At 40.6% G+C, this 252,823-nt stretch overlaps 2 protein-coding genes across 6 annotated transcripts in view; one reads left to right on the forward strand and one right to left on the reverse strand.

Annotated features, from left to right (window-relative positions):
• Positions 1 to 8,154, reverse strand: part of LOC131201173 (pituitary homeobox 3-like) — a 19,549-nt gene extending 11,395 nt beyond the window's left edge. Inside the window, exon 1 of the mRNA XM_058188857.1 lies at positions 8,049 to 8,154. Within this exon, the coding sequence (XP_058044840.1) occupies positions 8,049 to 8,154 (106 nt within the window). The remainder of the gene's footprint in view (positions 1 to 8,048) is intronic.
• A 26,916-nt stretch (positions 8,155 to 35,070) lies between these two features.
• Positions 35,071 to 214,762, forward strand: GBF1 (golgi brefeldin A resistant guanine nucleotide exchange factor 1). Of its 5 annotated transcripts, none has more exons than XM_058188843.1 (40): positions 35,071 to 35,249; positions 48,947 to 49,052; positions 58,938 to 59,004; positions 104,504 to 104,635; positions 107,148 to 107,266; positions 109,203 to 109,311; positions 109,712 to 109,772; positions 118,043 to 118,097; positions 119,907 to 120,033; positions 124,859 to 125,076; positions 126,210 to 126,378; positions 126,557 to 126,768; positions 126,921 to 127,019; positions 127,422 to 127,616; positions 131,164 to 131,344; positions 131,966 to 132,103; positions 132,743 to 132,828; positions 139,507 to 139,709; positions 157,926 to 158,049; positions 164,116 to 164,241; positions 165,518 to 165,600; positions 168,167 to 168,403; positions 170,314 to 170,407; positions 172,536 to 172,712; positions 174,952 to 175,016; positions 176,729 to 176,852; positions 178,090 to 178,161; positions 183,940 to 184,034; positions 184,861 to 185,014; positions 189,351 to 189,570; positions 189,656 to 189,813; positions 190,676 to 190,919; positions 199,063 to 199,265; positions 203,481 to 203,631; positions 204,582 to 204,712; positions 207,039 to 207,140; positions 207,870 to 207,983; positions 209,419 to 209,596; positions 212,979 to 213,116; positions 214,050 to 214,762. In XM_058188843.1, the coding sequence occupies exons 1-40, from the start codon at positions 35,182 to 35,184 to the stop codon at positions 214,319 to 214,321; spliced, it is 5,607 nt and encodes a 1,868-aa protein (XP_058044826.1). In that variant the 5' UTR covers positions 35,071 to 35,181; the 3' UTR covers positions 214,322 to 214,762. The 5 variants fall into 5 exon arrangements, with proteins under 5 accessions (XP_058044826.1, XP_058044827.1, XP_058044828.1 ...); XM_058188844.1 differs by having other exon boundaries at positions 199,063 to 199,253; XM_058188845.1 differs by having other exon boundaries at positions 132,008 to 132,103.
• Positions 214,763 to 252,823: the final 38,061 nt, after the last annotated feature.

Here is a 252,823-nt window from a genome sequence, read left to right on the forward strand (position 1 = left end):
AATGGTTAAAAGGGGAAGAATAATGGATAGAAGGAAGGGAATTAAAGCGTTTATTAGTTTGTTTAAGGAAATGGTGTTAGGGTTAGGGTGGTGCAACAGGCTAATGATGGCGCAACAGGCTAATGCAGCCTATTATTAACAGCAACTGCTTGCAATATTGCAGGTTCAAGCCCCACCAGGCCCAAGGTTGACTCAGCCTTCCATCCTTTATAAGGTAGGTAAAATGAGGATCCAGATTGTTGGGGGGCAATAAGTTGACTTTGTATATAGTATACAAATGGATGAAGACTATTGCTAACATAGTGTAAGCTGCCCTGAGTCTTCGGAGAAGGGCGGGATATAAATGCAAAAAAAAAAAAAAGTAGTAGTAATTGTATGTAAGAAGCAAATTAGAAGAAGTATATCGCTTATAGTAAAATGGATCAGCAGATGTAATATGAAATGTAGATTGGTTTAACTATGAAAATAACTAAAATTAAGATACAAAATTGAAATGCTAGTAAATGAGGAAAATAATTAATGGATGTTGGAATAAGAAATTAGGAATTAAAGAAAATAAGAGGTGAAAGGTCAATTTATTTAAAAGGTTTCAAGATAAAAATGGAATAAGTTGAAATACATAGTTAATAATCAAAAAATGTGATGGGGCTTTTGAGAAATATATTTAATAAATGGAGAAAAAATCAGGGTTGCTCAGATACCATTGTGGAAAATATTGAATTGAAAATGAATACAACAATGGAGAGAGAATGGAAAGAGGAGTAGAGGGATAGAAGGCAAGGAGAAGAGAGGAAAGAGAGAGAGGAATAGAAGAAAAGGAAAAGGAGAGGAAGAAAGGGAGGGGAAATAAGAGTATGGGAGAAGGTTGGAAGGGAGGAAGAAAGGAAGAGGGGGAGAAAGGAAGGGGAAGTAGAGTAGGAGTAGGAGAGGAGGAAAGAAGAAAGTAGAAAAGGATAGAAGAAGGGAGGGAAGGGAAAGAGAGGAGGGAGAAGAAAGATTGTTGTAAAATAAGAGAGATGAAATGGTAGAAAGGCAACCCCAAACATGTTCAGATTTATTAGGATGAAGAACGAATTAATAGGAAAGTTAAAAGAGAATATATATGATTAATAATGGATAAGACAAGATATCTAATTGAAATAATGTTAAGAAATTAGGATTTGAGGGTGGATGGTGATATTGTTTATATAATAAGTGTATATTATATAAAGTGTATATTATATATAATAGTGTATTAAGATAAAAAAAGCAAGAAAAAAGAATATTTTGGCAGAAATTGTAACTATGTAAAATGTACTTGGATATAACAAGTTGTGTAAGACATGATCTGGTCAATACTTCGTTCATAAAATACGTGGGGGTGTGTGAAAGAAAAAAACAACTTGATTTTTAAAAACAACAACAATTGAATTTGAATTTATTAGACCTGAATATCCTGATTTTGCAAAAAACCACCCTACTTGGAACTGCCTATATATTCAGACACTACCTTAACATCTCTCAGGTCCTTGGTTAGGATTTGAACTATTACATTTTTACCAGTCCCAGACTGGTAAATCTCTGAATCAAATTGAAGATTAACAACAACAACGATGTATTTGGAACAGCTTACTTGTTGCGGCCATACCTTGAATATAATTAAATAAGAACATCCAAACCACCCCAGGTGGTTAGGAAGGACTTAATATGTGGACAAAAATACCAATCCAATCTAAACATCTAGCTGGTTATATAAACCAACCATAAAACAAAACTGACATTCTGGACAGGTTCGAGCCCGGCCCAAGGTTGACTCAGCCTTCCATCCTTTATAAGGTAGGTAAAATGAGGACCCAGATTGTTGGGGGGGCAATAAATTGACTTTGTAAATATATACAAATAGAATGAGACTATTGCCCTATACATTGTAAGCCGCCCTGAGTCTTCGGAGAAGGGCGGGGTATAAATGTAAACAAACAAAAAAAAAAAAATACCAATCCAATCTAAACATCTAGCTGGTTATATAAACCAACCATAAAACAAAACTGACATTCTGGACAGAGGTAAAACTGGTAAGGGAAAATCCAGTATGTTTTAGGCTGGAGAGAGGATAATCATGTAAACCTATTCCAGCCTCCTAAAGCATCAAACACAACCTCAAGTATTTTTTAATTTAGAATGATAGCAAGAAAAAACTAAATATTGAGTTATAGATATATAAAGGTTCTGCATTATTTTATTACCAGTGACATCGACAGGTCAGAAATGACTGGAGCACACACCACACTTCATTTTGGACATTAATACAATTGAGCGTGTCCAGAAATATTTTACAAGAAGAGTTCTCCACTCCTCTGATTACAACAAAATACCTTATGCCACCAGATTTGAAATCCTGGCTTTAGAAAATTTAGAACTCCGCCACCTTCGACATGACCTGAGTTTAACTCATAGAATCATCTGTTACAACGTCCTTCCTGTTGAAGACTACTTCAGCTTCAATCGCAACAATACACGAGCACACAATAGATTTAAGCTTAATATGAACCGCTCCAATCTTGACTGCAGAAAATATGACTTCAGTAACAGAGTTGTTAATGCATGGAATGCACTACCTGACTCTGTGGTCTCTTCCCAAAATCCCCAAAGCTTTAACCAAAGACTATCTACTATTGATCTCACGCCATTCCTAAGAGGACTATAAGGGGCGTGCATAAGAGCACCAGCATGCCTACCATTCCTGTCCTAATGTTCCCGTTGATTATATCCAATTCATATGGTTATTTCATGCTCATGCTTATATATATGCTTATATATTGTATATGTTCTGTCCTCCTCCGCCTCCATCCGAATGATGGCTTAATTAGCCAGCACTATCAGCTCTGGCGACAAAAGAGCCAGCGTCTGCCAAGAGCCCTCGTTATCTTCCACGACACTGGTGAGTCACAAACTTCAGCTCTAGTCAATCAGTGGATTTGCCTGTTACAAAGAGACACAGCAGCTCTGGCTGCCTTTTATATCCTGTGGGGTGTGGCTCCATGACTCAGCACTTCCTGGGCCTGTCCCACCCCTGCTTCTGTTGTTCCGTCCTCTCCTGCCTACGAAACCTAGGATTCAACCATGCCTGATTGCTGTCAGCTGGGTCTGCAGGCGTGGCCTGGGGGCGGAAAAGAGTCAGGAGAAGGAGGCCTCATTATCTCCTCCACCTGGCCTGCCTTTGGCTCCTGGAGCTGAGCCAGGGAAGCTGGTGCTCCTGAGGTAAGTACTGACGGCCCTTCCCCCTCACTGTCCAAGTCACTTTCTGGCAGGGGGCCTGGCTCCGAGTCACTTTCTGGCAGCAGAGCCGGCTCGGGGGGCGCAGACACAACAATATAGTTATTTCTTGCTTATGCTTATATATACTGTTGTGACAAATAAATAAAATAAAATAAAATAAATAAATATCGCCTCTTTAAATGAGCACATGATGTATGTCATGCACATTAAAAATGGACAGGATTTCAATCACCCAGTCACACCCATCATTCTGATGCTCTTGACAAACACACTTGCACACTCTTACCCTGCAGACATTTCTGAGTGGGTTAAGATTTCATTCTGTTGCAATAAAGATGATAAATTAGCTGAGTTCTGTTGGGAGTCCTCTGCCAAGTCTCTCTGACACTTAAAGGCAGTGGTGGGATGCAGCCAGTTCGCACCACTTCAGGAGAACCGGTTGTTAACTCTCTGAGCAGTTTGATGAACTGGTTGTTGGAAGAAATCATTAAGGCAGAGAACCGGTTGTTAAATTACTTGAATCCCACCACTGCTTAAAGGTTAAATGTGATTCATTTCTAAGCCCAAGTGTGAAGCCCGATAACAGATCACACGTGTCCTATGAAAATATTTCTTATTTGATTGAAAATGTTGCAAGAAAACAACAACAACAGGGGCCTTGGGTACTGGGAGCTTTACTACCAGGCTTCTGAACTTCTTTGGGTGAAAGAGTGGATAAATTTGAGACACAGAAGATTACTATTGTTGGAGGGACGTGATCTTCAATTGAGGTGGTGGCATGTTTTTTTGTGGTACGGGAAAAATACCTTACACCGATACTTTCAAAGACACTATGTGAGAAACGTTCTACTTTTAATATGGGAAAAAGTTAGAGCAAAAAATTATATGAAAACACCAGTCCGGCTTTCTAAGATGGAAGCATTGATACATCCAAACGTTGTTAATCTGGGAAAAATCGTAACATATAAAGACATTTTAAATGAAGAAGGGGAACTTAAAACTAGGCAGGAATATAGCAAAACCAAAGGATTTAACATGGTGGCCACACCTGCAAATACAATCTAGATATGAGAAAGATGCAAAGATAGACGGTTCTTATAAAGAGCCAACAACACTTGATCAGATACTTTTAGGGACAGATGAAAAACTAATAAAGAAATTATACAGTTACTTATTAACATCAAAATGGAAGATGAACAAGTGAAAGAAACAATGATAGTATGGGTGAAAAACTTTGAATATATTATATAACTAGATAAATGGCGAAAACCTTGGGACAGAAATTACAATCGACAGTGGCAACTTCTTATAAGGAAAACCTGTACAAAATGTTTTAGAGGTGGCACTTACCACTGGCAAGGCTAGCAAAAATATTTAAAAACATGTCTGCTACATATTGGAAATGTAACCAGACACTGGGCTCTTATCATATGTGGTGGACATACCCAAAGGCAAAACTTTTTGGGACAAAATACACATAGGGCTAGAAAAAATGATAAAGCTACATACAGACATAGCCAGAAATGTTCTTGTTAGGCATAATACCAGAAAGTTATAATAAAGGGAATATATATATATTTAATGCTTCACGTGTTGAGAGCAGCGAGAATTGTATTTGCACAATATTGGAAAAATGAGGATACCCCAAAGTTGAAAACATAATTAAAAAAATATTAGACTGTGCAGAAAAGGATAGATTGACATTAAAAATAAAAGGAAGAAACAGAATATTTTTCAACACGGGATATGTTTTATCAGTGGTTAGATAAAAGAGGTAGAAATTAGAAGATGAAAAATCATCATTATGTATAAGTAAAGGATGAAAAATTATTATAAATAAGTGAACATTATTACTATTATTTTTACTATTATCACTATTATCAGAATTATTGTAAACCTAAAATGACTCAGACAATACACTGTTCATTAAGCACCTATATATATTTAAGGAAAAAATGTATAAATAAAATTCAAAACGAAAAGAAAAAGAAAATATTTGTTATTTGTTTATTGGATTGGATTGGGATGTCACTTAACTCCAGAATGACTCTGCATGATTTACAATTTAAAAACAGAAAAACAATAAAGGAAATTTCTGAAGCCTTCACACCATATTGCATATATGGGGACGGGGAGACAAACTTTGGTGGGGCTTCATAGCCATCCCACTCCACAACTTGGGCGAATAGCCACATTTTTAAAAGTTTTCCAGAACTTCATTTGGGTGGGAGCTTCCTAGATCTCCAGGGAATATAATTTGGTTTGAATGAGTAATTTTTTTTTTTATTTGCATTTATATCCCGCCCTTCTCTGAAGACTCAGGGCGGCTTACACTATGTCAAGCAATAGTCTTCATCCATTTGTATATTATATACAAAGTCAACTTTTATTGCCCCCAACAATCTGGGTCCTCATTTTACCTACCTTATAAAGGATGGAAGGCTGAGTCAACCTTGGGCCTGGTGGGACTTGAACCTGCAGTAACTGCAAGCAGCTGTGTTAATAACAGACTGTCTTAGCAGTCTGAGCCAACAGAGGCCCTGAAAATAAACTTCCTGGAATAGATAGCATTGTTTAAAGGTCCTGAAGTGCATCGACTCTATCTGAACTTTCCATATGGGCAGAAACTATTGGAAATAGGCAGCCCCTCAAATAATCAGGCCCCATTCCATGAAGGGCTTTGCAAGTGGTAACCAGAATTTTGGACCAGTTCTGTGGTCTTTATTTTTGGGTAGGGCTTATATTAGACACACACAGAAAAATCAATCTAGGTCATATTTTTGGATAGGTCTTATTTTTGGGGAAACATGGTAGTGGGAGTCACTATATCGTATCTGCCATGTTTGAAGCAGAGATAAAATAGGCTGCCTGGAACAGAGATGCCTGTTGACCAGCTATACCCTGAATTACTGTAGACAATTACAATTGCACGATGGAAAAAAGATTATGTGAATCCTGGAAACATTTCAAAGTAGGCTAGACACTAGAGGAAAAAATGCAGAGGGAAAACAAACAACAGAGGTTTATCATTCAATATGTTGGAGGAAAAAGTTGCTTTTTCTTCCATTGGGGAGGTAAACCTTTTACAGCGACAATGTTTTCTGGAGAAAAGGTCAGGGATAATAGTTGAATAGTTGATCAATATCTGGTGGCTCAGATGGAAAGAATATTGAGAAAAAAGAACAGTTGGCGTCCAAGAAGCTGGCAGATTATTTAAACCAGGGGTCTCCAACCTTGGCAACTTTAAGCCTGGCGGACTTCAATTCCCAGAAATCCCCGGCCAGCTTTGCTGGCCGGGGGAATCTGGGAGTTGAAGTCCGCCAGGCTTAAAGTTGCCAAGGTTGGAGACCCCTGGTTTAAACTTTTGTATACATTTATGGAGGGGGGAACGCGGTGGCTCAGTGGCTAAGATGCTGAGCTTGTCAATCAGAAAGGTCGGTAGTTCAGCAGTTCGAATCCCTAGCGCTGCATAATGGAGTGAGCTCCCTATACTTGTCCCAGCTTCTGCCAACCTAGCAGTTCGAAAGCATGTAAAAATGCAAGTAGAAAAATAGAGACCAACTTGGTGGGAAGGTAACAGAGCCATTAATGGGTTCAATTGCATCAACAAGACTCTTTACTGTATTAGTTTTGCCCTAGTTTTCCTCCAAAGTGATGCATATAAGATTCTCTTATCTAATTTTCCCAACAGCAACCCTGTTAGGTAGGCCGAGGTGAGAGTGACTATCCTAAACTCACCAGTAAGCTTCCATGGCTGAAAATAAGCTTGAACCTGGGACTCCTGAGCCCCAGTTCAAGACCTTAACCACTGCAACATCTCCTTGAAAAGAAGGCTGGTGTTGTGCCTCGTCCTCCCTCCTCTCCTCAGCCGGGCCCCTCCCATCTCCTGCCGGGCCTGCTATCAGATTCAGAGTCTGATAATGAAGAGGAACAGCCTGGCATGCCTCCAGCCCCCAGCCCTGGCCCCATGCCTGGAGGGGATGTCAGGAATGAACAAACAAACCTCACTCACACGCAGCCATCAGAGGAAGTCAGCCATGGATTGGAATTGCCCGGGCCTGCTCCTTCCAACCCCTCCCTTTCTCAAACAGCAGAAGACAATCTAAAATGGGAGGATCCTCGCTTCCGGAGAATGGAGAGGCGATGTCAGCAAAAGGAAAGGTGGGGCAGGCCTGGATAAGTGCTGAGTCATGGAGCCACACCCCATGGCCTATATAAAGGATCTGCTTTTTGGCATTCCTTGAGTCAGGCAAAGTCTCATCTGGTTTGCTGAAGTCACACCTTGGATTCCTGCCTGCCCTGAGAAATCTGAAAGGAATTTGGCAAAGCTGCAGAGGCTTCGTGGCCACGCTTGATACAGACTTCCCAGACCCGGCCCTCAGAGGAGGAGTGGGACACAACAGCTGGTATACCACAAGTTTGTGTCTTCTATAGAAACAACAAAATAATGTATGCATTTAATTTCATTTTGACTAGTCTCACATAGAGCAAAACAGTGGACCTTTAGGGCAGGGGTCTCCAACCTTGGCAACTTTTAGACTCGTGGACTTCAACTCCCAGAGTCCCTCAGCCAGCAAAGCTCAGCTTGGTCCCATTTCCAGCTCCAAGTACATAAAGAAATAATTGAGGTTTCAATTATTTTCGAGAGATGAATTTATATAGTCTATTAAAGGTTCATTTTTAGAATTTTTCCAATACCGAATACAGATGAAAAAAAACACAAATGCACAGTTTCTCTTATTTAAGGAAAACCCCTTTAAAATAAGGAAGAAGATCTCTGTTCTCCTACTTACCATTTGCTTGCCCCTTGTGCCTGTGGGCATGCTGAGGTGTCCCGGATTCGGAGAGGGAAAGAGGGGGGCTCTGAGCTTCTGGATCAGTGAGCAAGTTGAACTCCATCTGCCTGGCACGGGTGCAGGAGAGGAACTGAAGAGATATATAGGGAAGTGTGAGGAGAGAGATATGCTTACCTGGAGGTAAATTAGTTTCATTGAGACTTACGTCCAAATGTTTACAAATTAGACCAGGGGTCTCCAACCTTGGTCCCTTTAAGACTTGTGGACTTCAACTCCCAGAGTCCCTCAGCCAGCAAAGCTGGCAAAGGGACTCTGGGAGTTGAAGTCCACAAGTCTTAAAGGGACCAAGGTTGGAGACCCCTGGCTTAGACCAACAGCATGAGCAAATTAACCAAATTTCAATTGACTCCAAAAAGGGTTTTCACAGTGAGGCTCAATCCTGGAAAAAATATATTGCATATAGATTGGCAGGCTAACATTTCATGTAAAGTTTTAAGCCATTTTTAAAATAGGGGGCAGTGCAGATGTAGCCTCCACTTTTAGAGTAATTTATTTCTGTATTCTCGAAAGATTAGAGCAATCGTATCATTCAATTAATACATGAAGTGTATTCAAATTATTTCTGTACACAGAAATATACACATTTTTAAAAACAATAAAACAATAAAAATGGGATTAAAAGTAATTCAATAAATAAATTGTGGAAGGCACTTGTTATATATGAATCTGCTCCAATTAAATATGAGGCTAGTTCTTTATATTCAATGCACTTAGTACAGATGATAAACGTTCTACAAAAATAACGTACCCCCTTCCCCAAGAAATCATACAGATAGTCCTTGACAGACAACCACAACTGAGTCCAAAATTTCTGTTGCTAAGTGAGACATTGGTTAAGTGACTTTTACCCCATTTTACGACCGTTCTTGCCACAGGTGTTGAGTTAATCACTGCAGTTGTTTAAGTTAATAACACAATTAATTGTAAAGTCAGTATGGTTACCCCATTGTCTTTGCTTATCAAAAGGTTGCAAAACCTGATCAGATGACCCTGGGACACTGCAACTGTTATGTCAGTTGTCAAGTGTCACATGACCATGGCGACGCTGCAATGGTTCCAAGTGTGAAAAAACGGTCGTAAGTTAATTTTTTCAGCGCAATTGAAACTTTAAATGGTAACTAAGTGAACTGCCTGTATTTCTATATTTAGTGCACCACTCCTTCAACTTTAAGAAGCAATCTTGGAAAACTTGGCAAACAAGTATTTTTTTTCCCCTGTTTTCCTTACATTTATAACATCAATCAGAATCATACAGTACCTCATTGTTCCTTAATTCCTGACTTGAAACATCGGAAGGCATTTCATCATTATGGATTACTATCCTAATTTTAAAATTTTATCTTAATTACAAAATATTTTGTACTGTTACCATACGAATTAAGCCATGTGATGATTTATATTTATTCTTGGGAACCAAACCATTGATTTGCTTTTCCTTCCACATTGCAGACCAGAGGAATGTGGGGGAGAAAAGAGATAATTCAGAATATTATGTTGTATTCTTTGTGATTCTGGATATGATATTTTAGTTTTGTTTTGACCCAGTAACAGTTTAACATGGATATTTGCTAGAGATTGTTCACAGTTGTAGGAAAACCTACATGAACTTGTTTATTCATAACATGGTTACTGAACATAACAGAGATCAAGAGCAAATTGAAATGAGTTTTGATTGAAAACATACCAAAACTGGAAAACTGGTGCAAGTTTAAACAAAGTCCATTCATTTTTTTACATAGAACTGGAGCAGTATAAAATATCAGAACAGTTTTTCTACACTTCTGATCATAATATATGATGATATATGACTTATATATGACTTCTGTAACATATAGAATAGAATAGAATTTTTATTGGTCAAGTGTGATTGGACACACAAGGAATTTGTCTTGGTGCATATGCTCTCAGTGTACATAAAAGAAAAGATACGTTCATCAAGGTACAATCAGATGACATTGATTGATCTGAACTGACTTCCAATTCGAGTTGCCAATATCTGGGCCAAATGTGCTCTTAAACAAGATATTCCCCAGTTTTTTTCTTCCTATCCTCTGAAATGAACAGATGTGGTTTGCAGTGAAGGAAAAAGGACATTTATTATAAGAAAGGGATAATTCACAATTATTCACAATAATTGCTCCTCTGTTCACATGGAGTTTAAACTTACTTGCCAAGTACATTGATGTCTAATATATCCTCCAATTCATAACTTTTTTGATTTCCTGATTCACAAGCAAGAAACAATATTTCCATGTTTAGTGCAAAATTAAAATACGTCAACAGAAATCCAAGATTTTAATATACACCCACATGTCTGTCTCCAAATGCCATTTCTAGATCAGATTTATTTTCTATTAAATAGTTATAAATATTTTGGTTTTTTTCAGCGTTTGAAAGTCATGCCAGTTCAAGTTTATTCTATTCATTTCCATTTTGTAAACTGTGCAAAGTTTATCATAAATACAAGCCCTTTTCAAAACATGAAGTGCTGTGCTTAATTTAATACAAATCAAATAATACCCATCCGTCCCTACATATTCAGGCCAACTCAATGCACCACACTATAAAAATCCCTCCTTTGAACATTGTGGACTATCATCTACCACATTTGTCCAACTTACTCTGGGTTGGTAAGGAGATTTTTTTCAATTTCCTAAGCTAGGACGGAGAGAGTGTGACTGACCCAAGCTGACCCAGTTAGCTTCTATACCCTATGGCAGTGATAGCTAACTTTTCCAGACCGAGTGCCCAAACCATGTGTGGCCAAACCCCCAAAATGCAAAGCGTGTATGGCCCCCGCGCATGTGCCCTGCCCCCCACTCAGGTGCATGCAGGCCCCCCACATGTACCCTGAGACATGACCTCAGTTTAATTCATAGAATCATCTATTGCAATGCCCTTCCTGTTGAAGACTACTTCAGTTTCAATTGCAACAATACACGAGCACACAATAGATTTAAGCTTAATGTGAACCGCTCCAATCTTGATTGCAGAAAATATGACTTCAATAACAGAGTTGTTAATGCATGGAATGCACTACCTGACTCTGTGGTCTCTTCCCAAAATCCCCAAAGCGTCAACCAAAAACTGTCTACTATTGACCTCACCCCATTCCTAAGAGGTCCGTAAGGGGCGTGCATAAGAGCACAAGCGTCCCTACCGTTCCTGTCCTATTGTTCCCTTTCATTATATCCAATTCATATAGTTATTACATACTCATGCTTATATATATGCTTATATATTGTATAGTTATTTCATGCTTATGCTTATATATACTGTGTGACTAAATAAATAAATAAATAAATAAAGACACACACGCATGCATGGCAGAGCTGAGCTAGGGCAACGGCTCGTGTGCCCACAGAGAGGGTGCTATGCGCTACCTCTGGCACGCATGCTATAGGTTTGCCATCACTGCCCTACGGGGAGGGAAAAGGAAGAACTAATTCAGTACTTTAACCACCTCATTCATATAGACATATGGGCACGTGCAGGCATTCCTGCTCTCACATACACTATGGGAATGAAGTCTTTTAGTTTGGCATTTTTTCTGAGAATTCGACAAGACCTCTTTTCTTCAACAAGACCTAAGTTTAACTCATAGAATCATCTATTGTAATGTCCTTCCTGTCAAAGACTACTTCAGCTTTAATTGCAATAATACAAGAGCAACCAATAGATTTAAACTTAATGTCAACCGCTTTAATCTAGATTGCAGAAAATATGACTTCTGTAACAGAATCATCAGTGCTTGGAATACTTTACCTGACTCTGTGGTCTCTTCCCATAATCCCAAAAGCTTTAACCAAAAACTTTCTACTATTGACCTCACCCCATTCCTAAGAGGACCATAAGGGGCGTGCATAAGCACACAAACGTGCCTACCGTTCCTGTCCTATTGTTTTTCTTTTCTTCTTCCTATATATATATATGCTTATACCTCCTAATATTTACTCGTATATATGTTTATATACTATATAATTTTTTTGTATGACACATATATATTGTTGTGACAAAATAAATAAATAAAATAAATTTTAAAAAACTTGGACAAAATATAGGGAGGTGAAAAAATATGAATAAAGATTACTAAAACAAACAAGCAAACAAACAAAATAATAAAGAATATATTCAAAGGAATTACTTCCAGCTTTATTTAAACTTTTAAAAGCTGGTACACTTAATCAAATTCCAGGCTCTTTACACAGAGGGCTTTTTTTCCTTGACACTTTCTGAAATAAGTCAGTGTATCAATAAAATTTTGGGGGGCGCGAATGGATAAATATTATTCAAATTTTGGTTATTTATTTATTTATTTATTTATTTATTATTCATATTTATATACCGCCCTATCTCCCGAAGGACTCAGGGCGGTTCACAGGCATATAAAACACTTATATACAATTTAAAATAAACATTAAAAAACTTATTCTAATGCCCAATTATTAAAACTAGAAATATAAATATTAAGACCAATTTAAAACCCCTATAAAATTTAAAATCTACGCCAGTCCTGCACAGATGAATAAATGTGTCTTGAGCTCGCGACGGAAGGTCCGGAGGTCCGGAAGTTGACGGAGTCCTGGGGGGAGTTCGTTCCAGAGGGTGGGAGCCCCCACAGAGAAGGCCCTTCCCCTGGGCGTCGCCAGACGACACTGTCTAGCTGACGGCACCCTGAGGAGTCCCTCTCTGTGAGAGCGCACGGGTCGGTGAGAGGTATCCGGTAGCAGTAGGCGGTCCCGTAAATAACCCGGCCCTATGCCATGGAGCGCTTTGAAGGTGGTTACCAAAACCTTGAAGCGCACCCGGAAGGCCACAGGTAGCCAGTGCAGCCTGCGCAGGATTGGTGTCATACGGGAGCCACGAGGGGCTCCCTCTATAACCCGCGCAGCCGCATTCTGAACTAACTGCAGCCTCCGGATGCCCTTCAAGGGGAGCCCCATGTAGAGAGCGTTGCAGTAATCCAGGCGAGACGTCACGAGGGCGTGAGTGACCGTGCATAGGGCATCCCGGTCTAGAAAGGGGTCTGTTTCATGTAGATTTCTCTGAAATTCCCCAGTCCACCCAGAATTCTTTTAAACCATTATTACAGATAAAGTTTCACATAGGATTCTACTTCAATTCCTAGAGATGCATTTCACTTTACCTCAGGAATAATAATAATGATGACTCAGTGTGATCCTTATCATTTATCATCGCCATGATCCACTTTTAAAACATTTGAAGAAAACAAATCTTGGCTATCAAACAGCAAAAAAAAAATGCTAATAAATCTCATACTTGTTTTACTTCAGGGGTCTCCAACCTTGGTCCCTTTAAAGAGATTGTATAATGTGTTGCTTGAAATAGATTCGGAAAAGGATTTGGTAAAGGATTGTATGATAAAATGGGCACAGAATATTCAGGAACCAATAATGTTGGAAACATGGGAGAAAATCTGGGTTAGAAATGTTAAGTTTACACAAGCACAGAATTTAAGGGAAAATTTTTATAAGATGTTTTATAGATGGCACTTAGATCCCAAAAAATTATCATGTATGTATCCTAATATCCAAGCGAAATGTTGGAGGTGTGATTGTGATGATGCTACATATTTTCATAATTGGTGGACTTGCAAGAAAATTAAGGTCTTTTGGATAAGAATTTGGTGGATTATTCAAAATGTACTGAAGAAGAAGATAAAGTTCCTGCCACAATTTTTCCTTTTGGGAATTATAACGGATTGTACAGGGATTGAGACTAAATTGATTCTGAATTTAATAACAGCAGCAAGACTGTTGATTGGACAATACTGGAAGAAAGAATACTGGAAGAAAGAAGAGGTACCTACAATAGAAGAATGGATATTGAAAGTTATTAATTTGGCTGAGATGGCTAAAATCTCAGCGTTTTTAAAAGACAATACGCAGGAAAGATATTTAATTGAATGGAAAAAATGGATTGATTATCTACAAAACAGATATCAGATTAAGAAATATCAGATTGCCTTTGAATAATTAGAAAGTTATTTTATGTAATGGGGAGGGGGTTGGGAGACGAAAAGCTTTGGATGTGGTTATTTGGATTGGAAGTGAAAATTTTATTCTATGTTTGGTTTATGTATAACTATACCTTGTGATTGACCGGGAAGCCGGGGTGGGGAGGAGGGGGTGTTTTGTTTTGTTTTTTGGGAGGGAGGGGGAAAAAAGGGGGGAAAATGTTTTTGTTTTTTTAAAACTCTTTCAATAAAAAAAAAAAAAAAGACTTGTGGACTTCAACTCCCAGAGTTCCTCAGCCAACTTTGCTGGCTGAGGGACTCTGGAAGTTGAAGTCCACAAGTCTTAAAGGGACCAAGGTTGGAGACCCTTGCTTTTACATGTATGATCTGAAGCTTTATGGAAAATCAGAAATCGAAATCCAATCATTGACAAGCACTGTCAGAATTTCTAGCATAGATACAGCAATGGAATTCGGCTTAAGAAAATGTACTTCAGTAGCAATAAATTGGGGTAAAATCAAATAAAATTGAAATTTCAAATAGCCAAACCATCAGGTGCCATCAGGAAAAAGCCTACATGTGTCTGAGCATTTTATAATTGGATAATATCAAATACAGGCAAGTTAAAAATATGATGAATAAAGAATATCTCAAAGAGGTGAGAAAATTGCTACAGACGAAATTAAACGGTGAAAACAGCATCAAATCTATTAATACTCGGCCCATACCTATGATATATTATTCCATTAGAATTAGAACACATGGTGAACTGGACAGTTTGGACTGAAAATACAAGAAAGCAGATGACATAACGTAATAACAGAGTTGGAAGGGACCTTGGAGGTCTTCTAGCCCAACCCCTTGCCCAGACAGGAAACTCTACACCATTTCAGACAAATGGCTATCCAACATTTTCTTAAAAATTTTCAGTGTTGGAAATGACTATTCACTATGCAGTACAACTCCAGAATGATATGATCTATTGGTCCCATAAAAATGGAGGCTGAGGTTTACTTCAGATCAAACAAACTGTCAAAGAAGAAAAGCATGGATTGGCTAATTATGTAAAAGACAGCCAAGAACAAATACTGATGCACACTAAACGCTGGAGCTTACTAAATATACAGGAAACAAAAAGTGAATATTGAAATAATATAATAAAAATATAAACAGGATGCTGGCAAGGAAAAACATTAATTAAGGAGCTGCGGTGGCACAGTGGTTAGAAAGCAGTTGTCAGGGTTCCAAGTAACACCCCCAACGAAAGAAGACTCCGAGGCTAGAAGTTCCTCAAAGTCCCATTCTATTAGGGATGTCATCTTGGCACATCTGGGAAAACCCAAATCTGAAAGCTTCCAGGTTTTCCCCACCCAAAAGAAAGTCCAAGCCCCTTCCCCAGCACCCATATGTCCATCACGTGGTCCAATCAATGTACCATCCCAACTGGAGATGCCTCCCAGTCATGCCACTCCAGGTGCAGGGCAGAGTGGCCTTGACTCTCAGAGAAAGGAATGTTATTTTGGCTACATATCTCCACCACTCTATCCTATCCCTCCTCCCAGTTTCCCACAGCACTAAGTGTGGCAGCCCTGAAGATCCAAAGAAAAAGATGGTCTCCAGGGCTGACAGCAATATTGTAGGCTAATTCAGCTCACTGCCAGGAGTTCAGTCCTTAGCAGCTCATGCTTGACTCAGACTTCCATCTTCCAAGGTCGGTAAAATGAGGAGTCAGTTTATTGAAGGCAATATGCTAATTCTGTAAATCACTTAGAGAGGGCTGTAAAGCACTATGAAGAGGTATATAAGTCTAAGTGCTAAGTTTTTATTGCTAAGTCAATTTCTACAAAATTGGTTTGATATATCTATAGAATTCTACAAAACTGGTTAGAACAATTAACCAGTAGAACCACTTGCCTGCAGAAGTTGTGGGTGCTCCAACGCTGGAAGTTTTTAAGAAGAGTTTGGAAACTATTTGTCTGAAATGGTATAGGGTTAGGGTTAGCCTGAGCAGGAAGTTAGACTAGAAGACTAAAAGATTGAAGGGAAAGTGAATAAAGATAAAATCTGACAATAGCTTACAACTGGAACATTAAAAAAGAAACTGAAGGATTCTTGATTTTTGGCTGCACAGGAGCCAGTTATTTGAACTAATGCAATGAAGGCTGAAACTGAAAAACCATCAAATGATTCAAAATGCACATTGTGCAAAGAAGCAGAAGTAGACAATATACTCAGCTTGTGCATGAAGATCATAAAGCTGATTATAAACAACAGCATAACACAGTCACCAAAATGATCCACTGGACCATTATTGGTACATTAGGATGTATCAATAGTGAAAAATTAGTGGGCCTATATAGTTGAAAAACTAATTGAAAATGAGCAGGTTAAAATATTGTGGGATTTCCAAATACAGACGGATAAAATCTAGAATCATAACACACAAGATATAACTGGCTGGAAAAATGAAAGTGTGGATAACTGATGTGACAATAGCAGGGGATAGTAGAATAGAAGGCAAAGAAGATCCCAAAGCATCAAGATTTGAAAATTGAAATTGAAAAATTATAGTATAAACCTGCCATAGTGGTTCCAGTGGTTATTGGCACAATGGATGTCATATCAAAAAAATCTTGGACAACGCTCAGACTAAAACAGAAAAATGTGTTCAGATATATTTTTATAAGCAGTCTTCACTGTGTAGGAATTAAGTGGTAGTTAACCAGGATGTACAAAATGTACTAAACTCTATCTTCAGGCACCTAAAAGGTTTTACAGAAAAGAAGTAAAATCTCCTCAAAGTTTGATAAAACAATTATTATATCACCTGACAATAATGGCAAAACTTAAATTTTCCATATAGTACCAGAAAAAACGTAGATTAAACAATAATGTAAAATCTGCCTGGAAAACTGAAGCTACCAATAGTTCCTGCCATACAGACAGAATTTAAAATTCCAATTTACAGCATGGAGTACCACTGCAAATTCAATATTCTTCGAGAACTCTTAAGAGAAAATTAACCAGTTTAAAGAATATAAGAAAGAATATTTCAGGGGAGCGTACAGTTGAAATGATACTTTAAATACAAAATGAGAACCAGTTTGGTGTGGTGATTCAGGTGATGGTGTAGCTCAGGGGTCTGCAAACTTGGCTCTTTTAAGACTTGTGGACATCAACTCCCAGAGAGTTGATGTCCACAAGTCTTAAAAGAGCCAAGTTTGCAGACCCCTGGTCTAGCTAGCCCAATGTAGAGCCCAATGCACTCACAGGCTTCGTGTTAGCCTGAGCAGGAAGTTAGACTAGAAGACTAAAAGATTGAAGGGAAAGTGAATAAAGATAAAATCTGACAATAGCTTACAACTGGAACATTAAAAAAGAAACTGAAGGATTCTTGATTTTTGGCTGCACAGGAGCCAGTTATTTGAACTAATGCAATGAAGGCTGAAACTGAAAAACCATCAAATGATTCAAAATGCACATTGTGCAAAGAAGCAGAAGTAGACAATATACTCAGCTTGTGCATGAAGATCATAAAGCTGATTATAAACAACAGCATAACACAGTCACCAAAATGATCCACTGGACCATTATTGGTACATTAGGATGTATCAATAGTGAAAAATTAGTGGGCCTATATAGTTGAAAAACTAATTGAAAATGAGCAGGTTAAAATATTGTGGGATTTCCAAATACAGACGGATAAAATCTAGAATCATAACACACAAGATATAACTGGCTGGAAAAATGAAAGTGTGGATAACTGATGTGACAATAGCAGGGGATAGTAGAATAGAAGGCAAAGAAGATCCCAAAGCATCAAGATTTGAAAATTGAAATTGAAAAATTATAGTATAAACCTGCCATAGTGGTTCCAGTGGTTATTGGCACAATGGATGTCATATCAAAAAAATCTTGGACAACGCTCAGACTAAAACAGAAAAATGTGTTCAGATATATTTTTATAAGCAGTCTTCACTGTGTAGGAATTAAGTGGTAGTTAACCAGGATGTACAAAATGTACTAAACTCTATCTTCAGGCGCCTAAAAGGTTTTACAGAAAAGAAGTAAAATCTCCTCAAAGTTTGATAAAACAATTATTATATCACCTGACAATAACGGCAAAACTTAAATTTTCCATATAGTACCAGAAAAAACGTAGATTAAACAATAATGTAAAATCTGCCTGGAAAACTGAAGCTACCAATAGTTCCTGCCATACAGACAGAATTTAAAATTCCAATTTACAGCATGGAGTACCACTGCAAATTCAATATTCTTCGAGAACTCTTAAGAGAAAATTAACCAGTTTAAAGAATATAAGAAAGAATATTTCAGGGGAGCGTACAGTTGAAATGATACTTTAAATACAAAATGAGAACCAGTTTGGTGTGGTGATTCAGGTGATGGTGTAGCTCAGGGGTCTGCAAACTTGGCTCTTTTAAGACTTGTGGACATCAACTCCCAGAGAGTTGATGTCCACAAGTCTTAAAAGAGCCAAGTTTGCAGACCCCTGGTCTAGCTAGCCCAATGTAGAGCCCAATGCACTCACAGGCTTCGTGTTGTGGGAAAAGTAGGAGGTGGAAGAACTATTAGATATGTTCACCACTTTGACTTATAAATAAAAAAGATAATAATTTTATTATAAAACTGACTTTCAGCATAAAAACATTAGAGCACAGTATTTTAAATTAATCTATGCTTCATTAAATAATGGGAGTGGCAAGTGAAATAATAGAACTTGACCGCAGGGAGGAGAGCAAGACTAAAACTCTGTTTAAACACACATATGGTCTGCATTTGAAAGCCAGAAAAAAAAAACACAGCAATTTAACTTTTGAACTATCTGGATTTTGCTAAAATTCACAACATGATTGGATCTCTAGCTAGTAAAGCTGCTTCAAGGAAGACAAAATATGCACTGTCAATTGTTTATTAGTTTTATTTTCCTCTTTACAAGAATAATCTGTTAAACTAGAATTGAATTGAATTGAATTGAATTGAATTGAATTGAATAGAATAGAATAGAATAGAATAGAATAGAATAGAATAGAATAGAATTTTTTATTGGCCAAGTGTGATTGGACACACAAGGAATTTGTCTTGGTGCATATGCTCTCAGTGTACATAAAAGAAAAGATACGTTCATCAAGGTACAACATTTACAACACAATTGATGGTCAGTATATCAATATAAATCATAAGGATTGCCAGCAACAAGTTATAGTCATAAAGTCATAAGTGGAAAGAGATTGGTGATGGGAACTATGAGAAGATTAATAGTAGTGCAGATTCAGTAAATAGTTTGACAGTATTGTGGGAATTATTTGTTTAGCAAAGTGATGGCGTACCGATAGAACAGACACACAAATATTCAAAAAGTGCTATACTCCCAAAGAACTGAGTCTGGGTGATTTTAACTTCTACAAAAAACATTTTCTGGAAAAGTGTAATACTTCGCCACTTTGTTTCCCAAGTTCCTTTCATTTCTACTATCCCCCACTTGTTTTTTGACACTAGCTTTTCTACAAGCTTCCTAAAAGGTAGAAGATAATAGACCTGTTTCATTTGCAATAGATGGACTGTTTCTGTACTTCTGTGGCTTTGACAATATTATGAAATGTGAATATGAATATGAATGTGAAACCTTCAGAAGAAGAAGACCTTCCTCATAGCCGTGTCCAGAGGACCTGAAGTTTTGTTGCTTATTCACATTTCCTAATTTGTCCATTCAGTAATGTTCCACACTTTTCATGTGAAGTAAGAGGTGAGTGTCTACTAGTTAGTCAATCTCACCTTCCTAATCTAAAAGGCACAGGTAGTTGAATAATCCTAGTAGGACCTAACTCCCTCCTCTTGAGTGATTTCTGCTCTACTGTCTTCCTATATGTTTATTTCAGGGGTCTCCAACCTCGGTCCCTTTAAGACTTGTGGACTTCAACTCCCAGAGTTCCTCAGCCAGCTCGGCTTTGCTGGCTGAGGAACTCTGGGAGTTGAAGTCCACAAGTCTTAAAGGGACCAAGGTTGGAGACCCCTGGTTTATTTTATTTCATTTTAACCTAGAAATACTCAAAACAATGGATGGGGAAAAAGGCAGACAAACTAGCCAAACTGTGGCTTCTCCCTAAGGATTAATTAAAATACTATCCAATAGTACTTGAGTCAGCAGAAATCTATATTAGCATAAAATGTTTTGCCCCTGCTGGGATTCATCCTGCTATGGACAAAATGCAGGCAAATATTGCTCTTCTTAGTTATTTTATACAGGGCATATTAAGGATAAGGATCCGTGAACTGTCCCAGTTAGTTTGCCTCTCTAGCCATCAAATATCACAAGCTGGTGGAAGAACACTCACAAATCAATCTCTTTAATGTAGGCTGATGGAAGAATAAATTTTAACAGCCCAACAATTTTAGCAACCTGTTCAAAGTCACCCTGCTCTTCTGCAAATGTTTTGCATTAATGCATTCAAAAAAGTTCTAATTTTCAGCTGCTCCATCCGTCCATCCATCCATCCATCCATCCATCCATCCATCCATCCATCGTTTATAGACACCAAAATCAAAATATGTAATTCTGACTAATATTGTATTGAAACAAATAACAAAAAAAGTCAACAAAAATAAAAAAATAACCATGAGAACAGAGATAAATCCAAGGCCAACGACAATCATTTCACTTAATGTGAAAAATCTGGATCATCGACCCCTCTGACACAATACCTAGGGGAAGAGACAGCCATTCCAGGCCTTATGAAAGTCCTTGGGGGTCATCTGAGTTTCAAAGAGTCTGTTGTAATATCGAGCAATTACTGTGACAAGTTAAATTTCCTAAGTTCCAGCAATGACACTATTTCATAGACAAGACCTGGAATATTCCCACCCTGCTGAATTTTGTATAACGGGCAGAAATAATCAAAGATAAGTGGTCCACACTTACCACCTTCATGGCCTTTTGCCATGAAGGTGGTAACCAGATGTTGAATTATATTTGGAAGCCTACTAGGAGTCATACCATGTGTATCATGCTATGCCAGTAAATACTTTTAGGTCTTCAAGGATAGCCCCAGTGTGCCATGCAACAATCCAAATGAGAGGTGGTCAAACTTTGAAAGACTATAAAACAGGATCCCCTGATCCAGAAATGGGTGCGATTTGTGTACAAGATGGATTTGTAGCTACCATCTGCTCTTTGAACAGGAGATGACAATCCAAACTGCACATCTGATCTGTCTGTTAGTCCTACCTCATTCAGAACTAAAAGAGAAGATTTAAAAATATTTGGTTTAGCTAGGGTGAAGGCAAAGCTTTTTTTTCCCATTAAGAGCACCAACGTGCCTACCGTTCCTGTCCTAATGTTCCCTTTGATTGTATCCAATTTCTTATAGTTATTACATACACATGCTTACATATATGCTTATATATCGTATAGTTATTTCATGCTTATGCTTATATATACTGTTGTGACAAATAAATAAAAATAAAATAAATATCCTCAGATTCCAGACATTGGGAAAGAATTCTGATGGCATCATTTAACCAACTAGGCTAGAGATATGTGGCGGATACTATCACTTTATCAACGGGTCTTAACCCCATGACTTCATTCAGTGGCCTCATGTAGATGTTAAAAATTAATGGGAGAACAGAATCCCGAGGAACCCTGTAAAGCAGGAGATTAGAAATGAAACTCTCCCCCTCTGCCAATCCTGGAAAAACGAGAACCATTGCAACCCAAAGTCAATCTATGAAAAAAATCAATGGCATCAAAGGTCATTGAGAAATCAAGGAGGTATCAAATATCTTCTCAAAATCTCTTCTCAAAATCCCCAAAGCTTCAACCAAAAACTGTCTACTATTGACCTCACCCCATTCCTAAAAGGACTATAAGGGGCGTGCATAAGAGCACAAAAGTGCCTACCGTTCCTGTCCTATTGTTCCCTTTCATTATATCAAATTAATATAGTTGTTGCATACTTTTGCTCATATATATGCTTATATGATATGTAGTTATTTTATGTTGTTGCTTGTGTATATTGTTGTGACAAAATAAAATAATAAAAAAAAATAGTCTCCCAGTGGCCCTTCATGTCTTCCTCTTTGCCCAAGTGGACCCAAGTCATTTTGAAAAGGGCTACTGGTTGCCAAACTATGATTAGGGCAGAAAATCATCTTGCCATCTTTATTACCACAAGGTTATTTCAAAAGGTTTTTTTGCCAGTGCCTGGTTGTGCTTTCTTAGGTATCTTGTCTGTTACTATACCTGTGGGAATCAGGCATTAACTCAAAGACTCAGTAAATATAGGGAGCCCAAGAGAACCCTGCTCCAGAGGTAGAATCACCATGGAAGCCAAGGACTAGTGATTGTAAAATAGATGTTTGACTATAAAATGGCCAGTAGGCTCAGCTGTCTGATTCTACCATCTAGAACAGGGGTCTCCAACCTTGGTCCCTTTAAGACTTGTGGACTTCAACTCCCAGAGTCCCTCAGCCAGCAAAGCTATGCTGGCTGAGGGACTCTGGGAGTTGAAGTCCACAAGTCTTAAAGGGACCAAAGTTGAAGACCCCTGCTTTGCTGGCTGAGGGACTCTGGGAGTTGAAGTCCACAAGTCTTAAAGGGACCAAGGTTGGAGACCCCTGCTTTGCTGGCTGAGGGACTCTGGGAGTTGAAGTCCACAAGTCTTAAAGGGACCAAGGTTGGAGACCCCTGCTTTGCTGGCTGAGGGACTCTGGGAGTTGAAGTCCACAAGTCTTAAAGGGACCAAGGTTGGAGGCCCCTGCTTTGCTGGCTGAGGGACTCTGGGAGTTGAAGTCCACAAGTCTTAAAGGGACCAAGGTTGGAGGCCCCTGCTTTGCTGGCTGAGGGACTCTGGGAGTTGAAGTCCACAAGTCTTAAAGGGACCAAGGTTGGAGACCCCTGATCTAGAAGTCACTTAATTATGTCACCTATCATAGAGTAGTAAATGAAACATGTCAGATTATATTTGTGATAAAATCTTAATTAGAATAAGGGGCAAATCTGTACTTCAAGAAGGTATGGCTAAGCCTAGCTTGGAGGTTGGGGAACATATGAAAGCAATATCATGAATACATAGCAGGAAAAAAGATGCTGCTGGGGTATATTTGTGTCTAAAATACAAAGGAGGAAAGACTCAACAGTCCTAAAATTGATTTTCAATTTCATTTTTTGCATTTTCAATTTCACTGATTGCAGAAAATATGACTTTTGTAACAGAGTTGTTAATGCTTGGAACAGACTACCTGACTCTGTGGTCTCTTCTCAAACTCCCAAAAGCTTTACCCAAAAACTCTCTACTATTGACCTCACCCCATTCCTAAGAGGACTATAAGGGGCGTGCATAAGTGCACAACAATGCCTACCGTTCCTTTCCTATTGTTTCCTTTCACTGTATGTGCTTGTATATAATGTTGTGACAAAATAAAATAAATAATAATAATAATAATAAAAAAAGAAATGAAACCCCTCCCACTCCGACTGCAGTGACTGGTGGATAGTTTCTCTGTGGGTGATGCTATGCTGAAAGAGGTGACTTCAAAGCCAGGAAAAAAACTCTTTTGCCTACAAAAATGCTACACTCACAAATCAAAACATCACCATTCAGTGATGACTTGAACCTTGCCCCAAGCAGAGGTAGGATAGAGAATGGCAACAGGTCAGCAGGTTTTATGGCAACATCATTTGTGCGCATGCTAGTACAGGGGTCTCCAACCTTGGTCCCTTTAAGACTTGTGGACGACAACTCCCAGAGTCCCTCAGCCAGCAAAGCTGGCTGAGGAACTCTGGGAGTTGACGTCCACAAGTCTTAAAGGAGCCAAGGTTGGAGACCCCTGACCTAGAAGTCACTTAATTATGTCACCTATCATAGAGTAGTAAATGAAACATGTCAGATTATAATTGTGATAAAATCTTAATTAGAATAAGGGGCAAATCTGTACTTCAAGAAGGTATGGCTAAGCCTAGCTTGGAGGTTGGGGAACATATGAAAGCAATATCATGAATACATAGCAGGAAAAAAGATGCTGCTGGGGTATATTTGTGTCTAAAATACAAAGGAGGAAAGACTCAACAGTCCTAAAATTGATTTTCAATTTCATTTTTGCATTTTCAATTTCATTTTTGCATTTTCAATTTCATTTTTGCATTTTCAATTTCATTTTTGCATTTTCAATTTCATTTTTGCATTTTCAATTTCACTGATTGCAGAAAATATGACTTTTGTAACAGAGTTGTTAATGCTTGGAACAGACTACCTGACTCTGTGGTCTCTTCTCAAACTCCCAAAAGCTTTACCCAAAAACTCTCTACTATTGACCTCACCCCATTCCCAAGAGGACTATAAGGCGTGCATAAGTGCACAACAATGCCTACGTTCCTTTCCTATTGTTTCCTTTCACTGTATGTGCTTGTATATAATGTTGTGACAAAATAAAATAAATAATAAAAAAAGAAATGAAACCCCTCCCACTCCGACTGCAGTGACTGGTGGATAGTTTCTCTGTGGGTGATGCTATGCTGAAAGAGGTGACTTCAAAGCCAGGAAAAAAACTCTTTTGCCTACAAAAATGCTACACTCACAAATCAAAACATCACCATTCAGTGATGACTTGAACCTTGCCCCAAGCAGAGGTAGGATAGAGAATGGCAACAGGTCAGCAGGTTTTATGGCAACATCATTTGTGCGCATGCTAGTACAGGGGTCTCCAACCTTGGTCCCTTTAAGACTTGTGGACTTCAACTCCCAGAGTCCCTCAGCCAGCAAAGCTATGCTGGCTGAGGACTCTGGGAGTTGACGTCCACAAGTCTTAAAGGACCAAGGTTGGAGACCCCTGCTTTGCTGGCTGAGGAACTCTGGGAGTTGACGTCCACAAGTCTTAAAGGACCAAGGTTGGAGACCCCTGATCTAGAAGTCACTTAATTATGTCACCTATCATAGAGTAGTAAATGAAACATGTCAGATTATATTTGTGATAAAATCTTAATTAGAATAAGGGGCAAATCTGTACTTCAAGAAGGTATGGCTAAGCCTAGCTTGGAGGTTGGGGAACATATGAAAGCAATATCATGAATACATACCAGGAAAAAAGATGCTGCTGGGGTATATTTGTGTCTAAAATACAAAGGAGGAAAGACTCAACAGTCCTAAAATTGATTTTCAATTTCATTTTTGCATTTTCAATTTCATTTTTGCATTTTCAATTTCATTTTTGCATTTTCAATTTCATTTTTGCATTTTCAATTTCACTGATTGCAGAAAATATGACTTTTGTAACAGAGTTGTTAATGCTTGGAACAGACTACCTGACTCTGTGGTCTCTTCTCAAACTCCCAAAAGCTTTACCCAAAAACTCTCTACTATTGACCTCACCCCATTCCTAAGAGGACTATAAGGGGCGTGCATAAGTGCACAACAATGCCTACGTTCCTTTCCTATTGTTTCCTTTCACTGTATGTGCTTGTATATAATGTTGTGACAAAATAAAATAAATAATAATAAAAAGAAATGAAACCCCTCCCACTCCGACTGCAGTGACTGGTGGATAGTTTCTCTGTGGGTGATGCTATGCTGAAAGAGGTGACTTCAAAGCCAGGAAAAAAACTCTTTTGCCTACAAAAATGCTACACTCACAAATCAAAACATCACCATTCAGTGATGACTTGAACCTTGCCCCAAGCAGAGGTAGGATAGAGAATGGCAACAGGTCAGCAGGTTTTATGGCAACATCATTTGTCGCATGCTAGTACAGGGTCTCAACCTTGGTCCCTTTAAGACTTGTGGGCGTCAACTCCCAGAGTCCTCAGCCAGCAAAGCTGGCTGAGGACTCTGGGAGTTGAAGTCCACAAGTCTTAAAGGGACCAAGGTTGGAGGCCCCTGCTTTGCTGGCTGAGGAACTCTGGGAGTTGACGTCCACAAGTCTTAAAGGGACCAAGGTTGGAGGCCCCTGCTTTGCTGGCTGAGGACTCTGGGAGTTGAAGTCCACAAGTCTTAAAGGACCAAGGTTGGAGACCCCTGCTTTGCTGGCTGAGGACTCTGGGAGTTGACGTCCTAAGTCTTAAAGGACCAAGGTTGGAGACCCCTGCTTTGCTGGCTGAGGAACTCTGGGAGTTGAAGTCCACAAGTCTTAAAGGGACCAAGGTTGGAGACCCCTGCTTTGCTGGCTGAGGACTCTGGGAGTTGACGTCCTAAGTCTTAAAGGGACCAAGGTTGGAGGCCCCTGCTTTGCTGGCTGAGGACTCTGGGAGTTGACGTCCACAAGTCTTAAAGGGACCAAGGTTGGAGACCCCTGCTTTGCTGGCTGAGGACTCTGGGAGTTGACGTCCTAAGTCTTAAAGGACCAAGGTTGGAGACCCCTGCCTAAGGCCTCACTTCCAGGACATAAACTGTTTCAACTCCTACCCTCAAAACGACGCTATAGAGCACTGCACACCAGAACAACTAGACACAAGAACAGTTTCCCCCACCCCCCAAGGCCATCACTCTGCTAAACAAATAATTCCCTCAACACTGTCAAACTATTTACTAAATCTGCACTACTATTAATCTTCTCATCGTTCCCATCACCCATCTCCTCCCACTTATGATTGTATGACTATAACTTGTTGCTGGCAATCCTTATGATTTATATTGATACATTGTCCATCATTTGTGTTGTAAATGTTGTACCTTGATGAAGGTATCTTATCTTTTATGTACACTGAGAGCATATGCACCAAGACAAATTCCTTGTGTGTCCAATCACACTTGGCCAATAAAAAATTCTATTCTATTCTATTCTATTCTATTCTATTCTATTCTATTCTATTCTATTCTTCTCCATTTCAGAATAACTCCTTCCGATCACTGGTGCCGGCTGTGAATTCCCCTACGTCGTCCATTCCTCTGGCGAGGCAGAAGGACTCGGCGGAAGCTCCAGGGAGCGGTGCCCTTCCAGCGCGAGGACCTGCCCTGCTTCCTTCGTCCGACTCAGTCTTTTCTAGATGGCCCCCTGGGCTCCCCAGCACCTTGCCAAGCGCCCACCCGTGGGCTGCACGCCCTGCCTTATGCGGCCGCCGGAAAGTGTACACAGACACACGGCCTCAAATGAAAGCAGCCGCGCTTCCTTCCCGTGTGGAAGAGGCGACCCCTGGCCCTCTTGGGCCGCGCTGCGGGGATGGTCTCCAAGCAACTTTCTGGTAGAAGCAGAAGCAGAAGGCAGAGCAGTCCTTGCCGACCCACTTACAGTGTGTCTTCCTGGGAAAGTCTCCGCTTTTTCTTCACCAGCAGCCACACGCGTGGACTCTCCAAAGAGAGGCCGGAGGAAAGGCAGGTCGTCCCCCCTCTTTTCTCTCTTCGGGGCGCCAGCTTGCAAAAGCCGCTCCTCTTCTGGTCCTGCTCTTTCCCCGCTGAAGTTCAGCAGGTGGGCAGAGCCAGTCCTACGCCGGCCGGCGCTCTTCCCTGCCTTCTGCGGCGCGGCCGCTCTTGCAGGGGCCACCACTAGAAAAGCTCCTTCGGGCTCCTGGATCGCACCGAACACGGGCGAGCAAGCATCTAAGATTCGGTGAAGTATATTTGATCGTTACAAGAAAAAAACAAGTTCGGGACCCCAAGAAATCCTTCCCGAATCCAGACCCCTTCATTTCCACCGCCGCCGCCTCAGGGAAGGGCGCCAACCGGATTCCTTTCCCAGCCGAGGGAATTAAACGCTTCGCCCAGCTTTGCTTCTGGTCCGAATTCCGCAGCGTCCGCAGATTTCAGCTGCTGCCCTGCGCCCACCCAGCCATCGGTTAAAGAGGGGAAAAAACAGCGAATCCCATAGAACGGAGAGCCGATTTCAATACAATGAAGTTCTTTGAAAGTTCTCCTAATTCTCCTAATTACATTTCTTGTAGGCTAACTTTGTATTCCAATTATTTTAAAAACTGCAATATTTCGTTATAATTATTTTAAATAACGAACAGGCGAAGGGGATGCGATACGTGATGCAATATTGATACAACAAAACGTTGACTAGCCGACTCAGTTTCATTTGACGGGCAGGATCCTCGTCTATCGGATTAAGCACATTAGAAATGGATTCCGATAGGATAGTTACAAAACGTTAATAAAACAACTGCGTGAAAATTAAACGCTGTATGTTCGGCGGGACCTTGTTTTGTTCACTAATTTTATAATAATGAAAGACTTATTTTAAAGTCGCCTCAATTTGGTCTCATAATTTATGGTTCTTTTGTTATATTAAAGATCAGGATGGAGTCCGCCTTTCCTACCTGAGCGCCTTTAGTCCCCTTCTCCGAAACGCGGTCCGATTCGGTTTCGTCCACGAGCTCGCGCGCTCCCCTTTCCCACCAGCCGTCGTCCGCCTCCCACCCCTTTGGCCAAAGCGAAGGCTGCCCTTTTGACAAGGAGAGCCCAGCCGCTTCGGAAGAGCCGCAGAAGCGCTCGGGGGGAAAGCGAAAACGGGACCCGGCGCGCCGCCCGAAATCAATCCGGCCACCGGAGCCTCGGACCGTCCCGCGCACCGCTTCCAGCGCTTTTGCTCTGGCCTGGCCAACCAAACCCCCCGCGAGGAACGGGAGCAGCAGAGACGCCCGCCCGCCCGCCCGCCCTGGACGGCTCAAGCAGAATCCGACCGTGGCCCCCCGTCCTTGGCCGCCCAGCCGGAGGTGATCCCGGGCAAATGGCCGGGAGCTCGGGGGGAAAAGGACGCTCCGAAGCCCGGCCCGCTTGGAGAGGGAGCGGCACTTACAGCTCTGGAGCTCCCGCCGCGCGGAAGCGCCGTCCGCCCAGCCTCGCAGAGCCGCCGGACTTGGACTGGACCCCTCCGGCGCCAGGTCTGCTCCGCCGCAGGACGCAGAAGGAGCCGCAGGCCGAGTGAGTCCCTTGCGCGGGGAAAATGGGCTTTATGGCTGGGGCCATCGTCGCCCCCAGCCAGCCGCCCTCGGGCTAAGGCTCGCCTACCCCGCCCCGTCGCTCGCTGCGTGCCGGCCGCCGAGCCCCCCCGCCTCTTTCCGAGGGGTGGCTCCCGACCCCGCCTTTGCCCGACAGCTCTTTCCCCGGGCGCTGCCCCGCGGAGAGGAGGGAAAGCCTCCAGGGAAGGAGGATGGCGGAGGGCGGCCCAGGCGGGGGAAACGCTGTCAAGGGAAGGAGGATCGGGCCCTTTCTCCCACGGAGACGAGCTTTCGCGGTTCAGAACGAGAGAGCGGCTCGGAGGAAGATGCGCCCGCGGCCGCAAGAAGAACAAGTGGCGCAACAAGGCGACGTCCTTTCCTCGCTCCTCCATCGATAGGGTAGTTTCCGCAGCTCGTTGTAGCCATCCCAGCTCTGACTTTCTTTTCGAGGAAAAAAGAGGAAAAATAGGAGATGGTCTAATGCCTTTTCTAATAATGCTTCCCTGCCACTGGAAAGCTATTTCCCAGACAGCGATGGCCACCTCGAAGATTTAAGCATTCTCCAAGTCCCTTTAACCATAGCTTATATAGTAAAAGTTTGGAATAGCTTTTACTTACCTTAGCCATCATTCTATATATTGTTAGACCGTGGACTAAGGTCAACTCCTCTTTTTTGAGCTCCAAAACTAATTTTAACCCTCCTCAAATATAGAATTCTTTTAATCTTTCCTCAACTTGATACGAAACTTTTCTAGTTCCGTTTTTGCCTTTATATTGTATAAAAGTTGAAAATTCAGCATTCACTAAATAATTTATCTGTATTTCAAGGATATACACAGACAGAGAGAGAGAGAGAGTGAAATATTTTGTATATCACAAATGGTGGTCTCTAGTCAACAAATGATACAAAAGAACATAGGAAAATGTGATTTGTGACCCTTTGTGAATAACAATTTGCACTCTGCCATACACTGCAGAAGTGTAGGGTTGGTCCATTGGGTTGGTCCATTTTCAAAACCAATGCATCTGATTAGATACCAGTCAATTTTGGGGCAACATTTCTTTGAATAGGATATTGATATAGATGTTGCTGATAATCTATTTGAGATATCCAATGGATGTACTTGCCTTTTATGCAGGAAATGAAGGCTCATCCCAGTTAATTTGAACAGCTGTGGTACAAGGTCTGGTGAATTATATTGTTTACCAATTTTTATACATATATACTTCTAAGTTGTCCAGAATTAGTGGAATAATGGCTTGTAAGTGTACAAACTCTTATTAATCAATAAGGAAGACTTGAATGCTGGAGTAAGGAAAGTCATTACAGAATAAGGTGGACTTCTTAATATAAATTAAAGTTGAGTATAACACGCAAACCTTGGTTGTTTACAAATCAGATTTTAATAAAATAAAGTTTGTCTCAAACTCCCTTGCAGTTTCCTTCAGAAACCATGGCATATTTATAATTTATTTATTTATTTATTTATAATTTAATTTCTATACCGCCCTTCTCCCGAAGGACTCAGGGCGGTTTACAGCCATATTTAAAACACAAAATACAAATAGCAAGTTTAAAACAGAATTAAAAACAAATATTTAATAGGCCGAATCAACTAAAACGGTCATAGACCGACATAAAACCCATTTAAAATTGCAATTAAAATTACACTTAGGCCAGTCCCACACGATGAAATAATAAAGTCTTAAGTTTACGTCTGAAGGTCTGGAGGTCGGGGAGTTGGCGTAACCCTGGAGGCAGCTCATTCCAAAGGGCCGGTGCTGCCACAGAGAAGGCTCTCCCCCTGGGGGCCGCCAACCGACATTGTTTGGTCGACGGCACCCTGAGCAGGCCCACCCTGTGGGAGCACACAGGTCGTTGGGAGGCTATCGGTGGCAGAAGGCGGTCTCGTAAATAGCCGGGTCCTAAGCCAATGTTTTCTATCTCAGAGTTCCGCAACCTTTTTGGCTTTGGGGACCAGTGGCGGGGGTGGGGGCAGGGGATGGTTCCACATGTGCAATGGGCATGTGCGTGTTCATGCACAGCACCATTGCCATGAACACACACATGCACTTGCCTGCTGCTATACTAACTCCAAGGAAGCAACCACTATGTTGTTTAAATTCGATGCAGCACTGGTTATATGAGAAAGATAAGCAGAACGTGCTGCTGATCTAAAATAAATTAGACTCATGGACTAAGATTTACCTTGTCATGACTGACGTTCTCTCCCTGATCAGGCTGTTCTGGGATTGGAACATTGATTCTCAGTTGTTACTGGAATCGCAGATGACAACTGTGGGAAAGAGAACTTTTGTATGTTAGTGACTTTGAGCCAGCTGGATTTGGTAGCAGTTGTTAATGCCTTGACTGCATCCCATTTCGATTATTGTAACAAATCCCAAATGTGAGTACTATTAAAAACATCCCAAGTTGCAATTGATGCGAAATATAGCTGGTAAGACTGATAACTGATACAATGTCCAGGATCCTGCGAAACCTCTGCACTGGTTGTGTACTGCTTACTACACATGATTTAAGCCAGGAGTCTCCAACCTTGGTCCCTTTAAGACTTGTGGATTTCAACTCCCAGAGTCCCTCAGCCAGCAAAGCTGGCTGAGGAACTCTGGGAGTTGAAGTCCACAAGTCTCAAAGGGACCAAGGTTGGAGACCTCTGCAATACAAGGTGCTGGTGATTATCTATAAAGCCCTATACCTGAGGATATCTGAGGGATCGCCTTTTCTCCACTGTTTCTGCCTGTCCAATTAAATCACATAGGATGGGCGTGCTGCAGATCCCCCAGCCGATGGGGAGTAGAAGAGGAGCTTTTTCTGCAGCAGTCCCTGCTCTGTGGAACATCCTCCCTTCGGAGATTAGAATGGCCCCAAACTCTGTTAGGCTTCCGTAAAGCTTTAAAAACTATCTATGCTGCTCTGTGCCCTGCCTCTTGGCCAGATGCCTTGCTTTGTATGTACTCAAATTAAACTTTTTGGTGTTTTTTTGTTTCAGTGGTTTTACTTGTTTTCTTTTTAAAATGTTTTTAGGATTTTAATTGTAATATATATATATTTTAATTGTTAGCCACCCAGAGTTGTTTGCTGAGTTTGGCACCTATAGAAATCAATCAAACAAACAAACTGATGCAATATAAAAACAATGATTCTGAATTTTCTGTGTGTATGTTTATGTTTCTTCATCTTCAGAGAGGAAGATGATCACTAATCCTGTTAGAATCAGATTTAGCAGAAGTTGATCATCGTTCAGGTATTGTTGGAAATATATTTTGGTAAAATATCACAAACAAATGAAGTGATGGTCCTCAAAATGTCAAGGCACACGGGGCAGTAGATCTTTGGTCAAAAATTCTAATAACTTTCTGATTCTATCATTTTAATGAACTTGACCAAGAACTTGCTATCTAAAACACATAAGATACCTAATAAAGGCTACTTTGGCACTGAGAGACATCTGTCAGTCTGTTCCCGACTATTGATGCCTACCTCTTGCACTTGGCTTTGACAACATAAGTGGACTAGGTGAAGGTAAATAGATCCATATTCCGAAGAACTATCATAGCATTGTCTGCAGTGAAAAGGGTGCAAGGAGTTTTCCAGCTGAGGATACTAAAGTAATACTCACTTCTATTGTGTAAAACCCCTTAAGCCTCCATCTCACAGGGATGCAGGTGGACCCAGATGAAGTACATCCAATGCTCTAGGCCAGTGATGTCTAACCTTCTGCTGACCTGCGTGCCGAAAATGGCACCCAAAACCATCCCGCTTATGGCCTTGCTGGCCTTTGCACGCACGGGAGCACTGAAACCTGGAAGAGCAGCGTTCCGTTGTGCATGCACAAGCCGGCACCCAAACTTATGGTTTCCAGCATGGATGTATGCCTGACAAACAGCTGGCTGTCACGCATGTGCTCGATGTAAAATGGAAGTTTGGATACCGGCTCAGAACTTCTGAGTTTTGGCAATCCCGCGCATGTGAAGACCAGCTAACTGGCGCATGTGTGTGCACGGAAGACACACATGCGGGATGGTTCTGCATGCTGCTTCTGGCACGCGCTCCATAGGTTTGCCAACACTGTTCTAGGCCTTGTTCTTCATTGTGTTCTTCATAATATTGCCTCCATCTTGTTATCAGCCTATGAATGAGATAGAATTAAGTTTCCCTTAGGCTTAAGGTGGTATCTTCCAACCGAATGCTGTCCATGGCTGTACTGAAACGAGTACCTCTACCTTCCTTAGGTTTATCATCTTTACCCTCAAAAGTCAGGGATTGCAGCGACTGAGAACAGAAAGCGGATTGTAATGTAGTTGTTAAGGTATTGAATTGCAACCAGGAAAACATTTCTCTAAGGCTAAGCTGTGGAGGAGGATCAGACTGGGTAAGGTTGCTCTCTCCACGAATCAGTGCTTCCACGACTGGCCAGCAAGGAATCAATAACTGTTTATTATTTTTACAAATAACTGAAGGCAATGGACCTACCCAACTCATCTTCCTCCTTCTCCTATTTTCCCCACAGCAACAAACTTGCGAGGTGGATTGAGCTGAGACTGGGCCAAGGCCAACCAATTGGCTTAACCACTAGACCAAATTCCAACCATTGATCAAACCTCTCTCTGCCCTAACTTTTCAAACTATTTGCCCTTTATATATACACGTCTGTTGTTATAGAATAGAATAGAATAGAATAGAAGAGAATAGAATAGAATTCAATTCTTTATTGGCCAAGTGTGATTGGACAAACAAGGAATTTGTCTTTGGTGCATAGGCTCTCAGTGTACATAAATGAAAAGATACGTTTGTCAAGAATCATGAGGTAAAACACTTAACGATAGTCATAGGGTAAAAATAAGCAATCAGGGATAAGATAGGATAGGATAAAATACAATAGAATTCTTTATTGGCCAAGTGTGATTGGACAAACAAGGAATTTGTCTCCGGTGAATAAGCTCTCAGTGTACATAAAAGAAAAAATATGTTCCTCAAGAATCATAAAGTACAACACCTAATGATAGTCATAGGGAACGAATAAGCAATCAGGACTAGGCTAGGCTAGGCTAGGCTAGGCTAGGCTAGGCTAGGCTAGAGTAGAGTAGAGTAGAGTAGAGTAGAGTAGAATAGAATAGAATAGAATAAAAAAATTTATTGGCCAAGTGTGATTGGTCACACAAGGAATTTGTGTCCGGTGCATAGGCTCTCAGTGTACACAAACGATAAGATACGTTCGTCAAGAATGATGAGGTAAAACACTTACCGATAGTCATAGGGTAAAAATAAGCAATCAGGAATAGAAATAGAAATAGAAATAGAAATAGAATAGAATAGAATATTGGCCAAGTGTGATTGGACACACAAGGAATTTGTCTTGGTGCATATGCTCTCACTGTACATAAAAGAAATAGAATAGAATAGAAATAAAATAGAATAGAGAATATATTAATAGAATAAAATAGAATAGAATAGAATTCTTTATTGGCCAAGTGTGATTGGACACACAAGGAATTTGTCTTGGTGCATATGCTCTCACTGTACATAAAAGAAATAGAATAGAATAGAATAGAAATAAAATAGAATAGAGAATATATTAATAGAATAGAATAGAATAGAATAGAATAGAATTCTTTATTGGCCAAGTGTGATTGGACACACAAGGAATTTGTCTCCGGTGCATAGGCTCTCAGTGTACATAAACGAAAAGATACGTTCGTCAAGATTCATGAGGTAAAACACTTCATGACTGTTTACAGTGGAGGCTGAAAATTAAGCACTGAGGAGCTTTTGAATCAGGCACACAGTTGAGAACTGTCGGCACAGCCGCGCACCTAAGCTGTCATATTTTCCTCAGCAAGGATTTGGGATCAGATATGGGTAAATGACGTGTCAATTAACTTGTCTCGTATCTGATTGGCTGTTCTACCAAGTCCCCCTCAGAATCGCCGACACTTCAGCCCGTCCCACAGTGTAAACCCGTCGATTCGATTGGAGAACAGCTCTATCTGTCATCTCAGGGTGATTCCCGATTGGCTAACCTGGATTGCTCCTCCCCTCCGCCCTTCCTCGTAGCCTCACGCAGCATGTTCGGTTGCGGTCGGTTTCCACGTCAGAGAAAAAAAGAGCGGAGCCGGTGTTGGTCGCTCCGAGGCCGCTTTTCTTCGGCTACGCGGGGCCTGTGGGGGCCGCTCCGGCTCCCGAAATGCCAAGGCGCCTCTCGACGCCCGCCAAAGCCGGCCCCGTTTTGAACGACGCCGCGTGGATGGAAGGGTGAGCGAGCGAGCGAGGGAAGGAAGGAAGGAAGGGAGGCGGGAGGGATCGAGAGGCTTAGGCCTCTTTTACCGGCGGCCGCGAGTCCAGAAGCCGAGCAACCCGGTTTTCCTCACCTTGGCCGCTTTAAGCCTGGCTGGACTTCAACTCCCAGAATTCCTCAGGCCAGGAGCCTCCAACCTTGGCCGCTTTAAGCCTGGCTGGACTTCAACTCCCAGAATTCCTCAGGCCAGAGGTCTCCAACCTGGGCCGCTTTAAGCCTGGCTGGACTTCAACTCCCAGAATTCCTCAGGCCAGAGGTCTGCAACCTGGGCCGCTTTAAGCCTGGCTGGACTTCAACTCCCAGAATTCCTCAGGCCAGAGGTCTCCAACTTGGGCCGCTTTAAGCCTGGCTGGACTTCAACTCCCAGAATTCCTCAGGCCAGGGGTCTCCAATTTTTCATTTTGGCTAAGAACTGCTGAAAGTGTCATTCAGCAATATCTTGAATTTTTTAAAGTTTTTTTTTTGTAGATATAAAAACCTATTAACTGTGTTCTGCCAATAGAACTGGGATACATGGTGATGTATACAATTTGCTTTTTAGGAATGTGTTTAATAAAACTAATTAACTTAGTTAACATTTATATTTTGGGAGCCGCAACTAAGTGATCTGATAAACTTTTCTCTTGAATATACTACAAATTTTTAACATGGAATATAAATGGAGTAAATGCTCTTCAAAAAAGAAAAAAGACTTCACTATGTGAAACAAGATGTAATTTGTTTCCAAGAAATATAAAAAAAGATGTGAAGTGTTTGATCTATAAAACTATGAGCAAAGAATTTATATCAGTGGGCTTAAAAGAGTAATAGAGTAATTTTGTACATCAATCCACAATTAAAATTGAAATTATTATTTACTGATGAACTCAGTAAATAAAATGTTGCAATTGAGGTTGAAATGCAATATTAAATCTTTAATTATTAAATAATTGTTGCTGTTTATGTTTCAAATGAGCATAAAATGAAGTTCTTTAATCATTTTATGAACCAGTTGACTATTTTTTATATGAGAACTGGTGCATGATGGGGTATTGGAATAGAGTAATTTCATAATTTAAATTTAATCAAGACAAATTATCAAAGTCTTTTTAATATGTTGGACAATCTGGCTTGTGGATTTTGGAGACAGAGGTATGGTACTCCAGAGAATACACTTATTTTTCAGAATGCCTTGTATCTTTTTCAAGAATTGATATAATATGAATTTCTAAGAATCTTTCAAATAAGATCTCTAGGATGGGAATTTTATCTAGAACTTTTTCTCACTACAATCCTTTCAGTTTGATACTTAAGCAAAAATCTTAAGCATCATGTTAAAAATTTAAGGTCCCCACAGGCCTTGGGCTTTCTTCCTACCTAGCCACTCACCCATCCTGAATGAGGCTGGATGCAGCGCACATGGGGAAGGGAGTTGTAGCACTCCTGCAGTTGTAAGCACCAACTGCTGCAACAATGAGATATTCTGTCATCTCTTGCCCGTTACTATTTAAGCATAGATAGATAGATAGACAGATAGATAAATAGATAAAAAGAATTCTTTATTGGTCAAGTGTGATTGGACACACAAAAAATTTGTCTTGCAAATGCTCTCAGTGTACAAAAAAAGAAAAGATACATTTATCAGGAATCATAAGGTACAATACTTAATGATAGTTATAGGGTACAAATAAAGCAATTGAATCATACTAGAAAACAATATAATTTGTAAGGATACAGCAACAAGTTACAGTCATATAGTCATAAGTGGGAAGAGATGAGTGGTAGGAACGATGAGAAGATTAATAGTAATGCAGATTTAGTAACTTGTTTGACAGTGTTGAGGGAATTATTTGTTTAGCAGAGTGATGGCGTTTGGGGAAAAACTGTTCTTGTGTCTAGTTGTTCTGGTGTTCAGTGCTCTATAGCTGGGGTCTCCAACCTTTTGGACCTCAGGGATCACCAAATTCATAATTTTAAATCCCACGACCACTGGGGGGGGGGAGGCTCAGCTGCCTTTCGGGCCTACCTGTCTGCTTCTGTGAGGCAGGAGGTGGGAGGTCTGAGAGAAAGTGCCTGATCCAGACACAGCCTGGAAACCTCTTTTGTATTCCTTCTCTCAAGAAGCTTGGTCAATCTGAGTGAAGGAAAATGAAGACAGGCAGACTGATGGTGGCTTGCTGATGTTGATGGGAAAGTCAGTCCCATATTCCAGAGCTGTAGTAGTCACAAGACTGGCCCTTTGGTCATTCCAGAGCAGCTCCTCCACCCGGGTGTACCGGCCTGCCAGGGAGCTGCACCCGATGGAGGGGCTGTTGCTGGATGACCAAAGGGCCAGTCCTGTGACTACTACAGCTCTGGAATATGGATATTGTGACTCCAGGCCCCGAACCTGGCCCCATGCCTGAAAGTGACTCAAAGAGTGAGGGGGAAGGTCCGGTAAGGCTTACCTCGGGAGCACCGATTCCTTTGGCTCGGCTCCAGGAGCCAAAGCCCCACCCCACAGGATATATAAGGAGCTTTGGGACTGTCACTCCACGGGAAGCAAAGTTTAGCTGGTCCGTTTCAAAAAGAGCTGAAAGTCTTGCTACGTGAGTCATTTGTTTGAACTTTGGCAGGCAGCTGCGATTTCTCTGCCAGGACTGATAAGAGCCATGAATCCCCTGGCTGAAGGCCAGCTTGTGGGTCTGAAGTGGGGAAGGAGACAGAATAATGGAACTGGCCTGTGGTGGGGCTGGAGATCTCCACCATAGGGGGTAGCAAGTGCAATGTGCAACTTTGCAGATGGTGCAACGTGCAAAAAGTACAGCCCTCACTGGCCGGAACGAGGTAATGGTGCTGTTGCAGTGGGAGGAGAGGACGGCCGAATGCAATGGCTGGAAGTTGCGGGAGTGAAGCGATACTTATATTTGCGCGGCATCAGCATTCTACCTTTGCCATGGTATATTTGCGCCAGCTGATGGCGCCAAGGCAGCCCTTGTCTCCTGCTGCTTTGGGCTGGGGGTGGTAAACCGTGTCTGGGAAGCACTACAGCAGAGAGAAGCAGCTGGAGTCAACTTTGCTGTCCATTGTGGATGCTAGATCGGCCCCCTGTAAACTCTCATCTCTCGAGGAACCCAGCCAAAGTTTCCCACCTACCGCTTTGGCAAGTGCTCCTCGAGAGACAGGAACTTCGGCTGGGCTCCTCAAGAGAAATGCAAATATTTCTCTGTGGACCACCAACATTTACTCAAGGACCACCAGTGTCCACTGCTCTACAGCGTCATTTTGAGAGTAGGAGTTGAAACAATTTATGTCCAGGATGTGAGAGGTCTGTAAATATTTTCACAGCCCTCTTTTTGACTTGTGCAGTATACAGGTCCTCAATGGAAGGCAGGTTGGTAGCAATTCTTTTTTCTGCAGTTCTAATTATCCTCTGAAGTCTGTGTCTGCCTTGTTGGGTTGCAGAACCGAACCAGACAGTTATAGAGGTGCAAATGACAGACTCAATAATTCCTCTGTAGAACTGGATCAGCAGCTCCTTGGACAGTTTGAGCTTCCTGAGTTGGCACAGAAAGTAGTAGTGTATTCAGATATACAGGAGGCATGCTAGGCAATTGAACCACTTCCACACGACTCGCCTCCGTAGAATTCTGGGGATCCGGTGGCAGGACAAGGTGCTAGACACAGAAATCCTCTCCAGAGCAGGCCTACTATCAGTTCATACCCTGATGAAAGGCCAGACACGCTGGGCAGGCCATGTTGCAAGGATGCCAGGCCACCGTATCCCTAAACAGCTCCTCTATGGTGAGCTGTCTCAAGGAAAGCGATCGCACAGGGGGACAAAGGAAGCGATACAAAGACACGTTGAAAGCCTCTTTCAAGTCCCCGGATATTGACATCACCTTCTGGGAAACCCTGGCACAGGATCGATCGACATGGCGCACGCTGATCCACCAAGGCTGCCAGACATCTGAGGACAGCAGAACAACTATAGCTCAAGAGAAGTGAGCACTCCACAAAGCCAGAGCTGCAAATGCTGCAACAATGGTACCCACACGGAATGTGTGTGTCTGTGTGTGTACATGCACACATGCACACACATGCGCGCGCGCGCACACACACACACGGAATGTGTTAGTAGCTTTTCAATGATGATCTAAATCTAATAAATAGATGAAGAATCTCACAGCCAGAAAGACCCTGTCTATTTCCTTAGATGTCACAGACTCAAACTCATCTGAAATTAAACCCACTTGATCAAATCCTAGGTACTTCAAGTGGATTAACCCAATAGGAGCCCAGTTCTTTTTTTTAATTTAATTTTTTAATTTTCTTTTAATACAAACATTCCATCTTTCATTAAACAGTGTGTCATCTGGGTATATAATTCTTTGTTTCTTAGCAATTAAACTTACCACCATATTCATTTCTTACATTCATTCTTATATTAATACTAAATAATAATAATACTGATAAAGTAACATAAACCTAACATTTCTCTTCTTTACTTACCTATTTTTACAATACATTGCTTTCATATTTATTCTCTAACCATTGGTAAAATGATTGCCATCTATTATAATTATCTGATTCTTCCTTTTCTTGAATTGCAAGTGTTAATCTGTTCATTTCTGCACATTCTAATATTTTCTTAATTACTTTTTCATCTATAAGGATCTCTTCACTTTTCCAGTTTTGTGCATATACAATTCTAGCTGTGGTTATTACATGAATAATCAAATATACAGCTTCTTTACTATAAATTCCTGGTAAAATTCCCATCAGGAATAATTCTGGTTTTAAATCAATATGTTGCATCATCTTCTCCAGTCACATATGAATTTTTGCCCAATATCTTTTTGCTTTCACACATGTCCACCACATATGATAATACGACCCGGGTGTCTCTTGACATTTCCAACATTTAGTTGATTTATCTTTAAACATTTTTGCCAGTCTTTCGGATGATAAGTGCCATCTGTAAAACATCTTATATAAGTTTTCCTAGTATGCAGTTGACAAGGTTAATTTGTAATTCCTATGCCATAGTTGCTTCCATTTATCTAGCTCTTATCGTGTGACCAGAGTTTTTCGTCCATGCTGTCATTGTTTCTTTGACTTGTTTTTCTTCTAATTTAACACTCAATAAGTAACTGTACAATTTTTTAATCATTGTCTCTTCTATTCCTGTCAATATCTTATCCAATTCTATCAGTTCTATTTAAAAACCATAAAGTTTAGCGTCCTTTTCATATCTAGATTGTATTGGCAACTGTGTATACCAATCCATACCAATCCCCTGCTTTTCCAGTTCACATTTCATTTTAAGTTCCCCCTTTTCTGACAAAATATCTTTATATCTAACAATATTTCCCATATTAATAATATTTGGATGGAAGGGAGGGAGAAGAAAGGATAGGAGGAGAAGAAGGAGGAGAAGATAGAGGGTTAGAAAGGATGGTAGTGAGAAGTGGGAAAGAGGAGGGGAAGTAGGAAAGCGAGGAGAAGGATGGTGGGGAAAGTCGAAGAAGGATGAGAAGGGTAGAAAGGATTAAGGGAGGGAGTGGCGGTCGAGCAGCCTTGATTGAGCATAATTTGAGTATAGGATCGATTGTTGGATAAGTGATTGTATTGTACACTGGTCAAATTGTGGGAATTATTATGGAAAATTAAAAAAAAATTGCCTTGAAAAAAAAAATTGGATGTATAAGTCTTCCATTGTCGAAAGCCAGACTGGTATATTCAAGTAGAGTTGATCTCTAATTTTTTCCCATACTAATAACAAAGCATTTCTTATATAGTGTCTTTGGAAGTAACCATGTATCTTATTTTTCCCATACCATAAAAAAGCATGTCAACCTAATTGCAGGTCATGTCCCTCCAATGTCAATAACCTTGTATTTCTCAATACAATCCATTCCTTCATCCAAGTTAGCGCTGCTCCCTGGTAATATAATTCCCAGTTTGGTAGTCCAAACCCTCCCCTAGCTCTTACATCTTGTAACATTTTTAGATTGATTCTTGCTTTTTTCCCCTGCCATATTATCTTATTGAGCTCTTCAAAATATTTTTTCTCCAATTTTATCGGGATTGTTTGGAATAAGAACAATACCCTAGGTAATATGTTCATTTTAATTGTAGCTATTCTTCCTATTAACGATAATTGCAGGTATCCAAATCTACCTCAATTTGCTTTTTTAGCTTATAATAGTTGTCTTCCTTAATTGTTACACATCTTGCTGTTAATTGTATCCCTAAGTATTTTACTTTTTTTGTAATCTGGATATCTAATCTCTTCGTCAAGTCCCTTTTCTGTTTTTCTGTGATATTTTTTGCTAAGATTTTCATTTTGTCATTAATTTTCAGTCCTGCCACCTCACCATATTCTTCTATTCTTTTAATAGCTTTGGTCCTGTTTCTTGGATCTTCTAAGATAAATACCAAATCATCTGTGAATGCCTGCAACTTATATGCCTCCTTTTTTATTTCCATACCCTTTATCTCCTTATCCTGTCTTATATTTCTGTTTAATACCTCCAGCGTCAATACAAATAGCAATGCAAATAAAGGACATTCCTGTCTTGTACCCTTTATAATATTAAGCTTTTCAGTCATATCTCCATTTTCTATCACCCTTGCTGATTGCTTATGATATATTGTCTTAATCATATTAATATATTTTTCTCAAAAATCCATAACTTTTAGTTGTATCAGCATAAATTGCCAGTTCACGTTTGTCAACGGCCTTCTGAGCTTCAAGGAAAATCAAGGCCATTTGTTTCCATGGATGTGCTTCTTAATATTCCAGTGTGTTCAAGATTATTCTCATATTGTCTTTAATTTGTCTCTTAGGTAAAGAATCCATTTTTATCTGTATGTATAAACTCATTTAAGAATCTCTTTAGTCTTTCTGCTATAATTGAAGCAAATATCTTATAATCCCATATCATAAAAAAGCATGCCAACCTAATAGCAGATCATGTCCCTTCAATGTCAATATCCTTGTATTTCTCAATACAGTCCATTCCTTCATCCACGTTAGCGCTGCTGCCTGGTAATATAATTCCCAATTTGGTAGTCCAAACCCTCCCCTAGCTCTTACATCTTGTAACATTTTTAGATTGACTCTCACTTTTTCCCCTGCCATATATATTTCACTATTATCTTATTGAGCTCTTCAAAATATTTTTTCTCCAATTTTATCAGGATTGTTTGGAATAAAGACAATACTCTTGGTAATATGTTCATTTTAATTGTAGCTATTCTTCCTATTAATGATAATTGCAGGTTTTTCCATCTATCCAAATCTACCTCAATTTGCTTTTTTAGCTTATAGTAGTTGTCTTCCTTAATCGTCATACATCTTGCTATTAATTGTATCCCTAAATGTTTTACTTTCTTTGTAATCTGGATATCTAATCTTTTCATCGTCCCTTTTCTGTTTTTCTGTGATACTTTTCACTAAGATTTTCGTTTTGTCCTTATTAATTTTCTGTCCCGCCACCTCACCGTATTCTTCTATTCTTTTTAATAGCTTTGGTCCTGTTTCTTCCGGATCTTCTAAGATAAATACCAAATCATCTGTGAATGCCTGCAACTTATATGCCTCCTTTTTTATTTCCATACCCTTTATCTCCTTATCCTGTCTTATATTTCTGTTTAATACCTCCAGCGTCAATACAAATAGCAATGCAAATAAAGGACATTCCTGTCTTGTACCCTTTATAATATTAAGCTTTTCAGTCATATCTCCATTTTCTATCACCCTTGCTGATTGCTTATGATATATTGTCTTAATCATATTAATATATTTTTCTCAAAAATCCATAACTTTTAGTTGTATCAGCATAAATTGCCAGTTCACGTTTGTCAACGGCCTTCTGAGCTTCAAGGAAAATCAAGGCCATTTGTTTCCATGGATGTGCTTCTTAATATTCCAGTGTGTTCAAGATTATTCTCATATTGTCTTTAATTTGTCTCTTAGGTAAAGAATCCATTTTTATCTGTATGTATAAACTCATTTAAGAATCTCTTTAGTCTTTCTGCTATAATTGAAGCAAATATCTTATAATCCGCATTCATCAGAGAGATCGGTCTGTAATTTTTTATCTGTTGCAAGTCTGCATCTTCTTTCAGTATAAGAGTAATACATGCCTCCATCCACAATGTTGGTATTTTCACCTCTATCAGCTGGTCATTGAATACTTCCAACATCATATTACTTATAACATTTTCTAGTGTTTTATAGAGTTCTGCTGGTAATCCATCTGGACCCGGTGTTTTGCCGTTCTTTTGCTTTTTGATAGCTTCTGTGAGTTTCATCATTGTTATTCTTTCCTCTAGTGCCGTTTTAAATGCCTCGGGTATTGTAGGTAATTCACCTTTTTCCAAATATTATTTTTTCTTCTGAGATTGCCTCTTGCTTATATAATTTTTCAGAGTAGTCATGGATCATTCCCTTTTTTTCTTCATTTCTATAATGTAAAGTCCCTTTCTCATCCATTAATTGATAAATTAGCTTTTTCTCCTGCTCTTTTTACAGTCTATATGCCAACCATCTTCCCGATTTATTTGCATTTGCAGAAAAGTTTTGTTTAGTTGTCTTAATCTTTTGTGCTGAGTCTTCTTTTTCTATTAAGACTAGTTTATTTTTTTCAAGTCATTTGATTTTTGATGTTCTTTTTTCGTGGGTCTTTTTGTAGTTCCATCTCTAGCTTCTTATATTCCTCTTCTAATTGTTTTGGAGTTAGTCTTTTCTTTTTATTCCTCTTTCCCACATATAGAATAGAATAGAATAGAATAGAATTTTTATTGGCCAAGTGTGATTGGACACACAAGGAATTTGTCTTGGTGCATATGCTCTCAGTGTACATAAAAGAAAAGATACCTTCATCGAGGTACAACATTTACAACACAATTGATGATCAATATATCAATGTAAATCATAAGGATTGCCAGCAACAAGTTATAGTCATACAGTCATAAGTGGAAAGAGATTGGTGATGGGAATGAATGAAATGATTAATAGTAGTGCAGATTCAGTAAATAGTCTGACAGTGTTGAGGGAATTATTTGTTTAGCAGAGTGATGGCCTTCGGGAAAAAACTGTTCTTGTGTCTAGTTGTTCTGGTGTGCAGTGCTCTATAGCGTCGTTTTGAGGGTAGGAGTTGAAACAGTTTATGTCCAGGATGCGAGGGATCTGCAAATATTTTCACGGCCCTCTTCTTGATTCGTGCAGTATACAGGTCCTCAATGGAAGGCAAGTTGGTAGCAATTATTTTTTCTGCAGTTCTAATTATCCTCTGAAGTCTGTGTTTTTCTTGTTGGGTTGCAGAACCGAACCAGACAGTTATAGAGGTGCAAATGACAGACTCAATAATTCCTCTGTAGAATTGGATCAGCAGCTCCTTGGGCAGTTTGAGCTTACTGAGTTGGCGCAGAAAGAACATTCTTTGTTGTCCTTTTTTAATGATGTTTTGATGTTAGCTGTCCATTTGAGATCTTGCGATATGATAGAACCCAGAAATTTGAAGGTTTCTACTGTTGATACTGTGGTGTCAAGTATTGTGAGAGGTGGAAGTATGGAAGGGTTTTCCTAAAGTCTACCACCATTTCTACGGTTTTGAGTGTGTTCAGTTCCAGATTGTTTTGGTTGCACCACAAGGCTAGTCGTTCGACCTCTCGTCTATATGCGGATTCGTCATTGTCTCGAATGAGACCAATCACTGTTGTGTCATCTGCGAACTTCAGTAGCTTAACAGATGGATCATTGGAGATGCAGTCATTGGTATACAGAGAGAAGAGAAGTGGGGAGAGCACACAGCCTTGGGGGGCCCCTGTGCTAATTGTACAGGTATTTGATGTGATCTTGCTTAGCTTCACCTGCTGCTTCCTGTTTGTTAGGAAGCTTGTGATCCACTTACAAGTCTGTTCCGGTACCTGTAGCTGGTTTAGCTTAGTTAGAAGAATGTCTGGAATGATGGTATTGAATGCTGAACTAAAGTCTACAAAATGACCCTTGCATAGGTCTTTGGAGACTCAAGATGTTGTAGGATGTAGTGCAGAGCCATATTAACAGCATCATCTGTTGATCTATTTGCTCGGTATGCAAATTGCAAGGGGTCTAACAGCGGATCCGTGATGGTTTTCAGGTAGGAAAGCACTAGCCTTTCAAAGGTTTTCATGACTACAGATGTTAAAGCAACTGGTCTGTAGTCATTCAGTTCCTTGATGGTGGGCTTCTTGGCACTGGGATGATGGTAGGCGTTTGAAGCAGAAGGAACATAACACATCTCTAGTGATTTATTGAAAATATGGGTGAAGATGGGGGCCAATTGGTCAGCACAGACTTTTAAGCAAGAAGGAGTTATCTTGTCTGGGCCTGGAGCTTTTCCTGGCTTTTGTCTGTGAAATAGGTCCTGCACTTCCTTTTCTGTGATCACTAGGGGTTGTGAACCCAATGAAATGGAGTCAGTTGTAGGAGGCTTGGCTGTTGTTGGTGTGTCTGAGATGGGGGTTGTGGAGATAGGTGGCTGTAGTTTCCTTTCAAACCTGCAGTAAAACTCATTCAGGTCATCTGCCAGTTGTTGATTACCTTCAGCCTGGGAAGGAGGTTTGCCATAGCCGGTGATATTTTTAAGAGTTTTCCACATTTGCTGGTTCATTTGCTGAAAACTGATTCTTTAGCTTTTCAGAGTAGCTTCTTTTTGCTGCTCTGATCTCCCTTTATGTTATTGCCAGTCCTCTAATGTATGCTTTTGCTGTATCCCATACGGTTTTTAATGATGTTTCTTCTTTTCTATTCTCTTTGAAGAAGAAGGCCAGCTCGCTTTCCAAAAATTGTATAAATTCTTTTTCTTTTAAAATTGTTTGGTTCATTGTCTATCTTAGCTTCTTTTTTTGTCCTCTGCATATAATTTTCATTGGATTATGATCCGCCCATGTATCCCTCGTCAAGCATCTAATTCTTCCATACCTAATTGCATACCTAATTCTTCCACCACTTTAAAAAATATTTTTGGAAGTGTCTTCCTAGCTCTTTTTTCTTTTAAAATTGTTTGGTTCATTGTCTATCTTAGCTTCTTTTTTTGTCCTCTGCATATAATTTTCATTGGATTATGATCCGCCCATGTATCCCTCGTCAAGCATCTAATTCTTCCATACCTAATTGCATACCTAATTCTTCCACCACTTTAAAAAATATTTTTGGAAGTGTCTTCCTAGCTCTTTTTTTTCTTTTTTAGTTTTATAGTCCAATTCTGCATCCACAGTTGCATCGAAGTCACCTACAATACATGTATTCTCATATTCCAGTTCTTAAAAAAAAGGAGTCCAGTTCTGAATGTATCTAAGCAACTTCTTCTACCAGATAGCTTATGTTCTTAATGTATATTCAGAGTCACTCTTTGGTTTATGGTCTCATTTATTTATTTATTTATTTTATTTATAATTACATTTTTATACCGCACCATCTCCCGAAGGACTCAGGGCGGTGTACAGCCAATACACATAACACTATGATATAAATATAATAAATATAATAAATAAACAGTATTTAAAACAATTTAAAAACAAATATTTAGTGGCTGAATCACTAAAACGGTCGAAGACCAATTAAAACCCATTAAAATTTCACTAAAATACATTCTTAGGCTAGTCCCGCTCGGTGAAATAATAAAGTCTTTAGTTCACGTTTGAAGGCCCGGAGGTCGGGGAGTTGGCGTAACCCCGGAGGAAACTCGTTCCATAGGGCTGGTGCCGCCACAGAGAAAGCCCTACCCTTGGGGGCCGCCAACCTACATTGTTTGGTCGATGGCACCCTGAGGAGGCCCGCTCTGTGGGAGCGCACAGGTCGTTGGGAGGCAATCGGTGGCAGAAGGCGGTCTCGCAAATACCCCGGTCCTAAGCCATGGAGCGCTTTAAAGGTGGTAACCAGCACCTTGAATTGCACCCGGAAAGCTACCGGCAGCCAGTGCAGGCCGTGCAGGATGGGTGTTATATGGGAGCAACGTGGTGCCCCCTCATGAAAGAGTGTGTCTACAGTTTCAGAGTAATTCTTGATACTTGGATGATGCTAGTTTTCAAGAGATAATACTAGCAAATGAAATATTTGCAGATGCATCTAAAGCATTATTTGTGACATATCTACTGGCCATGTATTTTTAATTGGTTTCTAGTTCTATATAGCATATATTTATTTAGTGTGATAGCAGTCTTGAGTGTTCTAGGGAAAGATGATGATGATTCTGAGTGGTTTATAATGTAATAAAACAGCCCCTCTGCACTTGTGCTGGCCACCCACGCAGTCCTATGCACCTGGCCTGCATGGTGCTCCCGGAGATCCTCCCTGACCTGCATAGCATCTCTTGTGCACTGTTGTGCATCCTTTCAAATTTGTCTGGCGCCTCTTGCTCACTCCTTCAACCCTCTGTGACCCATGCTGACTCCTGTGTACCTCTCCTGCCCTGCCCTCCAGACTATCTGTGCCCTGCATGGCGCCTCTCACATACCCCCTGCACAGTGCCTTCCAACCCTCCTCCCTACGTCACAGCAGCCACTTTCCTGCTTGTAAGCCTGGGACTTGCAACTTCTGGTGGCTTCCCCATTGACTTTTGTTGTGAGAAGCTGGCAAAAAGTTGCCTTCCTAATGACTATGGGATTCAGTTAACATTGTTTACCAGGACTACAGGGATTGCCTTCACTAAGTGATGTTGTCATGCTTTATGACTATTCGTTAGCAATGAAATTTCTGGTCCTAGTTGCCATTATAAGTTGAGGACTACCTTTAACACCAAGAAAAGCTCTGCAGTATTTTTTAAAGATCTAGAATAAAGAGATGTTTGATTGTATTTTAAGAGATAATGATAAGTTTTTAATGTTGATTATACTTGCTCGGGATGAAGGGGGAAGTTTCTTTTATTTTTATTTTTTAATCTTTTTCTTTTTTCCATTTTCTGATTTTTATCTATTTTGTACTATAGATGTATATGTTTTACTTGTATAATATAATCCTTAATAAAATTAAGGGAAAAAAGCATTGATTTGGAAAAAAGTTAAAATACATAAATAGTAGTCAGAACAGTGCTTGGCAAAATGTACTAAGAAGGATACAGCGATGTTTGTGAAAAGTGGGATTGGAGGAGAAAGAGAAGCAGCAGGATAACAAAAGGCAGGCTAAAAAATTAATTGGGGCATGAATGAAAAATAAAGGCAAGAAGTAGCATGAAATGCATTAGGGAAAGCAGGGTGATATATCTTATTTGAGATCAGATAGGAAAAAAAACAGTATAGCAGTATTTCGGAACTGACTATTTAGTGAGAAATCTAGCAGTGCATTGAAGGGGAGATACAGCTGAGAAGGTGAAGAAATGTAATGGGGCATAAGTAACCTTCTTTGGACTTCATGCAGCCCAGAACCCTCACTTTTTGTACCCCTATACGCCAGTGTTGTGGTATGAAAGGAACTCTTTTTATTATAGTTTTTGTGAGTTTGTAAATTCAGTGTTCAGTAACAAATAACTATCAATTAGGGTATATAAAATAGACTGCTCTGGTCAATTCAGATCATTGCTACTTTCCCTAAAAATGTCTTCTGTCTCTTTTCAACATTTTTATTTTGGGGCATTTCTAATTATTTGATCAGATGTGGGGAAAATGGCTCTTTTGGTGAAATAGTAACTTGATGTCTCTGTTTTAGGACTACCAGGATTGTAGATAAGAATATTTACACTGTACAAGGTGAAATCAATACAGTAATAGGAGCCATAAAACGGAGTGCAAGATGGAGTACTCATGTACGTTTGGTAAGTTACTAAAAATGGATGAATTGTATTAATTAAAACCAAATTTGTCTAATAGAATTTATCTTTCAATGTTAAGTATTTAAGAGAAATAATAATTAATGATCCTATGTTAATATTTGCAATTTTAATCTTTTACTATGTCGGACCCAGTAACTTGAAATGATTTTAGAGGAATCACAAATTGATTCTCTAAACAAGCCCAAAGGGAATGATAATATATATTTTTTAATTCTACATAAGAGATTAGAATAAAATTCCAGTGATGAATTTGAGAATCTGGTAAATTAAACTCACCATTATTATAAAGCAATCTCATTACTTATGGAAATCAGTGGGTCTTTTCTTTGATTTTATCAATCTGTGCAACATACCTAATAGGAATTAGCACTGGAATTCCTCTTGAAATGCATCAGTCTACAAGTTAATTTGACTACATTAATCTTGAGACTCAAAGGCAATTTTAATCAACAATTTATACCCAGTGCAGTTTAATCTATGCATTCAGACATATTTCATTCAGTGTATTTTAGGTAAAATAGCGTCCCAACTATTTGTTACAATCCAAGCTAATTGTAAATCCTAATTTTTGATAGCAATCTGTAGCTATTTTAGCTATTTTTCCCCCAGTATATCCTAAATATAAGATTCATTTATTTATATAGTGCATTCAGAAAGTATTCAGACCCTTTCACTTTAGTCAATTTTATTATGCTGCAGACTGATTCTACAGTTGTTGAAATTCATTTTTTCCTCATTAATCTTTATTCAGTACACCATAATGACAGTTAAAATAGAATTATAGAAATGTCTGTAAATTTATTAAAAATAAAAAACTGAAATACCACATTGGCGTAAGTATACAGACCCTTTACAACAACACATGACATTTAGTTCTGGTGCTTTCCATTTCTCTTGATCATTGCTGGCATGTTTCTACACCTTGATGGAGTTGACCTATGGTAAATTAAATTGATTGGACGTGATTTTGAAAGGTATGCACACCTCTCTATAGAAGTCCACACAGCTGACAATGCATACTGTAGCAGAGCCAAAGCCATGAGGTTAAAGAAACTGCCTGCAGAACTCACAGGATTATTTCAAGGCACAGTTCTGGGAAAGCGACAGTAAAATTTCTGCTGCACTGAAAGTTCCTAAGAGCACAGTGGCCTCTGTAATTCTCAAATGGAAGAAATTTGGCGCAGCCAGGACTCTTCCAAGAGCTGATGGCTCCATCAAACCTAGCAATCGGAGGAAGAAGGGCCACAGTAAGAGAGGTAACAAAGACCCCAGTGGTCTTGAAAGCCTACTTCGAATTCGTAAAAAAGTACCTAAAGGACTCTCCGACTTTGAGGAACAAATTCTAAGCTGGCTTTCATGTTTTTTGTACTGAGGAGAGGCTTCCATCTAGCCACTGTGCCATAAAGCCCAGATTGGTGGAGGGCTACTGTGATGGTTGTTCTTCTGAAACTCTCTTCCATCTCCGCACAGGATCACTGGAGCTCAGTCAGAGTGATCATTGGGGTCTTGGTGATCTCTCTTACTAAGGCCCTTCTCCCCTGATTGCTCAGTTTGGCAGGGCGACCAGCTCTTGGAAGAGTCCTGGGTACGCCAAACTTTTTCCGTTTGAGAATTATAGAGGCCACTGTGCTTTTTTTAGGAACTTTCAGTGCAGCAGAATTTTTATTGCAGCCTTTCCCAGATCTGTGCCTTGCAATAATCCTGTCTCTGAGCTCTGCAGGCAGTGTCAGGTCTCTGCTGGAATGCTGCCATTCTGAAGGGGGAGAAGGAGGTTTGGTGGGGGAATGTTTTGCATGCTTTTGCGTTTGCTGTAACAGCTTGGGAGCTTAAGGAGGAAAATCCCAGTAAATACATGCTGGTTGCCAAAAGCTTGACTTTTGATGTAACTGGGGATGCTGCGAAGGTCATAAATGCAAAGACTGGTGGTAAGTCACTTTTTTCAGTGCTGTTGTATTGGTCGCTAAATGAGTGGTTGCAAGCCGAGGATTACTGGTAGCCGCTGTCAGTATTTAGGTCTCTATGTATTTAGGTTTCTATGCCCATAGCCACATCCAGTCAGTCACATGAGGAGTTAGCCACGCCCACCAGTCACATGACCACCAAGCCACACCCCAAAATAAGCCACGCCCACAGAACTGGTACAAAAATTTTTACCCCCCCCCCCTGTGGCCCGGGCCTTTGCTTATTTTTCTGTATTTGGCCCTCACTCAAAAAACTTTGGACACCCCTGCTTTACAACAACACATGACATTTAGTTCTGGTGCTTTCCATTTCTCTTGATCATTGCTGGCATGTTTCTACACCTTGATGGAGTTGACCTATGGTAAATTAAACTCACCATTATTATAAAGCAATCTCATTACTTATGGAAATCAGTGGGTCTTTTCTTTGATTTTATCAATCTGTGCAACATACCTAATAGGAATTAGCACTGGAATTCCTCTTGAAATGCATCAGTCTACAAGTTAATTTGACTACATTAATCTTGAGACTCAAAGGCAATTTTAATCAACAATTTATACCCAGTGCAGTTTAATCTATGCATTCAGACATATTTCATTCAGTGTATTTTAGGTAAAATAGCGTCCCAACTATTTGTTACAATCCAAGCTAATTGTAAATCCTAATTTTTGATAGCAATCTGTAGCTATTTTAGCTATTTTTCCCCCAGTATATCCTAAATATAAGATTCATTTATTTATATAGTGCATTCAGAAAGTATTCAGACCCCTTCACTTTTGTAAATTTCGTTATGCTGCAGTCTGATTCTACAGTTGTTGAAATTCATTTTTTTCTCATTAATCTACATTCAGTACCCCATAATGACAAAGTGAAAACAGAATTTTAGAAATGTCTATAAATTTATTGAAAAGAAAAAACTGAAATATCACATTGGCATAAGTATTCAGACCCTTTACAACAACACATGACATTTAGTTCTGGTGCTTTCCATTTCTCTTGATCATTGCTGGCATGTTTCTACACCTTGATGGAGTTGACCTATGGTAAATTAAATTGATTGGACGTGATTTTGAAAGGTATGCACACCTCTCTATAGAAGTCCACACAGCTGACAATGCATACTGTAGCAGAGCCAAAGCCATGAGGTTAAAGAAACTGCCTGCAGAACTCACAGGATTATTTCAAGGCACAGTTCTGGGAAAGCGACAGTAAAATTTCTGCTGCACTGAAAGTTCCTAAGAGCACAGTGGCCTCTGTAATTCTCAAATGGAAGAAATTTGGCGCAGCCAGGACTCTTCCAAGAGCTGATGGCTCCATCAAACCTAGCAATCGGAGGAAGAAGGGCCACAGTAAGAGAGGTAACAAAGACCCCAGTGGTCTTGAAAGCCTACTTCGAATTCGTAAAAAAGTACCTAAAGGACTCTCCGACTTTGAGGAACAAATTCTAAGCTGGCTTTCATGTTTTTTGTACTGAGGAGAGGCTTCCATCTAGCCACTGTGCCATAAAGCCCAGATTGGTGGAGGGCTACTGTGATGGTTGTTCTTCTGAAACTCTCTTCCATCTCCGCACAGGATCACTGGAGCTCAGTCAGAGTGATCATTGGGGTCTTGGTGATCTCTCTTACTAAGGCCCTTCTCCCCTGATTGCTCAGTTTGGCAGGGCGACCAGCTCTTGGAAGAGTCCTGGGTACGCCAAACTTTTTCCGTTTGAGAATTATAGAGGCCACTGTGCTTTTTTTAGGAACTTTCAGTGCAGCAGAATTTTTATTGCAGCCTTTCCCAGATCTGTGCCTTGCAATAATCCTGTCTCTGAGCTCTGCAGGCAGTGTCAGGTCTCTGCTGGAATGCTGCCATTCTGAAGGGGGAGAAGGAGGTTTGGTGGGGGAATGTTTTGCATGCTTTTGCGTTTGCTGTAACAGCTTGGGAGCTTAAGGAGGAAAATCAGCCCATCTGCACCGGCTCTTTCTCAGCCAATTCCAGCCTGATATTCAAGGTTGCAGTACCCCGAAGACAACCTCTTCTCACCATCATGTCTTGGAGTTTTTCAGAACACCTTTGTGGCATTTCATTGGCTTTGGATGGACTCAGGACATTGGGGTGGGGTGAAGGTTGAAGGGGATAGTTAGCCTAATGCTTCGTGTGCAAATTCAGACTCCGCCTGACTTCTCTGCAGTCACTCTCTCTCAGTAAAAGTTTCTTTTGAAATGCAAACTGCTTCAAGGGTTTTACTTCCTTGAGAAAGTAGCTGAGGCAGGTCCTTACATCAGGTGGAGTCTTCAAACAGGTCAGGGTGCCTGCTCTACCATGGGGACCATGCAGACAATGTCGGCACAAGGTAGTGATCAAGAAGAAACTGAATGCTGGGGCGAAGCTTCAGACAAAGTTCAGCTGGGCATGAACTCCGCTGGTGTTGTGCCTCGTCCGCTTTCCCCGCAGCTGGGGCCTTCTTATCTGCTTCCGAACGCTGAGGAATGTCCTAGCATGCCTCCCGGCCCCAGCCCTGGCTCCATGCCCAGACAGGCTGAGGAAGAAGAAGTGCCTCCAGCCCCCAGCCCTGGCTCCATGCCCAGGCAAACGGAGCAACTAGACCCCTCCCCCTCCCCCACAGCATGTGAGCTTGAGGAAGGTCAATTACCAAGAGCTGCAGACTGGAGTGACCCTCGCTTCAGGAGAATTGATAAGCGGCGTCAACAGAAGGAAGGGAGGGGCAGGCCGGGATAAGTGCTGAGTCATGGAGCCACACCCCATGGCCTATATAAAGGATCTGCTTTCTGGCATTCTCTGAGTCAGGCAAAGTCTACCTTATCTTGCTGAAGTCACTTTCTGGTCGTCTGCCTGTCTTGAGAACTTTGCTAGGACTTTGGCAGAGCTGCACACCTGATTCGGATTTCCCTGATTTCCCTGACCCGGCCGTCAGTGGAGGAGTGGGACACGACAGCTGGATGGGTGGAGGAAGCCGCCAGCCTAGGAGACTCAGCAAAGCCTAGATGGTCCATAGGTGTTGGAAAGAAGAATAAAAAGAATCACCCTCACCCGAGGCAGTTGTTGGAAAGGATGGAAAGAGGAGCTGGGAATGCTGGGGGACAAGGAGAAGGAAGGGGATGATCCCGACCATGCCAGCCATGCAATTCAGGATGGATGCATTTCAAAGCTTGAAAGCACAAGAGGCCCTGGCTCACATATCAGGGGGGACGGATAGACCCAGCTGGAGGAGGGAGATGGAAAGGCCTCATCCCCGGACACCATGGAAACAGTGATGGCCATCCCGGCAGGGACCCCACAGAGGCGCAGGGGCAGGAAATGATCCAAGGCTGGGAGATGGCGTGGCTCCTTGCAGACGGAAGCCCCCTACCGGGCATGAAATTCAATGGAGATCCTCAGCAGCTGGCATGTTTCCTGACCCAGGTCCTCACCTGTATGCAGGAATATGAGAATGAAATCCCCACTGAGGGGGCTAAGGTCAGAGTCATTACTCTGGTATTAGAGGGAGCTGCAGTCAGGTGGATGGTAACCCTCCACAATGCCAATGCCTCTGAGCTGAGGAATTCCAACTGATTCATGACTGCCCTGAGACAGTAATTTGAAGACCTCCTAGCTGACCGGAAGCCAGAGATTGCATCAGAACTGTGAGGCAGGGGCACAGACCAGCATCCGAGAACACGGAGGAATTTTGAGACCTGGCCTACCACCTCGATTGGCCAGAGGACATCCTCATGAGTTCAGATGGCCTGAACAACGACCTGTACAATTCATGCATTGGGGGGGGGGCTCCTGTTCGTCTCCATGGCTGCTGTGTGCTGACTGAAGAGGTAGAGATCAAACAAAACCGAAACAAGTATTGTAGTGGCAAAGTGTGGAAGAAGTCACACACACACCCCAAGAGAAAGAAGGAAATTGCTAAAGCCAAGCCCAGCCACCATGCTCTTCTGCCTGCTTCAAGTGTGGAAAAGAAGGCCATAGGGCAGCAGAGTGCTGAGCAAAGCGCCCCATCAAAAAAGAAGCAGCAGCGACAAGACCACAATGCCGGGCAAAGGAGACGGTCCTAAAAGGCTTGGAGATCATGGAGTTCACTCCCTCCCCCAAATGAGAGGAGAGAACTCTGACCCCACCGGAGGAAGACCCGGGGCTAACGGACAGCGAGTTGGATGACGGCCCCTTGGTAAGTGGCCCTATTGCACCCGTAACTGTGCCCATAGAATTACAGCTCCCAGGAACAGGACGGAAAGCCTCCTTAAGAGCCCTTCTAGACTCAGGGTGCACCAGGTGCCCTGTGAGTCCAGCTCTGGTGGAGAAACTGAAGATTCGCCCAAGGAGACTCAAAACCCCAACTGCATTTTGCTAGCTGAATGGCTCAGTTGTGGGAGGCATCCCTGCCATGTTTGTCACTGAATCCCTGGGAATGCAAATGGGTGCCCACTCAGAGACGTTAAACTTTATAGTGACCCCAGAAATGGAGAGGCCTCTTGTCCTAGGATTAGCCTGATGGAAACGGTGGAACCCACAGGTGGATTGGAGAAAGGGACTAGAAAAATTCCCACCAAATGGCAAACCCCAACGTAGCCGAGAATGCTTAAATAAGGGAGTTTTATGCCAGAAAACGGGAGCTGCAATGCAAGAGAGACTCCTACTGGCCATCCCGAAGGAATAATGGGACTTGAGGGAAGTTTTCAGTGAAAAGTCAGATGAGCTTTCCCCCCCATCTGCCAATGGACTGTGCCATTGAAATTGTTCTGGGAGCCAAGCTACCGAAACCGAAGCTCTATTCGATGACTCCCAGAGAATTAGACGAGCTCTGCACATTCATTGACAAAAACTTAGCTATGGGTTTTATCCAACTAGTCAGACCCCAGGTGGCCGCCCCAGTTCTGTTTAGAGAAAAAAAAAGATGGGTCTCTGTGTGGATTATAGATCTCTGAACACCATTTTTTTTTTTTCATTTTGTCATTATGGGGGTACTGCATGTAGATTAATGAGAAAAAAATGAATTTCAACAACTAGAATCAGATTGCTGTATAACAAAATAGACAAAAGTGAAGGGGGTCTGGGTGTTATATAGCTTGAAACAGTATGACTTTACACAACCTCAGTAACCTGAAGTAATGCTGTTAAAGTTATTGTCCAAAATACACTAAGTATGTCAGAATATAGCATATTATAACTTTCTTCTATATTATAACTTCCTACTTAGTAATAAAATTAAGACAATATTTTGTTGTGTAAAATAATGGCAGTGTAAAAAATGCAATTCTTCTAAGAGTTATTAATGTTCTAGGCTGAAATACAATTTATTTATTTATTTATTTATTAATTAGATTTTTATACCGCCCTTCTCCCGAAGGACTCAGGGCGGTGTATAGCCAAAAAGATAAAAACTCAGAATATATACAATTAAAACAAATTTTTTTAAAACAGAGCATATTAGAAAAGGCCGACATTAAAAATTTAAAAAATTAAAAAATTAAAACCCTAACACAATAAAACCCCAATTAAAATTAATAAAACTATAAAGCCAGTCCCGCTTGAATAAATAAGTATGTTTTTAGCTCACAGCGAAAGGTCCGAAGATCAGGCACTTGGCGTAGGCCAGGGGGAAGTTCGTTCCACAGCGTAGGAGCTCCAACAGAGAAGGCCCTGCCCCTGGGGGCCGCCAGCCGACATTGTTTGGCGGACGGCACCCTGAGAAGACCCTCTCTGTGTGAGCGTACGGGTCGGTGGGAGGCAAAAGGTAACAGCAGGCGGTCCCGTAAGTACCCGGGTCCTAAGCCATGGAGCGCTTTAAAGGTGGTAACCAAAATCTTGAAGCACACCCGAAAGACTACAGGAAGCCAGTGCAGACTGCATAGCAGTGGTGTTACGTGGGAGCAACGAGTGGCTCCCGTTACTACTCGCGCAGCCGCATTCTGGACTAACTGCAGCCTCCGGGTGCACCTCAAGGGCAGCCCCATGTAGAGAGCATTGCAATAATCCAAACGAGAAGTGACCAGAGCGTGAGTGACCGTGCATAAGGTCAGATTATTATTATAATTATCCTCAGACTAATAGCAAGCACTAACTACAACTACGTAGTGGTATGAGCGTATGAGGTTAGCTATTGCAGAAAGTACATGTGGACTGGAATCATAGACTTTCCCGTATAGTAAAGGCAAGTTTGCTCTGCAAAAGGAGCATTGTTATACCTTCCCTTCTGTACTGTAAAGGGCAAGAAGTTAATATAGCCATATCATAGACATGAATATAATGGACATGAATATTGAATGTTATCTTTGATTTTGTATAAGGATAGTGGTTGGGCCAGATGACATATGTATATACTTGAGAAATTTATTCCATTTCTATAGCTCCTCAAAATTTTACAATTCGTTTAAAGATTGCAAAGGAATCATATGTATATAATTAGACGTTATCTATATCAGGAGTTCCTAACCCCCGGACCACAGCTCTCTACTGGGCCTGGCTTATTTGTAACTGGACTGCATGAGCGGCTGGCTGGCGCACATGGGCGTGCGCAGCTCAACTTGCATGAGTGGTAGGCTGGAGCATGCACATGCAGCTCAGCTTGCCCAAGTGGTGGGCTGGCGCGCACACAAAAGTTGAGTTGTGTGTGTATCAGCCTGCCACTCGTGCAAGTCGAGCTGCGTGTACGCATGCACCAGCCTGCCGCTTGCATGGCCCAGTTCTCCCTCCCTCCCTCCCTCCTGAGCCTCCAAGCCGTGAAGGTTGGGGACTGCTGATCTATATGTTTAATAGTACTGTTTATAACTGACAGATGTTAACTGGATTTTTGAAATAGTGTTTTAGATGTTACTTCAGCTGGTAGCATAGTAAGTTTCCAGCTTTATCACTAGATTCTATTTTTTCTTAGTTCATTTTAAGAACTATTCCATTTATTTATTTATTTATTTTATTTGTCACACAGTATATATAAACATAAGCATGAAATAATTATACAATATATAAGCATATATATTTGTGTAGTTGCCTTAGTTTATTCTTATTCTTATTTATTTCTTATTTATGTACTAACCTTATGTGCTGCTCATCTCACCCAGAGGGACTCTAGGTGGCTTACAATTGTAAAAACCTGCAAGATAAAACATTAAAGCATTAAAACAAGAAATATTAACAATAAAATTGAGTTAAAATTGACAAGATGGGAAGAAGGGAGCAACTTAGCAGTCACTGGAGCATGATCTGATATTCCATTTGGACCAGTAGAAAACTCTTATCACTTGCTCCATCAGATTTTGTTGGATCTTAGATTCTTGACCAAATTAAGTGCTCAGCAGCTATCAGGATAATTGACACCTCTCATTATCCCAGTTATATACCTCCGAAGGACTAATGTGATGCTGGAAGATGTCATTTATAATTTTGCTTGCTCATATAGTCTGTGAAAAAGAAACCCTCACCTGAATGTATTATTTTTGTTTCTCTTTTTATTCTTAGCTAAACGCTTTTGACAAGATTTTCATGCTCCAATGCCTAAATTTCTGTGCACATGCGTGTTTTCTTTAGGAATGGTGTAATATCCTTTCTTTTGGATGTGTTTGTTTTGAATACATTGTTGTCGTCCATGTTTTCATCCCAATAAGTCTAGCGATGGCTAATACATCACTTTGTTTCCCTGGATTAGGATCTCTAGGTGACCTGTCTATTTCCCATGCTCTATTCTAGTGTATTGTGCTGTGGTGTAGAAACATCTGAAGTTTTAAGTTGCATCATATACTGTCCTCTCCTACAAAATAACCTTTTCTTCAAAAAGAAGAACAGTAAATTGCTAATATTCAGAAAAAAATGGTTTCATAGTCCTATCTTTGTATAGTGTGCCATTGAAGAGATTAAAATCTTAATTGTCTCTTCTGAGAATCCAGCTTTAAATATATAACAATATATTCATATGTTTAGGATGAAGAACGTGATCCCTTATTGCACAGCTTCAGTGTTTTGAAAGAAGTTTTGAACAATGTAACTGGTAAGTCTTAAAATTAAAAGTAATACTGTGAAGTATAATGTATGTGCAGTGGAGATACTCAGGGAAAATGACCCTAATATAAGAATATCTCCTCATTTGGTGAAAAAGCAGATTTTGAGAGAAAAAAAGGTTATTCACAATTGTTTTATTGGATTTTTATAAGTTTTATGTAAGATGATTATCTTTCATTTACAATTAGTTAGAAAAAATCTGCTCTTCCAACTTTCTAGTTTTACAGTTTTTGATTATTTGTTTTTTTTTCTCCCAACAAGAAAGGTATGTTAATTTTTTACACAAATTTCCTCATTTTGAGTATCTTTACTGTTTTCAGCTTCTTTGAATTTTAAATAATAATGTTTAAGCCTGTCATTTTTAACATATTTTGGCTACAACTTCTGAATTTATTTTGTCTTGTAATAATATTTGCATGCAATAATATTGCAGGCTTATTTATTTTTCTATAGCATTTACAACATTATTCCCTTCCAAGAGGTATTCTAAGTATTGAGATTTCAAGTGGTCTTGTTCGCTACTACCTCTGTTTCTTACTTTTGTAATGTCTTCCTCTGATTTATTATCGTAATCATTATTCGTGTTTCTGATAATATTCAGTTCTATTTTAGATACCCTTTGATGTATTTTTTTTCTTAGCAGCATATCATATTCCAAACAACTTTAGCCAGTTGTACATTAGACAGCAATTTTTTAAACAGCTGAAAATTATTTCACAAAACACTTTTTCTTCGGCATTATTTACACTTAAAATTGATTGTGGTGACAACTTTTTATAATTTCCAACATTTCTAACTGCTCATTTTTAAATTTCCTATATTTATTTGTATTTTTTCAGCATCTTGATTCATTTCTATATTATATTAGCACTAAAAGCCTTTGTTCCTCATTATGGTCCTTATTGGAGGCATCACAATGTTGTGTAGGTGGGTGCTCTTTGTTGTTTCATTTTTGATTTCTATTGGGCCAGATAAAATTTTATGCTAAATGCAGGAAGATCTGAAGAATTGTGATACTTAGGTTTTCACGCACTTACTTTTAGTATTTGCATATTTAAGAAAACTCAGTACAATTTCCTTCTTTACATTTGTTTGTTCAGTACCGGTTCTACCTGATCTAATTATCAGTTATGTATTAGGCTTGAATTTGCTAATATACATTCTTTTTCTCTGTTCCCATATGTGGCACTCAGAGTTCCATCAGAAATCTGTCCACATATGCAAGTGCCTGATTTGTTTTCTACTTTATATGCTATTTTCTGTGAGTAGACCAGAGTGTATGAGAACCGTCTCCATGTGGCTGGAAAAAAGTCATAGAATAGATGGATTATAGAGCAAATCTTTATTAATTTTAAAACCTAAAATGCATGGAATAGTTATAGCTGAGGTATGTTAGCAGTAAAAAAATATTTACCATATCAGCTTATTTGCAGTAGTGGATTTGGCTATATCTGTGTAGTAAGAATTGTCAAATGCAGAGGTGCTCCCTTAAAATGTGTTCTCCACTGAATCATATAGATTAATATTTTTGTTTTAACTCTGTTTTCCTATTGTAGTCCTCCATCTCTGAAGAAGTAAAGAGAGATGAAACTATATTTTATTATCATTAAAAGCTCCTTGCCCAGTCTTGATTTAGAGAGCTGAAGTCACAGATATCCACTAAGTTGGAATCTCCTCCTCTGGAACATAAATTGCTCCTGTCCTGTGAAAAGCATTAATTCCAACTATCCAAAAGTGAACTATATCAGTCTCTGTTGATTTTTCTAAGGAAATACGTGTGATAAAAATAGAGCTAATCCAAATATTACATGAAGTGAACAAGGCTTTAGTTCCTACTTTCTCTCACCAGAAACAACAGAAATAATGAAAGCTTCATTTTGAGTTTGAAATTCATTCCATATTCTACTTGGTACTTTATTGCAATGCAGCTTAATCTGAAATTTTTTAAAGTTAAGTGTTGTAAGTGTAAAAGTATTTTACTATTTTACACTAATAGTATTTATTCTTATTATTTAAGTGTAAATAAGAATCCTATTTGTGCTTGCTGTTTACATACAAATACCGGTAGCCCTTGAGTTAGGAATGTAATGGAGCCTGCCAATTGCATTCATAACCTGAGGATTCGTTGGAGTGAATCATGTAAAATGAACATGAAAACTCCCTGCTTTCGCCCGTGGATTCGCTGATCGAATGCACGGGTTGTTAAGTGCACATGAGGTATCTGAGGGTAGGGAAGGCCATGGGAGGGGCCCTACTGCGGGGACAAGACCAGTGCGTCCAGCCACCAAAGGCCTCCCCCTCCTCATTGAGAGACCCCATGTGCCTCTTTCCATCACTTGGGGCCCCAAGCTGCTTGGGCTTTTCCTCCCCACTCTGTCACAGACTGCTAATTTACCTTTGGCACCATGTTTGAGAGCCCTATGCTTCCCATGCTCTCTTGCATGGCCTTGGGTGCTGGAGCCCTTGTCCAGCCAGCCGGAGAAGTGCTGGACTGGTCTCTCCCCTTCCCTGCCGAGCCCCAGCCTCTCTCACAAGCGGCCATGGCCCTGCCCTGCCACTTACTGGAGTGCCGAACCTACCTGGGTTTCACAAATTGCATCACCACCCTGCTCCCGTGAGTTCCCCAAAACATTCCTTTGCTGTTGCAAGAGGAGCTCCTAAACAAACCTGCTTTCCAGCTCTGTTGTATTTCTCTGCCACCACTGAGTTAGAAAGCTTGGCGCGCCACCACCCAGCTCTTCTTACTTCGTAGCACTTACTGTTTGGACGCTAGAGGGAAGAAACCACCAAGAGGAAGCTGGCTGTCCCCTCTAGCTTCTAGATCAGAAGGAATGAGGCTTGGCCAGCCTGGTTCTGCCTCCCTTTCCTGTGGCTTTGCTGCAAGATCTCCTAATGTCTGGGTGAAGCTGCTTTGTTGCCTTGTGACTGTTAGGCAGTGGTGGGATTCAAATAATTTAACAACCGGATCTCTGCCCTAATGACTGGCTGGGTGGGCATGGCTGGGTGGGCATGTGACTGGGTGGGCGTGGCCAACTCGACGTCACTCGTTTCAAGGGGCGCCTCGCTCCGCTTGCCTGGCCTCCTGAACTCTTCTGGTCTTTGTCCATTAGTTTGTCTACTACTACAGTGTCTGGTTGATTCTTAGCTCTATTATTCTCTACAACCTTCTGTGGAAACTCTTTGATGGCTGGCTGGGGAATTCTGGGAATTAAAGTCCATACGTCTTTCAGATGAGAGACACTGATCTACCCCTTGGGTTCTGTCTAGTGTGGTAAATCCCTGCTTCTATGGATCTGGTGCTTAGTGCCTCTTCTTGTGCTGTTATGATCAGTGATCAGTGTTGCCTTTTACACACACACACAAACACCAGAGCAGGGGTCTGCAAACTTAAACACTCAAAGAGCCATTTGGACCAGTTTCCCACAGAAAAGAAAACACCGGGAGCCACAAAACCCTTGAGACATCTAAAATGAAGATAACACGGCATACATCATTTTTTACCTTTATGCTTATAGTCTATTTAACTGGGTACTATTTCTCCTGGGCCTGAGGTAGAAAAGGAGCTTTCCTATCACTTGCTGGAGAGGTCATGGGTTAATCTGGGAATTTCTGTGAGCAAATTCTAATTTACTGGAATTGCGTCTTTGGTTTAATTGTAGTTATATATTCAATTAAATTTGAAGCCGTTTATATTATTGTTTCTTACACTTCAGGAATAATTATAAAAATGATGATTTCTCACTCATTTCTTTACTAGAGTAGAAACAAAATAAGGAACCATAAATGTCACCTGAAGTTGGAACCCTATATTTGCATTCTGATGGATATTTATTGTTGCGAATGCTTTTGCAAAACAGTGGCTGGGAAGACTTGCCACAGATAAGTTTACAAAGCACCTATTTCAAATAACATTCCATGATTGTGTATTCTTACTTGCCCTCTTGTATTGTACCACTGCATTTTGGATTCAAATGAAAAAAAAAATATTTTGGAGAGCACAGAGAATGGAATGCTGCACCTGTTTGCAATTCTTTAAGACAGCTGCATTTTTTGCCCTGGGATTATGCAGCTGCCTTTCTTCTACAGAAAAGGCCATATTTTGTTTAAAGAATTACAGACAAATGCATCTCTGTCCACCATAGCAATGCACAGTCCTACGCTTAGAATTTTTCTGCATTTTGAAGACAGGTGGACGCACTTCTTAACAGATAGCTCTCTTTTTTACACTGCAGGAAAGAAATGGCTCAGTGAATTAACAACTGACTGGCTGATTTTGAACCAGTCATTCCCTCTCTCAGCCCAGCCTACCTCACAGGACTGTGGTGGGGAAAATAGGAGGAGGAGGAGGGATATTTGGAATGTTTGCTGCTTTGAATTACTTACAAAAAAAGTTGATGGAATATAAAGAAAGAAAGAAATGATTTTTCAAAGAGGATGCTGTTTTGCTTTGTGGCAAGTCAGCTTCCCATTTTTATAAAAAAGTTTAAACATATTTTGAAGAATATATAAATACAGGTGGAGTAGATAAATTGCCAAGCAACTAGTGAGGTAAGTACAGGCATACATTGGCCCTCTAGGGTGGTGCAAAGGAGGACCCCAGGCCTCAGATAATTAGTAGAACATATAGATCAGTCATTAACTCACCATTCCCTGTCTTCTTTTTTAATACTGCAAATCCACCCTTCTGAGAGGACCCTTTCTGCAAATTCAAAGAGCTATCAAAATAGTCAACATGAACAGTTTGTAGGAAAAGTTATCACATGAGCTTATTTAAATAATTGGAAAATACATTACAAAATAACTGTGTGGAAACAGGGTCCAATATTTTTATTTTTATAAAGCATTGTCACCAAAAATAGTTGTTTTCAATTCTAAGGTACTTCTAACGTACTGCCATTAAATATGTTTTGCTCTCAGTCACTACAAGTGGATCCTTCCAAAAGTTGCCAAGAGCTTAATTCCAACACTTAAAATCTGTAGGGTCACTAAGAGTTGATATATAATCCATTCCAACACCACAAATGTGCAGGGCTTTCTCCTCAAAAGTCCCTCATATTATTTTCTAATCTATTAAAAAAAAAAAATCTTCCCTTGCAGCAGACAAAAGGCAGAGAGAAGTGTCAACTCGGGCACCCGTTTTCCAAGGCTGTGGCAGGACCAAAAACAGCACGATGGAGACTGCAGTGCCTCTGAGCATATCTAAAATGTCATGCACTTTGGTGCTTTTCTCCCACCCTGAATGAAGGAAGAGGGGCTCGGTTACAAGGGAAAAGACACAACCTGTTTTGAGACGAGCTGAAAAAATAATAATATGAATGTTCCTTCTTATTGGAGGAGCCTGCAGGGAACCAGGAGGTGGGGGAACCCCCTGACACCTCAAAGCAATGACACCCCGTTTCCTTGGACTCACCCACTCTCCGCAAGAGCTTCACTTCCCGATTCAGCCATTTGCACTGCATGCCAGTCATGGGGGCGAGTGCCCGCAGTTCCACGCCTTTTCCCCGCATCCTGTCACCACAGCAACCAGCCCTTTTGCGTCAGGATAGCTAAAACGACATGGCGGAGCATGGCCTGCTGAGCCCGGAGAGGTCGTGTCGAGAAGCCGGGGAATGTGGTTTGTGGGTGAGAGCATGTGCACTTTTAAAACTTCATTGTAGCACTCCATCCCACCCTTGGAGTTGTTTCAAATCACTTTAGTAAAGTTGGTGGCAATTTTAATCACAAGACACCTTTTAACTTTTGATTAATCCTGCAGTTCCCTCCCTTACCTCCTGTGCTTAAAAAAGTTGCTTTCCATCTCCTTGGCTTTTGAAATCCAGCAGCCATCAGCTGCTCGGGCTTGGCAGCCGGAGAAGCAGCACTGGATTTCAAAAGCCAAGGAGCTCGGTGCTACAAGGAGAAGTGCTGGGAAGTCAGGGGGGTGAGGCATATTCAGCCATCATTCAGAGGCAAGTGGGAAACGGCAGGAAACGGCATGGGTGAAGGAAAGGCCACGCAAGGCTGGGCGCGCTTGGTGGCAGGAGGAGGCAGGGCTGTTGGGGCTGTTTTGTTCACCGCCAACAGAGCGACCTGATCGAAGCTGCTGCTGAGCCCATTGTAGGGAAAACTGCGGGGTTAGTTTGGCCAGGGAAATTATCCCCCCCGCCCGCTATCAAAGTGGATCCTGGGCGCTGCGCTGCAATGTAGAAATGGGAAATGGAGCAGCCAGCACGAGGGGAGGAGGAGGAGCAGGGAGCAGAGAGGGAAAGCAGCCCTCTTACCTCGTACTGGCCACTCGGTTGCTCGAACGCAGCTCCACACCACGGAGTTTTCCCCACCCACTGCTGCCCAGATGCCCTTGCTTCTCCCAAGCATTTCTTTGCCTGCCTGATTTCCAGCTCCATCGTGTTTCTCGCCATCGTGTGCAGGGAAAGGAAAGTTTGTGTTTATGTAAAAAAAAATTCCCTCAATTCCAACTTTGCAGGATCTTTTTTTTATGCGAGAAGTTGGAATTGATTCATTGACCTTTTTTTTTAGCCCCACACAAACTTTTGTTTCCCTGCACACGACAGCGAGAAACACGATGGAGCTGGAAATCAGGTAGGCAAAGAAATGCTTGGGGAATTTGTGGAAAGTGAGGGCATCTGGGTGGTGGTGGGTGGGTAAAACTCTTCTGCCCACAAAAACCTTGTCTTTGACAGGCATGAAAGGCAGAGCAAGAGCTGCCTGGAAGAAGCCAATTGGCCCGGGAGTCAGGAATACCCTTTCTCCCCCGCCCTACCCCTCCCCACCTGCCAAACTCTCAAATTGCATTAAAAAGGGTGGCGGGTGGCTAAGTGTGAGGTAGGCTCTGTCTCGTTCCGCGCGCTCCAATGAAAGGCAGCGGCAACCCCGCTGTTTCCCTTTCCCGCAGGCTGGGCTGCTGGGACTGCATGGGAGGCCACAGGGAAGGCAGGCTGGGCCGCTGGACCGTGTGGGAAGGTAGGCAAGCAGCCTGGACTACTGAGACCACGTGAGAGGCCGCAGGGAAGGCAGGCAAGGCCACGGGGACCATGTGGGAGGCAGCTGGGTGAGAAGCAAAGGAAGACTCAACAGGCAGATCAGCTGGGCTGCATGGTCAAGGCAAGCGAGGGAACCAGAGAGCAGCAGCAACAGCTATACCTCTGGTGTGACTAGGCATCCGCCAAGGCAGGCGAGGCAAGATAAGGAGTGACTGGGAGGGTCGGGGTGGACAGGGAAGGCGAGGTGGGTGGGGTCAGCCAGTGGTGCGATTTCCCAGTTCTCCGAACTGCGCAAAATCTTAACCGGTTCTCCTGAACAGGTGTGAACAGGCTGAAGCCCACCTCTGCTGTTAGTTAACCAACTGCCAGGTAATCCTGGTTCTCCTCCAAGCAAGATTGGAACGGGGAATACCTTCCATTGCCTGACTGCTGCTCTTGGCTGTGCTGCTTAAAAAACAGAGCCATCGCTCTGGAGAACAAAGGGAAGGGTCCAGCTCTTGAAAAGACCATTGTTATGCCCAAAAGCCTTGCTGGCTCAAAGGAACAATTAATCGATTAATCCCATGGCATTGAATCAAAATGCTCACAGCAGGCATTTAATCAGAGTCCGGAGCTTTTCTCTGGGAAACAGTGTTAGAGCCCATGACAAATTATATTAGCCCGAGCAGCTTTGTCCCCACTTTAGGACAGATTAACCAGCTTTCCCACAAGATAAACCTTGGCTTTCTGAAAGTCTGCAGAAGCTAGCCCCTAAACAAACTGGCTTTCCAGCTCTGTTGCATTTCTCCCAGCAGCTCAAGTTTCTCTTCTTTTGCTGGAGAAATGAAAAAACTGCAAATGGAAGAAATGTGAAGGGAAACCAAAATGTTTGTGGTACTAAAAAAAAAAAAAAGTTCAATCAGATCTTCCGATGTAAAATCTCTCTCTCTCTTGTGAATTGGAAAATCTGACTGAATTTTTTTTTTTTAGTCCTACGAACTTCTTTGGTTTCCCTGCCCACTTCTTCCATTTGCAATGCAGCTTTTCCATTCTCCATCAAAAGAAGAGCGTCTTGAGCGGCTCCATTTTTTAAGCAGCAAGAGGTCACGCAATGGAAGATATTCTTGCGCCATGGCAGCCTGGCAGGCCTCTGTGTGGCTCTCAGCTCATCTCTCCCAGCACACTTCTTCCTTTTACATCCGTTCATGGCAGTCTGACTTCGGTCCCTCTTCCTGATCCTGCCTTCCTGACCCAAAGTAGATTGTGGTCTACTTTGTCAAATGCCTTATTGAAATCTAAGTATACTAGGTCCACAACATTTCACTGGTCTACTAATTTAGTGACTTTATCAAAGAATGTATTTGTCCTTTTTGTCTTTCAGTTTGTTGGCGAAATCTTTGTGCAGCCATGCTGGTTTCTTCTTGAATTTCTTGGTTTTCTTTTTCAGTGGTGAACTATGTGCACAATTATTAGGCAACTGAGTATTTTGACCATATCATCCTTTGTATGCATATTTTCCACCTCCAAGCTGTATAAACTTAAATGCCTAGTGTATATAAGCAGATCAGGTGATGTGTATTTGTGTAATGAGGGAGGTGTGGCCTAAGGAGATCAACACCCTGTATCAAGGTGTGCATAATTATTAGGCAGCTTCTTTTCCTCAGGCAAAATGGGCCAAAAAAGAGATTTAACTGAAAAGTCAAAAATTGTAAAAAGTCTTTCAAAGGGATGCAGCACTCTTGAAATTGCTAAAATATTGGGGCACGATCACAGAACCATCAAACATTTTGTTGCAAATAGTCAACAGGGTCGCAAGAAACGTGTTGAGAGAAAAAGATGCACATTGACTGCCAAAGATTTGAGAAGAATCAAACGTGAAGCTACCAGGAATCCATTATTCTCCAGTGCTGTCATATTCCAGAACTGCAACCTATCTGGAATGCCCAGGGGTACAAAGTGTTCAGCGCTCAGAGACATGGCCAAAGTAAGGAAGGCTGAAACCCGACCATCACTGAGCAGGACACATGTTGAAACAGCAAGTCTGGGCCAAGAAATATCTGAAGACAGATTTTTTTAAAGGTTTTATGGACTGATGAGATGAGAGTGACTCTTGACGGACCAGATGGATGGGCCTGTGGCTGCATCAGCAATGGACACAGAGCTCCACTTTGACTCAGACGCCAGCAAGGTGGAGGTGGGGTCCTGCTATGGGCTGGTATTATTAAAGATTATTATTGGACCTCTTTGGGTTGAAGATGGACTCAAAATCAACTCCCAAACCTACTGCCAGTTTTTAGAAGACACTTTCTTCAAGCAGTGGTACAGGAAAAGGTCTGGATCTTTCAAGAAGACCATAATTTTTATGCAGGAATGCATCAAAGTACTCCACTGTGTGGCTAGCCAGTAAAGGCCTTAAAGATGAAAAAATCATGACATGGCCTCAGTGGTGGGATTCAGCCAGTTCTGTCCGGTTCAGGAGAACCGGTAGCGACTGTGGTAGGCCCCACCCACAACCCCGGATGTTATGCTGTCCTATTTTGCCACATTTTGGATGCCGTGTGCATGCGCGGAAGGCACGTGCGTGAGCAAAGAGCATGCATGGAAGGCGGAGCATGTATGGAAGGTGGGCGCGTGCACTCACTTTTGCGAACAGGTAGGGAAGATAAGTGAATCCCACCTCTGCATGGCTCCCTTCCTCATCTGACCTAAACCGTATTGGGAACTTGTGGGCCCCGCCTTAAACAGATTTATGGTGAAGGAAAACAGTTCACCTCCCTGAACAGCGTCTGGGATGCTGCAGTTGCTGCACAAAAAGTTGATTGTCAACAGATCAAGAAACTGACCGACTCCATGAATGGAAATCTTATGACTGTTGCTGAAAAGAAAGATGGCTACATTGGTTACTGACTTCTTTTTTGAACTGTCAGAAATGTTTATTTGTAAATTTTGAGTTGTTTGTTTATTATTCTCACTAACAGATAAAAATAAATGAGTGAGATGGGAAAATTTTCATTTTTCATTTAGTTGCATAAGAATTCTGTACACTAATAGTTGCCCAATAATTGTGCACACATAAATATTCTCCTAAGAAAGCCAAAACCTCATTTTTACTTTCTTAAATATTCAGGTTTGAGGTTTATTACCATTTTGGATTGACCGACAGCATTGTAGTTGTTCAATAATAACATTAATCCTCCAAAATACAGGCTGACAAATAATTGTGCACATGGTGTATTATGCTGGACTGGACTATTATGATCACATTTTTCAGAGTTTCCCATGCTTCTTGAGTTGTTTTTTCCCTTTAGGATTTTCATTCATGAAATCTTTCCTAGGCTGTCTCTGAGCTTGTCTTTTAAAGTGTGCTATGCAAAGCTGCAAAGGCATTGCTCTCCACACCTCTGCAAAATCTCCTCTCCAAGTGAGGGGAGCTGGGCAGTGGCATGCTAAGCTCTCCAGCTCCACGGCAGCAGAGAAATGAGATGGAGCTAGAAAGCAGGTTTGTTTAGGAGCCCCTCTTGCAATTTGGAAAAAGAGTACTTTTGCCAAGTGAGGGGAGCAGGGTGGTTGTCGTGTCCCTCTCCTCCGCTGACGGCCGGGTCGGGGAAGTCCGTATCAGGCGTGCCTCTGGAGCTCTGCCAAAGTCCTAGCAAAGTTCTCAAGGCAGGCAGGAGACCAGGAAGTGACTTCAGCAATCCAAGGTAGACTTTGCCTGACTCAGAGAATGCCAGAAAGCAGATCCTTTATATAGGCCATGGGGTGTGGCTCCATGACTCAGCACTTATCCAGGCCTGCCCCTCCCTTCCTTTTGCTGACGTCGCCTATCAATTCTCCTGAAGCGAGAGTCGCTCCAGCCTTCAGCTGTTGGCAATCCTAGCTCATGACTGGCCTCACATTCTTCAGGCTCACATGCTGTGGGGGAGGGGGAGGGGTCTAGTTGCTCCGTTTGCCTGGGCATGGAGCCAGGGCTGGGGGCTGGAGGCACGTCAGGCCCTTCTTCTTGCTTGGCCTGTCAGGGCATGGTGCCAGGGCTGGGGCCTGGAGGCATGCCAGGACATTCCTCAGCGTTCGGCAGGAGATAAGAGGGACACAAGCGAGCGAGACACAACAATGGTGGTGCGCCAAGCTCTGCAGCTCCAGGTGGGTTTGGCATTCCAGCAAGTGGCGGTCCAGGGCCGTGCCTATTTGTGAGAGAGGCTAGGTCTTGTTGTGAGAGAGACCAGCCCGGTGCTTTTCCGCCAGGCTGGACGAGGGGTCCAGCGCTCAAGTCACTCAAGGCTGTGCAAGAGGTGAGTGTGGGCAGTTCGGGACTCTCAGGCGTGGCACCAAAGTAGCATCATGCAGTGTCTCTGCAGACGTTCGTAAGTGCGAGTGACTGCTGTGATGCTGCAACATATATAAGTTTGGAACCTGGTCATAAGTACTTTTGGCGGGGATGTCATAACTTTGAACATTCGCTAAGTGAATGTTCGTAACGTGAGGACTCTCTGTAATAATTTCATCCAACACTGGAGGCTTTTAAGAAGAGATTGGACAACCATTTGTCTGGAATGGTATAGGGTCTCCTGCTTGGGCAGGGGGTTGGATTAGAAGACTTCCAAGGTCTCTTCCAACTTCCAACAATTCTATATTCTGATACAAAAAGAAAAAAATAATTTCAAGATTTTCTAGGATAAAGTTGGCTTGATGCTCTTCTAATCACCTGAACCATCATTTTAATGACCCTTCAAAATATTTTAGATGTATGCATAGATTAGATCACAAAATAAAGAGTGAATGTCCTGATTTTGTGTGCACATAAGCTACCAATTAACTGAAAGATGAAAAAACTGTTTAGATCTTTCATATAAGTTTTAAGTGTTAAGATCTTTCATATAAATTTTGCTTTATGCAAAGATAACACAGGAAACTTTCATGTTTTTATGTACAGAACAGTATAATAGTTAGTTGAACATTTCACTAGGATAATAGGAGAGGTAGTGCAACATCAGCATGCTTAAAGGAACAGATTCCAAATTCCTGTTTAACTGTGGAATCAATAATTACATTTTTGTACCTCATTATTGATCAGCCTCACTGATTCTTCTGTGACCTTTAATATTATCAATTAATTGTGATTGAACATCCCTTTAAAATTGTACAACATTAATTTTGTTTTGCTGAGTTGTATGGAAGAGTTTCACTAGTATTCTTGAACACCTCTACTTCATCATCTTTTAGGGCATTTTTCAGCTCTTGCCTAGATTCTTCTTGAACATTTCTTCATTAAGTTATGGAACCAATGACTTTCATATTCAGATTTATTCAAGCAGTAATCTTGACATTTGAGTCAGCTTTTGCATTTATAGTAATATATATTCTGTATTTCCCCAGTCCCTACTGAATTTGTTTTAATCTGTTCTGGATGCAAATTTCCAACAGCCTTGTCTCGCTTCTCTAATTCTTTTTTTCACTCTCCCCTTTGTGGATTATGTTTGATCAGGTGTGGCAGGAATATCCTTTCTCAAGCTGCGCCCTTTATGTTAGTCAATATACTCTCTTCTCCCTCCCATTTCTTCCATCTCCTCTGAGCTTTATTAGTTTACTTATAATTCTACAATTCTCATTGGAAGCTAATGCAGTTTGTTCATTATTTAAACAAAATCTGTTTAATGAGCAATGTAAATGTTAGATATGTTGCAGAAGAATACCTTTTTCTCCTTAGTGACATTGCTTATTTAACTGTTTAGGAATTAGGCATGGGATGCCCCAGTTGAGACAGAAAGGTGTTTACCTTTAGCACTAGGGCCTGTAGTAAGTTTTTCAGTTAACCCATTGATTTATTACTTGACTTTTGGAAGTTTCCATCGTGACTTTAGTTTCCTTATATGGATAAGTAGATTTTTTTTTAAAAAAATGGTATTGGTATACATTTTGTTTCTTGCATCTGCCTCTTCTTCTTCTTCTTTTTTTAAAAAAATATTTTAAAATTGGTTTATATAATTATATATATAAAAATTATATATATAATTCACAGTGCCTTTTTATATTATTTTTGTCCCAAGATTTTACTTTCAAAAGTTTTGAATATCTCTCAAGAGCTACTTACCTAATACTTGCGAATAAGTTCACAAATGTTCTCCTTGTTGCCGATACATATAAATAAAAGCATGTTTGCAACAAAAGTACTTAAAATATATATGAAAAAAATAAGATTTTAAAAAACTTTTTAAATGCAATATCAAAGGAATGGATTAAAAATTATTTTACAATGCTTTTTTAAAAAAGCTTTTCAACAGCTAGTTTCCTTTCATAAGATTTTAATTGCAAAAAGACAGGACGGTAAAAGAATCTTACTGCTGAAAATTACACTTACTTAAAACAAACCACTTTAACTATCAATGGAACGACTTGCCTCCAGAAATTGTGGGCGCTCCAAGATTGGAGGTTTTTTAAAAAAGATTGGACAACCATTTGACTGAAATGGTATAGATTTCCTGCTTGAGCCGGAAGCTGGTCTAGACAGGGTCCCGGACCACGGCCAAAACAGGACCGCCTGAAGCAGCAGGGGAGCACGTACGAATACACGCATCCCCCTTTGCATGAGCTGCAGGTGAACATGTGCGCCTGCATTCCATTTGGGTGAGTGGTGGATGCATGTGTTGCCACTCACAGAAATGGAGCTATGTGTATTTATTTATTTATTTTGTCACAACAATATATGTAGGTATCATACAAAATGATTATATAGTATATAAACATATATATGAGGAAATATAAGAAAGTATAAGCATATATATATAAGAAAAAAACAATAGGACAGGAACGGTAGGCACGTTTGTGCGCTTATGCACGTTTGTGTGCTTATGGTCCTCTTAGGAATGGGGTGAGGTCAATAGTAGAAAGTTTTTGGTTAAAGCTTTTAGGATTATGAGAAGAGACCACAGAGTCAGGTAAAGTATTCCAAGCACTGATGATTCTGTTACAGAAGTCATATTTTCTGCAATCTAGATTAAAGCGGTTGACATTAAGTTTAAGTGTATGTGTGCATTTACCCACTGCTCGCACAGAACCATCCCATCTTTCCTCTCATGCTTGTCCGTAAAGCTGGAAAGATTGGGGAGCTCTGGACTAGAAGACGATCTAGGTCTGTTCCAATTCTGTTATTTTGTTATTCAGGTGGCTGCAAACTGCAGCTAGGGTAATTCCTATTCCATTCAGGAGCAATTTCTAGGTTGTTGTCTCACGTGGCAACTATAGTCTTTGCAAAAATGTCAGACAGCTAAATAGATATTGTATCAGATATTTTCCTATTACTTGGTCCCAGGGGAAAAAAAGGTAGATGGAAGGGGAGAAGAACTATTTGCAAGGTCAGACCATACTCGGAGTATAGACAACCCGACAACTTTTTAAATCGGAGCTATGTATCATGTGCACGTGTTGTGTTCTTTTACAAGATTGTAGGAGATTCTAATTAAAGGAGAAAACAGCATTTCAAAACCTTTTTCTTTCCAGCTAATACTTCTATAACTTTAATATTTAACGAAAGAAGCAATTTAATGCATATTTTTTCATAGTGTTATAGTCTATTATTGGCTGTTAAAAATTGATTTTTTTAAAAAATGGCTACTCCCTTAGGGAATAGGAAGGGATGTTAGGTAAGTTTGGCTGTATGTTTGTAGGATGTATTTTTTTTAAATGAAGATCTTAGCTGTATTAATAATAATGCTGGTGTTGCATTTTGGGGATTCATTGTTGTAATTTTAATTATTGTTAGTTGTCCAGAGTTGTGGACCAAGGTCTGTATACATTATTTAGATAACTAAACTATCTAAAATTATTTCTTTAGAATTATTTCTACATTGTATAGATAATATTTAATTGATAGTGCAAATGTTTTGAAAACTACTTCAAAAGGCAACTGGACTATTTTACCAGGAGGAGGAAGAAAATGTTTCAGTCTATAAAGATGGTGTAAAAAAGGTCAAGACAATACTGAAAGAAAAAAATACTAGTTTCCCCCCCACCATAAGAAGATATTAAATTGCAAAGAATTTTGTAAGTATGGAGAAGAGGTATAATTTTTATAGGTAGTGATTTGAAGTCATGATAATGAAGGAAGAGATCAGAGAATAACAGCTATGTTTATTGAGTTTGGTATCTCCAGAATCAGAGAACTATATTCCAGAATGCTGAAATAGCTGTGTATTCAAATATAAATTTTCCAGATGTTAAATATAATCTTCAAGTAAGAAGACATTAAATAGGGTATGTGTATTTAATTCTGACAACTCATTCATCAGCAAAAAACATTCTATAAAGAGTGAATATCAATTAAGACAGAGCATGTTTCAGTTCTTAAATTTTTCTCTTGTTTTCTTAATGATCAGACCACTGGCATCATCCAGGGATTTTTTTTCAGTTTTATATTATAGAGAGGCAAGTTGTAACTTTTCAGATCCTTACAGCAAGAGTTCTCAAATAATAGGTTAAAAATATTTGATTTACTTGGTACACAAACTTTATTTGTATATTTATTATTTTTTTTTATTTTTTTTGTAGAATGCATTTGTCTGTTTACATTCATACTTGCAATACAGTGATTGTAGAATACGTTCACGTTTATCCATTCAAGTCCATAAACATAAGGAAAATGTTGATACGGTTTTATAATTTGCTTTGCTTAAATTGCATTTTGTGAATCAGGTTTTTAATGCAGTCAAAATCTCTTGTGACACCTATTAAATATTTAATTAAATTAAATTATTAAATACAGCAATCTGTTGACCCTACCCATCAATAGGATTTAGCTTATTTCATGATTGTTTGGTTTATTTCAGGATTTGGCTTATTTCATGATATGAAATATTGATAGTTTGTTAGTATCAGTAGAATTAGTGAAATTCAGTATTTTATCTGTTATTTTGAGGAATATGCAAAATTTGCCAAACCGCTTCAGATAAATTCAGAACATTCCATTTCCCTCCAGATCATGCCAGACCTGTTGTCAGGCGTGCCTCCGTTCAAAACTCAAGAAAGAAAAAACCCCAACCCCATGTTTGTGGAGAAAAGTACTTTTAACGAGTATGAACTGATAGCAATGAAAGAAAACCAAGATCTGAAGCAAAAGGCACGAAAGTTACATATTGAAAGTATCCCCAAATCCCTCCCTCCCAAGACCCAGGGTAAATGTCCAATCCCCATTCAAATTGGTGTCACGTGGGCAGCATCTTCAGGTGTTTTCGTCCATCTGGTATTCTCGGGCGGTTGACCTTGACTGGGCATAAACAAGTCCATACAGCTGCGCAGTAGAACATAGGAGCAATCCTCCCTACTTATTTATTTATTTATTTATTTATTTATTTATTTATTTATTTATTTTTTTATTTTTTTATTTTTTTATTATTTGTATTTTTATATCGCCGTTCTCCGAAGACTCAGGGCTTGTTCACACAGGGCAATCCAGCTCACATCCTCCTACCCAAACGCCAACCTTCCCCTCCCCATTACTATGGCAGCCAATAGCAAGCAAGCATCATAGAGGCTGACACTTGTTCTTCTACAGCAGGGGTGTCAAACTCAAGGCCAGCAGGCTGGATCCAGCACATGGTGTGTTTAGATCTGGCCTGTGGGGCTGGCCTGGAAATAGCAAAGGAGTGGCCCGCAGTGCTTCTGCTAGCGAAAATGGGGCATGGGGGGAAGCCGCACCCCCCCCGCACCCAATTTCCAGCCTGGACAGCCTCCTGCAAAATCCTGCAGCACCCACAGTTTCCCTCCCTAACCTGCTTTCCAGCTCCGTTCTCCTGTGTGCAGGGCAACAAAAGAAGTCCATGTGACTACCAGTTAAAACAAAAAAAGAGTTCAATCAGACCTTCTAACTTTGTGAGATCATTTTTTCCCTGAGAAGTTGGAAGGTCTGATTGCAGTTTTTTTAAAACTAGTAGTCACTAGTTCTTTTGTTGGTCTTCTTTTGTTGCCCTGCACACTGGAGAACGGAGCTGGAAAGCAGGTTAGTCGGGGAATTGTGGTTGTTCTGGGATGGGGTGAAAGTGAGGATGTTGCATTATGGTTGCTCATAAGTAAGTAGGAACCAGTAAAAGAAGAATCGAAAAATCTCTATTTGTAGATCAGCGTTTCTCAGTTTTGGCAAATTTAAGATGGGCAAACTTCATGCTGCCTGGGGAATTCTGGGAATTGAAGTCCATGCACCCTAAAATTGTCAAAGTTGAGAAGCATGGGTCTAGGCTAGAGTTTAGGATTTTCCATTCCTATTTTATTTAGAGTTTGGTGCAATTAGATAAATCAGTTGTGGTTTCGTTAACAAATAGTGACTAAAGCGATATGAACCATTACTGGACTTTTTCTGAGAAACTGAAATTAAATTTGATCGGGGGCTTTGATGATTAGATATTGGATTATGGAAATAATGTAAAAAGTTAATCTTAAGAGTTTGATACATTTTTTTAACTTATATTTTTACCAAAGATAGTTGGAAGTCATTCTTTTTCGGTTTTCCTTCTTTTCCTCTTTCTTTCTTACACTTTCACTCTTTTTCTTTCCTGAGCCATTTCTTTTTTCAAATCTGGTTTTTATTTTTTTATCATTTAGCTTTGTATTTTTTGAAGTATGAAGGATCAAAGACTCAGCTATTATAATTCTACATTTCTTATTTAAAGAAATCATACCAAAATTTAGAATGAATTCCACTGGGAGTCATCTCATGTAAGGCAGGCTCTGAGTCCCCCTAGTCAAAAAGTGTTTATTGATAGAAGAGAATATTTATAACTCAGGGTTGAACTGTGGGGCCTTGGTGCTCTCTGAGCTTGATGGTTTTCTTGTAGATGTTTCATTACCAAACTAGGGAACATCATCAGTACTAGAAGGGAGTGGAGTTTGCTCTTATTTCCATATACTAGTGGCTTACCCTGTCAGTGTTGATCAGTTGCTTCACAAAAAGTGCTTTGATTGGTGCCGGGTCTTTACAGCCTCAAGCAGAGAAGGGCTATTCTACACCCCTCCCTCAAATGTTCTTTAAAGTACAGAGTTTCCCAGCATTCCTTTAGGAACCTCCAGCATGCAAACTGTGGTTATTCATCCTAACATGAATCCTCTTTACCTGGAGCTACAAAATTTGCTATTTGCTGGGAAGGTGTGTAGCTAAAACATCAGTCTACATCTGACTTTGGGGATGTTTCTTCATACAAAACATATACAAAACTGCACATTCAAACAAAAGTGTATTTTCTTTGCAGTTCACACCCCTTGCTCGCTGGATCTGGATGTCACAAAGCAAAGCCTACAGTTTGTAATTAACCCCTGCACCCAGTTTTGGCTGGAAGAGTGCTGCAGGAGGCTGAGTGCTGTCACGCTTCCGGCCACGCCCACCCCAGCCACACACCCCAGCCCTCCGAGGTCAGACACAACCCTCAATGAAATTGAGTTTGACACCCCTATTCTACCAGTTCATTCTGAGAGAAAAGGGCAGTTTGCTAGTTTCCGGAAGTACGTTGTTTGGACTATAGTGTTTGGGAGAAAAAAGGACTGATTTGAGTCCAAATTACTCCGGAATATCTAAGCTGATTTGGATGGCTTACTACTGGAAACTGTTGAAAACGATATGGTTCAGCCTTTCAGAATGGCATGGCCTAGAAGTAAAGAGAATGTTTTGGAAGTCTTCAGACTAATCCCTGCATTGCATTTACAAATTCTGCATAACCCTAAAAATAATGGATAAGAATACTGAACTTCATTAACCTGTTCCAAATGGTTTGTTCCCAGAATTATGGATTTTTGCATTAATGTTTTCATGCAGTTTTAAATTTCTAATCTTTCAAATGCAAAAAATGTTGGTTGGTAAGACAAAAGTATGCTTACATCGAAAGAGTAAAAATTATTTTTGCATTCATTAATGTTATTGTCATTGAAAAAAATGACCTCCTTTGAAACAGTTGATTGGATAAAGAATTTATTTGAAAGGGTTTTTTGTTTTCACTAATGTTATTTTCACTGAAAAAGAATGACCTCAATTTGTCAATTCGGAGAAGGGCGGGATATAAATGTAAATAAATAAATAAATAATAAAATAAATAAATAATTCAATTCAAAACTTTTGACTGGATAAGGAATTTATAAACTGATAGCTAAAAAATCCAAAGCTATTGAAGAGAAATAGATAGGTAGTCCTTGATTACAATTGTTTAACAATAGTTTAAAATTACAGTCTCCTTGGAAAAAAAGTGACATGACTCGGTCCTCAAAGTTATGACTGTCACATGATAGCCATTTGAACACTTGGCAAGTAGCTTGCATTTACAATTTGTGAACTTCCTAGCCAGCTTCTAACAAGCAAAGACAATTTAGGATGATGGATTTCTTAATAACTGTATGATTTGCTTAAAAATCATTGATTTGCTTAATGACTACATAATTTGCTTAACAACCATGGTAAAAATTGTTGTAAAATTGGGTCTGGTCATGTGATGACTTGCTTTATGACCACAACATGACTTGATTAATTCAAGACCACCTGATGTGATATAAAGGTAAAGGTTCCCCTCGCACATACGTGCTAGTCGTTGCCGACTCTAGGGAGCGGTGCTCATCTCCGTTTCAAAGCCGAAGAGCCAGTGCTGTCCGGAGACATCTCCATGGTTATGTGGCTGGCATGACTCAACGCCAAAGGCGCACGAAGCCCTGTTCCCTTCCCACAAAAGGTGGTCCCTATTTTTCTACTTGCATTTTTTACATACTTTCGAAACTGCTAGGTTACCAGAAGCTGGGACAAGTCAGGGGAGCTCACCCCGTTACACGGCAGCACTAGGGATTTGAACCGCCGACCTGCCGACCTTTCGATCGACAAGCTCAACGTCCTAACCCCTGAGCCACTGCGTCCCCTTTGATGTGATATAAGGGGCAGCCTAATAAAGCATGTGCCATTAATTCATCTTCAGTATTTGAACATGTGTAGAAACAATCCTGACAGAACAACATTCATTCTCAGGATTTCTCATTCTCTGTCTACCTGTTGCCACCACTAAGGGCAAAGCATCAATTTACCTCAGGGTAAATGCCTTTGTGATATATGAAGGATATAGGTGATGCTTCATAGCTGATCAGGAAGTATGTCAGTTCCAGTGGTTTTAAATCCTTAAAAAAAGAGTATTCAAGAAGTATTCAGTACTGATATAAAGTATTGAAGAATTGCAATTGCAACCGTCCATTGTGGACTATTCACTGGTCCGTTGAAAAGACAAAAGTTAACTCCTATTTTGCCTCTTCCTCTTTTCAGAAAGGAAATTGAGTTGTGACTAGTTATCATTATGTTATTACGGTAGGGGAAATGAGAGAACTACAGCTTGGAATAAGCTGTCCTAGCCCTGTGCTAGTCAAAAGTCTTGAGATACTTTACTAGTGTAGTCCAGGGATCTTGAGAAGTAATTTTTCCACTCAGTTAACTCATGGTCAGATCTCATTTAGAAACTGGGTCTAGTTCTGGGCATCACAGTTTATGAAGTGTAGTGACAAATTGGAATGGATGATGAGGGATTGGCACAAAGCCTATGGGCATATTCCTACAGAAAAGATACTTGAAGTGAAACAAAATAGCTGTTTTCAGGTAATTGAAGATTTGTCATGCAGAAAAGAGTAAACCTATTTTCTGTTGTCCTAGAAGACAGGAGCAGAAACAGTGGGTTAAAATTGCAGGGAAGCAAGTTTAGACTAGATATCAAGAAAACACCTGACTATACATTGTTAGCCACTTGAATGCAACTTTATTAAAAGTCTTGAAAGACAGCTATATGGTTGTCTGTCAAAGATTCTTTAGTTAGGGTAGATCCTGCATTGAGAAAGAGGATAAACTAGAAGTAGATGATGATTAAATCCCTCCCACTTGTTTGATTGTGAAACTGAATCCAATTATTATAACTTAAAAACCAAGACAAAGAAAACTTAGAACAATGGCTTAAATCAAGTTACAAAAATTATAAATCTTAAAGTGCAACTACTGCTGTAACCCAAGTATGTAGAAAAATTTGTTTTTGCTTAAATTACATTAAACATGCACAATAACAATGATAATTAAAATAACACTTAAGTGTCACTTATAAGTGTATGTCAGTAAAACCAGTTTTCCAAAAGGCTTCAGAAATAATTATGATACATAAGCATCACTATTAATGTTTTTATGCATTTTTAAAAAGATCAAATTGACTGGTGCTCCTGGTTGCATATATACATAATTTTACTATTAGTATTCCTTGACTTACAACCACAATTGAGCTCAAAATCTGTGTTGGTAAACAAGACAGTTAAATCATCACAGTTGTTAAGTGAACCGCTGTGGTTGTCAAGTGACTCAGGCTTTCCTCATTTTCTTTGCTTGTCAGAAGGTCGCAAAATGTGAACCCCTGACCCTGGGACATTGCAGCCATTAGAAATACATGCCAGTTGCCAAGTTGTCTGTATTTTGATCACGTGATCACAGGGATGCTGCAATGATAGTAAGTGTGAACTAAACACTTGTAAATCGAGGACTACCTGTATTAACACTGTGGATGCTTCTTTAGATTTCCCTCTTCCTACTCTCTTTCCTAAAGTTGGCCAGTATTAGTAAGGGCAGAAGTTGTATGACTTTGAGCTTCTTAAAATAGAACGACTTAGAAAAAGCAATTGATGTTCTGGTAGTGTGTTTTTGCATTCTACTCCTAAAATCTGTTTTGGCCACCAAAAGAGAAACAGGTGTATCAGATGAAATGTTCCTTTTTTCTGGGTAGTAGAGAGAGCTTGCTTGAAAAGTGTTTATGCCATTTTTGGTGGCGAGCCTTGTCTAGGCTGTTAGTGATTTCTGGGTCTCCATTCCATTGGAATTATTGAAATAATTGTTTGGTATTGTCACTCCATCCAGGGATATAATCTTTCTAATACCCTCTAGGGATGTGTCTGTAGCGATGATTGCCTTCATGAACCTGTGATAGTTCTGACTTTTTGGTGGTATCCAGTGTATGATTTTGTCAAAGATCTTCAGCATATTTGGGCCAGTTGGCTTTCTGAAAGTTCCATCTAGGCCTTGGGGTGGAGTTGGGAATCTGTATTCCACTTTCCACCAGGGTAGGGTGGTGTTGACTGTGTGGGAATTCAATGTCCAGCACATGGTGTGGCCATGATATCACGGGTGACTTACATGCTTGTTTATTTTGGAAACTACTCTATAGATATCATTAGTCGTGGATGTCACTGTCAGTGAGGCATTCCCAATGTTATTCCTGATGTATTTACCATGCCATTGCTGTGGTGGTAGGCAACATCCATGAGTTGTATCCTTGGATTTCATCTCTACCTTGTTGCTGCTTTTCATTTTCAATATCTATTTTTCGGAAAATGGCCATGTCAGTGTGATTTTCTAAAAGAAATTTGGAAGTATATTTACTCTGATCTACTTTGACGTTAAGTTGGCATATACAAATTGTTTCCAAGCTTCCTTATCATTTGGACCTGAGAAGGGCAATAGAATAGAATAGAATAGAATAGAATAGAATAGAATAGAATAGAATAGAATAGAATAGAATAGAATAGAATTTTTTATTGGCCAAGTGTGATTGGACACACAAGGAATTTGTCTTGGTGCATATGCTCTCAGTGTACATAAAAGAAAAGATACGTTCATCAAGGTACAACATTTACAACACAATTGATGGTCAATATATCAATATAAATCATAAGGATTGCCAGCAACAAGTTACAGTCATACAGTCATAAGTGGAAAGAGATTGGTGATGGGAATTATGAGACGATTAATAGTAGTGCAGATTCAGTAAATAGTCTGACAGTGTTGATGGAATTATTTGTTTAGCAGAGTGATGGCCTCCGGGAAAAAACTGTTCTTGTGTCTAGTTGTTCTGGTGTGCAGTGCTCTATAGCGTCGTTTTGAGGGTAGGAGTTGAAACAGTTTATGTCCAGGATGCGAGGGATCTGCAAATATTTTCACGGCCCTCTTCTTGATTCGTGCAGTATACAGGTCCTCAATGGAAGGCAGGTTGGTAGCAATTATTTTTTCTGCAGTTCTAATTATCCTCTGAAGTCTGTGTTTTTCTTGTTGGGTTGCAGAACCGAACCAGACAGTTATAGAGGTGCAAATGACAGACTCAGTAATTCCTCTGTAGAACTGAATCAGCAGCTCCTTGGGCAGTTTGAGCTTATATTATTATTATTATTATTATTATTATTATTATTATTATTATTATTATTATTATTATTATTATTATTATTAATTATTATTATGCCATTGAAGTTCATATCCATGTATTTGGGAGCCAGGAAGTCTAAAGTGAAATCAGAGAAGTTTGGCTGTTTGAAATTGCTAGTTCATTTAGTTCAGGTTTTTGTTCTATCCATGTTGCACTACAAGGGGTGAACTAGCTCCTCACAAGCTGGTTGAGGGCATTCTGCAGGGGTCGTAGCCACAGCCCAGTCACCTAATATCTCTGGGGCTATTTGCTACCCCAAGTTTGGTCACATCTCTAGTATTGGGTCAGTTGCAGTTTGTGCAGCCCGGGTCTCACTGCCACCATTGCTGCTGTCAGTGCTGCCTTCTTGAAGGGGCCCACAACCCCTCTGCACTATTCATTAAAAAACCCCATCAACATTTCATATAAGTAAAAAAAAAAGGTAATGCAGCTTTTAACATAGAAGTCAAACAAATGGCTTGCTACACTAATGAATAACAGAGAGGTTGCACTTGTATGAGAACTAAGCAACTTCAGAATCATTTTTGGAACATACACAATTCTACACATGTACAAAGCTACTTCACTTTTAGAAGGGATCACTTATCTGTGTTGATTGGTATTTTCTCCATCTAGGTGGAGAAAGCATCCAAGAATGGGTTGACCTCGTCTGTTCAGTTAAAGGACTGAGTCTGTCAAAGCTGTTAAGCTCCGCCCTTGTTGCTAGGGCTTCCCCACTTTTGACTCAGTCCTTCAGTCTGGACAGACGTGTCAAAAGTTGGTCTTCCTAGTGATAGTTTCTTGGATGCTGTTATCTTGCAAGAAAGACTGTTTGTGGATTCATAGTATGGATTGTGAGTTTGACAGCTCTCTCTGCGCGTGGAGAGAATGTTTCTTTCCCAGCGGCTAGGGCTTCAGCTCCAGCCTTTGGGAGGACCCCTGCCTTGGTATTTGACAGCTAGCTGTCAGCTGCAAATGTGTGCCTTCCGTTGAACTGCAGGCGCTCTGGACAGGCTTGTGGTGGAGTCTAGCGCTCCCAATTGGAGCAGGGGGTCAGATTGTGGAACTCTGCACTCCCGAATATCAGCGGGGGAAGCCGAGTCTCAGAATTTTGGCGCTTTCTGCCTGGGCGAATCGGGTGGCCATTTTGACAGCTAATGAGCCGCCCAACAATTTAAAATTGCAATTGGTGAAGCTTTCGCGCTCCTGAACAGCCGGATTGCCTTGAGGCTTCGCCCTGCGTGTCAGGTTGCCTCTGATTATATCTAGGAAAGAATATACCTTGACTTCATTTGCAAATAAAGAAAAGTACTTTTATTAGATACATCTTGACTGCAGCAGTATAAAGTTGGATCTGAGACAAAATATGGCTAACAATCTATATCCCCCCTGTTACTCCCTCCTCTTCCCCAAGAGGTCATCAGGTCTGGTCCAATGCCAGCTCCTTCTCGGGGCCCTGTGGTAATCTTCTTCCGCAGGTCTCTTGCTGTCAATCATATCAGAAATGCAATGTCCGTTGCAAGTTCGCGCTTTAGCATTCCTGTTGAATTCAAAGCATCAATCTCCCCTCCCCCCTTAATTATGTCAGATCGACACTCTTAAAGGGCCCTCTCTACTTAACCTGAATCCAAGAGCTATTTACATTACAAATAAAACCCCATGCTATCTAACAACTGAATATAAAGAGTACAAAAAGATGTGAGGATTGGAGTGGAGGCTGACACTGCGCTTCCCCTGTCCATAACAAGGTAAGTTATAGGCTTCCAAGCCTCTGGATCACAGTTGGACATCGCTGAAAGGCTCAAGCTGCTAACAGGAGCTTCACGCTTCTGGCAGCTGTTCTGCATGTTGACAACTGCGCCACAGCTCTATCAAGAGAAGAGCTGCTTTCAGGGTTTCGAACCCACTCTTGCCTGACAATTACTATTTTGGCGCTTTGTGCATCTCCTTTAAAAGTTAGCTGCCAGCCTTGACTGAACTGAGTGAGCTCGAGAGCCAGCAGCATGCCTAAGGCTCTCTGCAAGTCCAAAAATGGTGGGAAAGCTATGGCAGCTAAGATGGCTGAGGCTGGAGCTGCTGGCAACAGTGATTAGCCTGTTCTTCCAGCCCCTTCAACTGACAGACCCAGGGCACCTTCTACTAAAGATCACAGTAGACCTGCCAAACATAGTAAGCCCTCTGTTGCATCCCAAAGGGATGAGAGGTGGAGAGACCAAGCTCTTCAGAAGCTTTGCAATAGAGCTAGTAAGCACAGTGCCTCTGCCTCAGATAAGGTCTCTAGAACCACTGCTACTGACAGGCTGCAATGCAGAGATTTGGCACCAGAGGGTGCTCCAGATCAGCTTTCTCTGCAGAGTTTCCCTCTGACTATTTCTAATGCTGAGCTGTGCGGTTCTTCAACCATGGAATTGGAAAAGGTCATCCAAGCTCCCATGGCATCCACTTCTGCCGACATAATTTCACTTAATGCAGAGGTGGCCCAGTTGTTGGCAAGGACTTTCCTTTGACAGAGAACATAAAGGAATTTATTATGGAGGCTGTTAGAAGCAGTATTACCGAGATCTTCCAACAGCCCAGAAGGGCATATTTTGAGCTCTCTGGATACCCGAACAGCTGCACCGACTTTGACCAGGAGAATTTTCCTCCCTGTCGGAGCCCTAGGTCTTCTTGTGAGAGTTTGCCATCACTTTCGGGAGAAGCAGAACAGCGGGAGTTGGACTTATCGGATGACGAGGATCTCACACCTGAGCAACCTGTGTTCACAGGGTTGTTCCCACCTAGTGTTTTTAAGTCCCTGTTCTTCAAGGTGACCAACTTGGCCCACCTGGGATCATGATCGAAGGGACCTGGAGTAGCCAAGACCCAGGATTCAGCTGACTCACTTTTCCCGGAACCGGGTAGGTCGGTGGACACTGTTCTGGCCCCATGTCACTTTGTCAACGTAGTTAAGAAACAGCGGACAGCTCCTGGGTCAGCCCTGATTCCCTCTGCCTCCCACAAGAGATATTTTAATGTTGCACCAGACATGGCTAAGGTGCTTCAGACAACTTCAGTGGATGCACCAGTGGCGGCTTTATTATCATCCTCTAGTATTCCTGGGTAGCCGGAGGATGGTCTGCGTCCGGAGGATAAGTGTTCAGAGCAGTCCCTGCAGCGGGCCCACCAAGGGAATGCCTGGGCGATCCGCTCGGCTACCACTGCATCGTCTTTAATAGAGCCACACTCATTTGGCTTCTCCAACTACAGGAGAAGGTCCTGGTATCAGATATCTGGATGCAGCAGGACATCAGTAAGATGCTTTTCCTCCTCTTCTGCTTCTTCCAAGAGTCATTCAGAAGGTAGCTGGTGTGGCAAGTCAGGGGTATCACCACTTACTGTATTGATAGCCCAGATCCTGGATTTTCTGCAGGATGGACTAGATCCTGAGCTATCGCCCAGCACCATACGGAGACAAGTGGTGACCCTATCCTCTGTCCTGGCTTGTGGGTCTCTGGACTCGCTTTCTCAACATCCCACTATTCGGCATTTTATTAAGGGAGCAGCTAATCTATGCCCCCCAGTAATACACAGGTACCCTACTTGGAACCTGCATAAGGTGTTGAACTCCCTCACTGGGGCCCCATATGAGCCATTATGGTCCGCCAGCCTCCGCCTCTTATCCTGTAAGGTGGCTTTCTTGATGGCGATTACGTCAGCCAGGTGGATTTCTGAGCTAGCTGCGCTATCAGTGAGGACTGATCTGTGTGTTTTCCCCACAGATTGTGTTGTTCTGAGACTGGACCCTTCATTCTTACCCAAGGTCAACACTGCGTTCCACAGGGCGCAGGAGTTGATCTTACCCAGCTTCTGTCCTAACCCTGTCCACCCCTTAGATAAACGCTGGTACACCCTGAATGTAAGATGGGCCCTCCGTATCTACCTTAAGCATACTGCGGACTTGAGAAGGACAGAATCTTTGTTTATTTCTTTTTGGCCAGCTTCTTTAGATTCCAGGGTCATATCTTCTACCATTGGACGGTGGCTCTGTATGACCATTGCCAAGGCGTACGAGCTGCAGTTCTTGCCGAGACCTCCGTGAGTGACGACACATTCGACTCGAAGTGCGGCTACGACAACAGCATGGGCCACACAGGCCTCTTTGACAGAGATCTGCAGGGAGTAACCTGGATGTCACCCTCTCCATTTATCAAACATTATAAGTTAGACATGTATGCCTTGCCGAAGGTGGCTTTCGACCATCTGGTCCTTCAACAGTTCCACACGGATGGAGGGGTTCCTGACCATACTGGGACCCGCCTGTAATCCAAGGGACAATTAGCTTTGGTATGTCCTATTCCTGGATGCTGTCTCCACCTAGATCTGTGCTGGCAAACCTATGGCATGTGTGCCGGAAGTGGCATGCAGAGACATCTCTCCGGGACGCGGAGCCATCGCCCATTGCTCTTCCTGGTTTCGGTGTGCCAGCCAGCTGGTCTTCATGCACACGGGAGCGCCAGAAACCAAAAGAGCAGTTGTCCAGTGCGCATCCGTGTGCCGGGAAGATGATCTTCTGGTTTCTGGAGTCGCATGCATGCTGGCCACTTGGTCTCCTGGTTTTTGGCATACATGTACACTCGAAGAACAGCTCGCATGTCCAAAGATGTGGAGATGGGATCCCAGCAGTCGCTTCCTGGGGGAGAGAGCTGTCAGCCATGACGGGCAGGCCAGGGCTTCCCTTCCTTCCTGCCTGAGTGGGCTTCTTGTGTGGCTCCAGCCCATGGCGATGTGTGTCTGTGGTCCAGAGTGCCTGGACAGCTTGGGTGCCCCAGAAGAGCAGCAGCAGCAGTGCTGCTTGTTCTCAGTGGCAGGCGAGGTGGGGCGGCCGTCCTTCTCCAGAATCCCAGCCACAAGTGGCAAGGTGAGAACCGTTGCGGAGCCCCAGGAAAGTAGCAGGAGCAATACTGCTTGTTTTTGGTGGTGGGCGAGGGGGTGGCAGCGATTCTCCTCCAGAATCCCAGCTATAAGTGCAGGGTGAGAACAGCTGCACAGCTCCAGGAAAGTAGCGGGGGCATCGCTGCTTCTTCTCGGCTGCTGGCGAGGGGGTGGCAGCAGTTCTTACCCTGCCGCTTGTGGCTGGGATTCTGGAGGAGAAGCACTGCCACCCCTCATCAGCCACCAGTAAAAAAGCAGTGCTGTCAAAGGAATGTCTGTCTGGTGCCAGGGTAAGAGGCAGAAGTGGTGGGGGTGGGGGTGGGGGGTTGCGCTGGCATGTTCTTGGTGGCGAGCTGGGGGAGGCACTTCATTGACACTCTTCCAGGTTCTGGCAGCACCCGCCATAGCCCATTTTGTTCCCAGAAGGGCCAAAATGGGCAGAGTGGGGTGCAGCACGCATGCGCGGGGGGATTGCACACACATGCATGGTGGAGCAGGGGTCACACGCACATGCGTGGGGGAGTGGGGGGGGTCACATGCACATGTGCGGGAGGTGGGCCCGTGTGGGGGCATTGCATTTTGGTTGTGGTCACATGCATGCACGACCCCCCCGCTCCCCCCTGCTTCTGGCACGCGACGGGAGAAAGGTTAAATTACGACTATTACAATACCGACATATCGAGTCTGTCACTTTGTACTCGTCAAAAGCAGGGAAGCCCTAGCAACAAGGGTGGAGCTTAACAGCTTTGACGGACTCAGTCCTTCAACTGAACAGACGAGGTGAACCCATTCCTGGATGCTGTCTCCACCCAACGAGAAGGTGCGTATCCGGTAGGACCAACGCCCCTTCTCTTCTTATAGGTGATAGCTCTCTGGGTATCTGGCAAAGAAAAATCTTACTCACTGTGTTCTTGTCTTTAACAAAAAAGTCTAGTGATTATTAAAAAAGCAGTGTAACAATAAAATATAGTGTCACTGTGACAAAAATCATGCCATGTATAACAAATAAACACACGTATTTCTAGGTAATTGCATTACTAAAAAGAAGAAGCTATCCATAAAAAGAATATTACAGTTTAATCCATTAGTGATGTGCAATATGTGAAATATTTAATTTCTCCCTAATAGAAGAACAAAGAAATGGAACTGTTGTTAACTAACATTCTTCTATGGATTTTATGCTAAGATCTGTTGGGAAGGTTCCTCATGTTATATCTTAAATAATTCTACTCATAATGATGCAAGCATTCATGATCCTTATTCAACTAAACAAAATATTTTTTCTGGGACCAGCATTATTATTACTAATAAAGTTCCATGATATTGTGTATACTAACAGACTTCTAGTTTAAATCTTGAAGTGAATGTCTGCAGTGTCTTTGTTAGGACTTTAAGTCTTTAGGATTCTTTATCATGCAGGTTTGTGACTTTAATATCATGAAACATCTCCTCTCCTTTTCCAGTCATCTATTCATAACCTGGTGCATGGTGAAGAGATTGCAAATAATGGAAGTTTGATGTTTTAAATATTTGAATTGATTTAATAGAAGTCTTTGTCCAATATAAATTTTGGAATTACAAGCAGTGAACTGTATGCCAGTTTTCTAAATGCAAATAAAAAAATAAGGCAAATATTTTAAGGCAAGTTTATTATTTATTTATTAGATTTTTAGGCTGTCCATCTTCCCTTAAGGTGACTCTGGGCAGCTATATGTAGGTGACATAATTTTAAGTATAATATTTACATATGAAGAGGAGTTTCCATGAATCATAAAATCAAGTATTTTTTTCTCAGTATTTCATAGCTACTTTTTCATTCATTCTTTTCATCAAAGGTGGTCTCTAACAGTATCGTATAGAAACATGGCTTTCCAAACTTCTAGAGCTTTATAGAAAGTTCACTAGAACTTTCCTTGCTAAGATATGCAAAACAGAAAAGAAAATAATTGTGATTTTAATAATTGTGATTTTAATTATTCTGTTTTAATAACTGCAATTCCTGGATTCTTTAAGGTAAATCTGTTTTCTGAGTTGTGATAGAATACATATGCAGTTAGGTTGGTATTCTGTGGAAGATCTATTCTGAATGTTTTTTTAAAGGAAAACTTTATAAGCAATGTGGGAGCTATTAGTAGAAATTTTGAAATGTAAATAACTTTATAAATAAAAAGGAATATTTTTAGATATATGAATAAGAAAAAAATCTGAGTCCTGAAAGTATTTCTTCTTAAAGAGTTAAAAAAACAGTATGATCCAGTAGATTCAACTTTCAAGTGTCTTTTGCTGGTTGGGTTATATGTGTCTCTTCATTGGAGGTGACATTGGAGCAATGGAGAAAAGGACATGTTGCCATTGCTAAATACACATATCTGGCAGTCTGATAATAGGTTCCAGGAAGTTCAGTGGAAAATTAAAACAAAGCAACATTTATAGCTGATTGAACTTGAATAGCAGTTTGCATGCTGACTAGCAAATATGTGGACTTCAGCATTCCAGGAGTCTGTTGCAATCCTTTTGAATGTGATTGATATTATGAGTACAGAATGGACTGTGGTCTCAGTAGTGTTCAAACGATTTCATCTCTGAAGTGTTTTACATGAAGGTAGTTTTTGATTTGTTGGAAGAAACGGTTATTTATTACCTGTCCTATTTTTATACAGTATCCAAAACTCTAAATTTTTTACTACTTTCAGAGATATTTCCATGACCTTCTGGTTTTCTCCTAACATACACTATACCATTTCTTTTTTAAATAAAGTAATAATGATTCTCAACTGTGCACTGAAGACTACTGGTTACCTATGAGTTACTGCCCTCTGGTCAGGTGGAAGATCAGAATTTTGGGATATTCAGTGTTCTCTCTATTTTTTTTTTACCATTTCATAATAAATTAATCTTTATTTAATTTGGAATACTTTCAGAGAAATTATATGTGCCATTGTGCCCACAGATCAGGATTGTCAAACTCTGATTTAAGATGTAGTCTAAAAACATTTGGTGACAAAAGGACAGGAACGACTGTTCCCTAATATTTATATTACAGTGTTTGTATTGGGATACCAAAATGGAACGGTCTAAATATTTCTACTTACGGCAGTAAAGTAGCTTTCTGAGGAATGCTATGTCTTTCATATAAATATATATGCAGGAGCAATTATAAAAATACAGTGCATGTGCTCATTATTAAAATGCATTATTCAGATTCTGTGTTACAATTGTAAACTGCCTAACTCTTATTCTTACTATTCTGTGAATTACACGTTATATGTCTTTTCCTGTGGTAGTGCCATGCATTGATTTCATATCCAAAAGTTCCTCTGTAACGCATAAACTTGAGTCCATTCCACGGATGAAGATTGCCAGCTGTGGCCATGCCATCCACAGCAAAGGAATATATAATGAAATCTTTTCCCTTTTCAGTCAACTGTCCTTGTAAATCAGTGGCAAGTTCACATATACGATCAGCAACAATATTTCTGCTTAGGCTTACATTAAAAAATGCTTGCTTTTGGTCTGGAATGCGAGTTCGTGTGCTAGTTCGCACATTTTAATCATACAGCGCTTCAAAAACTGCCTGTCTGTAAATGGCTGGACTGATTTAGCCATCTCTTCTGCTACTATAAAACTAGCTTTCACAGCAGCTTCACTTTATGAATTTGCTTTTCTGAACATATGCTTCGTGACATCAGAGTCTTTTTAAACTCTTCCACCTTCTAAAGCTTCTGCTGTATGTCCAAGTTTTAGTACTTGTCCTGATGCTTTGTCTCATAGTGCCATCTCATGTTATATTCTTTTAAGTACAGCCACATTAGCTCCGCAGACAAGGCACTTGGCCTTATCTTCAATGTCAATTCCGTCTCCCACCTCTTGAAAGCACCTGTTTTCAAAGTCCGTTTTCTGTTTGGCCACTGAAAGATACCCAAAGAAACAAGGAAGTAAATACTCAATCACCTCCTCTCACTAGTCTGCTTGCGGGCCAGATCTAAACACATCACAGGCCGGATCTGGCCCATGGGCCTTGAGTTTGACATGTCTCTGTGTGTCTTTTTTTACATGTTTTATTTGTTTTATTTATATAACATTCAATTTTCATCAAACAGTGTGTTTTCCGCATATAGTTATGTTTAGATAGTCATATTACACATCTTTGTTTCGATATTTATTACCATCGTATTGATATTACAATAATGCAATAATATAATACCATTAATACTTAACTTAACATCATCATCTTTAACAACTCTCCACTTTACCATTTTCTTTTTTTATATCTCCTCCTTTCTAACTTCTGTTTCTGTTATCTAGCCATTGATAAAATATATCCCATATCAGAAAATATTCAGTTTCTTCTTTATCCTTAATGGTAAGTGTTAGTCTGTCCATTTCTGCACATTCCAATATTTTCTTAATTACATTCCCCTCAGATGGGATCTCATCATTTTTCCACTGTTGCACAAATACAATTCTAGTTGCAGTTAGTATATGCAGGATCAAATATGTACTCCTTTTATCATAATTTTCTGGTAGAATGCCCAACGAAAATATATCTGGTTTCAGATCTATATGTTGTTTTATCATTTTTTTCCAGCCACGTGTGTATTTTCGTCCACTATTTTCTTGCTTTTGGGCTTGTCTACCACATATCGTAATATGAATCAAATGATTGATTACACTTCCAACGTTTAGCAGATCTTTCTTTATACATTTTTGCTAATGTTGCCTGTGCAAAATGCCATCTATAAAACATGTTATACAAATTTTCTTTATATGCAGTCGACATCGTCAATTTAATATTTCTATACCACAGTTTTTGCCATTTGTCTAATTCTATTGTATATCCAACATTTTTAGCCCAGACAATCATTGTCCTCTTTACCTGCTCACTCTCAATTTTAATACTTCATAGGTAACAATATAGTTTCTTTATCGGCTTATCATCTGTTCCAATTAATATTTGATCTAGTTCTGTTAGCTCTTTGTTAAAACCATACGTTTTAGCATCTTTCTCATAACAAGATTGTATCTGCATGTGGGGCCACCATGCAATATCTATCCCATGGCTACTGAGTTCCTATTTTGCTTTTAATTCCCCTTTGTCGTTCAAGATATCCTTGTATCTTACAATTTTTTCCATGTTAATAACGTTAGGATGTACCAGTGCCTCCATAGTAGAAAGCCAGATTGGTATCTTCAAATACTGTTGTTCTTTTATCTTAGTCCAGAATAATAACAATGCATTCCTTACATAATGTCTCCGAAAGTATCTTATTCTTCCCATACCATAAGAAAGTGTGCCAGCCTAGTTGGAGGTCATGCCCTTCTAACGTCAATAGTCTTGCATGTCTCAAACTAATCCATTCTTTCACCCATGTGAGTACTGAGGCCTGGTAGTACCATTCCCAATCTGGTACCCTGTTTTCCCCAAAATAAGACATCCCTTGATAATAAGCCCAATTGGGCTTTGAGCGCATGGCATTAAGGCCAACCTTATTTTCAGGGTTCAAAAAAATATAAGAAAAACATATCTTATTTTTGGGGAAACACGGTAATCCAAAAACCCCTCTTTTCTTTGATTCATGCAACATTTTCAGACCTATTCTTGCTTTCTTTCCTAACCATATATATCTTAATATTATTTTATTGAATTCTTCAAAATATTTTTTCTCGAGTTTTATTGATATTGTTTGAAATAAGTATAGTAATCTTGGCAAAATGTTCATTTTTATAGTAGCGATTATTCCTGATAGTGACAGTTGTAAATCTTTCCATTTCTCCAAGTCTAGCTTAATTTGCCTCATCAATTTCATATAGTTATTCTCTTTAATTGTTGCACATTTTGCTGTTAATTGTATTCCTAAGTGTTTCACTTTTTTTAACTATCCGTATGTTGATTCTTTCCATTAACACTCTTTTTTTGTGTATCTGTGAGGTTCTTGACTAAAATCTTTGTTTTATCCCTATTATTTTCAATCCTGCTACTTCCCCATATTCTTCTATTTTTTTAATTATTTTCAGTCCAGTTTCTATGGGGCCTTCTAGTATGAAGACCAAGTCATCTGCCAATGCCTGTAGTTTATATTTCTCTTTTTTTATTTCTATTCCTTTTATTTTTTCATCTTGTCGAATTTCACTGGTTAACACTTCCAAAGTCTATATGAATAGCAATGGAGACAATGGAATCCCTGTCTGGTGTCTTTTTGGATATCAAAATTCTCTGTCATGTCTCCATTTACTATCACCTTAGCTACTTGTTTACAATATATTGCTTTGATCATGTTAATAAATCTCTCCCCCCCAAAGTCCATATATTTTAATTGTGCTATCATGAATTGCCAATTAATGTTGTCAAATGCTTTCTGCACATCTAGGAACATCAGCACCATTTGTTTTCCAGGGTGCATCTCATAATATTCCAATGTATTTAAAATCATTCTCGTGTTGTTTTTAATCTGTCTTTTTGGTAGAAATCCATTCTGGTCTGAGTGTACAAATTCATTCAAATACCTTTTTAATCTATTATTAAGGCATATATTTTATAGTCAGCATTCAATAGAGATATTGGCCTGTAGTTTTTTTAATATGTGTTAAATCAGTATCGTCTTTTGATTTAAGGGTAATATTTGTTTCCTTCCATGAATTTGGTATTTTTCCTTCTGATAATACTTCATTACTTCCACCATCAGTGGACTTAGTACCCCTTCTAGTTGTTTATAGAATTCTGCAGGTAGCCCATCAGGCCCTGATGTTTTATTTATTTTTTTGTCTCTTAATTGCGTCTATCAATTCCATCATAATTATCCATTCATTCAACATACCTTTAACTGTATCTGGTACCTTGGGAAGATCAAATTGTTCCAAGTATTCCAAAACTTCCTCTTTATCATACAGTTTCTTATAATACTCTTTTATAATGACTTTTTTCTCCTCATTCTGATAATGAAGAGTCCCTTTCTCATCAATTGATCTATCAACTTTTTTTCCCTCTCTTTTTTCAATTTGTATGCCAACCATCTTCCAGGTTTATTTGCATTTTCAAAAAAGTTTTGTTTTACACTTTTAATCATATATGCCAGTTCTTCTTATTCCAATAAGTTCATTTTGTGTTTTATTATATCTATTTGGTTTTTCAATGCCTTTTTTTGTGGTTCTCTCTGTAATTTCTAAGGGACGCGATGGCTCAGTGGCTAAGATGCTGAGCTTGTCAGTCAAAAGTCGGCAGTTCAATGGTTTGAATCCCTAGTGCCATGTAACAGGGTGCGTTCCCATTATTTGTCCCAGCTTCTGCCAACCTAGCAGTTCAAAAGCACATAAAAATGCAAGTAGAAAAATAGGGACCACCTTTGGTGGGAAGGTAACAGCGTTCCATGCGTCTTTGGTGTTTAGTCATGCTGGCCACATGACCATGGACGTCTTTGGACAGCTCCAGCTCTTCAGCTTTGAAATGGAGATGCAATGGTGCATCTCTTGCTCTTTAGAGTATTCCTGCTCTCATTGCCTTCTTTGAAAATCCCACATGTACCTCTCTAGGAAGCTTATTTCTTCTCGCATAGCTTGTATATACTCTGAATATTTCTTCCATCCCATAGCGAGCTTCCTGTTTGTCTAGCTCCATCACCTCTGCCAGTAGTTCTGCCATTTTCTCCAGAAGGTCTTCCCCCTTTTCCTCTTATCCAATACTATGGAATCTTAGAAAATATTCTGCCTTATCCATTCCCAGCATAATTATGGATTTTCGTTCCAGGTCATTATCTATTTTTGATAATTTGTTCTTTATCTCTTCTTCCTTCTTACCTGTTTGCTCTGCCTTTTCTTCCACTTTCTGGATCCGTTGTTCATTTTTAGTAATTAATTGCTGAATATTGTCTATTTTATCTTCCATTTTTTGTTCCATCTTTTGCATCCTATCTGCCATGTCCTCATGGTTCTTCGCCATGGCTCCTTGTAATGATTCCTGTAATGATTGAATCATTTTTTTCATCTCTGACTGGAAGGCATTAAATCTTTCATTCTGCAGCATGGAGTCTATGGAGCGCTGACTTGCCAGGCTTGATGCCGTGGATGATGCCACTGATGATGGCGTGGATGATGGGGTTTTCCTCCTTGTTTTATATTACTTGTCATTTTGATAGTATAAGGTTGAGGTTGTCACAGTTCCAGTTCCACAATTACTAAAATCTGTTGTACTGTTCAGAAATTTCTGATAATGCACCCACACATCAGGTTTTTATTATCTTCACCGGCACTCAGTCCTCATCTTATTATCATTTATTTAAAGACAGTCTGGAATTGTGACCACCTCAGAAAGAGTGGTTTACCGGCCTCTAAAGCACTTCTAGTAGTCACGAAATGTTGCACCACTGGTACATATTCATTTGATCTTGATCTGTGTGCTTTGCAACCTGTTTGCACTTAAAATTGCCAAGTGCCCTACAATCATATGTTCATCATTTGCAGTCTCTGCCAACTTCCCAGGAAAGTCAGTGGCCAAGCTGGCAAGGAAGTTTGAAAACTGCTGCCACCTACCAAGAGAACTCTTTCTCATCTCTGGGAGCTGAATGAAATTGCTGCTTGCCAACAGGAACAGAATTCCTTTGGCAAGGTGCAGAAATGAGCTCTGTTCTTGCATCCCACCAAAAACATTTCCTTCTGTGCATGGAGGGGAGCTGAACTTTTTTGATGGGATTCAGCAGTGGAGTTCAAATTCTGAAGGAGTTTTCTTCCATGGGAGCACAGATGGGAGCTGTCTTTTGGCAGGCAGCTTTTTCAGCCTCAGAGACCAGAGGAAGCTGAAATCCAAGCGGAGAGTAGAAAGGCAGTACAATAAGGTAAGGAATGCAGAGTACCTTAAATGGGTGGGGGAGGCCCGATGCAGGCTGCACGTGAGCGTCTGTCTCTTTGCTCAGAGTCTAAAAATCCTGCTTGCATTTCAGCAGGGAGGATTCTCAGCTGCTGAGCAGAGAGGCAATAAAGGTAAAGGTAAAGGTTCCCCTTGCACATATGTGCTAGTCGTTCCCGACTTTAGGGGGTGGTGCTCAGCCAAAGAGCCAGCACTGTCCAAAGACATCTCCATGGTCATGTGGCCGCATGACTAAACACCAAAGGCACACAGAACGCTGTTACCTTCCCATCAAAGGTAACGTGGACAGGTTGTTGGGGAGACTTCACGCCACTACATGTTTACTGGACCCGTGTCCTTCCTGGTTGGTACTGGCCACTCAGGAGGTGACACGAGGCTGGCTCCAGGAGATTATCAACGCTTCTTTGTTGGAAGGGTTTTCCTGCCGCCTTGAAAGAGGCGGTGGTGAGACCCTCCTCAAGAAGCCTCCTGACCCAGCTATTTTGGGTAATTATCGTCCAGTCTCCAACCTTCGCTTTGTTGCGAAGGTTGTAGAGAGTGCTGTGGCGCGACAGCTACCCCAATACCTGGATGAAGCCGTCTATCTAGACCCGTTCCAGTCCGGCTTCCGACCCGGGTACAGCACGGAGACAGCTTTGGTCGCATTGGTGGATGATCTCTGGAGGGCCAGGGACAGGGGTTATTCCTCTGCCCTGGTCCTATTAGATCTCTCAGCGGCTTTTGATACCATCGACCATGGTATCCTGCTGCGCCGGTTGGGGGGATTGGGAGTGGGAGGCACCATGTATCGGTGGTTCTCCTCCTATCTCTCTGACCGGTCGCAGACGGTGTTGACAGGGGGGCAGAGGTCGACCGCGAGGGACCTCACTTGTGGGGTGCCGCAGGGGTCGATTCTCTCGCCCCTTCTGTTCAACATCTATATGAAGCCGTTGGGGGAGATCATCAGTGGCTTTGGGGTGAGATACCAGCTGTACGCTGACGACACCCAGCTGTACTTCTCCACCCCAGGCCACCCCAATGAAGCTGTTGAAGTGCTGTCCCGGTGTGTGGAAGCCGTACGGGTCTGGATGGGGAGAAACAGGCTCAAGCTTAATCCCTCCAAGACGGAGTGGCTGTGGGTGCCGGCACCCCGATTCAGTCAGCTGCAGCCGCGGCTGACTGTTGGAGGCGAGTTATTGGCCCCAGAGGATAGGGTGTGCAATTTAGGTGTCCTCCTGGATGAACGGCTGTTGTTTGAAGATCATTTGACGGCCGTCTCCAGGGGGGCCTTCCACCAGGTTCGCCTGGTTCGGCAGTTGCGCCCCTTCCTTGATCGGGATGCCTTGTGCACGGTCACTCATGTGCTCGTTACCTCTCACTTGGATTATTGTAATGCTCTCTACATGGGGCTCCCCTTGAAGTGCACTCGGAGGCTTCAGTTAGTCCAGAATGCAGCTGCGCGGGTGATAGAAGGAGCTCCGCGTAGCTCCCATATAACACCGCTCCTGCGCAGACTGCACTGGTACCTGTGGCCTTTCGAGTGCACTTTAAGGTGTTGGTTACTACCTTTAAAGCGCTCCATGGCTTAGGGCCTGGGTACTTACGGGACCGCCTGCTGTTACCACATGCCTCCCACCGACCGCACGCTCTCACAGAGGGACTTCTCAGGGTGCCGTCCGCCAAGCAATGTCGGCTGGCGGCCCCAGGAAGGTCCTTCTCTGTGTGGGCTCCATACTCTGGAACGAACTTCCCGGGTTTCGCCAAATACCTGACCTTGGACATTCCGTCGCGAACTGAAGACACATCTTTTATTCGCGGGGCTGGCTTAAATTGATTTTAACAAATTTTTAAATTCTTAGTAATTAATTTTAAATGGGGTTTTTTAGCTTATTATATATTTTACTTCTCAGGCCAATTTTAAAATAAGTTTTTTAACTGCATTTTAAATTTGTATATTGTACCGTCTGTTTTATTCTTGCCTGTACACCGCCCTGAGTCCTTCGGGAGAAGGGCGGTATAGAAATCAAATAAATAAATAAATAAATAAAAGGTGGTCCCTAATTTTCTACTTGCATTTTTTACGTGCTTTCAAACTGTTAGGTTGGCAGAAGCTGGGACAAATAATGGGAGCTCACCCCATTATGCAGCACTAGGGATTCAAACCGCTGAACTTCTGACCTTTCAATTGACAAGCTCATTGTCTTAGGCACTAAGCCACCGCATCCCCTAGAGAGGCAATACAATTAGGAAAATAGTGTCTTGTAAAGGCCATTTTCTTATTGGTCTAACTTTATGTTTTAACAATTTTACTATTCAATTTTTAACATATTCATTTTTGAGATTCATCTTCACGTTAGACCAATGGAAGAATGCATGGACCAATGATTTAAAATTTAGTTTGAATTCTAGTTTAAAAGAATTTTTAATAAAATGATGTATTGTTGGTATTTGGCTTGGATAGATTGGTGAAAGGGAGGGACTGCCAACAAGCGGTGGAAATGCAATCATGTTTCAGGTACATTTTACCATATATGGTGGTCTTGTAAGTATGCTAAATCATATTGTCAAGATTAAACCTCTTTGTTTCTTTCAAACCTGAATGTTTTTCAACTTGCCAATAAGCTGGGGAGAGGGAAAGGGAAAATGGAATGTGGAGAATGTATGCAGAGATTTTGACAGCATGGAAGCCATCAAGGTCACTGCTCCAGGTGCTTAAGAAGGAGATGGTTGTTCCCATAACAAAAGAATGTCTCATAATTAGACAGTGTGATCACCCGGGGTGGGAAGAAAGGAAAGATATTGTTTAACTGGGCAAGCATTTGTGCAGGAAAACAAGAACTGATTTTGTTTCTTCAGTACCAACATGGTGTAGCCAATAAAGTTTTACTTTTGGGAATTCAAATCTCCTGAGAGTGTTTCCTTGTTTTGTGTTCGCTAGTTGGACAGTTGGCATGTATTGGATAAATATAATAATGACAATGCAGAAAATATGTAAAATACAAATCCTAACGACACCTGAAGCCTTTCTTCTAGATATTATGGACAAATTGGATAGAAAAACAGTTTGGAACATTACTTCTCTATGTGTTGACTGCCACAAGAATTATTTATACTAAGCATTGGAAGGAAAAGATGATGCCAACTGTTGAAGAGAGGACTTTAAAATTGACCAAACTGGCAGAGATGGTGAAATTAATTCCATTGATTAGAGACAATGGATTAGATAGGTCTTGAAGCCATTTATGAACTTTCTGCTTGTTAAATACAATAACAGATGGGCTTTGAAGATTAATTTTACTTTTGGGGTTATTTGTTGACTGCTTTTTTATATAGCGAACGGATGCTGGATCAATTGGATTGGTAGATAAATAGGTTTCTATATCAGTGACATCTTTTTATATAACATAGTACTTTCATTAAATATAGATAGCAAAGATTGAATTTGGCTCGGTCACAGGGACCAGAAATGGCCGTGGTGGCTCAGGCTGTAAGATAGCCTGTTATTAAAACACAGCTGCCTGCAATTACTGCAGGTTCTAGTCCCACCAGGCCCAAGGTTGACTCAGCCTTCCATCCTTTATAAGGTAGGTAAAATGAGGACCCAGATTATTGGGGGGGGCAATAAGTTGACTTTGTAAATATACAAATAGAATGAGACTATTGCCTTACACACTGTAAGCCGCCCTGAGTCTTCGGAGAAGGGCAGGATATAAATGTAAATTAAAAAAAAATGTACTCTTCCGAGTTTTTGGATCGTGCTGGAGCCCATCCTCAGGGACCTTCTCTCTACTCTGCTCCAGCATCAGTTTGAAAGCTCGGAAAAATAAATCTCTGGTCCTGGTAACTGATTCAGATTTGATCTTGCATCATTGTTCTGGGACATGTATATTTGCCTTCAGTTGTGGTATATGGGAACGTTTAAAATTACTTCTAGATCTGTTATGTAAGAGGACGAGAATGTATCAGATATTTTAAATATATTTTTCAGCATTCATTCAATCAGGTGGATTTTCTATGTTCAATGTCAAGGAAATAATGTATTTACTATCATTGTACCTCACGATTTCCTTCAAAATATTGCTCAAGACATTCTTTGGCTTGTACGTTAATTGAAAAAGAGCGTCTCTGTCAGATGTGTATTAAGCAATAGCAATAGCAACAGCTTTACAACGTTCTCTAAGGAGTTTACAGAGTCAGCATATTGTCCCCAACAATCTGGGTCCCCATTTTATCCACCTCAGAAGGATGGAAGGATGGGTCAACTTTGAGCCAGTGAGAATCGAGCTGCCAAACTACTGGCAGCTGGCAGTAAGTAGAAGTAGCCTGCAATACTGCATTCTAACCACTGCGTCACCATGACTTTTTTTCCTATTCAGTTCATGCTTTAGGATTGTTCTAGGATTTGTACAGGGCCCTTAGATTTTGGTTTCAAGGGATTTGCACTACAGAAAGAAAAATATTTCCTGAATATAGTTTTATCTGTAAAGATGAATCTGTTTATTCATTCATTCTGTGTTTACCCCGCCATAGGGTCAATTATTGGCAATGACAATTAACAATGTAACAATAAAACAGAATCCATTAGATATCTCAGGTGGACTATTCAGATTGGTCCAAATTGATCACATCATTGCAATTGGATTGGAGCATGATCTGATCATAATATTGGCATAATAGAAATTTCCTGTTTCCAGATTATATAATGTCTGTTATATTACAAGCTCTAATCTTTAGTTGCCACATCAGTTGGGGCAGAGATGACTTGGGACAAGCCCTTGGAGATCATGAACCCTTAAACCTTGCCAGAATCTACCTTCAGTGCTGGTAATTTTCACACTAAAATTTGAGGGTTCTCCACGACGTGTCTGCAGCAGTGGTGAAATCTGAACCAGTTTACTACTGGTTCGATGGCTGCGCGCGCGCACAGTGCACGCCAAAAGGAGGCATGGGGTAAGTAGAACAGTGTGCCGGGGTGGGGGAGTGATCAGCTGTGGCGCACGATCTTTTTTTTTTTTACTTTTAAAAGCAAAAGTAAAAAAATAGGTTGTAAAATGCTTTTAAAAGGTAAAAAAAGGCTCTGATGATCGCGCAGCTCAGCTGTGATCGTCAGAGCCTTTTTTTTTACTGTTTAAAAGCATTTTATAAAAGAAGCGTCAAGTGGGGAAGCGGGGAAATGGGCAACTGGCCATTGGGTGGGCATTGGCGGGTGGGGGGGAGGGATTTTTGTTACCAGTTCTCCGAACCACCTGTCATCATCGCTACTGGATCGGCCGATCCGGTCTGAATCGGGAGCATTTTACCCCTGGTCTGGAGACCAACTCCAGCAGTCCAAAAAGGGGATATGTCAGAGAATAGGGCAGAGAGATTTATTTATGCGAAGGTCTGGCATCTTTGCAACATGAAACATGGCCTGCCAAGCCTGTCTGGGCTTTAATCATGGAGAGGACTTCTGTGTCCGACACCTTGTCCTGCCACCGGATCCTCAGAAGTCTCCAGAGGCAGGACGTGTGGAAGTGGTTCAATTGCCTAGTGTGCCTCCTGTATACAAGTTTCACTGGCATACATCAGGGTAGTTAGCACTACTGCTCAGTAGACTTTGAGCTTTGCAGCAAGACTTATTCAACGGCGGTCCCAGGGGTGAAATGCTTCCAGTTCGGACTGGATCGGCCGATCGGGTAGCGATGGTGACAGGTGGTTCGGAGAACCGGTAGCAAAAATCCCTCCCCCCCGCCCATGCCCACCCAATGCCCAGTTGCCCACTTCCCTGCCTGCCGCTTCTTTTAAAAAAATGCTTTTAAAAGGTAAAAAAAAGGCTATGACAATCACAGCTGAGCCGCGCAATCGTCAGGTTCTTTTTTTTTTACTTTTAAAAGCATTTTTTTACAACCTTTTTGGCCAAACAGGTTGTAAAAATACTTTTAAAAGGTAAAAAAAAGGCTCTGACGATCCCAGCTGAGCTGGCCTGATCGTCAGAGCCTTTTTTTTACCTTTTAAAAGCATTTTTTAAAACAACCTATTTGTAATAATGCTTTTAAAAGTAAAAAAAAAATCATGCGCCACAGCTGATCACCCCTTGCGCGCTATTCTACTTACCCCTTGCCTCCTTTTGGCATGCACTGTGTGCGAGCACTTTGCATTTGATGCATGGTGCATATTGTGTATGCGCGCGTGCAGCGAGCAAACCAGTAGTAAACCGTTTCAGATTTCACCACTGGGCAGTCCCATACATTGGTCAGTAATCTCCTAAACGCAGAGCTTGCCTTGGCACAGCATATGCCAGGCTCAGAAGGATGGCTTCCAGGGAATCCCAAAAAGGCATTGTGTTCCTTTTACAGTGGAGGGAGGGCAGGAGGCACAACTGTGCCACTACCACACCACAGCAGGATACAGATCTAAAGAAATACCTGGTAAATTGACTGGATTATTGCAAGTGATAGAGATGCCATCACAGCCCTAGAAGGCTGTTTCTCTAGATTTTATCACTGATCTCCCCTTAATGCAGGGATATACTAGCATACTAATAAGAATAGAATAGAATAGAATAGAATAGAATTTTATTGGCCTCGTGTGATTGGACACACAAGGAATTTGTCTTGGTGCAGATGCTCTCAGTGTACATAAAAGAAAGATACGTTCATCAAGATACAACATTTACAACACAATTGATGGTCAATATATCAATATAAATCATAAGGATTGCCAGCAACAAGTTACAGTCATACAGTCATAAGTGGAAAGAGATTGGTGATGGGAACTATGAAACGATTAATAGTAGTGCAGATTCAGTAAATAGTCTGACAGTGTTGAGGGAATTATTTGTTTAGCAGAGTGATGGCCTTCGGGGAAAAACTGTTCTTGTGTCTAGTTGTTCTGGTGTGCAGTGCTCTATAGCGTCGTTTTGAGGGTAGGAGTTGAAACAGTTTATGTCCAGGATGCGAGGGATCTGCAAATATTTTCACGGCCCTCTTCTTGATTCGTATGGTGCGTATGGATTCGTATGGATAATAAAGGAGCATATTTGTAGCATAGGGTTGAAATGAGAGATCCTTGATGCTGTCTGAGCTTGTTTGGTTTGTTTTGCAGATGTTTCATTACCCAGACTGGAGTAGCACTGATGATGTTACCTGATTTGGGTAATGAAAAGTCTGTAAGAAAACAAGCAAGGTCAGAGAGTACCAAGGACCCCTCATACTAGCATACTGGTAGTAGTGGATTCATTTATTAAATTCCTTATGGAATATTCTTCCCCCTGAAATTAGATTAGCTCCATCCCCTGTGACAGGCTGGAAGGCCCTCAAGACCTGGTTATGTTACTAGGCCAGGGGCTTCCAGGGAACTGGACAATCGCTTAGATGACATCTTTGCTGAACTGATTATTTTATCCTCTTTTCACCGAGGGTTTGTACCTCTCCTTTTTGATAATATTTACCCTTTAAAGTGATTTTTATATTCTTTATATTATTGTTTTTATATGTGATTTTATACGTTTGTTATGTGCTGTCCATTGTTGCTTTTAGTGAGATGGGCAACTATATAAATTTGATTGATTGATTGATAAATAAGCAAACAAACTCACAACCATTTCTGATGACACTGAGTTGTTGTTCTTATTAATTATGCAACCACACAGAAAACCTTAACATTCCAGGAACAAACAGGTAGTTCTAATAGCATTTGTGTTGAATAAAGTTCAGAAGTTCTATTATGTGAGCAAATGAACGAAGTGGCTGATCAACAAAATGGAAATAAAGTGACCTCAAGTCTCTGACCAAATATATCTGTTTGTCTCCATCTGGAAGGTAATAGAACTCCCCATAAACTCATTGACACTCTCTGCTCTGCTCACCAGTTTTTCCAAGAGAAAGGAACATGGTAGAACTCAGGGGTAGAATCTCTGAATTCTCTTTCTCCATGGATGGAGAAGTTTATTCTAAACTTCATTACTAGGGTCTCCTGCAATTCAAGGCAGTTCCATACACTCGGATCTTTCCTTAGCAAATTGTGTAATTGTAGTATTACCCCAAACAATCCAGTAATGCAAGAAAACTGGATGAGTATATTATAACAATATACATTCTGCAGTTAACTACAATCATCTCATATCCAGTCCCTCTCTCCCCCAAATATTCCTGCTGGTAATCATAATAGTTATAAAAGCAATTTACGTACATTTTAGTAAAATAATATATTATCAAACTGAGTAATATTTAAACGGGGATGAGGTGGGAAGGGAGAAGGGAAGGAAGACTGAATTATTATGCATTTTCAGGTTATACAAGAGAAATTACAGGTACCTTAGCAATTAAAAATTGTAATAAAAATAATGACTATCTTTAGTGAATACGTTTCATAGATTCTTTTTTTTACTCTGTACCTTTTTTCTACTATTGTATTGATATATAAGACAAAGAACTTTTTAGATTTCTTTGTGTAATTTATTTGAATATAAGCGTGAATAAATAAACCAATGAACTCATCTTGGGGTTGCCCTTATTTGAATCTCATCTTCCTTCACTGGAGGAATATTTTCCCTGCTCTACAAGTAACTTTTATGATATTTCATTTTGTCTTCTGATTTAGAACTTTCAGCCATTGAACCTATTGTTTTTCTTCGACCTTTTCTGGAAGTTATTCGATCAGAAGATACTACAGGTCCGATTACTGGACTGGCTCTGACCTCAGTAAACAAATTCATTTCATATGGACTCATAGGTATGGATTGAGTCTGTTTTCTTTTTTATTATAAACTAAAACTGATGACTTAGAGAACCATTACTTGCCCGAGAATTATATATTAATGATCCCAGGAGAACTGAAATTTGGATTGGTTTTTATAATGAATAAACAGGATTATGTTTTGTATTTTATATGGTTGAAAATAAAAAAAAATGAAGGTAGTCCTCACTTAATTTATTATTATATTATATTCTATTATTATTATTATTATTATATTCTATTATTATAGAATATGTTATTTTAATTTGTTGTTTTAAAATTGTATATTGTATTGTTTTAATTTGGCTGTATACCGCCCTGAGTCCTTCGGGAGAAGGGCGGTATAAAAATCTAAATAATAAATAAATAATAAAAAATTTTTTTTAGCAACTGTGCTGAAGTTACAACAGTGCTAAATGAGAGGGACTTATCCTAGTAGTTGCAGCCATCTCAGAATCCCCACGGTCATATAATCGTATTATAAGTGCTTGACAACCAGCTTTCAATTATAAAGTTGCATTGTTCGAGGGTCATGTGATCACTAGTTGCACACTTTACAGCCAGCTCCCAACAAGTAGAATCAGTGGAGAAGCTGCCAGTAAAACCAGAAAATTGGAGCCACGGGAGGTCTTTCTTAACAACCGCATTGCTTAACCACTGAGTTGCTGGTCCCAATTGTGGAAGCTAAGTGCAGACTACCTGTACAATAAAATCAATCAAATATAACAAAAAAAAGATAAAATATGGTAAACGTAAGGAAGCAATGGGTCACGTAACAGACCCTCTCCAGCTGACATTCCCTGAGCCTGATAAGGCTCCATGCTCCACTTGCTGCCCCACTGGGTCCCCGCAGGCCTTGGCCTTGTTTTCTCACCCCACCAGGTTCTCCCAGGCCTTGGGCCTGCTTTCCATTCTGCTGGGTCCCACACTCTCCTTCCGTCCCAGACGTGGTTGCCCGCTCTTCTTTTCCGGTGCAGTCTCCCAATTCTCTAGGGGTCTGGAGTTTGTGTTGGGAAAGGAGAACGGGTTGCTCTGCCTATCGGCTTCCCTGCAGGCTACATGATTCTGTCCTGGAAGTGGGCACCATTTTGAGGAGACTTCAATTCATTGCAGCTGTTCTCAAGTTGGCACCCATTTTTAGGACAGAGCCATGCAGTCTCCACTATGCTGCTGCTTCCAGAAGGAGATCTACCGTTAAAGGTAAGTGGCTGATCAACTATGGAGGGTGGAAAGGAGGAAATGGGGTGGGAAGCAGGTCTATGGGGAACATGAGGGGCAGGAAAGCAGGCCCCAGGCTTGCAGGGTTGTGGCAAGGTGGGATGGAGGAGCCTCTACACTTCAGTGTTCATGCTGTCAATCACAAGGCGGGCAGATTCCCAGGCATCCGAATTTTACTCACGTGAACGTGGGGGGTGCTGCAATGGCCATAACTTTGAAACTGGATTATATATCGATTTCAATGGTCCGTCATAACTTGAATGGTCGCTAAGGGACCACTTATAAGTTCAGGATTATCTATATTGTTTGTTCCACCACAGTTTAGATCAGTTGACGTTTCTGAGTGGTCTTCAAGGGCAGCTCCATATAAAGTATGTTGCAGTAGTCAACAGTGAGGTGACCGGGCTGTCTGAAAACTTCCTAATTCAGACCTAGGCATTTTAAGGCCTTTGATCCAGCCCTTTGGCTTTCCCTATCCAGCCCGTGGCATTGCTGGGAGGTAGGGTAGGGCAGCAGTGGGCAGGAGGATGGGGGCAATGGCGGTGGCCCTCCACAACATTCTCAGTTTCTCATGTGCCCCCCTTGGAAAAATTAATTGCCCACCCCTATCCTAACCTAAGAAAAGTTACAATTGGTATACCAGGTGTGGCTATGCAAAGGCCTTCTTGGCCACAGACCACGCTTGCTCTTCGGGAAAGAGATGTGAGTCCAGAAAGACCCCCAGATTGTGTACCAACTCTGAAGGGGGAAGTGCTGTCCCATCCAATATTAAACTTGGAATATTCCCAGGCTTGGGCAGCCCAAACAACCACAGCCATTTAATTGGATTGAGAACAAGAAGCAATGGGTGGAAACTAATCAAGGAGAGAAGCAACTTAGAACTAAGGAGAAATTTCCTGACAGTTAGAACAATTAATAAGTGGAACGACTTGCCTGCAGAAGTTGTGAATGCTCCAACACTGGAAATTTTTAAGAAAATGTTGGATAACCATCTGTCTGAGATGATGTAGAGTTTCCTGCCTGGGCAAGGGGGTTGGACTAGAAGACCTCCAAGGTCCCTTCCAACTCTGTTGTTGTTGTTGTTATTATTATTATTATTATTAAAATGATTGTTACAATGTTTATTAGTCTTTTTATTGAAGGTTCAGGATGTAAAGTTCTAATTATTAAATTATGGTTCTAGTACTACAACAAATTTTATGGATGGGAAGAAGGAAAATATAAAGGTGTTTTACTAGGAAGTCTGTTTATACTGCCCTTGGTTTATTAAAACATTATTTTGTGTTCTTAGATTCAAATCATGAGGGCACAGCTGAGGGGATGGAAAACTTGGCAGATGCTGTAACACATGCCCGATTTGTGGGCACAGATCCTGCAAGTGATGAAGTTGTCTTGATGAAGATCTTGCAGGTATGTTGGACATGGTGGAAATTTTTTTGGATTATCTGTATCCTGTAAAACTGATGTACATTGTGATCAGAGCTTCCTCTGAATTCATGAGGATCCTGATTAAACATATGATACACAAAAATAGAACATGTTTAATAAACATGTTCTAATTTTGTTGGAAATAAATGGGAAAGCGTAGAATGGTTTGTTTTTAAGGGAGTAACTTGATGCAGATGTTCTAGACCAGAAGTGTCAAAGTCAAGGTCCGGGGGCCAGATCTGGCCCGTGGGATGCTTAGATCTGGCCCGTGGGGCTGTCCTGGAAACAGTGAAGGACTGGCCTGTGGTGCCTCTACCACCAAAAATGGAGCTCTCAAGGGCCGCAGGCAGCCCCCCTGAGCTCTGTTTTCGCTGGCTGAGGGTCGCAGGAGGCCGTCACATGTGAAAACGGAGCTCGGGAGCCCGTTTTCTCAGGCAGAGTGCTCAGGTCACCACGGGCCCCCCTGACATGAATGACGTTGAGCTGGCCATGCCCACCCTGGCCACGCCCACGCCCACCCCCTGAAGTCAAACACAACCCTGATGTGGCCCTCAATGAAATCGAGTTTGACTCCCCTGTTCTAAACAATAAGATACAAATTTAATGTGGGATTCTCTATAAAAACTGAACATTGGGAGTCTTTTCTTCACAATACAGCTTATGGAAATGAATCATGCCCTGATCAAGAGATCCCTGCAGACCATAGAAAAATGCTCTTTGATACTTTGAGGTGGAAAATGGCTACAAAATCATTACCAAAGAACATGATTCATTGCCAATCCACTGTCAAATAGATAATATACAGATTGAAAATAAAATGCAGTACCGTAGTTACTCATCCATCCAGAAATACCCCCGGAGCAATGTATGCTTTACTCTGGGAGGCTGCAAAGAATTCCAGAATAATGACAAAGGAACTGCAGGTATTTGCATTGTCATTCATGTATGTATGTATGTATGTATGTATGTATGTATGTATGTATATATAAAGAGTAGTTTGCATGGAAATATATAATGAGGAATCTACTGGTCTCCAGAAAATCCATTGCTGCCTATCTCATCCTGCCTGAAAGATTCCACAGACTTTTGGAACAACTATGAAGCATGATAATGGGAATATCATAGTTGGGGTTAACTTGCAATCACTGAAGGAAACATGGATTCTGGATTATACCAGCAAATGTACAGGAAAGTTATAGAATATATGTCCATGAGCTGAAACTTAAATGAAAGTCATGGAGCATAACAACGGTCCCAAACTCATAAATAAATCTATAACAGAATGACCAAAACAGAAAAAAATATATATCATATTTTGAAATTTTGGAACATGAACATATAATGCCTTGACTTTAATACAAGTAAAATACTGTGTATTTTACACCAGACAGCCTGAAATTATCAATAAGTTGAAACTGTTACAAAAGAGGTATCCGCTGTGTTGAAAGAGGTGTTATTACATGCTACTTCTGTAGTAACATTTCATATACTTTTTCCAACAAAGGCTTCTTTGACTCACTTTCAATAAGACAATAACATATGTTACTTTGTAAATTATTTACCAGACTTTATTCATCGACCTACCCAAAACTCGGACTTTAGTGTTAGTCAGAGTTCTTAAAAATTATGAGTAATTTTAAGTATTCACAAACTGTGTCTGAATCTCTGTTCATAGAGCCTGATTTGGGGAAATGTTTTGTTCAGACTTCATGCTGTATCCAAACAATCTGTGGCAGGGAAAGAATTCGCTCTCATTCATTTATATGGGACTAGTTGTCTACATGATAATACTAAAAAGAAGTATTCTTCCACTGTTTAATTGATATTTAAAATGTTTCTTTGTTATTTCATATGAATGTTTTTGATATTAAAATGTGATTAGAATATAACATGTCATATTGGTTTGTTCTTCTTTCAGGTCTTGAGGACTCTCCTCCTCGCTCCAGTTGGAGCTCATCTCACAAATGAATCCGTGTGTGAAATCATGCAGTCTTGCTTCCGTATATGCTTTGAGATGAGGCTCAGTGGTAGGTCTGCAATGTAAACAAGCAAATCATAAACATATTATTTTGGCATATATTATTTCTGTATTTCATAAGTCTGAATGCTGAAAAGTAAATAAACATAAAAATTGCTAAATGTGTAAAATTGAGTTTACATTCCTTAATTTTTCTTCGAAAAATAGTTGACTTTGCTAATCAATTCTTACTCCTCTGTCTTTTCCTTTCTCATCTCTACATTCCTCTATCTCTGTAGTGCGGCTTGGTGTATCTTTCCTTTTCTTTCTGCACAGCTGAGCCTGGATTGGTTTTAATAAATTTCTAGTAATCCTTTGTAAGCAACATTTGGAGGGAAGTCTACACGAAGAAGCCTCTAGATAATATCACATGGCATAATGACACCTGTGTTATTTGTTTTTGTCTTCAGAGTTATTGAGAAAATCTGCAGAGCACACTCTGGTCGACATGGTACAGCTGCTCTTCACAAGGTAAACGTTCTTGTATTTGTCTCAGCACTGCTCAAATGGCCCTTCAAGGGTGGGAAGATTGCACATTTCCTAATATGTTAGTGTTTATGTATATGCATACTGTACTCCAAGTATTACCAGGTCCTTCCAAAGCTTGTCCTTTCATCAAAATGAGTCTTCTTCACTGACAACAAGCAAGGATAAAATAATATATGAAACTGAGGAATATGTTATCACATAATAGGAATAACATAAACTAATGAAAAGTAAAGCTTCAGTAACTAAAGACTGTCCTAAATTTTCAGTCTTACTATCTCCAGGAAAACAAGAAACTCATCAAAGAGCAGGCAAGAGACACGTGTTCTTATTGTGCAAGCCTCCTAGTGAACTCTATGTTTCATCTGACTGAGATTCAACAGCCTTTGGCCTGACTAAATCTCAATAAATGTATTTTAGAGGCACATAGAAAGCAAATTCTGTCATTATTTTCCATGACTGTTCATAACTTGTGACAAATTTTACTCTTATACATGTTTTATAAAATAAATTATTGTGATGTTAGAATGCAGCAGTGATCTAAAAACTGAAAAACTGATATCTGTGGAGATTTTCAGTTATCCAGGCCATAGTTGTCCCAAAGGTGCAGTAAAGCAAAAGTATCAATGTTTTTGCTGTCCTTGAAATCAAATGATCAAAAATAATTTGATATTTTGTTGGTGAATTCTCAGGAGCAGGGGTCTCTAACCTTGGCAACTTTAAGAGTTGTGGACTTCAACTCCCAGAGTTCCTCAGCCAGCTTTGCTACTTCACTTCAGCACCAGTCTTAGTTGTTCTTCGGTTGTTCCAGCTTTGTGTCAGGGTTGTTTCAGCTCTTCTTGCTGTGGCTGAGAGGGAAAAAACAAACAAACCCCGGATCATACAGGAGAGGTGCAACTCCCCTCGACCTCATAGGGCGCCCCTCTTTGCTTCACCGTCCCTACAGGGCGGCTTTGGCTCCTCTCAGAGCCCACAAACAGGGAGAAATCAGCACAGGTAACACGGAGGCCTGTTCTCTGTATCTGATATTGCTGCAATGTCAACCAGAAGCTTGTCAGCTCCGTTTTTTGTGGAGTTGTCTTCAATTTAACATTTTTTTCCTCCGGAAGTCGAAGAAAGTACTCCTCTTAACATGTGAAGTAGGTGAACACTGCTGGAACTGGGGGAGAGAATTTCTTTTGCCTTAAATTTAACCGTACTGGGATGTACTGGGAAGGCATTTTAAAATGCTGGAATCATTTACTTTCAAAACATATTCTGCTTTTATAATTGATTTACAACTAAAATGATGATTGACTAATGGCAATACTGAAACTTAAGTTGAGAGTGCCACTTGCTGACGAAAGGAAAAATTACAAGTCTGGGAATACCTTTATGAAGGACTATGAAAATATTTATTGGATTATTCTTAACTACCCCATGACTACTGGAGACCTAAATATGAAAATAAGGAAGCTATTTAATTAAAGGGGCCCCTGAATGTTATGCTAGAAGATTGAACCTGTAAGCTCAAACTGCCCAAGGAGCTGCTGATTCAGTTCTACAGAGGAATGATTGAGTCTGTCATTTGCACCTCTATAACTCTCTGGTTCGGTTCTGCAACCCAACAAGAAAAACACAGACTTCAGAGGATAATTAGAACTGCAGAAAAAATAATTGCTACCAACCTGCCTTCCATTGAAGACCTGTATACTGCACGAATCAAGAAGAGGGCCGTGAAAATATTTACAGATCCCTCACATCCAGGATATAAACTGTTTCAACTCCTACCCTCAAAACGACGCTATAGAGCACTGCACACCAGAACAATTAGACACAAGAACAGTTTTTTCCCAAAGGCCATCACTCTGCTAAATAAATAATTCCATCAACAATGTCAAACTATTTACTGAATCTGCACTACTATTAATCTTCTCATAGTTCCCATCACCAATCTCTTTCCACTTATGACTGTATGACTGTAACTTGTTGCTGGCAGTCCTTATGATTTATATTGATATACTGACCATCAATTGTGTTGTAAATGTTGTACCTTGATGAACGTATCTTTTCTTTTATGTACACTGAGAGCATATGCACCAAGACAAATTCCTTGTGTGTCCTATCACACTTGGCCAATAAAATTCAATTCTATTCTATTCTATTCTATTCTATTCTATTCTATTCTATTCTATTCTATTCTATTCTATTCTATTCTATTCTATAGGAGACGTAAAGAGACTTTTGATAATCTCTGGGACTATTTAACTGGAACTGATTGTTTACCTATGGGATATAAAAAATTGGGATTAGTGCACTCCTTGAAGAGCAACTTAAGGACTGAATATATAGCTCTTGGACTGCTGGACAAAAGTTGAATTTTTGAAAACAAAATAAGATGCTTTATAATGAAGAAATGAGTGGAACTTCAAAGGAGATGGTGTTCCTTTTTCAAAACAGGAAAGACATCATGGAGAAAGAATTTAAGGAGATTATGGAAAAAATGGAAAATACCATACAAGGAATGATGGGTAAAGACCAAGACGCCCAGGAAAAAGAGGAGTCAACAGAAGAAATAGAGGAAGAAGAAGACAAAAAGGAGACAACAATCCAAGATGGCGCTTGGATTACCATCCAAGATGGCGCCGACGAAGGCTGCCTTGGTGAAATGCTCTCTTTATTTCTAATTGTTCTCTGCGACTCAATACGGATTTCCTACTCACGAGACCATCTGCTAAAAATTAAGCAACATTTCTTTAAGGAGGTGCTTTCTGTGATTTCAACCCCTCCCCCCCGTCTTTACAAACACGGAGGAGATTCTAACACAGGAAGAGGCAATTCCCCCGGAGCCATGGATTATCAAAAAAACCAAACGACGGAAGCGGCGGAGAGGTAAACGGGCTGGGATCTTAAACAGATTAAGGAATAGAAGCAATAAAACTCCTCTGCCTTCAATTTTCCTAACAAATGTACGTTCACTTGCAAATAATATGGATGAAATACTCCTCTTAAACAAATACTATTCTGATTTTCGCAATTCAGCAGTCCTATGCTTCTCTGAAACCTGGTTAAATGAATCAATTGAAGATAGCAGCCTGCTATCATTTCAGCTTGAACGATCAGAGAGAATTACAGAAACATCTGGTAAAAAGAAGGGAGGAGGCTTATGCCTATATATTAACAGCAGCTGGTGTCAAGATTTAAAAGTAATTTACAAATTCTGTGACAACAATTTAGAGACTTTAATTATCAACTGCAAACCATACTATTCGCCTCGTGAATTTTCCTCATTTCTTCTAATTGCTGTTTATGTCCCACCACAAGCCTGTGTAAACAAGGCATTACGAATGCTAGCTGACCAAATCATGGAGGCTGAAGCCAAATACCGTGATTCACTGGCCATTATTTTGGGAGATCTAAACAAGGCAAACTTACGGAAAGAGCTAACAAAATACTTTCAGCATGTCAATTGTCCCACTAGAGACAAGAATACTTTAGACCATTGCTACACAACACTAAAAGATGCTTATCGGTCTTTACCACGAGCAGCTGTGGGACACTCTGATCATTGCATCATTGCTTGTACCTGCTTACAGGCAAAGACTTAAAACCACAAAACCAACAATTAAATCAGTGAAGACCTGGACGGAGGAGACAGAATTAAAGCTACAGGCCTGCTTTGCCTGCACTGATTGGAATATTTTTGAAGATACCTCTGCAGACCTGGATGAACTCACAGATACGGTAACATCATATATCAGCTTCTGTGAAGACCTATGTGTACCGACAAGGAACTTGCGAATATACAGTAACAACAAACTTTGGTTCACACCTACATCATTCCAAAGAGGAAGCCTACAGAAAAGGTGATAAAATGCTGTACAATCAGCCAGAAATGTATTAACAAGGGAGATAAGAGCAGCAAAAAGAAGCTACTCTGAAAAGCTAAAGAATCAGTTTTCAGCAAATGAACCAGCAAACATGTGGAAAACTCTCAAAAATATCACCGGCTATGGCAAACCTCCTTCCCAGGCTGAAGGTAATCAACAACTGGCAGATGACCTGAATGAGTTTTACTGCAGGTTTGAAAGGAAACTACAGCCACCTATCTCCACAACCCCCATCTCAGACACACCAACAACAGCCAAGCCTCCTACAACTGACCCCATCCCATTGGGTTCACAACCTCTAGTGATCACAGAAAAGGAAGTGCAGGATCTATTTCACAGACAAAAGCCAGGAAAAGCTCCAGGCCCAGACAGGATAACTCCTTCTTGCTTAAAAGTCTGTGCTGATCAGTTGGCCCCCATCTTCACCCATATTTTCAATAAATCACTAGAGATGTGCTATGTTCCTTCTTGCTTCAAACGCTCTACCATCATCCCAGTGATGGGATGTCAAGGAACTGAATGACTACAGACCAGTTGCTTTAACATCTGTAGTCATGAAAGCTTTTGCAAGGCTAGTGCTTTCCTACTTGAAAACCATCACGGACCCGCTGTTAGACCCTTGCAATTTGCATACCGAGAAAATAGATCAACAGATGATGCTGTTAATATGGCTCTACACTACATCCTACAACATCTTGAGTCTCCAAAGACCTATGCAAGGGTCCTCTTTGTAGACTTGAGTTCAGCATTCAATACCATCATCCCAGATACTCTTCTAACTAAGCTAAACCAGCTACAGGTACCGGAACAGACTTGTAAGTGGATCACAAGCTTCCTAACAAACAGGAAGCAGCAGGTGAAGCTAAATAGGATCACATCAGATACCTGTACAGTTAGCACAGGGCCCCCCAAGGCTGTGTGCTCTCCCCACTTCTCTTCTCTGTATACCAATGACTGCATCTCCAACGATACATCTGTTAAGCTACTGAAGTTCGCAGATGACACAACAGTGATTGGTCTCATTCGAGACAATGACGAATCCGCATATAGACGAGAGGTCGAACGACTAGCCTCGTGGTGCAACCAAAACAATCTGGACCTGAACACACTCAAAACCGTAGAAATGATGGTAGACTTTAGGAGAAACCCTTCCATACTTCCACCTCTCACAATACTAGATAACACAGTATCAACAGTAGAAACCTTTAAATTTCTAGGTTCTATCATATCGCAAGATCTAAAATGGACAGCTAACATAAAAAACATCATCAAAAAAGGACAATAAAGAATGTTCTTTTTGCGCCAACTCAGAAAGCTCAAACTGCCCAAGGAGCTGCTGATTCAGTTCTACAGAGGAATTATTGAGTCTGTCATTTGCACCTCTATAACTGTCTGGTTTGGTTCTGCAACCCAACAAGAAAGACACAGACTTCAGAGGATAATTAGAACTGCAGAAAAAACAACTGCTACTAACCTGCCTTCCATTGAGGACCTGTATACTGCACGAATCAAGAAGAGGGCCGTGAAAATATTTACAGATCCCTCACATCCTGGACATAAACTGTTTCAACTCCTACCCTCAAAACGATGCTATAGAGCCCTGCACACCAAAACAACTAGACACAAGAACAGTTTTTTCCCAAAGGCCATCACTCTGCTAAACAGATAATTCCCTCAACACTGTCAAACTATTTACTAAATCTGTACTACTATTAATCTTCTCATCGTTCCCATCACCAATCTCTTTCCACTTGTGACTGTATGACTATAACTTTGTTGCTGGTAATCCTTATGTCATATTGATATTGATTGTTCCTGATTGCTTATTTGTACACTATGATTATCATTAAGTGTTGTATCATTGTTAAATTGTATCCTATGACCATCATTTGTGTTGTAAATGTTGTACCTTGATGAAGGTATCTTTTCTTTTATGTACACTGAGAGCATATGCACCAAGACAAATTCCTTGTGTGTCCAATCACACTTGGCCAATAAAAATTCTATTCTATTCTATTCTATTCTATTCTATTCTATTCTATTCTATTCTACTCTACTCTACTCTACTCTACTCTACTCTACTCTACTCTACTCTACTTCTATTCTATTCTATTCTATTCTATTCTATTCTATTCTATTCTATTCTATTCTATTCTATTCTATTCTATGAAAATAACAGTGACTGATGAATTAAACCAGAGTAAAATATATTAAGAGAGTTGGAAGATACTTTTGAAAGGAGATAGGGGGCTGGGCAGAAATTTTGGACACTAGGCAGTGAAAGCGGCCGTGGTGGCTCAAGGCTGTAAGAAGCCTGTTATTAAAACCAGCTGCCTGCAATTACTGCAGGTTCTAGTCCCACCAGGCCCAAGGTTGACTCAGCCTTCCATCCTTTATAAGGTAGGTAAAATGAGGACCCAGATTGTTGGGGGGGCAATAAGTTGACTTTGTAAATATACAAATAGAATGAGACTATTGCCTTACACACTGTAAGCCGCCCTGAGTCTTCGGAGAAGGGCGGGATATAAATGTAAACAAAAACAAAAAAAAAGAGGATAGAGGTGGGAGAAATACCTAGATGGAACAGCCAAGAAGCAAATGCAGACAGAGATAAAGATTCAAGAGAGGAACATGGAAGGCAAGCCCAAAAAAGCAAAGCAGTTAAAGTATTGAAGCAGGCAAGAGACAATGGGTAGATGATTTCTCATTTTTTTGTTGTTCTGCTTTGCTTCTCCTTTCCTCTCTCTTTTCTTTTTTTAGGTAGGTGGCATGACTAGATCTTAGGTAGGATAGAAGAAAAAGTCTTTTAATAAAGGGTGACATGATTAAAAGTTAGAATAAGAGATAGAAATAAGAGAAGGGAGAATATTAGTGTATATACTTTTATATAAATAAAATAAAAGCAATAATGAGAAAACATGGAATAATTGAACAATGACAGACTGCAACTTAATATAAATGTGTATCATTATTAAAAATATATAAGTTGATTGAATGTAATAACTATGATATAAGAGCTCTGGGGGACCAAGGAACGGAAACTAAAAAGACACTGGTTTCACATACTTGGTTTTCTAATCACTTTTTGGAAATTGCTTGTTAACTGCTTATTAGGCACCTTTGGATCAACAAGTTTTATAGCACTGGGTGAGTTTCCTTCAATCCTTAGTAAAAGAAATTGGAATTCAAGTTTAAGGGTTTTAAAAAAAGTTTCCTGAACAAACAGCAAAGGGGCAATTAGAACTAAAATTTTAGAAAGTTACAAAAGGATTGAGGATCCAGATAAATTTGAAATAAGATTTTGGAATTAATTATAAAAAATCATGGGAAAAAGCTTTTGTTTTGAATTCTTTTTTTTTTTAAAAAAAACTAAGAGTTTAAAAATTGGACACCAGAGGAATAGAAGGATCAAAAGATTACAATTAAAGGAGAAGAACATTTCAACTTGACTTACTAATACAGAATATTTTAACATTGAACATTGTCAAACCTGGATAAACAAGACAGGAAATGCTACTAGATGAACTAGATCTACTTTATTGTAAGACTACATTAACAGAGCATTAGAGATCTGAACGTACAAACTTCTTGCTGCCACTATTAACAATCTGATCAATTGGGGGGGGGGTCTTTCTTAAGTTTCTTTCTCTGAATGTTAAGCAGCTGAGGACTCCCCCTTCTTTTGTTCTGATTGTTCCCTAGGAAGCTTCACTTTCCCGTGTCCCCCAAGGTCATCCACATATGCCATTTCAGATATATTGAAGAATATTTTTAAACAATAGAATAAAAGTAAATTTTAAGAGTCTCTGCCTCTATAGATAGGTTCTGTTTAAAAGATGCTGTCAAAGAGGAACAAAGGTTACCTGACACAATTGATCCTAATTTAAAAGTGGATTTAAAAATGTTGGGCTACAAGAATGACTTATTACACTGGACAAACAAACCAAGAGAGTAGCCTGAATAATTTTCCTATATTGGATTTATAAAAGAGGCTTGTTGAGGTTTTGAAGAATTTTGTGAGAAAGGACAAAAATAAAAAAAATAAAAACAAGTTCCATGACATTATTTGAAGGGACTAAAGATCAAGATTGTTAGAAATAAATGATCAAGATTAAAATAGATTTGTTGTTGTCTTTGGTAATGACCTTAATGTACTGCTTAACATCAAGAGTGAAATAATGACGTTTTATGGATTTGTTTATTGAGAAAGAGATGGATATGAGAAGAAGAGGTCATTTGTTGTATTTTAAGCGAAAGTGATGTTACTAAAATTGTTTTATTAGTATTTATTGTATATTGTAAACTTTAATAAAATTAGCATTAAAAAACAGAGAACTTTCTTGTATTCCCTGTGTTTAATACCTTTGTCTGTTTATATTATTCCAGATCATCTCAGTTTAAAGAGGAGCCTAAGAGCTATGTAGGGACCAACATAAGAAAGGTAAGATCCAAAACAGTGAATATTGCTTTACTTTTAAATGCACTTACTCCTCCTTGTCATATTTGTTGCAGGAGCTATTTATTTAGCTGTATGTGCCATTTGACATCGGTAGTTCAATTTCTGATGGATGGATGGATTGATTGATTGGGTGCCTTGGTATTGATTCTTAGCAGATACATAAATTTTCTCCATGATGATCTGTCCCTAACTTGAGTTTTCAGGTGCCCCTTGCTTAGCCACCCTCCCCCCTTTAGGGATGCAATTTGGGGATGGCAAGTGGGGCGGGCAAGAAGTGGGACGTGCTTCTTACCTTTCCAGCTCCATCACGCTCCTCGCCGTTTTGTCCAGGGAAACGTAAAAAAAAACTTTATTGAACTCACGAGGCAGCTGATCACACATCCTCGCACGCAGTTCTCCTTACCCCTTCTTTTGGCATGCACTGCGCGTGCGCACCTTGCATTTGGTGCACGGTGCGCACTGCATATGTGTGCGCACAGCGCATGTTTGCTGTGCAGCACACATATGCAGCCAGTATACTGATTCAGATTTCACCACTGCAGAGTTCATCTGAAGTTTGTTGTTTGCCACCGCCTCTAGGCACTGCGTAACAATGTTCACTCACTTCACCGGTGGCAGGTGATAATTAAAATCTTCTCCTTCTAAAGTTGCTGCTTGGAGTTGGACTACCTCTCAGTTTGAGTTAGTTTGTTTTTCAGAAGACTTGTTCATTTCCTGCACACTCCAGCTAATGAAATAGGACAAGAAGGATAAGACACCACAAGAAGTAGAAATAACAAACAAGCAAGAAACAGTCCCAGAGCCGTGGAGCTCTAGAAAGCTAGCCCAGCAGTGCAGCACAAAGAGGCATTTTGGAGTGAAGGGCCAGGCCTCATCTGCAGTAGGAGCAAGAACACAGAGAAGGTCATCTGGAGCAGTGGAGCATAGGGCAGCAGGAGTCCCAAAGTGCATAGATGGGGAGAGAAAGGCAGGTGGAGGGAGTTGAAGTGCCCTTATGATTGTAAGTACAGGCAGGTTGCCAAGCACCTGAATTTTGATTGTTGGGTGCTACAGTGGCTATAACTTCCAGGTACCGGTTGTAAGTCCCTTCTTTCGGCACCATCGTTAATTTCAAACAGTCACTTGACAAATGATGGTAAGTTGCAGAATACTTAGCTTGCAAAGTTTTTTTTAAATAATGGTTTTGTTTTGTTTGGTGCCTTTGAATCATCATAAAGATGATGCTAGACTTTTATCATCATAAAAGTCTAGCAAGTTCATGCTGTTTTCTTGGCAAGATGTTCAAAAATAGTTGCCCATTGCCTTCTTCCTAAGGTTAAGACAGATTAACTGGCCCCAGGTTGCTTTGTGCTCTACAGTAAATGGAAGTAGAACCGTTTTCTAGCCTGTTGTCTTAACCACTACATCAAATTGGATCTCTAGCTTGTAAGTTAAGGCTTTAGAATACAGTTTCAGAATAAACTAAAATAAAAAAAGAATATAACCTTTTAACTGAAAAAGGGGATTGTGGAAATCAAAATGTTCAACAATATTTCCTTTTGTATATTTGGGAACTGATTTGTATATATCAATGTACATAAAATATCTGAAAGCTGGGTGAACTCCAAAACCCATCAATTCAATTATTCAATTTGGAACTATATTCTCTCTGTCTCTGTCTCTGTCTTTCCCTCCCTCCCTCCCTCTCCCTCTTCTTCTCCCTCTCCACCCTTACCAGGAATATTGTTTTGAACTAATAGAATACGGTTACCATTCTTCTGGCTATAGGAGACTTTTGTTTATTATTCACAGTTGAAAATGAGAGCAGGAGGGATGACTGATTCATCAAAATGGAAGAAGCAGAAACGATCACTAAGAAACTCTTGCCATGTAGCCAAGGTATCTCAAGGAATAGAACAGTCAGCTGCCAATGGCACAGGTAGGATAAATAATTGTTTATGTACTAAAATGTATGTAATCTAAATATCTAAATCTAAATCACTGAGAAAGCACTCCCACTTTCTTGTTTCCAGTTGCCATGTTAGTTACATTTTTTTATGTAAATTGGTGTTAAATTGTGGGGATTTAAAAATATAATAGATAAGGGGAAATTTGGCTCAAGTTTGCCCTGCACTAAAAAAATTGTTTACTTTTTTTCTGTGAACACTTTGGAACACATTAAAAAAATGAAATTCTGATACCCGGTCTGAAAAGTGTGTTTGTGTATATGTGTGTATGTATGTATGTATATATACACATACAACCTTAACATACATACATACATACATACATACATACATACATACATACATACATACATATATATATATATATATATATATATATATATATATTTGTTTTCTGAGGTTTTCATGGTGTTTGTATGTAGGTCTTTGGTTATTCGGTTTTCTCCGCGTAAAATTGGAAGTGTCTTGGCGACGTTTGAAGTCTCATTCGTCATCTTCAGGCTTCAGCCGTGCTTCTGGGAGCAGTGTGCGATCGCAGCTGTTTCTTCCTTTTAACTGCTAGTGGGGTTTGAACTGATTGGGTGGGAGTTTGGCTGTGCTCTGATTGGCTGGGGTGTGTCCTGTTTGGGTGGGGCTTGGTTGTGCTCAGTTTAGTCTGTGTTGCAGAGGATTTGAGCTGGTGAGCTGCATAGCTGTTGTTTGGCTTTTGGTCGTATACATCTTCATAGTGGGTGTCAGTCTGCTGCATGTATGGATTGGAGGGGTTTGAAATGGCTAATGTTGCAGCTGCGGTCTGGCTTCTGGTCCTTGGTCGTGCTTCATGATCAGTGTGGGTTTGGGTCTGCTTTCTGGGTGGATGTGCGGTGGTGACATCCTGTGTGGACCTCGTGAGTGTGGGTCTGGTGTCATTCCTCGTGTTAGGGACTCGTTTGTCAATAAGGGCAGGTTTCCAAATGGCTGGTAGGCGGGAGGTATCATCTTGTTTGTTCATGTTGTGTGGGCGTTTTTCTATCTCAGTGGCTTCTCTGATTATTCTGTTGTTAAAGTGTTCAGTTTTGGCGATAGTTCTGGTCTTTTTAAAGTCAATATCATGTCCTGTGATATCTATGATATCTATCTACCTATAAATATCTATATTTATGATATCTATGAACTGGAATGAGTTTTGGACGTGTGAGGCGATGGATTCTGTATAGGGCTGTAGTTGTTTGGCGAGAAATTTGGCTAGGTTTTGTAGAGGTGAGCCTATGGAGCTGACTATGGGTCTGAGTGGGGTTCCTTCTTTCAACCAAGCCCCCACCCAAAGAGTACACACCCCCATCCAATCAGAGCACCAAAAAACCCCCATCCAATCAGAGCACAGCCAAGCTCCCACCCAATCAGTTCAAACCCCCACTAGCAGTTAAAAAGGAAGAAACAGCTGCAGTCACACATTGCTCCCAGAAGCACGAAGCTGAAGCCTGAAGATGACGAATGAGACTTCGTCGAAACGTCGCCAAGACACTTCCAATTTTACGCGGGAGAAAACCCGAATAACCAAAGATCTACATACAAGCACCCGCGAAAACCTCAGAAAACACACACACACACACACACACACACACACACACACACACACACACACATATTTTCAGAGGTTTTCGCGGGTATAGGTATGTAGGTCTTGGCGTATTCGGTAAGATTGTGTAAGATTGAAAGTATCTAGGCGACGTTTCAACGAGATCTCACTCGTCATCTTCAGGCTGGTGCTTTTGGCTTCGTACTTTGCTCGCACAAGCACGAAGCCAAAAGCACCAGCCTGAAGATGACAAGTAGGACCTCGTTGGAACATCACCAAGATACTTTCAACCTTACATGGGAAAAGACCCGGGTACGCCAAGACCTACACACACACACACACACACACACACCATATACATACACACAGATTAATCACAGACCATTTAGAATACATAGCGGAAAAAAGAGTCTTGAGAGTTAACAAGGTGATATATATGGTATGACGCTATTACAAAATTTAGTTGTTCTGCTTTCTCCTTTTTGACAGCGACAATGTTTGGCAATAGTGGATTTATTGAATTTTCAAACAAACACTAGTGGGTTGCACAATGTTACTTAGTGGGCAAGATCCAGACATTAGTTCTTAGAATATGAACAAAAGCAGGGCAACATTAATATTTAGTGTAAGAAAACAACTATGATTTAATAATCATAGTTTACAATAGGTTTCATGTGTGAACTGTTTTACTTCATAAATTGGATGATATTATTTTAAAGTGTTTTGTCTTCCCCAAGCTCAGTTTCTCATTGATGCCACTAAATTTCACTTCTATCTCATTTGTTCACAATAATGTTGTTTGCCTCCCTTCCCTCATCTCACACTAGTTTAAATACTGTATTAATTTAGTCATAATGAAGTGAGCAGTAGCCCAGGAAAGAATATGTATTTTAACAAAATTCATTAGTTTGAAAAAGTACTAGTCTCCTCCTGGTTTTAGTAAACCAAAGAACTTCCATGGATAGGCAGTTAGCCATTCAGGAGCAATTCATCAAGTTCCAACATCAATCTCTTATTCCAGGTAACTTTTTAAAATAGTTCATGGAAAAGCTGTAGATGTTATGCCTTGATCTTAGCAGAGGATATTGACAAATTGCTCTTACTGTTAGGAAAGGATTTTTTCTCCTTAACATCCAGAATATGCATTTTGTCAGGATTCCAAGTAATACATCCATTGCAAGCAGAACTCCCAAGGCAAGTTGGTTCCTCAAAGAACAGCTTTATTTGGAGACATCATCTTGGCACACGCTGGTGGAAAGCCAGCTCTGAAGGTTCCCGTGCTTTCCACCACATTAAAAGTAAAAGTTTCCTGTTTTCTCAAAACAATAAATCACATTGTCCAATCTGGATATTTGCCGGTTGCCTGGTTACATCTCTCCTCCTCCTCTGGCCAGCCAGCCGTTGGAATGTCTCTGACTCATCAGAGAGCTCTTCTGTTTTGGCTACAAGCCCCATCTATTGCTACCCCCCTTCAGCTCCAAGCTGTGTCAACCTGAAGGCCTGTGAAAAGAAACCCTGATAGACAAAACCCCACCGCCAGGTCAGCTTCAGGCTTGAAACATTTTTTTTCTGAAATGAATGAATGAATGAATGAATTATTAATCAAATTTATATAGATGCCTACCTCACAAAATGTGGCTCTGGTTAGTGTACAGCAATTGAGTAAGAACAAATAACAGACAATATAAAATTCAGGTTAAAGTAAAAATTATGAAAACATTACAGACCCGGAAGCAAACTGGTAATATAGCTTGCCTAAGAGAGGTGTAAGATGGGCTGCTTGCGTCACTACATTTTGTAATGGCTGAAGCTTCTGGGTTCTCTGTAGGGGCAGCCCTGTGTAGATTGCATTGCAGTGATCAAATCTGGAGGCGACAAAGACATGAGTGACTAAGCAGGTCCTGCCAATCCAGGAATGATCACAACTGGAGCACAAGATAAAGGTGTGCAAAGGTGTTCTAGCCTTGACTGCCACCTGCTCCTTGAGCAGGAGTCGTGAGTATAGGGTGCACACATGACCTGTCTGGACAGGACAAACCCGTCCAGCACCAAAGATGGCTTAATCCTGGAACCAGTGGACTTCAAGTCAAAAGCCACTCACCAGGATTCAGTGAAGCCTGTTGTTCCCCATCCAGGATCCTCATAGCCTCCAGCACAAGGATAAGATGTTCACAGCATCACTTAATCTGTCAGGGACAGAGGTGCATAATTGGATATCATCAATATAGGGGTGAATTAGGGGGTGAGTGGAAAAAATATTAAGATATGGCACTGGTTTTTACGGTACTCTTAACATCATTTGCCTGAGGATAGTTTTAGTTGTAAAAATCAAAGAGAGTAACTGTCATCAAAGTGAAACATTATAAAGCTACTTAAGGACAGATACATCTCATGTACATTAAATGTATATGAATCACTTTTGCTTCTAGTCTAGTTTCGCCTAGACTAAACTATTTCTCTCATCAGATCAGAACTGAGCAATTATGATTGTGATAATTTCAATGTTTTTTGCCTTTATAATGTTGTCTTTAGAAGATGTATGACCTAACACAATAAGTTGGCATAATAGTTCGGAATATAGAATAGAATGCTAGTCCTTGAACAATCACATTTGTTTCCAGAATTGTACAGCAGTTTCAGGGATGCGGGAAAAAGGTCTTACCTACTTTTTGAGGCATCTTTTTGGCTTGCAGGATTACCTCCTAAGATGCTTCATATCTGATTTACTACACGAGTTGTGAGATTCAATATAAATGCTTTTAAAAGAATATGCATGTAAATCAATATTTATGCAAGAACTTACACAAACTTGGATAGGAACTCTGTAAATAGTCTAATCTAGAATTGACAAGAAATATTCTGTTTTCAATTTTTCAGACAGTTGGAACTTTGTTCATGCAATATTTCTGGGGTCCAAATTTTCTATTTCACATAAATTTGTAAGTTTCAAAGTTATGTGTTTGGAATTGGGAAACAGGGATTTCATGGCTTGTTCTGTGAAGACTCTGGCTGTTGATACGTAAAGTCATTAACCTTGAGGTACGAATAAGAGCCGGTGAGGTCTTTTGTGAAGTGAATACAGTGTGTTCCATTTAATTCCAGTGAGGTAGGCCACTGTTTGTTATATTATCTGAAATAATGGATAACAGTTCACATATACTAGATGCAAAAATAGAAAGAGGACACCATGTACTATAAATAAATATATGACTAATATTGCCGCTACTTATTGTTCACAGGTGAGGTCGGTGTCACTGATGTACCTTCTCCAATTTCATCTGGAAATTCAGAAAATGTATCTTCTATAATTAGTCCTGTCACTGACAGTGGTTTAGAGTTATCTTCCCAAATTCGCTCAAAGGATGATCTTACAGATTTACAACTTGTCAAATCTTTGGGAATCAGTACAACAATGCCTTTGAATGATTTTAGAGCCAGAGAGCAGGTAGAACTACAGGTATGAATTTCCTTTACAGCACTGTTCAGCAGACCAATGTACCAGTGACAGTTATAAAAGTGCTTTTATTTTATTCAGTTAGCCAGTAATGTAATTTTAAATGGCTTGATTTTAATTTTCCCTCCAAACCAAAAGGAAAAGTCCATTAAGAAATTAGCATGTAAAACGTATGATTAAAATGAGCCGTGGTGGTGCAGTGGTTAGAATGCAGTACTGCAGGCTACTTTTACTGACAGCCAGCTTCCTGCAGTTCGGCAGTTCGATTCTCACCGGCTCATGGTTGACTCAGTCTTCCATCCTTCCGAGGTCAGTAAAATGAGGACCAGATTGTTGGGAGCAATATGCTGACTCTGTAAACTGCTTAGAGAGGGCTGTAAAGTATAGAAGTCTAAATTCTGTTGCTATTGTTATTGCTTAATACACATCTGACATAGATGCTATTGCTAAAAGAGGCTGAAACAAAAAAAATCGGGTGAAAATACATCACTGTATTTTCTGAGTAGCTCTGTAAATAGGTGTAAAGGTAATAGGATGAAGAATATTTTTCTGTGTGTATGAATTTGATTTCCAATCTACTTTTTATGAAAACAGTTATTACAATTAAAAATAGTAAAGTGCTCCATTTCAAACATTAATATCTGCTATCCGTATAGGTCTTCTCAAGCATAGGTTGCATTACCGAAATTACTTTTTTTGAAGTTAGATAGCACTGACCTTACATTATTTGGATTATGAATATCACAAATCTTTTAAGGTGAAGAACAATTTTAAAGTCTGACAAATTGCCTCCGTAAATTTTTGAATAAAGTAGGCAAACTGGATGAGTATGAAATATTTAAGAAAACAATTTCCAGTTTTTCTCCTCTTTGGCAAAATTGATGGAAATTGAAATTTAAACTTTGAAAATGCTTTTACTGTTGAATATATATTGCTATTCTTGAAGCTTTAGAAATAGAAAATCATTTGCTGCTGTTGTAGTCACAGAGTTAAGTCCTTTTAATTAAGAAGGCTGATTTTTTTTTCTTTTAGTGTATGGGTTTATTTATGTCAGTGAAATAGTATATGGGATTACTTTGTCACGTAGCAATATTAGCCTGTGCTAATTTTCTGCCTTATTATCCTTGTGATTAAAGAATGACTGTCCTCAGAGGGAAAAGACTCCATCTGCCTCAGTGGAATCCATCCCGGAGGTTCTTGAAGAGTGCACTGCGGTAACTGAACACTCGGATTCTGTTTCAATTCATGACATGGACTATGTTAACCCTCGAGGGGTTCGGTTTACTCAATGCTCTCAAAAAGAGGGTGAGTGCATTGGAAAAACTGTAATAGTCATGTCTGTTTCCTTTTCATTCGATGTCTTTAAAAATATCCAAATATCATTAATTTGCCACTATCAAGAATAAGTGCCTCTGACCTAATTGAAAGGATGCTGAGCAGGAGAGCTCTAGCTGCAATGTTATTGTGTGCTCTCTCTTTCAAGGAACCACATTAGTCCCTTATGGGTTGCCCTGTATTCGTGAACTCCTGCGTTTCCTCATCTCCCTCACTAACCCACACGACCGACACAATTCTGAGGTGATGATCCACATGGGACTACAGCTACTCACGGTTGCCCTTGAATTGACTTGTATGGCAAACTGCCCGTCTCTCTTAGGACTTATCAAAGAAGAATTATGTCGTTATCTCTTTCAAGTAAGCATGAACATAATACTTTTCTCATCTTTAAAAATACGGCATGTATGTTGAAGTCTTTTGGAATAATTATTTTCTATATGATTTTAGGTTGGGATGGGGGAAAGATTAGATTTATATTCATTATCTTTGAACTTTTCATTCATTCCCAGTTACTGAACATGGAGCGGCTCAATTTGTATTCAGCTTCCCTTAGGGTTTGCTTCCTTTTATTTGAGAAAATGAGAGAGCACCTGAAATTCCAACTGGAGGTGAGCCTCTTGAAGTATGTTACCTAATCTTTGGAAGAAATTATTCCCATTTGGGGGAAGGTCTGGGGACATTTTGAAAAAAATATTCTATTTCATTAAAATGCTCACTAGAGATGTTCATATGCTTGCATTTGTTTATTGATTTTCTATTAAAAACATTTCTTAGTGCTTAATAAACATTGTGTTGTCTTGCAGTTTTGTGCTCTTATATTTTAAAGTATTCATTTATAATGATACATTTTATAATCAAATTGTTCTGAAACTCCATTTGCAAAGTCTGGAATAGAAAAGTTAAGAGTGGAGACCAGGAAAAGAAACAATCACTTATAATATTCAGCCGTGTTATAGATGAATCACATATATATCCTACGTAAACTGAACTATCCTATATCTTTCTGCCAGATGTATATCAAGAAACTGATGGAGATTATCACAATGGAAAGCCCCAAGATGATTTATGAAATGAAGGAGATGGCCCTGGAGGCTATAGTTCAGCTATGGAGGATTCCTAGTTTTGTAACTGAACTCTACATTAACTATGACTGTGACTACTACTGTGCTAATCTTTTTGAAGACCTCAGCAAACTGCTATCCAAGGTCCTGAAGAAGAATTTCTTTGGTGTTTTCTTTTCAGTACAATTACAAGCACAAAATAATATACGTTTATTTTGTAAGGAAAACCTAGGAAACTTCTCCAAAGACTGCAGAAGTTTTGACTCCCAAGTCTCTCAAAGTTGTACCCTCCTTTCTCATGCCTCATTAAATTGCTATAAAGGGGAAAATTCACCATCTAACCACATCAGAGCTTTTAAGTACCCTAGAAGTGCTTCAGAATATCACCTAAAGTTACCAGTAGAGGCTTTTTAAAATCTTTACTATAGGTAGGGATATTTTCTGAAGAGAAATTCAGTTGGAAGGGCTATTTTTAGTCCTGTATCTTTTCCACAAAAAAATGCCTCACGCTGTAATCAGGCTTTAAAACTTAACCATGATTGTTGGTGGAAATACTTTGAAATCTAATTGCAGAAATATGCGCTTGAGTTAAGCCTGTTTACGAGGGAGAAAAAATAAATGTTAGGTCTATGTATACAAAAAATCATTTGGGACTGTGATTCGGTGGACTGTCATGCTGTTTCCAGAATGCTTTCTTTAAATTCAGTTTGACACTCAGGACAAAATGTCCCTGTTTTATTCTTGATTAGGTCTATACTATTTAGTAAATTATCCTTATTGTTTTCTTCTACAAAATGTGAAAATTTGGAATTGAGAATATATAAGGAATTCCTAACCACTGTGATTTCGTATACCATCAAGGATGGCATAAAGTCTAATAGAACTGAAAATAATGGAAGTTCAGATTCTTTCACAGTATCACTGTGGATGGGAATACCTAGTTACAAATGTAAATTAAATTTGTGGTGAATTTCTAGACCTGGGGACCCCATAGACAGATTTTAGGGCATCCATGAATTTAGTTTCATTGTTTTACTTCATGTATTTAAATACATGTTTCTAAGAAGTAATCTTGGGTTTCACCAGACCTGCAAAGGAATTCATAACAAAAAATTGTTAAAAACTCCTGATTTAATGACCAACTACTGCCTATCTGATCATAATGCTGAAGATAATGTGAAAAAAACAGGGAGACAATCTAGAGATTTGGTTGACCCCAATCTAAGCATAGTTATAAAATAGGGATTCCAGTTACTCTCAGATATACTTTGAGATATGACTGCTTAGATTGTGGTCAACCAAATCTCCAGATATCCTATGTTATTGGGGTTTTTAAAATATAGAACAGACTAGACCAATGTGACACAATCCTAGATTTAATGTGAAATGAGGACTATGATCAAGATATGAAATGAGTTTGAATACAGATGGGAAATGATGATTACTGTACTGGTATATTTAGCATACAAGCCAATGAAAATTGCTAGCAGGATGTAACATAGTCGCAAAACATCTACAAAAAAAGGAAACTTAAAAAATGAGGGGGCTGACAAACAGAGACTGAAAGAAGAGTCAAGAGGGAGAAATAAGCCTAGAGCTTTTTTTAAAACCACAGTCATTAAAACTTTATTGTCTTTATTTTATTTAATGTAAGAAAGGATCAGCCAAGTTTAAAGAGAAGCCAGCATGGCTTTCAAGTGACATCCAGAAAGCTGTAAAAATTAAGAAGGCTTTTTCCCCAGCATATTTCCAACAAAGAGAACAGAAAGAAGCAAAAACTCTGGTAGATAAAGTGTAAGGTAATAACAAAGAATCTCATGAGAGACTAACGGGAAATTCAATCAGGCTATAAGTTGATTAAATAAGAGGGATTGTCAAGTATGATGGGGAGTTTATGTTGAAAAGGTACCTGAGCCATTATGATTTTCTTAGGGAGGAAATCGGACCCAAGAAAAATTGAGGAATAAGAGAAGAATCATCAAAATTTGATGCTATCTCCATAAGAGTTCTTAAAGAATTGAAATGTGAAAATGTTTTAACTCTCTAGCAAAAATGTGTAACTTGTCATTCAAATCATACCCAGTGTCAGGAGTTTGGAAAATAGTGTTATACCAGTTTTTAAAAATGAACTGGGGAGAGCCAGGAAATGTCCAAATTACGCAACTAATGCATGGATACCCAGTGAATGGGGCTTTCAATCACATTTCTACTCTGGGTTCGGGATGGGCATCTTATAATTACTCTAATTGCAATCGATCGATTAACAGCCATTCAAAGTTAGGTGGATTCCCCCCCGAAAGCTATTTATGACCTGGTCCTGAAGTAATGGGTACTGCAGCTCCCCCATGTTCATTTGCTCTTATGACCGGCCACAGGGACACTGCAGTAACCCCTCTAACCTTCCCCTCCACCCTGGCCTACAAGCATTTCCGTCTCCCCAATGACTCCCCACTAGATTCCCACTCCGCCAGGCTCCCCCGTTCTTTTGAAGAGCTCCGAAGCCTTCCATAGTGCTGGAATGCTCGGCCGCATAGTATGATTCTGGAATTGTACCATGGATGAGGAACATACGACTCCATTTGCTGCCTTTTAGAATCTTTCTGTAGCAATGTGCAAGTTCATTAAGACAGAAAAATGAAATGGTTTGTTACTGGGCCTCATGACAGCAATCCAGAAATGGCTGTCATGTTGACCTTGTGGACAGCTATAAGATAAACCGCTCTATATTTTGCTGCCTTAACGAGCTTGCACATGCAGTGCAGTCATTCATTCCAACACTTGGAAAGCCTCTTTGTTGTTGTTAGTTGCGAAGTCGTGTCCGACCCATCGCGACCCCATGGACAACATTCCTCCAGGCCTTCCTGTCCTCTACCATCCTCTGGAGTTCATTTAAACTCATGCCTACTGCTTCAGTGACTCCATCCAGCCATCTCGTTCTCTGTCATCCCCCTTTTCTTTCGCCCTCAATCTTTCCCAGCCTTAGGCTCTTCTCCAGTGAGTCCTTCTTTCTCATTAGGTGGCCAAAGTATTTCAGTTTCATCTTCAGGATCTGACCTTCTAAAGAGCAGTCAGAGCTCTTCAAAAGGTAAGGGAGGAGGAGAGTATTTGGCCTGGAGAGGTGGGAATCAGGCCTAAGGCTTGGGGTGGACCATTGGGAGTGGGCAAAGGCCTGTGGGGATCCAAGAGGCAGGAAGTGAAGGGAGGTGGGGGAGGCTTTTGGAGGACTGGGACAGGCCCACCCCTGAGGCACCCCAGGCATCACTTAACAACCTGCAAATTAGTTTAACGATTGCTTTGGTACGAACAGGGATTGTTGATTGTTAAGTGAGATACTTCACTTAGCAATCATCATGACATGCAACCATAATAGGCAGCTCTATTGTGATTGTATCTTGAGGACCACCTGTATTTCAAATGTTTTCTACTAGGAATATTAATGTAAATAGTTTGGAAAGCATATATTCCCCCATGAAATATGTAAAATTTTCTGAGTAGAAGTGTAGCTTTATATACTGAGTCAACAATGATTAACATAAAAGAAAACTAATCTTTTGTGGGGACTTAGGTTTAAAGATTTCAATAAGTTATGAAGGCTTGCATAGCCCTGTAGAACTACGGTAAGTTAAATAGAAGTTATATTTAAGTTTCCTTAAGCAGTTAGATATAGCTTTAATTATGCTTGATTTTTCAGAATGCTTTTCCTGTCTCTGGACAACTGTACACTACTCATTTGCTGTCGCTTGAAGCATTGTTGACAGTGACTGATCAAATTGAAGCACGGTGCCAAGCCAAAGTACTCAGAGACGTATATCAGCAAGAGAAAGAAATACTAAAACCAAATACAGAAATTGGCAGTATCATAAGAGAAGCAAGTGAGAATCATTTTATTTATTTATTTATTTATTTATTTATTTATTAAATTTATATACCGCCCTTCGCCCGAAGGACTGATATTTCTTCTTAAGTAGATGGTAACATTTGCAATTCTTTACCCTATTGCAGACAACAATGTTCTGTTCCATGTTTTATTTTAACAAACTATTATGTCTATGACATCTTAAACCTGCTTATGTCTATTGTGGATTTTTTTCTGTTCAAGATTTCCTTTCATTTTTAATTTTGCAGACAAATTTGGCAAGGGACATACTCATTTGGGACCCCAATATTAGAGGGAGTGCCTTTTGTTATTTGTACATACTTGAACATGAATAACCTCATTACTCATTTGTAAAATAATGAAGATAATCCTCTTTAGGATGGCATTTATGTAGCAATGATTGCTAATAATAGCAATAATTGTTATAAGGATTATTTAATGCTTTGAATGGCTTTTTGTTTTTATCAGTATTTTTATGGATGGTTTTAGTTTTAGTTTAGTTTTTATGCATTGCAAGCCACTGAGAATCATAAAAATATGTGGCCTACAAAAACAAATGATAGACAGACAGACAGATAGACAGACAGACAGACCAGATACTCTTCTTACCCTATAGTTACTGAAGAACTACAAACAAAATTTAAATTATCCACTACAGAATTACCGGAGACAAATTCATCGAGTAATGACTGCTTGGTGAACTCCCACTTGAAACAGCAAGACTGTCTGAATTCAGATATGGAAAATGATACAGGTAAATTTGATATTTAGTTTAGTAGTGGAACAGTGACGTATAAATAATATGGACTTGGTTTTGTGGTAAATCATTCTAGTTGGTTGTGAATAAGACTGGTGAATGATTGGGGGTCTTTTCATATATTAATATGGTATATAAGTGTGTATTATTTGGTAAATTATCCAAATTTTTTTACTACCAGTTCTGTGGGCATGATTTGGGCGTGGCAGGGGAAGGATCCTGCAAAATCTCCAATCCCATCCCACTCTGGGGCCAGCCAGAGGTGGTATTTGGTGGTTCTCCAAACTAAAAATTTCCGCTACCGGTTCTCCAGAACCTGTCAGAACCTGCTGGATTTCACCCCTGGTTTTATATATTCCTTTCCTCCTTTTTTCAGTGGTTGGGACTTCATTGTGTTTCTACTGCAAAATTCTAGCAAGTTTTTTTTTGTACTGTCCCTCCTCTATTTTAATATATACAGCTGAATCCGAAGATCCTGGTTTTCTGTTAACTAATAATCCTTGTCAGAATTGTGGCTGATAAAGAAGAGCAGTACTGCTGGCTTCTGAAGTTGAAAGTTGTTTTAATTGATTATAATCAGCAATCCTAGCTGTTTGAAAGGCTCTACTGTAAAAGCAGCCAATTGATTTTTTGCAGAAAAGATCATCCCAAGAAAGCCTACTCGATTTTCCTGCTTCCTACCCAGAACACAAGAACTGATAATGATTAAGAATAAAAAAAAGGTATGACATGTTGTTTTTGTGGCCATTTTGCATACAGTAAAGATGTGGGTTCATTCTTAAGTACAGTAGTAAATATAGGCATAAAAGAAGAATGTGGGGGGGGGAATCAGATTTGAATATGCTATTCTAAAGTGAACTTTAAATACCTCTATTAGCATTTGAAAATATAGAAATAGAAGGACCCCAATTAAATGCCAGAATCCCTTATAGGTGGAAAGCATCAGGAACGAACCCAGTTGGGGATTTACAAAGGCAATGGAAATGTTGTAAAAACATATAAAACCAATTCTCTTCAGTGCTGAAAACAACTTACAAAAATGTTAGAAAGTACAAGTATCAAATAAGAAAATAAAATTGCATAACAATGACTAAAACATTTTATTGTTTTAGTCAACAATTATTAATTCAAAACCCACAAGATCACAAACTTAAAGAGGCTATAAGAATATTACAGAGTCAATTTAATATGTTAATGGCAGACCAGGTGGCAACGAATATACAATATGCTAAACATAATACCTTCTGTAATGCAAATAAACCTGGGAGATGGCTGACATATAACTTAAGGAAAAAACAGAAAGCACGTGTCATACAAAAAATAGAATATAAAGGTAAAGAGATATATCAACAGGATAAAATTAAAAAGGCCTTCTCAGAATTTTACACTACTCTATATGCAAAAGATAAAATATCAAATAGGGACATTTATGATTATTTGGAAGATTATAAGGTTAATACTCTAACATTAGAACAAAGGGAGGAGTTGAATCGGCCGATAGCTACTGGAGAAATAGTGGAGGCAATTAAACAATTAAAAAATGGGAAAAACCCCGGTACAGATGGTCTTACAGCAAGTTATTATAAAAAACTACAGGATGAAATACTAGGCCCACTTAAAGAATTATTTAATCAGATACAACTAGGAGGGGGAATACCCCCGTCATGGAAAACATCTTTTATTTCACTGATACCAAAAGAGGAGCAAGATTGCTCTAAACCCGGGAATTACAGGCCGATCTCACTTTTAAATAATGATTATAAGATTTTTGTTAAAATAATAGCAAATAGATTAATGTTAGTTTTACAACAAAGAATTCATACTGATCAATCTGGTTTTATAAAAGGGAGGCAGATGAGGAATAATGTTAGACAGATTATTAATATATTGGAATATTTGGAAAAGAAGAATACTTCAGCAGCACTTATTTTTTTGGATGCGGAGAAGGCCTTTGATCGATTGCATTGGGATTTTTTATTTAAATTAATAGAGAAAATGCAATTTGGAGATTGTTTTGTTAGAATAATTAAAGCGATTTATGGAGAGCAAACAGCACAGATTATAATAAATGGTAGTTTGACAGAAGTTATTAAGATTGCGAAAGGAACGAGACAGGGATGTCCTTTATCACCACTATTGTTTGTTTTGACTCTGGAACCATTATTGGATAAAATACGAGAGTTAACGAAAATACAGGGAATTAAAATTAGACAATATGAATACAAAGTTAGAGCTTTTGCAGACAACGTAGTGGTTACTTTAACAAATCCTATAAATTCAAGTAGATTTTTGTTGGAAGTAATTGATAAATATGGAAAGGTATCAGGATTTAAAATAAATCAGAATAAAACAAAGGTGATAATCAAAAATATGTCTATACAACAGAAACAAAAACTAGAGAAAATAACGAGATTTGAGGTGGTAAAAAAAGTTAAATACTTAGGGGTTTATATTAGTTCATCGAATAAGAAACTTTATAAGAATAATTATGACTTGCTATGGCAAAAAGTTCAGAATGATATGAGTGTCTGGAAAAAATTGCAGTTATCGCTATTGGGGAGGATTGCGGCTATCAAAATGAATGTGTTACCTAGATTTTTGTTTCTGTTCCAGATGATACCAATAATTAAGAAAGATAAACATTTGGACGATTGGCAGAATGGGATTAATAAATTTATATGGCAGGGTAAAAAGGCGAGGGTTAAAATGAAAATAATACAGGACTCACGGGAAAGAGGTGGCCTTAAAATGCCTAATTTTAAACTATATTATGAAGCAGTAGCCCTTTCAGTAATAAGTGACTGGTTTAATTTAACGGAGGAAAGAATTTTGAATATAGAAGGTTATGACTTGTTATATGGATGACATGCGTATTTATTTTATGAAAAAAAAAATGGATAGGGCTTTTAAGAATCATGTGTTGAGAAGTGCTCTTTTGCGGGTCTGGAAAAAATATTCTTATAAACTAGACTATAAGATTCCTATATGGGCGAGCCCCAGACATGCAATAGAGAATATAAATATAGAACAGAAACAGGAAATGATTACTTATAAAGAACTTTTGTATGCTGAAGGAGGTAGATTGCAATTAAAATCATTACAGGTATTAAATGAAGAAGGGAGGAATTATACTTGGTTTCAATATGGGCAAATAAGTGCTAGATGGAAAGAAGATCAAAAAATTGGTATAATGCAAAGGAGGAAAATTTAATAAAGCAAATTAGAAATCAGACCCAGGAGCATATAAAGAGATTGTATAATGTGTTGCTTGAAATAGATTCGAAAAGGATTAGGTAGAGGACTGTATGATAAAATGGGCACAGAATATTCAGGAACCAATAATGTTGGAAACATGGGAGAAAATCTGGGTTAGAAATGTTAAGTTTACACAAGCACAGAATTTAAGGGAAAATTTTTATAAGATGTTTTATAGATGGCACTTAGATCCCAAAAAATTATCATGTATGTATCCTGATATCCAAGCGAAATGTTGGAGGTGTGACTGTGATGACGCTACATATTTTCATATTTGGTGGACTTGCAAGAAAATTAAGGCCTTTTGGATAAGAATTTGGTGGATTATTCAAAATGTACTGAAGAAGAAGATAAAGTTCCTGCCACAATTTTTCCTTTTGGGAATTATAACGGATTGTACAGGGATTGAGACTAAATTGATTCTGAATTTAATAACAGCAGCAAGACTGTTGATTGGACAATACTGGAAGAAAAAGAGTTACCTACAATAGAAGAATGGATATTGAAAGTTGCTAATTTGGCTGAGATGGCTAAAATCTCAGCTTTTGAAAGACAATATGCAGGAAAGATATTTAATTGAATGAAAAAAGGAATGATTATTTACAAAACAGATATCAGATTAAGAAATATCAGATTGCCTTTGAATAATTAGGAAGTATTATTTTATGTAATGGGGGGGTTGGGAAATGAAAAGATTTGGATGAGGTTAATTGGATTGGAAGGGAAAATTTTACTCTATGTTTGGTTTATGTATAACAATACCTTGTGATTGACCCGGGAAGCCGGGGGAGGAGGGGGAAAGGAAGGGGAAGGGGTTTTGTGGGGGAGGGGGAAAAGGGGAAAAATGTTTTTGTTTGTTAAAACTTTTTCAATAAAAAAAACAATGACTAAAACATTTTATTTAGTAATTTGTTTGATTTGTATCTCACAATCTATACAGGAGCTCAGAGTGTTGCTTTTTTGAAATGGAACATGGGAAAAACCTTGGGAGACAGTATGAACAGGTGCTGCTTAGAGAACAATCCCTAAGATAAGAGAGGACATAGCCCACACCTGGAAACAGGGCAGAGCAATGGGCTCAAATGGGAGCGTCCTTAGTTTTTTGGGCTGTAAATAAGATAATTATTTATACTTTCAGACTTATAAGAGTCTGTTAATGTAGCTCTACACTAAAGTAGCAATAAAGGAGAATATTTGTAGCTCAGGGTTGAAATGAAACTTTGGTGCTCTCTGAATTTGGTTGTTTTCTTGCAGATGTTCATTACCCAAACTAGGTAACATGATCACTTATGTTTGGGTAATGTTACCTAGTTAGGAAAACGAAACCTCTGCAAGAAAACAACCAAGCTCAGAAACCACCAATGACCCCTGACACTAAAGCAGAATTAGCATATTTATTAATTTATTTAATTTACTGACTGTGTTTCCTGTCTAACCCATCTGGTAAGGCTGATATTCCTCCATTTTTCCTGACAATAACCCTTGAGTCAGAAAAGTCATGCTTTTAACTTCCATGCTTAAGAGTGGACATTAACCTGGTTTTGTGCAGACCCCAGTGTCCATATGTATCACCTCTCCTGTGTGAGCTGCATTGGCTGCCGATTTGCTTCCAGGTGCAATTCAAGGTGATGGTTGTCACCTTTAAAGCCCTTCATGGCTTGGGACCAGGTGATCTGAGGGACCGTCTCTTGCGAGTCACATCTACCCAACCCATCAGAGCTGGGAGGCAGGGAATGCTGCGGGTCCCATCCCCTAAGGAGATACACCTGGTGGGACCCAGAAGAAGGGCCTTCTCCATGGTGGCTCCCTCTCTCTGGAACATCATCCCCCCCAGAGCTTAGAATGGCCCCCCACTCTAACACTCTTCCAGAAGGCGCTGAAGACCTGCTTCTGCCAGCAGGCCTGGGGAACCCAGAGCGAGATAGAGCCCATTAGATGGCTCGTGTGATCTGCTGTCGCCGGGGTGTGGGGTGATTTTATTATCAATTTATTTGATTCTTTATTATTAGTTTTATTGTTTTAAATGAGGTTTTATATTTTGTAAGCCGCCTTGAGTCACCATGTGCGAATAGGCAGCAATGTAAATTCTATAAATAAATAAAAATAAATAAACCTGAGTCTATGCAATTCTCCTGTAGTATCTTAATTATACACTGCACTGATTCTAGGTACCCATCTAGGTACAGGTAATTTTAGATTTACAACTACAATAGGGGCCAGAAAATTTGTTGTTAAGTAGTGCAGTCATTAAGTGAGGCATTACATGACCACCAAATTTTACCACCATTTTTGCCATGGTCATCAAATCAACATGGTCACTGAGCAAGACATCAGGTGACTGTGACTTGACACCTCCTCTGCTCCTCCTCTCCATTGACTTTGCTTGTAAGAGGACAGTTGGGAAGGTTGTAAATTTATTATTTATTTTTTGGGTATTTTTTAAGCTCCCATCTTCCTCAGAGATCACATGACCGCAGGATGCTGTAACTGTCATAAATATGCGACACCCTATATCAAGGAGATCAACACCCTATATCAAGGTGTGCATAATTATTAGGCAGCTTCTTTTCCTCAGGCAAAATGGGCCAAAAAAGAGATTTAACTGAAAAGTCAAAAATTGTAAAAAGTCTTTCAAAGGGATGCAGCCCTCTTGAAATTGCTAAAATATTGGGGCACGATCACAGAACCATCAAACGTTTTGTTGCAAATAGTCAACAGGGTCGCAAGAAACATGTTGAGAGAAAAAGATGCACATTAACTGCCAAAGATTTGAGAAGAATCAAACGTGAAGTTAGCAGGAACCCATTATTCTCCAGTGTTGTCATATTCCAGAACTGCAACCTGCCTGGAATGCCCAGAAGTACAAGGTGTTCAGTGCTCAGAGACATGGCCAAAGTAAGGAAGGCTGAAACCCGACCATCACTGAGCTGGACACATGTTGAAACAGCAAGTCTGGGCCAAGAAATACCTGAAGACAGATTTGTCAAAGGTTTTATGGACTGATGAGATGAGAGTGAATCTTGACGGACCAGATGGATGGGCCTGTGGCTGCATCAGCAATGGACACAGAGCTCCACTTTGACTCAGACGCCAGCAAGGTGGAGGTGGGGTCCTGCTATGGGCTGATATTATGAAATATGAGCTAGTTGGACCTCTTTGGGTTGAAGATGGACTCAAAATCAACTCCCAAACCTACTGCCAGTTTTTAGAAGACACTTTCTTCAAGCAGTGGTACAGGAAAAGGTCTGGATCTTTCAAGAAGACCATGATTTTTATGCAGGACAATGTTCCATCGCAGGCGTAGAAGTATCCACTGTGTGGCTAGCCAGTAAAGGCCGTAAAGATGAAAGAATAATGACATGCCCCCCTTCCTCACCTGACCTACACCCTCTTGAGAACTTGTGGGCCCTTCTTGAAGGGGAGAATTATGGTGAAGGAAAACAGCGTCTGGGATGCTGCAATTGCTGCACAAAAAGTTGATCGTCAACAGATCAAGAACCTCACAGACTCCATGAATGGAATCTTATGACTTACTGAAAAGAGGGATGGCTATATTTGTGAACTGTCAGAAATGTTTATTTGTTCATTATGAGTTGTTTGTTTATTATACTCACTTTAACAGATGCAAATAAACGAGTGAGATGGGAAAATTTTTGTTTTCCATTTAGTTGCATAATAATTCTGCACACTAATAGTTGTCCAATAATTGTGCACACATAGATATTCTCCTAAGAAAGCTAAAACCTCACTTTTACTTTCCTAAATATTCAAGTTTGAGGTTTATTAATATTTTGGATTGACTGAGAGCACTGTAATTGTTCAATAATAACATTAATCCTCCAAAATACAACTTGCCTAATAATTGTGCACACAGTGTAGAAATTTGGTGTAAGTGTGGGCATTGGTCAAATTTTTTTATTACCATTGTATTTTAAATTGTTGCTAAACAAGGTACCTGCTAAGCAAAACATGACTATTGAATTTTACTAATATAAAATTTAATTTTGTGGAATAAGGTCTAAAAATGGTCTCCAAACCTAAAGATTAAAAGAGAACATATTGAATTATGAGAGAGAGTATATGATTTGATAAAAGTAATCTCACTATAAAGTATAACTTAAGTTATTCATTTTGACTTTTTAAAGCTCTTAATAAGTGGTTCAGAGCACTTCAATCAAAAACCAAAAAAAGGAATACAGCTTCTTCAGGAGAAAAATCTCTTGTCTACCCCAATGGATAATGATCAAGTAGCCAAGTGGCTGAGAGAAAATCCTAAACTGGACAAGAAAATGATTGGGGAATTTGTGAGTGATCGAAAAAATGTTGATTTGCTGGATAGTTTTGTTAGGTGAGTAGAAATGTTTCTTAAACATACCAGAATCAAGCTAAGAAAACTCTAGAATAGAGAATAATGGTTGGTTGATTTTCATACAATTATAAAATTGCAAAGGATTTAGGAAATAATTAGAAATTATGGTTGCTGTACTATTTGATAGATATGTATGTTTGTATGTACTATATGTATGTATGTGTTTTGGAACTTACCACTTGTTCTGACCTAGGCTTCCTGATACAGTAAAACCACACAAAAACCCTCTTTTTATTTCAGCGGCTATGAATTCTGCTCATTCAGAGCCTATTCATTCTCAATCTGTTCATTCACACATGAGTCCCAAATAGTTGTAAAGAGCCCAACAGAAGTCAGCCATGGTTCTTCGGGATAAGGCTGGTAAACACCCACCTTTATCTCCCTTGACATGCTCCCAAGACCTAATTGGCAATTAACTTTGCAAGGCCACACGGAACACAGAGTCAACATGGAGCTGCAGTATTGAAACCGTCCGGCACGAACAACAGTTGCTTCCTGCAAAGGCCCATGCGCCTTTGCTCCTATTTTATATCTTATGGGAGGGGCCAATTATCTCCAAGCCCTACTCCTGAGTTTTCCCTTTTGTTTTAACTGTTCTTACCTTCTGGGAGTTTTGCGCACTGGGAACAGGCTCCCCCTGTTCCTCTGCCTCGCTGATGTCCAACTCTGAAGGCTCCGGAGTCCGCACATAACTTCCAGATGGCCCTGGCCCCATCTCTGCCTCTGATGCAGAGCTCTCGTCTGAGTCTTCCCCAGACTCCAGGATTGGCCCATCTTCCTCCCCAGCCTCCTCACTGTCCAATACTGCTGCTAGCTCCGCAGGCTGCCGGCAGACCACAACACCAATTTACCTTCTGTGAAATAGAGCAGCTGTTCATTCTAAAATAGTATACTTTGTTTATTGCTAGATTATTTATCATGTTTATATTTTACTTTACTCTTGAGATCTCAAGATAGCGTACGTGGGAGTCTCTTGTTTTAATCCCACAATAATCTTTTGAGTTAACATTGAGCTTAGAATTTAGAACTTAGTATAAGAGAGTTGGAATGGACCTTGGATGTCTTGTAGTCCAACCTCTTCCTTGAGCAGGCTAGAGCATAGACCATTCTGGAACAATGGCTGTCCAATTTCTTCTTGAAAATCTCCAGCAGTGGAACACCCACAATTTCTGGAGGCAAGCCACTCCCACTGATTAATTATTCTCACTATCAAGAAAGTTCTCCTTAATTCTTAATTTGTTAAGCTTCCATCTATTATTTCTTGTCTTACCCTTAGGTACTTTGGAAAATACCCCCTCTTCTCTGTGACTCCCCTTCAGATATTTGAAGACTGCTATCATGTCACCTTCTTCTTTCACCCTTCTCTTTGTTAGACTAGCCATAGCTAGTTCTCGCAAATCTTCTTTGTCAGAGTGTTTACAGCGTGGCTACTATTTTGAGACAACCCAGGTGCAAAATACAGGACACAGAGGTTTGTCTTACAAACAGTGGTGATGGATGGATGTGTACACACACACACACACACACACACACTTATGCAAAGCTAGGCAATCAATCATCTTCAACTCTACCCGGCAATGCAGATACAATATGGCAAGGAGAGTGATACACGAGGAGAGAGATACGCCGTCTCATGGCCTCCTTTATATAGACAGCTTCTTAAAGGGCAATAACCCTGCTGACTCATCCTCAGTCTTAAAGGGCTGGTCAGCTTTAAATCATCATTACTCTGACACTCCTCCCATTTAAAGTTGAACAGTTGAAAGCTTTAACATATTCATGATGCTTTTCTTGCCTCCTGCTTCAGTTCCTACGCTCATTGCTACAAACGCTACTAGTACCGTTACTATTCTTTCTGCTGGAACTACTCCAAATTCCATTATCTACTGACTCTGTACACTCTGTCTCATTAATCTCCATTACATCCTATTTACCATCTCTTGGCTGGATACCTTTACTTTCTCTTTTCCCTAGCTCAGTTTCCTCAGTTTGGTTTATCTGCTTGCCTGTCATTCTCTTTAACTTCGGCTTCCTCCATTTATCTCGTTATTCTTTAGGCACTGACCATGACCATATCGCTTGGTAATTATGGGGTTCATTATGAATACAACCTACTGTAACCTCACTTGCAGTGAACTGCTCAGGAGTTAACTCTTTTATTTTAAAAATTCTTATTATTTTTTAAAGAACAAAACATGACAAACATAAAACATATTTCCTTTTTCCAACAGTTTCATAATGGTATTCTTCTATTATTTACATTTTCCCCCTACTCTTCTTTAACTATACTTGTCTTTATAGTCCCTTTATTCCTTATTTCTGTATATAACCTTTCACACATAATATTATATCTATATATTATTTTACAAACATTTTCTGTTTTGTGACATTCTTCCATTCTTTTCTTATTTACTATTTCTAATCTCCAGCCAGTTATACCATTTGTTCCATACTGCATAGTATTCTGTAGCCTCCTTTTCTTTTATCTCCTTGGTTAGTTTGTCCATCTCAGCACAGTCCAGAATTTTTCTTATCAGTTCTTCCTCAGTTGGTAAATTATTCTTTTTCCAGTTCTGTGCATATGCTAGCCTTGCTGCTGTAATTATATGTAAAATTAGGTATTGTATTTCTTTGATATATTTCCTGGTGGATATTTCCAATAAGAATAACTCCGGTTTCCAATCTATGGGTTGCTCAATTATCTGTTCCAACCATTTCCTAATTTTGGTCCAATACCTTTTTGCGGATGGGCATGTCCACCATAAATGATAATACGTTCCATACGCCTTTTTATTTATTTATTTATTTATTTATTTATTTATTTATTTATTTATTTATTTATTTGTCACAACAATATATGTAGGTATCATACAAAAAGATTATATAGCATATAAATACATATATGAGTAAATATTAGGAGGTATAAGCATATATATATGTTTGTGCGCTTATGCACGCCCCTTATGGTCCTCTTAGGAATGGGGTGAGGTCAATAGTAGAAAGTTTTTGGTTGAAGCTTTTAGGATTATGAGAAGAGACCACAGAGTCAGGTAAAGTATTCCAAGCACTGATGATTCTGTTACAGACGTCATATTTTCTGCAATCTAGATTAAAACGGTTGACATTTAGTTTGAATCTATTGGTTGCTCTAGTGTTATTGCAATTAAAGTTGAAGTAGTCTTTAACAGGAAGGACATTACAATAGATGATTCTGTGAGTTAAACTCAGGTCATGTCGAAGGCAACGGATTTCTAAGTTTTCTAAACCTAGGATTTCAAGTCTGGTGGCATAAGGTATTTTGTTGTTTTCAGAGGAATGGAGAACTCTTCTTGTAAAATATTTTATTTTACTTTTTACATTTCCAGCGTGTTGGTGAAATGTTGGGAAACATCTTGGCAAGTCTTGCTGTAGGGAGATGCCATTTATAGAACATCTTGATCTGGTTTTCCTTGAATGCCGCAGACATAGTCAATTTTATATTCATTTCCCAAATTTTCCCCATTTCTCCAATTGTATATTATATCTAAAATTTTTCCCCATTTTATCATTGTCTCCTTGATGACCTCATCTTCCATCTTGTATCGCAATAAATATTTATATATTTTACTAATTAATTTTTCCTCCGTTCCTTGTATAATTTTATCCAATTCTTGTAGACCATTTTGAATTTCATGTAATTTTATATCCTCTTTATATTTAATTTGTGTATATATCCACCAGTCTATCTCCCTACCTAGATCTTGTTCTAGTTCTTGTTTTGTTTTCAAATTTCCCTGTTCATTTAACAAATCCTTATATCTAATTACCTTATCAATCTCAATTAAATTTGGATGTTTCAATGCTTCCATTGTGGATAACCACGTTGGAATTTTTATGTAGTGCTTTTTTTAAAAAAAAAATTCTGCCAAGTCTGTAAGAGAGCATTCCTTAATATATGCCTTTGAAAGTAATTATGTGTTTTAAACTTTTCATCCCAAAGGAATGTGTGCCATCCCGCTTGCAGGTTGTGTCCTTCTGTAGCTAAGAGCCTTTTATCTCTTAACTCCATCCAGTCTTTTAACCAAGTTAAAATAGATGCTTGATAGTATATTTCCCACTCTGGTAATGCCATGCCCCTTTTATCTTTAGTATTCTGTAAAAGTTTTAATTTAATTCTCATTTTCCCCCCTGCCATATAAATTTAGTAATTAATTTATTTAGGTCTTCAAAAAATGTTTTCCCTAGTTTTATTGGAATAACTTGAAACGAAAATAATATTTTCGGTAGTATATTCATTTTGTCAGTTGCGATCCTCCCAAGAAATGAAATCTGTAAATTTCTTCATTTTTCCAAATCTTTTTTTATTTGCTGTAATATTTTATCATAGTTATCTTCCTTAATTGAAGAGCACTTTTTATATTCTTCTTTTTTAACTTTTAAACCCTTTATTTCTTGATCTTCTCTAATTTTTATTAAAAGGGATATTCAAAAAAATTACTTTTATCATCATTTGGCACATAGAATCCAACTACTATTGATTTTATTCAGTTAAGTTCAATTTTCACTACTACAAATCTATCATGTTCATCTAATAGAAATAACAGGTTTAAATTGGGTTTTATATATAATATGACTCTATTGATCTTTTTTAAAATCAGCAAATATAAATTCCTCCCCATATCATTTATTTATTACTGTATTTTTTGGAGTATAAGACACACCAGAGTATAAGACACACCTTAGTTTTTGGGGAGGAAAATAGTGGTGATGATGGGGAATTCTGCCTACCAGGTATTCATCTGGCTAGTCCCAGCACATTAGTTTGCTCGCTGGTTTGAGGTTGGGGCTGGTTGGGGCATCAGTTTCAGCACATTAGTTTGCTCGCTGGTTTTGAGGTTGGAGCTGTGCTTCTAAAGCACAGCTGATTGTTGGAGGGAGCAGCAATTAGAAAAGCAGGCAAAACACGGAAGATCGCTTCGCTTGCGTTGGAGCTGAAAAACAGCTTCAAAAGCACAGCTGATCCTCGGAGAGAGCTCCAGTGACTAAAGCAGGTAAAACGTGGAAGGGGTAAGAGAAGGCAGCAGCTGTTCCGGGTAGCAATTTTGGGCACCGGGCGGGGTTACAGTCGGAGCATAAGATGCACCCAAATTTTCAGCTTCTTTTAGGAGGGAAAAAAGTGTGTCTTATACTTTGAAAAATATGGTAAGTATTTCTTATCTTGTTTCTTGATATGTGTTTCTTGAAGATAAGTTATATCAACATTGATTTTCTTCAGGTAATGAAATAGATTTTTATGCTTAGATGGGGCATTTGCCCCAATAATATTCCATGTAATAGACTTAATCTCCATCTTTAGATAAAATAGCCAGTTCCTGTACGAACATTTCAGCTGCATCTTCTTCTTTGATGTCAACCTTTGATGGCATGCTAAAAATAGGAGGCTTAGGGGCTTTTTAATTAGTTGTTTTAAGAGATTTTTTAAGGGGAGTTTTAATGGGGATTTTAAGGGTTTGGAAGGGGAGGGATTCGTGGTGGGGAGAGAACCCGTCGGGAGGGTGGGAGGTTAGGGCGGGTATTGGGAGTAGCCCGCGGGTGGGGGCCAGTCCTTGCGCATGCTCGTGGCTCAGTAATGGGTTCGGAGGTTATAGGGGGTTGCGTTCCTTTTGGTGAGGTGGTTCCATTTGCACGGTAAGTGGGAGGGGCAGATATGGCGGAAGGGGGACGTATGTCTGGGGGCGCTCGATGTCTGCAGGCGATCGCGCCCGATCCCCTCCTTCTCCCGTTCCCGGATGGTCAAGACCCTCAGAGCCTGGGCCTTCGTCTGATGTTATACGCACGGTCCGTGGCCAATAAGGCCCCCTAATACATGATCTGATTCAGGGGTGCAGCGGATATTATAGGTTACGGAGACCTGGTTGGGCACTGAAGGGGCGTGCCCTGGTCGAGATGTGCCCACGGGTTTCCGTGCATTCCATCAGCCGAGGCCCAGGGTAGGGGTGGGGGTGGCGGTTGTTATTAAAGAGAGTCTAGAGCCGAGGAGACCACTGTACCTCAGATTGCGGTGTGAATCCCTCTTTGTGAGGTGGGGTCATAGGTGTCAGATGGGCTTGCTGGTCACGTACCTGGCTCCTTGCTGCGTGACAGCCGCCCTGCCCGAGCTCCAGGAGGTGCTGGCTGGGGTGGCAGTTGAGACCCCCAGACTTTTAGTCATGGGGGACTTTAACTTGCCATCTTCCGGCTCGTCATCGACGGCAGCTCGGGAGTTCTTGGCCTCCATGACGGCCTTGGACCTGACCCAAGTAGTTGATGGCCCTACTCACATTGGGGGTGGCACTCTGGACCTGATTTTCCTCTCTGGTCAGTGGTTGAGAGATCTGGACTTAAAGGAAATAGTCACTGAACCTTTGTCATGGTCAGATCACTCTCTTCTTCGCCTGGACTTTCTGACCGCCATTCACCACTGCAGGGAGACGGAGCCGATACGTTGGTTCCGTCCCAGGCGCCTGATGGACCCGGATGGGTTCCGGACGGAGCTTGGGCCATTTCCTGAGGGTCTGGCTCACGGCTCGGCTGAGGAACTTGTTGCGGCCTGGGAGCGGGCAGCGGCGGGGCCTTAGACCGTGTCGTGCCTTTGCGGCCTCTGACCCGGCGCAGGTCCCAACCGGCTCCTTGGTTCTCCGAGGAGCTGAGAGGATGAAGCGCGGAGAAGACGCCTAGAGAGTTCCTGGAGGTCTAGCCGTTCGAAGCTGATCGGACACTAGTGAAGTCCTATACTAGGACTTACCTAGTGGCATTGAGAAGCGGCGTAGCTCGCCTCCTCCTCATTGCATCGGCAGATAACCGCCCAGCCGCCCTGTTCCGGGTGACTCGCTCCCTCCTACACCAGGGGAGCGGGATGACCCGTGCAGGACGTGCTGAGAGTTTAACGGTTATCTATACGATAAAATCGTTCAGCTTCGGGATGGTCTGGACCAAGATTGCGGTGACACGGGTGAGATGCTCGAGGTGGTCTTGGCGATATTGTTTGGGATGAGTTTGACCCTGTGGCTCCGAGGACATGGACAGGTTGTTGGGTAGGCTGAATGCCACCACGTGTTTACTGGACCCGTGCCCTCCTGGCTGGTGCTGGCCACTCGGGAGGTGACACGAGGCTGGCTCCAGGCGATTACGATTGCTTCTTTGGTGGGCGTCTTCCGGCCGCCTTGAAAGAGGCGGTGGTGAGGCCCCTCCTTAAGAAGCCTTCCTGGACCCGGCTGTTTTAGGTAATTATCGTCGGTCTCCAACCCGCTCAGCGGCGAAGGTTGTAGAGAGTATGGTGGCATATCAGTTTCCTTACACCTGGATGAAACTGTCTATCTAGACCCGTTCCAGTCCGGTTTCCGGCCCGGTTACATACGGAGATGGCTTTGGTCGCGTTGGTGGATGATCTCTGGAGGGCCAGGGATAGGGTTGTTCCTCTGCCCTGGTCCTATTAGACCTCTCAGCGGCTTTCGATACCATCGACCATGGTATCCTGCTGCGCGGTTGGAGGGATTGGGAGTGGGAGGCACCGTTTATCGGTGGTTCTCCTCCTATCTCTCCGACTGGTCGCAGTCGGTGTTGACAGGGGCAGAGGTCGGCCCGGGCGCCTCACTTGTGGGGTGCCGCGGGGTCGATCCTCTCGCCTACTGTTTCTTTATCTACATGAAGCCGCTGGGTGAGATCATCAGTGGTTTCGGTGTGAAGTACCAGCTGTATGCGGATGACACCCAGCTGTACTTTTCTACACGGACCACCCCAACGAAGCTATCAGTGCTGTCCCGGTGTCTGGAGGCCGTGCGGGTCTGGATGGGGAGAAACAGGCTCAAGCTCAATCCCGCCAAGACAGAGTGGCTGTGGATGCGGCATCCCGGTACAGTCAGCTAAATCCGCGGCTGACCATCGGTGGCGAGTCAGTGGCCCCGATGGAGAGGGTTCGCAACTTAGGCGTCCTCCTGGATGAGCGGCTGTCTTTAGAAGATCATTTGGCCGTCTCCAGGAGAGCGTTCTACCAGGTTCGCCTGGTACGCCAGTTGCGCCTTTCTGGACCGGGATGCCTATGCACGGTCACCCACGCACTCGTGACGTCTCGCCTGGATTACTGCAATGCTCTCTACATGGGGCTCCCTTGAAGGGCATCCGGAGGCTGCAGTTAGTCCAGAATGCGGCTGCGGGTGATAGATGGAGCCCTCGTGGCTCCCGTGATGACACCCATCCTGCGCAGACTGCACTGGCTACCTGTGGCCTTCGGGTGCGCTTCAAGGTTTTGGTGACCACCTTTAAAGCGCTCCATGGCATTGGGCTGGGTTATTTACGGGACCGCCTACTGCTACGCATGCCTCTCACCGACCCGTGCGCTCTCATAGAGAGGGTCTCCTCAGGGTGCCGTCAGCGAGGCAATGTCGCCTGGCGACGCCCAGGAAGGGCCTTCTCTGTGGGGCTCCCACCCTCTGGAGCGATCTACCCCGGCCTTCGTCAGCTTTGGACCTTGGACCTTCCGCGGGCTCAAAACATACCTATTTAATTGTGCAGGACTGAGCTAGATTTTAAATTTATGGGTTTTAACTGGGTTTTATTTTTTATATTTTAAAATACGGGCTTATAGAATAAGTTTTTTAATTGTTTTTATAGTTTATTTATGTGTCTATGTGTTTTTAAGTGCCTGTAAACCGCCCTGAGTCCTTGGAGATAGGGCGGTATATAAATAGGATTAATAAATAAATAAATAAATAAATAAAACCTGTTGAGGTTGATCTACCTCTAATTTCTTGTCTGTATCCATTTCTTCAGCTGGATCCGAAATTACCGTAGTTTATGTCTGATCAAGAAATCCTTGGCTTTTTCTATAGAATTCAGTCTGAATCTTTGCTCTTGATAAGTGAGTATCATTCCTTCAAGTTTATCCAGTGGAAGGGAATTTTCTTCTTCTTCAGAATATCAGTAAGAACAGGCTTTCCTTCATCTCAAAATTCTGACAGAAATTTCCTTCAAAACAATTATATGCATGTTTTCCATTCTTAGTTTGGATTTGAATTGGCAATCCAGAATATGGTCTCCTGTTGTTCTTACAAAATGAACTAAGACATCCATTGGTAGTTTTCTTTTAGTAGCAAATCTGGAGTTTACTCTATATACTTTGTCTATTTCAAGGTCAAGGATCTTTTCCCCTCCAGTTAATTAACTGAGTCAAGGCTTTAATCATACTTAATCTAATATCCTCTCCAGACCATTCAGGAATCTTAATTGGAATTGTTGCTTCTAAAAGTGCATCTTTCTTCTCCAGTTTATGCTCCATAAGATCCACTCCATCCTTCACCTGTTTAACATCTCCAGTCAAATGTTTTATCTCCTCACGAAGTTCCTTTGAAAGCATATCAAGCTTTGATTTCATTGCCTGTTCGTATGTTTTAGCTGTATATTCATCCAAAAAAGGTCTTAAAAGATTCTGCATCTCCTAATATTCTTTCCAATTTCTCCATTCTCTTGCGCGTATCCAAAATTGTAAAGTTTTGATTCCACAATTTTGAAAATTTTAGACTTGTAAGTTTATAATGTTAAATCCAATGGGTTGAAGAATACTGCTGGACAGTTAAAAAGAATTAGCAATACTACAGTCTTTTGGCTCCCTCGTGTGGTCAAACATTACCACTGTCATATGAGCTACAGAAAAGAACATAGTCTTTGCCTCTTTGTTTAAAAGCTCACACAACTGGTCCAATCAGAAGCAAGTAAAATCGGAACTAATCCTCCCCCTCCTCACAGCAAGTTCAAAATACCATTTAGGCCAGTGGTTCTCAACCTGTGGGTCAGGACCCCGTTGGGGGTCGAATGACGATTTGCCAGGGGTCGCCTAAGACCATCGGAAATATGGGAAGTATACTTGCGAGTCGAAGAATCACGCTCCAATGGTTGACTCCACAAGCCAGCTGCAGGCTCTTCAAATCGCTAGCCAAATTCGGCTTCAGGTGCGATGAATTAAAAAAGAGAGAAATCTTTGCTCTGATGTCTCCCTCTCAAGCCAGCTGCAATCACTCCCAATCGCTAGCCTAATCTGGCTTCAGGCGCCATAAACTTAATAGGGGAGGAGTCTCCGCTTTAATGCCTCCGTCCTCAAGGCAATCGCAAGCAGTTCAGCTCGCTAGCCAATACGGCTTCAGGGCGCGATAAATTCAAAATGAAAATAATTTTACGGTTGGGGTCGCCACATTTTGGGGAATTGTATTAAAGGGGTCACAGCACTATAAAGGTTGAGAACCACTGATTTAGGCAGTCTTTAATTTTGGAAGCAAAAAGTATCTCCTTGGTATTATCTGTTCTGACTGAAGTAGAGGGCTGAGCCTGGGCTTTTTTACTGCAGCTGAAAGAGATTTTATTTATAAATTTATTTATTTATTTATTTATTTATGTATTTATTTATTTATATTGCTGCCTATTTGCCCAGGGCGACTCAAGGTGGCTTACAGAATATAAAAACCACATTTAAAAACAATAAAACTAATTAAAAATCAAATGAATTAATATTGTAATAAAATCATAATAAAATGACTCCCCGTCCTGGCAACATGAGCCATCTAATGGGCTCCATCCTGCTCTGGGTTCCCCAAGCCCGCTGGCAGAACCAGGTCTTCAGTGCCTTCCGGAAGAGCATTAGAGTGGTGGCCGTTTTAATCTCTGGGGAGATGATGTTCCAGAGACAGGGGGCTACCGTGGAGAAGGCTGTTTTTCTGGGTGATGGATGTCATTCAGGGGTGCTATTCAGCAAGTTCTGACAGGTTCTTGAGAACTGGTAGCGGAAATTTTGAGTAGTTCGGAGAACCAGCAAATACCACCTCTGGCTGGCTCCAGAGTGGGGTGGGAATGGAGATTTTGCAGTATCTTTCCCCTGCCATGCCCACCAAGCCCACAGAACCGGTCGTAAAAAAAAATTGAATTCCACCACTGATGTCATTGCTCATTATCAGGCAGAGCCTGAGAGGACCACAGACAGGTGTCCTTTCATGTGCCAGCTCTGCCTAGCGACTCCTGTACTGCGGAAAAGAGACCTAAGAGGCAGGCAATGACAAAGACATAAGAGGTGAGGTTCAACATTATAAAAGGACCCTGCCGCTGTGGCCCGGCTGCTATTCACCAAAGGACTGGCACCATTTCTACCCACTTTTTTTGGGGGGGGGAGTGCATCTTATGGAGCGAAAAATATGCTCTATTGAAAGGTAGAACTTGCTTCCATTGCCCTATACCTTTGGAGGATAGTGGTACCCAGGAACCGGTCCCTCAGACCAAATTCAGTTCATTGTCTCATTATAATTAATACGTTTGTAAGGTAAATTTTTTAATTGATATAAGGTGAGTGCTGTTTCAGCCTTATTTGTTGCAGGTTTCAGGCTAAAATTCATAACTTGATTTTAAAAACCGGTTTAAGAGGCTGCCAAAGTTGCTTTCCTGTGTTTTTGGAGTTCTTTGAACCACGGCCTAAAAGTTAGTAGATTTGCGATTTCCATTGTGTGGAGATCTGTATTTCCTAATCATCTTTGACAGAATTGGTGTGTGAGAGAGCATTTTATAAACTGGCTACGTGTTAACATGAATAAAGACTCTGGAGCAATTTAATGGTATTATCTTCTCAATAGAATTTCTGTTGTCATGTTATGAAAGTAAGCCATAGTTCTCCAAATAATTGAAAATAAAACATATTCTTAGCATTACAGGTTCAGCAATCCACTTATAACCACAATTGGGCCCAGATTCTTGATCGTTGAGCAAAGCGAGATGCCATGTGGCTGCTTTGCTCAATGATTGCAATTCTGGCTCTCCCAGTTGTGATTGTTAAGCAGACATGTGGATTGTTAAAGGTAGTGTTGGAGAGTCAGCCCAGGCCTCCCAGGCATGGGGGTGGGGAAGAGGACAAGTGCCTCCCCCCCATACCCAGGAGGCCTGGGTTCTCTCCCTGCCCCACTGGGGCGAATGATCATGAGAACAGTGAAGGTCTGAGCGCTGTTCCTTCAGTGCTGATGAGGACTTTTCCCATCCCTGCACAGAGGGGAGGGAAAATCCTTTGACCCAGTGGGGGAACAGACCTGAAATCCAACATCTCCTTCACTTGCAATCTTCCCTGCCAGCTTTCCTATTGACTTTCTGGGGAAGCCAGTAGAAAATATTTCAAATAGTGATCACATGATTGTAGGCCCTTGGCAACCAGTGGTAAATGTGAACAGGCTGTCCACATATGATGTGTCAGTTGCGTACTCACATTGGGGTGGCACTCTGGACCTGATTTTTCTCTGGTCAGTGGTTGAGAGATCTGGACTTAAAGGAAATAGTCACTGAACCTTTGTCATGGTCAGATCACTCTCTTCTTAGCCTGGACTTTCTGACCGCCATTCACCACCGCAGGGAGGAGACCCGTCGTTGGTTCCGTCCCAGGCGCCTGATGGACCTGGATGGGTTCGGACGGAGCTTGGGCCATTTCCTGAGGGTCTGGCTCACGGCTCGGCTGAGGAACTTGTTGCGGCCTGGGAGCCGCGGGGCTTAGACCGTGTCGTGCCTTTGCGGCCTCTGACCCGGCGCAGGTCCCAACCGGCTCCTTGGTTCTCCGAGGAGCTGAGAGGATGAAGCGCCGGAGAAGACGCCTAGAGAGTTCCTGGAGGTCTGGCCGTTGAAGCTGATCGGACACTAGTGAAGTCCTATACTAGGACTTACCTAGTGGCATTGAGAAGCGAGCCACGCCTCCTCCCTCATTGCATCGGCAGATAACCGCCCAGCCGCCCTGTTCGGGTGACTCGCTCCCTCCTACACCAGGGGAGCGGATGACCTGCAGGGACGTGCTGAGGAGTTTAACGGTTATCTATACGATAAAATCGTTCAGCGATGGTCTGGACCAAGATTGCGGTGACACGGGTGAGATGCTCGAGGTGGTCTTGGCGATATTGTTTGGGATGAGTTTGACCCTGTGGCTCCGAGGACATGGACAGGTTGTTGGGTAGGCTGAATGCCACCACGTGTTTACTGGACCCGTGCCCTCCTGGCTGGTGCTGGCCACTCGGGAGGTGACACGAGGCTGGCTCCAGGCGATTACGATTGCTTCTTTGGTGGGCGTCTTCCGGCCGCCTTGAAAGAGGCGGTGGTGAGGCCCTCCTTAAGAAGCCTTCCTGGACCCGGCTGTTTTAGGTAATTATCGTCGGTCTCCAACCCGCTCATGCTAAGGTTGTAGAGAGTATGGTGGCATATCAGTTTCCCTTACACCTGGATGAAACTGTCTATCTAGACCCGTTCCAGTCCGGTTTCCGGCCCGGTTACAGCACGGAGATGGCTTTGGTCGCGTTGGTGGATGATCTCTGGAGGGCCAGGGATAGGGGTTGTTCCTCTGCCCTGGTCCTATTAGACCTCTCAGCGGCTTTCGATACCATCGACCATGGTATCCTGCTGCGCGGGTTGGAGGGATTGGGAGTGGGAGGCACCGTTTATCGGTGGTTCTCCTCCTATCTCTCCGACCGGCCGCAGTCGGTGTTGACAGGGGGGCAGAGGTCGGCCCCGAGGCGCCTCACTTGTGGGTGCCGCGGGGTCGATCCTCTCGCCTACTGTTTAACATCTACATGAAGCCGCTGGGTGAGATCATCAGTGGTTTCGTGTGAAGTACCAGCTGTATGCGGATGACACCCAGCTGTACTTTTCTACACCGACCACCCCAACGGTTATCAAGTGCTGTCCCGGTGTCTGGAGGCCGACGGGTCTGGATGGGGAGAAACAGGCTCAAGCTCAATCCCGCCAAGACAGAGTGGCTGTGGATGCCGGCATCCCGGTACAGTCAGCTAAATCATGCTGACCATCGGTGGCGAGTCAGTGGCCCCGATGGAGAGGGTTCGCAACTTAGGCGCCCTCCTGGATGAACGGCTGTCTTTAGAAGATCATTTGACGGCCGCCTCCAGGAGAGCGTTCTACCAGGTTCGCCTGGTACGCCAGTTGCGCCTTTCTGGACCGGGATGCCCTATGCACGGTCACCACGCACTCGTGACGCCTCGCCTGGATTACTGCAATGCTCTCTACATGGGGCTCCCTTGAAGGGCATCCGGAGGCTGCAGTTAGTCCAGAATGCGGCTGCGGGTGATAGATGGAGCCCTCGTGGCTCCCGTGATGACACCCATCCTGCGCAGACTGCACTGGCTACCTGTGGCCTTCCGGTGCGCTTCAAGGTTTTGGTGACCACCTTTAAAGCGCTCCATGGCATTGGGCTGGGTTATTTACGGACCGCCTACTGCTACCGCATGCCTCTCACCGACCCGTGCGCTCTCATAGAGAGGGTCTCCTCAGGGTGCCGTCAGCGAGGCAATGTCGCCTGGCGACGCCCAGGGGAAGGGCCTTCTCTGTGGGGGCTCCCACCCTCTGGAACGATCTACCCCCCGGCCTTCGTCAGCTTTCGGACCTTCGGACCTTCCGCCGCGGGCTCAAAACATACCTATTTAATTGTGCAGGACTGAGCTAGATTTTAAATTTATGGGTTTTAACTGGGTTTTATTTTTTATATTTTAAAATACGGGCTTATAGAATAAGTTTTTTAATTGTTTTTATAGTGTATTTATGTGTCTATGTGTTTTTTAAGTGCCTGTAAACCGCCCTGAGTCCTTCGGGAGATAGGGCGGTATATAAATAGGATTAATAAATAAATAAATAAATAAATAAAACCTGTTGAGGTTGATCTACCTCTAATTTCTTGTCTGTATCCATTTCTTCAGCTGGATCCGAAATTACCGTAGTTTATGTCTGATCAAGAAATCCTTGGCTTTTTCTATAGAATTCAGTCTGAATCTTTGCTCTTGATAAGTGAGTATCATTCCTTCAAGTTTATCCAGTGGAAGGGAATTTTCTTCTTCTTCAGAATATCAGTAAGAACAGGCTTTCCTTCATCTCAAAATTCTGACAGAAATTTCCTTCAAAACAATTATATGCATGTTTTCCATTCTTAGTTTGGATTTGAATTGGCAATCCAGAATATGGTCTCCTGTTGTTCTTACAAAATGAACTAAGACATCCATTGGTAGTTTTCTTTTAGTAGCAAATCTGGAGTTTACTCTATATACTTTGTCTATTTCAAGGTCAAGGATCTTTTCCCCTCCAGTTAATTAACTGAGTCAAGGCTTTAATCATACTTAATCTAATATCCTCTCCAGACCATTCAGGAATCTTAATTGGAATTGTTGCTTCTAAAAGTGCATCTTTCTTCTCCAGTTTATGCTCCATAAGATCCACTCCATCCTTCACCTGTTTAACATCTCCAGTCAAATGTTTTATCTCCTCACGAAGTTCCTTTGAAAGCATATCAAGCTTTGATTTCATTGCCTGTTCGTATGTTTTAGCTGTATATTCATCCATAAAGGTCTTAAAAGATTCTGCATCTCCTAATATTCTTTCCAATTTCTCCATTCTCTTCTTGTATCCAAAATTGTAAAGTTTTGATTCCACAATTTTGAAAATTTTAGACTTGTAAGTTTATAATGTTAAATCCAATGGGTTGAAGAATACTGCTGGACATTAAAAAGAATTAGCAATACTATAGTCTTTTGGTTCCCTCTTGTGGTGAAACATTACCACTGTCATATGAGCTACAGAAAAGAACATAGTCTTTGCCTCTTTGTTTAAAAGCTCACACAACTGGTCCAATCAGAAGCAAGTAAAATCGGAACTAATCCTCCCCCTCCTCACAGCAAGTTCAAAATACCATTTAGGCCAGTGGTTCTCAACCTGTGGGTCAGGACCCCGTTGGGGGTCGAATGACGATTTGCCAGGGGTCGCCTAAGACCATCGGAAATATGGGAAGTATACTTGCGAGTCGAAGAATCACGCTCCAATGGTTGACTCCACAAGCCAGCTGCAGGCTCTTCAAATCGCTAGCCAAATTCGGCTTCAGGTGCGATGAATTAAAAAAGAGAGAAATCTTTGCTCTGATGTCTCCCTCTCAAGCCAGCTGCAATCACTCCCAATCGCTAGCCTAATCTGGCTTCAGGCGCCATAAACTTAATAGGGGAGGAGTCTCCGCTTTAATGCCTCCGTCCTCAAGGCAATCGCAAGCAGTTCAGCTCGCTAGCCAATACGGCTTCAGGGCGCGATAAATTCAAAATGAAAATAATTTTACGTTAGTGCCACATTTTGGGGAATTGTATTAAAGGGTCACAGCACTATAAAGGTTGAGAACCACTGATTTAGGCAGTCTTTAATTTTGGAAGCAAAAAGTATCTCCTTGGTATTATCTGTTCTGACTGAAGTAGAGGGCTGAGCCTGGGCTTTTTTACTGCAGCTGAAAGAGATTTTATTTATAAATTTATTTATTTATTTATTTATTTATGTATTTATTTATTTATATTGCTGCCTATTTGCCCAGGGCGACTCAAGGTGGCTTACAGAATATAAAAACCACATTTAAAAACAATAAAACTAATTAAAAATCAAATGAATTAATATTGTAATAAAATCATAATAAAATGACTCCCCGTCCTGGCAACATGAGCCATCTAATGGGCTCCATCCTGCTCTGGGTTCCCCAAGCCCGCTGGCAGAACCAGGTCTTCAGTGCCTTCCGGAAGAGCATTAGAGTGGTGGCCGTTTTAATCTCTGGGGAGATGATGTTCCAGAGACAGGGGGCTACCGTGGAGAAGGCTGTTTTTCTGGGTGATGGATGTCATTCAGGGGTGCTATTCAGCAAGTTCTGACAGGTTCTTGAGAACTGGTAGCGGAAATTTTGAGTAGTTCGGAGAACCAGCAAATACCACCTCTGGCTGGCTCCAGAGTGGGGTGGGAATGGAGATTTTGCAGTATCTTTCCCCTGCCATGCCCACCAAGCCCACAGAACCGGTCGTAAAAAAAAATTGAATTCCACCACTGATGTCATTGCTCATTATCAGGCAGAGCCTGAGAGGACCACAGACAGGTGTCCTTTCATGTGCCAGCTCTGCCTAGCGACTCCTGTACTGCGGAAAAGAGACCTAAGAGGCAGGCAATGACAAAGACATAAGAGGTGAGGTTCAACATTATAAAAGGACCCTGCCGCTGTGGCCCGGCTGCTATTCACCAAAGGACTGGCACCATTTCTACCCACTTTTTTTGGGGGGGGGAGTGCATCTTATGGAGCGAAAAATATGCTCTATTGAAAGGTAGAACTTGCTTCCATTGCCCTATACCTTTGGAGGATAGTGGTACCCAGGAACCGGTCCCTCAGACCAAATTCAGTTCATTGTCTCATTATAATTAATACGTTGTAAGGTAAATTTTTTAATTGATATAAGGTGAGTGCTGTTTCAGCCTTATTTGTTGCAGGTTTCAGGCTAAAATTCATAACTTGATTTTAAAAACCGGTTTAAGAGGCTGCCAAAGTTGCTTTCCTGTGTTTTTGGAGTTCTTTGAACCACGGCCTAAAAGTTAGTAGATTTGCGATTTCCATTGTGTGGAGATCTGTATTTCCTAATCATCTTTGACAGAATTGGTGTGTGAGAGAGCATTTTATAAACTGGCTACGTGTTAACATGAATAAAGACTCTGGAGCAATTTAATGGTATTATCTTCTCAATAGAATTTCTGTTGTCATGTTATGAAAGTAAGCCATAGTTCTCCAAATAATTGAAAATAAAACATATTCTTAGCATTACAGGTTCAGCAATCCACTTATAACCACAATTGGGCCCAGATTCTTGATCGTTGAGCAAAGCGAGATGCCATGTGGCTGCTTTGCTCAATGATTGCAATTCTGGCTCTCCCAGTTGTGATTGTTAAGCAGACATGTGGATTGTTAAAGGTAGTGTTGGAGAGTCAGCCCAGGCCTCCCAGGCATGGGGGTGGGGAAGAGGACAAGTGCCTCCCCCCCATACCCAGGAGGCCTGGGTTCTCTCCCTGCCCCACTGGGGCGAATGATCATGAGAACAGTGAAGGTCTGAGCGCTGTTCCTTCAGTGCTGATGAGGACTTTTCCCATCCCTGCACAGAGGGGAGGGAAAATCCTTTGACCCAGTGGGGGAACAGACCTGAAATCCAACATCTCCTTCACTTGCAATCTTCCCTGCCAGCTTTCCTATTGACTTTCTGGGGAAGCCAGTAGAAAATATTTCAAATAGTGATCACATGATTGTAGGCCCTTGGCAACCAGTGGTAAATGTGAACAGGCTGTCCACATATGATGTGTCAGTTGCGTACTTCTCGTAATTTGGTGTTTTCTTTTCAGGACTTTCCATTTCCAAGGTTTACGACTAGATGAGGCTTTAAGACTCTACCTAGAAGCCTTTCGTTTGCCAGGAGAAGCTCCTGTGATTCACAGGCTATTGGAAACTTTTACAGAACATTGGCATGTATGTTTTGAATTGTCCTATAACTTTGTCTTAAATAATATATTAAGTAGTGGAATTGGAATTAAGAATATTTTTCTCTGTGCTTACTTTCATCATTGTGGAAAAAAATAACTGATTTTGGCTAGGTTATATTTATTTTTTTTGTGTGGGTGGCAGTGGCTGAATTCACATATCAATTATGATTAATACCCAAACACAGCAAAATCAAACAAATCAGACTATAACTTACAATTCTGTGTTAATTTTTGATTTGAAAAATATCCCAGACTGACAGCAAAATAGTAAATGATAAAATGAAGTACAAATAATATAACTGTAGAAACTAGGACAACACTCACATGATAAAAATGGTCTGAATTGGGATTGGGTATGATATTTACCGTATATACTCGAGTATAAGCCGATCCGAATATAAGCCGAGGTACCTAATTTTACCACAAAAACTGGGAAAAACTATTGACTCGAGTATAAGCCGAGGGTGGGAAATGAGGCAGCTACTGGTCAATGTAAAAAATAAAGATAGAGCCAAGTAAAATAACATGAATATTTATTTGAACGAAAAACAATAAAAGTGCAAAAGGGGGTCCCCAAAAAGAATATGGTATCAAAAATACAGTATCTTTAAAAGTAACAGCAACCAAGCTAACGAGAGCTAAAATCCCTCAAAACTGGAGTTCTCCTCCTCATCATCTGTTTGTCCAAACAGAGCTTCAGCTACTTCAGCTTCTGTGATGTTATCCGCATATACGTTGTCGTCATCACTGAGTTCACAGTCGTCATCATCACTGCTGTCACTCTCATACAATGCGCTGTCTTCACTGCCATCCATAGCATTACTAATGCCACATTTCTTGAAGGCACGTTGCACCATGTCCTCTGGAATATCTTCCCATGCATCACGAACCCACTGTGCTATTAGTTCTATGTCTGGCTTTCTCAGATTTCCAACTTTTGTCAGACGAGCTTGACCAGATGTCATCCATTCATGCCACAGCCTTCGCACACGGTCCTTGAAAGGTTTATTTAAACTGACATCTAGGGGCTGCAATACAGATGTAAGCCCACCTGGAATAACGGCCAAAGTGACTTGAGATGACTTTGCCAATTTTTTTATGTCATCAGATGTGTGGGCTCTGAACATATCCCAAACTAACAGTGATCTTCTAGTCCAGTCCCCACTCCTCAAGCAAGAGATCCTATACTGGATTGTCCAGTCTGTTCTTTAAAAACCCTCCAGGAAGTGTCCAATAAGGTTCAAATTGCAAGTACCGGTAGTCCTCAATTTAAGACTGCAATTGAGCCCAAAACGTTGTTTTGTTATTTTTCCCTAACCGTGTATGTATCCCCCTGCCCCCCATTTTACGTCAGGCTGCCATCAAAGCGAAGCACGGCTGAATATTATTATTATTATTATTATCATTATCATTATCATCATCATCATCATCATCATCATCATTATTATTATTATTATTATTATCATTATCATTATTATCATTATCATCATCATTATTATTATCATCATTATTATTATTATTATTATTATTATTATCATTATCATTATTATCATTATCATCATCATCATCATTATTATTATTATTATTATTATTATCATTATCATCATCATCATTATCATCATCATCATCATTATTATTATTATTATTATCATTATCATTATTATCATCATCATCATCATCATTATTATTATTATTATTATCATTATCATTATTATCATTATCATCATCATCATTATTATTATTATTATTATCATTATCATTATCATCATCATCATTATTATTATTATTATTATTATTATTATTATTATCATTATCATTATCATTATTATTATTATATGATGATGATGATTTTTTTGCATTGGACAGAGCGAGCTTCAGTTTACCAAACTTTGTTAGTCTGGAAACGTGTTAGTCTGGAAGGGACTGTTTGAACTCACAAAACACTTGCAACTTTTAGTTCCGTGCTGAGGATTTTTGGAAAGCAGCCCAGCAATATTTATTTATTGCTCGGACTGCTCTTATTTTCACTCCCCCTTTTCTTTTCTTTTCCTTCCTCCTCCTCCTTCTCTGCCTCTCTTTCGTCCCCCACCTCCCGGGATCCTTGCGGGTCGAAGGTTCTGCCCTGCCTTACACCAGCCGCCCACCTATGCCAAGGTCTCCCTGGCTCTTTCGCTCTCTGTAAGCAGCGGCTTCTCGGCAGCGTCGCCCCCCTCCCCTCCATGGATCGGCTCCTTCCCCAGCACTGAAGGCATCCTTAGGAATACACCTCCACCTCCAGGAAAATAAAAAGAGGCAGAGAAGGTAAATCGCCCGCCCCGTTCGGAAAGGAAGGGAGAGGACTCAATGGAAGAAGGGAGAGGAGAATTACCAATAACAAACACAAAGCGCTGGGTTAGAGGTGCCTTGTCATGTACAAGGAGATCAGAGAGGGCAACCACCGCGAAACAATAATCAGACTCAAAACGGGCTGCTTATTTGCCATTTGCTCTGGGTAGAACGGGTTTTTTTTTTTTTAAAAAAATTGGTTTGGAGAAGGAAAGCTAATTTGCTGATCTGCGCGAGGGTCGGTTTCTTTTGCCTCCTTCTTCTTCCTCCTCCTTCTTCCCACCCTAGCTTGCAATGCCCCATCTCTCCTCCTCCTCCTCCTCCTGCCCCTCTCGGATTCGCGCTCATTTCTTGCCTTTGGGGAGCGGAGGTGTTGGGGGGGGGGTTTGGGAATAGACTTGGCAGAGGAGATTACCGTAATTTTGCTCACTGTTTACGAGCAAGTCTCGGGTTACAATGTTCACTCGGGGGAGTGAAACGCAAAGTATAGTTAGCCTGAAAAAACTGAACCGTGTGACTGGCGGAGAGAAGGACGGCGCCGGGAGGGGCGGGGAGAAATCGTTTGTTCTTGCCGTATTTCTCCGCTTTCCAAGAGGCTTTTCTTTTCACCTCTTTCTCCCACCTCCCCAATTTTCATAGGGGAAAAACCTGGGGAAAACTTGGCAAAAATAAAATAAAATAAAAAGTACTGAGTGCAAATGTTTTTTTTATACTGTAGTTGGAGTTTTCCACGTTTCTTTTCACATTCAAGGCAGCATTCTCCCCATCCTCGCTGCTTTTCCAAAACATGCTTTGAAACCTTTGCATTTTATTGGGATGTATTCGTGACAACGCCTCCGCCCCCACCGCGGGCAAGAGGAGGACGAGTGAGAGGGGCGAAAATGTCGAACGCCCCTCCGCCCGCCCCTCCGCCGACCACCGCCGCCATCAAAAAGCGGCGGAAGAAAACGCCGGAGGCCAGCCGCCGCCCCAAAACGAGCCGGCCGAGCTGGCAAAGCATGCCGGCAGCATTTGGGCTCGTCCTGCCGGCCCAGCTGTTCCCGAGGGCAAAAAACCCTCTCCCTGGGTCGGCTCTGCAAGGGTAGACTCGAGTATAAGCCGAGGGGGCGTTTTTCAGCACAAAAAACGTGCTGAAAAACTCGGCTTATACTCGAGTATATACGGTACTCAAAAATAACACTAAATTTTTCTTCCCTAAAATTAAGTGTGTATGTAATCAGAGGGGGTGGGTCAAAATGTTATATTCTCTGAAATAATACAAAGTATTATTGAAAGTAAACAAACGTACAAGAGACATAAATATGAGGATGTCTGCTGCAAACATTGAAAGCAATAAAAAGAGTTGGATGAGACTGGAAGTTTTCTCTATATTTACCTGGAAGTAAAAACATAGAGCTCAACTGAATAAAATTGTTGCAAATCTAAATATATTCCTTTATCCTTGCACCTAAGTACACATGTGTATCATCCAGTTTCTTGGTTACAAATAGAAAGAACAGATTTTTTCCCCAGTTTCTATTCCAATTTGTAACTTTGGCTAAATGTATCTATCCTCAATATAATAGCAATGTAGGGACTGAACGAAATTTTAAATAAGTCTTAAATTTGCTGCACTTGAACTTCTGCATTCTCTTGAGCTGTACTCGTATAGTATAGCCTTTATTGTCATTGTACATCATGTATACAACGAAATTAATTGGTTATACTCCAGAATGGTTTTTGTGAGAATGTGTACATATGGATGGGGAACTATTAACTTTACAAAAAGTTACATTATTTTACAGATAAGTATTAATTTATAATCAATAAATGTTAATTGAATGTTTGTCTTTGCCCTGTTCTTTTTTTGGAGCATGGCCTATTAAAGTCCACGTGTACTTACAGAGAATATAAAAAAATCTATATACTGCTGTTAAAATGCCAGGTTATATATATAAAAAATCAGACCAAGATAAATCACCTCAGAATTCTTTCCATCCTTAATATAACATAGCTGTACAATTAAGTTGAAAAACAAACAGAAATCTTTTAAGGAGAAAAATAACAACAATAAAAAAATTAGAATAACATGGTTGCATAAAGATGCACACCCTTAAACTAATACTTGTTGAAGCACCTTTTTATTTTTTATGGTGTCATCTAGTATTTTGGCATAGGAGCCTATCAGCATGGCATATTTTGCCTTGAGATTCTTTGCAAAAATATCCCAAATCTGTCAGATTTCAGGGGCATCTCCTGTACGCAGCCCACCGCACAGATTTTCAATTGGACTCAGGACGAGACTCTGGCTAGGCCAGTGTTGGCGAGTACCAAAACGGGAGCGCATGTGCGCGCATGCACACCGGCCAGCTGATCTTTGCATGTGCATTCATGCCAGAAACTGGAAGACCAGGTGGCCAGTGCGCATGCATGCCCCAGAAACTGGAAGAGCAGCTGCCTGGCACACACACACGCACTGGGCGGCTGCTCTTCCAGTTTCCGGCACTTCAGCGTGCGTGATGACCAGCTGGCTGGCGTGCCGGAACCCAGAAGAGTAACAGATGATCTCTTGTATACCCGGAGAATTTCTGGCACGTGTGCCATAGGTTCGCCATCACAGGACTAGGACAGAGTTGTTCCAAATTGGATGCCAGCCTTGTTGCAGATCCAGAATGGATGCCTGGGGAGGAGTTTTGTTCCACATCAGTTGCCAGGATGCTTCTGGTTCCAATTCAAGGCACTGGCTTGACCATGAAATCCCTTTATGGCACTGAGTTATTTGAGGGATTGCCTCTCCCCAATTGCATGTACCTCTCCCGTTAAATCTTGCAGACAAGGCATGCATGCTATGTCCCTTATGTCATCTGGCTTGGGGGTCCCAGGGAACTGGTGACCATCTAAGATTACTCCATCATAATTAATATTCACCTCCTGTGCCTTGGTTTTTATATTTTGATACTGTTTGTTTTATATTTTTAATAACTTTTTATTAAATATTTATTGTTTTAGATATTGTTGCATGTTGTCCAGAGTCACTATTTGTGAGATGGGCAGCCTTATAAATTTGATTAAATAAATACATGCATAAACATAATTTCAGGATCGAAGCATGCTTTTGCTGTTGCAACCATTATCGCTTCTCAGCTTGCCAACGAACTAGGAGGGAGAGAAGGGGGAGATGGAATATAGGCTCCAGACATCAAGAAGCCAAGGACACTCCAGCCATGTTTGCAAATGGCAAAGACTTTTTCTCACAATATTGTGAGGCTCAATTGGACAACGTGATCTGCACTAACAGGGGGACGGAGACTCCTATACTTTAATTATGTGAATTTGCGCGGGAATTAGTTCCGGTTTGACCTAATCAGTGCTGAAAGGAGATTGGATCGTCTTGCTCATGCTTTCTTGGTTGAGTTCATCAGTCAGAACATTGACACATAGTTTGATAAATAAATAAATACATATATGCATACACATTTGCAGTTGAGTCATATATACAAATTTGGTAGGAGGAAATACTTTCCAAATTGATTTTATTGGGAATTGCCAATCCTAGATGGGCAAACCTGGGCAGGAACTCTGGGCAATTCATAGGTGTGGATTTGGGGTGGATTTATAAACAATTTTCTATTTACTCTTTATTTTTAGAGGGAGGTGGCTTAAATTCATGGCATTTTCCTTTCAGTTATATACAATACTATAGTTAACAATATTTTGGATCTACTTTCCGTTCTCATTCTCTTTTCAGAAATCGAATGGGACTCCATTTGCTAATAGCGATGCCTGTTTTGCTCTAGCCTATGCAGTTATCATGCTGAACACTGATCAGCACAATCATAATGTTCGCAAGCAGAATGTACCTATGACGTTAGAGGTGAGATATTTCTTCTTCGTGGGATTTGCTAAGCTGAATATTCTGATTTTTTTTCTGGTGTTTTGGGCTTTATTAAGATTATGTTTTCAGCCTCAACTTTCTTGTTCCCATTTCTTTTCTTTTCAATAAAAGGACCAGGAAAATATTTAAAAATAGAAAATAAAGTTCTTATAAAAAGCGCTAAAACAATTTCCTTACTGTGTTGTGTCTGCGCCCCCCGAGCCGGGCCCCCTGCCAGAAAGTGACTTGGACAGTGAGGGGGAAGGGCCGTCAGGATTTACCTCGGGAGCACCGGCTTCCCTGGCTCAGTTCCAGGAGCCAGAGGCAGGCCAGGTGGAGGAGATAACGAGGCCTCCGTCCCCTGACTCTTTCCCGCCCCAGGTCATGCCTTCAGACCCAGCTGACGGCAATCAGGCTTGGTTGAACCCTAGGTTTGATAGGCAGGAGAGGAGGAAACAACAGAAGCAAGGGTGGGGCAGGCCTAGGAAGTGCTGAGTCATGGAGCTACACCCCACAGGATATAAAAGGCAGCCAGAGCTGCTGTGTCTCTTTGTAATAGGCAAATCCACTGATTGAGCTGAAGTTTGTTCCTGGGTGACTCCCCAGTGTTGTGGAAGATAACGGAGGCTCTTGGCAGACGCTGGCTATTCTGCTGTCAGAGCTGATAGTGCTGGCTAATTAAGCCATCACTCGGATGGAGGCGAGGGAGGACAGAACATACTGTAAGAGTCCAGGGTAAATCAGATCACTTTCACTAATGTAGGAAAAAATCTTCATGCCATTGACTTCCTTGTGATAACAACAAAAGTGTTTTGTTGTTCCAGAAAAAAAAGCAGTAATAAAGAATAAAAACTTCATGTTTATAATCCACCAAAGGAGCGGGGGAAGGATAGTTCAGCATTCCACCAGATGTTTAACATTTAAAATGTAAAGCAAAAAGAACAGAATTTCAAATTCGGAGGCACACTTAAAAATCTGAACAACTAAAAGGAAAAGGTGGAGGCTTCACCTTCCGGCCATAGTTGGTGGCAAAATCTGCTGTCAGTATGGAAAAGAAAACTACCAGAGCGCCATTTTCAGAGGATCCCCTGCTTCTATTTTTATGCCTTATTCTTTGAATTCTGGTAGTTTAGAAACTAATCCCAAAATCTTCCAAAGATACAGTATGTGTTGCCTCTGAATTTCATAATAAAATATTCAAAATATATCACAATAAAGGTTATTTGCAGAATTCAGGATTGATCAGAAAGTAATGTACTTTCATTGCTAATTACAGGAATTCCGAAAAAATCTGAAAGGAGTAAATGGTGGCAAAGATTTTGACCAGGACATGTTAGAAGATATATATTATGCTATCAAGTAAGTATACATTAATCCTTGGATGGAGAAAGTTATCAGAGCAATCTGATTTTTAAAAAAAAGCTAATTTGATGTAGTGGTTAAAGGGCTAGCCTAGCAGCCAGTAGACAGTGAGTTCTAGTCCTACCTTAAGCATGAAAAACTATCTTGGTGTCTTTGGGCTATTCACAGTCTCTCAACCCAACTCACCTCACAGAATTGTTGTTGTGGGGAAAATAGGAAGAAAGAAACATATTGGACTTCTGGGGTGATGGCACGCTGGTGCGGCACGGAGGAAGGGCGCTCGTTCTTCTTGGCTAGATTTTTCACATCTGGAAGCCTGAAAAAGGCAAAGCTGGAACCTGGAGGGTTCTGCTTGAGACAGGGGACACTCTGGAGGTGATGGGGAGAGGAGATAACCCTTAAAAACTGGTGTGAAAGAGACCGACCGTCATGGTTGGGTCCGGAGGCGTGACAGCCTGATTGAGTTAAAGTGGAAGCGAAGATTCCTGCAGGTTCAAGTCCCACCAGGCCCAAGGTTGACTCAGCCTTCCATCCTTTATAAGGTAGGTAAAAGGAGGACCCAGATTGTTGGGGGCAATAAGTTGACTTTGTATATAAATATACAAATAGGATGAAGACTATTGCTTAACACATTGTAAGCCGCCCTGAGTCTTCGGAGAAGGGCGGGATATAAATGCAAATAAATAAAAAAAAGAGAGAGAGAGAAACAGCAAAAAGTGTCAGTGGACTTTGGATGCGTCTGAATGGGACACCGGTTGCTTCTCTGAATTGGAGGGTCCTATAAAAAAGCTGATAAGTGAGTCTCCAAAAAGAAAGAAGCGGCGCCTCAGCGGGAGGAGCGAGAGGAATACGAGGAGACAGAACTAACGGTGGCGGCAAAGGTACTGAATCCGAGGTGAAAGACCTAGACTGGTGAACTGAGAGGTGAAAGAACTTTAAAAATAAAAGATATAAAGTATACTAAAGCATACTAGATCCAAAAACGGATAAAAATTATCAATACATAATACTACACATACAAACCGCTACTGGGATCGCTTTTGCACAAAACTGGAAACAAACAAATACCCCTCAGATGAAATGGTAATTAGGAAGATACTTGAATGTGCTGAAATGGACAGGATGATCATGGAATTAAAAGAAAGAGAAGATTCGGACTATTATAAAACTTGGAGTAGACTGTATAAGTGGCTAGAGAATAGAAGCCAAAACAAGAAATAAAAGTTCAAAAACCATTGACTATAATATAAAGATAAATGTATATATGTATAATCAGAATACATTATATTATAATATAATTATTATACTATTACTAGAATTGTTAAAATCTATGAGAAGGCAAATATTGAATAGTGAATTAAAAAGCAGAATATACATGCTGATACGGAAAGCTGTAAAATTATATTACGCTGTGAAGGTGAAGCTAAGCAGAATCACATCAGATACCTGTACAATTAGCACAGGGCCCCCACAAGGCTGTGTGCTCTCTCCACTTCTCTTCTTGTATACCAATGACTGCATCTCTAACGATCCATCTGTTAAACTACTGAAGTTTGCAGATGACACAACAGTGATCGGTCTCATGCGAGACAATGATGAATCCGCAAACACACGGGAGGTTGAACAACTAGCCTCGTGGTGTGACCGGAACAATCTGGAACTGAACAGACTCAAAACCGTAGAAATGGTGGTAGACTTTAGGAGAAACCCTCCCATACTACCACTTCTTACAATACTAGACAACACAATATCAACAGTAGAGACCTTCAAATTTGTAGGTTCTACCATATCTCAAGACCTAAAATGGACACCTTACATCAAAAATGTCATCAAAAAAGCATAACAAAATGTTCTTTCTGCACCAACTCAGAAAGCTCAAACTGCCCAAGGAGCTGCTGATCCAGTTCTACAGAGAAATTATTGAGTCTGTCATTTGCACCTCTATAACTGTCTGGTTTGGTTCTGCAACCCAACAAGAAAGACACAGACTTCAGAGGATAATTAGAACTGCAGAAAAAACAATTACTACCAACCTGCCTTTCATTGAGGACCTGTATACTTTACCAAGACTACAGTACTATTAATCTTCTCATCGTTCCTATCATCCGTCTCCTCCCACTTACGACTGTATGACTGTAACTTTGTTGCTGGTATCCTTAAGATTTATATTGACTGTTTCCCTATGACTATCCTTAAGTGTTGTACCTTATGATTCTTGACGAATCTATCTTTTCTTTTATGTACACCGAGAGCGTATGCACCAAGACAAATTCCAATCACACTTGGCCAATAAAGAATTCTGTTCTGTTCTGTTCTGTTCTGTTCTACTCTACTCTACTCTACTCTACTCTACTTCTACTCACTGTCGTGTTGCTTGTGTTTTTTTTTATTTGTTTGTATTTGTATTTTTTTTAAAAAGGAAGAAGCATATTGATAAATTTACCACTTGGTGTTATATATGAAAAAAGTGATATAAAAATCAAATCAAATAAAATGTTAGCCCATTTGCTACAGTGCATCTTAACAATTGATCATTTAATGTTTCTGTATTCATCTTTGATAGAAATGAAGAGATTGTGATGCCCGATGAGCAGACAGGTTTAGTAAAAGAAAACTATGTCTGGAGTGTGTTGTTGCATCGTGGAGCCACTGAAGAAGGAGTCTTTCTGCATGTTCCACCCGGCAGCTATGATCATGACCTCTTTGCCATGACCTGGGGACCTACTGTTGCAGCTCTTTCCTATGTTTTTGACAAGAGCTTAGATGAAACTGTCATCCAGAAGACTATTTCTGGTTTCAGGTAACTCTCCTTCACGGTCTACAAAATTATTTTATGTACCTTATCCTTATTTTGACCAAAAACCTTGGATGGATGGCTGAATAAAGCCCCTGGCCAAGTTCTTGTCAGTGTCGTTTTGTAACTCTTCCATCTCCCAAAGTATATCTTTGGCTTAGGTAGCTTTGCCCCTGGGATGATTTCTATGACGCAATCAGTGGGGCGGTGAGGGGGCAGGACATTGCACTCCTTCGCCAAGTTTTGATACTCCCTCAGGATGGAGGGGGTCTCAGGTGGTTTGGTCAGTGTTACTCTTGCGTGCTCCGAGGTAGCGTTCTTGATCTCCCGCTGGGTGAGTTTGTGTGGGGGAGGGAGAGGACCTCTTTCTTTTTTCCTGCTCCCTTCTTCCCACCAGATCGTTTGGTCCCATTCCCACCAGCCAGGCTAGTGCCAGAATTACTGCTTCAGTCATCTTTGGGATGATGATTAACCTAATCATCTCCCAGTGTCGGCCCATCTCCAGCCTTACGGGCTCCGTCATGTGAGTGGCTAGGACACTACCACCACCACCCCACAGTAAGGAGCCATCCACCTGTTCAAATCTCACAGCTTTGGTCAGCTTTCTTGCTCTGATCCCTAGCTTGGCAGCAACCGGTAGCCTGATCAGGCATCGAGTGCATCGTGAGTCTATTAGGGCCTCGAATTTCCCCCGAGTGCCCGACTTTGGGGCTGTGATAGTGATGGGGATAACAAAAGGGTGGATGGCTTCACTTACCATCGGGTCACCTTCTCCCTCATCCTCACTGTCGTATGGGGTCAGGGGATGGCCTTCGTTGGCCGGAGTTCCCTCTTGGCTGGCTGAGGAGTGACCTCCACGGTTTGGTGCACTGCTTTGGATTTCTCAGGCGCCTTTCTGGGTTAGGGTTAGGATTTTTTACTTTTCGGGGTCGGGTTGACCAGTTTTCAGTTTGGGCATAGGCGCCAGGCACTCAGCCGCCCGGTGACCAGGGTAGCCACATTGGAAGCATTTGATGGGCGACTGACTGGGCAGCTCTTTCTGGGGGACTAGGCAATGAGAAGGGCCCGTCCGTTTTGTGTTTGGTTGCCTCTCTTGGATTTTCTGCAATTCCGGGCCAGTGTCTTCCTTAAGTCAGCACTCCTTCAGGTCTGCGTCCAGCTCTGTGGCTGGACACAGTCAACCACTCATTGGTTGGATAGGCCTTGATAGGCACAAGCTTGGCGCAGGTCCTGGTCAAGCCCCGCCTTGAAGTCGTAGATGAGTAGCTGCTCCAGCCATTATCTCAGCTTCCCAGCGACCCGTCGAAACTCCTGAATGTATTCTTGCACCAGCCGGGCCTTCTGTTTCAGTTCCTGCATTTCCCTCTTGGTCCGCTGAGCTCTTGTCACATCTTCAAACCGGTCCCTCAGCTCCTCCAGGAACATGCTGGCATTTCCCAGCTTTGGGTGTTCTCATTATGGATCTGCCACCCGCTCTGCAGTTTCATCCTCCAACCCCACCGTCACTATATCAACCATGGCCCTCTGGGTTGGGTAGGCAGCTGCATAGTGGTCCAGGTGGGTTATCACCTGGCTTAGAAAAAGTGCCAACTTGTCGGGGGTTCCTCGACTCCATTTGTAGTGAAAGGTATACTTTACTAAAAGGCCAAGTGGTTTACAGTATAGCAAAGCCAGAACTGAGTATTCACACCAACTTCCCCAGTTAACTCTCCCCCACCCCCTTTAGTTCTTTCCCATTGCTGGTCTCTCATTGTCCAATCAATTTTAAAAGAGATGGTTTGGAAACAGTTACTCTGCCTGTCGGCATTCTTCTGGCTTCATTGCTTCCCTCAAGCATTCCCTAGAAAAATCTAGGGAATAATTCTGGAAGCATCCACAATGTGATTTCTCTTACAGCATTATGATTTGTCTTTCAGAAAATGTGCCATGATCTCTGCTCATTATGGCCTCAGTGATGTTTTTGACAACCTCATAATTTCTCTCTGTAAATTCACAGCCCTCAGCAGTGAGGTAAGTTGTCAAATGGAGACATATAAATAATTTAAATTTAAACATAGTTCATGAACAAAGTTGATTTTCCTTTCAGTCAAATGCAACCACTTGATTAGTTAATACTAATCTTTACATCTTTCTGGTTCCCCAGAGTATCCAACTTTCAGAGTTCCATCAATTTTTTAAAGAGAATTGAAAACAAAAGAATGTTCTTGCAAGAAAGTTTCTTGTAATTAATTTCAAAATCTTATTTCAAAACCTTCTGAACCCTTGGTCTGTTTGTAATTTTCCAAAATCAAACTTTTCGGCATTCTTTTGCTGTTTATTCCATTTTTAAAAAGTCTTTAAACTTGTATGTAAAACACATTTCACTAAGAATTAAAGAAAATTCACCAGGTGCTGTAAAACCTGTTGACCCAAAGTTCATAATAATTGAAAGAGCAGTTAATGAGCAATTTCAAAAGTGGTTACAAAAGGAAGTATCAATAGAAGTAAATATTGAAGGTTGAATTTTGGGGTCCTTGGTGCTCACTGGGCTTAGTTTGTTTTCTTGCAGACTTTTCATTACCCAACTAGGTAACATCATCAGTGTTACCTAGTTGAGCCAACCTCTGAGCACAAAAATGCCACAAAGGAAGTACAGGTAGTCTTCAACTTACAATAGTTCATTTAGTAACCATTCGTAGTTACAACAGCATTGAAAAAGTGACTCACGACCATTTCTCATTGTTATGACTGTTGCATTATCTCCATGGTCATATGATCAGAATTCCGACTCTTGACAGCTGTCTGAGATTTATGACAATTGCAGGGTCCCTGGGTCATGTGTGGTCACCTTTTGCAACCTGCTGACAAGCAGTCAATGGGAAAGCCAGATTCACTTAACAACTATGTTACTAATTTAACTGCAGTGATTTTACTTAACAACTGTGTCAGAAAAGATTGTAGAATGGAGCAAAACTCACTTAACAACTATCTTAGTTAGCAACCGAAATTTGGGCTCAGTTGTTGTCATAAGTTGAGGACTATTTACATGTGAACCCAATGTTTTTTTGAATTCACCAACCATGGTTGAAAAAATGGCTATTCCCTTATCTCTCAGAGCTATAAACCTGCCAGAGACTGTAGATCTTGTGTGTTAAGCCCAAAGAAGCCTATGCAACGGGACAAACAAGAATTGAAGAGACATCAAATCCTATGACAATAGTTGAATGAACTAAAGATTTAGATTTAAATCTTTACGCCAAATACCTGACCTTCGGACCTTCCGCCGCGAACTGAAGACACATCTTTTCATTCGCGCGGGGCTGGCTTAAATTTTTATTGATTTTAAATTTTCTATTATTAATTTTAAGGGGTTTTAGTTTTATATATTTTAAAGTTTTTTAGGCCAATTATAAAATAAGTTTTTTAATTTGTATTTTAATTGTATATTGTATTGTCTGTTTTTACTTTTGGCTGTACACCGCCCTGAGTCCTTCGGGAGAAGGGCGGTATAAAAATCGAATAAATAATAATAATAAAAAAAAAGATTGTCGTAGGTAAAAGAAAAGAATATAAAGTTGACTTATTTTATCAAGGTCAAAATAAGCCATTTTTTAATGAAATTCTTTATAAGATTTTTTTGCTAACACCAGGATTGAAAAGTCAATGTCTTATGGATTTGTTCTAGATAAGGGATAGATTGTGGGAAGAAGCAGTATCTAGTTGTAACCTTATAGAAGGTTACTACTGGAGAACCGGTAGCAGAAATTTTGAGTAATTTGGAGAACCGGTAGTAAAAATTCTGACTGGCCCCACCCCCATCTATTCTCTGCTCCCAAGTCCCAGCTGATCGGGAGGAAATGGGAATTTTGCAGTAACCTTCCCCTGGAGCGGGGTGGGAATGGAGATTTTACAATATCCTTCCTAAACCATGCCCACCAAGCCACACCCACAGAATCGGTAGTAACAAATTTTGAAACCCACCACTGATACGCTGCAATACACAGGCTGTGAAAGTAGTGAAATATTAGTCAAATTTAGTCAAACTTTGTGACTGAACATTTGACTAAATCAAGCCTTTCTTCTTTTGATTTAATGTTTTATACCAAACTTGAGGTTTTTAAACAATAAGAATTGATTTATTTGTACTTTTCTGTTGCAGTCAATTGAGAATTTGCCAACCGTTTTTGGAAGCAATCCGAAAGCACACATTGCAGCAAAGACTGTGTTCCACTTGGCTCACCGACACGGTGATATTTTACGAGAGGGCTGGAAAAACATAATGGAGGCAATGTTGCAACTTTTCAGAGCAGAATTATTGCCAAAAACCATGGTGGAGGTAAAACAAATGACAGTAGATGTTAAGAGAATTGGGTGAGAGGACAAGGATTTGCCATGCTTGGGCTTTGTTGTATAATCAATGTGCTAAAAAAAAAACTTAATTTTTAAAAATATTTTTGTTTTGCATAATATTAAATACTATATTTAAAAAGCCTATAAATTGGGATTTTATAAAATATAATGATATAAGGTTTTGTGTTTGAGAGTGGGCACACATGCAGGTGAGTGGTACAGTCTGGCCCAAGTTCAGGTGGGTGCACAGATGGGGTGTGTGTGTGTATAAGAGAGGGTTATGGTGCACAGGCAGGTACTTGGGTACAAGTGATGATGTGAGGGTGCTGTGGAATATGAGATCCCCATGCTACTCTGGCTCTAAACCACTAAATCTATTTAGCAATCGTTAGCCTGTCATCTATAAACTATATTAATAACAAAATAACTAACAGAAAAAAACAACAATAAAAAACATACTGTATAAAAGTAATACAATTTGTGAACAATAGTCAGAGAAAGACAATACTGAAATTAAAAATCCTCTATTAACAAACTAATATTGTAATCAACTCGTAGAAAATTTACCGTAGCTTCAATCCCAAATCACCCCAAATATTAGCCCGAACTGGTCCCAGATCAATTTGTTTATATCATTTCTTATCAATTGCTGATTGATTAAATATTAATAAGTCCAGTCTCCAAAGTCCATCTATCTTCTCCTCAAAACCAGATAAGATCATTCCTGGATTAGATGTATTAAGTCCATTTCCCATGTTCCTTCAAACCCCTTAAAAAATGCCATTTGCCACTTGTCCACACAGAGAGTTCTTTGCTTTTATATAAAAGCAAAGGGCCTCTGGTGGCTCAGCAGACTAAGTCTGTCTGTTATTAACACAGCTGCTTTCAATTACTGCAAGTTCAAGTCCCACCAGGCCCAAGGTTGACTCAGCCTTCCATCCTTTATAAGGTAGGTAAAATGAGGACCCAGATTGTTGGGGGGGGCAATACAAGTTGACTTTGTATATAATATACAAATGGATGAGACTATTGGCTTACAAGGCCTGCCCCACCCTTGCTTCTGTTGTTCCCGCCTCTCCTGCCTACGAAACCTAGGGTCCAGCCAGGCCTGATTGCCATCAGCTGGGTCTGGAGGCGTGGCCTGGGGGGGAAGAGTCAGGGGACGGAGGCCTCGTTATCTCCTCTACCTGGCCTGCCTCTGGCTCCTGGAGCTGAGCCAGGGAAGCCGGTGCTCCCGAGGTAAGTCCTGACGGCCCTTCCCCCTCACTTTCCAAGTCACTTTCTGGCAGCAGGCCCAGCTTGGGGGGCGCAGACACAACAGTAGCACTCTGCCTCCTGCCTGCAGGGCCAGCCTGGAAATGTTAAAAGGATCGGCCTGCAGGTCTCTACCAGCCAAAATGGGGCACGGGGGGCCATGTGCTCCCCCCGCAGCTCTTTTTCAGCCTCCATGGTCTCCTGCAGCACTCTGCCAGCCGGGCCATTACTGCTGTTCTACTGGCTCTGCCCAAATTGTCTTTCACTTTGTGGTCTCCAGGAGAGATCTCTTAGACTATCACACACACACACACACACACACACACACACACACACACACACAGAGGTCCAGTTCCTCTTGGTCCGGAGATGCTGCGTTGGTCAGAAGCGTGGGGTGAACAACACTTTGTTTTCTTTCGAGTAAATTTAAAATTCATACATTAAATTCAAACTATATAAGTTAGCACCTGCTGGCTGTCACTGTCTCACAACATTGTGATCAAAGTTACAGTAAACTTATTTATATATTTTTAATCTCTCAAATTCATTACTGAAAAGGATACCAAAGAGAGGAACTGTTTCAGTTTTAATTTAATTAACCCATTATAATTTAAAAACTCTTATCTCTGAAAATCATTTTCATTATGTATCCGAAACGTAACATCTTGCAAGCTCTCTGACAGTGCCAGATAAAAGTGACGTCTCTGAACATATACAGATGATAGAACTATTTTCACAAGAGATGCTTTAACCTATATTTGGTGATGATGTTTCTTATTTGCTGGAAAACAAATCAGAAATTAGTGCTGTGATCTTCTGATATAAATTAATCATGGCCATGTCATATTGAGGATCCTAGAGAAGTTCCCGATAACAATGCAAAACATGGAGAAGTAATACAGTGAAAAGCGGAATTGAAATAGTTTAATAAAATACATTTTAAATTACTAATTTATTGATTTGATCCATAGGTTGAAGATTTTGTAGATCCCAATGGCAAGATCTCTCTTCAGCGAGAGGAAACACCTTCTAATCGGTAGGTAACCCGGATAATAGAATAGATTGACAGAAAAACCTGCACTTCTATATCTACATGTCGAACTATTAGATATTATCTATATTAGAAATTAGATATAATTGTGGCAAGTTCTTAAAGAGATGGGAGTACCAGGCCATCTTATTTGTCTCTTGAGAAACTTATATGCAGGTCAAAAAGCAACAGTGAGAATTGGACACGGAACCACTGATTGGTTCAAAATTGGGCAAGAAGTCCGGCAAGGCTGTATACTATCACCCTGCCTATTTAACTTATATGCAGAGCACATCATGAGAAAGGCGGGGCTGGATGAATCACAAATTGGAATTAAGATTGCCGGGAGAAATATCAGCAACCTCAGATATGCAGATGATACCACTCTAACGGCAGAAGTCGGACACAACTTCACAACTAACAACAACAACAATGTTAGATATTAGAGAATATAGATGGAATCAATATCTCATAGTGCAAATTTCTCTTTATTAGATTCCAGCTAGCAGTCATAGCTTTTTGTCCATCTCACAGTTTTTGTTTATATCTAATATTCTGTATCTCCTGAGGAAGTTTTACCCCCATTGAGATGTTTGAGTTTTGCAGTAATGATGAATATCTGTAGCTTGGGTGTAGGATGAGTGGTACTGGTAGTTTTTTGGTAGAGGAGTGGTAGATTTTGGGGGTTGGGGTTGGGTAGCCATTAGAGAATGACATCAAGGAAGAGAAATGGCTGCTTGACATCTTTCTCTGTAATGGATATCCGACACATAGCACCCAAACCACACCACACCACACCACACTGCCAACCACCATGCAGAAATTAACCTTACCATACACAAAAGGGGTGTCAGAAATGACAGCCAGAATTTTCCAACCCCTAGGAATACACTCTACCAGGAATAATCCAGGATCAAAGACAAGATATTGAAGGATGAAAGAAACAATGTAATCTACAAAATCAATTGTAACCATTGCAACCAATCCTCCGTGGGAAAAACATCACATCAATTAACAACTAAGATCCAGAAACATCAGCTAGCAGTCAAACGCCACAGTCTCAGATCCTTAATCTTTACCCACACCAACACCAAACAGCACCAGTTTGATTGGAGCAACACAAAAATCATTGGCCACGCTACCACCTGCCATGCTCGTGAGTTCATTGAAGCCTGGCACTCCAGAAGCAATTCCATCAACAGACACATTGACCTACAACCAGCTTACGAACCCCTCAGAATCCAAATCAATCGCACAGCCAACCAAAGACAGTACCAACCCTCAGTCAACCCCCGCTAGTCCCTCCAATCAGTACTTCATCTCCCAGTGACCCTCACCTGATGTAACCTCCCCATCACAACACGCTCACGTGACACATCCACACCTGAAGTCCTTATAAACAGAAGAACTCTGACATTGGCATCCCCTAAATTCCATTGAAGATGTTACTTAGCTTTGTAATGAAATGTTCAGAAACCAACCTACAAGCTTGGAGAACGAACCTTAACTCTTATATTTGAGATTCCCCCATACCTCAGTTAATTTGTTTATTCATTTGCAATCCTTGGACTTCTAAATAAAGTTGCTGCTATATCTCTCTTGAGAATAAATTGGAGCATTTTGGCTGTTTTAGATTTGGGGCTCTGATACTGAGCTCTTTTTGCAGGTTCCTCCTCCCTCCTCTATCTATAAGCATGTTTTTCTTTTTTCTTTTGTAGTGGTGAGTCTACAGTGCTCATTTTTGTTAACTGGCTGACACTCAGTGGCACAGAACAATCTGGTATGAGAGGACCATCCACAGAGAATCAAGAAGCAAAGAGAATGGCCCTGGAATGTATAAAGGTAATTTGGGTTCAGGTAAAAGATAATGGCATATAGAGTAGAACAGTGGATGGCCAACCTTTTCCGGACCGAGTGGCCAAAGCGTGTGTGCGTGAATGCGCATGTGCGCACCTAAACCCCCAAAATGCAATGTGTGTGCAGCCCCATGCACCCTGCACATGCGTGGCAGAGACCTGAAGACCATATTGGACAGGTATATTTATTTGATTTTGTTTTTATTTTTGACAGACTTGAATACTGGGCCCTAACTAACAAAATGAAATTCAATGTAGAGAAAAGTAAAATCTTACACTTAAGCAAGAAAAACCAAAAGTACACATATAGATTGGGAGAAAACAGGCTTAATAGCAGTAACTGTGAGAGGGATCTTGGAGTCTTAGTGGACAACCAATTAAATATGAACCAACAGTGTGCAGTGACAACCAAAAAAGCCAATTCTAAATTGCATTAATAGAGGAATTCAAGATCAACTTTATTGTTGTTAGTTGCGAAGTCGTGTCCGACCCATCGCAAACGCATGGACAACGTTCCTCCAGGCCTTCCTGTCCTCTACCATCCTCTGGAATCTATTTAAACTCATGCCTATTGCTTTAGTGACTTCATCCAGCCACCTCATACTCTTCTTCTTTTGCCCTCTTTCCCAGCATTAGGCTCTTCTCCAGTGAGTCCTTCCTTTTCATTAGGTGACCAAAGTATTTGAGGTGAGGTACTAATACCACTGTATAAAGCCGAAGTTGTGGGAGCTTCATCACTCGGAAGCTTTCAAGAAGAGACCGAACTGCCATCCGTTAGGGCAGGGGTGTTAAACTCATGGCCTATGGGCCAGATGTGTCACGCACTGGCCACGCCCATGGCCAGTCTAGTGAAGGGGGGGAAAGTCACGATACTTCACGACGATGCCGTGATGATGCGAGTTTGACACCCCTGGTGTAGGGTCTCCTGATTGGGTGGCGAGGGGTGAACTAGATGTCCTACAAGGTCCCTTCCAACTCTATTATTCTATTTTATTCTAAATTTATTACAGTTCATAGTCCTTTCAAGAAGCCAAACTCTTTAATTTCCTGAGAAAAAGATTCAAACCAAGAAGTCCTTCATCCTAAAAATTAGTACAGGGTATTAATAAAGAGGCAATACATTCTAGAAATGTTTATGGATACTTAGTTTTTATACTATTTATATTTTACTTATTTTTACCTTGTGAGATTAACAATTTGTCTTCTAATTTTCCACTTTATAGCAATGTGATCCAGAGAAGTTAATCACTGAGAGCAAGTTTCTGCAACTTGAGTCCCTGCAGGAATTAATGAAGGTGAGGTTTGAGTTAGCCTTTCAGGCAGACTAGAAATAGGCAGACTAGAAATAGGCAGACTTAAACCAGTTGCAGAGTTTTGAGAAAATTTACTGTGAGTAATGAGATTTCATTGCTAATTTTAGATGGATTTGTATTGCTTACCTATCAAAATAATAAAATAATTGCTAGCTTCTTAAAGTTTTTTTTATTTAATTTGTCATAACAGTATACATAAACATTGTCATAAGTAAAAAAATATATCATGAAGAAAATATATATATATATATAAGTGAAGAATATGCATTAGCTATATTAATTCGATATAATAAAGGGAATAATAGGACAGGAACTGTAGGCACTTTTGTGCTCTTATGCATGCCCTTTACGGACCTCTTAGGAATGGGGTGAGGTCAATGGTAGACAGTTTTTGGTTGAAGATTTTGGGATTTTGAGTAGAGACTATGGAGTCAGGTAATGAGTTCTGTAATGAGTTCTGTGCCCCTATGAATTCTTTGGTGCTACATTTTCTCATTTTGGTTTCATTTTCTTTCAGAGATAAACAATTATCATACTTAGCTTTCTGCTAGTAATCCAAACAGGATCCTTAAGTATGATCGTATTTCTATATAGTATTTTGGGTTGTTATCCTTTGTAGTCTTTACAGTAGTTCCTTGTTTAGCCTTGAACAGCAACTGTCCAGTTGCAATGGTGTTGAAAAGGAGCATTGGTCTTACCTGATACGCTCCTTCTCAGTGTGCTGAGGGAGAATCCAAGAATGGGTTGACACTTGCCTTTCTGCCCAGAGACTGAGTAGTCAGAGTTTAGCCACGCTTCCTCTGCTTGTCTGAGCCCCAGTTTTTGAAGAAGGCGTAGCCCTTTACTAAACATAGTTCTGGTGACGATGTTTGCCACTCCTGGACTCTGGATCAGACGGTCACCAGGTGGATTTGGATTCTCCCTCAGCACACCGAGAAGGAGTATATCAGGTAAGACCAATGCCCCTTCTCCAGTGTGCTGATCGGAGAATCCAATGATGGGACATATCAAAGCTGGCTGTCCTAAGGGTGGGTAACAGTCTGGTCCAGAGTCCCCAAGGCTGTATGAACCTTTTGGAGAACTCTCCTGAAGGATGCTTCTGGTGAGGCAAAGGCGTCCAGTTTGTAATGCTTAATAAAGGGCATGTCATTGCCTTACAAATGTCTTCAATGAAGGCCTGTGTTACCCACTTGGCTGCGCTCGCCCGGGCAATGGAATGGCCTGAAGCTCGTAGGCCTTGGCGATGCACGCCCTTATCCACCGGCCTACAGTCAATGACATCACCTTGTTACCACTGGAATGACACAAACAGGGATTCTGTTTTGCGAATCAATGGTATCCTCTTGATATATCTGCAGATATATCCTGGGCCCTCCTGACATCCAAGGTGTGCCATTTCTTCTCCAGGGCGTGAGTTGGCCCTGGGCAGAAGTCTGGCAATATGATTTCCTGAGCCCTATGGAACCAGCAATTCACCTTGGGGGGAAAGAAGAGGTCCAACCGCAGAACCACCCCTGTTTGAGTGAAAGATACAAAGGTCCTCTGTTACTGAAAGAGCCGCCAGTTCAGAGATCCGCCTGGCTGAAGTGATGACCATGAGGAAGGCAACCTTGAAGATAAAGAAGCGCAGATTGGCTGTCTTCAACGGCCTGAAGAGTACAGCGGTGAGGCTTGCAGTACCTTGGGAAGGTACTGTCGTGTCCCACCCCCACTCCAACGAACAAGTCAAGGAAGTCCGTAACAAACTTGGCAACGAAGCCTCTGCAGCTTGGCAAGTTCCTTCGAGGTTTATCAGGGCAGGCAGGAGTCCAAGTTGTGACTTCAGCGATAGGGTCCGGTATCAGCAAACTAGATAAGACTTTGCTTGACTCAAGGTTGGAATGCCAAAAGCAAGTCCTTTATATAGACTGTGGAGTGTGGCTCCATGACTCAGCATTTATCCAGGCCTGCCCCACCCTTCCTTCTGCTGGTGCCGCCTCTCAGATCTCCAGAAGCGAGAGTCCACCTACCCTGAATTGTCTTCAGCTGGATCTGCTGTCAGCGTCTGGGAAAGGGAGGGGTCAGAGGGAGCAGGACCGGGTGATTCCACCACCTGGCTGGCTTCCTGCTCTGAAGGCTGAGCCAAAGGAACACACGCTGTATGAGTGAGGTTTATTGGGCTTCTCCTTTCACTCCTTGAATCCTCTCCGGGCATGGGGCCAGAGCCGGGGGCTGGAGTCATGACAGGCCGTTCATCTTCATTATCAGACTCGGAGTCTGATAAAAGGCCCGATTGGACACAGGAGGGGCCCAGCTGAGGAGAGGAGGGAGGACGAGTCACAACAGGTACCAGGTGGGGTACCTATGTACCACAGGAGGTTTTAGGTTAGCTGCACCTCTCAAGAAAACTGCACAATCGGGTGTTGAGTGAGGGACTCCAGATCCTGACATGCTAACACCGTGGACAGAGCAGCCACTTGTCTGTGAATGGTGTCTGGGGCCAATCCTTTGTCCAGCCCTTCCTGTAAAAAATCCAGGATCTGTGGAAATGATACAATGTGACCTTTGGAGCACCATCGACAAAATGGTGTCCAGGTCGCATTATAGATCTGGTTAGTCGATGGCCTTCTGGAGGCCTGAATCATCTCTATCACCTTGATGGAGAATTTGTCCATCCTCAGGATACTCCTCTCAAATGTCAGACAGTCAGCTGGAGCCACTGGAGCTTTGGATGGACCAAGGCCCCCTGGCTGAGACAGATCCTGTTCTGGGGAATCTGAGACAGATCCTGTTCTGGCTGAGACAGATCCTGTTCTGGGATATTGAGAGGCTGACCAGATATGCATACCAAGGGCATCGGGGCCAGTGAGGAGCGAGAAGGAGGACCTCTGCCCTCTCTGCTAACACCTTCCTGATTACCCCAGGAATGAGGGGAAGAGGAGGGAAGACATACATTAGCCCCCGGGGCCAAGGGCTGCAGAGTGCATTGACCCCTTCCGCCCCTGGTGTGGCAAACCTGGAGAAGAACCTGAGCAACTGGGCGTTTGTCAGGGTGGTGAACAGGTCCACAATTGAATGGCTGAACCTCTCGGACAGCTCTCTGAAGAGGTCCGGGTGCAAGCGCCGCTCGGAGTGGTCTGTTGTGGCCCTGCTGAACCAGTCCTCCTGCACATTCGTTGTCTCCGAGATGTGCTCCACCCTGAATATGCCTCTCTGCCCAGAGTCCCAATTGCTCCGCTTCGCGTATGAGGGACCTGGAATGGGGGCCTCCCTGGCGGTTGATGTGAGCCTTGGTGGCGACATTGTCCATTAGATGCAGGACATGGTGGCCAGTGATGGTATGCTGGAATTGATGGAGGGCCAAGTGCCCTGCCCTGAGCTCCAGCCAGTTGATATTGTTCCTCAGATCCACCTGAGTCCACCACCCTTGTGTCACCTGGGACTGGAGGTGGGCACCCCAGCCAAAGAGGTCCTTGAAGCCCTTGGTCATGGCTCGACACATCCAGCATTGGAAGTACCAAAGTACCCTTGATGGAACCTGAACCTTGGCATTTGAATTGCTGCGGCTGGCTCTTTGGTATAGCAGAAGAAACCAGTGTAAGGTCCTGGCATGCAGCCGTGCCCAAGGGACAGTTGAAATGCAGGAAACCATCTTTCCCAGGAGCTGTGAGAGGAGAGCCAAGGGTACTTTTGGTTCCGCCCAAATCTGGGTTGCTAAGGCCTCTATACTGGTCTAACGTTCCTGGGAGAGGTATGACTTGGCATCTATCACTGTGCCAAGATGTAACAGACAAGTGGTGGGAACTAAGTGGCTCTTCTCGAAGTTGACTGAAAACCCCTGGCCCTGAAGGACCCAGATTGTGGTCTGGAGATCCTCTTTCGCCTGAAGATGAGAGGATGACTATATCAGGATGTCGAGGTAGCACTGTACCCTCACGGGAATTGTCCTGAGATGTGCCGCTAGCACTGCTAACAACTTGGTAAAGGTCCAGGGCACAGGGGACAGTCCGAATGGTAGGGCCCTGTATTGAAAGTGGCGCCCTGCATAACAGAATCTCAGGAGCCTTCAGTGGGAAGGATGGAGAGGCACGTGGAGGTAAGAAGTCGTCCTCTTGGATGCTTCCCAAGATGAATTGTCTGGACTGCATCTTGAATCGTTTTATACTAGATGGATGTTCAATTTTTTGAGGTCCAGAATTGCTCTCCACCACCACCACCACCCCGAATTCTTCGGGACTAGGAAAAGGATAGAATAGGATCCCTGTCCCAGTTGGCCCTCTGGAACCGGCTCGAGAGCGTGGATGTCCAACAAGTGTTGGATTGCAGTTTCCATGAGGCCCATCCTTATGATGTTCTCGGAGATGGAGCAACGAATGAAGTGATTCAGGGGTGTGGAGAGGAATTCAAGTGTGAGGCCTATTTAGGACCCAAGCATCTGTTGTGGTCTCCTCCCATTGGGTTGCAAATAGATTGAGTTGACCGCAGGGGTGAAATGCTCCCTGTTCAGACCGGATCATCCGATCCGGTAGCGATGACAGGGGGTGGTTTGGAAAACTGGTAGCAAAAATCCCTGCCCGCCCCCCACCCACCCCGCCCAGCTGAGCTGCGTGATCATCAGGGGTTTCTTTTTTTTTCTTTAAAAAGCATTTTTTCTTTGGCAGAAAAAAAGGCTTTTAAAAGTAAAGAAAAAAGAGCCTCTGATGATTGTGCGGCTCAACTGGGATCATCTGAACCTTTTAAAAGCATTTTTTCTATAACCTCTTCGACCGAAGAGGTTGTAGAAAAAATGCTTTTAAAAGTAAAAAAAAAAAAAAGTTGGCCCCGCCCACCCTATCACATTACCCCCCCCACACACACACACCAAGCCATGCCCACAAAACCGATAGTAACAAATTTTATATTTTACCCCAGGTTGACTGCCAATGGGAGGATTGGACTGGCAGTCACTTAGATTGGCTAAAAGGCCGACTGCCGGACCCAGGAAATGGCCGCTTGGCTTGGAATTGCCTATTCGGCCAAATAGGTTGTAAAAAAAATGCTTTTAAAAGTAAAAGAAAAAGACTGCGCGCCACAGCTGATCACCTCCCCCGTGCGCTGTTCTACTAACCCCACACCTCCTTTTGGCGTGCACTGCATGCATATGCACACGCGTGTGCATTTGGTGCGTGGTGCGCAGCCAGCAAACCGGTAGTAAACCGGTTCAGATTTCACCACTGGGCTGTACCATCCCATCCTGCAAAGAAGTATTAACCACTGCTCAGACCCAACTACACGCCACCATTCAACCAATTAGGAGGGGCATGGGTCCAGAACACAAATGATCAAGCTTACACTCACAAGGTTCTTCTTTAGAACCAGCTAACTCTTTCCAAATAACAGACCTCAGACGTGCTCTGGTCACTTTCAAAGGATTTGTCCAGCTACAGTCCAACTGAGTGAAATTGAGTCGCTTTCTCTAACAGATGTTGAGAATATTCTTCACAGCAGCCTTGTAACAGCTCCATTGACTGCTTGCTCTTTATCCAGGAGGGATATCTAATCACTGATTTATGCTGCTTTTATACTATTGGGGTAATAATATTTTTAAAATATGTTTGATTATTGTGAGCTGTCCGCATCCTCCAATCAGAGGAGCTGGCAAATGTTAAAAAATAAATGTATAATATTACGCCTACAAAACTTGTTTGACTTTTCATTTCCATGGTCATTGCAGCAGCTTATTGTATCTGTTCCCACCTTTATACCAAGGTTAAATATGTGAATATTCTTTGGCTGTTTCAGGCTCTCATATCTGTGTCTCCTGATGAGGAAACGTATGATGAGGAAGACTGTGCTTTCTGTTTGGAGATGCTCTTGAGGATTGTGCTGGAAAATAGGTCAGTCATATAGATGCCATTTTACCCTTTAATATGGCAAAAAATGTTGAGAACTTTCAATTTTACTTGATAGCATTCTTCAAACTGGAAACTCAGGAGAATTGTCATGTTGAAGAGTATCCCTAACAGCAATTCAATTTGATTATTTCATTCTTAATGCCATGGAAAAAATCTATATTGTTACTAAGAGTCAATGATGACTTGTTGGCACATAATGAGGGAACTGTGATGGTGAGATTTTCATATCAAATTCTGCTTGATCTCCTCCAGTTTATCCCCATATGTCAGGGGTCTCCAACCTTGGTCCCTTTAAGACTCGTGGACTTCAACTCCCAGAGTCCCTCAGCCAGCAAAGCTGGCTGAGGAACTCTGGGAGTTGAAGTCCACGAGTCTTAAAGGGACCAAGGTTGGAGACCCCTGACATATGTGACCCATTTTTTAGTGTGAAGCTGACCAGAAAGGGATCTCTTTCCACTAATTACTGGTGGTACTTTATTTACAACTGTAATTGAGTCCAGAATTATGTTTGTATAAGTCGTGTCACCCCATGACTACTCTGGATTTTACAATCTCTTTTGTAGCAGTTGTTAAGCGCCTTTTTTGCAGCAGTCATTATTTGCAATGGGTATTTTTTTGCCAGAAAGCTGAACGGAAGACCAGAACTTTCAGTCCCCTAGTTAAGGCCAGCACCTTAACCAAATTGGCCCTGAATAAATCATTCACGTACATTGATCACAAATTCCAACTATCAACTGCCTAGAATAAAGCCTGTGTTTTGGTCTATCTTTTTCCCCACAGTATTCTTTTTCTTTCCCTTTCTTTATAGGGATCGTGTGACTTTTGTTTGGCAGGCAATGCGAGATCATCTTTACCATTTATGTATTAATGCCATGGAATACTGTTGTCTAGTGGAAAGAGCAGTAGTGGGTCTATTGAGACTGGCAATCCGACTTCTGCGCAGAGAAGAAATAAGTGCCCAGGTAAATACAGTTCTGTGTGATATGTCAATTTCTGAAGGGACTAATTTCATTGTGTCTCTTCAGTGTTAGTTACCGAGAATGTTCCAATACTAAAAGTATCATTGCTCCATATGTTAAGGGTAGAATTCCCGCCTTTCCTGTTGGTTTTTTGTTTTGACCATCATGAGAAGTATTTCCAGGATTTTTCCATGTTCTTTCAGACATCTGTTGGGCATGTTCATATATATTCCCTCCCTCCCTCCCTCCCTCTTCATCTCTCCATCTCTCTCTTCCAGGTTGAGATTTTCGTTCAGATTTTACTCCTTCTATTATCTTATCAAGTAGAGAGATAAGACAATCAGACTCCTTTTTCATGTTCAGAAAATATTTATAAGTTACACCTAACAAATAAGCAGAATGGCTCACTCCCTTGGGTTTGGTGTTATACAGCCTTATGCACCTGTCTTAAAGTAGGAGCATGACAGTAGAGCAACAAAATCAACATAAATAACCATGCTTCCTACTATACTAAAAGTAGTTCATGTGACTAATGTTTTCTAATCATATTACAAAATTCTGAAGGTACAGAAAATGACTACCCATTTGTTTTTTAGCACCATCTTTCACATTCCATCATATTGAGGACGTTTCAGTCATGGCTATAGTAGTATCAGGAGGGTCTTGGACAATTGACTGTGGCCACATTACCACAGCCACTTCACTGTGGCCCCTCCTGCCCCAGCTAACCTACTGTTGTCCTTAACCCCCGCCACATTGCCATGTCTGCCTATCTCCCGCTGCACATCATGGGTCCCATGCCCCAGGCATTCCCACCCCCTCCATTGGTTCTTCCCCACCTCTCATCTCCCTCCTCTCTTTCTTTGTGCCTTGCACTGGGCAGTTTACTGTGCAACAAATCTTTGCGGAAGATTTGCAGAACATGAAGAAATAATAACATTTTTGTGTCCATCTGTAAATCTATATGCCTTTAATCCTGATTGATAACCTATACATTTTAATTTCCTTGCCTTTGGCTGTCCTTTCCTCCTATTTCTTTTGGGGATGTGCACCCATGCACCGCTGCCAAAGATTCTTAAATGTGCCAAAGATGGTTGTCTTTTATACAATATGGATTTTGATCAACTGCTGAACGCCATAGTTTATTGACCAAATAATTGGCAGTTAAAATTGCCTCAACACAATACACCCTAGTTTATAACATATCATTCCTGAGTTCAGCGCCTCTGAACCCATTTTTCTATGGGTTGTGCCTTTCTCAGCCACTGCTGAAACTTACTAGACATGAACTCTGTACTTCTGTCTGTCTATAGTTGACATACACTTTGTTTATACCTTCTCTCTACAAATATTACCCACTACTTAAATCGTTGAAACATGTTTGTTTTGCTTTTTAGTAAATCATCAAATCCATATCCTGAGAAATCATCAACAATTACCAAAGCAAATTTAGCCCCTCCCATGGAGGGGATAGATAGCCAATTAAATCAGCGTGCGCTAACTGAAAAAAATCTTTCAGATTTTCTGTCACTTCTTTTGCTGACAGGGTATATTTTCAATTTGGTCTCTTTACAGATTGCACAATCCAAATAGTTGTCACAGTCTTTTACATTCATGCCAGGCATTTTCTGCATTACTTTAAAGCTTGCATGACCCAGTCTTCTGTGTAACAAATGTGCAAACTCATTATGCTTTGGTTCATTAGAAAAGATTGTTTGTACATTGCTACCAGTTTCCTTGTGGTTCAAAACATATCAATTGTCCAGTTTCAAACCTTGTGCACACATCCTCTTTATTACTCTTGCAAAAATTACCTTACACCCTTCATTGTTTAAGCAAGACACACTCAGCAAATCCGGTATCCATAAAATCTTATCAAACAATATACCAATACATGGTATGTATATTGTTCCTCGGCACTGTACAATGGAATGATTACCATTTGCTTTCATATTCTTGGGCAGCTGATCCCAAACTGGAAAAAAGTTTTGGGTTTACAGTATGCTCACTTGCCCCATTATCTGACAAATACCTTCAGTGTCTTGGCATGTTGCCTTCATCACAGAACTTTGTTTCTTCCATCCTTGTGCTGTCCCTCTCCTTTTTGTATCTTTTAATCATCTCATTGGGCAATTTCTCCAGATATATTGGGTGGATTCACATGCAAAGCAATGTTTGACTACACAGACTTTATCTCCCACCTTGTTATCTCTCTGGAATGTGGCTTCTTTCTGACTGATCTGTAAATTACTGTCATTTCTCTTGCATGCAGTGTTTCTCTCTAATCTTTTCTGTTCTTCTAAAAGCCTCCCAGTTATATAACTCATAGTTAAATCACACTCATTAATGGACTCAAGGCTTGTTACTAATACATCCAGGTATTATCAAGGGAACTCAGCACAACAGACACATTGTGTGCTTCTGAAAACACCATTCTTCACTCTTCTAATTCAAGGAAGGTTTTCCTCATGAACTGGAGGTGATAGCAATAGCACTTAGACTTGTATACCACTTCACAGGGCTCTTTCCAGCCCTCTCTAAGCGGTTTTACAGCGTCAACCTATGGCCCCCAACAATCTGGGTCCTCATTTTACTGACCTCAGAAGGATGGAAGGCTGAGTCAACCTGGAGCCAGTGAGACTTGAACTGTCTGTAGTCAACAAAAGTAGCCTGTAGTACTGCATTCTAATCACTGCACCACCATGGCTCTGATCCAACAAATTTTCTCAGACTGTAGAAAATTCTCTTTGCCCTATAAAGTTTTCTGGTGAGCGCTACTTTTCTGCTTCTTTTACATAAATTCTGTGTAGGGCAAACCAACATTCCCTAGCAGATGTTAGCTTGTAAAATTATGCTGGCTAGTGCTTTTCCATTTTGCCTTTTTCTGTTTCTCATTGAGATCTGTTGGAGAATTGCTTACAACTGTCCACAAATCCTCGCTCCATAGAAATACCTTCATCTTTAGGCTCCGTGAGAGATTATTTATCTTATTAAGAACAGCCAAAGGAAATTATCCTCCCGTTTCTATAATAGATAACATTAGGTTGTCTTTACAGCCAATTTCCCTCAGATTCACAAAGAAACTTTTACTTCAAAGAAAATGATACTGCTGCTTCAGTGTACTTCTGGGCCCATAACCTGTCAGAATTGCGTACCAGCTGTCCAATTGAAGTTCAGAGATGCTGACATAAACTTGTAGTTTTATATAAATAAATATACTTTACATCTCTATTTACAACAAACAAGATAGTCAGGCAAACAGGAGCATCGTGAGGTGAATCGCAGAGCATTCAGGGCACACAGGAGAAAAAGGTGGGGGAAAAGGGAAATTCTCTCTCCACACCTATAGCAACCATTCACAGCGCACATTCTTCACGTGGGAGCCAGCACTCTCCCACCAATCAGCTATAACTGTGTGTTACAACTCACTGCACAACCCCACTGCTCCAGAAGCTAAATTTAAATATCTTAACAGGGATGCAGTGGGTTGGCTGGGGCGGGGGGACACAGTGAAGTGGCCACAGGAATGTGACCGTGACCAGTTGTCCCATTCCATATCAGGATATGACTCTCTGGGACAGGGGTCTGCAAACTTGGCTCTTTTAAGACTTGTGGACTTCAACTCCCAGAGTTCCTCAGCCAGCAAAGTTGAAGTCCACAAGTCTTAAAAGAGCCAAGTTTGCAGACCCCTGCTCTAGGATAACAAAGGCTGTGGGTTTTGGAAAGTTCTACTCCTTCTTTATTAGAGGCTCAGGGTTGCTAATTATTAATGTTTCCTATGGGAAAAAGTAACCAGATTCTTTCCACATTCATTTGATGTTATGGAAGTTTTTTGAGATGAAGCCATAAGGTTGATCAAACAATAGATTACCCCACATAAATGTCAGAAAAGGAAATATCATTTGCAATATCATAGCAGTGCAACAAATGTCTGAGGTGATTCCTTCATTTCTGACACCCACTTCAAATTTATTTCATTTAAACATACATTTTGTAAAGATTTAAAACTTTGCATTTTCAAACACTTTATATATAATATTTTTAAATATCAGAGTCACTCTGTGAGTGAGATAGATGGCCTCCAATAAATAACCAGAGATATATTTTTTTACAGATTTATCTCTTTTTACCTTCTTCGTGTTTCAAAAGATTAAAAGTAGAAATAAATTCAGGAGAAAAAAGCTTTGTGATTTTTCACCAGGCAAGACGATACAATTACAAATCTAGTTATTCTTCCTATAATTCAGACTTGAATGTTCTGCTAGTAGTTAAAAAACATGAATCTGGTACAGGTATAATTTACGTTTATTGTAGTTACCGTGATTTCTCTCTTGAGTAGGTGTTGCTCTCCTTGCGAATCTTGCTCATGATGAAACCCAGCATGTTAAACAGGGCAAGTCATCAGATTGCATATGGCCTTCATGAGCTTCTCAAGACTAATGCTGCCAATATTCACTCTGGAGAAGACTGGTACACACTCTTTACTCTCTTGGAATGCATTGGTTCTGGAGTGAAACCACCCCCAGCGCTGCAACCTACAAGAACGGAGAATGATACAGGTAAATTGGTCACTGGCAATGGGGTTTCTTGCCAGTCTGTTAACAGTTGTTGCTTCATTCTGTTTTGTTTAATCATTTGTTTAAGGAGCTCAGTCAGACAGTGAGATCTCCTATCATCCAAATGAAACCGGCCTAGATCGTGGCTACACTTCTGATTCAGAAGTATATGCAGATCACGGCAAGCAAGGTAAATTGCATCGTTCCGTCACTGATGTAGATGTGGTGAACAGTGGCTGGCTTGTGGTAAGTAATTTTGAGTGTTTTGATCTCTTTTATATGTATCTGAGATGAGTGAATAGTAAATAATTAAGGGTTTTCGCCGTCTATTGTTTGAAAAAAAATAAAAGGAACATGCCCCTCATTTACCGTGTTAAAAGTAATTCTGCATGCCCAAACTCTGTTCTAAGCCCTTAACAGTGGTTAAGGTAACACTGAGAATGATGTGTGGTAATTGGGCATGAGCAGGCTTCAAACGTAGCCCATAGTTTTCCTAAATCAAGAAATAGTTTGGTTTGTTTCCAAGACAATCCAGTCCATTGGTTCTCCAACTCATTCACTGATTTCTCTTTTTATATTGTGAACATAAGAAGCTACCTTATCTTGAATTATATTATTCAGTGCATCTAATTATTGCTTACATTGTCCCCAGGATTTATTTACTAATGCTTGCATGTGTGTATGAGAAACCTGCTGTGTCTACTCTTTATCTATATACATATATTTGTATGGACTTTTTGGACTTTTTGCTGATGCAAGGATTGACAAATTGATATTTTATGAATTTGCTTATAGATCAGGGATGGGATATGGGATGAAAAGCGATCTGTTTGTAACCTAAAGGGTATGAAGAGTTATTAAATTGGTTTATAGTTGTGATGAAGGTTGGAAGTCTATTTTTTTTCCTTTTTTTATTATATTCATTCTTTTCTTTTTCTTCTTTTTCCCCTGCACTTTTTGTTCTTTTTCTTTTTGTTTCTCTAAGTTTAGTTCTGTTACCTTCTAGTATTTTTACATATTTTTAAATAAAAATTATATTTAAAAAGCACATTGACATCAGTTAGAATATATGATTTCCTTTAAGCTTTGAACAATCTCTATTTCACAGGTTGGGAAAGATGACATTGATAATTCAACCATGGCTGGACTTTCCAGACTAGGAAATTCTCCCCTGGTGAATCAGTATAGTCTGACTGTGGGAATGGATCTGGGTCCTCATAATACCAAATCTCTCATGAAGTGTGTTGAGTCCTTATCTTTTATTGTGCGAGATGCAGCTCATGTAACCCCTGAGAACTTTGAGCTCTGCGTCAAAACAATCCGCATCTTTGTGGAAGCCAGCCTAAATGGAGGTAAGCCAGATTTCTATTAGTTTCTATATGGCCCAAAAGCTCCAACTACTGCTACTACTATTATTACTACTACTACTACTAATGCGTATTATCATTGTCTTATTTTTTAAAAAAAACAGCAAGGAAATATTTATATAATCTAGGTGACTTGGTCTTTCCTTAGAGGAAACAATGCCTGAGGGTTGATATGCAGAATATGCTGTGCATCTCTCAGGTAAAATTGGTCACATTCACTCTATGTCAGACTCCACCCTTAGAGCAGAGTTAATGGAGGTGATGGGGGCTACATCTTCCAAGGTGATATGGGAAGGATTTGAGCCTGTTGAATTAGGAAGTGGGCAGAGCTCTCTCAGCTGCTAGTTCAGCCACGGGTGTTAGATTCATGCCCCTTCTGGCTAATTAAGGCCTCGTGGGTAGGCATCGCATGTATGGATCTGGGCAATAGTTAACAACTCCTTGAAAGAGAGAGTGATCCCACCACCTTTAAAAGTGGTGGTGATGTACCCCCTTTTTACAGGACCATTGCTTGATCCAGCTAGCCTGGGCAGTGTCCAACCTCCCCTTTTGAGGGAAGATGGTAGAGAGACTGATCACATAGCAGTTTTGGAGAATTCTGGATGAGGTGGATTATTTTTAGTCATGGTCCAGACTAAGGCTTGATATGGCATTAATTGCACTCATGGAGCGGTAGGAGTGGGATCAGTGGTGGGATTCAGCCAGTTTGCACCATTTCGGGAGAACCGGTTGTTAACTTACTGAGCAGTTTGGCAAACTGGTTGTTGGAAGAAATTATTAGAGCAGAGAACCGGTTGTTAAATTACTTGAATCCCACCACTTAGTGGGATGAAAGTAGGGCATCCATCCTGATGCTTCTTGGCCTCTCAGTGGCATTTGATACCATTGATCATGGTATTCTTCTGGGCTGGTGCCAGGAATTGCGGGTGGGTGGCACTGTATTGTGCTGGTTCTCTTCCTTCCTCTGGGGCCAGTTCCAGTTGGGGTTGATAGAAGGAGAGAGATCTAGCCCATGGCCCCCCTACTTTGTGTTTCTATTTAACATTTACATGAGGCTGGTGAGTGAGGTGATCCATCAGTTTGGGGTAAGATATTATCACTATGCAGACAACGCCCAGTTTTATATTTCTATGCCAGGCCCCTTGAATGATGTTGTAGACATCCTATCCCAATATCTGGAAGGTGTTGGGGACTGGACTCATTGAAAATCAAGGTTTTTCTATCCCTGGTTTGGATGGGATTGCACTGAACCAAGCAGACCTTGTGCACAATTTGAAGATCCTTCCGGTCTTGCAGCTCCTGCTTAAAAAAACAGGTGGCAGCCATGGCTAGGAAAGGCTTCCACAACTCTGGGTGTAACATTGGTTGTATCTATACCTGGATTGGGAGGCCCCGCTCACAGTAATTCACACCCTTGTAACCTCCAAATTAGATCATCTTACACGCTCTAGGTGGGCTGGCCCTGATGTAAGGATACAAACTATTCAAAGAAACAGAAAGAGGAGGTGGAATTGCATTATATGTAAAAGATCACTACATCTCTACAGAAATACACAAAACTAAGGACAAAAGCCTCCTAGAATCCATATGGGTCAATATAAAAGGAAAAAAAGAATAACATTATTATAGGTGCATACTACACGCCACCCAACAAAGCAGAAGAAATAGCTAAACTTTTTGCAAACAAAACAAAACAAAGAATTTTTTTCCCAATTTTATCGGAATTGTTTGGAATAAGTACAATATTTTTGGCAATATGTTCATTTTAATTGTTGCTACTCTTCCTACCAGTGATACCCTGTTTTCTCCAAAATAAGACATTCCCTGATAATAAGCCCAATCAGGCTTTTGAGTGCATGGCAATAAGGCCAAGCGCTTATTTCAGAGTTCAAAAAATATATAAGACAGTCTTATTTTCAGGGAAACACGGTAATTGTAGGTTCTTTCACTTTTCCAGATCTTTTTGAATTTGCTTCAACCACTTACAATTATCTTCTTTAATCGTTACACATCTTGCTGTCAACTGAATCCCTAGGTACTTAACTTTCGTTACAATGTGAATGTCTTTATTATTTATTTATTAATGTTTCTCTTTATTAACTCTATTTTTTGCTTATCCGTAATGTTTTTAATTAAAATCTTAGTTTTTTCTTTATTTATTTTCAGACCTGCCACTTCTCCATATTCTTCTATTTTTCTTATTAATTTAGGTTCTATTACTAGTGGATCTTCCACAATAAAAGCTAGATCATCTGCAAATGCCTGTAGCTTATCCTGTTCCCTTTTAATCTCCATACCTTTTATCTCCATATCTTGTCCAATGTTCCTGTTTAATACTTCCAGTGTCAATATAAACAATAATGGGGACAGGACATCCTAGTCGTGTACCTTTCTTAATGCTAACTTTCTCAGGCATATCTCCATTTACCATTATTTTTGCTGTTTGTTTATGGTATATCACCTTGATCATATTAACAAATCTCTCTCCAAAGTCTATCTTTTTTAGTTGAATTAACATAAATTGCCAGTTCACATTATCAAACGCTTTCTGTGCATCTAAGAAGATCAATGCCATTTGCTTCTCTGGATGTGCTTCATAATACTCCAAAGTGTTCAAGATAATTCTCATGTTATTTTTAATTTGTCTCTTAGGTAAAAAACCATTTTGGTCTGGGTGTATAAATTGATTTAAGAATCATTTTAATCTTTCTGCTGTTATTGAAGCAAATATTTTATAATCCGCATTCAACAAGGATATTGATTTGTATTTTTTATTTGTTGTAAATCTGCATCTTCTTTCGGTATAAGAGTAATATATGTTTCCATCCATGAGTTTGGTACCTTTGCCTCTAACAAAAGTTCATTAAATACTTTCAACATTGGATTGCTCAAAGTATATTGCACTTCTTTATATAATTCTGCTGGCAGACCATCCGGTCCTGGTGTCTTCCCCTTCTTTTGCCTCTTGATTGCTTCTGTTAATTCCATCATTGATATATGTTCATCTAACATTACTTTGTCTGTTTCAGGTACTTTAGGTAACTCCGCTTTTTCTAAGTACTGTTTCATTTTCTTTTCTGATATTAACTCTTGATCATATAAATTCTTATAATAGTTTTGAATCACTTTCTTTTTATCCTCGTTTTGCTAGTAAGTTTTTCCATCATTGTCCATTAACTTATCTATCAATCTCCTTTCTTTCTCTTTTTTCAGTTTATATGCCAACCATCTTCCTGCTTTATTCGCATTTTCAAAAAAGTTTTGTTTTCCTTGCTAGGTCTTCTTTATCCATCAAGCTAAGTTTATGTTTCGTTAAGTCCATTTGATTCTTTATATCCTTTTTTGTGGATTTTTTTGTAGTTCTATCTACAGTCCCTTATATTCTTCTTCTAACATCCTCTGGTTTTGTTTCTTTTTTATGTTTATAGCTATAGCTAAACCTCTAATATATGCCTTAGTTTATTTATTTATTTATTTATTTATTAATCATACTTTTATACCGCACCATCTCCCGTAGGACTCAGGGCAGTTCACAGGCATATTAAAAGACAATATAATAAATAAGCATTAAAAACCCAATTAAAACTAAATATTATCAAAGCCAAATCACTAAAAACGGTAAAAAACTGTTAAAAACCCCATTAAAATTTAGCTAAAACATTTTATTCTTAGGCTAGTCCAGCGCGCTGAAATAATAAAGTCTTCAGTTCATGTCTGAAGGTCCGGAGTTCGGGGAGTTGTCGTAATCCCGGAGGAAGCTCGTTCCACAGGGCTGGTGCCGCCACAGAGAAGGCCCTCCCCCTGGGGGTCGCCAACCTACATTGTTTGGTCGACGGCACCCTGAGAAGGCCCACTCTGTGGGAGCACATGGGTTGTTGGGAGGCAATCGGCAGCAGAAGGCGGTCTCGAAGGTAGCCCGGTCCTAAGCCATGGAGCGCTTTAAAGATGGTAACCAAGACCTTGAATTGCACCCGGAAGGCTACCGGTAGCCAGTGTAGACCGCGCAGGATGGGTGTTATATGGGAGCAACGCGGTGCTCCCTCTATCACCCACGCGGCCGCATTCTGGACTAACTGGAGCCTCCGGGTGCTCTTCAAGGGGAGCCCCATGTAGAGAGCATTGCAATAGTCCAGGCGGGAAGTGACCAGGGCATGAGTGACCATGCGTAAGGCGTCCCGGTCAAGGAAGGAAGTTTAGATTTTGTAGCGGTGTTTCTTTTTTTCTATTCTCTTTAAAAAAAAATCTAGTTCTCTTTTCATGAATTGGATACATTCTTTTCCTTTTAATATTTCTTAATTCAGTGTCCATCTCGGTATTCTCTTTTGTCCTTTCCATATAACCTTTACTGGGTTGTGATCCGCCCAGTTACTTATTTCTGTACTTATTTCTTGAACATTAGCTTTCAGTTCCGCCGTCTTCCATATCGTATCTATTCTTGACCAAGACATATTTCTATTTGAATAAAATGAATATTGATTTTCTTTGGGATGCATTTCTCACCAAATGTCATGGATGGCTGGTTCTTCCGCCATTCTGAAGGTGTTAGGGAGTGTTTTCCTTACTTTTTTGCTTACCTTTCTGGTTTTATATTCCATTTCCACATCTACAATTGCATTAAAATCTCCCAAGATACATATATTATTATACTGAAATTCTGTTATTATTTTGTGAAGTTTCCCGTAAAAATCCTCTTGGTTGACAGTTGATGCATATATTGCTACCAAAAGTATTGGTTTATTATTCATCATTATTTCAACTTTTATATATAGGGCTATCCCTCTTTTCTTTTGTAATGATAAAGAAGTATATAACTTCCAAATTTGGGGTATTCCAATGGTTTGAAATGTTTTTTTATGTGAACTTCTTGTAGACAAATTATATCTAATTTTAATTTTTGTAGTCTATGAAAAGTCCATTTTCTTTTTATTGTTGAATTCAGTCCATTTATGTTAATTGATATTAATTTAACTTCTTCTTCCATGATTATTTGTATATAGGATTTGCTGTTCTAGTCGTTCTTGCCTCTCTTGGTTCTTTTGCCTTTGCCCCCTCTCTTATTGCTAGTTCCTCTCGATCTCTTATCTTCTTCCATCGCTTCTTCTCGTCGTTTTGCCTTTATCGCTTATACTCGTTTCCTCTAGCAGTCCAAAATATTGCTCATAGAATTGTTCTGCTTTTTCTATAGAATCCAGTCTGTGTCTCTGCTCCATCCAAGTCACTAATATTCCCTCCGGGATCAGCCATCTAAAATTTACTCCATGCTTCATTAATTGTTTTGTTAAAAACTGATACTCTCTTTTTATATCTTTTACTCTCTTCGGAACCTGTTTTAGTACTACAGATTCCTTCTCCTTATATTTTAAAAGCTCATTTCTCACAGTTTATAAAATTTCTGCTTTCATTCCTTTTTTTAAAAAAAACCACTCACATGCACCTCTCTAGGAAGTCTATGTCTCACCACATATCTAGTGTTGACTCTAAATATTTTGTCAATGTCTGCCAAAAAATTTTCTTTATCTGCCTGCAGGGCATCCGCCAATAATTCTGGCATTATTTCTGCTAGATTTTCTCCTTTTTCTTCCTTGATATTCTGAAACCATAGAGAATAGTCAGCCCGATCCATTTCTAAAGAGATTATTGTTCTTTCTTTATTTTTGTCTGCCAGAGTGAGTCTACTATCAACTGCATCCACTTTTTTCTCTGTTTGTTCGACTTTTTCTTCTACTTTCCGTATACATTGTTCATTTTTTGTCATCATTTGTTGGACATTCTCCAGTTTGTCTTCTACTTTCTCTAATTTATCTTCTATTTTCCCTATTTTTCCTTTTACCTCTTTAAATTTCTCACGCAACACTTTGCATCATTGCTTCTAGATCTGCATGCATAGCCGGCATAGCGTTCATTTTTTCTGGTTGTAATAAAGCATCCATTGTCCTCTGCCCAGAGGGACTCGAAGCAGCTGAAGAGGACACTGACGTTGGTGCTAACATTGTTTTCCTCATCTTGAATCTTTTTGATATTTGTAATCCACAACAAAAAGGAAAAATAGTAATAAATTGTAATCCAAGCATGAAGGCCCAGGGGCAGGGCCTTCTCTGTGGGAGCTCCCACGCTCTGGAATGAGCTTCCCCCTGGTTTACGTCAAGTACCTGATCTTCGGACCTTTCGCCGTGAGCTGAAAACGCACTTATTTATTCAAGCGGGACTGGCCTAAAATTTTATTGGGTTAAAATTTTATTGGGTTATTTATATTTTAATATTTTAATTCGTTTTAAATCTGGCCATTTTATAATATGCTTGTTTTAATTTCTTTTAATATTGATATTGTGATTTTTTACTTGGCTGTACACCGCCCTGAGTCCTTCGGGAGAAGGGCGGTATAAAAATTGAATAAAATAAATAAATAAAATAAATAAAAAAGAAAAAAAAATGAAAGAAAGCCAAAAAGCCAAAAAATAAATAAAAAACAACTTATAGTTCAAAAATCCAAAAGAAAAACTAACCCAAAAATTTTCTATCTTTTAACCTCTATCTTCATCTTATTGTTTTCTTCATATTCTTCTGAACTTAATCCTTTAGTATCCCGCAAAAAGGGGTCGTGTATCAATAAATTGTAATCCCTCTGACTTGGCTTCTGTCTCTTTCTCCTATCCTTTCTCTCTTTCCGGTTTGTTTGTTTTTTGAATTTATATCCCGCTCTTCTCCGAAGACTCAGGGCAGCTTACACTGTGTTAAGCAATAGTCTTCATCCATTCTTATATTATATACGAAGTCAACTTTATTGCCCCCAACAATCTGGGTCCTCATTTTACCTACCTTATAAAGGATGGAAGGCTGAGTCAACCTTGGGCCTGGTGGGACTTGAACTTGCAGTAATTGCAAGCAGCTGTGTTAATAACAGACAGACTTAGTCTGCTGAGCCACCAGAGGCTCTGGTTGAGACTTTAGAGGGGAAAAAATTAATATAACACAAAAAGACAAAAAAGACAACTCTATTTAGCCAAATATGTCAAAGCTTCTCTACAGTCCAGTGATATATTTGAGGCTCCCAATCCAGCTTTTCAGTCTAAAATATTTTCACTCCTTTTCTAAAGGTTTTAACTTTCTGTTCCAAAATGGCAAAAGCTCTTCTCGCCGCTTTAGGGGAGGTGGAGAAAAAAATCAAATTCACCTCCTTTTGGAGCCCCCTTACACCAGCTGTTTCTCCAGGGGACTTTCACCCCACTTCTAGCAAAACAACAACAAAAACAAATTTGGAAATCTCTCACCCAGATCGATCACACTAACAATCTCTCACTTCAAAGCTTCCTTTCTATGGCTGCCCCAGCTTCAGTCCAGCCCGTGATGGCTGTCTCTTCCACTCCGTCAGCTTTGAGAGCCTTCTCTGAGTCAGTTAGGGAGTTTGCAGATTCCCCGTGACCACCAGAGTGTGCTCTCTTCCTGAATCTCCCCCCAAGGTGATTCTGGTCCCCACGGATTGTTCCCACAACGTGGATTTGGCGCCGGCCCTTGGAGTTCCCCAAGAGACGTGTCATCTTGCCACGACGCTAGCCATGCCCTCCTGTATGTTTAAAACTTTCAATATCCAAAACCTTGTCTTGCTTTTTGCTATTTATTTTAAATTCTTAAAGCTTTTAAAGAAACAGGTTTTTTTACTTATAATAAGGATTGAAGGTGCTTATCCAATGTTTCCAGCCTTGTCATTTTGAAGGCGTTGAACCTCTTCAAAGTAGTTTATAGGCAATTTCTGAAAAGTTACTAGCAAAGGAAATGCAAACACAATGTCCTTGGGAAGGCTCCAATTACAACTACAATTTCCTCAGTTTCTAGTTGGTTTATCCTTTGGAGCCTGCTGTCTTGTGTAGTCTCATTTAGAGAAGGAACCTTACGGAACACGGTTTGGGTGGTCTCATGTCACTCTTTGCCCAGATAGGATTAAAGAAGCTGATCTATTTTTCAGTCCCTGTTCTTAATCACAGACCACCATTTTTCCCCAGAAGTTACTCTTTTATTTAATTGGGCTATCTTTATCTAGCTCTAGATAAAAAGGAGCACATATTAATGCCAAAGTACTGAAAATTCAACAGTTTCACAAACTTTTAAGCACCACTGTATATTGTGTTTATAGGATGTAAATCCCAGGAGAAAAGAGGGAAAAATCATAAATATGACTCCAAATCGGCACGGTTTAAGAAGAAAGCAAAGGAAAACTCTCTGAGACACTTTAAAACCTCCAGCCAACATCAGCACCGTTCCACTAGTGAAGATGAGGATGAGGATGAGAGTGTCCCTGCCAGTTATCACACTGTATCTTTACAGGTTAGTCAAGACGTAAGTATAACCATGATTTTTTCCTCTCCCTGTGGTTTCTCTAGTGTAATAAGTTAACTAGATATTCTACAGAGGAATTATTGAGTCTGTCATCTGCACCTCTATAACTGTCTGGTTTGGTTCTGCAACCCAACAAGACAGACACAGACTTCAGAGGATCATTACAACTGTAGAAAAAAACAGTTGCTACCAACCTGCCTTCTTCCATTGAAGACCTGTACACTGCATGAGCCAAAAAGAGGGCTGTAAAAATATTTACAGACCTCTCACATCCTGGACATAAACTGTTTCAACTCCTACCCTCAAAACGATGCTATAGAGCACTGCACATCAGAACAACTAGACACAAGAACAGTTTTTCCCCGAAGGCCATCACTCTGCTAAACAAATAATTCCCTCAACACTGTCAAACTATTCACTAAGTCTGTATTACTATTACTATTAATCTTCTCATTGTTCCTGTCACCCATCTCCTCCCACTTCTGACTGCATGACTGTAACTTTGTTGCTTGTATTATTATGATTTTTATTGTTTCCTAGTATGATTTGATTGCTTATTTGTACCCTATGACTATCATTAAGTGTTGTACCTTATGATTCTTGAAGAATGCATGTTTTCTTTTTGTACACTGAGGGCATATACACCAAAGACAAATTCCTTGTGTGTCCAATCACACTTGACCAATAAAGAATTCTGTTCTGTTCTGTTCTGTTCTGTTCTGTTCTGTTCTGTTCTGTTCTACTCTACTCTACTCTACTCTACTCTACCCTACTCTACATTTATTCACATTGTTTTACCTTCTGTGACTTTTAAAACACAAATAGCTCATAATGAGAGGGGGAAAGGGAAACAGATCTGAATCAGATTGTCCATGGGGCCTTTCCTATAATTATGAATATTATTTATTAAATTTTCATCCTGCTTTCATTACTTTATAAGTAACTCTGGACAGTAAACATACACAATTTTAGTTGTGTTGTAGGTTGGGTTCCCCAGTAATGATACAATTGAACAGAGAAATATGTCAGGCTTGTGTATTTTGGGGCATCTATAGAACTGTGGGAGGATGGGTCTACTGTTGATGAGATGGGATAAGTCCACCAACTGATCGATCCACTGACCAATGGCTGGAGGAAATTAACAATCTAAGAGCCGTGGTGGCACAGTGGTTATAGTGCAGTACTGCAGGCTACTTCTGCTGACTGCCAGCTGCCTGTAATTTGGCAGATCGAACCTCACCAGGCTCAAGGTTGACTCAGCCTTCCGTCCTTCCAAGGTCAGTAAAATGAGGACCCAGATTGTTGAGGGCAATAGGTTGATTCTGTAAACCGCTTAGAGAGGGCTGTAAAAGCACTGTGAAGTCTAAGCGCTCTTGCTATTTGAATCATTTGTACTTCATAGTACACTATGTTTCCGTATCATAACATGTATTTTGTTTGTTTGTTTGTTTAACCAGAATTATAATCTTCCCCAGTGCATATAGACTCTGGACAGTATACAGTTGTTCCAACGCAATTTAAAAAAACCAATTAAAATAATGCCACTCAGCTATGAAAATTATTCAAACAAAACTTAGAGCCAAAATCTTAAGATTAAGCTTCTATTTAAATACATTAATCTGAATAATGCCCTGTCATATATGTATAATTCTTACATGGGCTTTGCCTATAAACTTCTTTTTGTTTTTTGTTTAATTTTGTGGGTTTGTTTTCTCAGATAATGACATACAGTCAGTTTTACATAATGTGGAATTTACATAGGTGTCACAAAACAAGTTGCCAGTTCTGCCCTATCCGTTTCCATTTAAAGGGAATTCTTTTTAAAAAGGACAGAGAAAACTTTTTTCTTTCCAATCAAATCTGTGAACTAACAGAAGGTTAATAGATGTTTGTTATCAAAGTGAAAGAATTGCTAATCTACCTTACTGTAGATAATACAATGAAGTTTTTTTAAATTCAGTCATTGTCACTTTCTTAAAATTATATACATACCATGGTTTTCAAGGTGACAAACAAATATTCATGATTTTTAGCAATAAATTTCGCAATTTCTTTGTTTTGGGCCAGAATTTAATTTTAAGTTTATATGCATACTACATATCAATTGCATTTCACTTTTGCAATTCTTTCTTTTACAGTAATCATATTCTTCATTCAGCTCACTAAGTTTTCCTAGGATTTAATTTTATTATTTAATTTTCTCAAAACGTTTCCCCGCAAAATCCATCCAAGATGCTGAGAAAAATTTCAATACAGTATATAACTTGATGGCAAGGGAGGCTCCTTGAATAATTATATCTTTCTTCAACAATGTTATCTTTAATCTTTTTTTATTTAGCCCTTTATTCACAACTGATTACTAATGGAATGTACTAATGTACATATGTTCCAAATGGAATGGAATGGAGGGCAATACAGTGCAGTGCAATGAAATGCAGCACAGTACTTGGCCAATAAAAATTTATCTTCGAGGCAGAAGCTCTCAATCTGCATGCAAAACAACAGTGTAATTATAATTATAATAATAGTATCAATTAGAGCAGCGGTTCTCAACCTGTGGGTCGCGACCCCGTTGAGAGTCGAATGACGATTTGCCAGGGGTCGCCTAAGACCATTGGAAATATGGGAAGTATACTTGCGAGTCGAAGAATCGCGAATTCGGCTTCAGGCGTGATGAATTAAAAAAGAGAGAAATCTTTGCTCTGATGTCTCCCTCTCAAGACAGCTGCAATCACTCCCAATCGTTAGCCTAATCTGGCTTCAGGCGCGATAAACTTAATAGGGGAGGAGTCTCCGCTTTAATGCCTCAAGGCAATCGCAAGCAGTTCAGATCGCTAGCCAATACGGCTTCAGACGCGATAATTCAAAAAAACAGTTTGCCGCTTTCCCCCCCCTTCTGCGGCTGCTGAGGCGCCCTGAGATCGCTGCCTAAAAAAATAATTTTACGGTTGGGGTCGCCACATGGTGGGGAATTGTACTAAAGGGGTCGCAGCACTATAAAGGTTGAGAACCACTGAATTAGAGGATCTAGAGAAGATGAGAAGGATAATAATAATAACTATAACCATACAACATGGGTAAATATACTTACACATAAAACAGTATTGCGGGAATTAAGTAATCAGCAGAGTGATAGTTCAAGGGAAAAAACTGTCTCTGTCTCTAGTTGTTTTGGCATGCAATGCCCTGAGGGGAGGAGTTCAAACAGATTATATCTAGGATGTGAGGGGTCTGTAGATATTTTCTCAGCCCTTCTTCTGACCCGTGAAATATAGAGGTCCTCTGTGGAAGGCAGACTGGTTGCTGTTGTTTTTTGCGTAGTCCGTTCTATCCACTGAAGTCTGTACCTGTTCTGTTTGGTTGCTGTACCAAACCGGACAGTTATAGAAGTACAACTGACAGACTGAATGATTGTTCTGTAGAATTGTATCAACAGTTCCTGGGGCAGTCTAAACTTTCTGACTTGACGCAGGAAGAACACTTTTTGTTGTGTCTTTTTAATTATGGTTCGTTTATTAAATATCCCAAAAAAGTATTCTTAGTAAAAACTATGGAAGAGGAACTTTTCCCCAAAATGCAATCTGGAAATATTTTAAATACATTTTTTGTTTTTGTTTTAAAAATGTATTTGGCATTCATTCTGTAGTAAATGGCACCCTGGATCTTTATTTTATTGTGTCTTCATCTACATCTGGAGAGACTTCATAACTTTTCCTTTTTGCAAGAGTGTATTTTATTTTCATATAAAATGAATAGGAAGGGAAAACTTCATCCTAAATATACAGATAGTCCTCGACTTACAACCACAATTGAGCCCAAACTTTCCACTGTTAAGCAAGACAGTTAAGCGAGCTTTGCCCCATTTTACAACCTTTGTTGCCAAAGTTGTTAAATTAATCACTTTAGCTACTAAGTTCATAACGTGGTTATTAAGTGAATCCGGCTTCCCCATTGACTTTACTTGTGAGAAGGTTGCCAATGGTGATCACATGACCCTGGAACACTGTAACTTTCATGAAAATGAGCCAGTTGCCAAGTATCCAAATTTTGATCATGTGACCATGAAGATACTGAAACAGTCCTAAGTATGATAAATGGTCATAAGTCACTTTTTTCAGTGCATTTCAGTGCACTTAAAATGCTCACTAAACGAAAGGTTGTAAGTCAAGGATTACCTGTAGTGAAGGTTTTTTATTTATTTTATTTCTTTGGCAGCTGTTGGATCTAATGCATACCCTTCATACACGAGCTGCTACCATCTACAGTTCTTGGGCAGAAGAGCAGCAGCATCTGGAATCTTCAGAGAAGAAAATAGAAGCAAATTCTCGAGCCTTATGGATCAATTGTTGGTGCCCATTGTTGCAAGGTAAAGCTAACACAACCTAGAAAATGACAGGTAGTCCTAGACTTATGATTGTAATGGAACCTGTTCACTACATTTTTAAGTTGTGATGGTCATAAAACAAACGGGTCATCACATGACCAATCCAATTTTACAGCCTTTTTTCTGGCAGCCATTAAGAAAATCACCAGTCATTAAGTGAATCCACAGTTGTTAAGCAACTGCCGTGGTCATTAAAAACCTGCGGTTCACTATGGGACATTTTTGCTAAAACCAGAAGTAAATGCCCGTTTTTGGGCAAAAATATAAATTGCAATCACTGCAGGATGCTGCAAACAGCCATAATCTGCCAAGTATCTGAAATACGTTTCCATGACCAAACTTCAGACTTGAGTTATAAGTATCTTTGGAGAAGTGATCATTGGAATTTCAAACGGTCACTAAGTGAACTACCTTACAGGATGGCTTTTGGCAAGGGATGGTCTGTACCGCACAAGAACAGGGAAGAATGCAGCTGGAAAATGACTGGCTCAACTTATCAAAAAGTCTTTAAAATAAAGTTGAGGGGGGAGGATGATCGATCTTTAGGATATTTGGGACTTAATTCCAACCACAAACCTCAAGACAACCAATCAAACAACGAGCTAAAGAGTGAGGGGAAAGATGAAAACTAAACTGTGGGTTAGTGGGTTTATTAATATTTCCCTACAACTCCCTTTATCAAACCCCAGAACTGTCTCAATTAAGTCCAACCACAAGCAGACCATAAACTCCATTTTCTATGAAAGTCATTGCTCAGATCTACTAGTGTAGAATACTAGAACTCTGCATTTTGTCTTGCCTTTGTTACTTTAAGCATGCCACAGGATTTTCATGTTACTTAGGAAGAGGTGAAAATTATAACTCCTTGTTGGATATAAGGTAACCAAGAGTAAACAAATAGTTCTTTTCACCTCATTTTGTCTTCTGTCCAGGCATTGCTTGTTTGTGTTGTGATGCAAGACGACAAGTACGGATGCAGGCACTGACCTACCTGCAGCGAGCGCTTCTTGTGCATGATTTACAAGCTCTCGATGCTTTGGAATGGGAATCCTGTTTCAATAAGGTAATGTATGTCCCTTACTAGGAATGCTGTATGGTAGAAGGACAGCTTTTCAAAGGAGATAAGGATTGGATTCACTCTTATCACAGGGGCTTGGAAATTTAGGTGAAAGGCAACAGTTAAGTTAAAAAAAAAACCCCAAAATTAGATTTTTTTTAATGATCAGGCTATGTTTGTCACATGAAAAGATATACTTAAACATTTACAAAATGGGAGGGGGTGTACTCACTTCTGAGATACACTGTATGTGGAATTTATGCAGTTATATGCTGTTTATTTGTACTATTAAGGATAACTTACTACTTTAGGCATAAGATACTGTGGAATATTTGGAAAGAAATGCTTCAGATAAATAATTGAACAATAACTCACTTTAGTGTGGGATATAAGGATGATGATCTCAATTGCTGCTAGACAGATCGGAGGGGAAAATTTACTGTCACTTTGAATGACATTTCAAGTAACCATGCCAAATGGAAATTTCCTATTTAAAGAGTATTGCACATTAGCATTGCATATTGTAAGTATGAGATCTGGATGAAACTTCATCTTAACATTTCAGCAACTTTAAATTCAAATTTTTATTTATTGGTTTATAAAAATAAAAATAATAAATAGGATGTAAGTAAAGCCGCCTTTATTATTTTTATAAATCAAGGTGAACATACAGCTAGTACTTGACTTATGACCACAATTGATCCCAAAATTTCCAGTTATTAAGTGAGTTTTGTCCCATTTTGCCCCATTTCTCTTGCTATAGTTGTTGAATCACTGCAGTTGTTAAGTTAGTAACACAATTGTTAGATGAATATGGCTTCTCCATTGATTTTACTTGTCAGAAGATTGCAAAGGGTGATCACAACCCATTGCAAAGGGTGACACTTGCAACCGTCATAAATACCTGCCAGTTGCCAGGCACCCAAATTTTGACCGCATGACTGCACCAGTCATAAATGTGAAAAACCATTATAAGTCACTCATTTCAGTGCTGTTGTAACTTTGAACGGTTATTAAACAAATGGTCAAAGACTACAGGTACATCTTCATCATCCTCTCTTCACAGTAAGAACCTTGTGAATTGGGTTGGGCTGAGAAAGATTGCCAAGCCAAAGCTCACCCAGCTGGCTTTCAGGGCTAAAATGGGATTAGAATTCATCATTTCTTGGTTTCTAGCCTGGTGCCTTAACCAGTAGGCCAAACTGGCTCTCTTGGCTACAGAATGGGACAGCATGCCATGGACAACTCTCTGCAGGACGATTCAACAATTCAATTTAATTATTTAAAATCATTTTTAAAAATAATTTTAACTTTTTGTCGTTTGCATTTTATTTTGTCCCTCCTTTGGCATCCTTTCTTTAATGATTCTATTTGACTATTTCTTCCATATTGGTATAACTCTTGTCCCGTGGTGTTCTGTCCCCCTCACCTCCGTCCAAGCGATGGCTTAATTAGCCAGCACTATCAGCTCTGGCAGCAAACTAGCGAGCATCTGCCAAGTGTCTCTGTTATCTCCCTTGATGCTGATGAGTCCACAAACAGTACTTCAGCTCTAGTCAAGCAGTTGATTTGCCTGCTATGAAGAGGCATAGCAGCCCTTGCTGCTTTTATATCCTGTGGGGTGTGGCTCCATGACTCAGCACTTCCTAGGCCTGCCCCACCCCTGCTTCTGTTGTTCCCGCCTCTCCTGCCTAAGAAACCTAGGGTCCAGCCAGGCCTGATTGCCATCAGCTGGGTCTGGAGGCATGGCCTGGGGGGGTAAGAGTCAGGGGACGGAGGCCTCATTATCTCCTCCACCTGGCCTTGCCTCTGGCTCCTGGAGCTGAGCCAGGGAAGCCGGTGCTTCTGAGGTAAGTCCTGACGGCCCTTCCCCCTCACTTTCTGGCAGGGGGGCCGGTTCGGGGAGCACAGACACAACACGTGGCGAGTTGTTTGCAGCAAGTTGGCTGTGTTGAGTTGTAGACCCTTTTGGCTATGCCTATAAAATTGGCTATAAAAGAGATTTTTGTATTATATGAGGATGCTTTTGTTATGATGTAGTGAACACTACTTAAAGTTTTTAGGCAAAAAAGCTCCTGGAGCAGCTTAGAAACATTTTGTAGTAAAGGAAAGCAGAACAGACAAATAAACAAGTCTGAAGTGGAGACTAATAGGCACCAGTGGCGATTTTTGGCCTGTGGGTGGAAATTTATTTGATTAATTTTATCTATTGATGAGTCAATCTGCTTCCTCCGGCAATCTACCAATCTACTCCTGATTTGCTTGCAGCCTGTATACAGTATTAGAGTTTTCTTTCTTAACTATTAGCAAATTCCATACTTTGGATCAATAGGTTCTGTTTCCTTTGTTGACCAAACTTCTGGAAAATATTAGCCCAGCAGATGTTGGAGGGATGGAAGAGACCAGAATGAGAGCTTCAACTCTACTCTCCAAGGTATAAGGCTACTTCTTTTTTCAGAAGGTGATTTCTGACTGAATTGTAACAGTTCTCATGATTGTTCCGGTTAAGGAGAAGAAAATGAAAATTGGATGCAGTTTCCAGAATTTAGCCCCATTCCGATGGAGACTGGCCAACAGGTTCTGTTACTTAAGGGTTCTGATAAAAGTAAACCAATTTGCTTTTGTTCTTATCAAAGCAAATTTGTTTACTTTTATCAGAGCACTTATGGGACTGGAAAACTGCCTCATGGCTTCCTTTGGGAGGTGATACGAGTTTTTAAAAAAGATTCCGTATTCAGCTACAAACTTGTTATTTAAATATACATATTTAATTATTTCTATTCTATCTATATATTCATGGGGGAACTTTTTTCAGCTTTAAAGGAACATATTTCACATATGTTTTATGTGAAATAAAATTTTACTCCAGAATTTAAAATGAAAGATTTGGGAGAGTCTTAATGTCAGGGTTCCAAGTAACACCCCCAACGCAATAAAACTCCAATTCCTCATACATTTACCCTGAAAATTTTATGCCACATTATTAATTGTCACTTGTCATTTCACTCTGTTTTCATTTTTTATTGAGAATAAAGAACAGTGCGCAACTTGGTCACTGATATTGGTAAAAAAATAATTTTTAATATCACATGAAAGTCACTGTGGACAAGACTTTCATTCTTGCTGAATCCTAAACTAAATTCTCGCTGTATTTTCTGATTAGGTCTTCTTGCAACATTTGTCCCCACTCCTCTCTCTCCCAACATTTGCTGCTCTGTGGCTGACAATATTGGATTTCATGGATAAATACATGCATGCTGGCTCCAGTGACTTGTTGGTAAGTAAGTGGAGGCTACCCTCAATTGTTAGTAGTTCTCTTTGCCAGGTTCAATTTTTTACTTCTCCAATTTCTCAGTAGCATGTGAAGACTAAGGTTGGCAGAAGAAAACATATAATCAAGGTAATGCAGCCTTAATCAGACGAAGTGCCACATTTATGTCTGGGAACCCATTCATAAAAATTATGGAGTCTGGATTAATAATAAATGTAGTACTTTTAATTAACAAATTATTTAATTCATTTTGTCCCACTTCTCTCCTTTCCCCATCCTGTAAAGATACAGAATTACACATTCTATTATTCTCAGTTAGGTAACAAAAAGCTTACCTCTTCATAAACAGATATGATAGCGATATCCATTGCAATAATGCACTCTGCTTGGAAAAAATAAAGACAGGAGAAATGTAGTGTGGTCTGGAGAGCTTTCAGCTTCAAAGAAAGGAAATTAACTTTTTGTTTTAACAAGCTTTAAACTCCTTTAATAAAGGAGATGATGATAGATGATCATTCCACTTTCCTCCTGTTCCATTCAGTTGAAACAGCATCTAAAAATGATAAAAGAAAAAGGTAGTTTTCAATTGAAATGTCTATTATGGCCTTTCATTCACCGGATGATAATCTCAGGAATCAAAAATATTTTGTTCCATCTGTCATCCCAGCAATCATGGTAAAACAGCGGCTGGGTAAAAGAGAGCAAAAAGAGGATTTTAACATTGTATTAAGATTTCAAACATGGCAGCCAAAATGTGAGGGTAATGGATACTGCTGGCAGGAGCAGACAGTCTTGGTGCCCAACCATGATTGGCATATCAAAATTTCAGGACAGCAGACACAAGTGCCCTGTTTCCCCAAAAATAAGGCATCTCCTAATAATGAGCCCAATTGGGCTTTTGAGCCGCATGCACTAAAATAAGCCCTCCCCGAAAATATTTAACCGCAGAGATGGAAATCAGGTAAAACGGCAAGAGGAGCCCCATTGTGCTCCACGCACCCCAAAATAATAAGACCTCCCCAAAAATAAGGCCAAGCACTTATTTCAGGGTTCAAAAAAAATATAGCACAGAGTCTTATTTTCGGGGAAACATGGTAAAATGTATTGTCAATATATTTATCATGAGATAGCATAAGGACAAATTGTTAAAACAGTCGTAACTTTGAATGTAAATGAGGTCTCATGAAAAACAGACAAGTAATTAGTATTGTACTATTGTCAGGTACTGCTACAGCTCTCTCCCATTTCCTGTCAACTCAAGCAAAGTTGTAGGGTTAGCTGTAGAAAGATGCCAAGGTTTCTCCTGTTCTAAAATTAAATTCCAAGTAGTAACATTCGCTTCTTGCCATCAAAATTCCGTGGCAGTTTTGCTGGAGTGTCGGGCCATACTTAAGTTTTCAGGAAGCTGCAGACCCATTGATAAATATGTTTTGCCTTCCAGCCAGAGGCCATCCCTGAATCACTGAAGAATATGCTGCTAGTAATGGACACAGCTGGGATATTCCATAATGCTGATTCACGAACAGGCTACTCAGATCTATGGGAAATCACCTGGGAGCGCATAGACTGCTTTTTGCCAAAACTACGAGATGAGCTCTTCAAACAGACGGTCATCCAAGGTATATATATGTATATATATTCAGAAGCCCCTATAGAGCCCTTGAGCTTCAGAGTTACATGGTCCTTTCTAGACCAGGATCCCTTAGAAAGAGGCTACTATTTGAGTTTTGGAAAGCCACAATCCAAAACTGGGAATAACAATTTCCTTTTTATCAACTTCCCAAATTTAATTTGTTTTTATATATTTCATTTCTATCAAATTTCGACATCAAACATTAAAATACTAACCTAAAAGGGAAAGTGAATAAACAAAACAAAAATGACCAAAAGTTATATATCAAACATTTATAATAAAAAAGACCTCCAACTTTCTTTTAGTGCAAAGATTATAACAATAGAATCACCTCCTCCAAATTTAATCAAATAACCCCAATCTGTAAACTATCTTAAACTACTAATAAAAACTTTACTGTAGGAGATGACCAGGCTGAGCCAGAGGAAGCACATCATCAATTTGCAGTCCACGCCCACAAAATATCTAAGTCCAGCCCTTCTTGAATTCCATTGACTCTTATCTACCCTCAATTTGCCTTAACCATTAGTAGTTCAGATTATTTTTTAGAGGTAGCATAGAATAAATTTGTATTCAGTTGAACAATCAGGTTCCTGATTTCTTATGCCTGACACTTACTTTAAAAAAAATCATAAAATTCTCTTAATTGTATTTAAGACATAGTAAATTATCAAATGTAAATAACCTTACATTTTAAAAGCTATATTACATCAGCTAAAATTTACTCCTGTAAAGCATAGTAAACACCCCATGTACAGGCAGTGCTTAGTGGTTTGTTGTGCAGATACATAAGGGGCCATATTCTGAATGCAGCTTTATTTGAGAGACGTTTATAATACTGCTCCTGGTGCTTTTATTTAGACCCAGTTTCTACCTTACCAGTAGAGGTACATCCACCAAAAGCATCAATATCTGCTCAGACTCTTTCCTCTGGAGAGGATTCCAGACCATCGACTCATTCAGACCAAAATTTCTATCTCTAAGCAATGCTCTCATAAAGCATGGTGTCATGTGACTACATCATTTACTGATGGCAAACTTGGTACTCTTGGTTGACGTCATGGAGGATCGCAGGTCATTGCGAGTCCCAGGCAAAGCGCTGCATAAGCTCTGTGTGGCCCGGGGTTGGTGCTCTGGGCAGGGGAGGGTATCTGAGTGGCCTATGAGGTGCAGTGTGAGTGTGGCAGAGCCAGGTTGTCAGAACTGCCACCTCACACTTTGCTGTCGTTCAGTGCCAGTTTGCCATGGACCCTGGGGATAGGGTGGAAGGGAGGGTGAACATAAATGCTTGGGGGGAAGCAGGGGTGAAATGCTCTCGGTTCGGACCGGATCACCTGATCCGGTAGCAATGGTGGGTGGTTTGGAGAATCAGTAGCAAAAATCCCTGCCCTCCCGCCCCAGCTGAGCCGTGCAATCATCAGAGGTTTTTTTTTTTAAACTTTTAAAAGCATTTTTTCTTCCACCGAAAAGATGCTTTTAAAAGATAAAAAAAAAACCGCTGATGATTGCGCGGCTCAGCTGGGATCATCAGAACCCTTTAAAAGCTTTTTTTCCTCTGGCGATCCCAGCTGAGTTGCCTGATCATCAAAACCCTTTAAAAGCATGTTTTCTACAAACTCTTTGGCCGAAGAGGTTATAGAAAAAATGCTTTTAAAAGTAAAATAAAAAAGCCTCTGATGATCGTGCAGCTCAGCTGGAATCATCAGAGGCTTTTAAAAGCATGTTTTCTACAAGCTCTTTGGCCTAAGAGGTTGTAGAAAAAATGCTTTTAAAAGTTTTTTTTTTAAGTTGGCCACGCCCACCCAGTCACATTACCACCACCACCAAGCCAAGCCCACAGAACCGGTAGTAAGAAATTTTACATTTCACCCCTGGGTGAAAGTGAAACTGATGGAAAGAAGCATGAATGAAGCATGGATGACTCTCAATGAAGAGTCCTCAAGGTCATTTCCATGGGAGAGGAACCAATTGCAAGAGTGACTGTTTCAAAAACGACTCTTTTAAAACCGATTGGATGATGGAGGAGGGTTTTTTCTACAACCTCTTAGGCCAAAGAGCTTGTAGAAAACATGCCAACAGTGGGAAGTGTTTGAGCAGGGAAGTTATACCTAGGGATTTGCCGTGTGAACCTTAGCTCTGGCTTTGCTTTTCTGTAATCCACTTGACCATATTGAAAGCAATACCTTTCTCAACAAATGGAGTCATGGATCGTTCTTACTTAAAGAACTTATACAACTTATATAAATATAAATATAAATATATAAATATATACTTATACAGGTCCTCCATTGAGGACCTGTATACTGCACGAGTCAAAAAGAGGGCTGTGAAAATATCTACAGATCCCTCACATCCAGGACATAAACTGTTTCAACTCCTACCCTCAAAACGACGCTATAGAGCACTGCACACCAGAACAACTAGACACAAGAACAGTTTTTTCCCGAAGGCCATCACTCTGCTAAACAAATAATTCCCTCAACACTGTCAAACTATTTACTAAATCTGCAGTACTATTAATCTTCTCATCGTTCCCATCACCAATCTCTCTCCACTTATGACTGTATGACTGTAACTTTGTTGCTGGCAATCCTTATGATTTATATTGATATATTGACCATCAATTGTGTTGTAAATGTTGTACCTTGATGAAGGTATCTTTTCTTTTATGTACACTGAGAGCATATGCACCAAGACAAATTCCTTGTGTGTCCAATCACACTTGGCCAATAAAGAATTCTATTCTATTCTATTCTATTCTATTCTATTCTATTCTATTCTATTCTATTCTATTCTATTCTATTCTATTCTATTCTATTCTAAAGGTACGAGTTGAGGCAGGACTGATACATGGAATTGCTGCTACCAGGTGAAATAACTTGCAACCTTCCCTGCCAGTTTCCCCACAGAGTTTGCTTCTGGGAAGTCAGCAGGGAAGGTTGCAAATGGTGATCATGTGACTGCAAGAGACTGCAACTGTTGTAATTGTGAACTGTTGTAAGTGTGTACAAACGTTCAGATTGTGATTGTATGACGTTGGGGATGTTGGGACAGCCAAAACTTTAAGGATCATTTGATTAGCACCCTAACTTTGAATGGTTCCTGAATGAATGGTCATTAAATGAGGATCACCTGTAGTTTAATAGCTTGTATTGTTAAATAATTAAATAATTATATTTAGTTACATAAAACTTGTATGATCACAGAAATCCAAGCTCTACCTTCAAACAAGTTTTAATAAAGTATGTGTTTTAGGGTATTTTGCATGTGTTTAATGGTTTGTTGTGCAGATACATAAGGGGCCTTAGTGTGAATGCAGCTTTATTTGAGGGACATTTATAATACTGCTCCTTGCTGCTTTTATTTAGACCCAGTTTCTACCTTACCAGTAGAGGTACATCCACCCAAAGCATCAATATCTGCTCAGACTCTTTCCTCTGGAGAGGATTCCAGACCATCGACTCATTCAGCAGCATCTGAGAAGTCTCCAGAACTAGCAACCAGTGGTAGGATTCTATTTCCTACAAAATGAACTATGAATATAAAAACAAAATAGAAAAAGAAGGGGGGGAAACTAATTTAAAATAAATTTCTCTCTGATTGCTTATATTCACATAATCTAATAATAGGGAAATATGCAAAATTCAAAGCTAAAAGTCAGTACATGAAAATAATCAGTTAAACCTTTAAAATCCAGCCCAGTTGAACTCCTTATACAGGGACTGTAACAAATTGGGCCAAAAAATCTGCCTGATTGTGGAAGGTAGCCTTTCCCTGGAAGGCAAGGTGGAGTTAAATTAAAGAATGTGAATAATATAGTTTTGAAGAGGGGTGTGAAATGGCTAAGAGAGTTATGCCCAGGTCTAGGAATAACATATAAGAATGGATATATTAAAACCTATTTGCTGGGCCAGTGAGAATCATACAGTTCAAGTAACATAGACCAGTTGCTTATGCTAATTAAAAAGTTCACTTCATCAGATGCAAAGAATGGCTAGACTGCTGGGATTTAAATTTATACTGGAATGGAATGGCAAAGGCAAGGCAGATAGCTGGTTATGAAGATGAGGTCAACAGGTGAGATAGGTTATGAGGATTTTAACAACTTGATATATTCTCCCTAGTCACCCCTGTTTAAATCCTTAAACATTCACTCTGATGGTGAGCTGCAGCTCACAAATGCTTCTTAATAAAATTCATTAGTGAGAAAAAGAGCCACCAGACTTCTGATTTTTGCTACTGTAGAGTGCTGACCCCTCTCCTATAATGTCTACAAATTTTACACGGAGATTATACAAGAAAACCCCATTGCAGACATGAACAGTCAAATTCTAAGGACTTTGAAGAACTCAGAGCGAATTGGGTGAAATTTGGGGAAAGTGATAGAGACTAATGTCCCTCATATAAAAATGAGAAGTCTGTTATTTTTTCCCCTGCAGATTCTGAGAATGCCTGCATTTCCAGTCACTTTGGATCACATTTTGCCTCTCCAGCAACCCCTGGGAAGATGAACTTGGCTACAGATATTCCTCCAGCAGTGGCACAGCAGCCTCTTATTCTTCAACCACTCGCCTCCCCTTTACAAGTGGGAGTGCCACCTTTGTCTCTGCCTATCATTCTGAACCCAGCTCTCATAGAGGCAACCTCCCCCGTACCTCTTTTGGCTACTCAGCAGTCTACTGACTCCATCACCATTTCTGAAATAAATTAAAGAAAAAGGAAATGACTAAAGGAATGATGGATTCTGATCATGCTCTGTCCGACTGAAGTTATGCTTGCCCCTAAGCAAAAGAGTAGCGTCCCAAAACATTCTAAGGTGACAATCTTCCAGCTCCTCCTTGCTTTAAAGTTAAAGGTTTCAGTAGAGGCCTGCTTTGATTCCTTTCAGAACGGAGCAAGAAGGCAAGATACTATTAAGAGTCAAGCAAAGGAATATCCAGCTTCTGTATGACTACAGTACTTTGCTTCACTGTCAGCATTCCTTGCACAGGTTTACTTTAGGACCATTCTCTCACTCTTGAATCTTCAGGGATTTAGGCTTGTACTTTTTGCCAGAGTAAACTGAACTTTTCTGAGAGGATTAGAAGGGTCACTGAACAACATTTGAAACTGTGGAAAAGCTGCATCTAAAATAAAAGAAAGAAAACAATAATCTCAGATTGCCGTGTAAGCTTCATTAGGGTTAGCATTGGTGTGGTCCTTCTTTTTTTATTGAAAGTTGCTGAGTGGCATTCCAGTCTAGTGTTTGCTACTTCCTATCAAAATGTACTGACATGAAGTGAAGACCTGCAGTAGGCAAAATATAGCCTCTACTGTACCTCCTTCAGGAACGGACTGCAAAATGTTTCTTTCAACCTTTTTTGCAGTCTTTCACTTAGGAAAGGCCATTTCTCTCCTGCAGGAGTCCAGAAATAAAATGTGTTTCAACTAGGGCTCCCACCAGGCTAAAATTCTCTACGTTCACTGCAGAATCCCACTGGCCAATGTCTACTGTATGGGACAATAGGTGATTGTATGTGAGTGTGCATGTGGATTTGGGTGTGTGTATGTGTGAGCATGTGTGTCTGGAGCTAACTGACTTTAGGATGAAATAAAAATTGCCTGTAAATGAAATGTGGCTTAGATGTTTATTTCCTTACATGTCAAATAGGTTGCCTTTTTATTCTAGATTGTTTTGGAAAATAAGAGAGTATCACTATTGACCAATTATGAAGAATCACTCTTTTTGAAACAAGTGGTGTGTGTGTGGGTGTGTTTGAATCATTGTTGACTCCTGGCAACTTCCTGGACAGCAGCCCTGCAGTTTTCTTGGGAAGATTTTGGAAGTGGTTTGCCTAATTGAGAGGGCGTGACTGGCCCAAGGGCACCCAGCCAGCTTTGTGCCTAAGGAGGGACTGGAACTCACTGTCTCCCAGTTTCTAATGTGGTGCCTTAGTCACTACACCAAACTGGACCTCTAGATGGACATAGTCCTATTGTCACACATGCTCCTTGGTCATAATTAAATTCAAGAAAAAATGCAGACTTTGTTTGGGCCGAAAATACAATTGTGTAATTGCATCTTACTAAGTTCAGTGGGTTGAAATATGTCTATATTTCATATCTATGTTTTTTTTGTCATTCCTCAGTAGACCAAGAATGAAATCTGCCTCTTTGTCCCCCAGAAGCAAAGAATATAAAGTCAATGTCTATTGCAGTGGAACTGAGAGCTCTTCAGTTCTGCTTATATATTCGAATAGGACTACAGTACCTAGTGTCCATTAGATTCCCTGTTGCTGTTTCTTTCTGCAGCGTAGCCAAATTCTATAGGTCGAACATGTGCCCCACATGCGTTCTTAAGCAATAATAAAAGAGATGGCTCTATCTTTACATGGAAATACATCCAAAGAAAAGGCAAACGAAAGGATAACACTCTGTGCACTAAGAGAGATAATAATACTGTGGATATAAAACATCCTGTTAAAACCTATTTAAATGCCTCATTTTTAAAATGTAAATAAATCAGACCAAGCTAAATAACTTCAGAATTGTTTTCACCTTCAATATAAGCTGTACAATTTGATTAACAAACAAATTGAAATCTTTTAGGGGCAAAAATAATCAATCCCATATAATATCCCATGTACATATAAAGTTCATCTCTTCTAGTAGAATTTTTCTTTTCTTTTTTTTATTAAAAAGTTTTACAAAAAATTTTTACCCATACATCCCCTCCTCCTCCCACCAACCCTCGCCCAATCCCCCCCCCCCCGACTTCCCAGAGCAATATATGGGGTATAATATCTAACAATCATAAGCTAGAATACACAAACTATCCATTGACTCCCATCCATCCCCTAGAACCTTAACTCCCCTTCTTCATAGTAAGGAAAAAGAAAGAAGAAGAAAAAAAGGAAAAGGAAAATATACAGTACATTCTATTCATTCATAAACTATTTAGTAGTTCTTAATCCAATATTTGTTTTAAAAATAGTCGATCCATCTTCTCCTTTCCAATATACATTTTTCTTGTGGATAGTCTTTCTGGTACGCTGAGATTTCCACCTTCTCCAGTAAGTTCACTGCTTTTAGCGTCCAGTCTTCAATGATAGGCAAATGTTCCATCTTCCAATATTGCGCTGCCGGTTATCTAGCTACTAATATTAAATTTAAAATCAATTTACGCCCTTAAACATTACCTTCTTCTTCAAAATATTTTGTATAATCCACCAAATTTATATATCTACCATATATAATAATACATAGTATCAGCCCAACCAAATCGCCAACATTTAAATTATAATTTCAAATACATACACGCCAGTATTTAAAATCTAGATATCATCTCTAAGACATTTCGCATTTATTTTCTTTGAGACTTCTCACTCTCAGGGCAAACTCCATCGACTATATTGCAGCAAAACCAACTCTTCGTCTGCCCTGTTCATCTTTGTCTGGACCTCCTCTATTTTATTTTCCAAATTCACATTAGCTTGATTAATTTCTTCCACTCTTCCATCCAAGTGAACTGTGTAATCAAACAATCTTTGAAATACTGCCACCACATCTTCCCTTATATCCTTATTCCTAATTTCAATAATGTCTTTTATTTGAGATATTTCCTCTTCAAGTTCCGTAAATTTTTGATCTATAAAAGAGGTTTGAAAGTCTAGAGCTTCTTCTAAAAGACCTTTTTAAAAACCCTTCAAATCTTCTTGTAGCTTTTGCATTTGAACTGGCAAAGTCCCAACATCCTTAATAACACCAAGCTTTGTTTGCTTAGAAGCCATTTTTCACTTTAATTTTATACCTTACAACCGTCTCAGTAAATTCAGTAAATCTTCAAATCTTTTCATAAACTCTGTATTTGGATTAGGTAAATCAATTCTATAGCCCTTCCACTTTTCACTTTAAAATCTCTTCATGTAAATGTAAAATCCGGCAAGTTTAAAGAAGACTGAGAGCGCAACAATGTTAACAAAGACTTCCTTAAGTTTCATTTTCACACCCTTTTAAGTGCAGGCGCCATTTCCTTTGTTCTTAAATGCAGTCTGGGAACGGAGTTAAGGTCTGGTACTTGCCATTGCCAGCACTCCTGTCATTGCTCTGTCTGCTTTAATCAAATTAAATCTTCATCTTGAAGCAGAGGCGGTCGTGATGTTTTGTTCTGCTTAAAAGCAAAAATGTCCCGGATCCGGAGCACTGTTGGGCTTTCCAGGGAGCTCTCACCCTTCTAGCCCCAGAATTGTTCCTGGGGCTTTTTGGGGAGCTCTATCTCCACCCAGTTGCTCACCTTTCCCTCTTCTCCCGAAGGAAAGGTTTCCGAGCCGCCAGACAGCTGATTTTCGCTGTCTGAACGGCTCTGCGCGATTGCGGGGCTGGCGGTCTGAAAAGACCGTCTTCCAACACCTTCCAACACCGGAAGCCCCTAGTAGGATTTTTCTGACATTTACTCAGTTGCTTGTTACGGCAAAACCCATGGTCTGCAAAGATTCTTATGAAGCATCAAAGAGCTCTCCGTGTTGGAAGATGTCAAGTCAGGAGAAAGATACAAAACCATTTCCAAGGCATTGGATATATTATGGAATATAACACAGTTATCAACAAGGGGAGAAAATAGCTCAACAGTGACATCATGAAGAACTGGGACTCCTCCAAAATTGATGAAAAAACAAGGAAACTGGTCCCAAAGGTCTACAACAACATTAAAGGTGCTGCAGGATTTTCTAGCAAATACTAGTTGTGTATTACATGTGACAACAATCTCCCGTATTCTTCATATGTCTGGGCTGTGTGGTAGCGCAGCAAGACAGAGGCCTTTTCTTACAAAGAAAACATCTGTGCCTGGCTACTTTTTGCAAAAACCTACATTAAGTCTGACAAAAACGTGGGAAAATGTGTTACGGTCTAATGAGACCAAAATTGAACTTTGGGGGCATAATTCCAAAAATTATGGTTGGTGCAAAAACAATTGTGCATCACCAGAAGTACATATACCTACAGGGAAGTGTGGTGGTAGCAGCATTATATGCTTTGGGGTTGCTTTTCTTCAGCTTGAACTAGAATTTTAGTCAAAGAGGAAATTATGAACGGTTCCAAATATTGAATTACGGCACAAAACCTTCAGAACTCATAAAATGCTGAAGATGAAGAGGAATTCTTTCAACGTGACAACGACTCAGCATACCTCCAAATCAACGAAAGAATAGCTTCATCAGAAGAATATCAATGTTTTGGAATGGCTCAGCCAAAGTCCGGACCTGAATCCAATTGAAAATCTGCAGAGTGACTGAACGAGGGCTATGCACAGAAAATGCTCTCACAATCTGACAGATTTGCAGCACTTTTGCAAAGAAGAGTAGGCAAAGGTTCCCGAGGCAAGTGATGCCATGCTGAGAGGCTCCAGACACTGAATGCTGCCTATGTTGTATTAGTTTAAAGAGTGTGCACATTTATGCAACCACGTTATTGTAAGTTTGTAAATATATTTTTCCCCATAAAAGATTTCAGTTTGGTTTTCAATTGAATTCTGAAGCTTATACAATATGTTATATTGTGGAAAAAAATTCTGAAATGATTTATCTTGGTCTGGTTTTTTTTACATCTCAGAAACCTGGTATGTACGGGTGTGTAGAATTTTTATACCCATTTTGTCTTCTACTGTGAAAGTAATTTTATATAAATGTTCACAATGAGTCTTGTCATTTTCAAAAATTGGAGGAGACCCTGTTCTAAAACCTATCCTTCCTTGTTCATTAGTGAAATTATCGCAGCTGTCATGGTCATTCATCTTCTACAGCTTTGCCTTATTAGTCTTTGTCAAGACTATCCTTCTTTATAGGTATTCCTTAACTTAACCATCATTTAACAATTCTTCAAAATTATAACAACCTCAGAAAAAAATATTTATGACCTGCCCTTAAAATTATGACTTTCGTGCTAAACTTACAGACATACTATTGCAATTTGGGCACTTGGTACCAGCTTGGGTGGCAGCATCTTGCAGGTAGAATAGGATAATTGGCCGTAGCCACAATGCCACTCCCATTTTACATCAGCCCCTCCACCGCAGCTGACCTATCACAGGCATTCATCCTCCGCTGGTGCTCCTCCTCCAACATTCGTCCCCTGTCAATCCTCCCCACCCACTTGTGCTGGGTGAATTCCCCGGGCTTGTTTCCGGCAAATTTGCAATGTGGGAGCCACACCTCCCTACAACCAACATTATAATTTAATAAGATATATGCAAGTGAGAATAAATTTTGCCCAATAGGAAGATAGTGTAAGCCGCCCTGAGTCTTTGGAGAAGGGCGGGATATGAATGCAAATTTAAAAAAAAGATACAAATCTGACAATATCTGTTTGGAAACTTAAACTTGGAGAATATGCAGCAATGCAAATCCACTTGAGAGATAGCCAAAAATGAAAAACTATTGTTGAAGTCGTCTTCATTTGAAGTCTTTATTATTGAGCCCTAAGGAAGGTAAAAAACAAGAATTGGCCAGTCGTCAAGAATGACTGCAAAATGCAGTAGGGAAAATCCCAAAATTAGTGGTTTTACACAATCTTCTAATTCTCTCAGAAGGCAATAAAAAGACAAATTTAGTTTATTTAAATTTATATGCCACTCATCACTTTGATAGAGTGACTGATTGCAAGCATTAGAAAGCTTCAGACAATTTTATCTTTAAACCCAGTAAAACAGAAAGTGACAAAATTCTCTTATCGGCCTAATAGGAAAATTCAAAAAAGTCAAGATTTTTCTTACATTGTTTCTAATTGATTTTAAAAAAACCAAATGACCCAAATATTAGCAATAGCTGCTACTACACATGATAGATGAAAAACAATCACCAGTACATGTTTTCATACTAGGCCTGAATCATTAACATCACATGGTTGAAAAATAGAAACTAACACAAAAATACATGGAAAAATTTCAGATGAAAGAAAAGAGAATAATGTCGCCAACTTGATCCTATTGAAACCCAAGAAATGGCCAAGCTTTAGCCATTCAGTGAAACAGAAATATCACAAGCAGAAATGTTTACACTGAACTTTCAAAGTGAAAGATAAATAACGATGAAAAGGGGCCATCAGAGCAGTGATGCACAAGAGAATACAATCAAGCCTTGACAATCACTTTAACGGGGAAAAAATGGAAATGGCATGTTCACCCAAATTCACTTCAAAGATGAGAATAACATTAGTTATTCACTTCAGCAAGGAGAGCAGTGAAGGATTTACATACTCTACTCCAGTGAAAACTCAAAATGCAGTCAAGACATTAAAAAATGGAGTGATTTGGACAATTTTCTAACCTGTTTGTAAGAAAACAGAAGTAGTATGTCAGACTACCTCTGATTATAGCTAAGAAAGAAAACACCTTGACTTCATTTGAATTAAAGACAAGTACTTTTACTAGCTACAGTCATGATGGCAGCGTATAAAGTTGGATCTGAAACAGAATAAGGCTAACACATCATATCCCCCCCAATTGTCCCTCCTCCTTCAGGAGGTCAGGCTGGTCTGGTCCAATGCCAACTCCTTCTCGGCCCCTCGTGGTAATCTTCTTCCACAGGTCTCTAGTTGTCAGTCATTCGAGGAATGCAGTTTCAGTTAGGAAAAACCCGCGTTATTCATCCTCAGCCGTTAATCCCCCCCCCACAAGGTTATGTCAGCCGACACTCATAATAGGCTCCCTTCCCCTACCCTGTACAGTGATATGATACATCTGATTCCTATAATTGTTAGATAATACAGCATAAACATTTCACATTCTATCTACTGCTATAAACTATTCAAAAGTATACGAAGATTAGAGCGGAGGCTGACATTCGGCCCTCCTGCAACAAGGACGTCAGTCCTAGAAAGGAAAAAAGAGAAGTTAGGGTTTGTCAGGATATTTTTTATAGAATTGTGCTATCTTTTCGGAAGCCCGAACATCTTCTTTGTTTACCCATTCAGCTTGGGATAAGGGGAAGTGTTTCCAAGCAACGAGATATTGAATTTTATTTCTATGTTTCCGTGAATCTAATATTTCTTTAATTTCAAAATGCTGTTCTCCCTCTATGAGAATAGGTATAGGAGGGGGTGTATGGGTCGCACGGAGAGTGGAAGTATGCTCTGGTTTTAACAAGCTCACATGGAAAACGGGGTGAATTCGCCTAAGTGTTTTTGGCAAGTCCAGTTGTACAGTCACGGGGTTGATGATTTTCACTATGGAGAAAGGTCCCACATATTTGGGTCCAAGTTTTTTAGATTTTTGGGTGGTTTGAAGATATTTTGTGGAAAGGTAAACTTTATCACCCACTTTGTATTTGTTCTCAGGGGATCTTTTCTTATCTGCTTGTTGTTTATGTGCACGGTGAGCATCGTCAATTGCCTTGCGAGTCATTTTCCAGGTGCTTTGTATTTGATCTATCCATTCTGACAAAGAGGAAACTGTGGTTTCTTCTTTTGGAAGTTCAGAGATAGGTACAAAATCTTGACCTGAAGCTATTTTAAAAGGAGTAAATCCGGTGCTACTATGAACTGAGTTGTTATAGGCAACCTCAGCGAAGGGTAAGAGGTCTGCCCAATTGTCCTGCTGGTAATTAATATAACAACGTAAATATTGTTCTAGTACAGAGTTTGAACGTTCACAACTTCCATTAGTCTGGGGATGATGGGCGGAGCTTAATCCTGGCGGAGCCAATAAGTCGTAAAATTCTTTCCAAAAGTGAGAAGTGAATTGAACTCCTCGATCTGAAATAATGCGGTCAGGAACTCCGTGGAGTCTATAAATGTGTTGTACAAACAATTTTGCTAGGGTCTTTGAGGAGGGTATTTTTGAACATGGAATAAAATGGACTTGTTTGGAGAAAAGGTCAGTTACAACCCATATAACTGTATTGCCTGCGCTTTCAGGTAGTTCCACTATGAAATCCATGGATATTTCTTTCCATGGGGTTCCTGGCCTGGCTACCGGTTGTAGTAGTCCAGGAGGCTTTCCAGGAGGTCTTTTTGACAATGCGCAAATAGGGCAACTTGCTACATATGCTTGTACATCCTTTTTAAGACTTGGCCACCAGAATTGTCTTTTAAGAAGATGTAAGGTTTTTACAAATCCAAAGTGTCCTGCCATTTTGGCATCATGGCAACGTAGTAGGATGGTTTCTCTGAGTGAGAGAGGAACGATAGTTTTGTTCCAATCCAAGCTAGTCCATCACGGAGTGTGCATTCATGGAATGCGCTAAGTACCAGTCATCGGTGTTTAAAGCGCCTTTAAATGACTTGGTTAGTTCATCTGGGAGAGAGGACTCGGGTTTGAGTGGCTTCTAGTTATAGCTGGAGCTGCCAACTGTTGCACGGAAGTATTGGCTGAACTACCTCGGAGCGAGTGCAATTGTATTGGGGCAACCGTGAGAGAGCATCTGCTAAGAAGTTTTTCCTCCGGAATGTAATGTAAGGTGAAATTAAACGGTTAAAATATTGAGCCCAGCGGCTTGTTTAGGTGAAAGTTTTCTAGGAGTTTTAGGGCCTCTAGATTTTTGTGGTCAGTCCAAACTTCAAACGGATGATTTGAACCTTCTAAGAAATGTCTCCATGTTCGTAGAGCCCAATGAACTGCAAATGCTTCCTTTTCCCAAATAGCCCATCGCCTTTCAGTTTCAGTCAATTTCCGAAGTGAAAGCACAGGGTTGTAGTTTACCATCAGGATTGTTTTGGAGCAAAACGGCTCCGACTGCTACATCACTGGCATCTGCTTGTATTACAAAGGAACATTCATGTCGGGTGTTTCAAAATTGGTTCGCAGCAAAGAGTCGTTTCAATTTTTCAAATGCTGCTTGACATTCCATTGTCCATTCGAGGGCAGTGATGGTTTGGGTTTAGTGTCTCCTTTAGTTTTTAGGAGGTTGGTGATTGGCAAAGCAATTTGAGCAAAGGAGGGATGAATTGACGATAGAAATTTGCTAATCCTAAAAACTTTGCAGCTGTTTGCGGGTGCGTGGGGGCCCATTCCAAAACAGCTTTCACCTTTTCTGGATCCATTTCAATCCATCCGCTGAAATGCGATACCCTAAGTAGTCTATTTTAGTTTGATGGAAATCACATTTGGATAGCTTGCAATACAGTTCAGCAGATAATAACTTTTGAGAACTGCTCTTACTAGTTTAATATGTTCTTCCATAGTTTCTGTATAGATGAGTATGTCGTCAAGGTAGACAAGAACCCTTTGAACAAATGCTGATGGAGTATTTCATTTATCAGTTGCATAAAAACTGCAGGCGCCCCTGTAGACCAAAAGGCAGTACTGAAACTGGAAACACCCTAGTGGACAGTTGAAAGCGGTTTTCCATTCATCCCCTCCTTTATACGGACTCTGTAGTAAGCTTCGCAGGTCCAATTTGGTGAAGAACTTCCCTTCGCTAAGTGTGCTAACATATCTTTCATGAGCGGCATGGGGTATATGTTTTGACACTGCTTAAATTTCTATAGTCAACTATCAGACGAAATGAGCCGTCTTTCTTTTCCCGGAACATCACAGGTGCGCCACGCGAGGCCTAGCTGGTTGGATAAAGCCCGCTCTAGGTTTTTGTCTATGAACTTTGCAGCTCTTTGCGGGTGCGTGGGGGCCCATTCCAAAACAGCTTTCACCTTTTCTGGATCCATTTCAATCCATCCGCTGAAATGCGATACCCTAAGTAGTCTATTTTAGTTTGATGGAAATCACATTTGGATAGCTTGCAATACAGTTCAGCAGATAATAACTTTTGAGAACTGCTCTTACTAGTTTAATATGTTCTTCCATAGTTTCTGTATAGATGAGTATGTCGTCAAGGTAGACAAGAACCCTTTGAACAAATGCTGATGGAGTATTTCATTTATCAGTTGCATAAAAACTGCAGGCGCCCCTGTAGACCAAAAGGCAGTACTAAACTGGAAACACCCTAGTGGACAGTTGAAAGCGGTTTTCCATTCATCCCCTCCTTTATACGGACTCTGTAGTAAGCTTCGCAGGTCCAATTTGGTGAAGAACTTCCTTCGCTAAGTGTGCTAACATATCTTTCATGAGCGGCATGGGGTATATGTCAAGACACTGCGTTTAAATTTCTATAGTCAACTATCAGACGAAATGAGCCGTCTTTCTTTTCCCGGAACATCACAGGTGCGCCACGCGAGGCCTAGCTGGTTGGATAAAGCCCGCTCTAGGTTTTTGTCTATGAACTGCAGCTCTCCCAATTCCTTTTGGGTCATGGGGTAAGCTTTTGGTTTTGGAAGTTTTACCCCCGGTAGGATGTCGATGGCACAATCAATAGGCCTATGGGGAGGTAGAACGTCTGATGCTTTCTCACTAAAGACTTCCCGCAGGTCCCAGTACTCCTTAGGTATCCTTTCCTCCCCATCTATCCGTTCAACCATTGCCCCCCACTTATCTTGGAGCATGGCCATAGTCTGACTCTTCTTGGATCCCCCTTTTCCTCCTTTTAACGCTCTTGAGCGGAACCGTAAGACTCCCGTTCTCCAGTTAATATGGGGGTTCCATTTCCGCAACCATGACAGTCCTAGTACCAAAGGTTGGTCCATTCCAGGGCTACTATGAAGTTTAAAATCTCGCGATGGTCTCCAATTTCCATTTCTATGGGTTCTGTTACGAAATGGGCGGGTCCTCCCCCTGCCACACTGCCATCCAACTGGGCAAATGCTATGGGCCTGCTTAGGGTTCTCAACCTTAGTTCCATTTTTTCTACTAGTTCGGGACTGATCATGCACCTAGTACATCCCGAATCTAGTAATGCTAACATTTCCCTTGTTGCCCGAGGAGGAACATGCAGGTTGACTGGAATGTCCAAGGGCCCCGTGCCCAACTCACCAGAAAGTCTTCGCCGGACTCGATGTGGTTTTGCTGTCATCAGTGTCGGTCGACGCTCATGTCCTCCTGGATGGGCGTGCCCTTCTTGGCAATGCCGCCTCCACTTTGGCCGGTTTTCGCCTTAGCAGTTGGTTTCACTGCTTCCTTCCCACCACCAGGGTCGTGCTTGGAACCAACTTCACTCGACAGTCGGCTGCCCGATGGCCCTCTTTTCCACATCTGTAGCACGCAGTCGATCGTTGTCTCCTCCTCTGGTCTAGGCGTGTCCCTTGAGGGCCACCCAGGAGAATGGGCCGGCACGGTCTTCCAGTGCGCTGCCTTCTGCCACGGTCCTTCGCTAGTTCAATTTCCATCTCTGCTGCCAGGGTATACCAGCCATACAATGTAGTTGGAGACGCTCGTGCCCGGCACAGTTCATAGAGATCTCCATTCAGGCCCTCTTTGTAAAAGTCGACCAGGATCACCTCCGACCACCCTCTCATCAAGGGGACTAGATCACTGAATTCCTGGGTATAATCAGCCACCGGTCTCCTCCCTTGCCTGATGGTTTTCATTCGACCTTTGGCCTTCTGCTCCGCCAGGGGGTCCTCAAACCTCCTCCTTAGTGCCGTAATAAAATGCTCGTAATTTTGCAGTAGGGGGGAGTGGTTTTTATACAGCGACACAAACCATGCAGCTGCTCTTCCGGTCAAATTGTGGGTCACAGCTCTAACTTGTGCTGCCTGTGACCAATAATCTCCCCCCCAGTCTAACATGTGGTCATTCACTATCGCCAGGAACAATTCCAGCTCCTTCGCATCTCCATCAAATTTTTCTAATATGGGGGGAATTTTTGGCTTTTTCCTTCCCCTGCGCAGCCTTGCTTGGTCAGCAGGTGGCGCGCGACCCACATCCAATTCAGCTTCCTCTGGGGAGAGGGTTCGTGGCTCTGGCTCTTCGGAAATCTCTCTGCCCAGGGAATCACCTCCAGCTGGCCCCCTTGTGTCATCTTCCTCCTCTTCTCCCTCCCCCCAGGAGGCCCGGGTCGGGGTTCCATACCTTTGACGGGCTGCTTGCCTTACTTTCACTTCACGGAAAAGACGCAAGGCTTCCTCTAACTGGAGCTTGTCCTTTATCTCTTGCTCTCCCTGCCAATCCGAAAGCCTAAACTTCTCTTTTTTCTTCCTTTTTGTCACTCCAGAGGGAAGCTCTTCTGTGTCTGGTTTCCAACTTTTATCTTCCAGCTGTAGTTGTTCCATCCACCGATCTCTGCAATCTTCCAGCTCAGGGTTAAAAGTGGCAGCAGGAATTCCTCCGGACGCCTCCCCCGATTCAGCCAGCGACTGGCTCTCCCTCACATTTTTAAACTCTCCTCCCTCGGTATTGCGGTTGCAATCCTGGTTAGAAGACATGCTGTGAGATCCAACTTAATGTCAGACTACCTCTGATTATAGCTAAGAAAGAAAACACCTTGACTTCATTTGAATTAAAGACAAGTACTTTTACTAGCTACAGTCATGATGGCAGCGTATAAAGTTGGATCTGAAACAGAATAAGGCTAACACATCATATCCCCCCCAATTGTCCCTCCTCCTTCAGGAGGTCAGGCTGGTCTGGTCCAATGCCAACTCCTTCTCGGCCCCTCGTGGTAATCTTCTTCCACAGGTCTCTAGTTGTCAGTCATTCGAGGAATGCAGTTTCAGTTAGGAAAAACCCGCGTTATTCATCCTCAGCCGTTAATCCCCCCCCCACAAGGTTATGTCAGCCGACACTCATAATAGGCTCCCTTCCCCTACCATGTACAGTGATATGATACATCTGATTCCTATAATTGTTAGATAATACAGCATAAACATTTCACATTCTATCTACTGCTATAAACTATTCAAAAGTATACGAAGATTAGAGCGGAGGCTGACATAGTAGCTCTTTCCAAAGCTCCAATTGAGGTCAAAGACAGCAAATCCAATCCAGCAGGATCTGCAATTGCTTGATGGCTTCTTACAGAAATTCCAAAAATGAACCATTTTGCCACACCCCTCATCCACTTAAATCTAAAAGTGGACAGACTAGGCTCTAGGGAATTCAAAAGTCCTTTAGACATTTCAACGTTTAGATAACAGGTAACAGCAACAGAGTTGGAAGGGACCTTGGACGAGACCTATACTAGGGACTCAAACCGCCGACCTGCCGACCTTTCTGATCGACAAGCTCAGTGTCTTAGCCACTGAGCCACCTAGCCAGTGTTAGGGTTAGGGTTATTTAGATCTGGATTAAAACCATGATAATATAAAAGATATAGCATTTTGCAGGCAGAAAGTGGAACCAAACTGAGAAATTCCAGTCAGAATTGTGAGTGGTTGACAAGACTGAGCTGTGCTCAGTTTGTCCTCTGGCCACCACGAAAACTGGCTAGCGGCCCGTGCTTACCCTTTTTACCCACCCGGCTGGCAGAAGCTGACCATGGGAAGATTTCAGCAATTCACTGAGCCCTGATGGCATAGTGGTTAGAATGCAGTATTGCAGGCTAACTCTGCCCTCAGCCTGGAGTTCGATCCTGGCAGGAACAAGGTTGACTCAGCCTTCCATCCTTCTGAGATCGATAAAATGATCCAGATTTTGGGGGGCAATATGCTGACATTGTAAAGCAGGGGTCTCCAACCTTGGTCCTTTTAAGACTTGTGGACTTCAACTCCCAGAGTCCCTCAGGCAGCAAAGCTGGCTGAGGAACTCTGGGAGTTGAAGTCCACAAGTCTTAAAGGGTCCAAGGTTGGAGACCCCTGTTGTAAAGCATTGTGGGGCACTGTAGTCTGAGTGCTATTGCTACTGCTACTTAAAGGAGAAGGAGTGCTATTGCTGTTTAAAGGAGAAGATGCAAATCTATCGGTTGCTGCAAGGGATTATAGGCTTTTTACTGGAAGAATTCTTGATCCCTTCAAGTGGAAGAATGTCAAACCAAGTTGTGGGAATACACTTCGATGCCTTCATTTCTTTAAAAATAAATTTCACACCGAATTTAATTCAAATGAGAAACCACTCTTAGATATTTAATATATGGACTCACACTACTCAAAAAATTGGGTTTATACTTCAAATCATAATAGATTTTAGTAATGGTGGTTTATAGTTTATAGTTTTTGAATTATTCTACTTTGTTCATCTTTACTGATATCATGTTTTGTTTCCAGTTTAACAGTGATTTTATCTTTAAAACAATATAATATATTCTGTTATTTATAATTAATTAATGATGTAGCGTAAAGCTCTACTTTTCATGTTTTTGTAAATATTTTGTCCTCATTTGTATTTTATTAGTTTTTTCCTGCCTTTTTCTTGTTTGTTTATATATCCTTTAAAGCAGGGGTCTCCAATCTTGGCAACTAGCTGGCTGGGGCATTCTGGGAGTTGAAGTCCTCCAGGCTTAAAGTTGCCAAGGTTGGAGACCCTTGCTTTAAACTATTCAGCAAAAAAAAAAAAAAAAAAGACCATGAGCGATGCTTGCATCTCTCCCAACTTTCTCTCAGTTGAATTTGAATGTATAGTTTCACTAATGCATTATTAATAAAACAATTATATTATTAAACTTTTATTTAGTGATTTACTTCTTGATTCTCTAAACATCTCTGAAGTTTTTTTTATGCTTTCACAAAGGCAATTTAATTAAACTGACTCTATTTGACTTTTCCCTTTAGTTGCTTAATAATTTTTTTTTTTAGTAAAACTTAAATTTTCCTTACCAAACTAATAAATTATATCTGCTTAACCTAGTAACTTACAGAATGTGCTTACAGAATATAGAACAACAGAGCTGGATAGGCCTTGGAGGTATTCTAGTCCAGGGGTCTCCAACCTTGGTCCCTTTAAGACTTGTGGACTTCAACTCCCAGAGTTCCTCAGCCAGCTTTGACCAAGGTTGGAGACCCCTGTTCTAGTCCAATCCCCTGCTCAAGCAGGACACCCTATACCAGGGGTGTCAAACTTGATTTCATTGAGGAATGCATCAGGGTTGTGTTTGACCTCAAGGGAGCATGCCTCGGGCGGGTGGGGCAAGGCCAACACAACATCACTCGTGTCGGGGGTACCTGTGGTGGCCCAGGTGGGGCTGGGGGAATCCATTGTCTCCAGAGGGGGAAGGTGAGACCATGGAAAATGCCAAAGCCTTGACCTCCAGAGCAGGGGTCTCTAACCTTGGCAACTTTAAGCCTGGAGGACTTCAACTCCCAGAATTCCCCAGCTGGGGGATTCTGGGAGTTGAAGTCCTCCAGGCTTAAAGTTGCCAAAGTTGGAGACCCCTGCTCCAGAGGAGCCTTGACATCTGCTGGTGGCCAAGTACTAAGGCAGGACTTTCCTTCCTTCCTTCCTTCCTTCCTTCCTTCCTTCCTTCCTTCCTTCCTTCCTTCCTTCCTTCCTTCCTTCCTTTTCTTCTTTTTCCTTCCCTCTTCATTCTCCTTTCTCATTTCTTCCCCCCTTTCCTTCTATTTCCTTCCTTGGTCTCTTCCCATCTTTTTCTTTTTCTTTCCCTTTCTCCTTTCCTGCCCCTTCTTGGATGCAAAAGGGGAAGCATTTCCTGTTTTGGTTCGCTTTGGTTTGGTTTGCTAGACCTCTGCAAGAAGAAATGGAGCCGGGGGGGGCCACATGCAGGGTAGGCACGTTTGTGCACGCCCCTTACAGACCTCTTAGGAATGGGGTGAGGTCAATGGCAGATAGTTTTTGGTTAAAGCTTTGGGGATTTTGGGAAGAGACCACAGAGTCAGGTAGTGCATTCCAAGCATTAACAACTCTGTTACTGAAGTCATATTTTCTGCAATCAAGATTGGAGCGATTCACTTTTTTTTTTTAATTTGAATTTATATCCCGCCTTTCTCCGAAGACTCAGGGCAGCTTACATTGTGTAAGCCAATAGTCTCATCCATTTGTATATTATATACAAAGTCAACTTGTATTGCCCCCCCCCAACAATCTGGGTCCTCATTTTACCTACCTTATAAAGGATGGAAGGCTGAGTCAACCTTGGGCCTGGTGGGACTTGAACCTGCAGTAATTGCAAGCAGCTGCTGTTAATAACAGACTGTCTTACCAGCCTGAGCCACCAGAGGCCCATTAAGCTTAAATCTATTAATTATTTTAAAATTTAAAGTTTAAAAATTATTTTAAAAATCTATTAATTAATTAATGTTAATTAATTAACATTAAGCTTAAATCTATTGTGTGCTCGTGTATTGTTGCAATTGAAGCTGAAGTAGTCTTCGACAGGAAGGACATTGTAACAGATGATTCTATGAGTTAAACTCAGGTCATGTCAAAGGCGGCGTAGTTCTAAATTTTCTAAACCCAGGATTTCAAAGTCTGGTGGCATAAGGTATTTTGTTGTATTCAGAGGAGTGGAGAACTCTTCTTGTAAAGTATTTCTGGATACGTTCAATTGTATTGATGTCAGAAATGTGGTATGGGTTCCAAACAGTCGAGCTGTATTCAAGAATTGGTCTAGCAAATGTTTTATATGCTCTGGTTAGTAGTGCAGTGTTTTTGGAGAAGAAGCTGCGCAAGATTAGGTTTACAACTTTTAAGGCCTTTTTTGTGATGTAGTTACAGTGGGCTTTGGCACTTAGATCATTTGTTATGAAAACTCCAAGATCTTTAAGAAGGTGGGGGTCATCAGTAAGGTAATGTCCGTCAAGCTTGTACTTAGTGTTTAGGTTCTTTTTTCCAATATGTAAGACTGAGCATTTGATGGCTGAGATTTGGAGTTGCCAAGTTTTTGACCATTCAGGTAAAGAGTCAAGGTCTTTTTGGAGGACAGCTGTATTGTTGTTGTTGGTAAATAGTTTGACATCATCAGCAAAGAAAACACAATTACTTGTAATATGGTCACAGAGATCATTAATGTATAATATGAAGAGTATTGGTCCACTTTTAACAGGAACAGGATTTGATAGAGCATTGCCAATTTTGACCACTTGTTGTCTGTTTGATAGAAAAGCTGTTATCCAATTGTGGAGGGGTCCTGAGATGCCATAAGATTTTAGTTTTAGGAGAAGTTTATCATGTACTACTGAGTCAAAAGCTTTACAGAAGTCTATGTAGATTGCATCTATTGCTTTGCCCTGATCAAGATTTGTAGTCCATATGTTTTTGCAGTGAAGAAGTTGTAAATTACAGGACAATTTTTTTCTGAAACCAAATTGTTTATTAGACAGTAGGTTGTTTGATTCTAGATGAAGGGTAATGGATTGGTTGATGATGGATTCCATTACTTTGCAGGTGACACAGCAAAGAGAGATAGGTCATGTTTACTCTGGCATGGGGAAGTAGGAAAACCACTTGTTTTCAGGATCCATTCTTTCTCTGAGAGAGCATAACTTGTAATTGCTAGGAGGTCCATTACAGCAAATGACGAATTCCCGTTTAGCCAGAAAGCTTCACTTTTGAGACAGGTATTCATGTCCTCGCTGGCTTGGAATAGCAGGAAAACCACTTGTTTTCAGGATCCACTCTTTGTCTAAGTATTCAATTTGTATTGCTAAAAGGCCAATGATAACGAATGCTGAAATATATCACTAAGCTTCACTTCTGAGACAGATATTGAATTTGAAAAATGTTCTCCCTCACCTGGAGAAGAGGCAAATCACCAGTTTTCAGAATCCACTTATTGTGTTTCAGGAGGAGAAAACTGAAGGCAAAATTTCTAATTGCTGGAAAGCCAATTATAATTGATGCTTGGTGTTTTGCCTTGAACTGGGCCTCTGTTATTAACAGCAGCTGCTTGCAATTACTGCAGGTTCAAGTCCCACCAGGCCCAAGGTTGACTCAGCCTTCCATCCTTTATAAGGTAGGTAAAATGAGGACCCAGATTGTTGGGGGCAATAAGTTGACTTTGTATATAAATATACAAATAGAATGAAGACTATTGCTTGACATAGTGTAAGCCGCCCTGAGTCTTCGGAGAAGGGCGGGATATAAATGCAAATAAAATAAAAAATAAATAAATAAATAAACTCACTCCTCAGACAAAGAGCAAATCCTGTAAACTAGTGCTTTTCCTGTTTCTCCAGGCCAGGAGAAAAAATGATTTTTCAAATCCAGTATTCGTCTCAAAAGTGAAGCTTAGTGCTATATTTGGAATTCAACATTTCACCTAATTGGCTTTCTAGCAAATAGGAGTTATTACTTCAATTAGCTCTTTAGATGAGGAACAGTTCCAAATTGGAGCTCTGTCTCAGAATTAAACTTTTCTGTCTGAATGGGATTTCTTCCTTTGGCTAACTCCTGTAGGAAGCATCGCATCTCGAAAAGAAATGGCTTATCTAATTCTCCCGACCTGGAAAAACATGTCTGTTTTTCAAATTGGCGCTCTATCTCAGAATTGAATTTTTTTTTGTCTGAATGTGTCAGCCTCCACTCCAAACTTCGTATCTCTTTGTACTCCTTATATTCAGTTGTTAGATAGAATGGGATTGTATTTCAGTTGTTAGATAGAATGGAATTGTATTTCTAATGTAAATAGCTATTGGATTCAAGTTAGGAAGAGAGGGGCCTTTAAGAGTGTCGGTCTGACATAATTATGGTGGGAGGAGAGATTAATGTTTTGAATTCACAGGAATGTTTGGGCGTGAACGCTAACGGACATTGCATTCCTGATTTGATTGACAACCAGAGACCTGCGGAAGAAGATTACCACGGGACCCCGGGAAGGAGCTGGCGTTGGACCAGACCTGATGACCTTTTGGGAAAGAGGAGGGAGGAATAGGGTGATACAGATTGTCAGCCATATTCTGTCTCAGATTCAACTTAAACCCTGCTGCTATCCAGATGTAATTAGTAAAAGTACTTTTCTTTATTTGCAAATGAAGTCAAGGTGTATTCTTTCCTAGTTATAATCAGAGGCAGCCTGACAGTAAGTTGAATCTGAGATGGCTCGTTTCGTCTTATAGTTGACTATAGAAATCTTAACGCCGTGTGCGCCGAAAACGTATACCCCATGCCGCTCATGAAAGATATGTTAGCGCATCTAGCAAAAGGAAAATATTTCATCAAATTAGATCTACGAGAGGCTTACTACAGAGTTCGTATAAAGGAGGGGGATGAATGGAAAACCGCTTTCAATTGCCCCCTAGGGTGTTTCCAGTTTCGAGTTTTGCCGTTTGGACTGCAGGGGGCGCCCGCAGTTTTCATGCAACTAATAAATGAAATACTCCATCAACATTTGTTTAAAGGAGTTCTTGTCTACCTTGACGATATACTTATCTATACAGAAACAATGGAAGAACATATTAAACTAGTAAGAGCAGTTCTTAAAAAGTTATTATCTGCAGAACTTTACTGCAAATTATCCAAATGTGATTTCCATCAAACTAAAATAGACTACTTAGGATACCGCATATCGGCGGATGGACTAGAAATGGACCCAGAGAAAGTGAAAGCTGTCTTAGAATGGCCCCCCCCACGCACACGCAAACAGTTGCAAAGTTTCTTGGGTTTTGCGAACTTTTATTGTCAATTCATCCCTTCCTTTGCTCAAATTGCTTTGCCAATCACCAACCTCTTAAAAACTAAAGGAGATACAAAACCCAAGCCATCATTACCTCTTGAATGGACAATGGAATGTCAAGCAGCGTTTGAGAAATTAAAACGACTGTTTGCCGCTGAACCTATTTTAAAACACCCCGACATGGATGTCCCTTTTGTGGTACAAGCTGATGCTAGTGACGTAGCAGTCGGAGCCGTTTTACTCCAAAACAATTCCGATGGTAAACTACAGCCCTGTGCTTTCACTTCTCGAAAATTAACTGAAACTGAAAGACGATGGGCTATTTGGGAAAAGGAAGCATTTGCAGTCCACTGGGCTCTTCGCACATGGAGACAATTCTCAGAGGGTTCTAATCATCCTTTTGAAGTTTGGACTGATCACAAAAATTTAGAAGCGCTAAAAACTCCTAGAAAACTTTCACCTAAACAAGCCCGATGGGCTCAATATTTTAACCGCTTTAATTTCTCCTTACATTACATTCCTGGAGGGAAAAACTTTTTGGCAGATGCTCTTTCACGTTTGCCCCAATACAATGGTACTCGCTGCGAGGTGGTTTGCCCAATACTTCCCATTCAACAGTTAGCAGCTCCAGCTATAACTCGAAGCCATACCAAAACCGAGTCATCACTACCAGATGAACTAACTAAGTGGTTTAAGGAAGCTTTGAACTCTGATGACTGGTTTTTGACGCATTCGCATGAATGCACACTCCGTGATGGACTAGCTTGGATTGGAGCGAAGCTATATGTTCCTTTATCACTCAGAGAAACCATCCTACAACGATGCCATGATGCCAAAATGGCAGGTCATTTTGGATTTGTAAAAACCTTGCATCTTCTTAAAAGACAATTTTGGTGGCCAAGTCTTAAAAAAGACATTCAATCATATATCTCAAGTTGCCCGGTTTGCGCATCGTCTAAAAGGCCTCCAGGAAAACCTCCTGGACTACTTCAAACAGTAGCCCGGCCAGGAGCTCCATGGAAAGAAATATCCATGGATTTCATAGTGGAGCTACCCAAAAGTGCAGGCAATACTGTAATCTGGGTAGTGACAGACCTTTTCTCCAAACAAGTCCATTTTATTCCATGTTCGAAAATACACTCCTCAAAGACTCTGGCGAAGTTGTTTGTTCAACACATTTATAGACTACACGGCGTCCCTGAACGCATCATCTCAGATCGCGGAGTTCAATTCACTTCTCAATTTTGGAAAGAATTTCTGCGACTGATTGGCTCCACCCAAGGATTAAGCTCCTCCCATCATCCCCAGACTAATGGAAGTTGCGAACGCTCGAACTCGGTACTGGAACAATATTTACGTTGTTACATTAACTATCAACAAGACAATTGGGCAGACCTACTTCCTTTTGCTGAAGTCGTCTACAATAACTCAATTCATAGTAGCACAGGATTTACTCCTTTTAAAGTAGCTTCAGGTCAAGATTTTGTTCCCATTTCAGAACTTCCAAAAGAGAAAACCACGGTTTCCTCCTTATCAGAATGGATAGATCAAATACAAAGCACATGGAAAATGACTCGCAAGGCGATTGATGACGCTCACCATGCACATAAAAAACAAGCAGATAAAAAAAGATCCCCTGAGAACAAATACCAAGTTGGTGACAATGTTTATCTCTCCACCAAATATTTACACACTACTCAAAAGTCTAAAAAACTGGGACCTAAATATGTGGGACCTTTCCCCATAGTGAAAATCATCAACCCCGTGACTGTACAACTAGAATTACCAAAAACACTTAGAAGAATTCATCCTGTCTTCCATGTCAGCTTGTTGAAACCGGAACACACATCCACTTTCCGTGCTGACCATATACCCCCTCCTATACCAATTCTCATAGAGGGCGAACAACATTTTGAAATAAAAGAAATCTTGGATTCAAGAAAACATAGAAATAAAATTCAATATCTCATTGCTTGGAAACACTTCCCTTTGTCCCAAGCCGAATGGGTGAACAAGGAAGATGTTCGTGCTTCAGAAAAGATAGCTCAATTCTATAAAAAATATCCTGACAAACCCTAACTTTTCTTTTTTTCTTTCTAGGACTGACGTCCTTGTTGCAGGAGGGCCGAATGTCAGCCTCCACTCCAAACTTCGTATCTCTTTGTACTCCTTATATTCAGTTGTTAGATAGTATTTCAGTTGTTAGATAGAATATTGTATTTCTAATGTAAATAGCTATTGGATTCAAGTTAAGAGAGAGGGCCTTTAAGAGTGTCGGTCTGACATAATTAAGGTGGGAGGAGATTAATGTTTGAATTCAACAGGAATGTTTGAGCGCAACGGACATTGCATTCCTGATGATTGACAACCAGAGACCTGTGGAAGAAGATTACCACGGGACCCGGGAAGGAGCTGGCATTGGACCAGACCTGATGACCTTTTGGAAAGAGGAGGGAGGAATAGGGTGATACAGATTGTCAGCCATATTTTGTCTCAGATTCAACTTAAACTGCTGCTATCCAGATGTAATTAGTAAAAGTACTTTTCTTTATTTGCAAATGATGAAACCGAGGCTAGAAGTTCCTCAAAGTTCCATTTTATTAGAGATGTCACATTGGCACATGTGGGGAAACCTGCATCTAAAAGCTTCCGGGTTTTCTCCACCCAAAGGAAAGTCGAAGTCCCTTCCACTGCATCCACATGTCCATCACATGGTCCAAAAGCGTATCTCAGATTTGGCAGCAGGACTCAATACAGCCAGAAAATTTCACTTTTGACAGAGCTCAGATTTGGAAAAGAAACACATATTCATGTTGACCTGGGTCTGCAAAGTTGAAAAACCACTCAATTTTGAGATCTGAGCTTTCCCTGAGGAGTTAGCGCCAGGCGTATCTTAGATTTTGTACATATTCATATTCCTCTGGCTCTGGAAAGCTTAAAAATCACTTCATTTTCAGATCGGAGCTTTCCTTTAGGAGTTAGACCAAAGCGTATTTCAGAACTGGCGGTAAAACTCAATTCAGCCAGAAAACATGATTTTTGACCCAGAGTTAGATCTGTAAAAAAAAAACAGATATTAATGTTCCTCTTGCTGTGCAAAGTTAAAACCACTTCATTGTTTGATCCAGGCTTTCCCCTGAGGAGTTAGACCAAAGCATATCTCAAAATTGGCAGTAGAACTCAATTCAGCCAAAAAATGTGAGTTTTGACCCAGAGTTTAGATTTGAAAAAGTAACACATAAGTACACTGTGTAATGAACTTGACACCTGCAGTGATTCACTTAACAACCGTGGCAAGAAAGTTTGTAAAATGGGGCAACATTTTATGAAAATGAAATGATTTTTAAGCTTTCCAGAGCCAGAGGAACATGAATATGTGCAAAAACATTTTACGAACATTTATGAAAAACTGGGGGAGTGAAGAAGGTGAGCACAAAGGAGAAGCAGACTGAAACTGCCTCCATTGCTTTTTCACTTTGCTGGGGCTAGTGGGAGGAGCTGCTGACTGTGACTGGGGAGTGAAGAAGTGAAGAGTGAAGAAGGGGCCTCTGGTGGCGCAACAGGCTAATGCAGCCTATTATTAACAGCAACTGCTTGCAATATTGCAGGTTCAAGTCCCACCAGGCCCAAGGTTGACTCAGCCTTCCATCCTTTATAAGGTAGGTAAAATGAGGACCCAGATTGTTGGGGGGCAATAAGTTGACTTTGTATATAGTATACAAAATGGATGAAGACTATTGCCTGACATAGTGTAAGCCACCCTGAGTCTTCGGAGAAGGGCGGGATATAAATGCAAAAAAAAAAAGAAGGTGAACACAAAGGAAAAGCGCCCGTGCCTAACGGTGCGTGAATCATATAACTATAAACCAAAAATTGAACTATATATTCAGGGTTACTCCTCTTGAGATTGTGATTTTATTCTATTTCAGAATGACTGTCATAATTCAATGTAATATTTGTTTTGCAGCTGTCTTTCGCAGTATTCTTTTCAAATTTGGGTACTGTCCTCTTTGTAAACAAATTAGTAGTCTACATGGACAGATTACCTATCTAGAATCTCAAATCTGTGCTATCCAAGAAGAAATTAGGTGCCCAATTCAGCCATTCCACTCTATTGAGCTGCAGTGCCATCAGCCCCCTCTACCACAAAGATCCTGCAGGAGAAGGGCAGTATGGACAACCGTGGGATCTGGCAGGCTGAGAGCTGTGAACCATAAACACAAAGCTTTTGCAGTGTCCCAGTATAACAGATATAGCGCCCTTGCTGACCTTAATAGGGACACTAAAGTGACAGGTCAAGGTAATTGTGATACTGACAACTCAAACAAGCAGGGGATCATGGTCCAAGATGAAGAACTTACTTTGGAAAGGGGAAAGTGTGAATCAGGTATTACACATCGGTCACACAAGAAGAGCACAGTATCCCAAAAGAGAAGCCACCTTCTGATTGGTGATTCAATTGTAAGGGATGTACATTTAGGAAAGGATATGGAGGTTTTGAAAGAGGTCAGGTGTCTGCCAGGTACTACTGCCAGCAGAGACAAGAGGCGTATTCTTAAGATAGTCAAGAATGCCAGTAAGGATTGTGATGTTGATGCTATTATACATCTTGGCACAAATGTTCTGTCCCAAAAGGATGCACTTTCTGTGCAGAATGATTTCAGAGCTTGGGATATGAACTTAGTAGTATAAGTTGTAGGCTTATTTTTTCAGAGGTTTTACCAGTATATAAGGAACAAAAAGGTAAAGGCCAGCATATGATGGAGTTTAATGTGTGGCTAAAGGAGTGGTGTAAAAGGGAAGGCTTTGGTTTTATTAGTCATGATGTCTGCAACTGGTCCAATGAAAAACTATACAAAGAGATGGATTGCATCCATAAGAAAGGGTCTGAGTTACTTAGCAATAAATTCACAGATTTTCTGGATAAACATTTAAACTGAACAGTGGGGACAGAGAATTAATTGATACAGATCATTTCTGTCCCTAGCAATCCAAAATTAATAGGGTTATCAGTGCATGTAACATAGATGTCTGTGTAAGATTATCAGCCCTGCTATCAAGCAAAACCAAGCATTTAATAGTGAGTGCCATACCATGTGCACTAATCAAACAGGTGGCAAGAAAGTTTGTAAATGGGGCAACATTTTATGAAAATGAAATGATTTTAAGCTTTCCAGAGCCAGAGGAACATGAATATGTGTTAATAATAAAATTCAAGTTTTCAGGTGAATTAATTTCTACCAGCCATTGCAAGGCATGCCTTAGGTGAACTCAAAGAAACTTCAGATCAGGAAAATAAGTGGTTTGTCAGCTTCCCCCAGCCAGGGGAAAGTGAACTTCTGTTTTTCAAATTGGAACTCTGTCTCAAAATTGGCAGTAGAACTCAATTCAGCCAGAAAATTTCACTTTGACAGAGCTCAGATTTTGAAAAGAAACACATATTCATGATGACCTGGTTCTGGAAAGCTGGAAGCCACTCGATTTTGAGATCAGAGCTTTCCCTGAGGAGTTAGACCAAAGCATATCTCAAAATTGGCAGTAGAACTCAATTCAGCCAGAAAATTTCACTTTGACAGAGCTCAGATTTGGCAGCAGGACTCAATACAGCCAGAAAATTTCACTTTGACAGAGCTCAGATTTGGCAGCAGGACTCAATACAGCCAGAAAACATGATTTTGACCCAGAGTTTAGATTTGAAAAAGTAACACATAAGTACACTGTGTAATGAACTTGACACCTGCAGTGATTCACTTAACAACCGTGGCAAGAAAGTTTGTAAATGGGGCAACATTTTATGAAAATGAAATGATTTTAAGCTTTCCAGAGCCAGAGGAACATGAATATGTGTTAATAATAAAATTCAAGTTTTCAGGTGAATTAATTTCTACCAGCCATTGCAAGGCATGCCTTAGGTGAACTCAAAGAAACTTCAGATCAGGAAAATAAGTGGTTTGTCAGCTTCCCCCAGCCAGGGGAAAGTGAACTTCTGTTTTTCAAATTGGAACTCTGTCTCAAAATTGGCAGTAGAACTCAATTCAGCCAGAAAATTTCACTTTGACAGAGCTCAGATTTGGCAGCAGGACTCAATACAGCCAGAAAATTTCACTTTTGACAGAGAGCTCAGATTTTGTAAAGACACATATTCATGGTATCCTGGGTCTGATAAGGTGACAAACTACTCCATTTTGAGATCTGAGCTTTCCCTGAGGAGTTACCCCAAAACATATCTCAAAATTGGCAGTAGAACTCAATTCAGCCAGAAAACGTCACATTTGACCACAGAGCTCAGATTTGGCAGCAGGACTCAATACAGCCAGAAAATTTCACTTTGACAGAGCTCAAATTTTGAAAAGGAACAGATATTCATGGTGACTTGATTCTGGAAAGCTTAAAAACCACTCCTTTTTGAGATCTGAGCTTTCCCTGAGGAGTTACCCCAAGCCATATCTCTAAATTGGCAGTAGAACTCAATTCAGCCAGAAAACGTCACTTTGACAGAGCTCAGATTTGGAAAAGAAACACATATTCATGGTGACCTGGGTCTGTAAAGCTGAAAGCCACTCGATTTTGAGATCAGAGCTTCCCTTTCAAAAGAAGAAACCGAGGCTAGAAGTTCCTCAAAGTTCCATTTTATTAGAGATGTCACATTGGCACATGTGGGGAAACCTGCATCTAAAAGCTTCCGGGTTTTCTCCACCCAAAGGAAAGTCGAAGTCCCTTCCACTGCATCCACATGTCCATCACATGGTCCAAAAGCGTATCTCAGATTTGGCAGCAGGACTCAATACAGCCAGAAAATTTCACTTTTGACAGAGCTCAGATTTGGAAAAGAAACACATATTCATGTTGACCTGGGTCTGCAAAGTTGAAAAACCACTCAATTTTGAGATCTGAGCTTTCCCTGAGGAGTTAGCGCCAGGCGTATCTTAGATTTTGTACATATTCATATTCCTCTGGCTCTGGAAAGCTTAAAAATCACTTCATTTTCAGATCGGAGCTTTCCTTTAGGAGTTAGACCAAAGCGTATTTCAGAACTGGCGGTAAACTCAATTCAGCCAGAAAACATGATTTTGACCCAGAGTTAGATCTGTAAAAAAACAGATATTAATGTTCCTCTTGCTGTGCAAAGTTAAAACCACTTCATTGTTTGATCCAGGCTTTCCCCTGAGGAGTTAGACCAAAGCATATCTCAAAATTGGCAGTAGAACTCAATTCAGCCAAAAAATGTGAGTTTTGACCCAGAGTTTAGATTTGAAAAAGTAACACATAAGTACACTGTGTAATGAACTTGACACCTGCAGTGATTCACTTAACAACCGTGGCAAGAAAGTTTGTAAATGGGGCAACATTTTATGAAAATGAAATGATTTTAAGCTTTCCAGAGCCAGAGGAACATGAATATGTGCAAAAACATTTTACGAACATTTATGAAAAACTGGGGGAGTGAAGAAGGTGAGCACAAAGGAGAAGCAGACTGAAACTGCCTCCATTGCTTTTTCACTTTGCTGGGGCTAGTGGGAGGAGCTGCTGACTGTGACTGGGGAGTGAAGAAGTGAAGAGTGAAGAAGGGGCCTCTGGTGGCGCAACAGGCTAATGCAGCCTATTATTAACAGCAACTGCTTGCAATATTGCAGGTTCAAGTCCCACCAGGCCCAAGGTTGACTCAGCCTTCCATCCTTTATAAGGTAGGTAAAATGAGGACCCAGATTGTTGGGGGGCAATAAGTTGACTTTGTATATAGTATACAAAATGGATGAAGACTATTGCCTGACATAGTGTAAGCCACCCTGAGTCTTCGGAGAAGGGCGGGATATAAATGCAAAAAAAAAAAAAAAAAAGAAGGTGAACACAAAGGAAAAGCGGCCCGCGTGCCTAACGGTGCGTGAATCATATAACTATAAACCAAAAATTGAACTATATATTCAGGGTTACTCCTCTTGAGATTGTGATTTTATTCTATTTCAGAATGACTGTCATAATTCAATGTAATATTTGTTTTGCAGCTGTCTTTCGCAGTATTCTTTTCAAATTTGGGTACTGTCCTCTTTGTAAACAAATTAGTAGTCTACATGGACAGATTACCTATCTAGAATCTCAAATCTGTGCTATCCAAGAAGAAATTAGGTGCCCAATTCAGCCATTCCACTCTATTGAGCTGCAGTGCCATCAGCCCCCTCTACCACAAAGATCCTGCAGGAGAAGGGCAGTATGGACAACCGTGGGATCTGGCAGGCTGAGAGCTGTGAACCATAAACACAAAGCTTTTGCAGTGTCCCAGTATAACAGATATAGCGCCCTTGCTGACCTTAATAGGGACACTAAAGTGACAGGTCAAGGTAATTGTGATACTGACAACTCAAACAAGCAGGGGATCATGGTCCAAGATGAAGAACTTACTTTGGAAAGGGGAAAGTGTGAATCAGGTATTACACATCGGTCACACAAGAAGAGCACAGTATCCCAAAAGAGAAGCCACCTTCTGATTGGTGATTCAATTGTAAGGGATGTACATTTAGGAAAGGATATGGAGGTTTTGAAAGAGGTCAGGTGTCTGCCAGGTACTACTGCCAGCAGAGACAAGAGGCGTATTCTTAAGATAGTCAAGAATGCCAGTAAGGATTGTGATGTTGATGCTATTATACATCTTGGCACAAATGTTCTGTCCCAAAAGGATGCACTTTCTGTGCAGAATGATTTCAGAGCTTGGGATATGAACTTAGTAGTATAAGTTGTAGGCTTATTTTTTCAGAGGTTTTACCAGTATATAAGGAACAAAAAGGTAAAGGCCAGCATATGATGGAGTTTAATGTGTGGCTAAAGGAGTGGTGTAAAAGGGAAGGCTTTGGTTTTATTAGTCATGATGTCTGCAACTGGTCCAATGAAAAACTATACAAAAGAGATGGATTCATCCGTCAAAGAAAGGGTCTGAGTTACTTAGCAATAAATTCACAGATTTTCTGGAGAAACATTTAAACTGAACAGTGGGGACAGAGAATTAATTGATACAGATCATTTCTGTCCCTAGCAATCCAAAATTAATAGGGTTATCAGTGCTTGTAACATAGATGTCTGTGTGGATAAGATTATCAGCCCTGCTATCAAGCAAAACCAAGCATTTAATAGTAAGTGCCATACCATGTGCACTAATCAAACAGGTGGCAAGAAAGTAGGGGCAGTCAGGCACAACACAGGTTATGTAGACAGTAAACACAAGGTCAATCCCAATGGGCTCAAATGTCTATACACCAATGCACAGAGTATGAGGAATAAACAGGGTGAATTAGAAATTCAAGTAAATGAGGGCAGATATGATATTGTTGCCCTTACGGAAACTTGGTGGGATGAAACTGACAGATGGAACATACAGCTAGAGGGATATAAATTATTTAAAAGAAATAGACCAAATAAAAGAGGAGGTGGAGTTGCACTATATATAAGAAGTAACTACATCTCTACAGAAATAGAGCACAACAATGATGAAAATTATCTTGAATGCATTTGGGTCAATATTAAAGGGAGGGAAAATGATATTGCCATAGGTATATACTATAGGCCACCCAACCAAACAGAGGAAGTAGATGAACGTTTTGCTAGTCAGCTAACTAAGGTATGTAGGAAGCACATCACAGTAGTAATGGGGGATTTTAACTACCTTGACATCAACTGGGAGACAAACTCTGCACCAAGTGGAAAATCCAACAGGTTCCTAACAAACCTAGCAGACAACTTTGTTTCCCAAAAAGTAGAGAAGGGAACAAGGGGACCAGCCATATTGGACTTAATTCTCACTAACAGAGATGAAATGATAGAAGGTGTTGAAGCTATAGGAATCTTGGGGGCAAGTGATCACGCAATATTGGAATTCAACATTATGCATACACAAGTAGTAGAACAAAGTCAAACTAGAGTCTTGGACTTTAAGAGACCTAATTTCAATAAACTCAGAGAGAGCTTGAGAAGGATTCCATGGATGAGAATCTTCAAGGGGAAAACAACTCAAGAAGCTTGGAAAATTTTGAAAAGTGAGATTATAAAAGCCCAGTCTAGCACAATACCAATGAGGAAGAAAAATAATAGATCGCAAAAGAAACCAGCATGGATGCATAAAGAACTATCTGACAAATTGAAAGACAAAAAGTACAAGTACAAAAAGTGGAAAGGGGGGCAAATAACTAAGGCAGAATATCAGCTAATAGCCCAAGCCTGTAAAGATGAAGTGAGGAAAGCTACGGCTCACAATGAACAAAGACTAGTGACAAAAGTAAAAAATAACAAAAAAAGCTTCTTCCAACATGTTAAAAACAAGAAAAAAGTCAAGGAAACAATTGGCCCATTGCTGTGAGAAAGTGGCAAGAAGGTGACAAGCAACAGGGAGAAAGCAGATCTACTTAACTCATTTTTTGCATCTGTCTTTACACAAAAGGAAAAAACAACCCAACCTATCAAAAACAGCACCACAAAAAACAGATTAGGAACACAAGTTAAAATAGGGGGAAAATGGTAAGTGAACATCTATCTACCCTAAATGAGTTCAAATCACCAGGACTGGATGGATTACACCCCAGGGTTCTGAAGGAACTGGCAGACATGATCTCAGAACCACTGAACTATATCTTTCAAAGATCCTGGAGCACAGGGGAGCTGCCAGAGGACTGGAAAAGAGCTGATGTAGTTCCCATCTTCAAAAAAGGAAAAAAAAACCAGATCCAGGAAACTACCTATCAGTCTGACCTCAATACCGGGGAAGATTCTGGAAAAGATAATCAAGCAACGAATCACCGAACACCTAGAAGCAAACAAAGTAATAACCAAAAGCCAACATGGGTTTGTCAAAAACAGATCATGCCAGACTAATCTTATCGCATTCTTTAACAAAGTGACAAAATTAGTAGACCAGAGGAATGCTCTCGATATAATTTACTTGGAGTTCAGTAAAGCATTTGATAAAGAAGACCATAACCTATTACTAGATAAAGTAGAAAAATGTGGGTTAGACAGCACTACCACCAGATGGATTCGTAACTGGCTGACCAACTGCACTCAACGTGTAGTCCTCAATGGAACTACATCCACATGGAGGGAAGTATGCAGTGGAGTACCCCAAGGCTCTGTTTTAGGCCCAGTACTCTTCAACATCTTCATCAATGACTTGGACGAGGGATAGATGGGGAACTCATCAAATTTGCAGATGACACCAAGCTGGCAGGAATAGCCAACACTCCAGAAGATAGGCTCAAAATACAGAAAGATCTTGACAGACTTGAACATTGGGCACTATCTAACAAAATAAAATTCAACAGTGAAAAAAGTAAGGTTCTACATTTAGGCCAAAAAAACAAAATGCACAGGTACCGTATATGTGGTACCTTGCTCAATAGTAGTACCTGTGAGAGGGATCTCGGAGTCCTAGCGGACAACTATTTAGATATGAGCCAACAGTGTGCAGCAGCTGCCAAAAAAGCCAACACAGTTCTGGGCTGCATAAACAGAGGGATAGAATCAAGATCACGTGAAGTGTTAATACTACTTTATAATGCCTTGGTAAGGCCACACTTGGAATATTGCATTCAGTTTTGGTTGCCACAATGTAAAAAAGATGCTGAGATTCTAGAAAGAGTGCAGAGAAGAGCAACCAAGATAATTAGGGGACTGGAGGCTAAAACATATGAAGAACGGTTGCAGGAACTTGGTATGTCTAGTTTAATGAAAAGAAGGACTAGGGGAGACATGATATCAGTGTTCCAATATCTCAGGGGTTGCCACAAAGAAGAGGGAGTCAAACTATTCTCCAAAGCACCTGAGGGTAGAACAAGAAGCAATGGGTGGAAACCGATCAAGGAAGGAAGCAACTTAGAACTAAGGAGGAATTTCCTGACAGAACAATCAATAAGTGGAACAACTTGCCTGCAGAAGTTGTAAATGCTCCAACACTGGAAATTTTTAAGAAAATGTTGGATAGCCATTTGTCTGAAATGGTGAAGGGTTTCCTGCCTGGGCAGGGGGTTGGACTAGAAGACCTCCAATGTCCCTTCCAACTCTGTTATTATTATTATTATCATTATTAACAGAAATGTTGGGCTCAATTGTGGTTGTAATTCAAGGACTACCTGCCCTCACTGGGTTTGATACTGCTTAGCTTTTTTGACCTCAACCGAATTCTGCTACACGGCAAGTCAAGCAAAAAAGAAACTAGTCCTCCCACCCCAAAATGATGGAGTTACCTATTACAGAATATTGAACATAGAATGATAGGGTTGGAAGGGACCTTGGAGGTCTTCTTGCCGAACCCTCTGCTGAAGCAGGAGACCCTTTACCATTCCAAACAAATGACTGTCCAATCTTTTCTTTAAAATTTCCGGTGATGGTGCACCCATAACATCTGGAGGCAACTTGGTCCACTGATTACCATATTTTTTGGAGTATAAGATGCTCCGGACTATAAGACGCGCTTAGCTTTTGTGGAGGAAAACAAGAAAAAAAATATCTGCCTCTGCTTCCCAGAAATTTGCCTCTTTGCAGCAAACAGCTTGGTCAGTTTCAACACAGCCTGATTTAGTACAAGCAGGTGATTGGCGGTTGGATTGGCCTCCAGGAATACCAATGATCAGCTGTTCCAGGCTGTGGGGATCACCTTGGCCACCTATCACCGCCTCCATGCACCCTATTTTTGGTCTCTACGCGTTCCATTTTTCAAACAGGCTGAAAATGGGATGCATGGAGGCTAAAAACGGGGCATAGGAAGGTGGCAATAGGCAGAGGTGGCAATCCCCACAGGCTGGAACAGCTGATCGTTGGTATTCCGGGAGGCCGATCTAATTGCCAATCAGCTGCTCTTGCTAAATCAGGCTATGCTGAAGCTGACCAGGCTATTTGCTGTTTGCTGCAAGGAGGCAAATTGCTGGGAGGCAGAGGGTGAAGAGGGGGGCAGCAGATGTGTGGGGCTTCAGCAACATTCACCCCATAAGATGCATAGACATTTCCACCCACTTTTGGGGGGTGCATCTTATAGTCCGAAAAATACAGTAATTGTTCTCACTGTCAGGAAATTTTTCCCTAGTTCTAAGGTTGCTTCTCTCCTTGATTAGTTTCCATCCATTGTTTCTTATTGTGTTCTTGAAATGTCAAAGGCCACCTATCAACACTGAGCAGATCTGACCCTAAAATAAAATGGATCACAGGATTGTACCAGAAGGTATTGGCTATTTCAGAAACTTGGCAGGGATTAATTGAAGATGTTTGCTGCATAACTAGATCTCTTTACAGGAACGCTACAGATTCTAACTTTTTAATTTAATTAAATTTAAATAATTTAATTTGATTCTAATTTTTTTTCCATTTAATCATGGGTGCTCCACTGCTGGAGTTCTTCAAGAAAAGGTTGACCACTTGTCCAGGATGGAATAAAGTCTGCTGACCCCTCAGGTCCTTCCCAGCCATATGTGTCTATGATTGCAATGGATTTGGAAGAATGCCTGGGGGCGGGGGGGGGGAATATAGTTTATTTCATGTTCTCCAAGCAACAACAGTTGAGTAATCATGTGATGCCTGAATCAATAAGCAGAAAGAACATGCAGCTCTTTGGATAAATGAACACAATGTTCTTTTCATTTAAAGCCAAGCTAAGATTACTGTTTTCCACCTGATCTACTCAAATTATGAGAGATGTTTACGTTAAAGAAGTACTGCTCTTAATCGTCCCTGGTATTATTCACAGACTATTCATACTTTAGGAAAATATCACATAGATCAACGAAGCCTTTGTATTCCTAGCATGGCCTTGGTCTGAAAGTCATTGTTGACTCAGTTCCGTTGTGGTTGCAAGATTGGAACTGTGCCCTAATGGCCTTGCTTTCAAGACACTGTTGCGTTGTTTCTAAAGCAATCTTCTAACTTCACATCTTCAGCATGTGTTGGGACATTCTGGGTTCCCAATATGTCTTCCCTACATGAGGGAAAGCTTATCTGCGGAAAAAAAATCATCAGAATTAAAATGTGGTCTATCTGTTCATGATAGGAAAGAGTATCACCTTAGATTTCATGGAGTAATGTAAATTAGAAAGCTACTACAGCAAGGAAGGGGTCTAGATCAGGAGTCTCCAACCTTAGCAACTTTAAGACTTGTGCACAGCTGTCTGAGGAATTCTGGGAGTTGAAGTCCGCAAGTCTTAAAAGTTGACAAGATTGGAGACCGCTGGTCTCGATAGAAGCTGACATTTCTGCATTTTTACTTAGAACAGGGGTCTCCAACCTTGGCAACTTTAAGACTTGTGGACTTCAACTCCCAGAATTCCTCAGCCAGCTTCGCTGTCTGAGGGATTCTGGGAGTTGAAGTCCACAAGTCTTAAAGTTGCCAAGGTTGGAGACCCCTGACTTAGAATACAGAATCATAGGGCTGGAAGGACCTTCAGAGGTCTTCTAATCCAACCTCCTGATCAAGGCAGGAGACCCTAGATCAGGGGTCCCCAACCTTGGCAACTTTAAGCCTGGTGGACTTCAACTCCCAGAATTCTGGGAGTTGAAGTATTCTGGTATTCTGGGAGTTGAAGTCCTCCAGGCTTAAAGTTGCCAGGGTTGGAGACCTCTGCTCTAGATCATTCCAGACAAATGACTGTCCAATCTCTTCTTGAAAACTTTCACTGACAGAGCACCCACAACTGAGAGAAGCAAGCCATTCCATTGAGTAATTGTTCTCAATGTCAGTAACTTTCTCCTTACTCGAGGTTGGATCTCTCTTGAATAAGCTTTCATCCATTACTTCTTGTCCTGACTTCATGACATTGTCAATCCTCTCTCTTCTCTGTGAAAGTGTCTCAAGTACTGGAAGACAGTCATTCTTTCGTCTTCATATTCAGAATAGTGTCCTACCAGGCCTCAATGAACTGGGTACCCCAAGATCTCCACCACAAAAATAAATCCATCCTACTCATCTTCCATGTTGATCTCACTGCTGCAGGTTGCAGTCCATGTGCTGGGACTGTGAGAGCAAGTCACTTCCAAGTCGGAAACTAAAGTTCAGGAGATGCAAAAATAGATCTCTGTTTCATGCATTTTGCTGAGCAACCAAATCTTTTCCTCCTTCTAATACACCAGTGGTTCTCAACTTTTATAGTGCTGCGACCCCTTTAATACAATTCCCCACGATGTGGCGACCCCAACCATAAAATTATTTTTATTTTGAATTTATCGCGCCTGAAGCCGTATTGGCTCGCGATCTGAACTGCTTGTGATTGCCTTGAGGACGGAGGCATTAAAGCGGAGACTCCTCCCCTATTAAGTTTATTGCGCCTGAAGGCAGATTAGAGTGATTGCAGCTGGCTTGAGAGGGAGACATCAGAGCAAAGATTTCCCTCTTTTTTAATTTATCGCGCCTGAAGCCGAATTCGGCTAGCGATTTGAAGAGCCTGCAGCTGGCTTGTGGAGTCAACCATTGGAGCGCGATTCTTCGACTCGCAAGTATACTTCCCATATTTCCGATGGTCTTAGGCGACCCCAGGCAAATCGTCATTCGACCCCCAACGGGGTCCCGACCCACAGGTTGAGAACCACTGTGATACACCATTGCTGGATTGTAGGCGGATATTGCATATGAGAGGCAAACCTGTGAATGCACCCCAAAAATAAATTGTCAGATTGCACTGGATTGCACAGCGATGATGAACATGAGCTGAATATGGAAAAGCAAGGACATTAGCCTGGCAGCCAAAGGCTCTATCTTGTTCCCCATAGCTACCTAAGGTTGTGAAAGTTGGACCTTAAAAAATCAAGACAGCCCCAACAAGAATAGCCAGAATGTTCAAGAATAAATCCGAAAAATGTTGGAAATGTCATCAGATACCTGGTTCATATTACCATATGTGGTGGACATGCATGGAAGCTAAAAGATATTGGACTAAAATCCACACATGGTTGGAAAAAATGATAAAAAAGCATATAGACTTTAAACCAGAAGTTTTTCTATTGGGGATCATACCTGAAACATATAACAGAGAATTGAGATATTTGATTGTAAATGTAGAAACAGCAGCTAGGATTGTGTTTGCTAAGAATTGGAAAAGTGAGAAATTACCATTGCAAGATGAAATTATTAAGAAATTAATGGAATGTGCAGAAATAAGTAAATTGACATTTGAAATCAGAGAACAGGAAGATAAACAATATTATAAGATATGGGAATTATTTTATCAATGGCTAGAGGGAAAAATATGTTTAAAAAAAAGATTTGAGAGAGGTTTTTATAAGCAAAAAATTGTTGAAAGACACAATTTATTTATTTATTTATTTATTTATTTATCATATTTGTATACCGCCCTATCTCCCTAGGGACTCAGGGCGGTTCACAGGCAAATAAAAAAGGTACATATAAATACAAAATAAAATAACAGTTAAAAAGCTTATTCTACATGGCCCAATTTTTTTAAAAAACAATATAAATAATAAAACCCATTAAAACCAATATAAAATTTAAAGTCTAATCCAGTCCTGCGCAGATGAATAGATGTGTTTTAAGCTCGCGACGGAAGGTTCGGAGTTCCGGAAGTTGACGAAGTCCTGGGGGGAGTTCGTTCCAGAGGGTGGGAGCCCCCACAGAGAAGGCCCTTCCCCTGGGTGTCGCCAGACGGCACTGCCTAGCTGACGGCACCCTGAGGAGTCCCTCTCTGTGAGAGCGCACGGGTCGGTGAGAGGTATTCGGTCGCAGCAGGCGGTCCCGTAAATAGCCCAGCCCTATGCCATGGAGCTCTTTAAAGGTAGTTACCAAGACCTTGAAGCGCACCCGGAAGGCCACAGGCAGCCAGTGCAGTCTGCGCAGGAGAGGTGTCACATGGGAGCCATGAGGGGCTCCCTCTATCACCCGCGCAGCCGCATTCTGAACTAACTGAAGCCTCCAGATGCCCCTCAAGGGGAGCCCCATGTAGAGAGCATTGCAGTAATCCAATTGATTTAAGATGATGGAATGAATGATGTATTAAGATAAAATATTAATTTAGAATATTTTATACGAAATGAGAGAATGAAATATTATAGTTAATTAAATGATCAATTGATTAAAATATTTGGATACATATTAGATTGATAAAATGTAAGATTAGACAAATTAACGATATGTATATGTTGAAATTGCACAAAAGATTTGCAATCAACCTACCGACACGCTGCGTCTGTATTGAATATGTTTTTATGTTTGTTTGTATTTAAAAAAGAAAAAAAATATTAAAAAAAATCAAGACAGGAAGAAAATCTACTCATTGTGATGCTTCTGAAGATTCCTGAGCATTCCTTGGAAAGCAAAGGTGACTAGCAAGTAACTACTGGCATGCATAACACCAGACATATCACTAGGAGCAAAATCACAAAACTGCGTCTCACTTAATTTGGCCATGCCATGCAGGGGAATTCACTGGAGAAAGCAATTATGATTGGAAGAGTTAGTGGTAAAAAGAAATCAAGGTTGGTAAAGAACATAATGGCTGGATACCATCACAGCTGACACCAGCCAGAGCATAGGAGACCTCAAAGAAATTGGGCAAGATTGGAAGATGTGGAGAGACCACCTGGCCCATAGAATTGCCAAGAGACATGACTGAATGGATAAGATCCTCCACATCATTGTATGAAGGGGTCAAGAAAGGCTCCAGAGGAAAAGGAAAGTTCTCCCCCCCATACAGTGGGACTCAGTATATACAGAGTCCTACATCTTTTAAATCTTTCCCCCTTGATAAATTTAATAGTTTATAGGTATATGTTTTGCCAAGTGAATTTCTCTCCACATATTACAGTGTTGCCTTGTTAAAAAGTTCAGAGAAGAGCAACTAACATGATCAAAGGCTTGGAGACTAAAACATATGAAGAACGGCTGCAGGATTTGGGTTTGGCTAGTCTAAAGAAATAGGGACACAGTGGCTCAGTGGCTAAGCTTGTCGATCAAAAGGCTGGCAGTTCAGCGGTTCAAATCCTTAGTGCCGCGTAACGGGCTGAGCTCCCGTTACTTGTCCCAGCTTCTGCCAACCTAGCAGTTTGAAAACACGTAAAAAATGCAAGTAGAAAAATAGGAACCACCTTTGGTGGGAAGGTCACAGTGTTCCGTGTGCCTTTGGCGTTGAATCATGCCGGCCACATGACCATGGAGACGTCTTCAGACAGCGCTGGCTCTTTGGCTTTGAAACGGAGATGAGCACTGCCCCCTAGAGGCGGGAACGACTAGCACATATGTGCGAGGGAAACTTTTACTTTTAGTCTAAAGAAAAGAAGAATTAGGGGTTACATGATAGCAGTATTCCAGTATTTGAGGGGCTGCCACAAAGAAGAGAGGGTCAAATTCTCCAATGCACCAGAAGGCAAGACAAGAAACAATGGATGGAAACTAATCAAGGAGAGAAGCAACCTAGAACCAAGGAGAAACTTCCTAACAGTGGGGACAATTAACCAGTGGAACATCTTGCTACCAGAAATTGTGGGCGCTCCATCACTGGACGTTTTTAAGAAGAGTCTAGACAGTCACCTGTCTGAAATGGTATACTGCTTGAGCAGGGGGATGGACTAGAACAGGGGTCTCCAACCTTGGCAACTTTAAGACTTGTGGACTTCAACTCCCAGAATTCCAGCAAAGCTGGCTGAGGTATTCTGGGAGTTGAAGTCCACAAGTCTTAAAGTTGCTAAGGTTGGAGACCCCTGGACTAGAAGACCTCCAAGGTCCCTTCCAGCTCATTCATTCTAAAATACTCAACTGCTTTGAAATGTAGTCAATTTGGTACTCAATGCATTTTGACCTGAATTTTTTGTTCCGGTACTCATTGCTTGTTTCGATACACAAATGCCCAAGCTACAACTTGTATGTGTGGGCTGCTTTATGACTCACTACATTATTCCTTACGGGAAAAAATTCTTTGGTACTCATCATTTTTGGTACTTAATTG

This window comes from Ahaetulla prasina, chromosome 6 (genome assembly GCF_028640845.1).
Source record: "Ahaetulla prasina isolate Xishuangbanna chromosome 6, ASM2864084v1, whole genome shotgun sequence".
NCBI lineage: Eukaryota > Metazoa > Chordata > Lepidosauria > Squamata > Colubridae > Ahaetulla > Ahaetulla prasina.

Excerpts from the sequence above, each read along its gene's own strand:
- GBF1 (XM_058188843.1), top strand. The coding sequence starts at position 35,182 with ATGCCAAGGCGCCTCTCGACGCCCGCCAAAGCCGGCCCCGTTTTGAAC. Across the intron at positions 132,829-139,506 it reads TGATTAAGAATAAAAAAAAG|CTCTTAATAAGTGGTTCAGA; the intron begins GTATGACATGTT and ends GACTTTTTAAAG. Across the intron at positions 207,984-209,418 it reads CTGGCTCCAGTGACTTGTTG|CCAGAGGCCATCCCTGAATC; the intron begins GTAAGTAAGTGG and ends TTTGCCTTCCAG.